At 38.3% G+C, this 227,356-nt stretch overlaps 4 protein-coding genes across 19 annotated transcripts; 2 read left to right on the top strand and 2 right to left on the bottom strand.

Moving 5' to 3' along the window:
* Positions 1–3,511: 3,511 nt before the first annotated feature.
* Positions 3,512–92,032, bottom strand: COL28A1 (collagen type XXVIII alpha 1 chain). The gene is made up of 38 exons (XM_075143686.1): positions 90,571–92,032; positions 89,659–89,703; positions 76,715–77,129; positions 75,651–75,807; positions 74,538–75,097; positions 73,833–73,853; positions 73,143–73,199; positions 71,840–71,893; positions 71,281–71,322; positions 70,552–70,578; positions 69,376–69,420; positions 66,701–66,745; positions 63,326–63,379; positions 53,886–53,954; positions 52,300–52,368; positions 50,973–51,041; positions 49,964–50,032; positions 48,360–48,428; positions 47,570–47,638; positions 46,124–46,192; positions 45,024–45,095; positions 43,084–43,152; positions 42,421–42,492; positions 41,711–41,779; positions 38,361–38,429; positions 33,951–34,019; positions 31,706–31,774; positions 24,258–24,326; positions 22,110–22,178; positions 16,849–16,917; positions 14,276–14,356; positions 14,150–14,185; positions 13,916–13,952; positions 13,057–13,611; positions 11,654–11,841; positions 9,180–9,396; positions 8,538–8,714; positions 3,512–4,330 (listed from the first exon to the last, which is right to left on the bottom strand). The coding sequence occupies exons 3-37, from the start codon at positions 76,724–76,726 to the stop codon at positions 8,545–8,547; spliced, it is 3,537 nt and encodes a 1,178-aa protein (XP_074999787.1). The 5' UTR covers positions 76,727–77,129; positions 89,659–89,703; positions 90,571–92,032; the 3' UTR covers positions 3,512–4,330; positions 8,538–8,544.
* A 4-nt stretch (positions 92,033–92,036) lies between these two features.
* Positions 92,037–106,081, top strand: MIOS (meiosis regulator for oocyte development). 10 transcript variants are annotated; one of them, XM_075143688.1, is made up of 12 exons: positions 92,070–92,175; positions 92,465–92,558; positions 93,161–94,527; positions 94,734–94,832; positions 95,801–96,058; positions 97,320–97,489; positions 99,095–99,160; positions 99,788–99,946; positions 100,695–100,847; positions 102,188–102,392; positions 103,469–103,598; positions 103,839–106,081. In XM_075143688.1, exons 3-12 carry the CDS (start codon positions 93,231–93,233, stop codon positions 103,933–103,935), a joined length of 2,634 nt encoding a protein of 877 aa, XP_074999789.1. In that variant the 5' UTR covers positions 92,070–92,175; positions 92,465–92,558; positions 93,161–93,230; the 3' UTR covers positions 103,936–106,081. The 10 variants fall into 10 exon arrangements, 7 of the variants coding, with proteins under 7 accessions (XP_074999793.1, XP_074999794.1, XP_074999788.1 ...); XR_012672678.1 differs by lacking the exon at positions 92,465–92,558 and having other exon boundaries at positions 92,037–92,175; positions 100,666–100,847; XM_075143687.1 differs by lacking the exon at positions 92,465–92,558 and having other exon boundaries at positions 92,040–92,175.
* A 2,154-nt stretch (positions 106,082–108,235) lies between these two features.
* On the bottom strand, positions 108,236–113,054 carry RPA3 (replication protein A3). Of its 2 annotated transcripts, none has more exons than XM_075143702.1 (4): positions 112,919–113,053; positions 112,545–112,619; positions 110,256–110,364; positions 108,236–108,562 (listed from the first exon to the last, which is right to left on the bottom strand). In XM_075143702.1, exons 1-4 carry the CDS (start codon positions 113,015–113,017, stop codon positions 108,549–108,551), a joined length of 297 nt encoding a protein of 98 aa, XP_074999803.1. In that variant the 5' UTR covers positions 113,018–113,053; the 3' UTR covers positions 108,236–108,548. The 2 variants fall into 2 exon arrangements, with proteins under 2 accessions (XP_074999803.1, XP_074999802.1); XM_075143701.1 differs by lacking the exon at positions 108,236–108,562 and adding an exon at positions 109,206–109,761 and having other exon boundaries at positions 112,919–113,054.
* A 21-nt stretch (positions 113,055–113,075) lies between these two features.
* Positions 113,076–198,705, top strand: UMAD1 (UBAP1-MVB12-associated (UMA) domain containing 1). 6 transcript variants are annotated; one of them, XM_075143697.1, is made up of 4 exons: positions 113,076–113,130; positions 121,045–121,160; positions 179,809–179,894; positions 197,086–198,705. In XM_075143697.1, exons 2-4 carry the CDS (start codon positions 121,079–121,081, stop codon positions 197,341–197,343), a joined length of 426 nt encoding a protein of 141 aa, XP_074999798.1. In that variant the 5' UTR covers positions 113,076–113,130; positions 121,045–121,078; the 3' UTR covers positions 197,344–198,705. The 6 variants fall into 6 exon arrangements, with proteins under 6 accessions (XP_074999798.1, XP_074999796.1, XP_074999800.1 ...); XM_075143695.1 differs by having other exon boundaries at positions 113,104–113,173; positions 121,060–121,160; XM_075143699.1 differs by having other exon boundaries at positions 113,106–113,169.
* Positions 198,706–227,356: the final 28,651 nt, after the last annotated feature.

The raw sequence follows: 227,356 nt of genomic DNA, 5'->3' as shown, positions 1-227,356 counted from the left end.
CTTTCATTTGCCTGTGCGATTTCAAAACCTTGATCTGCTGCAGATTCAGCTTCAGCAGCAGCTGGAAGAGCTCTGCAACTGGGAAGGCAAAAAGTAAGTCTGAGGAGACCAAAGTGATTATAAAGGATGATTGATAAGAAGCTGCAGGAGGAATAACAGTAGATAATGGGGATGGCAAAGATCTCAGCGCTGGACCTACAGTATCTCATGTGTCAGGAGACCTTAGAAAGTCGCTCTACTAGCAGGTAGAGCTGGGGTGTCCCAGCCCACACACCTGCCCATGAAGACTTTGGCCCTTTCACCGAGGGGTGGAGGAAGAGGAGTTACTTGTTTTGTTTTTAATGAAAGATCTTTTTTAAAAATTCATCAAGTTATCCATGAGCACTTGCTTTAAACTACGTGCTGTGAGCAGGATGCCTTTGCAAGCTTCAAGAAGGGTGTGCCATATGTATAGATGGCACCAGAAGAGCTAAGGAAGCAGCTAAGCAAGAAAAGTGCAGCAATGCTGCGATAAATCTATACTGTCCATAAAATTTTTCTTTAAAAAAAGTGGATGCTGGTCTCAGCCATGCTATCAGTAAAGTCTTCCCCCCCCACTAAGGAATGTCTTTGACAGCAACTTCCAAATGAGGAAACGTGGTAATCAGTTTTCCGAGTATATCTGAAACTCAGTGCAGGAAATGTTGCATATCTTCAGTCACTTGAGGGTAACAGGGAGGAAATCTGAAGATGCCGAAGAAACGGAGGAGTGCAGCCAGCAGGACGGTCAATGCATGGGCAAGGTTATTGAACAGTCTGAATGGGCCCTAGGGACAGACAGCAACTGAACTGGGTTAAGGCAAAAGATGAATCAAGTTTGATAGTTGCTAGCAAGGGACTGGAAGAGCTTCTCCAAGTGAAAAGCTGCTGCTGTTCTATGACGAGCAGATGCGGTACTATTTTCTTGTTCATTTTCCAAGTCTTTTTCTGAATTGTTAGAAGCAAGGATGTCAGAAAAAGAATTCACCTTATAATGATCAGTTCTATAGAAAAGAAAAGCCTCTGTTATTCTCAACCATTTTTAGCTTTTATGGTTTATAGCATTTGGCCTCGTCTAGCAGAAGATTTAAGGATTTCATGATTAAACTACTCTTGCTTTTAAAATTTGCCTGTTATGTAAATAAAGGGTTTGTTTGTTTGCCAGTGGAAACTGTAATGCTTTCAGTTAGTAATGATGTTTTATGATTTTACACAACTCAAGAATAAAGCAGTGGACATTCGGCAAGAGGTGCCCTCTCCTGGTTTATCGACCCATGACACCCTTGAGGATGCAGAGCTGGGTGAGGAGACACAGGAGCCAATGCTGCCAGTCAGTGCTGATATGGATTTAGATAAGAGTTGTCCTTTCAGCAGGGACTTACGTGCTTTTTCATGGTTTACTAAATATCAGAGCATACATTCAGAGTCTGCAGTCTGGAGTTTCTGAGAAAGACCCGAATAGAAAAGGATGCTTATTTCAGGATAATCTGATTTGAATAGCATACAACTTTTAAAAAATGTTTATAGCCTTCACTTTTGCTTCTTTGCTACAAAAGGTTTAGTCAACTCTACATGAAAGTGGAAACGAAAGCAGTGATCTTCTGGATCACACTGGTTTAACTGTATTAAGAAGATTCCTTGTATGCATGTTAAAGAGTAACTGCTTCTTTTTTTTAGCATTGTTACGTAGCAAATGGTGTCACTATTTGTACTTACTAAAGTGTGTCAACTTTACCAGAAAGGTTTGCACTAAACTTTACAGAAGATATTATTGCAAACCCATAACTTACATCTTCACATTTATTCCCAAATTCATTATCCCCGGTATTTCTTGGACAAGACATATCTCTTTGTCTGGAGATCTGGAGCTGAACACAACAGCTAATCCCATCCTTGAAGTAACTGCCCAGGCACAGAAGGTTAGAACAGATTTGAAAGACCCTGCAATTCCTAGACTTCCTTGCAATTCCAGTGGGCTTTGCTGCTGCGGGTTTCCAGGAGCAGCTAAACCTAAAATATTCCTGGTAGGTGTGAAATGAAGTGGATCTTGGAACCTGTTACATTCACAGGTTTTTTACAGCTATCCACAAGGTAACCTACAGTAGAGTTTAACTGTGCAAATTTTTCATCTTTTCTGGATGAAAAGATCTTTTCTCTATATCTTCATCTGGATACGTATCTCTATCCCTGTATCTATCTACCTATCTATCTCTAGTTATCTGTATCTATCCACGTCTCCAACTTAAATAACTTGCTTGCCTGTATCAGTGCGGTGAATCATTCCTGCTGAAATGCAGGCTGTCACACTTACTGACCCCAGGCTGCTGTGGGGTGAGGGTCCTTTTGGGATGGGGTTCTTCAGATGATTTTTTCTTCTTCTGAGGGTCATATTTTGTGCTAATCTTTTTCTTAAAAATGTTTGCACTGCCGCTTTGTTTTAATATTTCTTACATTGCCTTTGTCATCTAACTGAAACGAATTCTGAACACTGGATTTCAGACCTAGCCTAGAAAAAAGTGTCTCAATACATCTTTCAAGTTTGACAGTATGTTAACATTATATTTTAGTATGTTTTAAGTTTTGAATCTACTGTTTCCAGCCAATTTGAAAGCATCATTGTGTCTATCCCTCTTGCTCTTCTTTTTATTCCTCTCTTGTTTTGGACATCTGTTCACTACTAAAGGTCTCCAGCGCACTGATATTCGTGGTATGATGGCATTGGCTTTACTACTGAACAGTAGTTTGATTCTTTTCATGATCTTTTTGCACCACTAGTAGCTAATTTCTTTGCTTGAAACCTTCTTTTTGCCCTTTTATTTTATTTGTTGCTTATGTCCAGCTTTATATGTAAATATTTGTATATTTATCAAAAGAGACCATCTATATCATTTGTTGTATACTTTGAAGCAATTTATTTTTCTAATGCAAAAAGCCCTAACAGACTTATTAAAAGTTGTGTCAAATTTTACTTTGATTTTTTTTCTGTGAAGGGAAACTAGTTCTTGATTTCAACAGCCTGACTTTTGTTCTACACCACTGAGTCCCTTCATTTTCAGGATATCAGAGGACACATAGTACAAAGTAATGTCCTTGAGTTTTACTGTTCCCTGTCACACAGAAATTAATTGTCCCCTCGGGTTTTTTTTGAGTGATCATCATATTAGTTCTGAGTATAATAAGAGCAGGATGGTTTTTTGGGGCTGCTGTCAGTTTTTTCTTTTCTAATTTGAAACTCACTAACAAGGCCAGATTTTTGGAAAAAAAAACATTTACAAACTTTTAAATTGTACTTCAAGCGCATCTTTCCATAGAATTAGGTTTGCATCCTACCTGCTGCAAACAAGTTCATTTTGCATGGTACATCCTATCATTTGGTTACATGGTGGGTGGGGGGAAAATTGTGCAAGCGATTGTTTAAACGTATCACGAATTGTCCATACTGCCTGTGTAGATACTAGGGTTTTGTTTCCAAAGAAATAACAGTGCATGACTCTTTATCAGGTATTGCTTTCCATTTTAATCACATGCTTATCATTTTCAGTTTTGTCGATATGTTCATATAGGATTATGGCCAAAAGTAGAAAGGATATAAGTAAACATTTTTATACATCTTTCAGTGCTTTTCCCTTTTTTAATTTAATAGCGTCTATTAGAGTGAAATAACTTCTTTTTTTTTAACACAGAGGCCCTGAGAAATTGAAATGTACTGAGTAGCCTAAAGGACTTGAAGAATCCTGTTTTTAATGTAATTCTAAATGAAGTCCTACCTTTATAATTGAAGAGATTATGTTGATGTTAATCCAAATGTGCTTTAATGGGGAAAAAAAAACGCTCTAATTACCTATAGCTGTGGTATTTACATTCCAAAGAGGTACTCTAATTAATGGAAATCTTAATTTATGACTCTAAATGCTGTATTAAGAGTGCTAACTTCAGGAACCACTTACTCTTGTTTAAAACTAGAGCATATTTTATTCTTCCACAAGACTAAGAGACCTCTGTCATCAAATGCTAAGTGTAAACACTTCTGACATTTTAATCCTAAAAATGGAATCTCATCATTGCCACATGTAGTAGTAACAAGTTAATATAAATGTGGAGGGAAAAGGTATGTTCCCATGTGTGTGTATGTGTGATTGTAAGTTATTGCTATGGTGTTGCAGATAAACATAGTCCCTCACCGTAGTGGGGAAAGCAGTAGAGCATGGTAGGAATATATTCATGTTAACATATCATTTTGGATTCTTCTCAGTCAGTTCTTCCTCAATACACATGAACTTCCAGCTTTAAAAACTCCAAACAGCGGTCATTTCTAGAAGAAATAAAGAATTGTTTAATTTTCCTGAAATGTTTAGAAAAACACACACTGCAGTTCAATAGAATTTTAGAATCACAGAATCATTTAGGTTGGAAAAGACCTCTAAGATCATCGAGTCCAACCGTTAACCTAGCACTGCCAAGTCCACCACTAAACCACGTCCCTAAGCACCACATCTACACGTCTTTTAAATACTTCCAGGGGTGGTGACTCAACCACTTCCCTGGGCAGCCTGTTCCAAGGCTTGACAACCCTTCCAGTGAAGAAATTTTTCCTAATATCCAATCTAAACTTCCCTGGCGCAACTTGAGGCCATTTCCTCTCGTCCTATCGCTAGTTACTTGGGAGAAGAGACCAACCCCCACCTCGCTACAACCTCCTTTCAGGTAGTTGTAGACAGCGATAAGGTCTCCCCTCAGCCTCCTCTTCTCCAGGCTAAATAACTCCAGTTCTGTCAGCTGCTCCTCATAAGACTTGTGCTCCAGGCCCTTCACCAGCTTCGTTGCCCTTCTCTGGACACGCTCCAGCACCTCGATGTCCTTCTTGTAGTGAGGGGCCCAAAACTGAACACAGTATTCGAGGTGCGGCCTCACCAGTGCCGAGTACAGAGGCACGATCACCTCCCTGCTCCTGCTGGCCACACTATTTCTGATACAGGCCAGGATGCCATTGGCCTTCTTGGCCACCTGGGCAAGCTGCTGGCTCATATTCAGCTGGCTGTCAACAAGCACCCCCAGGTCCTTTTCCACTAGGCAGCTTTCCAGCCACTCTTCCCCAAGCCTGTAGCGTTGCGTGGGGTTGTTGTAACCCAAGTGCAGGACCCAACACTTGGCCTTGTTGAACCTCATGCAGTTGGCCTCAGCCCATCGATCCAGCCTGTCCAGATCCCTGTGTAGAGCCTTCCTACCCTCAAGCAGATCAACACTCCCGTCCAACTCGGTGTCGTCTGCAAACTTACTGAGGGAGCACTCAATCCCCTCATCCGAATCATTGATAAAGATATTAATCAGAACTGGCCCCAATACTGAGCCCTGGAGAACACGTCTTGTGACCGGCCGCCAACTGGATTTAACTCCGTTCACCACAACCCTTTGGGCCCGGCCATCCAGCCAGTTTTCTTCCCAGCGAAGAGTGCACCTGTCCAAGCCATGAGCAGCCAGTTTCTCCAAGAGAATGCTTTGGGAAATGGTGTCAAAGGCTTTTCTAAAGTCTAGGTAGACAACATCCACAGCTTTTCCCTCATCCACTAAGTGGGTCACCTTGTCATAGAAGGACATCAGGTTAGTTAAGCAGGACCTGCCTTTCATAAACCCATGCCGATCACCTGGTTGTCCTGTATGTGCCACATGATGGCACTCAAGATGATCTGCTCCATAACTTTCCCCGGCACCAAGATTAGACTGACAGGCCTGTAGTTCCCCGGATCCTCCTTCCGGCCCTTCTTGTAGATGGGTGTCGCATTTGCTAACCTCCAGTCAACTGGGACCTCCCCAGTTAGCCAGGACTGCTGATAGATGACTGAAAGTAGCTTGGTGAGCACTTCCGCCAGCTCCCTCAGTACCCTTGGGTGGACCCCATCTGGCCCCATAGACCTGTGTGTGTCTAAGTGGTGTACCAGGTTGCTAACCATTTCCCCTTGAATTATGGGGGCTTCATTCTGCTCCCTGTCCCTGTCTTCCAGCTCAGGGGGCTGGGTACTCGGAGAACAACTGGTTTTACTATTAAAGACTGAGGCAAAGAAGGCATTAAGCACCTCTGCCTTTTCCTCATCCTTTGTCACTATGTTTCCCCCCCGCATCCAATAAAGGATGGAGATTCTCCTTAGCCCTCCTTTTGTTACTAATGTATTTATAGAAACATTTTTTATTGTCTTTCATAGCAGTAGCCAGATTAAGTTCTGGCTGGGCTTTGGCCCTTCTAATTTTCTCCCCGCATAACCTCATGACGTCCTTGAAATCCTCCTGAGTTGCTTGCCCCATCTTCCAAAGGTCATAAACTCTCCTTTTTTTCCTGAGCTCCAGCCAAAGCTTTCTGTTCAGCCAGGCTGGTCTTCTTCCCCACCGGCTTGTCTTTCAGCACATGGGGACAGCCTGCTCCTGTGCCTTCTTGAGGAACATCCAGCCTTTCTGGACTCCTTTGCCCTTCAGGACTGCCTCCCAAGGGACTCTGTCAACCAGTCTCCTAAACAGGCCAAAGTTTGCCCTCCAGAAGTCCAAGGTAGCAGTTCCGCTGACCCCACTCCTTGCTTCTCCAAGAATCAGAAACTATCATTTTGTGATCACTATGTCCCAGACAGCCTCCAACCACAAGTCTTTCTCTGTTCACAAACAACACGTCCAGCGGGGTGCCTTCCCTAGTTGGCTCACTCACCAACTGTGTCAGGAAGTCATCTTCCACACACTCCAGGAACCTCCTAGACTGTTTCCTCTCTGCTGTATTGTATTTCCAGCAGACATCTGCTAAGTTGAAGTCCCCTACAAGAACAAGGGCTAGCGATTGTGAGACTTCTCCTAGCTGCTTATGGAATATTTCGTCTGCCTCTTCACCCTGATTGGGTGGTCTATAACAGACTCCCACCATGGTATCTGCCTTGTTGGCCTCTCCCTTGATTCTTACCCATAAACATTCAACTCTATCGTCACTATCATTAAGCTCTAGACAATCAAAACACTTCCTAACGTACAGGTCTACCTCACTGCCTCTCCTTCCTTGCCTATCCCTTCTGAAGAGCTTATAGCCATCCATTGCAGCACTCCAGTTGTGCAAGTCATCCCACCATGTTTCCGTGATGGCAACTATATTATAGTTTTCCTGCTGCACAATGGCTTCCAGCTCCTCCTGTTTGTTGCCCGTGCTGCGTGCATTGGTGTAGATGCACTTCAGTTGGGCTATTGATCCCACCACCTTTTTGGGCAGAGAAACCCTAATTCCTACATGACCATTCTCAGGCACTTCCGTGGCTTCTAACACATCCATAACCCTTGTGTCTTTGCTGCCGCATGGATCCATCCCCTACCTCCACTGAGACAGCAGACTGAAGTACCTTGCCAGCATACCATCCCTCAAACATTAGCCCCCAGGCTTATCTCTAGCGAGCCTGGTTTTATCCCTTTTCCCCTTCAAATCTACTCTAAAGCTCTTTCAATGAGCCCTGCTACTCCTGTGCAAAGACCCTTTTCCCCCTCTGAGACAGGTGTACCCCGTCTGTCGCCAGCATGCCTGGTGTTCTGTAACCAACCCACGGTCAAAAACCCCAAAATTCTGCTGGTGACACAGGCTCAGAGCCAGGTATTGATCTGCTGGCTATTTTCCTGTACTGAACGATGAAACAGAGTATTTAATACAATTTATTGGGGATAAGCTATATGGCTTTTGTAAAGGAAGTTCTGCGCTACTGATAAGCAACCTCTTTGAAGTCCAGGCCTCACTCACTAAGCATGTGGACCTAAGGCAGTTAGTATAGTCTGCTTGGATTTCCAAAACATAAGGCCCCTCCCCAAAGGAAAGTTATACTGGTTTGAGAGGGACAGTCTCCTAATTTGTAAGTGGTGAAAAGAATAAAACAAAGGAAAGGGGATAAATGGTCAGTGGAGAGAAGTCACTGGAGGATGTATGCTATGGTCTGTCCTACTCAATATAGTTGTAAGTGGTGTAGAGAAGGGAGTAAAAAGTGAGGTGACAAAGTTGATGACAATACTGTATTACTCTGAAGTAGTAAAGCAAAGGGGTGACTGCAAGAAATTGCAGAAGGACCTTGTGATATTGACTGCGTAGGCTGTGAGTGGAAAACTGAGTTTTGATAGATGTGAAATAATACAAGGGGAAAAATGATCATAAATTCACATATAATATGATGGGTTCTCAGCTCATCCTATAGATAAAGTCTTGGAATTATAATCTATGAAAATATCACTTCCAATCTCAGTAATGGTCAAAAAATCAAATACAATGTTAGAAACTGTAAGATCAGGAGTAGAGAACAAAGTAGAAAACCTCACTATGTCACTGTATAAATCCATGACTACCAAATGCAGTTCTGATCCCACCATCTCAAAAAGGTTCAGACAAACATATCAAGGTTGATCAAAGGTATAAAAGATTATATAGTATGTATGTATAGTACGGGAGACATTTAAGTAGACTAAATCTTTTTAGCCTGGAAAAGAGCTGATTGAAGGAGGACCTGATGGAAACAACTTACTTATTCATCAATCAATGCAGGTTTCTCGACATTCTTCTTCTGTTTCAAATCTATTGTTGGTACCATCACAACCTCCATACCAGAACTGGCCACAAGAATTGCCATTCTTGTCATAATACCATTTCACCACATAGTCCCGACAATCCCCTGGTTTCATAGGTTCCAAGCATCTTGGATCTGAAAGTATATCAGTAAAAGTTAGCTTGGATTCTGGGGATAAGTTACGTTATCCTAGAAGTGCCTCCTTCAGTAAGAAGAGCACCCCTTTTTTTTCTTTCTTGTAGTGCCTGGGAGTATATGTGCCTCTCTCAAATTTTAGCCAAATTCCATTTCTATTAATGAGTTACCTGAACAGGCCTAAACAAATACAGGATCAGTTTGAAATGAGACTGCCTAAATCCTCATGTAAGAACCAAGCTGCTTTTTAAATACCTAAGCACAAAATTGGTACGCAAGGGCTGTTTGTCATCTAGGTTTGAAAATCTGGCTCTCACTGTGTGTGAGGTCTGCAGACAGAGCACCCAGAAAAACAAAAGGTGATAAAATCTAGTAACTATATTGGGGGAGGGAGTGGGGTTTGCTCGTTGGTTTTTTTGGTGCAGACTTGCTAACCAATATCTGAGGACAGTATTTATTACCTACCTTTTCGTGTTGTTGCTACCTGTGCTTGCAACACAGTTAGGTGGTGATCTTCAGTAGCAGTTACATTGAACAAAGGATTGACAACTGGACTCTCAGGTCTGATTTCAGATATGTCATAAAGTGGAGGAAATCTCGATTCTCTGTAAGCAGAGGTGGTCGCAGTGTGATCCTGAGCAGATGGTAGCGGCTCAGTATATCTGGTCCGCGGTGGACTAAGCTGCAAAAGGAATCAAAATCTTATAACTTAAAATTCTGTCTGGGCTCAGAAGCTAATAGAAAAAATTGAGAGGAAACTTTTGCCAAATAACGTGTGAAAAAATACCATTAACAGCAGGTGGGTTCAGACCTCCTTCTAGTCATTACTCAGCACATGACCATAATTTTCTGACACTGAGAGCTAAATGAAAAGGCAAAGTAATGCCTTCCATTTAGTCACTAAGCTGAATTCATTCCATTGAAGCAAAATTTCAGCCACTTAGTCTGTAATATAAATAAAACAAAAAATGGGAGGAACTCTGGGGTAAATCAGTGCTTCTTAACATCTAGTACGCTCACTGGGAATGATATGACATCTTCAATCTGTCAAGAAATGGAAAATGGCAGGCAGGAGGAACAGGGTACTTGTTATTGATAGAAAAACACATGTATATTATGCTCCTCCAAAGATCTTTTTAGATGTGGAATCCCTTGAGTACAGCAAAAATTTCCAATACTTGTGTTATGGGAACCACATCCTATTAATAAGATTGTCTTATAGATGTGTCCTTGCTTGAATCAAGCCAAGTGACAAATCACCCATTTTCCTGTTTCTAGTTAACAGCCAGTTGCCAATCATTAGAATTTGAGAGTTTACCTTGATAGAAGTGTTAAGAAGCCAACCCTGCTCTTCAAATTAAGACTATTATATAAAAAATTGCCCCTCTAGTGTTTTAGTATATTCAAGAAGATTTGCAAGGATCTTAGTACAGTATACTACAAATGACTACATTAATCCCACATGTTGATTACCTACTGAGAACAGGAAGGAATTTGATACTATCCAGTATCTTCCCATTTACAGGCCACTGCTGACACACACAGTCAGTTTAAGAAAACTCTTCAGAGTCATTGGGACTCCGAAAATGGAAGTGTAGGTGAAACGTAAATGTGCAGACAATTCATCCAATTCTTTACATTTCCTCTCCAGGTCTACAAAAAGGCTGTGTTTATTTCTGATATTTCAACAGTTTTGAAGATTTAACTATAACCATAGCCAGCCAGAACCAAGTGTGTGAGCATCTAATCACTTAGAACTAATCCTACCTGTGATCCTTATCACATGCTTTATAAAGTCAGCATCTATAAATCTAGGTTTACATTTATTTTTCTTAATGACACAGAATGTCAAAATTGACCCTCAGTGTCACAGATCTGTCTGGAGCTATTACAAGCCCCAAAGCTAAATCAATCACACCTCCTGAGGCAGCTCTTATTCAGAAAAAAAAACATTTAATTTTGAAAGTGAACTATTTAATTATGAATGATATTACATAAACAATAATCCAAAGGATTAATATTGGTTAATCCATTGACTCCTCCATAGTAAGTAAGTCAATAGAATTTAATTAGCTCCAATCTGTACTCAAGTCACTTAGTATTTAAATACCAGTATCGTGGTGCACTATATCCATTTCATGCAGCTACAGAAGTTTATACATCAAATATTTCAATAGTTTATTCAACAGGTTATAGGGGCAAGCAACACTCAATTTTTAGGCAAAGCAATAAAAACACCCTAGAGAGTTAGTGCTGATATACTGTAAAGGTGACAAATATCCTATTCTGATACTAAGACAGTGGCTGAAAAATACCAACGACCTAATAAGGGAACTAAGGTGATACACACCTGCAGACAATATTTATCTATTGCATTAAAACTCCACCTGTCCTGTCTATCTGTGCAGCAGCACCGTGTTGGAGGGCAGCACCCCAATGCAGGGCAGGAGGAATTTAAAGCTGGAGAACGAAGAGTAACATGAATGAGGAGTCCTAGAAGTACAGCCCAATGTGGAAAGCAAAACAGTACTGAAGGCTTAATAACACCTGGAAAGTGCGTGACCATGACAAGAAACATTGCGTTAACAATCAGCTTGCACATAAATAAATGCCTTATACACTATGCATCTGCCTCAATAGAGATATCTCTAAGATTTCTAACTCACTTCTAAGATGAATAAGAACTACAAAAAATATGAGGACTGTTGGCATTCATTGCAACTAAGAAACAGTATTACCTTCTTTCTTCTATAAGCTTCTGTTCTCAACAAAAAAGTTCACTCTAACTTTAAAGGTTTTGTTCAAATCTTTTGGTCTAGTCAAGTGACACATTATTTGCATATTAGAAGACTGGTGAATGGTGAAATAAAGAGTATTTGAATTCAAATAAAGACACACGTCTTTTAAAAACATTTGATAACTATTACTTCTTTACTTACTGGGTAACTGATTCCTCCTGCAGGGAGCATATAAATCTCTGAAGTAGTCATTTTAGGTAACTGGCTGTTAGTATCTTCACTAGCAATTTCAGATTCTGGACTTGGAGATGGAGATAAAACATTGTCTTTTCTGGTGTACACTTCAGACACATTCTCACAGATTTTTGTGATCAGTTTATTTTCAAGAGCTGAAAAGATTAACAAAATGATGAAATTTATTAAGAGTAATCAAGAAAAGTCATAATAATTCACCACAAGCTTTTAGTGCAATATTAACCCTAAATGTTTAATGATAGTGACTTGTGAAAGACCATTTTCTAAAGTTATGTCAAAATGCAAATGAGAAGTAATAAAATAACGCGCACTCTGAATTATTTGATTTTAAGGCCCTTTTGTTCTTTTAAGAAGAAACAGATAAAAATACCAAGTCCCTTTTTTAAGCAGGAGTCATAGCTCAACAGTGAAGAAAAAAAAAACAGAATGAAGGAAAGAAAGTGTTTACGTGTAAGAAGGAAAAAGAAAAACTGGGCGACACATTCTACTTATTTGCACAAAAAAAATCAGTGACTGGGAATACTTTTACGTTGAATGCTGGAGCCTGAGTCAGAGCCCTAAGTTTAATCCCAGCTGGGACCAGAACCTTATGGATTCTCTTCTCGCTGTTAACACCTGAAATCCAGCCTTAACTCCACCCACAGACTCAGCATAGCAAAATAAGCTTATGCTCAGAAAAAATATACCTTATAGGACTAGTCTGTGGTTAGTCTAGATCAATGTACTTTTTTTTTCATGGGTCATTATAGGTTTCCTCTGGATTTTCTTCTGATTCCAGCTGTGGCCACAGGATTTTTTCAAGCCACAGTTTGAAATATACGATGTACTATCAGACCCCATTTCCTTGTGTGTTGCTCCACCACTTTTTCCCTAGAATCAGGATGAAAGTGTAGGTTTCCCTATGGCTTTCAGAAAAAAACCCAAAAGAGTGCTTGTAAGAGATGGTGGAGGGACTCCAAGACTGACAAGAGCCATATGAAATAGAGAGAGAGAAAGAGACAGAGATGTTGCACCAAGGTGGAATGAAATCTGCACCCCTCTGGGATGAAACCATGGCCAAGCACAAAAGGACTGCGAGGGAAGGCTGAAGCAAACTCTCACAAAAGAGGAGTGCCCCAAAGAAGGCCTCGGCTCAGAAAACTGGTGTTCATTGTGTTTTATTGTTTCTGCAAGAGGTAAAAATTTGGCAAAGGTTTCATTTGGCCAAAGAATAAGAGAAACAGAAGAAAGAGCTGCATCCCAAAGAGCAACATAAGCTGTCATTCGGCAGGCTGCCTTGCCTTGTTATGGGAAAGGCCAAGCTCTCTTATACGCTTATTTCAAGTTTCCTCTTACTAAAATAGTTTTACCTGAAAGCGTCATGAAGTCATCTATCTGGTAAATATGTTCTTCATCAGGGTCTGTTGCAATAAGCTGCATTTCTTTCAGAAAATCATCATAATGAGGATCGGTCCTTTGAACAATCCCAATGACAAATATCTCTATATTCGTAGCATGGGCCTCTCTTACTACAGTATCCAGTTGTACTTCATCACGACCATCCGCTTGTCCATCTGTTATTACAACAGCCACTTTTCTTACTGCCGGGCGTGCTGCCTGAAATAACCAAATGGCTTCTTGGATTGCAGAAGCTGTGTACGTGCCTTCTCCTAAGTAGGGCATTTTATCAACAGCTGATTTCAGGTATTCTTTGGTTGTGTATTGCTTCAGAGAAGACACCAACTCCACTTTATGGCTGAAGTTGATAATGCCAATGCGGGTTGTAGCGTGGTTGGCCGATACCTTGTCAATGACTGTTTTCATAAACGTTTTGATAATATTGAAATTATCTGGTCCAACACTTTCTGAACTGTCAATGACAAATACTAGTTCCAGTGGTGTTACTCTACACCTGATACCACAACCTAGAAGAATAACGATTTCAGACATTTTATGAGAAACCATCTTTATAAAAATGAACTGAACTCCTATATCAGATTTACAGTCAGTCAAAGCTCAATTAATGAATTAATTTATAGTTACTGATACTGATAAATAGAAACAGAGCTGGACCAAATTACTTCCAGTATAGCTCTGGCAACATAGTGAGCATCATTTTCACATCAATGGTATCCTTACACACAAACATGCAGAGGACAAATCCATTCAGTCCATATAAATTCCGTGTGTTTTATTAGAATTATTTTTTTTCCATACTGGAATGCTTACCACATATTTCATTGATAAGTCTGATAACTTCTTCTCTCTGAAAAAGAGTATTAATTAATTTGCTGTGTGTTCTAATTTTAAGAATGCTGAAATATATTTACTTATTTATTTATTTATTTACAAAAATACAGGCAATGCAATGCCCCATAAACAACCTGTGTAACATCACATAACCTTTAAATATTTTCCCAAAATAAACTCCTATCTTTTAAATTCATTCATGTACATACTTACCGAAAGACCAGGTTCACCTTTTCTTCCCCAAATTCCCTGAAAACATGTAGAGTGAGATAATTAACAAAAGCCAAATTTGTCTAATTTCTATTGTGTAAAATTAAGTTACATGAAAACGTGTTTTACCTTTGGTCCTGGAGGTCCGGGGTCTCCAATCTCTCCTTTGGCACCTTTGCTCCCTGGATCACCTTTATCTCCATAGTCTCCCTAATTTAAAACAACCATATTAAACACAGTCAGTAACTCCAGTTTTGCTGATAGTCAGAGCTGGAGTTATGGTTCAATGAGCTTTTAAGATAAATTTTCTGAGTTTTTTTTTCGTGTGGCTGGTTTATCTTGTATGTATTATGGAGAGAACATCTGAAATCAGGCTCTCAGAGAAAGCAAGATGGGCCGTAAAAACATCTTTAAGAAATTTCTATGAAAAATTTCCTTAATTCAGGAGTGAGGGGTAAAGACATCTTTATGCAAATGTCGAGAATATACGATTTTTTACTCTTCTTTGATTTTCTTGAACTCTAAAACAAAGTTTATATTGGACCTCTGTCAATTCAGACCTATGGAGAGACGTAACTGCCTCAGATCAGCCAATGTGAAACTCACACCAGCTTTGTATGGAACCCACATGAAAAACTTGCTTGCAAAGAACAGAGGAAAAGGCATGCCTGGACTGTTACATCCATTGGAAAATACGTAGTTTCACATTTAGAAGCAATTCTGCACTTTCTTCCTCAAGTGACTAGACCTTTTGATTTCCAAAAAGAGAAAGGGTTCAACGTTACAGTATTTCAAGAAACAGTTTTCACATAATGCAGGTATGAAACATACTATCAAAAGATTCAGGTTCTAAATTAGACACTTCTTCAAGAAGATTGTGCAGGACAGTTTTTTACTTCTCTCTGGAAGTTACTTACATGACCACCTTACATTTCACTTGAAACTTTAAAGCTTAGAAATTTATCTAGATTACTGTCCATTTTTATAATATTCCTCATTATTACCCAGCCAATGGAATCACATAGATACCTCCTGTATTAGAGCGTTCGCCGTGGTGATTGCTATCAATTTTAAGGAACCCTTTTGACTCTTACAGTCTGATTCTGATCTTATTCAAACTGGTATAAACCTGACAATTATACATAGCTCCTCCACAGCATTAAGAAAACCAGTCTCCACTAAGTAAACTCTTGGAAGATGATAGTTTCTATTCTATTTCACAAAATCATAATATCCAGCAAAGGATAATACTTTCCATCACCTGTCCATGAATTGAATCTAACCTCATCAAAGTTAATGTCAGCATAAGGGAGAGCAAATATGATCTACTGATTGCGGTGGTGCTGCTACTCTCTTACACATAAATATACTAAAACCTGATCTCTTTGGTATTTGGCACTTACATGAAATTCCTACTGAACTAAACCATTCTTCTTGACGTGTGACAAGTCTGCTATATTAATAGCAAACAGAAAAATTGTGAATATTTGGAGAGATTTACATTGGGTCACGAAGATTAGTCAAGATACAAGATGAATATGAAGAACAGTGAAAATATTGCAAATTATTATTATAGTACGTAGCATTTGGCATCTGAGAGAAAATAGAATTAGGAGGCAGAAATTTGAATCTGTGTGAAAGAGCTTGATATTCACTGTTGCATAAAAGCTCCAAGCTGCAGTAGCTTGAATAATACAGAAGTCTGAGAAAGTGCTATATAATATGAGCTAGCATAGACCATAGTACCATGAACATCATTAGTGCAGGCAACAAATGGCTGGGGCTCTGAATGGGTACTGGCCTGCCCCAGATGACTACAGAGGGGATTGAACTCGTATTTGAGTAACTTCTTAAAGTTAGAGAGCCTGATTGTCTCTGCTCTCCCATGAAGACTGCCATGTTTGGGTGTTTTTTCCAGGCTTTCCAGACAGAGCCTTCACAATAAACTCAATATTTCAGCTATGTTGTAATCATTGCAGAGGGGCTGCCCAGCTGGCCCAGGCATATGCTGTGAATTAAAGGTGGTGTACTGCATAATGCGTTTACATCAACACTCATTCCGCATGGGCACGCTGTTCTCACTTGTGTATGCACACAGTTGGTCTGCACATCCACATTGACCATGAGCCTTCGTTTCCTTTGGCTAGGCTGCTCCCATCAGAAACTGCACATCTGAAAATCACTAATAAATAGCCAAAGTATTTAAATTCTCTTTGCGCAATATTTGTTAGATGGGAATAGGTACGTGTAGGAAATTCTTACAACTTTTATATCAACCAGAAAGTTGCTCAGTAAGGAAAGATTCAAGCTTGGGCTTCAATCATTGTAAAAAAAATGAGTCATATAAAACTTAAAAGACATTAGTCAAAAAGCAATTCTTTTTTTGTCAAAGCCTGGCAAATAAAAGGACGTTTTGTAACACCTGAAAAATATCTAAGATAACAGAATACATAATTTGACTAATATTATCCTCCTGCTAACAGGTATGACCTCATTCTAGATCCTACTTCAGAGCCTGGTCCTTAATGGCAACTAGGATCTTCACAGACTCCAAAGCTGACAATAAGTAGTAGGCGCTTATCTTGCTAGCTATACAAGGCAATGTCTTTGCCTTCTATTTATCTTCAAAGACCTTCACACCAAATAACCAATAAAGGAAGAAAAAATTACCTTTTTTTCCTTGCCACAAACCTATGATTTACCTTTGGTCCAGGAAGGCCAATTCCTATTGATCCCTTTAGTCCAGGAAAACCTTGATTTCCTTTTTCTCCCTGAACAGAATATGGAGAGTAGGTTTAACTGAAAATTAAAGTAAAATCTATGCTGTATCTGTTCACTTTATAACATTCTGCATCATAGAGAAAGCCAGGTATTTGTATTATGCAATGAAGCACATAATTTTCAGGACAGAAGTGGTCTGAAGCTGGAGAAATAAGCAATTGGGTATGATTCAGAACACACATGAAGCCTTTATAAAGTATGTAATGAAGAATTCATACCTGATTAATTAAATGAAATATTGTCATTTCACTGGATCAGATGAAAGACAAAAGTAACCTCACTGGGGCTCAGTTATCCATCCAGTCTACGAGCAGTAAAACGAGGTCCAACACAAAGGTTCTCTAGAAATACACACTCAGAATCTCTCCAGGGTTGACTTAGTTTTTCTGATCTTAAGTAAATAAAAAGACATCTTTGCTTTTCACAATGTGGAGAGCAGAACATCTTTCTGCTGATACTTCAAAAGACAGTATCAGTCCAGCGACGAAGTTCAGATTTGTTTATAATGATTGTTACACATGCCCTGCTGCAGGCACACAGACTTGAAAAGCAAGTTCATGCTAGCAGTGTGGGCATACAACATGTTATAAAATACAGCTGTTATAAAATAGGTACAGAAAATCCCTCACAGCATCTGGCTTCCAGAAACTTTCCTGCTTTATTTAATAAGGTAACACAAATATTTTTTTTCAGATCAACTGCTGTATACATTTTAAACACAGCTAGAGGTGATTATATTCCTTGGTACATAAATGCTTCACCATAATTCACATCACATACATAATTCACATAACAGCAGCGCATGGTGCAGATACCAAAACCAGCTCCAGAGAATGTCAATAAGATCAGAAGCGGTCACCACCTGTACCAAACCTAGCCTATGAGATGCAAGGACAAGGTTAGATAGTTTTATTTTTCAGTCAAGAGCTCTCAGACTGTCTCACTAAAGCATCTTTTACTAATACTTGTATAGCTGCTCACAAATGGGCCTAAAGGGGTTATATTGCTCATAATGGGCAGAGAAACACAAATGTTTCCAAATTTATCAAGACTCCAGCCTTCACCAAAGGCACACTAGTGCAGAAGGCCTGACCACTGACTATTCCTGCTGTGCTGGATAGAGGCTTATGGATTTCTGCAGCAAAGAAGCAGCTGCACAGCGCACAGCCAAGCCAACCTTCTCTTCCTTGTACTCCAGGCTCCTGACTCACATGAGCTGGGAGTTCACCGGGAGTTAGACAATGAGATGCAGCTCCTGGAAGAGGCGGTGTACTACATGTCATGGTACATGGATGGTTTTCCCTGTCCAAATTCCAGATTTGACTGAGATCCTGCTGAGATGGGAGTTTCTGCTTGCACACAGGTGCGTTGTGGTCTTGCCCCATGCTAGCAAAGGCACTCACTGCGCTCCACCGTTCACATCTCCACTGGAGCACCGCCCTTACAGCCCTGCCCCGCGGGCGCCTCTTGGCCCACTAGCCCTAACTCGGGGAGCTAAAGTGCCCTGCTTGTGATCGGGGCTACCTATCACCGACCTGCTAACCAGCAGCCTCTTGCCCCTGTAAGCAGAACTTCTCCCCTTCCCCTCTCCCCAATTTCTTACAGCAGCAAAAATTCAGACACTGTCATGTAGACTCTGGAGACTGGAAAAGAAACTGCGATGCACCAAGTTACATAGCTGATTCACTAGGGAAAAAAAAAAAATTCCTGCAAATAGGAAATATTCCTAAGGCAATGGGATGCACAAGGCAATTTATTTTGCGCTGTTGTAGGAACACACAGTGAGTATTTAATCTAATTTAAGCCACTTTTTAGCAGGATTGTGCTTCTTGGGTCCCTCATGTAGGTTACTAATGCAAATGGCTTTTAAACATAGTGAAAGAGTGTTCCAGCTTGTTTCAGTGCTTGCTGTCCAGCACTGGGACTGACTATCTTTCCTGACCAGGGTCATCACACAGCTTCCTGATTAACACCTTTGCAGATCTGCAGAGCACATACATATGAACCAGAATTGGTATGGGTATTCCAGTGGTCCTTCACTAATAATAAATGTCAGACCCAACAAAACTATAGATTTGTTGCTGCCATTTGTTACAGCCCATTTGACATTGTTAGGATGGTGTTCAGGCAATGAAAACTGAATGACACTTATTGTTCTAAAAAAATCCATACCTGTACAGCTGACATTTCTCACAGACACCCATGTGAGTTTTATCCTTTAAAATGTCAACTGCAGAACCAAATCCTGCTTCCTCTACTTGTGCAATCAATCAACATAAGAAGGATTTATCACAGATACCATAACTGAACATTTAGTAAAAACTAAGAAGTATGCTGTAATAATTTAAAAATATTTATTGCTTTGCTAGTTCAATCCACGTACATAATTAAATTCGAATTTGACCATCAGTCTTATCATAAAAAACAAAGTGGTATGCATGTAAAAATGCAGACCCTTGGATCTCTGACCCTAATATCCTGCTAGGTTACTGATCAATAAGCAGCCTTCTATGTAAAAATGTCATTCTATGAACTGAGTGCAGATCTAAGAATGTCTAGACTGTGGTTTTGAAAGGAAACCAAGCATAAAAAAAGAAGACCTGTGAATGTAGCTATCAACATAAAGTTACTCGAAAACCATCTCATTTTTGACATTCCGTTCTTACCATGTGCAGACTAAGCTCTATGTATATATGAAAAAAATACTTGGAGTGATATTGATAGTTCAAATGCAGGAGTATAGTAGCTTTAAGCTGATGAAGAGTGGCCAAAAAGAATGAAGTTTGACATGGCTGTGAAGAGATAGAAGGACAGAAGAGACAGACAGAAGCTCAACAAGCATCGGCATATGGAGGAAACAGATACGACAGGAGCAAGACAATTGCCAAAGTTGTTCAGAAAGAAGTTGTTCCTAAGAATTATACACAAATAATCATAATTAAAAAAAGCTCTTGTTAAGGGAAAAAATTTAAATGACAACACTGTACCTACACAACTCGTGGAATGCTATAGTAACAACACCAGCTGAGTTTTGGTTTCAAACACAAAGACAAAGACCTTCCATAGCCAGAGCACGTTACTTTCCTACATCCCTAAATTCCACATCCTTACATTACAAACATGCCTTTGTCTGACTGTGTGTGTCCGTGGACGGTGTTCTTCCACTGGAAAACTTCCACGATGAAACTGAATTCTCTACAATTCTAAAATATGCTTTAGATATTTATTCATAGCAGCACCAACATAACATCTAAAACTCGTTGTGTATCTGTATAGAGATAGATAGGTAGGTAGATAGATAGATGTATATGTACACACTAAGCATATTTTGACTAACCTTTATCTTTTTTCAGGAACAGAAAAAAAAATTATATAATCTGTATATTTTTTCATGTATCATCAGACACATTTGATTGCTGAAACATTTATGTTCAGGATGGCAATTGCACTTTTATAAATAACCTCACATACCCATAGAATTAACAAAGATATATCCCAAGTATTAGACTCTGGAAACACATCAGAAATGTCTATTAAAGCATGCAGGAAATAGTTTTCCTGTACCATAAAGCCATACAGAGATGGCAGAAATTTTTCTGTTTTCCACAAGAATAAAGCAAAGAGCCTTCAGAGATTCAACAAACAAAGGAAGAAGAGAAAAGAAAATAAGAAGTTCCTTATGTCCTCACATTAAAATACATAATAGCTTTGTGGTTACTGATAACAATTAACATAGAAGAAAAGTGCAAACAGATCAGAACCAAAAGTCTAGACAGTCATGACTCTAACCGTGTAGAGATCTCTGTCTAGGAAAGTCCTGAGATGAGACAAATCAGAATCTGTTAGAAAGAGTTATACAATAAGGAGCAAAGAAAGAACACAGTAAAGTATGTTTTTATGCTACGAAATACCTCACAGTGAAAAAAGGAAGGGCTCTCTGCAGTATAAAAAGGGAAATGATTGAACATGAATATAAAAATACAAGACATTGAAGCTGGAATCAGAGCAAGTACTGAACAAAACAAATTCAGAAGGAATCGGTGCTTTTCTAGTGAAGCTTGTATGAAGTAATTCCATGCCGAACCAAAGAAAGGTTCTCCTCTGAAACATTTTGCCAACAAGGTACATTTTAATGATTTTATTTTGTTTCAGCATGTCACTATTTTTTGACAAAAACCTCTTTTGTCAATGAATTCCCTGGTGGCTTTAGTGTCTACAGCCAACCGCAGTATAGAGAGGCATTTTTCCTAACCCGACTAAAACAGTGCCCCTCTTACTGAATCACTGGTGGTTTGATAACCTAGAGTGGGAGAGCTGAGCACAATCCTCCTGATCCAGGGAAATATTCAATCATATGCTCAACTTTAAGCACACTGATTTATGAGAAATAGGAGAAACTTGGGTTGTTGTCCACTAGAGCCTCCAGTTTTAATAATATTCTTCCACACATTTATGACAAGACAATATATTAACGTTGAATGTTCAGAATATGTTACCATGTTTGTGTTTCTCCTTATAAAGGAGAAGTTGTGGTTATGGCTGGAACTGGGTGAGTAAAAATCCAATGAAGAGTATGTGGGAGACTGGCTAATTATTTCTTTTATATTCCTGTATGTGTTGTTTGACTTATTTTGACATGGTAGATCTCTGTTACTGTCTTTTATAAGGGCATCCAGAGAAAACCCTGAATGTTTTCTTTGGAGCGTCCTTTAAATCTAAGTAAATCAGTAAGATGTGGCAGAGATGTGACTTTTTTTCCAGGTTAAATATATTTGTAAAGACAAGAATAATAGGAGAGCAATTGGGTGCCACCAATACTGAAAACTCAACAGTTTTAAGTAAATATTACATATATTACTTATAATATATATTATATATGTTTCCTATATGTAAGATATAAGAATATATTATATATGTTATATTTTTCATATAGCTAACATAGATAAAATATATATTATATATTATACATTATATTACATGCATTTTTTATATTTATATTTTATATATATAATATAACAGTTTTAAGTAAGTATTACATACCTTATGAACAAAAACCTTAGGTATACAATGAGTATTTGCAGGAGTTTACTGACTCAGTGGCAAAAGGTAAAACAGACAATGAATCTCCTTAAGAGACAGCTTTAAGAAGAAACTGGACAGATATCACATGGAACTGGATTACCTTGCTTCCTTGTATGCTGTCACCAGGGGGGCCAGGTGGACCAGGCAAGCCCTTCTGTCCCATAATACCCTATAACAGTCAGTGGGGCAAAAAAAGAAGAATTAGGAGGTAAACTCTATTCCTGGTAACACTAAGGAAGTCGTTTCAAAGTCACTGCAAGCAAAAAGTAAAACCATGTCGAAGACTCTTGTTCTGATTCTTCTTTGGTTTATGGTTTCTCACTGTAGGCCTTAGTAATTATCCTTGGCAAATTCCCAGGAAAGCAAAGGAACAATTAAGCTGAAAATAATTAAAGAATAAAATTTGCCCATGACACAGCGTGGTATTTTCCCCAGTTTTTCCTGTGTAGAAACCAACAGAAACCGCCTTTTACAACAGCTTCGTGCAATCACTCCACTCAAGGGAGGCACAACAGTAGAAGCACAAAGGACCAGAGCAATAAAACCCAGCACGAGTAAACCTGCCAGGCGTGTTAGCTAGTTCTTGTGCACCATGTACATTTGCCAAGCCCCTGTGGTGCCACAGCCTCTGGGAGCACCAGCCATCCAGAAAATCGTAAGTGGGAGGGGAAGAGAGAAAAGCCAAAGTAGCACCTGCTGACTCGTGTCGATACAGTCAAAGCCAGGTAAAGCTGCTTTGGAGGCAGGCTAATCTAACATTTTAAAGTGACAAAGTGAATCATATCCCTTTGATCACATCAAAATTAAATGCTGTTTTTCTTTTTTTTTTTCTTTATTTTTAGTTCGAAAAAGCTTTTGAAATTTGACCAAGTTCATAGAAGTTTCTGTAGAGTTCAGGTTGGATTTTTGATTACTGTCTTATAATAAATAATCACCATGCTCCAATACAGTAAATGGTTCATTCAGAGCTATGTAAATTACCTACATTTTGCACATGTTGAATATTTAGGCAGAAGTATATCAAAACTTGATCATCATTGAATAGAAATATATAGCTCTAAATATTTAACTTGTCGATATTAGTGATGTTTGAAAAGTCAACATTCTCATCTGTGTAGACAAAAAATTTGCCACAAACTTTGAGAGAATCTCTTGTGAAAAATACTGTTAATCTGTATATTTATAACCAGGGATTCACACAAAACGTTGTGCTAAAGAGCTTCTCTCAAGAACTAGATGCTACAAGCAGGTCCTCGCCCTTGAAACCAAACTATTGTTTTCCCACAGAGAACACATTTTTCATTCTCAAAGGCTTTGTGGAAGCAGCACATAGTGTCACACATTTGTAGGATTTTGACCCTCAGTCCAATCGTTACTTTTTTTAAACAGACTGTGTCTGTATGATTTACCAAAGTACTGAAATTGCTGCAGCTTTTCATCCTGAGAAAATATTCATGCTCTGTCGCTCATTGCATTTCTGTAACAGGTTGGTAATAGCAATGTTTCTCCATTCAGATACTGGTTTATTCAAAATGGCAGTGGAGACTTCTGTTAATCTCTGCTAAGGAAATCACAGAAAAAGTTACGAAGGCATACCTATTTGTAACTTAAGTTAAAGTGGAGAAATACACACAATGTTTCTCCTCATTGCCTTTGTAAAAATAATTGATGGATACACCTATAATAAAGAAATCCAGGCATGCATTGAATTTCTTTTCTTACCAGTATGTCTTTTTTGAATTATAAATCACTTTTAGTGGAGGGAGGAAAAAATTGCCCAGATGCTGCATGCTGGCTGCTTATAGAATTAACTTTTTGTTTTCATGTTTCTTTCCTAATGGTTTTACTAATGAAATTAATTGGATTCAATTTCATTGAGCAAAAACTGCAAACATAAAATTCACATTTAACATATTTTCCACCACAAAAGAATCTCTTGGAAACAGAATAGATACGAACAGAAGAAATGCATCATTTAACTAATTTATCAGCCTGATAGTCTGTTCAATTTCCAGCTGTAATCTCATAAAGTTTAGCTGCAAATGCAATTTTCATCCAATTAGTATTCCTTCCTAATCCAGTTGGTAGAAGTGTATGGTCAGTGCCCGTGTTTTTATGCTTGATTTCTCCTGCAGTTGCACCAATGTAAATCAATAACTGATGAAGATGCTTTGGTGTCTGAGAGATCAGAGTCTGGCAGCCAGCATCACAAAAGAGCACAAAAGCTTCAACACGGCGTCGTACCAACCTTGGGACCAACTGTTCCGCTTCCCCGTGGCCCCGGGGGCCCAGGATAGCCCCTCATTCCACGGTCTCCCTGAAAATAGTCACAGAAATGTCAGTAATTTATCACCTATTAACTGTTATATCTTTCATCCACTTATGAACTCAGTCAAACTACTGAGTTTACAAAACAAAACAAACGTTACGTACATAAACAGTTGCTTTATAGATAGATATTAAAAAAAGCCCCAAATGCAGGCACTATTTAAGCTCTAGGTGAAGAACATTATTCCCCAAGCAAAGGTGATCAAAATCACCAGCAGAGTTTGGACTCTAATTTGCAAACTTATCAGCTACAGAAGAAAAAGAAAAGCAAACTCATTTGGAAACACCACCATTTTTCCATCACGTTCTGCAGGGGCTTACCGGGATGGACAGGGAGCTTACTAGTGGGACACAACAGTGATGATGCCCTTTACGGACTGTGCTTGTTCTGAAACTAGAGACATTTTATTTCCAGAACTGTCAAACTAATGTGTTTATGAAAACTAAATGAATTGTAATAGCATTGATATAGAAGAACAAAAAGAACAGCCCTTTCTTTGTTTTCTTAAAAAGCCTTAATGCATATATGTTTAGCTTGATTTCTTAAGGAAACGAGGCTTAAGTGATACTCTGCCTGTGTTTCTGTTTGTCTGTGTTCGTCCTCTTTTTTCTCCCAGTATATTTTGAACTCATCAGTTGATTTCAGCCAAATTCATCAGAAATGTAGAGGCCTTGAGCATATTCATTTTCGACAGTTTTGGTGATAATTGGAAGCTGGGTAAAGGAGAGAGATTCAATTTATGCTTTTAGTGGGGTAAAAAAACCAGAGGGGGCTCACCCCTTATCTGGCAGGCAGCCAGAAGGCAGCAGCTGGCTGGCCCAGGGGAGCGCAGGTAACGCTGCGCCCAGTGCTGCCCCCCCTGCTGCAGACAAGCCCCGCGAAGGAGACGGGGGTCAGGGGACCTTACTGGTAGGGGGAAGGCACAGGGACATGAGAGGCAGTTTTGTTGTCCTCAGTCCATAATTGTACAAATGAGGGAATAGGCACACACATTCAGCACATGATCACTAGAAAACTCCCATCCGTTTGAAAAGAAAAAAGAAATCTATAACTGGTAAGTTATAGATGCAGAAAATTCTGAATCAAGTTTAGCAAATGTCCCTAAACCTATGCCTGTGCAGGCAAGTGCAAAAGAAAGAAATGTTCTGATAAGCTATTGATCATTCAATATATTAACAACAGAGCCAAGAAGAAATTGTATTGCTTGACAAAATAAAAAAATTCATTATAAAACCTCTTCATAGTACTTGTTTTTGCACTCGGAAAAGCTGTAGAAATGGCTGTGCCTGCAGAGGGAGCATTCTAACTAGGAGAGAGGTGCAAGGATGAATCACACAAATCACAGATGACACTTGAGTTGTGGTACGTGAAAAGAAACAACATATCAAACTGATTAAAAAGGAAGGAAACAAAAGTACAGAATCTTTTACTGATTTCCTTTACTTTCCTGGAGGAACGTACGCAATCACTGTAACGACTGCTTTTAGGTGAAATGCCTAAGGTTCAATCTCTAGCGAGAGATCACTCCAATCTGTTTTTTATATATGGCTATGATACTCTCATGCTAAGTCCCGACATATGTGCTATTTATGTAAATGTATTAGGGCACAAACTATGCTCAGGTTTGATGGATTTGGAGAGGTGGGAACTCTGAATTCAAAGGCTAAGGCTTAGATTGAGCTTATAACGCTTCCCTTCTTGATGTAACATTTGGCTTCTGAATTTATTTTCAATTCCTCTTTCTTCCAAAGCACTGGGGACTGGCCAGTTGGAGTCAGGACACAGGCACAGTACATGGATGCTCTTAACTTCAAATTTGTGTGTCAAGCTGATTGGGTTAAACTGATTGCCATGTTCAGTTGGGACGAAATTTCTCCCTCAGATTTGATCAGAGAGGGGAGTTTGTTGTTTTCATCTAGTCTGGTTTGGAAAAGGGAACTAAAGAGACAGGTACTCTCTTTAGTAGTGATCTTCTTCTTTACAGGATCTGAGGCTTTTATATCACACCTTCCCTGCGAATGCAAAGAGCCAAGATATTGACAACGCCCTTGAACTTTTTGCCTTTTTTTTTTCCAAATTCTAAATATAAACTCTTAAAAATTACAATCTTAAGTACTTAAAGATTTTAGCACTTAAGTCTGGTACATGGTGCTGGGAAATGCCCCTCTGCAGTGGGATGAATGGTAGAATATTCCTGATCTTTCAAAACATGCCCCGTTTCTCAATTCCTCCTGTAAAGCATTTTCTTACAATTAGCTTGAGATTGTCATATTACTAGGAAATACTGAGAGTCTAGGCAAATGTAGTCATCCTCCTATTTAGTACCATCTATTATCAAAGGAATAATTATTGGTCCTCAATGTCCCTGCAAACCATAATACAACCTTAAGCTGTTTGTAGGAGAACTTTTCATGAGCAGAAGTTGCGCAGAGCAGCCAAAGCTTTCCCTGTGCCAGCCTCCCTCTGAAACCTGCCAGAGGGGCCAGAGCTAAGAGGTGGATATACAGATAAGTCTTTGCATTATAAGTTTTTTTTAGGAGATCCTGGGCTGCTGTGGCCTGTGAAATAGCCTGTAAGCTGCTGTGATGGAAGCTGAATGGAAGGTTACCAAACAAGTAAATGATGCCTTATGTTCCAGTATCCAATATACCTACAACCTGCTCTCAGACCAGCCCTGACCAAAAAGAGCGTAAGGGTGACTTGAAGTCATCTGCCTCTTCCTCCCATGGGTAACACATTCTTACACAGGGTCATTGCAGGTGAAGGATCGAATTTTAGCCTCACATGCTTAGTTAATACCAGATGTCTCACTGAAAAGCTCTTTTGTAGAGCTTTATAGTAATCCTCAAAGTTTCTGTATTTCTTGGCTTAGAGAAAAAGACTTTTATTTTGCTTTATGAGTTGCGAAGTGGAGCAGTTCTTTTTTCTAAGGTGTGACACTAAAATGTCCTCCAGGGAATTCATTTCAAGAAGGATTAGTACTGTTCTTTGATGAGGTCTAATTTATTTCCTGTATTGTGCTTGTAGACAAGCTCGTCACCATCAGCAAAACGGTGAACTAGAAAAACGCCACTGAAACAAGAAATAAAGAGCTGAGTCAAGACAGTGTACAGTATGGGATTCCAATGTCTATTCCGTACCATTTTTTCAAGAAAATTCATTAAATGACCTAATGGTAACCTGAAAAATAAATCTTGGCTTCCAAATATATACACCTCATTTACTGTGAAGCATGTATATTTGATACTGAAACATACAACAGACACTGCAATACTCTCCTTAGTGAGAGCTAGTGGATATAACAGTATTTGTAAGAAGAACATATTAAAAAAAAGACATTGCATCTCTACTTTCCACATTTTAGTTCAAATAGACAGGGCCCAAGCTGCAAAAGTTATTTATATTGCAACTGGATCTGGCCCAAATGTTCATGCACTAGGGACTACGCCAGGGATTTTAATAATCCTTCTGCTATCCAGTTACTGAGAATGAAGCTTGCTTTACTTCTAGTGCTGGGCTCTTGCTCTTGAATGTCTGTAACCCACCTCCTAGTTGGCAACACTGCTTTTAAATCAATTTTTTATTATATTCTGACATTATGTGCTTCTGTTTTAATGCTACAGAAAATAGGGTGCTGCCAGGATTGAATGCATCCCACATGTTCCAATTTTGTTTTCATGTGAATTTGACCTCTGATACATAAAATTCCTATCTAGCAGTGTGCACATATGTGAGCCATTTCTGAAAGTGGGGAGAACAGAGCTCTGATTCAGCTGAGTGGAACATTCCTATATAATGATACTCAAAGGAATTTCAAATTAACTAGTGTGTAAATTTATGAGTTGCTTTTATCAAATAAATGTTCTTTTTTATATGCAGAGATTGTTGCTGTTCTTTTTATATTATTTTTTTTATGTGGAAGGGATAAGAGGTAGCCAGTGCACTTACATTTTATTTGAAAAAACAGAAGATTGTCCATTTTATGAACTACGTCTGGGGGAATTCTTGCCATTCAAGTAAATTGTTTTTCCTTCTGGCACCTTTGCTACCAGGAAGTTATGAAGAGACTAAGGATTCAAAACTTTGTATAAGCAAACAGGAGCAAAAAATCAGGGAGGAAGAAGAGAGATGTTTATATACTTTGTTTCTTTTTTTCCAGTGTACTCTACACCATGTCTAGTGTGGACACACAGAACTACATGACAGATGTGACTATCTATTCGGATAATGCATGCTTTGGTGCAGCAGTCACACGCTGCAAAAGCTACAGCTACTCACCATTTATAGAAGCAATATGCATTTTCCCCCATAGGATTAACGCACCAATCTAGGTGCATCATAAAAAAGAAACTTATCTTTTTTAAAGTAAAAAATACAAATTAAATTTTTATCAGATGCTTTTAACTCCTGATTTTTTTAAAATTTTCTGACAGAGACTGTTAGATACGCACTACTCTAAGCAGCCAGATTTGATGGACAATATCACACTGCAACACAGTCAAACTATAGATCCATGCAAAACTTTTCATACAAAATTTGACATGAGCATGATTTGCCCTAATTGTGTTGTGTTACTTGCAAAGACAGCTACTCTACAGGGTTCCTTGTAATACAACTCCTCCTAGAACAAGATGCCACTTCTCCATAACCCATGAATATGGTGCATTCTCAATCTACCCCATGACTGGTTATTATGAGTAGAAACCTTTGCTCGATAGGCAGCTTCTAAACCTACATGTCCATCAACAAATAGTGCTACAGGCCCAATAGCAATGAATTTGAAGCCTGATGTTTACACTGTATGCAATGCGAGGAGACCTGCCTGGTCTGCTCCTGTGGACTGATCACCCGCTGGGGGTAGAAGTACATTAAGAGCGCTTCCAGATTAGATCATCTAGTTTAGCTTCATCTGAAGGAAATCCATTTCCTGGGTTGTGGGACTGCTCAGACCTCTTTTTGGTCTGGAACACAAAGCATAGTAAATGGGTCTACTGGGAGATTAATTTCAATGGCACATTTCTGATCTAGCCTAAAACATCCATGCAGATCAGCCGAGAAGACTCTGAGTTTGTACTGAACTAGACTGACTGCACACACTGAGGTCCTTGCTCCGGTATCACACCCAGCTCCCACAACCACAGGAGGCCCTGTTCTATTGATCTGAAAACACAGCTTTCTTTGCATCCATGTTTTTCAACAATTTGGGTGGAGAAGCGACTGAGAAGTAAGGATCTAATGTCTTTATAAAGGCATATGAACAACTCACTTCAACTGGCAATGATTTAGATCACTCAGAGCTGGAAGTGAAAACTCTAAGTACTATAACAACTAATCTATGATTTAATTAAATATATATGTTACTATATCACAAGACTTACAGTGGTTTAAGAATAACTGTGATAAAAAGACTAGATCCCGTGTTCTCCACTGCAAAAACTGGATATATTTTCTTTTACTTTACAGCTTTTACTTCCTCCCCTCTAATGCATTTTATGATACCATATTGTACTTCCATCATTCATGATCTGGGTTGGAACTTTCCTAGTAGTTATACAGCTGAAGAATTGCTTGTGCCAGCAATTACGTGAATTCACGATTATAAGAACAAAAGGGACTTGTGATCCACTTTTTGATCTCTCGTATAAGCCAGGCACTATGATTTTCCTAAATGCATTTCTGTATACCTTGTATATTTGTGATACTTTTCAGAAACACAACCACAAACACCATTTTAAAAATTCCAGTTATGAGAAATTTCACTGCAATTATTCTAGTGGTTTCCTTTCACTTAAAAAAATAATAAAATCTTTTACTTCCATTTTGGTTTTAACTCAAATTTCTTAATATTAAACCCCTATATTCCCATTGAAATTCTGATGTATATTTCTGTGGTTTGTAATCTTTCAACCGTGGCATCACAGTGTGAGATCATCTTATTTGATTACCTGACATGACCTTCCAACTCCTTTTCTTTGGGAAACACTACTTTCCAGAATTATGCATTCAGGAAGCAAGGGGGAATTCCAGACATAACGATGCCCCTAGACATTCTGTAGTCAAAAGTTACATTTTCATCAATATCTGCCTTAATAATTTCATACAAGATTCTAGGGTTTTAATGAAATGTTCTTCTGTAGTACCAAGAAAAATGTCTTATAAGACTGTATTATATCAAGTCTGATATGTCTATTTGGAAAAGATATAATCTCATGTAAAAAAATCTAATTAGTTTAGCTGTATGTATTGTCTGTAAGTCTATATTGAATAACATAATTGAAATTACTTTTAATTCTTTAGTAGTTTGTGTCGTGGGCCAGACCTTGCATTACTTTATGTGAAATGTCTTGTATTGATAAGTGGTAATTCAGAATAGGAGCACAAAGCCAGGTTTCCCAGATCCCACTGTCAGGCCATTCTACGGTCATGCTAAGGTCAGGTCATTCTAAGGATGAATGGTCCTTCAGTTTTTCCTTTATTGTGGATATGTTTTTAAGAGGTTATTGTTATTGTTTATTTTAAATGGGAATTCTCATGTTCTGGGAACTCTAGTTGAAAGTTCCTTCTGTTTGGGAAAAAACTTGTTTGGGCGATATTTATTTTGCTTTCTCCTGCAACAGACTGCCTGTTTCCTATTTCACATATGTAATGAGGAAATCATTAATAAAACCACTCTGTGGGACATTTTAAAGCAATTTCTTGTATGATTTTAGTTTTAAGTCTCTTTTTTCCAACTTTTTATAACATAGTAGTTACAATGGGACTTTTTAGGTGAATTACAATCTGCTTAGAACTTTATAACGCTTTAGCTATTCTGTGTTTTATGAAAAACACTTGGAAGTGTTTCAGTGTTGTATTTCTAATACCTTTATCAGTTTTGGTTTGGTTTGGTTTGGTTTTTTTGCTGCTGAGTTTTGCCTCTAAACTAATATTAATTTTAGATGAAGGTTTATTCCACGTAACCAACATTCCACTAATTCCACGTAACCAGCATTTCCCCTGACTCCTTTGGGGCCTCGTCCCTTGCACTTCTGTAGGAGAAAGGAAGTGCATAATTATTAGGCAATACTCTGCCTGTGTTGGATTCTGACTTCCACATGGAAACTCCAGCATCTAGAAACACCCTGGATCTTTGGATGTATGGAAAACCTGCAGATTTGCATCAAATCTTGGGATAAAGCAAGAACTGGTTTGTATCTATCATGGCAGAAAAGTCTATCGCAAGCTTCTCTTCTAACTGAAACGGAAAGTGGGAGACAAGATCGCAGTATTTTGTCATATATATGCCATTCTAATCTAATGCATTTTTCGGAAGATGTTTGTCTACCTTGTCTACTAGTCAGATGCATGTACTACCATTGTACAGGTACCTTTGGTCCAGCATCTCCTACGCCTTTTGGGCCTGCTGGTCCTGGGGGGCCTGCTGGTCCTGGAGGTCCCTGGTACACCAGAGGAATAAAGCATGTCAGTAGTTGTCCTAAAGGAATAGTACTTGTGTTCTTCAACAAAGCAGAGAATTTCAGCAATAGTTACTAATCTCTTTGGTTTTGCTGTATTTTGTCAAATTCTTCACATTTCCGATGAGTATTGAGCAACAGTCATCCTCAGTCTCAGGTGGAAACCTGAAAAGACTACCAGAGTGGTGGAAAAGAAGTCCAGCTCTTGACTTAAGAACATCGGAGTTGTTCTCACCTCAGAGAAACCAGTGAGAAAGCAGACATTGCTCCATGATTCATACACTGCAGACATTACACATCTGGGATACCAGAGCTAACCCATCTAAATTTGGGGGTTGGGTAACCCTAACATACTTTGGTGTATTTGTATTCGATAGTCTGTTCTCCTGAACTCCCCGCTCAGTCTGTCACAGCCCCTTCAGCTGCCCTTCATACTGTTGGAGGCATCCCCAGCCTCCCTTTCAGCATTCATAGGGCAGATGTCTTTGCCCCATCAAGCTACAGAGACTTAGCTACATAAATCTTGTCCATGTCTGCCAGTGGTTTACGAAGTTGGTCTTTCCAGGTCATGGGGCATGGAAAGGTGGCCTGAGAAGGGGAAAGATGCACGCTACAGCACAACAGAACCTTCACACATTTAAAGGACCTGTACTCATGTGGCAGGGAGAAACACAACGAGCTTTTACTGAAGCCTGAGATTGAGTTGCAGAGAAGTATGACTCTTATGGCAGTTGCAGATGGGAATCCTAGAATACACATGACTTCAGGAATACTACTGCAGAGCAAAGCTCTTTTTTTTTTATTGTCTAGTCACTAATAGAAATGCAGGAAGTGCATACACTTACGTTTGTCACCCTGTGACTGCGCAGACTACAATCAGCATTTGTATAGTTTTTTTAATCAATGGTTACCAAACCAGGCTTCTCTTGAATTCTTTGATTAATTAGAAGTGAAAAATTTTCAGCTTCTCACTGACCTCTTTGGTTCTGTACCTACCAATACTTCTTTTTCATATAGTTTAAACAGATATCTTAACTTGTAAAGCTTAAAACTTCAGTTCCTATGAGGCATTTCAAGGCCTACTAAAAGTTTGTCAGTCATCTATTTGCATCACTGCTTTCTTCACGTCTGCCTTTGCATTTGCTTTTCATTTTTATTTGTGATGACAGGAGGGTTTTTTCATTTGTTTGCATGTCCTCTGTATAATGGGTCTGGGTCCGTTACTGGCACTCCTTGACCCTCCAAGGAGTTTTGAGCTGGTCCAGTGTTCCTATGTGCTGTGAAATGTGTCAGGTACACGGCATTACACCAGAAATTCTGAGTGAATGCCCTCTGAACTAATTCTGATACCAAAGGATCTTCCCAGGATCAGTTTAATGCTAGGAAATAGGAGCTGAGCCATGACTTATTTGGAAGCACTCAGGTCCCACCTCAGTCTATTTGGGAGTGCCTTTGTGGTTGTAGTTTGAAATAAAGCTGGATTACAGACATAAAGAAAATAGTGCTAATGGAAGTTTGACATGTGGTGGTTGAAGGATGGCAACAGTATTTTCATCTTCTAGTGAAAGGTTGGTCAAACATGTCTGTGTGGCTTTGGATGACTGAAATTTAGGATGATATGCCCTTGTAATAGAATGTGCCAGCTGGAATACTCAGGCATTAACCCTTTCTGGAGCTAACCATCAGAAAAGCAAGGGGGGAGAAAATCTTCAAAAAAGAGGATTTAACCCCCTGGTATGAAAAGCAGCTGAAAAACCAAGGAATTGAAGGCTGCAAGATTTGGCCAAGCAGATGTTATGAGAGATCTTGAACAAAGAACAGTGAAGAAAAGGGAGGGAGGAAAAGAGGGAAGGAAAAGAATTCAAAGCAGTGATTATATTAAACATGTATGAGCAGTCGTGAAGATTTTTATGGAATTACACGATATCCCTTTCATAATACTGAAATGAGAACAGTTTATATCTGGTTCTGATTGCCTGTAGAACTGGCACTGTATCTCGTACAGGAAAGGACTTCAAAATATAGATGAAATATTTAAATTAGCTAAAGGATGAAAGAGAAGATTAATTGCACTTAGTTAAGTAACTAAATATTGAGTTATCACACAGTAAGTCATTTTTTTGTAGAACACAAAGTACAGAACTAAAATTGTACTTACAGCTTCACCTTTGTGGCCATCGCCTTTTGCTCCACGGGGTCCAGGTAGTCCAGGTAGTCCCCGGTTACCCTAAATACAAAATAGTAAGTCAGGTATCGTGCCAGTAACTGGATCATCAAGATGTAACAAATATTAACAAATACATAAGGAAACTATTTAATATCCTTTTGGAAATATAGAATAGCAGTTACCAGCTCTTGCAATTTGTTTGCAAAGCTCAGAAATTTTTGTGCTTTTTTATTGTTGCTTCAGTTCATCAAATTAAGATTTCAGAAGAACAGGAGTTCTCATTAGGAAATTATTAATTTCTAGATTTGTAGTTGCAGAGAGAGATCTTCAGAACATTGACTTTATCTTCAGCAAACACGAAGTTAAATTTATTTTTAAAAAGTTAAACTTTTATGAGTTTGGGGGCAAGTCCTGACATTTGAACAATGAATTTAACAATACTGAAACATAATATGCCAGCCTTAAGTTATCATATGTTGCACATATTGCGTTTCCAGGTAATCACATTGGTTCTGTCATACAGTAAAGCAAAACTGCATTCTACAAGGGAAAGAAGTAAAAGAAAGAAATACAACCGGCTATAAGAAATATATAATTTCTCTTAGTTTAGCCTAAAATGCTCTGTATCAGGAGACAATCACTCCTTCTGTTGACTCTTCCACTGACTTCCATTAAATCTAGGCATTTGCAAAACCTCAATGCTTCCTTTCACGACCAGAAGAGAAGCAAATAGCGATCTTTTCCTCTTCCCTCATTCCAGTAATCGTTTTCCTGACATTTAATGAGAAAATTAACTGACCTTGCAATAGACTGTTCTTCACAGAACCAAGAAAGAAAACATATTATTTTGAGGTATCCCTCAAGATACGCTGGCAGTCTATACTGTAGATGTTCATGTGACAGCACCACGAATCGGAAATCCTTATTGATACTTGTAGGTCACACATCCGTCCCACTCCTAAGCATGGTATGTATAGGGCCATACAGGGAGAAGTGTACACCCTTCACTCAGTCCCACAGAACCAAAAAATCTAAATGGACTCTCCTGTAGAGTTTTGGAGGGTCAGTTGTTAATATGCATACAGATAACACATCCTGAAGAATAATTACGTACAAATAGCAAATATTTCCCTGTCTATTCCAGTAAAAATAAATAGCTAGAAAAAAGAAACTACAAATGACTGAAAACTGCAGTTTTATGAGTGCATTGTGCCTGGAAATTTCTGCAATAACATAATGCTTCAAGAAACCATGAATGGAGTCCTGATAGCAGCTCAGACCTCAGTGGCTGGTCTGTTTGAATACAGTGTCCATGACTGGAGAACAAACTGACTTATATTCTAGTTAGATATCTGACAAAAACAGACTTCGGGTCCAAATTTCCTATCCCATGAACATCTCTACCATAGACACAAGCAATCAGATCTTCTTAATCAATTTAGCCCTGTCAAGGAAAAATGGAAGAGCTGCTTTGTCTCTCCTAAAGATATACATCACCGGTTTAGGTTAGGAAGTAAATGAATAAAGAAAGACAAAGTACACTCAATGTTCTGGTTAAGATGAAATCCTGAAACCACTTTAAGGTGGAATTTGGGATAGGGATGCAAGCATGCCTTATGCTTAAAGAAAATTGTACATGTTAGGTCACTCCTGTATGAATCTCTCCTATTCTCCAGTCCAAAGGGCTAGTTTCATTGGAAGACTTTAAACACAACCTGACCACCAGATTCAATCTGCATCAGCCCTGTGAGATGTTTCTTCATGTTTCCTAATTTTCAAATGATGGAATTTTGATCCAGTTCTGTGAAAATTTAACCAGCGAGTGTGCTTCTAGTTCATAAATAGCTTTATAATGGAAAGCCAATTTTACCTCTTCCTCACTCTTAATATCCATAGTTCTTAAATTCTGTGGATAAAATGAGAAATGTTTTAGAGATGTTTAATAACTTTGTTTTTGACAAGAAAGGAAACCATGGATCATGAGTTCATCTCTATTTTTACTTCTAATTCCACTACAGTAAAAAACGGCCAAACAGATGTTTTCATTTAATCTTAGCAGACCATTGTAAATACCAAATACATGTTAACACATTCTCTTCTGTAAGAATTGGGATTTTGTCAAGTGGCTGGTTTTGCCATTAGTAACACCGTAATAAATCCACTTAAGTCAAATCTACGGCCAAATCTGCTATAAGAAACAGGTCTCCAGTCCAGATTATTTAGTTTTATTTTTTTAATAGCTGCATCGAAAATGCACAAGAAATGGCCCAGGAGCAATTCTGTGATTACTGCTTCCCACAGTTTTGTGGGGTCTCGAAAAGACAATCACAGTGACTTACTGTAAGTCAGTGCACTGGCAACAAGCCAAGTGCCATTGATGTCACAGATGGCATGCTGAATTAATTAATCTACTTTGCCAATCTTTCCAGGGCAGGTTTTAAAGTAATTTTCTGAAGCAGTAATATAGACATAGTTGCTTCTACACTTTTTTGAAGGAAAAAAAAAAGATAAACAGAATATAAACATAAATCTTGTGTCCATGTTCATTGTTAAGGAAAAAACAAAAACCTGCCATAATCAAAACCTAAATGATTAAGTATACGACTGGACAATTAAGTCATGTTCATCGCTTCTTTTAATAAGAAAAACAGAATGAAGGAGCATTCCAGATTATAGACAAAGTAAATAAATTTAGAGTTTTTGAAAATTCAAAAATACAAGCTACTGAATGCATGTGGATCAATGTGCTATATAGTATCCTCTGGTAAAAGTCTGTCAATCCAGGAGTAAAGCATTATGAGTACTCCTAAGATGTCATCACACGAAAGTTATTGCATTAGGTTGCTTTATTTTGAACTACATTGTGTTAGGTACACATAAACTAATTGGTCTCTGAATTTGGGTCTATCAACTATATTCCCAAGAAGTGAAACAGTGGAATTGAATGGGACATTTTATGTGTAGACATGGTAAATGTGAAAAAAAAAAAAGATTTACTAAGAAGGTTCCTGATTTCAGTCTGGAAAGGAGATCACAAGAATGGTACCATTCCCAGACACTGAAGGAAGACTTTCTGAACTATTCCTTTATCACAAGTGGCAAAAGGCTTATAGAAAGTTTCAACCCAGATCATGACTGATAGAAGTACAATATGATATCACAAAATGCATTAGAGAGGAGGAGGTGAAAGCTGCAAAGTAAAAGGAAATATATCCAGTTTTTGCAGTAGAGGACACGGGATCCATTCTAGGGACTGCACTTTTCAGTTTGTTCTTAAATAATGTAGAAAGGTGAGTGGCACTGTTTTCTAATGACGCCATATTATTCTGATTAGTTAAATGAAAGGCAATTCCAAGGAGTTGAGGAAAAACGCTATTTGAGGGTTTGAGTAATTTGGTGATAAAATATCAGACAAAATTCCATGCTGATAACTGTAATGCATTATGCAAGGAGAAAAAACAGTCATAACTTTAGGTACCTGACAGTCATCCTGAACTACTATTACCACTTAAGAAACAGGAGAGAGAGAACCATTCTTTGAAAAGGTCACTTCACTGTTCAACAGTGATAAAACCCCATAAATTTCATCCTTTGCAAATTAATCTATATCCTTTTCTTCTAACTTATTTCCCACTGGCAAGAGGACAGTCCTTGGTCTCACCTTATTCTTTGAGCAGCCTTATGGCAATTCACGTGTACTACAGAGGAGAATTTTTCAGTCTCTCACTTTTGCAAAGATTGCAATCTCTGTGTTACCACTGAATCCTCAGTTTTATCTCTGGTGTTTCACTTGTGTGTTGATCTTGCCAGTTAACCACTAAAGGCTGGAACAGTGAGTACAGCAATCCTGCTACAGACTACTGTACTCTTGGTGTTGAAGTTAAAAACGTAAAGGATATAACCAAGTAAATCCTATTCTGTAACCTACATGCAATTAAGTACTTCCAAAAGATCTATTTTTTAAATTCTTTATTTTGGGTCTTGCTTGTGTTTTTGAATGTGCAAGGTTGGTAATACTGACACAGTACTGTTAAAATAACTAATACCTCTCAGTTTATACTCAGTAAAGAGCATATTGCCCATACAGAGGTATAAAAGACTACATGAGATAATGAAAGGTGGAGATTAATTTGAAGAGCTACCTTCCTAACAAAGGCTTCCCGAGGGAAGTTTGCAGGGTGGGGTACACTGGACTAGTTATTTATTCTATTTTGTGCTTCTTCTTTGAAAAGATAGTAAGTTTATTTTTAAAAATAGACTTAGCCTGGAATGATGGCAAAGTTGAAGAATTGGTCAGTTACTTTCCTGAAAAAGTTGTTCAAGTGTTTTCTACATTTTCACAAGAGTGTTGCATATGTCTCATGTTTCTTTATTTTCCATCTTTTGTCTAAGAACTCCTACCGTTGGTCCCATTATTGAATTTCCAGGAAGTCCATCATCTCCCGGTGGCCCCTTGGGTCCTGGATCCCCCTATCCAAAAAGAAACAAACCCAAAACCATATTCATTTATTTTCAGTTTTAATTTACGAAGTTTTACAGAAAAGAACAAGTATTCAATTCTTTCTGACAGTGACAATTATTGAGCTAGTGTCCTGGTTTTGGCTGGGATAGAGTTAAATTTCTTCCTAGTGCTGTGTTTTGGATTTAGTATGAGAAGAATGTTGATAACACACTGATGTTTTCAGTTGTTGCTAAGTGCCCTCCTAGTCCCAGGACAGCTCCCGTGTCTACTGACTGAGCTAGGTACACAAGATGGGAGGGAACATAATCAGGACAGCCAGCCCAGCTGGCCAATGGGGTATTCCATACCCTGTGACGTCATGCTCAGTATATGAAGGGTAGGCGTGATCCAGGAAGTACCGATCGCTACTTGGTTATCGGTCAGCGTGGGTGGTGAGCAATTGCATTGTGCATCACTCATTTTGTATATTCTATCATTATTATTATTATTTTCCCTTTTCTGTTCCATTAAACTGTCTTTATCTCAATCCATGAGTTTTTCTCACTCTTACCCTTCCGATTCTCTCCCCGTCCCACTGGGGGTCAGGGGGGAGTGAGCAAGCAGCTGCGTGGTATTTGGCTGCCTGTCACGTTAAACCACGACAGCTAGCTAATATGAAATCAGTATTTCTAGGGGAAGCTTCTACTACCTTGATTCTGACCTCTCTTATACGTTTGCTTCTCCACAGCTGTGCCAAAGAGTTCGTTCTGCCTTGACAAATAACTCGATGGCTTTAGTTTTCAACTGAAGGTTGAATATCATAATTCAGTTTCAGTTTCAGGCTAGATTCACCTGTGGCTCCTGCCTGCTTTTGCCCACACATGTAAGGCTGCGTAACCTTGTTTCTGCCAGAGCACATAGAGGACAGCAAAGAAATTCAAAGACAAGTGCTGACACAGAGTATGTTTAGCAAGGCTACAGATGCAGTGGCGCAGCACTTCAAAATTGCAAGCTCCATAGCCTGAAGACCCAGGAAGAAACTTGAGTTTTTCCTCAAACATTACCCAGTACAACTGTTTGGTAATCTTAGCTCTGTCAGTGGCTTTCCTGAAAAGCAATCAGGCTTAGAATTCAAGTTCCTCATGTTATCCCTTCACAGAGCAAAATTTGTCTCCTTCTAGTGTTTAATCTATGGCAACAGATGTTTTACTTTACATTAAGGACCTTAAAAAGAAAATTTTGATTTTCAAGGAAACTTTTGCAATTTTTAACACTAGTGAGAAGGACAGGCAGTATTTCAGGCAATATTCACCAGGGAATGCAGAACAAATGTTCTATCAAAACCACCGAGCAGCTGTAACCATGAGAAAGAATATGAAAAAAACCAGCTATCTAATGTTACTGTCTCCATATTAGTAACAGCATAATAGTTGTCAAGGGAAATAAAACTCGAGTCCCAAAACATGGGTGCAGCTTAAAATAAATATATTTCCAGTGGACACAACCATGGCTGTCCAGGAGTTAAGACCTCTAGCAACCACCCACTACTACTCAAATACTTAGAGATGTACTAAAAAGACCTCAGACAATGATAACTCCCAAGTTTGAAAAACATGCAGATTCCCTGCATTAGAAATTTATAATGTCTGGCTTCACTACTGCAGATACCAAGATGTTCCAAGAAAACAATTACCAGTAATCATTGTACTTTCCACAGTGGAGAGAGAAAATGGACCTGTGTATCCTGTTACATTATTGAGCAATTGTCAGAAACATAGCGGATATTTGTTTAAACAAAGAAATTATTATGGAGCTAAAGAGAGAAAGTTTTGTGTATTTTCTAAAAATCAACTTGCATTTTATAATTACCCAAAATACTTGTTTTCTCGCATCAGCCACTGCACATAAAAGTCCTGATCTAAAATTTAGTAAAGAGTTTGGAAAAACTCCTACAGACTCCAGTGGATTTTGGATCATGGCCAGTCTGCTATGAAAGTGATAGGAACTGCACTGAACAGAATAAAATCAGAGTGAAAAAGGCAATAAAGTCTACAGAGTTCTTATTTTTCAGCATGAATTTTATCAATAAACAATCTTGACTCACTGGTCTATTAAAAAATGTCACAGTAACCAGGACAATGTGAAGAAGGGAGACCGGTGTAGTGAAACCTGTCTTCATACAAGTTGTGCCTTACAGCATGCCACTTATACTTCCCTGACATAAAGTTTGGCACATTATTATGGTTTTAAACCGATATAAGAGATATGAGCATCCCACAATCCTCCTTTCTTCTCTGTGGTCGCATTTTTACTCCAGGTATACCCTGAGCTTCTTGCATTTCCTTCTTCCTTCCTCCTCCATGCACAAACAAGTCCAAACCACATCCTAGCCCTCTGTGATGTCCTGTTGTGAGGCTGATGAGTACATTGTATGTACAATACATGTGCTTGTGGGGGGGGGCACACATATTTTTAAGGAAGAAAAAAAATGGGGATGAAATTACTTCAGAGCAATAGGATGTACATTAGTGATTTCTCTACTCTAAAAACCATCACCAAAGCTGAAAAGCATCAATTCAAGTTGAAGTTAACTGACATATTATAAAAACAGCAACTATTTTATTCTTAAAATAAAAATGGAGTGGTAGTGAATTTTCAAATGTTTTTAAAACCTTGAAAGTTAGCTTTACTGTTGCTGAATCCACTTATTTTACTGAGCAGGGCAAGTCCCACTCATTTCAGGTACATTTTCCCCATAGAGAAAATGAGGTGGATGTAGCTCTAGCTATCTTGTATATGACATTTCACTTAAAGTATTATCTACAGGCCAGCTGCTCACTTGGAAGTGACATACAAAGATTCACCTCTAAAAAATTATCTAGTTCAGCATATAATTCCCTAGAACTATATATAGACACATTCCTGCAGGGATTTACTGCCGCATTCAGGAAACCTTTAGTCTAAGAAACAAAATGCATAGTAAATTTGAAAAAAAAACTACTTCAAAGTGATTAATTTCACAGGAGGGGCCAAAAAACAACACAATTGTAATAAGGGTTGGTTTTTTTTTTAAAAACAAATGGCTTCAGGAGGCAATAACGTACCAAGTTCAGCATCCTGTTAAAGGGCCCCCAAACAATCTCTGTTAATTTTTAGTACTTTTCAGTCCTTATTTCTAAAATTCAGTCATCTTTGTTAGTACAACAAGGAATTTTAACTTCTTTAACTTATATTCTTTTAATTTTGACAGAAATGTGCACTAGAAATTTTCCAATCTCTGGTTTCCAGCAAACACGTTTCAGATAATCACCTTTGGTCCAGCAGGTCCCTGAATAGATGATCCAGCGACACCAGGTGGTCCTCTCTCTCCCGGTTCACCCTGTTACAAAATGGTATCATCCAGATTTAAACACACAGTTTCATTTTCTGCACAAGTAGCAAAAAGTTTTTTCAACACTTTAGATTACAAAAATATTTACAATATAGAGCTATCTACAAAATAGACAATATTTGGGAAAAACCATAAATCAACTTACTGTTCTTGCGAAAGTTGGTCCAAGTTTCATGTTTTAAATAACTATTGGTTGAACCAATATTTGATTTTTTAACTTTAATTAATCTTTTGGGTCCGGCTTACAAAGCCAATGGAATAACCAGAACACTTGTATTATTTCAACTTCCTTATCATTCAGAGCGACACTTACTCACAAAATATTGTAACAGAAAGTTAACGTTTCAAAGTAAAAATTTGCAAAATGCTCATGGTTAGAATCACTTGGACAACTTTAATTTAGCTTCTCAGTGCTCATGCATAACTATAATGCTTGTAATTATATGTTTACCTTTTTCTCCTTGGGACTTTTGTGTCATTCAGGACAGAGGACGGAAATATTTCTGCTCTTCCTTTGTTCTGCTAAGTCTCCAAGCATCAGATGCTTGAGAAATTTGTACATTACATAAATTCCATAAATTCTTTTATAAAATACAAAGTGAAGGGTTATCCTGGAGGAACAAGCTTACTTTTGGTCCAGACGGGCCTTGTACTCCTTTATGACCAATCAGTCCTTGGGATCCTTTTTCTCCGGGGTCACCCTGACGAAAACAAACCTTTCTTTTTAAACACAGCAAAGATTCATTCACAACTGCGACATACACAAATAACCAAAACCATGACGATAATGATGCCCATAATTAGAAAGGTATTTAGATGCTCCACTCCAATTGAAATCCCACTCAGTTCTAGAATCTGCCCCAAATGTCCTAAATTTAACCAGGTGGAAGATAAAAGCTATCTGTCTACTAATACATCTTTCCAGTATATTCCAATAATTTCATATTTAGATATGTAACTAGTCACCTAATTTCTCTTAGCTCCTTCTCTCTTCCTATCAGCATACTGAGATAATTTGCCTCCTCCTAACTTCAATGAAAACTCTGTACTAAATTTTTAGGAAATCTCTACTGCCCAATTAACTTTACAGTCTCTGTTTATAGTCTGATTTTGCTGCACTTGTTCAGGCTAAGGAATACATTGCTATCTCTTAAATCCTTTTAAATCATCCGTTAAAATATAGTTGCTACTTAAGATATAATGAATGAAAAAATAGGCCAGAATCTGAACTCTGATAAAATAGGTCCTTCTAGAGTTTGTAGTATTTCTCCAGTGTGCATGTCAAGCCATACCTTTTGGCCTACATCTCCTTTGCCAGGGGGTCCTTCCGGGCCTCTTGGACCTTGATCTCCCTTCTCCCCCTAACAGAGATTAGATGGTTAATTAATTTTCATGTAACTAATTTTATTGAATCAATAGACTTACGAGAAACAATGCCTGCATAAGCACTTTTCCCAAAAATGTCAGTAAATATCTGGTTAATTTCTTCTCCCGCAAAAAATAAAGTATCCTGTCTTCTTAATCCCCTTCCACCCTCTTGCATTCATATTCCTTATTTTCACAGACATTTGTAATAGTGTCATTTGCAATTGCATCTATCTTTTGTAGGAAGAATTGCATGCATATATTCATATGAGGAAGATAAATGCTTGCAAAGTTACCAGTAATGGTCTTGGTTGACCAACTCTAAGAAAAACAACTTGTAAGAAGAAGTAATTTTAGGCAAGTCTGTAGCCAAAGGTCAATCCAGGCTGCAAATATTTGCCAGAAACGTTACTTCAAATAATTCACAAATAATCCACATAAAACATTCTATTAAGGAACATTATTTACAAAATATTTATGCATAATATAAGTCAGATTAGTATATCAGAACGCCCGTAGGTAATTCAGAAAGTGAAAAGTAGATTAAAATGAAGTTTAAAAATCCATTTCTGATTTGGGCTGTCGGTGGAAGTGGCGTTACAGAGCCTGCTGTTGATAGGCATCAGTCTGGATCCCACTTCTGTGAGAAAGATTCACACCTGCAAATAACTGCCGTAACATCACTGTGCTACTCACTGCAGGCATCAAGCTGTTCTTTGCGCTGCCCTGAATACCCAAGGTAGCTGCTCAGTACTAATATTTTCACTATAATGAATTACAACAGTGAAGGTGACAGCACCAAGTTGATCATCAGAATAAAGGCAATACGCAAGAGAAAAAACCACCAGCATTCCCAAATACAAAAGCCACCCGTAACTTTAACCCAACATATACTCTTAATTCTGATGTTTCACTTCTGATACACTGGGATCTTCATTTCTGAGCACTTATATAGGGGACGAATTCAAATTTTAAAAAAATAATTAAGTAGCAACAGAAATGCTACATATTTTTCCACAGTGGAAGGTTTACTGCTTCAGGCTGTAGCTTGTCAAACTGGTATTTGCACTGCCCTTTAGATGAAAAAAATGTGAAGCTGTTTTCTTAACAGATGTTTATTAATGCTATTTAGATATCTTCTGAATAAAGACCCACAGTCAAAAAATGCTGATTTGCTTACTCTGAATCATGTTCAGTTCATCAATTCTACACGTTGGCCAGCTGCTACTCTCATTTAAGAGCTGCACAGTAGCAGAGTTTGGAGGAACCAGGATTCTCAGCAGCAATTCAACAATCAGCCAAAGCACTGAGTTTTGCTGACTCAGCAGCTCATTCTATTTGGAAAGATTAAAATTAAAAGCCTCCATTTGACTTACTCTAAATTGACTATTTGGGGCACTCTGCTTTGCACCCCTCTAAATTCCTTTCCACCATTTTGAATTTATGTTTCTTTTTCCCAATGTGACAGAGTTTCTCTTGAAATCTCAGATTTTCAGCCCACCACCCTGCTAGATGCCCTAAGTCACATCAATTTGAGCATGAATTCTTGGTGTCACGAAAATCTTAACAGGCTGTAAGGAACAGGCTAAAGACACAGGCTATCTGTTCTCCAAGAAGATCGTGAAAGTTAACAGTAGTCAATAGCCTGCAAAAGGCAGGGCAGCTAAATCAGCTGCAGATTCAGATGGCAGCCACTGTTAGTAAAGTTTGTTGGAAACACCTCAACTAGCCTAGTCCCTTTTCCCTGGCAAAAGCATTGGCACATGCCCTCCTCCAGGATGAACTCCTTACCATTGCATACCTGCAAATAATGATTTATTCTTGTTTCATCTACACCTTTTACATGTGGTAAAATATATTTCCTTACCTTTTTCCCTGACTTGCCAGGATCTCCCTGCACGCCTCTCTCTCCTGGGAGTCCTGATAGACCTATATCTCCCTTGAAGAAGAATAAATAATTATATCTGAGTATTTCAATAAATTCTTTATTTTGTAAAACGGATCTAACAATATGTTAAAATGTTAATTAATGATATACAATATTTTTGCTCAAATAAAAGTTGTTATTCCCAGTAAGTTAAATATTCTATAGAGCCAGTAATTTTTTCTACTCATACAATCTAAAATAAGTATTATAAATTTCTTTCCAAGATCCCCACCTACTTCTTAAATCTTGCTTTTGTATTAAATAAATTTACATTTATTCAGTGAGTAAAAACATGATTGAATGCTGTTTGTTATTCTGTGCACAAGAACAATATGATACAAATGTAATTTACTTGCAAAGTCAAACATCTGGGACTTAAGGAATGGTCAGCCAAAAATGCCTAAATGGAATTGTTAACTGGAGACTAACACCTCGCTAGTTGTAAAAACTGGTCTAGGCATTACTTTTAAGACTTGCCACAGAGAGTTGAAACTATCCATAGGAACTAGTCCTGCCAAGCGCTTCTTCCATGATCCTGGGAAAAATCGCCAAAACCAAGACATCTATGTCATCTTACCCAAGATTTTGGAAGCCCTACTTAAATCATTAAGGACATGATATACAGTCTTCAAAATGGCAGCTAAAGTCAAAGCTTTAAGTGTTTAACAACTCTTCTAACATGTATGCAGTATGACCACTGCTGTCACACAGGCTGTTTTTTTTTTCAAATCATTGCAGAGGAACAGAGGTAATAATATTTCTAAGAGGCCTTGGAGATACCTCACTAGCTTAGAAAAGACGGGGGAAAACTCTGTTCCAGTTATGGCTGCAGTAATGATTTTAGGAGAGAGAGTGGGAGCTCTAGCGCAGCATTTTGAGTTTAAAAGCTAAAACTGTGAAGTGAATATCTGTTACTGAAATTCCTTCTTATTTTGATCATAGTCAATTTATACCAAAAAATGTTCTACTTAGTTTATCAGCAACTACTGAAAGAATTAGAAGATCCTGTAAGAAGCAGTTAAAAATAAAAACAGGCTTACTTTAAGTCCTCGTACGCCAATTCCTGGAAGTCCTGGTTCTCCTTTTTGTCCAGGTTCACCTGATTGACCCTAGTAACAAAAAGTTCCTTTAACAGAGGAACACAATTTAGCTTAATTCATTACTTGCACTATTTCACTAACTGCATTACACATAGAAGTGGACTTGATGATCCTTATGGGTCCCTTCCAACTTGAGATATTCTATGATTCTATGATTCTAAGTGGTCAAGTTTTCAGCCAAGCAGTTTTCTCTGGAAAATTCTGTTCCTTAAAAACCCCAATAACTTGTAGGACCACATCTGTTTTATTTAATCTTGCAGTGGGCAGAAAGCCTAAGTGAATCATTCCAACTTTGTCCTTTCTGTTTTAATACATTTTATTTTTTACTTTATACCACTATATCAACAACTCTTTGGTCACTGAATGAAAAGTGAGTCCAAATAAAGAAAAATCAGAACTTCTGTTTAAGAGAAAGTTTTACCATCACGATTCTTCCTTCCAGTAGTTCTAAAACAGTTAAAGAAATAGGAATTCCATTTTACAATTTTGCTTTTTAAAATACTTTTTCACACTAGGGAAATTGTCCTTATACATAACATGTTTCACAGCTACCTATTTTTCCCTACATTAATATTAAACATTGCTGCTCTAACTGCTACTTACATGCCAAAGTAAGAAGAAGAAAATTATTGTATTTCTCCCTGCTTTTGCTACAGTGACTAATGTCTTCCTTTTGTAAATCAAGGTGATTACAAAGCACACTTCTGCTTTACAGTTCATCAGTTCATTCCGCTTGCTTTCCTTAGTATTTCAGCAATTCCCTTTTTCTCCTCTTATCGTGCTCACCTGACATTGTATCGCTAGAGGCTTGGGCTTTGACAGCAGTAATTGTTTACCCCACTTTCCTGTTCTCTTCCTACTTTCCCTCTTTCCGTGGTGCAGTGTCAGCTCCTAAGTACACTTAAGCTCTTTTTTCTCTCCTAAGTGTTTCTATCTTTGGTTTTGGTTCTTTCTCATGATGGCCATGGAAGGCTGAAGGACAGGCTGAAGGCGTGATGGGACTAGCCTTAAGTCTCAAAACCATCGCTGGTTTACAGCTGTTTGGTAAAATGCTTTACTTGAACACAATGTGTATGTGGCACCAAACTCACTTGATATAAACATGTCTGAAAGATACTTTGTTTATAAATTTGTGTTCATTTAGAACCTAAAATCCACATTCACAAAGCTTAAGGGCTGACACTAAGCAGAAGCCATATGCTCCATTTGGGGAACACCTTGATAACATGGGTGGTTTTTCCTCCAAGATTCAAAAGTGAATTGTTATTTCCAATGAAGAGTTACATTTTCAACTCATCAAACACATTCTTGAAAAGCCTTGCAAAGATACATTGCTTGTTTTTTCTTCCTGGTGCTATTTTTAAAAAATAGTGTGTGAACCGTTACCTTTGGACCTGGCAGACCAAAACCTTTAGATCCTTTTGCCCCAGGGTTTCCTTGCGGACCCTGTATACCCTACAAAGCAAAAGAAGTGAGTTAGTGCATTACACTCTTCCACATCTGAAATTCACCATATGTCCATCTTTCAGTTAATAATGATTTTATCTTATCTTTAAAAGAAAACAATTTGCTTGCCTGTCCTCAGGCTTAGTTCTGAGATCTTTATTTTATTTTTCCATTGTCACTATCCTGTGGATTTCAAGTATCGAAGTGTAATGACAATTACTGTTTACGGAGAAAACAAATGGGAAGTGTCTCAGTATCTGCATCTAAGCCCTGATTCATTGGAATAGTATGGTGGAAGCATGAACTCTTATCTTCTTTCCAAAAAAAACAAAACCCAAAAGATCTTTTGGGATGCTTCAGTTTTTCCGTATCCAACTGTTAAAGGCTGTGTTCAAGCTTCAATGGGTTTGAAATTCAGAAGTGATGGATTCTTACTTTGTGAAACTCTTATCTATAATATGTCATCAACCAAGCAATGCATCTGATTTATCTCCTATTCAAGTTATTAAGCAGATTAGACCAAATTTCTGTTTGCTTGATTCTAAGACCATTAAAATCAGTTGGAATCACTTATATTTACAAACTTTGCCTAAAGAATAGTTTGATATCTTTTAAAATGAAAAATCACTGTGAGTTTTTTAACATCTTCACATCAAAATTAGAGCTCTGATAAAATATAGAACGAAAACTACATGCGAATGCTCATTACATGTCCAAAATGTAGACTTACCTGGCTTCCTGGATTGCCTATTCCTGGTGGTCCTGCTGGGCCCTGTGGTCCTACTTGGCCTTGTTCACCCTATACAAAAGGTATTCCCAAGAACTAAATTGCAAGAGTCCATGCTAGCTGATTAACATATTTAAACTAAACACAGAGCAACAGTCCCCAAGCTGTATTATCTCGAAGTCTGCTGCTTCTATTTGAGTTAAATGTGCTTGGAATACCCGAAAGTTTGCCTATGGCAATTGACCTAATAAAAATAATACACCTTCCTACCTACAAACTCTATCTCATTTATAACATTAGATGATCACAGCTGTAACTTTATTATTAGAAGGATCCATAGCTTATCTTTACATACTGAGATTAATTTTAAAGATTTTCTTGAGTGGAAATATACAGTTTCTTGCACAATACTCAGAAGAAAAACTTGCAAGTGTAAACAGAGCAGCTAGAGAGTATTTTTGAAAAATCTTTGTCACGTGGTATTGTAATGGTATTGTACAGCCCTTGGGGAGGGAATAGAGAAATTATGGCAGAGGGAATTATGGGAATAGAGGAATATGGGGAGGTCATGTGGGTATTGGAAGTGGCACAGACCCATGAAGCTGTCAAGGATGTGTGACATCAGTCCTTAGAAAACAAAAAATAATTAATTTCACTTATGCCAGAAACACTTATTTACTGAAATGGTCCCAAATGCCTACTGTCCTGACCATCGCTGCATTATTCCCATACAGACATGGGAATAAGATACTCATTCCTGCGCAGATAACCAGTCTTCCTCTAAGGCCTTGAGCAAGACAGTCTGGCAGGTGCTCACCAAGCATATCTCTCACAGACAGGCCAAATCAGACCACGCCACACCACCTAGATTGCTCTGAAGATTTTGGAGAGCCATTTGACTGGACAGTGAGATGAGTAAGTTCAAGTTAAACTTCCCACATCCGCGAAGCACTCCCTGCTGACTAAGCTGTCAACGACTTTGGATGGGAGTGCTGTCCTCTCCTCTCATGGAAGGAAAACAACGGGGAGTAGGAGGAGAGCTATGGCCCTAAATCATGAGAAGGAAGATCTGGAATCACTACCTCTGCTCTATAGGACATCTGGGCATGTTGCATCAGCCACTTTCTGGGGATGCACAAGATATAGGCTGGAACCTCATCAGGCCAAAGGAATTTAAATTGTTCTAGATCTCTCTTTGGGGGAATTGGCACCACAAAGCTAACAAATTTCAAAAGCCAGACTGTTCCTTTGCCTGTTCCAGGACCATTAGATTAGATGACTCAAAGGGGTTCTTACATTTTAAAAAATATTTATAAAATACAATATTTCTGAAAAAAATTTAGGAGGAAAAAAGTCCACTTCTTCCCTCATACTCCCAGCTGCATAGAATACAGTCCTTAGGGCTCTCAGTTAACATTAACAAGCTCAGCTAATTGTATAGACGACTGCAGTCTATGGAGCTGCATGGAACGGTGTAGCATAGCTCCTCAGATTCCAGGCAAAACATAGCTTTGTATTGTTGTGATATTGTGTGAATAATTCATCATTAATTTAACTACAAATATAATTAACTATAGATACAATTAGAAAAATACTCTGTGCCTTACCTTGTCACCTTTGATTTGTTGACCTGGCAGTCCAGGAGGACCAGCTACACCCTCAGAGCCTTTTTCACCCTAGAAATATGTGACAGTTTAGTAACTGTATTTGGGAATTTATAAAGAACACCACCCTAGACAAACTGGTCATCACAATGTGGATAATGACGAAAAAAGTATTCCTTCACAAACAAACAAGAAAAATAGTCAATGGAATTATCAGTTTTAGAGAAAAGCGATTCAGTTACAAGTCATAACATGCTTCATCTGCATTCATTGTGTTGTTGAACACAGGACTTCAAAAGGAGAAAATGAAATACCAGGAAGAAGGAAGCTACATTTTGAAAATGCGATAATATGTTCATTAGTCAAGAGAGAGCAGTTCAGAACCTGGTGCAAGGACACAACTAACATCTTTTCCATAAAAGGAAGAAAAATCTTCTTTGCTTAGTAGTTCAAGGCTCTAGAGAATCTTGAAGCCACTAAAAAGGAGGGATACATTTTGATGGGAAGCCCAGTTGTGATTTAATCATAAATCTTTGCTTGTTTGTACTTATTTTTAAAAAAAGGAATGTTCACATATATTAACCTAGCAAGTGCCCTTAATGAGGTAACTGTCCTTAGAGACTCATACAACCCATCTTTTAGTTTCCCAAAATGGTAAGACAGAATGAAAACAGTTCCTGAATGTTTTCTTCCAATACACAACATAAAGAGCTAAGTAGTCTTTCAGAAAACAATTTATCTCATTAATGCTACCAAAATAAGGTATCTTATTAAACACATAAATAAGAGAATCATTAATTTACTACTGTTAGAGGGACTGTACAACTTTTTTGTAATTATACTGATAGAGTTTCTGAACTCGGAGGGATATTCAGAGACCACAATGATTCAGAAGACCAAGATCCATCAGCTGACATTTTATACCAGTAGAATGATCAGTGATCTTAAATAACTTGGACAGTACTGCAAATTTGGCCCACAATCTTAAAAAAAAAAATTTCCATAATACTACCTTTTGGCCTTGAATGCCCTCTCCTGGTAGACCTTTCTCACCTGGCAGACCATCAGGGCCACGTGGTCCCTGTAAGAAAAGAAAAATATATTCAGACTATATCAGCAATTCCATTTTTTATTGACATTTTATCTAACTTGCTAGTATATGTTCTTGCAACTCTTATGACACTGGTAAGTAAAAATGCTTCCGTAACAGCTGGCTGAGCCCAGGCAATTAAAATGAAGTGTAGCAACCCTTAATTGGAGGATTTAGATTGGAATAAGCTAATGCTGAAATGGTGTGAATTACATAACTAATGTCTAAAGATTGTACCCTTAAAACTCAAATGAACCTGTAGATTAATTTATAATAAATACATTTACGACTGTGAAATTTATTCCCTATAATTGCATATAATTTCATGATTTTCATAATGAAAATCATTAATTTGACCATAGTGTTTTTCATACAAAATGGCAGGTTAAACATACAAAATTAGAGAATGCCAATTTTGTTTTAAACAAGTACAGAAATAATTATTTTTGTAATGCTTTCTGTTCTTCCACAAAATTCAGCTATCTTTCATTATTCAAATCTAATAAAGAGTTTTTAAGGATGATCTTGATTAAGCAAAAAGTTTCTACATTTTTTGTGAGAAAAATAGTCTTTTACAACCACAAAGTGACTTTCAAAAATACTATTAGAATGAATCTAACACCCATTCACATTCGTGGCTATCTTAATTAACAATCTCTTGAGATTTTTAATGAAACGCACAAGAAAACCACATATTTTATACATTTCAGGAAGAAAAAGCAGCCAGTGAGCACTAACTCAATGTTACAAAAAGCTTGCTAAAGTTCTGTAATTCAGAAGATAAAGATCTAATTAAAAGCATATAATTTGGGTCTTTATTTTTGATGCAATCCAAATTACACACAGGAGTTGAGAAATGTCTCAGCTCCCGGATTTTCATATTCTTAAAATTTGATTTTAGACAATTTTTAAAGATTATCCTCAACTCAAACAAGTAGGGATACAGCTATTTATATACAACTCCATGTCTTTCTGAAAACTGGATACTGCAATCCTGCTCACATGGACCAAGCAATTTTTTATTTCCCCAAAACTTGTTTGGACATGGCTTTATTCTCCTACTTGGGCAAGCCATATGCAATTACTGCCGCAACACTGGGCTGGCATAGCTGAACACAATTCTGCTGCTCCAGACTAGGTACAGGTGGTTTATGGAATCAGTAGCCAATATAGCTGCTGTCAATCAATTATACTCACTAAGACTTATCTTATTATATTTCCACTTCCAATGCATATATCACTGACTTACAGGTAATCCTGGCTCACCAATTCCAGGAGGTCCTGGGAATCCAATTTTACCTTCTTGACCTTGAGCACCCTTGTGAAAAAGAATATTAGAAAGTTCAGTCCTAATTCAACTCGATGCTTTTGAAAAGCATAACATTTACATCTAGATGACTTAATGATGTCACCAGAAAGGTCTGAAATCAAATGTGTAACATCTCCTGATGTAAAAAAAGCATAAATAACAATTTAGAAACATTTGAAAGTACCTTTTGATCAATACTTGGAGCATTAGATCGCATTCCAGCCCTCATGCCAACAGCAAAGGGGTGTAATCACTTTGCATAGGGTTAACTGCTTAAAAGTGCAGGACCTGAGAGATGACAGGGATGAGGGAGCGAAGTGAGGCTAAATTTGGTTGCAGTACAACCCAACCATGATGCAGGAATGCTCAGGTGTGAGGAATCCTCACCGTAGCCTCTACCTAGGCACTCAAATTGAAGCCTGCTTCAGTGGAATATGGGATTGCACGGGAACTCCAGGAACTGCATAGTATCTTCTATTTATAAGGTGTCATGATCTTCACAATTCCTCCAGTTCACTGAGGCCTATGTGCTTCAAGGATAAGAGCACAGAGGATTTTTATCTCTCCCCAGAGTAGTACAGTGACTGGGAGTGACATTCCCTCTCCATAAACTATTTTCCCTTCTGGAATGACCCAGTGTTGTTCCTTTTACATGGCAAATTACTAGTTTCTGAGCTATATAAACCCTCTCTAAGTTCTGGGGTCTGCCCCACTGCACAGAAAACATGCAGGGGTTCAATGAATGTACAAATTAGAGCAGTAAAAGCAAAAAAAGTGCAGGTATTTTAGACACTGGCACTTGGCTCCAAGCAATAGAGAAAAAAATGGCATAAAGCAACACCAAAGACTTTGCAGCCAGAAGAACTAGGGTGAGATATAGTTCTGCCCAATTTAGATTTCTTGTTTGAGTCTGAGCTGTAGGTGTCTGACAAAACTCTCATAAACTAAGTAGTCATGTTTCCTACGTAGATGCTTTTGCAGTTTTCCAAAAGGAGGTTCGGCTGGCCAGCACAGGCAGACATGACTTTTCCAAATTACCGAGACTGCATTCCACCTTCTAGTCTTTTGCAATAAAATAAGATGGAGGAATTAAATGCTGCATGAGAGAGAGAATTTTCTAACCTATAAGAATATCTGTTCCCTAGTGAAGAAATAACAAGGCAAATCTGTCACTTGACTATGTATCACAGTGACTGAGATGTATTTCTATGCCTTGAATTATGGTTTACTCATTAGTGCAAGTGTCTGCTAGTGCTTGAAAACAATCTCACATATTTAACCCCTATTTAAATGGTATTATTTCTGACTTCTATTATATCAATGGGATCATAATAAAACCTTAAGAGTTGCTGGAAAGGCAGGTCTGTTATCTTCATCCTATGCAAATACAAAAACCTGTCAATATTGTATCAGTTTTACATTTAGATGATAAGCGTTTGAGTTTGATAGAACAGTAGGTGAGAACTTTCATCCAAAAAAAGACTGCCGACAGTTAGCACTTCAACAGACATATTACTGAGAGTTACCTTGGGTCCTGGCTGTCCAACACCAGGGAGTCCTGGAGGACCATAGGGACCTAAAGGGCCTTGCTCTCCCTAAAGGAAAAAAAATGGAAAGAAACTATTAATGTGTAATGTCCAAATTCCGCCAGAATGTCTTTCCACAGCCTCATTTAGGGCTATAGAAATATGTTTTTAAATTAAAAAAAACAAAACAAAACAAAACCAATCCGTCTTAAAGATAAATGTTTATATTAGGAGCAGGGTCAATATCCTGGCCATACAACTTGCTGAGATAGATAATAATGTTATAAAACCATTCTTTCATACACATCAGAAAAGATAAAAATATATTTATTCTTTGTCATATCTTTGGTCCTGACTTTATCCAATAATTTGGTGCTTCCTGAGCTTTCTTCTCACTAGAAAGATGGGCATTTGGAAATTAAGCAGTGTTTGTGCTTTAAACATTGCACTCAAGGTTCCTCCCATAGCAACAACTGCATATCACGACTGTTTTTCCTACTGCTATCTTTGACTGCAGCTCCTAATTCTCTTGCGTGTTTAATATGTTTCTAATAAAGCCAACATAGCCACACGATTATTAAAAAGGCTTCAAAATGTGTTTATTTTCTGGGGAGGTATTCATATTTGGGGGGTTGAAATTTGGTATATACCGAAAAATGTTCTATGCTGAGTTCTGAAACCTTTCAATGAGATTTTTGCACTTGAGAGGTCAATGGAAGTGTAAAAAACGACTTCAAAGCCAAATATTTCTCCAGAAAACTACCAGTTTGTAATCTGCCAAAGAATGAAGCTAAGAGGCAAGAATGGGAATATACAGTGAAAGTAAATAAACAGATTATCCTTGAAGCTTAATTTCTGATAACTATGCACTTGGAATGCTACTATTGCAGCTTTAAACCTAGAATAAAGTGGAACTTGATGCCCGGTCTTAAATTCATTCCATTACAGGACAATATGATAATTTGAAGACCAGCTATGAAATTTAATGTTTATTCAAAATACAAGATTTTATAGCACACCTTCATAATCTAATAAATTAATACAGCATCAATAGGAGCTAAGTCTTAAAAGGCAGAGAAAAATCAGAGAAAGCTGGTATAACTCAGCAGAATAGCACATGCGTCTCCACATAGTGTGCTGATAGGGTATTAGCAACATTGACATTGCTTTAATGTGGATTCTCTGCATGTAGCTGTTGCCAAAATACAGAATATAGCAAAGAAGTTTACTGTATTCCTAGGTAGACCTTATTGTTCAGGTTTCCTACTAATACTTTGATGAAGCTTTGGACCAGAGTCACAACTCGGTTGATGTGTTTCCAGATTATCATAAATGATGCAATTTTTACTGATATAAAGCCAATTAGAAATTGACCCTTTTTGTTCATAGCTGGTTTTTTCCTTCTACGTTTGTTTTGAAACTAATCAAACAACAACAACAAAAATTTCTCAAATGGCCCATCTTCTAGACTTCCAGTTCCTCCTTCTGATTAATTTGGCATTGAACAAACTGTCCTTTTAAAATCAGCTGATCAAAAATAATTTTTATTAAGTATTTCCCATCAGCAGGAAATTTAGCGAAGGCCAAGAATAATACATTCAAAGCTTGTATTTCTCTCCTCTTTAATTCTCTTTACAAACTTTCTGTTTGAAGTACTGTTGTCGTTTAAGCCAACAGTTAGCTGCATTTCAGGGCTTTTTGGGCTGATTCTGTTTAGACAAGAAGTAGGGGAAATACATAAGGAAATGTTTTATACTATTTCTTTAGAAAATAATACATACTAAAAGCAACATTTTCAGAGGGTTTTACTGACTTAGAAGCCGCCATTTCATTTCCAGCAATAGTAACTTAGGCTACTGAATTTCATTCATGCCAACAGGTCACAAGCATCCAAGCATCAATGGAAGTTCAGCTTCTGATTATGCATCAGTATGTAGAAGTGCACTGGCAGAATGGTATCAGCAAAGCCACAGTGCTGTAATTACACACACCCAGCCCCGTGGTGTCCTCTGCTTCCAGGGCAAAATCATCCCCACGGGAGCTATACAAGTAAAACTGTTGTATTAAGGTTTCAGTAGAAAGTTTTGCAAGCAAATTTCCATGCATAGACACTTCCTCAAGGGCAGAGATACTCTGACACTTTTACCCACAGCTATGCTTCTTGCAAAGCTGGTCAAGATGTACAAAGCATGGGTTTTGGAAGAACGTTAAGCTAAGCACACCAGCACAACGCCCAAGAAATGTCCAAGAAGCTTTGCATTTCAGCCTATAGGCTCGTTTACCTCACCACCGACTCTTAGTTGAATAGCTCTCCACTTGACAAGCAACATTAACAGATACAGCTCCATGTAGCTCCAGGGCCTGGAGACAGTCTAGTTAGGGATGGACTTCCCCACTTCAAGAAAGAAGTGCCTCAGTGAGAAAGAAACAGGCACAGGCTGCTGTAAGGCCAGGCAGCATGCTAAATATTAGCTGTTCAAATTCACAGTCTTCATTTCTTTCATGGAGAAGGCAGCCTGGGATGTCTCTTGTGCCATGTTGTATTAGCACGCCCCACAGAATGAATGCAAAAGATATGCAAAGTTGAAAATATATTAAAAAAAACCTACCAGATAAAAAAAATAATAATTCAGCAGCACGCAGCACCACTATGTGTAAGTAGGCTACTCTGGGCACAGCAAATGCCACTAAGCACATTGGCTCCATTTGTCAAAACTAAACCTCTCAAATGGTGTAGGAACTTATTCCATTCTGAAAAACGACGTTTGATAAATACAGGCTCATCTCTCAGCTGAAACAATAAACCAAACTCCTTTGTTGTGTTTGGAAAGTGTCTTCCAAATTTTTTGTCCTGTCTTCCAAACAGACATTGTGTTTCATATCTGTTTCTGACAGCCCCTGACAGAATTTCCCAAGGACAGTAACTCTGAGGGATGCTTCCTGCCACAAATCATTCGCTCCTTCGCAAGTTCACCCACACGATAGAGCTATGCTAATATATGTGCTGCCTTGAATGCAAATGGGAGTCCTACTGAAGTTAATGTTTTTCTAAAAGTTCTTTTTTTAACCATGATAAAAACATTACATAGTTTTCTTTCCAGCGACTGGTGTCATGTAATCTGCCTCGCAGCAGCTGTACTAGTAGGTACTGATGTAGGCAGCGTAAACTGCCCTTATGATAAAAAGCATGTAGGGTAGCATGAAAATTTTGTTCTGTTGAATTCTTTCTCAATGATAGCAGAGGACGCCTGAATATTAATGGAGAAAGAAACCCCACCTTCTACCAGACAACATGCAAAACTCGGAAACTTGAACTATTCAATCTATTTTAAAGACTGTATATTTCAAACTTCATATGGCTATTAGTAAGCCTGGCTTTTATCTTCTACGGTCTTCGTGCTTGGTAATGTGGAATTTATTAAAACCATAAAGTGCTGGTGATAATATAATTTTCTCTACACATAGAAGGAAAAGTCTGCTTTTCAAAGTATCATCTTTGTAATTATTTTCTTTGTCTAACACTCTCCTCAAATTCTTTTTTTCTCTCCCTATTGGAATTTTCCTTCAGGTGGCTTCTAATACCAGCTAGAGCAATGGGAAGGAAAATTACACTTGATCTGAGCTTAATATTGTTACATATTAAAACTGTACCATTTTAAGCTTGGAACATACTTAACAGTCTACCCCCCACAAAATAGTTTGTTATGTTATGATGAGTACCAGTTAGTGCCAATATAAATAATTTCTTTACTTTTAAGAAAGCACATACGTACTGTAAAGAACACAAAGACCCTGTATGTCAGTCTATAATGCAATAACGATTAAGCTCTAGTAAAAAACAATCTTTCAAATATAATGATTTTATCTTTAGAGTAAACATTGGCAACAACAATGCAAGTATATATAGATATTTTAACAGATATTATTGATATTTTGTATTTCTAAGCTAGTTGAGGTACCTAGGAACTACACTTCTTTACAGGGAAATTGGATTTTTCAGTCTCCTGGGAATGACGTAACTTGCCACATAAGTAAGGAAAGAATTTATAAGTCATCAGAGAAGAAGCAGCATCCCTTAGCAGTTCATTCTGGGACACATTTTCAGGGAAATATGCAATGATGGATTTTTCACAGGATTATCCAAAGATGTTTTTATGGGAATAACTGCTTTGAATGTCCACATTCAAACTTAACTGTTTCCTTAAAAGTTTGAATACACGTCTGTTCATACAGCTTTAGACTCTAATTCAGAATCTTACTATGCATATGAAATTTTCCAGAGAGGCTCTTACTATAGCGGTGGCTTTTAAGAATGTGCTGTTTTCACTCTTTCTATGAATATATCATGGTTTCTAGAAATATGTACTTTATTTGTAGTAGCTGGTGTAAGAGTTTAAACAAACAAACCCAATGTCACCTCATCACTTCTTTATGAAGGTCATGCCCACTTCCTGATTTTATGCCCCAATTTTATAATCTGTAACGATATCATTGTTTGCAAATTGTCCACTGAAATTTGTGAATAGTCACTATTATTCCCCTCACTAACAAACACATTTTCAAAATTACCTTGAATAGAAACACTCTTATGGAACCTTATTGGTGTTATTGTACAGAATATGTTTATGAAATAAATATTAGTTAAGCATTTTTTAATAAATTAATGAGAACAAGACAAAATAATGCCTACTATTTTGAATAAATTAATAGACTATATTGAATAAATTAATATGCATGTTGAAAATTCATTTTTTATCTAACACCAAGAATACTAGGGGAAAGTGGATGTGCACATTTTACATTGTTGACCCCAATGAGGTACTTTAGCTTTGCAAAAATGTAAGCAGCAGAACCTTAAGGCTGAGAAGTTTGCTTGACCAAAATAAAGGGCATTACATTCATTCTTAGAACTCTGTTTTCCAGAAAAAACATGGTGATTCCGTTTCTTTTTTAGAGAGGAAACCAAGAAGCATGAAGTCCTTTTGTGTTTGCATTTTTCCTCGTTTTTATTGCTATTGAAGGGCAAAGCTGTCTTCTAGTAAGAATATAACCACATAATATATGTGGTAATAAATAAATCCAACAAAAGTAAATGCAGTAGCCAGTTAGGACTGTTTTACTGTACTAACCAATGCAGTTAAGAGATAAGTAGAATCTAAGTACGAAAATGACAGAAAACAGGTTACTGGGAATGTTGGAAGAGAGATGGGATTCTCACTGGATAATGTTTCTGGACACTACTGCTTATGATAGAATATGTTATATTTATAAAGCAAGTAAATCTTTCATTTCTATTAATAGAGAATACTGACTTTATGTCCTGTGTCCCCTTTTGAAAGCCTATGGCTTCCTGTAATAACTTCAATGTATCTTTGAGAAGCAACCACAACTGATTTAATCCCCAAACCACCTATTAACCAGCCATCTACCCAATTCCTGGCCATCTAGGCAGGAATATGGGATATTACTGGAGCAGAACCAAGAGTGGCATGGCTTTTCTCTTTGCCAACTTTCTGGTTCTGGTACTTTTAGTCTTTCTCTAAGTGAGATAGTGTCTTCTGGGTTTTTGGAAATGGTTGCATCAGTCAGCAAAATCGTATCGTGGGCCATCCTTGCATTCTTAGTGAGATAAGGAACACAAAATCGAGTTCCTTGCTCCTATAAGCTGCAGTTTGACAAGAGCTGAGTGTCTCTACCTTAGACCTGGGGTTATAAATTGATGTTCTGCAAATTCAATTAATTAATTGTGTGTGATAACTTAAAAGAACTACAAAACTTTTTCCTATGGGGTTTTTGTAATTTTCTTTACATGTTTTATAGCTGAATGAGGTATATGGTACACTTTGATTCAAGTTTTTGTTTTATGTTAGAATGCAGATAATATGTGGTGACTGATAAAGCTGAAGAATGCCTTAAAGTGAAGCAAATGTCTAAGAAAATAAAAAGCACAGCTGTGAATGGTATTTTTTCTTGGTATTTTAAGTTAGTGAGAGAGAGAAAATACATAGAATTTGGCTTTAACAATATAATTAATTTTTCTTTTGTAGATTTAACATCTTTCTATTGAAACATTGCCAATAGGCAATAGAAAGTCAGTAAAACAGAAAACAAACAGAATAATACTGGTCCTTTGCTCAGGACATGCTTGGGGAACAGGACCAAGATGACTGCTTCAGAAGACAGGAGATAGATACACAGCGAAAATAGCCAGTTCCCAACTCCTAACCGTGTTTGAGTGAAATGTCTTGTTTGAGTGAAATGTCTTGAGTGAAATGTTTTTCTCTTAAAGTTATTATGTTTTATACTGTGTTGTAGGTTTACTGTTAACATGCAAGTTCAGTATTTGGTTAAACGGAAATACATTTAGTCAGGTAAATTAATAATCGTATAAGATGAGTTAACATGTATTTTTATTTTTGTAGAAGCAGAGTTCAAATTTGTCACTTGAAATGCCTCAGCCTCTTTATGGAGAAGGTTTGTATACGTGGTAATAAAACTACTTAGATGTTTTTGAGATGTTATAACTTTGCAGAAATGCAAATAGAGAAAACTTTTTTTAAAGTTTGCTTAGTAGCAAAAACTGGTTTTAGTTAATGCCACACCGAGCTGCATTCTGTGCAGGACATCAGTTGTTCGACATATTCATACATGACTTGAAAAGAGAGTGAAAGTAAAGCGACGACGTTTGCTTGTATATTAAAGAGGTTTTTAAAGATAAGGACTGATTGCAAAGTGCATCAGAAAGCCTTTAAGAGGTTAAGGATGTGATTCAGCTCCATATGATAACTCCTAAACTTAGGTGTCTACATGGAAACTAGTTGGCTAAGTTCCTGTTGTAGTCACAACATCTGGAAAGCTGGTCAATGCAGGCAGTGGGACTTTGAGAGAGATTCAACTCGTTACTGGCAATATGATAAAGCAGTATCACGGAAAGGGATGGAAGTAGAGTATTGTGCAGCCAGTAAGACTTCACACCGATAGATTAGCCAGCAGCTTAAGAGAGAATTAGAAAATGCATATGAATAACAGAAATAAGGTATGAAAAGTTCTCTTAAGTAATTTCTTGGACAATGTTTCTGGACTCCATGCTACTTTGCTTCAGACAAGACAAATTAAATCAGTTAAAATTGCAATGCCACCAACCCTCTCCTGCTGGTGGCTGCCAGAGCAAGCGGCATCCAGACAGCACACAGATGTCACTGTCCCCAGCTGTGTCTGCTGCCTGGCACTGCAAAGTGAGAGAATGGGTACAGCACTGCCTTACACAGGTGTGGGGTGGACTGAACTGGCCAGATATGAGTGAACTGTAGACTTCACAAATGAGACCCAAAACATCCATAGGCTGAGCTTGATCCGGAGTTTATAATTTGAGGAACTGAATCTCCTCTTTCAAACCTCAACATGGCCCACTAACAATGAATAAAAGTGTTCAGCGGTGGTGTTCTGCATTATGTCACATCGATACTAATGCCATGCAACCGCCTTTAGCTCTGCTAAACTGGGGTGAAGTCACTAGTTCAGCTCAAAAAGCAGAAAGTATTAACATGGAAAGGCCACGGGTAAAAGGAACTGCACTAAGAATAGATCTATTTATTTTATCCAAGACAGTTATTTATAACTGCCACTTTTCAGAGATATTGTATTATGTGTCATGAAAACTAATTTTAAAAGAGCAATTGAATAATCCTTCTGTAAGGACAAAAGATATTGGAAAGACTGCTATGTGTCTGAACCAAAAAAGGCCTTGACCTTTACTAGCTGAATGGGTGTTTATTAAGCTGTAAACAACCACTGATTATCTGTACTGTTAATTAAAAAATTTTTCACTCATCTCAAATAAGCTCCAAAATGCCAAAGGTTAGCTTTGGCGCTAGGTATGGACAAGAGATAACCTCTAAACATACATATGTTTCTGCTATACTCTTTAAGTATAATTACCTAAGTGTATTAATTAAACTTGTCTGGCAATATTTTTATTATGATAGATATCTGAGCCTGGAAAAACCTCAAAAAACATCAGGTTGCAGAATTGGAAGCTGAAAAAAGAGGGAACTTACTTTCTTATTCATACTGAAAATCTGCAGCTAAAGTATAACAAAAGACCATAAATATTATATCCAGGTAGATGAATTCTAGAGAGAGCTGCATGTATTTTACAGACATGAAAGTGTGTGAAGAGACTGACAGGACGACAAACAACATTCAACAAATACAGTTTAATGTATAATAAAAGTATCTGGTAGTATTATCTGGGACTCATCAGTGTGAAATGACAGATAAAAAAATTACTGTCATTTGCCGTACTGAAGTTAGAGAGGCATGACTTTTCCACCACATGTATGAATAGCTTCTTTCAGACCCATCATCCTCTTTCTTTCTCCACTTCTGAAATATTCTGTAGTAGCTTTCCTAATCAAGCACTTTGCTGAGAAGATGAAGAAATAAGAAGTATGAAAAAGCATTTGTCAGGAAAAGGAAAATCATGATGGATGCCAGTATTCCAAACTTTTTACCATAAACGTTTCCCATATCTAAATTTACTTCTGTGAATCTTCAAATGAAATTGTTGCCTGAGAAACAAAACGTGAGTGTTTAAATACTGCATCTTTGGCAAATTGCTTTGTGTTAATTTAGTTGCCTTGTACAAATTAGATATGGCATTGTATTAATCAGGCTATCAATAATCCTGTGGTACAAAGTCTTTGACATTAGACCCTCCATTTTTAAACTGATACATGAAAGATCTTTCTGTACCGAACGATGATGTTAATAGCAGTCCCATGGGCCAGACAACTGTATTCACATAAAGCAATTTCCCAAAGGTTTGCAAACCAGAAGACTGCCTAAATTAGTCGGATAGATACTTTACCCAACTGATTTTGCCTGACAAGCTGTAGTCATTAACTCTAAAGGCATTAATCGTCATCAAATCTTACACCTCTATCAATTTCAAAGTTTTCTTGACTTTTTACAGTGTACAAGCAATTAAAAATTACTTTAAATACTCAATCTAAAGATTTTATAACCACCATCTAGAATTACTTAAAATCTTTAAATTTTAGGCATTTTAGTCAAAAATATTCTAGAAAAAACTTCCCAAGTGATAGCAGAAGCCAAGACACATATTCAGGTGATTTAAATTCCAACCTAAGTGCTGTGGGTCTAGACAGGTCCTTGGTAGCACCCTATTGTGGCCCTACAAAATGCTCTTGGAGACCCAGATGGAGAACCAGCTGTATGTGCCAACAATACAAAGCCTTCATAACGTGACGACACCATGGTGGACCAGGCAGGTGGTGTACATTATTGCTGTGCAAAGGAAACCACTGACAAAAAACTACTGAGGAAAAAGGACAGTAGAGTATAAAGATTCTACATAGAGTTTCTGCATCCTCTCTCCCTATATAAATAACATCTACACACATACCGCTACATCTTACCTTGCTTCCTTGAATGCCTTTTGGGCCTGGCTCACCTGGAGGTCCACTGATACCCTACACAAAAGTCAAAGTACAGAATGAGTTGCCTGTGAAGATGCATGTGAAGTTTCTTTTGAATTTGGTCTGAACCGGGTAGAGTAAAACCTAGCACAATGCTAAGCTCTAACGGACAAGGGTTTTCTGCGTCATATCCTGTGAAGTGCCCAACACACAGAATATTGTTAATATTCAATACCCAGTGCTGGCAGAAAGGATATCTTACTACTCCACGTGAACTGCATCTGTTTTATCTGAAGCTGTCCATTCCTTTCTTCTCCTGCTCCTGACTTTGCCATATTTTCATATTCTCTCTTCTGCCCAAGCAAATAAACTGAGCTGTCACATCCTATTTAGCTCCGTTTGTAAGAAATCACTTCCCCTACACCCCTCTCTGATGATGAGCTGAGATTAATTTTAATTCCCTGACATTACTACAACCATTGTGTCCCCTCACACAAGGAAATAATTAATGGCTCTTTGGAAGAGACAGAGCAGGTAAGGTACTCTGTCTGGAGTGATGACATTTGAGGAGGTCCCTTCACTAATACAGTGGCTGGTACAATAGCTAGAAAAAAGCAGGTCTGATAATTATGAAGAGCAGTAAGATCACAGGATGAAGAGATTACACCCAAATCCGGCATTAAAGCTTCAACTCTTACTGGAACCCTCCAGTTCACCGACTTGTGAGTTAGTGAACATCCCACTGGGCTGCCCACCTGGATCAGATTGGTCAACATTGTTGCAACTACCACTAACGGAGCTGATAATCAAAAAGAAGTGGAAGCCTCATGAAGTTTTTTAAGTGACTGGAGAAAAAAAATCATGAGCTATCAAAAGAATAATACCACAAAATTACACTTTATTGTAGTAAAAACGCTGGGTCAAATACGGATAATTTTATGCTTATAAAAAGACACGAACTGGCCCAAATCTAAATGTATTGGTTCCATTGCTGACACAAAAATGGGCTCAGAGTGTGTTCATTCCCGTTCTTAAATACGATAAACAACATGAAAGACACAACTATCCAAAAAGAAACAAAAATAATCCCTTTCAGCTACCATCATCATTAATAGCTATAGTAAATCCTCCAAAATATTGCATTTTGGTTCACAGATATGAAAATTTTGGAATATCTGTGATTTTGTACCTCCCATGGACTTCCAGTCAGAAAAAAATAAATTATTATTCTCTCCTTTCCTTTTGCAGCTTTTGCACAAAACATGCAAAAATGCAATCACACACCTAAGTAACAGTTATACAATCACAAAACAAATATTGGGGGTAAAACAGTGAATGAAATTAATATAGTTAGTGTTCCAAATTATGCTCAAATCATAACTTTACAAACTAGGGAATAACTGTCTCATAAGAGTACAGTGATGTCCCAAGTGCTGTATTGTGCACAAACTCACAGTTATATGGCCTTACTCCTTGGTTTATGCATTTTAATTGAGTACTATTTACTAAAAGGAATCTTGCAGTTTTGTTTGTTTCAAAACAAGCAAACTCTACTTTATTCTCTTAGTACCTTGGTGTCATATAAAGAAACATATAAAGAAAATTCTTTAAAATTTCTTAGTACTTGAAAAGCATTTCCAAGAGACTTTGAAAAACCACATTTTTATAAGCTATCTTCCCGAGGAAAAAATTATGATCATGATGTGAGATGGACAAATGTCCGAGCAGTAAAACGGCAATGTGCTTGAGGCAGGGTATGCTAATAGAAATACATAACATAAGCTGTTAATATAAATACGTAAGTTAAAATAAATCATTCTCAAGCTCATTGCATGCTATGTTCCTTTTACTCATTAAGCGGGTTGTACTTCCCATGGTAATTACTTAGTTCTCATAGCTCAGAATTACAGTAAATCCTTGTAACCATTGATTAGTCCTCTTGTATAGTGGTACATTCATCTGTTTCTGTTCTCCAGCAGTTAAGATTTTTTTTTGTAATGAGCCTTTCAAACCTAAACTGAATGTAGACCATTGTACTATATGACGATATGTAACATTAAGCTCAAAACTGGGATAATGTAGGATTAATTGCAGTGATACTGTATAAGAAAAGAAAAAAAAAATTGATTTTGCCTTAAAATAATCAGGTTATATCATTGTACGAGAATTTAGAGATGGCTTGACTTGCAACAGCAGCTAGTATTTTACAGAATGTGCAAAACTGAACAAATACTGCATGGTGAGTTGAATTTATGTAGTGAAATGCTGGTGATCTGATTTTTCTAATTAATTCCTGTCAAAATTGGCCAAAAACCTCTAAGACTCCATGTGTTTCCATTTTTTTAATAAACAAGAATAAATAAGTGTCATCTTTTGAGCCACAGATCACATCTTTACTAATTGCTTACCAGACAGAATTACTGGAGCATAAAATAATAAATTAATAAATTCGTAGCATTATTGCATGTCCACTGGCAAGCAAAAGGAAAGCAGAAAAACATAATTTAAAAACATAATTTAAAAACATTGAAAATGGCATTTAGGACTAAATGTTCACATCTTAATACCATGTAATAAATTTCTGTTACCCTGTTATGCCCCCATTATGTTTCCTTTCACATAACCCAGAAACAGACTCAGTAGAGAAGTGAGTGGACAAGTGCTGGCCGTCATCATTCCACATCATCTATGGATCTACTAAAAGACTGGTATAACTTTTGAGATCTCTACTCCATACAGCAGCTCTTTTTACATGTCTAGTACCAATTTTTTAATGGAAATTACAGAGGTTGTAAGAAACACAAAGACAGCGATAACCCTTTTCAGCAACTGCAAAGCGAGGACGATCTGGACTTCTGCCCAGATAACAAATAAATGATTACTGATCTGAGAGTGGTAATCTCTGCTCCTAGTAACACTGAGACTTTTTCTGACTCATTTCTCAGGTTTTTAAATAATTACTGCAGATTTTAGTCTCTCCAATAAATTTTAGTCTCTCTGGCTGCTTTATATTTCAGGAGGACTGGGTACGGCTTTCTAAGATACAGGTGGATGCTGCCATGTAATATAAGAGGAATTTAGCAAGCAGGGGTATGACAGGGCATGATAATACTCTAAGGGTAAGAGGAGAGCTCTGCGGCTGGAGACCCCAAGTGGGCCATACATCCACATACCTCTGAGTAGCTTTAAGCAGCAGCAGCCAAGATTTCTTTTTTGAAAATTATTTCCAAAAGACAAAGATTTGCCAGACTCTGCTGCCTTGGTGCCCCATGCACCAAACCTACTGCTCTCCAGAGAGTTGACGGGTTGTATGTAGAAGAAACTTACCGAATATAATGTGTTTTCTTTTTATTTGGTAGCTTTTATTTCCCTTACCTGAGGTCCCCGAGCTCCCCTAGGGCCAAAAGGACCTTCCAAACCCTGAGGAAAAATAAGATTAAATAATCAGATTAATAGGAAACTGCAATTATCTGTTTTGAAGTATTGAAAACTGCAGTGTACATGTAATGACTCATATCTCTGTTTAAGCATTTTCTAGGGAGTTTATTCTCTCTCCAGAGTACTGCTGTTCTCATTCTGTATTCAGTAACTGCCTGTTACATTCCATCCTCAATATTTGGTTAAAATACTTTTCATATATAACAAATAATGTGGATGGCTACTTAACATCTTAGCTATTTGATTAACTAGTTGATATTTCCTACAGGTCTTTAAATTCAATTTCTAGAAGTATATTAGATACAGAATTCTTAAAAAAAACGCTGCAGTGCTTATACCAGAATAACTTCAGGTAACTTTGTCTTATTAACTCAAACTGCTGATCAGTAGCATGGCAGAGTCACACTAATAGTTCGCAAAAACCATTAAAAAATGCATCAAAAAAAAGTAAAATGCCATATTTTTTTATTCCATTAGCTGTCATTTCTCCATTTAATAAGCTCTTACCAGTTACCGCCACTGTAGATTGTTCACAAATCTTTCTGCTGCACTGTTTTGTCTTCGGTCACCAGAATGCATATTCTACAGGATTTCACTTCCAGTTGACTCAATACTCAGTTATAATTTATTTCTAAAGCAAAAATAGCTTTCAGCAAATAGTTTACTGGTCTTTTCTTTCTCTTTCTTCTCTTTTAATTAGCAACATCTCCACACACAGAAGCACTGGCAGACTGCTGCATTTTTCAAGGCATGTGTCACATTTTGAACTTCTAATAGCCTTGACAAATTTAGCAGTGATACCTATGCAGCCACACCCCATCGACTGTCTTCCCCTACAGATTCAGATTCAGAATTTTTTAACAATTCTCTACTCCCTGGCATTTGCTCCCAGGCCAAGCATCAGCCACCAGAGAGCAGATAACCCCACTCAGTTCTAGCCCATTTACAAACCTACACAAGCAATGGATGGCACAAACAACAATACGCTGATGCGATGATAGCTACTTTTGGTAGAATACACACATATGTCTGGAGTCAGTTTTGATTTCAGAGCCGAACACAAACTGTCTGAAGTTCAAGCCTGAACAGCTTTTGAAGAAACTCAGATTCACAGCATTAAAACCTCTGCTGGACTCAGTCTGATTAGTGAGATTGGAAAGCGGTGGGGGAAAAATGCAACGTTTTCAAATCAGACGACACTACTGCCAATTGTGCTTCAATATCCATCACTGCAGTTAAAGATCCACCTCGGAATATTGAATTTACTTCTCATACATTTGTTTCTGATGATTTTGTCCAGCGTAGACTACTTTCATAAAAAAAAAATCGTTTTGTTCTATCTTCTGCATCTTTAAATGTAAAGCTGGGAATTCTGGAAGTGACTATAATTTTCATTTGTTCACTAAGTTCTTGAAGTCCATATTCCATTATAATCTCTGATCCTCTGCAGATGTCAAATTTTTTTTTTTCATCACTGTCCTCAACAGAAATGAAACAAGCAAATTTCCGGCAGCCCTGGCATATGTTTTCTACATCCAGATTTCTTGGCTGCTTTGATTATGTTCTTTGCCAGCTTCTGAACAGCTTCCTTTTTTCTTAGTAGACATTTCACATAACCTCGTGCTTTTTCTCACATATTGCCTGGATAAAGAAGTTATGATCTTTCTTTATTCCTCTGAGAGATGCAACTATTTCTCCTTTTTCATTGATTTTCAGCCTTTTCTGACTCACTTGCTGCCATTTTGAACCCCATCATCTCACAAGATATCCTCAGCCTTTAGATTTTTATTATAACATAATGCCCTTTTTTCTTTGTGACAAATACTGCTGCTTTGAATATTTCCTAATTCCTACCTGAAATTCATCATCAAGTAACAGGTTCCAGGAACCACAAACTTTTCAAGTTGGTCTTTGATAAAAGTAAGCCTACTACGGATGTTAAAACTGAAGAAATGTGCTTTAATAGAACGATCAGTTGCAATCTGGTTGGTAGTACTTAACAACTTAACTACAAATCAGTGGTTTGTAGTATTCATACAAACCTGCTTACATGAACTCAAGATACATGATTATCTCACTCAGGAATACATTATCCTGCCATCTTTCAGAGTGTAAAAACCAGGTTAAAATGTATATTCACTTGTATCACTTCTGCATTTCAGGTTAAAAGAAGAGGAGGACTAGACAGAAGTGTGAATGCCTATCAGCACGGATGGGCTGGTAGACCTGAAAGTTGTTCAGGTTGTGTAAGAACCTGCTTCTATTGTAATATAACTTTACACACTTGAATTAAAATTAACATTTTAAGAAAGAAAATCTGGTGAACTCTGTAACACACTCACAGTCCTTTGTAAGCAGGGTTTGGTATTGGTCAGGACAGCTTTTGTTTTAAGTAAGTGACTACATTTCTTCTGCAAAATGGAAAAAAGAATATGGTGAACTGTGGGTTCAGTTTCTACGAATAGTATTTCTATGAATGTATCTCTACTACCAGGGAATTATAAGATGTTCCAAATTTACAATAATTTTTACACGCTATGTTTATGAATATGTTACATGATTTTCTAGTACCTTCATCAACGTGAAACAGTTCAAATAAAAATTACACTTACTCTTTCCCCTTTTATTCCTGGGGATCCACATTCTCCTCTTTCACCCTTTATAAAAAATCAAAAGGTTAACAGCTAAACAAGATGTTTTGATTACATTACATGCATTAAAGACTGTGCAAGCAGTTCAGTAGCACAAGAGGTTTAGTAGATTCTGAGGATCTGAGAGTGGCATCATTAGATATGGTCTGTAGAAGATATGGTCTGCTCTACTCAAGATAAATACTTTTGCTCTTTCAGAATGCCTACAAAATTTCCATCCTACATTGTAAGAGGATAATACATTTAATATCTAGTAAGTTTTACTGTCTTTTTCCACCTCGCTGCGCTGCCTCCAGAGATCCTCTCTGTGTTCTGATTTCATTACTGTGATGTCTGAGATTTTTCTGAATAACAATTGTGAAATTGTACCAATGGAATGAAGAAAAAGAATTACTAATGTGTTCCACTGATGATTTAACATATGAATAGACATAGGAAAAGTAGACATATGAGTCTACTTTTCCCATTTCCATTAAATATTTCCATAAAATTGACTGAAGCATTTTTCTAATGAATACAAAGATTCAGAGAGGCACTGCTTTTATTAACAATGTAGAGAGATAAGTGTCCAAACCAAGCAAAGTCAAAATGGGATTATCTCTGTTTCTATTCGGGCTATGATGGTCCAGTTCGCAACGTAAACTTCAGCTATAGAATCTTGCAAGTCATTGAAGTGTATAATTTTTTTAGCTTCTTAGAGAGCCTATCTTGAGATTTTTTTTGATCAAGCATTAGCCCTTGCAAGTTATAATTAGCTTAAAAGTAAACTTCCTTGTGGTAAGTTTTTTGAAAGCTAATGATTGCCGCATCTATTTGTGTTTGTAGTAAACAATTTCACATTCTTTCTACTTAACCTCTTATTCAACCCTCAACTTTTTTTTTCCTTCCAGGAGCTTTATTTCTGGTCTTTGACATTTTTCTTTTTATATTTAGATTACATTTTCTGATTTTTTTTTTTTTTAATTCCAACAAGCCAGTCTGCAAGCATTAACATAAATGATGAATTTACTTCTAGGGATTGCATTGGGAGCTCTCATGACAAAAAGACAAGACAGGCTCTTCTTTCTATTCTTTCACAAACACTGTCAGCAAGTGACAATCTATTTTCAGACTACTTCTACTCTGTAAAAATCTTACCTTGTCTCCCTTGTAGCCAGGAGCTCCCTATTTGAAAATTAAAAAAAAAAAGGAAAAAATCATAAAAGAGAAAGCAAAGGCGTAACATACTACTAATTTAAGTAGGGGAAAAAAAACAGTAAAGAATTATGTTTCAGAAGTTTAACTATTCACAACCATAAAATATCTCTCTGGAATCATTTAACATATAGTTCTCTGCAAATTTAGATGTGTATTTTTTCCTCATAACATTAACTATAAATACACCACTCAGTTTGCCAGCCTCTTAGCAGATATACACTACCATTTAAATGGGACTTTTAAACTGAATTGATCTTATGCATGGAGTAGTGTTAATCTTTCTACTGTGAATCAACAAGAATTCAAGCTGAGAAATAGCAGATGTCAGAAGCCATTCCAGAACTATCTAGATGTTTTTAGTGATGACATTTTAAATTCTATCTTTGGGATAAGTCTAATGTAAGTCAATACAAAATCACATAGCTTCAAAAGTTCCTTTTGTCAGCAGCATCCCATCTCTATACTTAAGCACACTGGTCAGACTGTTTCTCTCAGTATAGATGCTTCTCTAAACCAGAACTTAGTTTAGGTGCTCTAAATAATTGAATAAAGTAGATGTGTGAAAAATGGAAAACACATTTTCAGTTCAGTGGAACTAAACTGTGAATCAGGATCTGGAAGATAATCTGAAAAGACCAAATACGAGTTAGCACGGTAGTAGTCACATACCTCTTCACCTTTTTCTCCATGATCTCCTTTTTGAGCATCGCCCTATTGGAAGCAAAGTAATACAACTGAAATATGTATTGCTCTTTTATTTATCACTATTACACTAAAACCAAGAACACTGGTTAAGGAGCAGAAGTTGCTTTTCCTATTTACGAACATCCACACTTCTTCCTTCCACAATAAGGACACACAATTCCTGAATATTAACATAGAAAATTCAACTACTACTATTAGATGACTGAAATCTTAGTCATCAGAACAAGCTGCTCTGCTCAAGACATTTGTGTACTGTTAGAAAGTTCTGTGGAGCTTAGAGAGCCTTCAGCTAGATTCAGACACCTCTGCTGTCAGAGAAAAACTGGAATGATAGTGTTAACTTGGTAGCAGTTCAGTTTCAGATTTTTCTCTCTCACTTCTAAAGCAGCTAACTATAAACCTCTCATAGCAAAAGTCAATATTTTAAATCATATTTTAACATACTTTTCCTTTGCTATATTCACTTCTGTGGTTTGAATAAAACTAGATAGAAATTTGCTTTATTTTTTTAAATTCACTTTACCTTGTTTCCTTTTGCTCCTGGCTCACCTTTTTCCCCTCTGGTACCAGCACTGCCCTGAAACAAAGCAGGAAAATGTTATTACCATTGTGAGGATAAAATTCTCCAATTTCTCTAAGACTGTATCTTGGGGGCAGGCCAAAATCATTCTGGAATAAGCTTAGGTAGAAACCCACACTGACTCAGGTATGGCATGTGCGACACTTTCACTTAGCTAAAAAAAATCTGGTATTATAAGGTATCTGTGATTTTTTAATCAATATTCAACAAGAAATACGTTTTCTACAGAGCATTTGAAAATCTAACCAGGAAGGTGTCACGGAAAACATACACAGTTCCTCCTCTCCATTTTTCAGAGTTACCCACCACTATCTGATCTTCTCTGCTTAAAAAAAAACTGTGCACAGAACAGCTTAGTGTCAATATTCAGCAGCCCCAAAATAAAAAATTACTACACCATTATTCCTGTTTGGAGGATCATGAAGGTGGCGTATATGTGTATATATAAAAAATACATATATAATAGGTTACATCTAACCATTTTTGATAAAATAACCTAAAACTCTTGGTTCTTAAATTTTATATTGGAAACAGGGGTTTTAGTTCCAGATGCGCATTACCCGGAGCCAAGGGACTGGATGATAGGCCCTGCTGTCATAACCTGCTACACATGTGGTTGACCAGTCACTTAGCGTCTAGGGAGAAAGGCAAAAACCTCCGTATGTACCTTGGTTGTCTCTGGGGGAGCTATTAAAGATACAAAAGGGATCAGAGAGGTCACACGCTGTCTGAACTCCCACTTCTCTCTTCTTTACCAGGGCCAAGAAACAGCTATGTGTTGAAGTGTCACAAAAGAAAAGAGAGTGTTGGAGGCAGAGTTTTAGACCTTTCTTCATATATGCCATCAGCCTCAATCTTTTGAACCTTTATCCCTCACGCAAACAGAAGCTGCTGGTGGAAGCAAATCTTTGTCTAATGGACCTTTCCTTCCCTGTTGCAAGATTCAAGAATAGCTTTTTGATTTGGGCTTCAAAATCATGTACCTATTTATCCACAGAGTTTTATTACCCAGTAATATAAATATATTTCCAAGATAGTATGTGATTATGGATAGATTTTTTTCTGAGCTCTTATAACAGTGGCCTTTCACAGTGATATGCTATGATACATCACTTCTTTTTGCAGTACATGCACAGCTAATATCTTGCTTTTTACAGACATAGTAACCAATTAAAATACTGTGCAACATTGATCTCAATGATTAAAATTCAAATTCTGGAGGCTTTTCAAATGAATGCATACTTACAGAATCGCCTTTGTCTCCTTTTACTCCCTTTTCACACCCACAGTTCTTCCGCATACACTACAAGGTTAATAGAAACATTAAGGAGAATATTTTTCAAACGTATTATTTCAAATTTTTAAAGCAAAAACTCTGGTTTTGCCTAGCCACAGATGAGGGAACATAAAAGTGAAATAACAGAAAATAAATGATCTTCATATATATATATTTCTTATATAAACTACAGTACACTTCTGTGTGGCCCAATCAAAATCAGTTGCTTGATTTATTTATAACAAAAACAAATAAATCTGTTACTACTGTAACCACAAACGTTTAAGGTAGCATATACATAGTTATAGTACCATGAAACCTTACATGATTTTTGGACCATTTTGACATTGCTATTGTTTTCTAATGAGACCACTAATGAACTTGCATGCATCGTACTAGTCCTATTCCACTCTGGTAGGAAGAGTTCTTTATGTCTTACTGTTGATACTAATCACTAATGAACAGAAGTTGTAGATTTCTCAGGAGAAGGGATGGAAGAAATGGATGAAAGTTAAAATAAAAGCAACCATGGTTGGAAACTTTACTCAGGAAAGGAAGGTTGATTAATCCTGGAGCATTGTTGCATTATAGAAGAAGCAGACATCAGGACATATAGAATGAATAAGAGAAATCAAAACACACAAAACTCAAAAAACCTACCTGCTTCTGAAGCAAGGCTTCCTGAAAAGAAAAGAAAAATATTACTTTCACATAGATTTAATTTAACAGAGCACTAATTTAACCATTTTTCCTCTCTAGTTTACAGAATTTCCAAGGTTAATGGTAAAGAATGTGAATACCTTCATCCTTCACCCCTTCCCCACAGTGGGAAGAACCAGCCTATGGAACTACTCGTATGAAAACGGATTCTCCGGTAGGAATAGGGGCTTGCTTCATGTGACCCATAATGATCAGAAAACAAATGAGATGTAATGGGACAGCTAAACAGATGATATTAAAGAACAATGCTAACAAGGGGAACAGGAGAAGACTTCCTAATGAAAGGCCTTACTATGGAAGGCCCTAATAAACATAATGTATAGGGGAAGGACTCAGTGATTTTATCACCCTTATGCATGAGAACAAGTTACCTTCTAAAGTATTATCATACACTCAGAGACACACTCTGTGTGCTGGTAAATACCCTGTCCCTCCATCAGTGATCCATAGCTGAGCTATTATGGTCCAAGCACACAACTCCTTGGAGAGTGGCGGGGAGGAGGAAGCTCCCTCTGTCCTGACTCCTGATGTAGCAGAGTCATGCACCACAAAACCCCCTGCACTGCCTTCAGGACTTATTTATTAAAGTTAAATGAAATCTGCCATGGATAGATGCGTTACAAGATTAACATCAGCATTACTTACCAGTTCCAATGCTACATTAACTATCAGGTTCTGATCATCCAGGCATAAGACATGTTTAGAGGATGAATCACCAGATATCACACGCAATTTTTCTTCTTGGACTTTTCTCTTAGAAAGGCCAATGGTAAAAAAATGTATCCCAAGACTCCTAGCTGCTGTGGCTATACCCTGGACATTAGGGCTGTTTGGATGATCCACACCATCAGTCATCAAAAAAGCCACTTTCACACTTCTCTTACGACCTTCAGTTTTAAACAGCTGAGTGGCATTGGAAATTGCATAATAGGAGTAGGTGCCGTGGCCAATAAAGCCCAGAGACTTGATTTTCTCTTTAAAATTCTGCACATTTTTCCAGGCTGTAAAGGGATGATCAATGCTGACTGTGCTGCTGAACTGCATACTTGCCAGTTTGACATTATACTTCTGAGACTTAACTGGCTTCATCTGGAAAATGCTGTCAGTTAAGTTTTGAACAAAATTCTTCTGTAAATCAAACAACTGATTTTTGGCACTTTCTGAACTGTCCAAGATAAAGACTATATCAACGAGACACATATCACCTGTAATGGAACAAGAAAGTTAAATCTATGAATGATGGGCACACCTGTGCAACAGATTTAACATAATTCTCTGCAACAATTCCAATCCTCATACCATTTCCCCAAGGATTTATCTGTCTTCCCAGTAAAAAGCCTAAGAATAAATTTCACTGTAAATGCCAAAAAATTCTACTGAAGTCACGTAACTAAATTTAAGTTACTTTAATTCATACCAGTATTATTAAATACAGTCTACAGACAAAAACTTTCAAATTAGGGTCTTGATGGGATTGTTTTAGCATTTTAGTTGGTTTTGTATATAAAATTTTCCACATGCAATTTCAAACCAATGATTAGGCTCTTTACCATTTATCTTAAGAGAGATATGTGTATCAATGAAAATCATACATCAAACTGACAAGTAAATGTCACCACAGCATTTTCCAGGCCTGATAATGAAAATAAATCATATTTTATAAATGCATACATAAGTTGTCAATCACTAGCTAACTATCCTGAAATATGCCGAGACATACAACATGGTCAATCAGAAATTTTAAGAAAATGGTTTTACCTTCATCATTTTGCACAACAGAATAAGAATTCTTTCCTTTCTTTCTGTTTTGCCCACATACTATCTGGTTTGTTGTCACAGCCAGAAGTAAAAAGCAAAAGAAAAAATGTTTTTTCCACATAGTGACTTTGATCCCAAATGAGACGCCTTTTCCTTCCTGTTAAAAGTAAAAAACACCTGTGAATACTTCATTAACAGATGCAAATAAATAAATACAGAGACTTTACATACGGAGTACACATTTGCGGGAAGCACAATTCTAGAGACAACATATAAAAAACAATTATAAAAAGTCACTGGGTAGGTGATTTAAGCATAGCAGCCAGTTCAATCCCAACAGTAGCTCACATGTATATTAGAATCTGTTTTATTAGAAAAGAAATAAGGGTAGAACAAACACAGTGCTCCCTTTTCTTTCTTAAAAAAAGACAGTGCTATCTTTAGATTTCATTTGAACATCTAACGAAGAAGGGTAAAAGAAATTGTTAATAATGCATATTGCTATTAACATATTTTGCTATTAAACTAATAATTATATTAAATTAGCAGAAATATTAGAGAAAACATAGAATATCATTTGTTTCTAGAAATCCCTAACTGTTAGAAATAAACAAAGATCTGGGTGTTTTAGGATCCGGATATATTACCTAGATCTAGAGCATCAGTATGAACAACTTATTCTTCTAAGAAACAATGGCTTATAATGAAATTCAATACATGAATGTGTTATTAATGTTACATGACTGCAACAGAATGTGTGCAATATTTTCCATAACGACAATATACTATTATAATAACAATATACACTAATAAAATGTATATTACAATATTTAAGTCAGCGATTCAACATATTTCTACAGAAAATTGAACTCCATTAATACTGATTTACAAAAAATGCCTATAATTTACAATAATTCATTTTAAATATCATTAATAACAAAGACAATACATTAAATCTAAATATCGTTCCTAAATTCCCTTTTCGAGTCCATTAAGCAGTTACATATACAGAAAGCATAAGTGCAGTCCTCTAAAAATAGAAAGGAAATAACTAAGTCTCTTACCTTTGAAGGCATTCAAAAAGCAAATTGTGGATTGAATAAGCTGTCAGTGTTGAAAATGTGTCCAGTAGGTCATACTGGAAAATATGTTTTGTTTACAAAAATAAAGCGATATGTAAATAAATAGCCTATGCACTTGTAAATGGCTCTACCTTGCATCTAGATCTTTTATGGTCCATTATTGCTATTTAGTTGGCCAAAGTTTAAATGAAGATAGTCAGGCACTTAGCCAGGGCTGAGTGGGAGACCAAGCCATTTTATTAAAGGGACAGTGTCAGTCTGGGAGCACAAGTGTTTTCCCATTTTAAATAACTGAACTTTTACATTAAAAAACTCACTTCTAGACAATCTGCATCTTTACCCATCACTTTGGCAGCCACACCTCTTCAGCTTGTCCATGTTAATGTTGCAGCACTGGCTAGATCAGAGATGTGAGATTAGCACATTATCATTTGCAGGCTAGAACTGAATTTTGACCCAATGGTTTGTGAGTCTGCCAGGACCATGAGCATGTCTCAAAGGTGGTAATTGCATTAACAATTACAATAATAAAAGACAACTTAAAAAAAAAAAAGTCTTCCTGAGCTGTTTTCCTCAGAAATTCTTTCTGCTCTTTAACTCCTCTGAGGGGTCGGTCACAGATAGGATATCTAAAAGGGGGCTGTCATTTAGGTAGCTCTCAGCATGCTGCAGGCAAATTATGTTTGCTCTAACGGCAGGCTTCAGAGTAAAATCATATTGTCACAGTGTTACGTAAAAAATCGGGGTGAAAGGAAGTACGCCAATAGTAAGTCTAAGTCTCAAGGAATCATGACACGCTTTGAGGGAGTTTTGTGCAGATGCCCAGCAGAAGGTCAGCACCCAGCCTCTGGACGGGCATTGCCCGTCAGGCAAGACAGCCCTCGGCGCTTTGGTGGCAGGACAGAATGGAGAGCTCCTTCGGGTGGTGCTGCAGAAAGGAGAACTCGGGCTTCATCGCTGGGATGAATCAGGTCCCTGGACTGCTATGTGCTTAAGCATTGAAATGTTTCAGTTATAATTAAAAAATTTATGAATAATTTCAAAAAACATAATAAAAAGATAGTTTTGACTGAAGATTTTTTGGCAGAGGTCCAATCTTTTAACAAAAACATAGGATTGAAAATGTATAAACAGTTATTATGGATCCAACTGTGCTGAATAGCTTTAAAAAAAATCTGCCTAAATGCCATGTAAGTTGCACCCTTTGACTTTTCTCAAGACAGATTTTCTAGACTTGAGATCACCTTAGTAGTTTATGTCTGGGACACTACTTTTAAATGTATACACCAAAAATAGATTCAGTATCTAATTCTACAGGACAGTAACGTTGTCTATTCATTGCTTTTTTGTGTTTATAAATCCAAAGACTGTGTGTGCTCTTTTTGTTCCAGCACCTGGTGGAAGTTGCACAGTGAAATGAATACTTCTCATTACCCAGAAGACACTTTCAGTATGGCAAGTAGTGGGCAAAGCTTAGGAATCGTTGTCTTACCAAAAAATACAAAAGTTGAGGCTTTGCATGCTCTGTAAGTAATTTCTGCTTTTTTAGTTTTGTAAGAAGAGTGCATCTGAAAGATGAAAAGGAAAAGGCAGAGAATACAGAATTTCTGAACTTTGATTTTCATACTTCAGATTTAATCAGGTCATTTATTAGAAATAGAGTGAATACCATGCTTATCAATTGCCATTGACATGTCTTTCTCGAAGGCATTCAGCTTTCCAAAAAATGCTAAACCACACCTGTTTATGCTGCATCAAGCATAGCTCTTTCACAGCATGTCCTCTAGAAAGCTATTAGAGCACAACATGGTAGAGTACGAACACGTGCTCTCAGAGAATTCCCGGTCTCCTGATCAAGAAATTTCATTAACAAGTCTGATGATTTGCTATAATCCAGATTTTATTATGGGGAAAATAGAGAAACAGAAAGAAAAAAGAATAACTATAAATCAAAAGATTAACATTAATGTTGTTTCATATACTAAATTAAAAATGCAAAATGGAAAATATTAAAGCCATTTAGTGATTCCCTAAGCCTAAGGCAACAAGAAGGGCTTCTATAAGTACACAAGTAGCAAACACCGGACTTCTGTGATTATAAATCCACCGAACTACACCTGAAGCAGTCTACCTACTACACCCATATAAAACCAAATATTAAAATTAATGGGGGTTATTTTCCCTTACGGCAGAATAAACAAGGTGGGGAAAACTTTTTTCCCGCCTGCAGAATCCTGCGAGCCTCTTTTCTAACATAAGTGAATTTCATGCAGTCAGCCTTTGAGTTCTTTGGCAACTTTCTACCAAATTTAAAGCAGAGATACTAAGTTTGTGCACCTTGAATAAGAAACAGGAGCCGTGCAGTGAATGCAGCACTTGGTGGCATCTACCACCACCACCCCCTGACACACACACACAGCAAGGAGAGGTCAGCCCTTACCTGAGTTTCCTCCACCGGCTGCTCAGTCCAGATGAACTCATGAACTTGGCAATCAGAGCCCAAGGCTGCAAACCAGACACATCATTTGCTAACTCTTACCAGAACAGAGGGAAAAGACGTGGGTGGCTGGTAGGGGTGGTGGGAGCAGGGAGGACAGGGAAAGGGAATGAAGACAAGAAACTTAAGTAATGGGAGAAGGGAGCAGAAGTACTGCAAAAGAGGACTCCAAGCACTGGAGGAGTACCTGGGTGCATTTCTATAAATAGAAATATTAGGAAATCTGAGGTTACTGTTGTATGGCTGGCAGTGAGGGGACGTAGGACCCAAAGCAAACCAGTGTTAGTTTCATTGTTTATCAAATAACTTTCGGTACCAGAAGGCACATTTCATAAATCTGGATACAAATGCTGTATTCTTCTTGAAGGAAGTTAAAACAATTATGAGCAGGAAGGGAAAGAAGCAATCCACTGAGGAGAGTAACATTCTAAGATTCAGATTACTTTCAAATTCTGCAGTATGAAAAATTACAAAGAAAAAGAATTAATTACTTAAACTTCACTAATCAGATCCTCATTCTTTATTTTTGGTACAGTTACAGACCCTAATAGCGATGTAGTTGAATGTCTTATAGGATTTCTCCTAAATTGGACAGTTATTGCAACGTTTGATCTCCCTGGCCACAGATGCTGAAGCAAGTGGTGTTTCACAAACCATTGCCGTTATAAAATGGTGTAGATAAACCATGCCTGCTTTGCTTTTCATTTGGTGTTTAAATAACAGCAGTGGAATATGCTAACCAGGAGCTTTTAGGTAAGCAGAGTATACTGAGCTTTTAAGTAATCAGAGGACATTTCCTGCTGATTTCATTAAAATTTTGGTGAAGAAGAAAGAATAGGGGGAAAAAGAATAGGGCATCACTGACCAGTGGGCATAAAAAAGTCTCTGCCTTCATTCAGGTTAGTAGAAGCACCCTTCACCTTGCATGGGAGCCAGGTCTCCTCTATTGCTAGACCAAACACTTCCTCAAGTACCCACTTTCTTCTTCTCCAAGGGTAGATCCCTTTTTAAAAAGCTATTCAGCTAGAAATCACACCTTTGCAAACACCCATAATCTATTCATGTGTGCTGTGAGCCACGAGTATGACAGCATATGTAACTTTAACTTATTTAAAGGGTGAGACAACACATACTAAGTAACTCGTTGAGGTCTTAGCTCTTAGCAAAGATGGAGATAACGCTAAACTGGTTGCATGGGAGAGCCGTACATCTGCCATATGATTGTACATAGTACCATTCCTACACAGAATTGTCAGTCTGTGCATGCTCTGTTAACATGAAATGTACTAGAGGAACATGCTGCTACCAGAAAAAAATCATACATGCCACCACCGCTCATACTCTTTCCCCAGTGCAACCGAGGAAGGATTAGCTGTCCCAGCAGCTGCAGCCTGCTCCTGAAAGGCCTCTTTCCCAGAAACCTCTACATCATCTCCTGTCAGATGACGGATGACCATGTGTCACCTCCATTGAGGTTGTCTTCATTAAATAAATATTGCCTTCATTAAACAAACCGAGACTAAAGAGTTTCCATGGAATACAATCTTTTACACTAAATATCTGTTAATGCTATATATAAATGATAATTACTGGCAGCATCCAGCATCTGTTGGATCAGACACAACAGTGATGATCAAGCATTTCATTAGTAACAAATTTGTCACATGGATCACTCATACCGTTTACATACTTATTCTTACCCTTATGCATGTTTAGATCAAGACTTGTAAACAGCCTATCCATCCAGAAACAGATTGCCAGCTATAGAAGAATGCTTTCTCCAGCAGTCGTCAAGGTTTATCTGTACTATGTGCCAAAACAGAATTGAGTGAATGGATTTCCAGCTGTATTCAAAGATTTCTCACTTTTTTTGGACCTGCAAACACGACTCTCATCTGGCAGAGATCAGAAAATGTTAACATTTATGATTTTTAGACATAACAATTTGACTGGTCAAATACACATATAACCTGGTAGTTCTCACAAACATTCAGTATTCAGATAGCAACAGGGTGAAGTTTTTGGTTTCCTAGATTTTTCTAGGAAATCTGTAGATCTGTTACGTGTTGTGTGTAATTAGTCTCTGGAAACAGCCTAAGCTCTTCTTCATTACTTACTGTGCTTTGGAAGTACAATAAGGATCTCGACAGTTCTGTTACAGGATTGTAGATTTGCAATTCAGAGCTTTATTTTTTCACTAGTGCCAGTATATAGTTTCATAGCTTTATAATCACTTAGAAATCAAATTTGATGGAAGTAATGCCTTCAGATTTACAGCAGCTGTTTTTAACACTACTAATAGTTCTTGCTAAGCTGTTTAATACAGCAGTGTTTCAATGGCTGCTCTGAACCACATGCTCTGAACCAGATACTCAGTACATCTACCTCCCAGGACTACGGAATCTGTCTAAATGCACTCATTACATGACCATACTAAAGCTCTGGTCTGCAATACAAAGTTTTATCTGTAAAACTCATCTTATGTTGCTATTGAATTTCAAGTTAAAAAGCCTTTAGTTCCTACATTCATGCTAAGTCACCTCTTCTATCAGAAAAAAATCATGTATCAGCTTTCTTTCCTCGTACAATACCTATCCTTGAATACTTCCTGCTATTCTCATTACTGCAACTCAAAAACGGCAAAGAAGAAATAAAAAGAAACAGAGAGACCTGACAAAGATAAGACATAGCTTCTGTATGAAGACAGACAAAGTAAATTATGATTCTGTAGCTTGGAAAGCCACAACCAAATGCGAATGAGATACAGATCTATAAAAGTATGAAAGAAGGTGACTATTCTATAGTACATGAATGTAATATGTCAAAGGACTTACACTGTGGATCAGTTTGGTCGATGACATTAACCAAAACTGACTGCCCTAAATTTACTTTTTTTTTCCCCAGTATGCTCTTCACTCAATAAGAATGACAATAATTACTATAAAGAATGGTAGATTTTTTTCTGGCTAGGAGACATAGCTCATGGATGCAATTTGAAGTAAGTATTTTAAACAGTTTTTAAAAACCACTGTTCCTAATACTAGATATATCTTAATTCAGTGCAATTGTTATTCATACACTATGAATAACAATAAAGCCATGATTATATGCCTTTTTAAAATCAGATTGCAATAGATGTTTCAAAAGGATCATTTAGTTGCTGAATTCAATTTATGTAAGCTATAAAGATATTTATGCTATCTAAATCCTGCCCTCTGGTGTATCTACATGATAATGCGTAATGGTAGTATTTCATACTGAGTGACTCATTCAGGATTGAATCAGGACACAGCTAGTCAACGAGGCTACTGTCTGGGCAAAACATTTGTCCCCCTGTAACAGAAGGTGGAAGCTAAAGGCTAAGATATTAAAAGACTAAGATACAATGCTTCAAGGAGGGAGGATATCTCCTGGAAAAACTGTTTGTACTCCTTAGTTCCGATCTGATTCTGAGAAACTAAATACTCATTTCACACATTCCTCTCTTTTAGATACCCAGATTGGGAGCGCCAGTACCTGTCACATGGATCTTTTGAGCACTACAAAGTCAATGAAAGCTGAAAGTGATCAGTGAATGTATCAGCAAGGTAGTATGAGCTGCTGAAGTACAGTTCCGGGTTGTCAAGAGAATTCAAATGACAGTCTTGTTGTGTCACTTAGGAACACGTGTAATGCTGGCCTTAGAAATGTTCCGCATTAGTCTTAAGGTAAATTTTCTTAAAATTGTAAGAAAATAGAACAAGGATTAAAACAGTAACCGTTCCAAAACAGACTTACTTTACTTCCTGGCAGTCCCTTTTGGACACAATGCCCTTTTGGACCAGGCTCACCTTGTTGTCCCTAAAAAAAATTTGAATTTAGAATAATTTCTGTAAAATGTTTGACTTCACTGACAGCTTAAAGCAAAGATGACTAAAGTTTTTATGTGCGGCGATCACTTTGTGGCTACAAAAAATTATCAGTTTCAAAAAGTGCTTTGGTCAGGCTCAGCAATGAGGAACCTCGTTAGAATACAGCATATTTCATCTTCAAATCTTGTAAAAAACCCTTTGAAAAGCCTCTACATTTAAATTTATTTTTGTAAGCACCTGGTGACCAAGGTTGCTTATCATAATGTATGATATAGTTCAAGAGGAGTTCTCTCTATAATGGTCAGCTACCAATAGTGATCCAAACTGAAGAGTTACCTTTTCTTTCATGAGTTTCCCTAGAAGAACAGGAGCTTTAAATGTATAAAAAGATTTGTCCTCAGTCATATATATGACTTTATCCTTTTAAAATCATGCTTTTTGTTCACAGGTTACCTTTGGACCTTGAACACCCAAACTTTGGGATCCCTTTCGTCCAGGTATTCCTTCAGGACCCTGGATACCCTAAAAAGATAAGGTAGGAGATAAATTTCAAAACTTTCATAGATTAGTTTTTCAATTAATAAAATGAAGTAATTACCTTCAAAAGGAAATAAATGTGTCTGTGAAAGTCTTTATTTCAATTCCACTCGCTCGCATTTCTATGCATCTCAGTGAATAACAAGGACAGCAACAACAACTGATACTAATGGAACAAGTGAAGAGGTTGAAGAAGAAGTTGAGAGGTTCTTTCACTCTCATCCAACCCTGTGCAGTGGCATGGGATGCTCTGCTGCCTAAAAGCAATCACCTTCCTTTCTCAAAAGAATTATTGTTTTGAATGCCTCAGTTAATGAATGCCCCAAGGTGAAAAACCTGGTGGGCTGACTGGACCTACTGGACCCTCAGAACCTTCTTCATCCTGAAAATATATGGCATTTGAATACAGTACCCTGCATTACGATTTTATTATGAAATCATACAAAATTAAGTGATAATCACAACATATACAAAGAATGAAAGTACGATCTGTACAAACAAAAGAATTTTCAGTAGAAATACTAAAACCTAAGGGAAATAGTCTTGCAATCTGTACCTACAACTTTTGCAATCACACTGCTGAATCCGTATAATTTGGCATATTTTTAAAAGGACATACATTTTACATTGACTGAGAGAAGTTTGAACCCCAGCTTCAAACTCCATATGTAATTAATACTTTCTCTTACCTAAAATCAGATAAACCAGTACTATTGGGTATGCATCATGGCATGGAGGACTACAACAGCACATCTGAAACAGTCTGCTAGGCTCCATCAAGCAACAACTTTTGCAAGTTTAAGTAATAATCCAAAACAGAAGTAATGTGAATGACAGCAATGTCAGACTACATATTTTTTTCTTTTTCTGTAAAGGGAAGAGCAGCAGTAGATTTATATAACTTAATTAGAAATTGCCATGTCTTTAAGAAGTCAATGTTTACATCGTGTTGCAACATGCAAAACTCCAGTAGCATTTAGGTGTTCTGTTTCCGTATTCCTGAAAGGATTTAGCTAGTTTGGCTAGTCCCCCTTGGCAGACATGACACAAATACAATAAATAAAGAGATGGACATAAACTAAAAGAAAAGCCAGCCTTCCAGGAATCAAACACGGGAAAGCATAACAAAGTTGTAGGGAAAAAACTGTTTTGAATAAATATATCAAAAATCGTTAACTAACCTTGCTATACGTTGATCTCTTATGAATTTTAAGAGATCTTTAAAGAAGAAAAGACGCTCGAAATTGAGCTTCCACTGTACAAAGTCCCTACATGATTAAAAATTCTTAAAGAACTCAGACTTGTACATAGACCAAACTTGGAATACTCTGCAGAGTTACAAAAAATGTAAATTTATACCTCATCCATGAGAAGAAATTGCTGAAAATAGTTTGAGATACAACTGCATGAAAGCAATTCTCACATATGGTATTAGAATTAAGTAGATCTTACAAGAAATATAAAAGAGACTGATCACAAGTGTAAGCAATGTCTGAGAGGCCAGAAAATGTATGATTAAAATGAGATTTGCCAAAAGTCAAGTTGAATTAGACCCTTAATGATTTTTTTTATGTGTAAGTTTATTTAGCCATATCAATTACAAGGAACAGGGAAATATAAAAAGCAGCTATTATGCAATGGTCATGAACAGATTAATAATCATCTAGGTACAACCTCAAAACTCAACAAATATTCTGCATTATTTATAAATAAAGATGCTGTTATTGGACAAAGGTGCAAATATAGAGATAGCTACAGGAAAACTAAAAGTGGAAAACCACAGTGTGGAAAACAGAAGCAAAGATCCAAGAGTTTAAAAGGCTCAGAAAAGTTTAAAAGGCTTCTGGGAAATTCACAGCATCACTAACTAAATATTGTTCCAGCATTTATTTTCAGATCAACATAGGAAATATAATTTCTGAGTATGGTAGAATGATCAATTATAAAACATGTATGTCCCAACAGTTCATGTGATCTAGTAACTGTGACACACTGGTCTCTGAGAAGGTAAATTCTTTTGCATTCATAAACACCAAATAGCTCTTGTGTTTCCATTAAACTTGCTTGGTACCTGTCATTAGAGTACCAGCATTTACTGGTTCAAAATACAATTTTTCATTTTTAAATTTCTCTGAATCTCTCTGGTGCCAGAGACACAGGAAACGCCTGTTCTGTAGTTTGTGTATAAGTTACTAGTGTATTTGGACCATCATTAAGACTCAAGAAATGAGTAAGATGTAAGATATTTAAGCTGCTGACTCCCTAGTACCTAAAGAATTTCCTCTTAAAACCAAAGTTAGATAACGTGATTATTGCAAGTATTAACTAAACTCATGTCCCATACTTTCCTATGGAAAAATGTTAGGAACACACAAACTGAAGTTCATCTTTGTTATAAGAAGAACCAGTAGGTGATTATTGGAAACAGATGTGAAAAAGTCACTACGTCCCACTTCAACAGTAGCAGAGGAAGTGGAGTGATGAAAAATGAAACAGATGAGCATGAAAATACAGGCTGCCAATTTTGCCTTTGATATAGGATAGACTACTCTATTTGAATTACTCTTAATTTTTGCACACATTTTGGCCTACTTTATTTATCAAAACAATTGCTAAGTTCCTAAAGATTACCATTATTAAAGAAAAAAATGCTGGTTTTATGAGGAAAAATGCTGTTAAAATGGAAAGAATATTAGAATGAAATCTAAGCCAACTAACTGTTGTACCATTAGACCACAGTTGTGGCTTAAATTAATAAACCCTGTGAATATATAACACATGAAATGTAGTTTCTTGGATAATACAAATTCTCCAATATGTTTAGAGACAAGAAAAAACAGCCAACAAACATTAACACAAATGATGGAAAAAGCCAGTTCATCCACATTTTTAAACTAAAGGCAGTGAATCTCTATTCAGTGAGATTATTGGAAGGATGGAAGAACAATAGTTTATCATATGTTTTCTTTAAAAAGTTTTGCAAAGCTATAAAAACATTGGAAAGACCATTAAAAATTATTTACTGTAATTCAAGAGAGAAAGTAGGAAAATATTTAATAAGGAAGCCTTATTCCTTTAATAAGGAATGCGTTTTCTTTGTTTTCTGAGGAAAGAAAGAAATATGAGAGGCAGCTAAAATAAGGAACTAAGATTCTGACTCTAACAGTGCCAAAGAAACCATTAAAAATGTGACATTTAAATATTTCCAGGCCAACTACCAGCCTTTCTATCTGAAGAAATTTATTCAGAGAGAACCTGAAATTGCCCAATTAGTACTTCAGCTTATAATTTCTATTTCAGATAATTTTAAAGAGAGTTAATAACAAATAAAGGAGAAAAGGTAAAAGCGCACATGTCCGTGGCTTGCAGAAAAGCAGGTTATGAAATCCTAATCACATAGGACCAAGAAAATATCTTTTTTTCAGGTAACTTATAAATAAGAAGAAAACTTTATTACTGTGAGTGTGATCAAATACCGGAACAGGTTGCCCGGAGAGGATGTGGAGTCTCTATTCTTGGAGATACTCAAAAACCCACTGGGCAAGATCCTGAGCAACCCGCTCTAGCTGACCCTGCCTTGTGCAGAGGAGTTGGACTAGATAATCTCCAGAGGTGCCTTCCAACCTCATTCATTCTGTGATTCTGTGATACCAGGCCATATTTCACTGAGAAACTAACCTGGATTTCAGAAATCTCACTCAAAGTACAAAAATGTTCTCATAAGTGTACTTTACTCCCATTGCAAGTCCTCAGCAACTGTGTGGGTTGGGTCCCAGACTTGCTAATGTGTACCTATTTCACCTGACTTTTCAAACATGATGTTAAAAGACTCATTTCTGATCTTCCGTGAATGACATGAAAATGCTTATCATCCCTTCCTCTGTTAAACAAACAACAGGTCTGACAATGGAACAAACCATACAAAAACACACCATTACACAGAAGCATTAGAAGTGACAAATTCAATAATGAAAAAGATAAGCTAAGCAAATTTTTGCTTTGTCAAAGCAAAATTGATGACCTAACCACACAGGTTTGGAAAGAACTGATCAAGAACCCAGGCATACCAGAAACAGCGTGCTCCAATTCAGATGTCTCTCTGTTTTAGAGGTCTGAGATCAGCTGATTTGCTTAAGAGGAAAGACAAACAAATGTACGTGGGTTAGGGTAGGCATGCTTACCTGTTTAATATTTGGTTTTCCTGCATTGTAGTTTTGAGCTGACCACTAACTGAAAATGTTACCAGCTATTTTAACAGCTTTTCTCTTTCATTTAAATAATAAATCCTACCCTATTAAGTTAATACCTAAGGGACATGTAAAAATCACCAACATCTTATGTAAAAGTCTCTTACAAATCAAAAACTGAAGAAGTATTCCAAAACATCACTCTTCTATGAGGCATTTATTTTTCTTTATGAAACAATAGAACTTACTAATATATAACTGTTTATAAATCCATTAACATAAATTGTTATGTTATTTAGTGCATGGCATATTCATTTATTCATTTATATCTATTCATTGGGAGTTTGACTAGATGACCTTTAAAGGTCCCTTCCAATCCAAACTATTCTATGATTCTATGATTTATATGCACATTAGTAAGTAATTCATTCCTGCTATTTGCTGTTACAGTAAATTGTTGGATCAATCCTCTGTTTTAGTAGAATATTCATCTGCTTTTACTTTTCAGTAATTGTTTGTATGAGAAGTCTGTCAAATATAAACAGAATGTAGGCTGTAACATTACGCACCATTAATGCAAGGCTTGAAATAAAGAGATTATAGAAGTAATAATGAAAATAACTAGTACACACTTAAAAGAAAAAGGTAATTCAATCTGGCCTGCTTCCACCTTAAAAAATTAGTTTAATAGAAGTCAGTTGTGACTTCACCTGGAAGACCAGATAACATTTTAAAGTATACAAATTGAACATTGCAATAACAGCTTAATTTCTGCAAGGAAATGCTGACTCCTTTGTTTCTCTTGTTAATCCCTTTCATGGCAGATCTTAAATCTCCCAAATCCTTAATGCTCTTCTTCCATAATTAGAAGAGTAACAAATTTTGTTTTTTCTTAGCTAAAATTTGGTTTTGTTAAAAATACTAATTTTGCATAGTGTCGTAGAAATGACACTGTCCACTATAGGGAAAACTGAGTAATATTGCTTTAAACTATGCAGAATGGAATTTAGGACTAAAGGTTCATGTTCTCACCCAAGTAAATTCTCCTTAACTCCCTACTCTCTTTCCCAACCTCAACCATTCTGAGAATCTGTGATGCTCTGTATTTGCTGTACTGTTTCATCTCCAGAGATGCTCGTGTCCAGGCAGTCGCACTGAAGTGGAGTAGGAAAATTTTGTCCTCTGTCGACATATTGAGCTAGCAACATACAACAATGTTTATGAGACTCCTGTCACAGTAAGCAACCCTCTACCGATTCCTGTCTCCCCTCCAAAAAGACTGTAGAAGTTAAAATACACAACGGCTGCTATAACCCCTTCCAGCAACTGCCAAGACAGAAATCATCAGGGACCTGCCATTGACAACAGCTAATGAAAAAAATAAGTGTGTTGGGCAATTGCTACCAAGGGGACTCTGTTTCGATTTTTCTCTGATTCAGCACAGAGTTATTTAACAATCACAGCATTTCTGAGACTGCTGGATCGGTTTCAGTCTCTTCGGCTGTTGGAGGAGTTACTTTGCCAGTCATTCTGGGGCACTATGGAAGCTGCCACTTTGGCTACTTGAGTAGCTCGCGAGAAATTCCAGCAGCAGGGAAAATGAACTGGCAGGTCCTCAGTGAAAGGGAAAAAACATCACAGCACATACAGAGGGCCCAGCTGAACAGCTGACTGCACCAACACAGCTCTGTGCCCTGTCCCAGATGCGCAGCAAATTCTTGGCATTACCAGAATGTATTATTTTTTGCCCCCCAATGCATACCATTTAGCAACAAAATTAGATTGTGTATGAAATACACAATGAACTCTCAGAAAACTATGTAAGAGTATTTCTATACCTTATGTTTCACTTACCTGAGGTCCCCAAGGTCCTTTAGGACCAAATGGACCTTCCAGTCCCTATGTATAAAAAAAGGAAAGACAAAAATAAAGTATTTTTATTTATTAACATTTCTTAATAATTACTAACCATTTGGTTGGATTATCAAAAATTTAAAAATACATTTAAAATAAAACATATTCAATATTAATTCTTAAACATTAACTTACTAAAAAATTTCCTTCTAAACAATATGCCAATATTCTGCATTGAAATACCCTGACCCATCCTCCTTCTTAACCAACCTTTTGTTGCCCTTTATAGCCCTTCTGATAGTTTCTGATACTTTATAGATGACAAATGCTTGTTTCATCATTATCTTTTACAAGTTACCTGAAAAAGTTTTATAATCTGCCCCAAGGGATCTTATGTAGTTTTCTTGGCTACTTTTTTTATGTTCAGGGGGCCCTCAAAACATGCCCCGAATAATTTCCTGTTACCTGATAAAACAGTTTCCTTGGCCTCCTAACAGCTTCTTAAAAGGTTATTTAAGACATTTTTTGCCTTTCTCATATGAGATATTAAATACTTCCTCTCTAGATCGATGTTGCAACTTTTTTTTTTTCTATAATTCCCTTATTCCTGAAGAGAGGCTACAAACCCCTGAGGAGACACAAAATCTCTTGTGCCTTCAGAACGTTACCATGTCACAGACTACTTTTTCTTACTTTGGACAAAAATCCTTGCTTTCCTTTGAGCTCTTTATTGAAATACTTTGCTTAATGATGCTCTCTAGGAATTTACAAGCATTTCCATTTTGTCTTTTATGTAATATATAGAATGTAAGGAAAAATACTCAGAATTACCATTGACAGGATTTAGTTATGATCCACATGATAAATCTGACCAATGGCAGTAACACCTATTTTTCAGTATTTTTTACTTACGTGAGACAATTTTGAGTTTATCCTACATGTCTAGGTAATAAGGCCTCAATTGTTCTTCCCCTGAGCATGTTTCTGAGTCTACAAAGTCAGACAAAGACTCCTGTTTGGCATCTGTAGGGCTTGGATTAGACTCCATATCCACTTGTAATTCCCATCACAGAGCACATTCAAAACCAGAGATGAAACAAAGGACGTGTCTAGAAAGCGTGTACAGGAAACATCTGTATCATTACTGACAGGCTGGGTACCAAGCTCTTTTATTAAGGTTGCCCAATATTTCCTATTTAAGACTCTGTTTTTTGTTGTTTACAGCTTTATGTAACTTTAAAGACATAAACTGAAGCTATTCATGCCAGATGTCTTTCCATCTAAATTTTAGCCAAAGCAATCCAGCCATTTCCAAGAATGAGGCTAATGAAAACCAGGTGTTTTTCTTTGGTTAAACAAAATCTGTGTCCTTAGTGTTTTAAAGCAGTAAGGTATACTTTAGAAAGTACAGAGCTTAGGGGAGGAGAAAGGTGGTGAACAAGGGATGTACTTGCTGTAGTTCTTATGCAAATCTACTGAATTTTGGCTAAACCGTAAGCTTTTGAAAAAGGTCATCTGCACCACCATGGAACACTTGGATCAGAACAGGGAAAATAACTTGGAAGGAGAGAAGCTAGAGGGACTAAATGCAAAAAGGGCTGAACACGAAGCTGAGAGACCTATTGGTACCAGAAAACTCGTGTGTCACACCCCACTCCTGCGTGGGAAGGACTTCGGAAAGCCATTTGGAAGGCAAACAGGCAACAGCAGCCCCCAAACCGAATGAGATCTTCTAAGGTTTTCTCATCTCAGTTCACACCCGTTGCATTTTCCAGTGTGAGTAATACTGCCCAGGTGTTCCTGCTTACCAGTTGCTTCCACTAATGTCTAAAAATCGGTATCTGCCGTCCTTTGGCAACTGCCGCTGGCACGCTTACCAACACCGACCTTTTACCGGTGAGACACTGACCGGCGGTACACACCGCAGTTATTTCCACAGACAAAACCAGAGCGGGTGCCAACTGACCCTTCCCCCGCTCCCCCACCGGTTCGCCGCGTGACCCGTCTCCGTTCAGCCGTGCGCGTTCTTGTATCTTTGATTAGACCCCACGGCCTTTCAACCGCGGCCGAGCCCCACAAACCCACCCCGGGGTTCGCGCTGCCCGACCCCTGTGCACGGCGCAGCCCGCGCAGCTCCGCCCGGCGCCGGCCCGGGCACCTCCCGCCAGGGGACCCGCCGCGCGGGCACCGGGCGTGACGTCACCGCTCCCCAACGGCCGCCGCGGACCAATGAAAGAAGAAGCGCGGCCCGAGGCCGGAAGTGAGCGCCCGGCTCCGTCCGGCGGAAGGCGCTCTGCGTGAGCTGAGGCTCACCTTCCCTCCCGCCCCGCGCGCCGGAAGTGCAGCAGCTTTTCCTTCCCCGCGCGCCGGAAGTGCCACAGTTTTTCCTTCCCCGCTGCCCCCGCAGCCGGAAGCCCTCGCGCGCCTCCCGTTCTTCCTCCTCGGACGGTGGGGCCGGCTGGCGGCGGGTCGCCGCCCCCCGGCGGCGGCGGCGGTGGTGTCGGAGGGCCCCGCGGGGTGGGTGAGCAGCCGCCGCGCCCGGTCGAGGTGGGGGGTGGAGGCCGCTCGCGCTCCGGTCCGTTCCCGCCGCCACGGTGTCCCGGCGGGCCTCGGCGGCCTCCTCGGCGACGCTGCCCTCGGGCGGGGAGCGGCGAGAGGGGCTGGGCTGTGGCCAGGAGGCCCTGCAGCCCCCGGAGCGCGTAGGAGCCGGGCTGGGGGGTGACCAGCAGATACACAAAGGAGGCCCGGGAGAAGAAGATGGCACATCTTTTTCATACTTCCCCACCTAGTATGTTCCTTTCTCCAGTTACAGAAGAAGTTTATAGGACCTGTGAGGTCTTTTTCTTCGTGTGTAGGCATGTGTAACGATTCTGGACGTACAGCTACTGAAAATGTAAATGGTAATTAACAGCAATGTAAGCTTCTGAACGCTGCTAGACCAAATACGAATGAAGAGAATGTAGTGTTGGGGCAGAAGGTGGGATTAGGAGCAGTATAATAAGATGAGGAGTGGAAAGTTGTATTTCTGTAGAAATCTTCAAAGAGGGCAAGTTTTTCTAGGCTATAGAACAGACTTCAGACAAAACAGACAGATTCTACTTTTTGTCAATTAGTGCACATCAATTAGGCGGAGAAGTTTTCTTCTTCATGCTTTAGGGAGTGGCTCTTTACCAGCAGCACACCCACACATCATGCCACATTGCATTTCAGTTAATTCCTTCTTCCATAATAACGAAATAATACTGGTGTGGGGTTTGTAAACACAGTAAATCCTGTTGTCAGTTTGTAGGTGGCTATGTTGGTTCTATCTCAGTAGGTATATCCCAGCAAAAACAAAGCGTGCCACTGTGGAGAGGATTCAGGTTTTGGCATGAAATGTGTACGTGGTAAACCCTTGGGGTAGAAGTCGTTCAGAACCATATTCTTGTTTGTTTAAAGATAATCTCAGATTACAAAAGAATTCGGGGTTTGATAACCTTCCTACAAATTATTTTCTCAACAGTTTCCATATGAATGGATATCACCTGAATCTTCTTACAAGACCTTAAATTGCATGTAAACTGACCCTAAACATGAGTGGCTCCAAACCCGATATTCTGTGGGCCCCACACCATGTTGACCGATTTGTTGTATGCGATTCGGAATTGAGCCTTTATCATATTGACTCTGCTGTAAGTTCAGAACTCAAGGCAGGGTCCTTGCGCTTATCAGAAGAAACTACAGCTACGCTATTATCAATAAATTCAGATACACCATACATGAAATGTGTGGCTTGGTATCCGAAGTATGATCCTGAATGTCTCCTTGCTGTCGGACAGGCCAATGGTCGCGTGGTGCTTACTAGCCTCGGTCAGGATCACAACTCAAAATCTAAAGATTTGATAGGCAAAGAGTTTGTTCCCAAACACGCACGGCAATGCAATACCCTAGCATGGAACCCACTAGACAGCAATTGGCTTGCTGCCGGGTTAGATAAACATCGGGCTGACTTTTCAGTATTGATCTGGGATATCAGTACCAAATATGCCCCAGAGACTGCAGTTGCTACAGAGAAAGTAAGACTTTCAGCAGGAGATCCGGAAGCAGGACTGGTAGTAACAAAGCCACTGTATGAATTAGGACAGAATGATGCTTGTCTCTCTCTTTGTTGGCTTCCACGGGATCAGAAGCTGCTTTTAGCTGGAATGCATCGAAATCTGGCTATCTTTGATCTGAGGAACACAAGCCAAAAAATATTTGTAAACACCAAGGCTGTCCAAGGAGTGACTGTCGATCCCTATTTCCACGATCGTGTAGCTTCCTTCTATGAAGGTCAGGTTGCCATATGGGATTTAAGAAAGTTTGAAAAGCCTGTTTTGACCTTGACAGAGCAACCAAAACCCTTAACAAAAGTCGCATGGTGTCCAACAAGAACTGGACTGTTAGCTACTTTAACGAGGGATAGTAATATCATTAGACTGTATGACATGCAGCATACTCCCACCCCTATTGGAGATGAAACTGAGCCAACAATAATTGAAAGAAGTGTCCAACCCTGTGAAAACTACATTGCTTCATTTGCCTGGCATCCCACAAGTCAAAATCGAATGGTAGTCGTGACTCCAAACAGGACTATGTCTGACTTCACAGTTTTTGAAAGAATTTCTCTTGCATGGAGTCCAGTGACATCCTTAATGTGGGCTTGTGGACGACATTTGTATGAGTGTACAGAAGAAGGAAAAGCTAGTTCCTTGGAAAAAGACATAGCAACCAAAATGCGGCTCAGAGCTCTGTCAAGGTATGGTCTTGATACTGAGCAAGTTTGGAGAAATCACCTCCTAGCTGGAAATGAAGATCCTCAGCTGAAATCGCTTTGGTACACTCTGCATTATATCCTTTATTTTACTGTAGTTTATATCCTAAAGAATTAATACACCTTTATATGTAAACCAGTTATATGAAATGCATGAAAGTCTTTAAATATAATGCAACATCCTGTAAATACTTTGCATATGTTAATAGGATGTGACTTTTAAATTAAAAAAATTTTTTTTCAAACACTTGGGAAAAATTACGCTTCCTATACATGAAAATACTTATGAAGCAGTATACTGAAGATATGGATCAAAAACTTACAGGAAACAAAGGTCCCTTAGTTTATGCTGGCATTAAATCAATTGTGAAGTCATCTTTGGGTAAGAGTGTTCCAACTTTTAGAAGTTCTATTGTAGTATGTTTACAGAATGATACACTCATGGGTTTGTCTTTAAAAATTATTGAAAGAGACTATCTGAAAATACAGAAACAAAGTATTTCTGTTTGTGTTTTAATATATCTAAGTTAACAGTTTATATTAGAGTAATTTCCAGAATTTTCAGTGTTTGTGGAAAGTCAGTAATCATAAAACTAAAATGTCCTCAGTGGTAAATCTTCAGCTGAACTATTTCAAACATTTGGGGTTTGACCGTGGCAATGAAAATTCTTGCTCCCCCCATAACTATTATATTTTTCGAAGTTCCACATAGGGGTGTAGTTCTAGGAAGCTGACTTTACTGTAGTCACTGCTAATGTACTAAGTACATTTATATATCTATGTTTAAATAAGCGGCCTTGTTCTGAAGTGGTAATCACCCCTCGTGCATCACATTATTTAACCTTGACAGAGCAACTGAGCCTCTCATGCTCAGTGAAGTTTTTATTAGTATAATCTATTATTTGAATCTTTCCTCCTCTATTCATTATGTGTCTTATTAATATTTATGCTCCTTGGAGCAAAAAATAACTCTTCAGTGGTGGGAAACCTAGCATGTTGATGCTTGCTAAGAAGAAGAGAACTGGTAGAACAGGTGCTTGACTGTGTATTATGTATTTTCCAGTTGAACATACTGATCCCTCCTGCCAACTGTGTAACAAGAACCTCCAAAATCTTAGGAGGTAGAGGAAAGAAAAAAGAGTTTGTGTCAAGTTTAGATGTGTGATTTTTAGCAGTTCAAAATTATTTTGTGTATGCTGCTCCTTACCATGGAGTTGTTAGTGATGTTAATTTAAAGTGCTAAAATATGATACTCAGCTTTTGTACTCTGCTTTATGATTGAAATCAAAGCGTTGCGATTGCAATTTAAATTGTGATTTAAGCATAATTTAACTTACTTCCCGTTTCTAGGAACAACAGAGAACCTCAGGCACAGCAGGAGTGGATCTGATAGACAGGCAGATATTATTCAGTATCTGAGTGAGGAGAGATCCTTGGCTTTGCAGCTCTGTGGGTGGATAAAGAAGGGAACTGACTTAGATGTGGAACCTTTTTTAAATTCATTGGAACAGGAAGGAGACTGGGAGCGAGCTGCTGCTGTAGCACTTTTCAACTTGGACATACGGCGAGCAATACAAATTCTAAATAAAGGGGCTTCCTCAGGAAAAGGTGTGTATTGTGTTTCGTATCTTTTATTTTTGCATTATGTCACCTTAGTAGATTTTTTTTCTGTAAACAGAGTTATGGAAGATAGTATGGAAAAGATGCCTGTTGTCATACAAAATAGTTACTTGAAGTGGTTGTATTGGAGCCTGAGAGTCTGACAAATCTTGATCTTTCACTCCTCAGGCTATCATATGCCTTACTGTCTAGTTAAAATAGATTGTATGTTTCAGAATTTCCTACTGATACATAGACCAGAAAGTGTTACACTCGGAACTAGTGGGATTCTTTTATTTTAGTGGAATTGCGTCTTGGCTAGATGTCACGTACATCTGCTTCAGTCAGGCTGTATGCAGCTTTCCGCCAGCGCGATGGCCATGGAATAACTGAAATGTAATATTCAGGGTCTGCAGAAAACATTTGTTTTGGAGTAATATTTGGTTAGAGTTGCAATGTATGAGGGGAAAAGTTAAAATACTGGAGCCAGGAGATGGAGGTATTTTAGTTCTGTTTTCTTGCCAGTATTCCTCCTACAACTCCAATTTGCATCTGTGTTATCTTATTAAATTTAAAAGACTGTCTTGCTGCTGAAGTGGGTAGGTAAGACATGGAGGGAGCTGTTAAGGTTCTTTTATATTTAATATTGCCCCTTTTGGGGGGGGGGAGGGGCAGCGGTGGGGAGGGGAGGGGAAGTGAGTGTGTGCTTTCTATAGGGAAGGTTCAGAGCAGAGACATGCCATCTTCAAATCAAAAATAAAATTGAACTTTCTGACAGAATGAATATTTAGATGAAATAGATTTAATGTTTTTAGGAAACTTGTTAACTTGAAGCTGCTATATGCGATTGTCATCCTCCAGCTAGGTCTGTTAAGTGATAGTTATATATACAATCCTATCTTTTCACTTCTTGCGGATATGGTAATGACAGTCTTTTATGATAGCAATAGGAATACATTTAGCAGTTCAAAACTATTTCAAAATACCAGAACCAGTGTGATGTTGCTTAAAGTATAACTCAGGCTGTCATGCATGTGGGCTTGTGACTTTTAGAGCTGTTAACTTACCTGAACGGAGGCATTTAAAGCAGAAACTGAAAAATGCTAGTGTATGCACATTTATTTTAGCTAGCGGTAATTCTACTGCATTTTGTCTTGCATCCTGACAAAATGTTCTGTTTCAAACTGATGCTTTCAATTATAGTTTTAATTGGATTTATTTTAAGTCCTTAACTTGAATATTGTTTCTCTGATTGTTTTTAATAAATCAGGTGATCTGAACCTTAATGTAGTAGCAATGGCTCTATCAGGCTACACAGATGAGAAGAACTCACTTTGGAGAGAAATGTGCAGTACTCTAAGGCTGCAGTTGAACAATCCCTACTTGTGTGCTATGTTTGCTTTCCTGACAAGTGAGTCTGGTTCATATGATGGTGTTTTGGTGAGTAAATTTCTCTTACGTTAAAATTCCTTTAAGTAATAAGTGCATATATATACACACATATGTAGGAGAGTGCTATGTACTCCATTAATTAATCAGATTAAAATGTATTACTTTCTTCCGATGCTGGCAGATACCATTTTTTTCTCCTAAACAGACATCTCATATTAGTGAACGTTGCGTTAGTGAGCAGACTACAAATCTTTTTGGTGTGGAATTCTCAAACCATTAGAAATATATTATCAAAATAATTTAAGCAGGAAGAAAAAGGGAGAGAGAGGTTAATAATGGAAATGCACAAAACAGAGTAAATGCAGGGGAGTTCACAGAACTTTCATCAAGCTGTATTTGCATTGAATTGTATTTTATTTTTCCTTGTTTACTTGTTAAAATAATTTTACTGTGTTGAAACAATAAACAATAGTTTCACATCTTCTGAAATTGGTATAAACTTGCCATGTGAAGAGCAAACTAAATCTTTAATTATGAGATACTTTGAGCCTTTAGAGGGGTAACATACTTGGTCCTTGGTTAGAGAACAACTGAAATAATTGATTCGGTAGAAATTATTTAGCTCGAGAGGACTCCTGTAATGCAACAGGGTAATTGTCCTAATCCTGTTGAAGACAAAGTTGTCATAATCGGTGCTTTTAGGGTATTAAATAAGAATAAGGGAAGAATCCCAGAGAAGAGAAACCTGAGTGGTTTTTTTACACTGGCAAGAGAGAATGCTCTTGTTCTCCGGATATTATGTAATAATTTTATGGTTGTTTTTTATTGATGAATTGGAAACTGACAGACCATAACATGTTTTTATTTTGGTGGGGTTTTTTTTTTTAATTTTTACTTTAATGAAATCTGTTGAAGTTTACATGAAAAAGATTTTGCCATGCACATCTTGTTTTGGCAGTGTGAATCACAATTTCTATCCTGAAAATATCAGGAGGGATAAATATCGGCACAGCTAAGTACCAGAATGAATCTAGTCAGGGATTTTTTTCTTAAGTGTCAGATCTAGTAAAAAGATTAGAAAGCAGAAAGTAAATACTATTGCATTGCTGCACCTTGAGTGCCAATATACTTGTGAGAAATCCATGTTCTGGGTGTTTGAGGGTTTGTTTTGTTTTGTTTTGTTTTTTTAACTTTTAGTTGTGATTTTAGTGAGGAATAGAGTGGTTAGACTAGTTATTTTGTAAATATGGTAAACGAAGGTTTGTTTGTTTTTCTTGCCCGTGTGACTTGGTGAGACTCTTGGCTATATGTGCTAGAAGAACTACATGTCTTTTTTGCCCAGCCCTACATGTCTTGCAAAGTTTCTGTATCCAGAGTTTGATAAACCCATATATGATGTGTTGTACCAGGCTTTCTGCCATTTGAATAGATTGTTCCAGTCGTCACAGTCTGGCACTGATACCTGTATCTGAGTGTAAAAAATTCATCTGATAATTAGCGTTAGCTTTCTTCACATGCGATGCTTTCTTTGTCCATTATCAAATTCATAGTACTAATTATACAATAGTGCAAATGTTCTGACTTTTACAAACAATGTATTGAAAAAGTGGAAGCTTGCGTGTGACGGTAGTATTCCCATTTTTCTTTCCAAAGTATGAAAATAACGTAGCTGTACGAGACAGAGTGGCATTTGCTTGCAAGTTCCTCAATGATGCTCAAGTAAGTCTGTGGTTGCACTTTTAAGCAAACTGTTAGGCTGGGTTTTATTTAGAGACGTGAGAAACTCTGGGGTGGAGGGGTGAACAGTGGAAGCAATGAGTCATGAGTGATTTGTTTTTTCTCATCACAATAGGATATAAGGTATGGTATAATCTGGTCTTTAGTTTGTACCTTCAGCTTGATTTTTGTCTCTTTTTTTTTTTAATATTGATGACATGCTAGTTTGTTAAATGTTATTGCATTAACTCTCTTACTGGAGAGTATTTGTACTTATTCAGTATTTATTTCCAGATATTTACCTTCTCTTGAATTAAGGCTTGGTTTTACCGCAGGAATGTTTTCTTTTATATTCACTGAAGTATTTAAAGAATACGTCACTTCCGTCTTTGCACTTCATATCAGGAGGCTTAAAGTTTGTCGATAAATATTTGAATTCTTGCAATATAGTGGATATAGCCATATACCTTTTCCTTTGTAATATCCAGCAAGCAGCATATTCTGGTAGCAAAAAACACTCTTAAAGAAAGCTATTCAATCATAGAAAGTTTTGACATAGACCAACATAAATAAGTTAGGAAGGGATGAACAGGTGGCAAAAGTTAGGTAATTTTTTCTTTTTTTTAATAGCTGAACAGGTTTATTGAAAAGCTGACGAATGAAATGAAAGATGCTGGTAATTTGGAGGGAATACTGTTAACGGGGTTGACAAAAGATGGAGTGGACTTGATGGAAAGTTACGTTGACAGAACTGGAGATGTCCAGACAGCAAGCTATTGTATGCTACAGGTTAGTGTTTTACTCAAAAATAAATATTTATAGAAGACAACTAAGCATAGTTTCTTTAGCAGCATAGTATTGAATCTTGTGAACTAAAAAGTATTTTCTATAATCAATTGTGACAATATATATCATGCCTGTTTTGTGGAATCATCTGAAGCACTCAGTGTTAACTACAAACGTGTATCTTCACTCTCTCTGGTTGAGATAGCTTGAGGAGATAGTAGGGGAAAGAGGCAAAAAGAAAAATAGTCCTTTTCGCTAGCTGAACTAGGAATACCCATTCCCCTGCTTATTGCTGGCATGTTGCTGATGGGTTCAGAACATTATTTTTTTGCTTCAGGATTTTGATAGAGAACGGAGGTGAGGTTTGTTTGTAGGTATTGGGTTTGTTTTTTTTATGATGGACTTCTCTTGGCCCTTACGCAGTGGCAGCTATTGCCAGCGCTGTGTTTAGCTGCATGTATAATCATAACAATGATACAGACTCTGATACGTGACAGAATTTTATAAACCTTCATCTGACACAAGTTTTTAGTAGGACATGGCAGCACGGATATTTTCAACTGAAGAGGCAGACTGTAGAAAATTTTTATCAAACTTGCATTACAGTTTAACAGAAAATAAATCTTTTTCTAGACAAATTACACTGTATTATTTCTTATATCTTGTAGTACGCTTTGTAAAGTCTTTTGAAAAAGTGAGTAATATGTATTGTGTATCTTCAGTGTGTGTCTGACATTTTTTCCTGCTTTAGGGTTCTCCATCAGATGTACTTAAGGATGAGAGGGTTCAGTACTGGATTGAGAACTACAGGAATCTTTTAGATGCTTGGAGGTTTTGGCATAAACGTGCAGAATTTGATATCCATAGGAGTAAGCTGGACCCCAGTTCAAAACCTTTAGCCCAGGTAAATGTAATGCTTGTAAGAAGTACGAGCAATCCAGAAAGGAAAGTGGCATGGTACTTCTATAGGAAAAAGTTGCTGGCCACACCTTGGCTTTTGTGAGGATTCATGTGTAAAAGAAGGATTATCAACTAAGGCTGCCCTAAAAAAGTAGCCGTGGTTTTTTTCAAAATAATTTTTGAGAAACGACTTAATAACTGTTTTGATAGAGAGTACAGAAATATGGTAAACAAAGCGACATTTCTTCATATCTAATCTAGGAAATCAGTTCCCTAACATTTTTATTCAAGTGGTTGGGTTTTTTTTTCTTTTCTTAAACCTTTTTCGTTCAAATAACAGGTTGTCTTTCAGAAACTGTAGCTTTTCAACACTTTTTCTAGGGAAGCTGGTTTTTTTCCTCCCATGTTGAAAAACAAAATCAGAGATGTATCATCCAGCTGAACTCTGATCATGGTGAGGATGATGCTAAAACTAGGGAATTGAACCAAGAACTAGTTCAAATTGGCTGTTTTCATTGAAGCGAACTTCAAAGCTATTTTGAAGCCCTTCAACCTAAACTAAAAGTGAACAGCAGCAACTTTTGTTATCAGTTCTGAACGTAAGCTAAACCAAAAACTGACGCCCTGTCCAAATGCTATCTACTTAACATCTGGTAGCATTTTTAGTCACCATGGTCTTACCACAGCACCTTCCACTCTCTCATGTCTGCTAAGTATGTGCATTGCAAGCCTTAGGGCCCAAGGGTTTCTAAGGAAGGCTGTTTTTGAATTCATGTATCCATCACAGCTGTTTAAGGAGAGCTGCAACCGTACTGCTCCAAGTGAGAGGGAATTGAGTTACTGCTCCTTCTTTCTGTGATCCACATAAATAGCTCCTAAAGAGTTTAAAATATGTGCTCTTTGGTATCAAGTCAAAACTTGCGGCATAAGGTATGCAGATAAAGATTATTAGGAAAATCCTCACGTTCGGGACTCTAGAGTGGGTCACCTGACTATAGGGAGGGAGAGACCAGATTTAATTACACAGTAAGTAGAGTAAACTTAATTTCTTTCATTACTCCAGATATCGCTTTTTATTATCTTAATACCTTTCCAAGTTTTAGCAATTGTGCATGTTTTTACGTGCTTTTGAGGTAAGTGAGCATTGTTAAGGCCTACTTCTTAGACTGTGTGCCACGTTTGTAAGCCAAAATGTTAGGAACTCCTTCACAAGTAGCCTTGGCTTTCCAGGGCACTCTCTAGAATATCTGGTAAATAAGTATTTGCTAGCTTGAACGAATTCACTCATAGGTGTAGCAAAAGTGGAACCAAACCAAAAAATTAATAGGCTTTTGTTCTCTTTAGGTGTTTGTGAGTTGCAATTTCTGTGGAAAATCAATCTCTTACAGCTGTTCAGCTATTCCCCATCAGGGGCGAGGTTTTAGCCAATACGGAGTTAGTGGTTCACCAACTAAGTCAAAAGTTACAAGCTGTCCTGGTTGCCGTAAACCCCTTCCTCGCTGTGCGCTTTGCTTGATAAATATGGGAACACCAGTTTCCAGCTGTCCAGGTATGACACAGTGGGTTTTAGTTATTCAGTTAAAGTACTAGTTAGAGGCCTAATTAGCAGTTCCTGTTGGAAGATCTGTTGCACCTTTTTCTTTCTATTTGTACTCATATTGTAAATATTCATACTTGTCATTTTGAGGGAGGAAGACCATAATTGAAAACTTGTTTACTTCCCATCTGATTTTATAATGAAACCTATGTCTCAGTTCTTTGGTGTCACACAGTATGCACAGTTACTTGGTTCTGACAGTTTTCCCAATTAGATTGTTAGTGAAATTCCATGGTTAGATGAAAAGATTCAAGTATTGTGGTGGTCAGTATTGTGAGCTTTAAAACTGTAAGAAATAGGAACCATGTTTTCTTAAGACGAATTGTAGGGATGCTACAGAAATCTTGGAATATAAATTAATTGATTTTTAGCTGGAAGAGGAAGAGAGAATCAATTTAATGTGGTATACTTTCTGTCACTAAGTATGAAAGAATGTGTAGGTCATGCTGTCACAGCTAAGAAATATTATGACTGAATCTTTTGGTTCTAAATGTCTTGGGCTCAGCATTATACAAGGTCTAAATGAAACTGATTTTGTTCATGTTATTAGGTCAGTCTTGTTATAAAGCCATGAGCAGCTGTGCAGTTGTCATCTATTTATATATCTCTTCCCATTCTTTCACTGATCTGTGTTATGACTTCTGTATTGTAATTGTTCCAATTCATAACTTAGATTTTGTTGATTTTTCTAAAGCAGAACATTTCATGTGTGGTAAAACAGGCCCATAATTCACTGGAACATAAATCAAGCACTGAAACATAAATCACTGTTGAAAGAGATTCTGTCTCTTTGTTTCATAGGCAAGTTTAGCATGTCCGTAAGATGTGAAACGACAGCTCAGCAATATAATTCTTGTTTTGGCATTCCACCAGTTCTTAATTTTTTTACTGACTTCTCTTTTAAAATCACTTCTTCACATAATGTTCCTAATTTCAAATTTATTCTAATAGTGTTACTGGGACTGAAATATAAATGAAGCATAATGATTTACAAGCATATTTGTGGGGGTGGGTTTGCCTCTGCACAGGAGGGTCCAAGTCAGATGAAAAAGTGGATCTTAGCAAAGACAAGAAGTTAGCCCAGTTCAACAATTGGTTTACTTGGTGCCACAACTGTAGGCATGGTGGACATGCTGGGCATATGCTTAGCTGGTTCAGGTAAGCTGATGTTAAAATCTTTCTTATTTCACATGTGTATGCTGCACTGAGTAGGACATGACTCCTTTGCTGTATCTATCATTATAATGTTTTATTGGTTTAGAACATATGCAAAACTTAATTATGATGCTGAGTTTTTCTGAGATACTATGTCCCTGAACATACTTAAATGTATAGATTACAAAATTCTTGTTAGTTTTATTTTACCTGTTTTTTCTTTTTCCTGCTATTGCTATCTAGGGACCATACTGAGTGCCCGGTTTCTGCCTGCTCTTGTAAGTGTATGCAGCTGGATACAACAGGGAATCTCATTCCAGCAGAGACTGTCCAGGCATAAATATTGTTTGAAAATGTGGGGCTCTCCAATGGATGTCCATCGTGGTCCAAGCATATATTTTAGACAAAGGTCACTTGTGACTTACTGACTGTGAAAAAATAAATTGCTATCAGATTAGTAAAATGATGTGTGTATGACTGTGCTTGGTAGAAACAGGTATTCCTGAAATGAGCCTCTGGGTATAGTATGTGGTCCTTGTTCAAAGGATTGAAGCAGTTCAGTTGAAAAGCTCTCCTGGAATTGTGGACTCTTCCAGAAAACTTTTAATAAAATAAAGGTTTTCAGGGTAATGCTGATCGGCCCTTTTATTTGTTTTCCAAACAAAGCAGTCTTTCTATGCTGTGAAAGTGGGCCTTCAAAATAAGCACCTGAAAAGTGATGCTGTGGATTCCTCTCTTCATTGTTTGATCACACCTTCTTGTATGCAGATGATCATTTCCTTGTAAGTTCATTCAAAGCGCCACTGTTAATTGTATTCTGAAGATTTTTATTTTAAAGAAAAATCCATTTCTTTCTGTTCCCAAGTTTTGTTAATAGTAAAGCAATATCTTTGCAATTCAAGGTCTTATTTAATTTACCTACATACCTAGCTGATACGAATTTTAATGCTAAAGAATTTGGGGGTTTTGCCTCCTAGCGATGTCTATATCCTAGAAAGTTGTGTGTCTATTTCAGTGCAGACTGCAGGTAAGCTATAGGAGGTTTCATTTGATTGATTAATTTTTAACGTAGTACTGTGAAGATCTGAAATCTCAAGGACTGGAGACTTGTAAATATTTAAGTTTTAAACTACATGCTGAGTTTTGACTACAAAAATATTTGAAGACTTTTGGATAATCAGCGTTTCCCTGTACTTCTGAAATATGCTGGGAAGTGTGAAATCAACCTATATAAATCCTGCTTCTGGTCACTAGCGGACACCAGTCTGCTCCCAAAAGGCTGCACCATTTTAGGTCATTGACCAAAAGTAGTTCTAGATATGTTACCAGCTGGAATTAAGATTATTTATTAACTTGAGAGAGAGTCAACAATATTTTGCTAATACTGTGCTAAGAGCTAATGGGTATTGTTGTCCTTGATTTCAAAGGCAACAAAATTCACACAAATTAGGGAAAAAAAACCTGTTTTAAGGTATGTGATAACAACATCAGTTTACTTGGTGTGTGTTTATTTACTAGTAGAAACAGTAAATGAGTTACTTAACACTTGCGTGCTATGAAATGCTAAATGGAATGCTAGCAATAAACTGGTACCGTATTGCCAGGACTGTGAAAATTGGTGTTTTAAAAAGAATATATTGTAATATACCACTAGTTCTAAGTGCCCTAGTGTAGTTGCAACAAGATAGAATGTGGAAACGTTTTCTGTAGATGTACATGATTACATTCAGGACTTTGGGTTATATTTTCTGATTTAGCATTAATGTTGTACTACATCTGATACATTTATTCTGATCTAAAATTCTTGCCTAATCGACAAAGATCTTTTTAAAGTTAAAAATCTAAGAGGTACTTGATATTTGTACGCATGGGAGAGCGGTTACTTTTTTTTCTTGTTAGAATATTTATTTCTCTTTCCAGTATTTTTGCACACTTCATTTTGCTGTTGAAGAGCTCTTCAAAATGTTCTCCATTTATAAATGTAAACTGGGGTTTAATGTATAGTACCCTATTTATATAAATACAGGCAATAAAACTTTTGCTTTATGGAAATGAGAATTTGTAAGTGTCAAGGGTATGTTTTTATTCCTCTGTAGTAACAACGTTTAGTAAATTTTCCTGATAAATTCCATGTCCAGGTGAATGCAGCTACTAACTTACAAAGTCTCATTTTCATATGTCAAGAAAACTCATTTTTAACATTTTCGACTTGACTATACCTGTTTGTGTCAAATTCTATCATTTCATTAAATTAGATGCTTGCTTTGATACTCGGCATGTCTTTGAAATGTTTTGGGTTATGAACGTGTGCATATTCTGGCACAGTGTAACTGTCAGTTTTGGCTGTTGTAATTGGTAGTCAGGCTTTCAGACCAGTAATTACACTATTTGCAAAATTTGCAAAGTAAAAGGTGTATGTTTTTTAATGATCAGATTTTTTTCCTTGTTTTGCTTTTAAATTAATAAAGCTGTGGTTTTGGGGGTGATTTGTTGTCTTCTAAAAAAAAGTATAGCTACAGACATTTTATTAGCTGCAGTTACTTTTACATTTACTATTTTCTGGTATCTGCTCAACTCTGAGTTAAGTAGATGAAGGTGGCCTTGCAGGCTAAAGTGTTTTGACCCTATGGTTCATGCTGATTACATTTAATTATTTTCATTTCATTATATGCTCCAGCCTTGCCTCCCTTCCCTGATTAAGCACAAGCACTTTCTCATCATATATGCACAGCTTGCTTGCATGTGAGCACAGTACGAGTTGTGCATGTGTCCACGTCTGAGCAAGGACAGCAGAGCAGGTCTGGTGGTGGTGATCAGGGTCAGCCGTGAGTCCAGCGAGCGACAGACAAGTCTGCAGTGACACCCCTGCCAAGGCTTCTCCCCGCCTCCTGTGTGCAGCCCTGGGTTCCTGCATGGTACCACAGCTGCATTCTGGTGGCCTCCCTTGGGATCCCCGCTAGAACTGAATTTCCCCAAGAGAATTTGCCAACTTCTAGTCTGTTCCTCTGTATCAGACTCACGGACTGCTTTCTGTACCTTAACCAACTGGGACATAAAACCATCCCTTTTGGGCTGTCAGAGCAGAGAGGGAAGTCGCAGTAGCTTGCTGGCCCACCAGGAGGGCTGCTCCCAGTTTCCTTACCTGGGAGTCCTTCTGCCCCACTGCTACGGGGCTCTGAGCAGGAGTGACTCTTAACCAGCAAGTGATGATTTCCATGTCCATCAGACGCTCCAAGGAGAGGTTTGGCTGGAGAAAGTGGGGGCTCCTGGGTTGCAGTATGGCCCTTGTTACAGTGGCAATCTCTTGTGACTCCACACAAGGGCTGCAGCTGTGCCACTGCCCTCCCAAAGTGCAGAGATTCCTTCATCCCGTGTGTAGGTTCCCTAAATAAGACCCTCCATTACATCTGTGTCATTTTTATTTGAAGTTTAGCCTGCTGGACAGCTAAAACAGACTGATGGCTTAAGGATTGTTTCTCAAAACATAGTTTTCCAACTTCAAAACAGCATTTCATGAAGACTGGACCACCTAGCAGCCCCTGCAACAAGGCAGGCAGCCTTAAGCTGCCTCTCATTTTTTTAAGTGCTTAGTAACCAGCTTCTGCTAAAGCCTAACCTCTACTGCACCCAAGGAAGCCCAGTTTGGGGTCTGCTCAATCCCCTCTCCACCTTTCCAACTTGCCCAATCTGCGATTCCCTGTGCCTCTGGCAGACACCCCTTCTACACCAGATTCATTTTTTCCAGTTACACTTACTTAGGTGACGCTCCTGCCAACTATGCCAGATACTAGAGGAGGAGAAGGCAACGTGACAGCGTCACCCATGCCAATGCTAGGAAGGGGGGCTCCAAACATTCCCTTAGTCGCGGCAGGGAAAAAGGTGCCAGCTCCCAGAAGTCAGTCACAATGTGGTGGGAGCAGTAGGCTTGATGTCCTGCTCCAAATGATGGGAACCTCTCCCAGCCAGCCCCGATTACATCGCTCACTTCATACCCCCCTTTCCTCTCCCAGGTTCCCACCCTTATGTCCTCCCAAGGAAGCAGCCAGCTCCTATTCAGACCTTGCATTACTGGCCCTGCTGCTGGCCCTGGTGTTGGTGACATCCCTCTTGGGTGTTTATGATACAGCTGCCCTGGTGACTCCCCTTCGGTCAGCAACGCACGAAGCCACTATCTCCCATTTTATTATCTACGAGGTCTGGCAGTTTCTCACCCCTTCATCTTGTTAGTGCAGTCCTAATGGACGGCTAGCAGGCCCCATGGTTATTCATTTCCCATGGGTATCTGGAATGGCTGGCAGTTTTCCACATTGCTATCCCGGTAAACACATATATGAACTTAGCATTACTTTAATATCAAGAATATTGTACAGTTCCTTGCATTTCTGTCTTGTTAGTATCGCCATATAGCCAGGGCAGGCCATTTATTCACAAACCTTGATAGTCTATAGAGAAGCAGATGAATGAAAAGTCCATAGCAGAAACTTTTCGTTGTATACTGCTTGCCTAGCCACGTATCATCGCTGTGGCACTGGATGAACAAGAAGAGTCTTGACTGACAAAGGGAAACTGTTCAAACATTCACACACAAGACCAGATATCCAAGGATGGTCTCTGTATGGGGGTAAAGTGCTATGGCCATCTAGTGGTAGACTACTTTATTAGGCCTGGATAGACTTGGTAACTAACTGTACACAACATTTTACAGAATATATGTACACGCACAAAATACCAATTTTCTAAAGTAGGATAGTACAAAAGACTTTTAAATGCTAGGAAAACATGCATGCAGTTATTAAGAATGACATTTTATTCTACTGAGTGCTAAAATATAGCGGTGATAGCACTACAGGACAAACCATGGTATCATGCCACATGTACCTCGCGTTCCTGTTTGCTGTATAAGACTGACTCCTACTTCAGAAGTCCTCCTCCTTCTCAGTGACAGCGGATTTGTCATTGTCTGTCTTCTAAGTAGAGGGCAAAAAAATAGATCACCTGTTAACTTGATCATCCACCAAGTTTGTAGTAACTTTAACAAATAGCAAGTCTTATTAAAACATAAATTCCTTGACTGAAAACGGAGGTGTCTATAAATAAGCACAAAGCTAGCAATCTTAATAAGGCGCTAAATCTAGCTATTAAACCTGAAACCTGTTTGTATGAAAGGTTAATGAACATGGCTAAGGTTTATTTAAAATACTTTCAAATGTTTTATTTATTAATTCACAGATAATATTTCCAAAGTTAGATTTTACTTTGATTGTGTTACCTTAATAGATGTAAGAATTCTGCTATGTGCTGTAAGTAGCCTGGATAGTAACAAAATTGGGAACTGTGTGGAAGTTTATACGGTTAAAGTCATCATGACAAGCTGGCTGAATCCTGGTACTTCTGCTTAGACTCCCACCAAGAATGAAGGTTGTGATGGAAGTCAGCTGCGCTTGAAATCCCCAAGCCTAACTAGACATCTTCCAAGTGTTTAACATCAGTGCAAAAGGCGAGTACCTTGTACTCCACTTTGTTAAAATTACCTGTGTCAGGTAAAATAGAACAGGAGTCATGACATACCACTGAAAACAGCACTCTGACATGTAATACTGACACAAATAGTTAAATGTAGTCAGATCTTTTTTATTGGAGGAGACCATTTTCAAGATGCGAAATACCCCCCTCATGTTCGATAAATTTGTATCAAAGCAAATGAAATTAAAAAATCTTTACATTAAAACCCCACAAACACCTTCAATATGAGTTTCCTGTAAAGTATCTTAGAACCTCTACCAACAGCAACAAAAAGATGCCTACAAAACTTTAGTTTCTACCAAGTCCATTCCTGCAAGAGAACACCCTCATGGATGCAAAAGGGTTAAATATATACAGACAGTGAGATATCTACAGAAGTATTCTTCTTGCTGAACAAATACATCTTCAAAGAAAACATTCTTCACTGGCAATACATGGCACATGTAACAATATCTTTTCAGTATATTTGTGGAAATAAACGCAACTGTTGTCATGCTGTCAGGCAAGAAAGCTACGGTACTGTTGTCCCCTCTGAAGCTCTAAATATATGCTAAGAAAACTCAGTTGTTCCTCCCAGTACTGAATGGGAAGTATTCAGGGAATTCATGAATAATTTTTAGTGCTTCGTTGTAGAGTTCCAGATCTGAAAGAGGGCAAAAAAAATGGTTATGATGCATAAGCTAAATTCCCCACAAGCAAATGACAGCATTAAAGCACTGCTTATTTTAAAGCGGTGTAGCTGAGCGTACCCAGTCTCTCTTATCCTCCCCAGTTTTTGGCGGCCACACTCTCATTGCTTGCTTTCTGGAGGGTTATTTTTAGGCCTGCTAGCTGCACAATCACACAAAGTCCAGAGCAAGGCAAGAACCACACGGTCAGGAGTGGGAGAATGATCAGATCATGGCAGTTATCTAGACTGGCTCCCAGCTTCGAGTCAGTCCCTACACTTTGACAGTAAAACAGTATATTTTGTACAGAATTTTTCCCATGACACTCTCCTTTTCTACATTCTACTCCATATCTGGCAGCTTGAAGAAAGACCTTGTCCATAAGAAAATATAATCAGGCTCTCCCTTCTTACTTATTGAAGAAGAGTTCAGAACTCAAAATGAGTTTGTCATGTGTATTCTTACTTACCAAACGGACTTTTATCTTCTCTGAACTGGACATATGACATGCACATGATGGTTGCCCGATTTGTTACTCTTCCCACTACTTCAATGACTCCTGAGATCTCTTCATCTAGCTAGAAAACATACAAAATATGAAATTAATATCACTAAATTAGCTGCTGTCTCTACTGCACAGCACTTAAGCTAGGAACTCTCCACAACTGACCATTTGTTCATGACAGATTCTGTTCCATGTCAAACAATACAGTACCACTGAACAGCCCTGTCCCCCTTGAAAAAAAAACCACAAAAGCCTTGAGCCACTTTACAGATTTACAGTTTTTTTAACAGCCAATTCAGTACCGACACAAAAAAACATATATGAAGAAGCAGCAGAGGGAAGATAGGAATTTGTAAGTATATAAAACCGTGTTATTTAATCATTGAACGGAGACTAATCTAGGACATAGAGAGCAGAAGAATCCAGATTTTTTAATGCATCGCATTCAAACCTGAGTAAATTATAGAACTCTGTAAGAGTTAAGGAGGTATCACGCATGCCAGAGAGCAGTTCCAGTATTCCAGATTCAGGAGGTATAATTGGAAATTATTTCTTAAGTAATCTGTCAGTAAGTGTTCAGAATACAAAGACATTGACAATAACAAGCCTTTGGTTGAACAGGGGAAAAAATAAAGGCTAAAAATTTTATCTTACTCCAAAATCATATAGCTTGAACGTGTTTTCTTTCTTTTTAAAGATACTAATTTTAAGAGTTTGGTACTACTTCAGTTCTTCCAATATCTAACTCTTACTTTTAACTTTCTAGTAAGTCTCCTGGAACACAGCAATAGATTCCCTTCCCCTCTCCATGATTTTGGGTTTCTCTGTTGAAAGAAGGAACTACACACACACAAACAAAAGAATCTATTAAAGGGGAAAAAAGCTAGAAAGCATTTTGATAAGTAAATCTAGAAGTTCCTCCATGGACATTAAACAAACCAGAGAGATGAACCTGGCGTGTTTTTTCTGTACACACACACCAGTTTATCCTACAGCAGCGGAACACAGGCTGTGAAGTGCCCAACATTGCAGCTATGCATTTATGAAATTCGACCATTTTCTCTGTTATGGGAAGTTGTGGAGTTGTTGGTCAGATGCTGAGTTTTGACATCTGAAGTTTTAACAACCGAAGGCAGGAAACCTTTTCATGAACTCAAGAAAGAGTTAAGAGACAGGCAGAACTTGTAGGAAAGACATTTTCTTGCAGTTTGAAGATGAAGTTAGCAAGCTTCACATTTATAAGACAAAACTCTTTGCCAGAGCAAACTGCATTTTTCATCAACAAGGGGAGACTCCAGTCTTGAAAGTCAGAAAGTACCATGTGCAATTATTTCACAGGGAAATGGTGAGATTTCTCAGCGTTTAACAACTCAGAGAAAAAGATGTAAAGACTACACACATGCTCAGTTAAGCTAGAGCATTTGCCATCACACCAAAAATAATCCTTTAATTACAAGATTTCCTAGAGGAAAAAAAATACTTAAAGACAGAAGAGAATGCCACGGTGTTATTCCTTTACTGGTACGTGATAACAAAGGAAGCAGTATTTTTGTGCAGTAGTTACAAGCATATCTTATACCCATTGCATTAATTGCTTGATTATTTTTTCTTTTAAAAAAAAACGCTTCAAGCTGACTATGAATTTTACTGGAATGCTATGACAAGTGTTCTAAGAGGATATAGAAATGTCAACTCAAATTCTTGAGAATACCCTATTCTTGGTTTTTTTGGATTATCTTCACAGAATATTCTGTTAGGCATATGAAGAGAAAGGCAATAAGAAAAAGGAAGGAAAAAGTGAAATTAAAATAAAGCTAATACATGCAGTGGGATATATTAGACTGTAAAGAACGAATAGAGTAAGACAAAGTAGCCAGACAGGGATGTGTCTGACAAGGAATGAGTTCTCTCTCTTAACACCAGCTGAAAATTCATGAAGACCAAGGCAGTTCATGAATATGAAGACTGCAAATTAGCTGGAAGACATAAGAAGCAGTGGCAATGAAACATAGGCGTAAAAGGGAGAAAGCAGGGATTAGGTTTTCTTTCTGGACTAAAAACTCAATACATGCAAGGCATACACAGGTTTCAGAAGGGACAAAACCTCAGGAAAACACAGAGATATACTTTTTTCCTAACTAAAAACTCAGTACACGCAAGGCATGCACAGGTTTCAGAAGGGACAAAACCTCCGGTATCCACAAGAGGCAACATCAAGTATTTCCAACTTAACTTAAGTATTCCTTAACTTACAGGTTCGCTCAGCTCCACAGTCGTATGCTTTCCTTCTCCATCCGAGAGCACGAAAAGCTTCCCAGTAGGATGAATCTACAAACGACATTAGGCCTCTGCGCTCAAAAGGCAGCTGCAAGCGTTACAGGTTTAGCCGCCTCAACCAGAACTGCGCAGCGGGCCTTTCTCCGCGGGATCCGACCGTTACCGCCGCCTCCCGCCCTGTCCCCGGGCTGACTGGAGCCGCCGGTCTCCCTCAGGCCAGGCCGCGACAAGCTGCGCCAGGCAAGGCGACAGCCTCCCCACGCTGGGCCGCCCCCCACAGGGCCCTACCCAGGGCGACAGGGCAGCTACCACCCCCCCACCCTCTCCGAGGCCCCGAGCAGATCACGGACCTTCTCGACGCGGCCCACGAAGCAGACGGGCTGCCCGATGTGCTGCGCCAGGTGGCCGGTGGCGACGCGCGGCCGCGGCAGCTCATGGACGTCCCCCATGTCGGCGCGATTTCCCGCCCTTGGCAACGGGGTTGGGGCGGGGGGGGGGAGGAGAGCGTCGGGGCGGGACTTCCTTTTCGCCTGACGCGATCCGGAAACGGAGGCGGCGGTTGGTGAGCGGCGGCGGCGGCAGCGGGCGGGTGGCCGGGCCGGTGGGTGACAGCGGGCGCGGGTGTCGCCGCGGCGGGGAGGCCGGCGGGGGGCTGAGCCCTGGGGAAGCCGGACCCGGCTTCCCCGGGGCTCAGCCCCCCGCCGGCCTCCCCAACGCGGCCCGGCCGGCCCCTTCCAGCCCTATCCGATGTATATTTTGTAATTTAATCCTTTTCTCTTAAATTACCCCATATTTTCCCTCCCCTAAGGGCCGTCTTCCCTCTCCCTTTAGATATTGGCTCCCCTCAGGTCACCGCTGCCCAAGCCTAGCACTCCCATCACCGGTCTGTTAACGCTGGCTTGTTTTACAGGCTGGAGTTGACATTCAAAACGTTGCGTGTTGCGTGTCCGCGCATTTCCACAGACACAAGTATAAATTGGGAGAGGAGTGGCTGGAGAGCCGCCCTGCAGAAAGGGCTCTGGGGGTGCTGGTCGAGCGCAGGCTCCATGTGAGTCAGCAGTGGCAGCCAAGAGGGCAAACCGCATCCTGGGGTGCATCAAACACGGTGTAACCAGCCGGCCAAAAGAGGTGTTCAGTGTTGGTGCGGCCTCACCTCAAGTACTGTGTGCGGTTCTGTGCACTGCAGTTATATCCAGAGGAGGGCAACAAAGCTGGTGAAAGGGTGGGAAGGCATGTCCCGTGAGGAGCGGCCAACGACTCTGGGCTTGTCTAGTTTGGAGGAAAGGAGGCTGAGGGACAACCTCATTGCTCTCTACAGCTTCCTGAGGAGGGGAAGTGGAGAGGGAGGTGCTGATTTCTTCTCCCTGGTATCCAGTGACAGGACACGTGGGAATGGTTCAAAGCTGTGCCAGGGGAGGTTTAGACTGGACATTAGGAAGCATTTCTTTACAAAGAGGGTGGTCAAACACTGGAACAGGCTTCCTAGAGAGGTGGTCGATGACCCAAGCCTGTCAGTGTTTAAGAGGCATTTGGACAATGCCCTTAATATGCTTTAACTTTTGGTCAGCCCTGAAATGGTCAGGCAGTTGGATTAGATAATCATTGTAGGTCCCCTTCAACTGAACTATTCGGTTCTGTTCTATTCTGTTAATGTAATTTCATTTCATTTCATTTCACCATTAAAGGGCTTACGCTCGATCCCCAGGGTTGTGGTGACTGATGGACATAAGGCAGAGCTAGCATCTGGACATGGCACTCTCACCAAGCGTCTTGCCTTTTTCCGTGTGTTTTCCCTGACTGTCCCTTGCGTGAAGAGGTTCCTCCCAATTGGTGTTGCAGCAAAGGTGGCTAATGATATCCTGGGCTGCATTAGACGTAGTGTTGCCAGTGGGTCAAGAGAGGTGATCCTTCCGCTCTACTCAGCACTAGTGAGGCCACACCTGGAACGCTGGGTCCAGGTTCTGGGTACAAGAGAGATGTGGACAGACAGGAGAGAGTCCAGCGAAGGGCCACAGCAATGATTAAGGGACTAGAGCGTCTTACGTATGAGGAAAGGCTGAGAGAGCTGGGACTGTTTAGCCTAGAGAAGAGAAGACTCAGGGGGATCTTATTAATACATATAAATACCTGAAAGGAGGGTGCAAAGAGGACAGAGCCAGGCTCTTTTCAGTGGTGCCCAGTGACAGGACCAGAGACAATGGGCACAAACTGAAACACAGGACGTTCCCACTGAACATCAGGGAACACTTTTTTCGCTGTGAGAGTGACCTAGCACTGGCACAGGTTGCCCAGGGAGGTTGTGGAGTCTCCATCCTTGGAGATACTCAAAAGCTGTCTGGACATGGCCCTGGGCAACCAGGTCTAAGTGGCCCTGCTTAAGCAGGGGTTGGACAAGATGACTTCCGGAGGTCCCTTCCAACCTCAGCCATTCTGTGGTTCTGTGATTTCCGTTTCCAGGACCAGTGTTTTAGGAAATACTTGAGAAAAGCTAACTCTGCTCCAGCTTAAAAGAGCGATCCCAACACCACCTATGTGCTGGCTGTCTCTTCTAACCAGCCGCGGGTTAGTTCAGCTTGCTAACCAGCACAAAGTGGTTTTTGTTGTTGGCTGAGTTAGTGGTGTGATGGCTTGGCAAGCTGAACCAGCTTGCCAAGGAAGCAAGCTACCACCAGAAGCTGTGCAGAACCAGCATGTGGCCGGGAAAGGCAATGCTGTGGGGTTTTATCTTTGATGGGGTGTAGCTGGTTGTCATGTCCTCAGTGTCACTATGCCATTCATCTTTCCAGTAGTTTATTTGCAAGAGAATATCCTCATCTCCTTAGCATATCTTCAGAGATTTCAAAGGAGAGATCTCATAAATGTAACAGTTGGAGCAAGATGCAGCAGGCTGCTGCGAAGTTGCTCTTCTAGAGCTATTTGTCTGCCATGTTTGAAGGGTCAGCTGTTAGAAAAACAGTTGCAGAATACAAATATGTGTCTGTATCATGCTTAGCAGCTGTTGAAGGCTTGCAGTCAGAAGAGAACTGTTTGCAGGGAAAGAAGTAGGTTTCAACCTATTGAGTATTGTATCTAATAAACACCTAGCTTTCTATTTTAGCATTTTCTGTCTTCTTCAGGGTTTTGAAAGTTGACATCGGTTTGAGTACTGTTATTTCACTCCTGGCTTTGCCTTTGTCACCTATGCTTTTATTGTTTGACTTGATTGTGTTTGATTTTTTATGATTCAGCATCTTAGAGTGTTTTTATATTATGGTAATTTGGGTTGCATAGTTCTTGGTATTTCTGCTTCCCTTAAATTTTATGAAAATTTTACAAATAAATATTCACATTTTATGTAAGTAAAGAAGCCTTTGTTAGTGTTTTGTTATATGTATATCTTTTTTTTGTATTTGTGTTTCTCTTGACACTTACTTTCCTTTCTTCTGTTTTGAAGAAGCACAAACTGAAGGAATATGACTAATGTTAATGCCAGATAAAAGAAATGATATGTCGTATTATTTTTTCTTCTTCACATAGTAACTTACACTAGGCCAAAAGCTTTTAATCTGTTCTTTTGGTGTCACAGAGAAATCTTTTCAACATGCATGTTCTTGACTCTTAAATTGGTTGTTCTCATGTCATAAGCAGGGCTGTCCAGGGCTGTAAACATCTTGCTCTTTTTCTGATTGCTACTTTATTGGTGAATCACAGAGGATGCTAATATAGAAGAGAGAATTGCCCTGATGCTCTCTGTTTTCTCCTGCCATAGATTATATAGTTTAAACTGGTAGATGTGAAATTATTCTGGTTCTTTCTTTAAGGTCAGTTTTGTATCTTGTTCTGCCCTCATTTCATCATTTATGTAATTACTGGCAGTGCCACTGCAATTCTACTTTGCTGTATTCCTGGGTATCCTTTCTTTATCTTAGTCTACATCTTTGGTGTTTTTAATATTAAATTCCCTTTCTCTTCCTGGCACTTGTGAACATGCAGGAAAAAGCTGAAAAGTAATGCTAGATATGCTAGGATCTTTATTGTTTAGAAAATTTTATTGGATTTAACATATTGGTTTGTCTCAAAGGTCACCCATACTTCATGTCAAAAGAGACTGACAAAATGCAGGAAGAATAAATTAACCCCTTTGTGCAGCTCTGCAACTCATCTTTGTCCAATCCCACATACGTTCTCAGAGCCTCACAGAAAGACAAAATATTTTTTGCAGCCTCACAGAATTGCTGTAGTTCACAGTTTATTACTTGCTAATGACTGAAGCAGTGCCAAAAGCGTTATTCTTAACTATCAGCGATTGAGACTGGAGAAAGAAAAAATTGTGTTCACTTTTTGGTGAGGGGGAAACATGAGGAGAAGGGAATTGCCTATTCCTACCAAGGGAGATTTTTATCTTTAGGCAGTGAATTCAATTTCAGGTCTCCTATAGAAATAAAATTAATCCCATCTGGAAGGGAAAAGTGCTGTGCTATATAGGAGAAATTACTGCAGGAACGTGGTACTATCTCTGAATGGTGGGTGTATTTTCTGTGATTTTGTGCTGACAGCTTTTAAAAAAAACCCCACAACTATGTGCTTTCTTCTCTTAGTGTGACCATGCATCCAGGTCCACAACTTCAAATTTAATTTTTACTCTGAAATGAAACTTGGGCGGAAACTGGTTGTTCTCAGCTTTCGTTAACTGAAACCTCATCTTATCTACAAGTAGTAAAACTCCAGCCTGATTCTGCAAGAGCTTAAACTGCGTTCTTATCTTCAAGAGCATGAGTGTTTCCATTCAGCTTTGTGTTTCTTTGTTGGACAGGGGCTTTGTTCTGTTTTTAACATGTAATTCAAGAAATTTAGTGGTTGCATTTCCTGTTGCTGGAGAGATTTATGTTTACTTTTGAAGTACCACAGTTGATAAAATTCTTAAGAGAGCAAATATCACAAATGTTCCAGCAATGCCCGTCTATAGCTTTTTCTTTACCTATACCATACTGTATACAGCTCTACTTTTTGTTTCTGTACCCCCTTCTATTTTGTTAGTCGTTCTTTGTTATTTAGTTCAAACTTAATATTGTGTTCAGCAAAGGTACTGAAATACTGCAAGTAGTAGTTGGCGAGCTCCTTCCTCCACATCAGTTACGCAGATCTAGAAACAAACAAGTTTTGTTTCTAAGTGGTGAACACCCAGAGAAGGAAACAGCCTTACTAAGCACGTTAGTGTTTTTAATATGTGGATTCCTTACCACCTCCCCAACATTCACAATCACAAAATACAACGCTGTTTTCTTACCTCTGGACCAGTGGTTTTAACAGCGTAAGAACTTGAGGCCTGAACTTAGGGGGTACTTTTGTTAGCTTTGCTTGTTTTTCTGCTTCAAGAAAAAAGATGTGTGTTTTTGTTTTGTTTTGTTTTGTTTTCTGTTTGAGAAATACTGCTGGCAATGGAATTAAGTTGAATTCAGAAACCGAAAACTACAAAGTAAAGATCAACCCCCCCGTTTGCAGATAAGATGAATTTTGTGGGTTTTAGAAAAAATTGGGATACTCAGGCTGCCTTCTGTCAATGAAAGGAAAAAAATCTAGTATGTGAAAGTGCTTGTAACGTTAAGTAGGCTAAATCAAATTGTACTGATTGTTATTTTACTCTGAATTGAAATATTTGTTGTCCTTTAAACAGTGAAGTTTAGGTATGTTAAATATGCAGGATTTAAAAGACAACAACTGCATGGTTTCCTATATAACTCTTTTGTGCCACGTATATATACTGATTAAGATGCTTTTCTTTGTGCAAGAAAGAAGGGAAGGGGAACACTGTGTGATAGAGCTGAAAACTGTACAGTACTGCAGACCTCAAAGAGAAAAAAATGTGATTGGAGCAACTGCAGCTCTGGCACCTGAAGTGGCTGAGTGGAATCTGAGCCTTTACCAAAGCTATCTGTAAGATTTTACACATCAAGTTGATTTTGCTTCTTGTTGTTGCACACTTAGGATGAAGGTAAAATTGCATTTTAAACTGTTCCACAACTGCCTCTCCTTCATACATCATCGGAGCAGAAACCTGACTCCTGAGCATTACAGCACAGGTTTTTACCAGTTAAGCTATGGGACTGACAACTCTAATTGGTAGCAGGAGAAGACTTATTCCCCGAGGGCTGAAAAAGGAGTATGCTGCTGGCGCCATGTGTTGAGCCTGGGTGTGGGGGAAGGTAAGGAATAAATGAGATAATTAGGAGTTTCTACTGTGTAATCTCCACGGAACTGGAAATATCGGTATTTCACGTGGTAAGGTGGTAAGGTAGGAAAACAAGCAAAAAGGAATAAAGTGCAGATAAGTAACATTTTTTTAAATTACTGCATACCTGGGATTGGATGGTTTGTTCTGTTGTTGTGTACATCAGTGTAGTTTATTCGGTTGCTAGAAATTGCACTGCGTCAGCATAAGCAAGCTGGCCAGCCTGCAGGGTATTCAGTCTTTAAGTCTCAGGTATCAGGCCACAGTTTGAATCATTGCTGCTTTTGCCATGTTCTATTTATATACTGTTCCTGAAAGCCAGTGCTTACACTTCATATAGGACTTTCTGTGATCTAGAGTATGAAAGTGTTTGCTATCACTTGTAACAGCAGAGTGTGAGGCAGTTTATATCTGGTGAATAGTCAGTGCTGATGGTGCAGTTAATTGCTACAGGTCACTGGCTAGGGCAAAAAAAGTCTTGCTTGTGCTACCATGAATATTTGGGTAGGAAGTGAGGAATTCCGGCAAATAATTAATCCAGGATTTTTATCTCTCTTTCTTTTATTTTTTTTAAATCCAAACACTGCATGGTAGCGCTCTTCTCTCTTTCCCACCTTCTAAAGATTCTGCTTTGTTAAATTTAGTGTGAAAGAATGTTATCGAAACTTGACACTGTACACCTCTTTTCTTCAGACTGGACTCCTTCTGCTGGAGGTGTATATTAGACGTTGCTATCGGTTTGTCAGTCCCTTCTCCTTTAAATGTTGGTGTCTGCAAAATAAATCAGGATTCTGCTCCTGAAACTCTACTTCAGACTTGAAATTACATTATTCCACTTTTCCCAATTTTATATTGGTATTATAGTAGCGAAGAGCTTCATGTACCTTTCTTTAAACCTTCCTCTCTGTGTTTGGCACACAGCGTGTTTCAGCCAGACCACAGGCTGCTCCATAGGTCAGCAATGTCCAGTGATCTGAGTTCAGCCCTTCAAGAGGTGACTGCTGCTGTAGTGCCTCTTTCCTTTTCTCATTGTCCCAGCGCTACTGACGCAGCTGCTGTTGCGGGAGGAGGCTGGGGAGACTCTCAGTTGCTGCATTCAGTGGTGCCAGTTAGGTAGAAAATAAAAAGTAGGTGGTGGTATGTTGGTAGTCCTCTCAATAAGCTGAAAATGTGAATACATGCTTTATATAGTTCTGTTGTTTTTTCTTCACAAGAGTGACGCTTCCTTATAAAGCTTTTCTTATAACTTTTCTTGGTAGAAGAGAAACTTCCTTGAATCTACATCTTAAAGTTCAGAATAATTAGAGAATTTGCTTAGAAGAATGCTTCATGATGTATCCATGGGGTGGTTCATAGGACTTAATTTTGTAAAAGCTGGCCCAACTGCCTATCTTTTGGCTAATGCTCATGGGGTTTTTAATATGAATTTGTCCTTTTTAAGCTATTCAGAATTGCTTCTATGTAATCTTCCAGTTTTGAGAGAGAAGAGATTCTGAGACAGCATAATCTTCTGCAATTAATGTTTTTATCCCACTGGTTTCCTTGACTTGTTCTAGCTGTTGTGAACTCAGAGTTCTTAGCTGCTTTGGGAGATTCTTTTAATTGTTGTTATGAAAAATTTGCAACATATGATTTTGTTGCAGTTTCTTTTAAGAGAATCAGTGGTAACTGTTAATCAAATATACGCAAGTGTTAAGCTGTCTATAAGATTGCAAACTTTAAAAATGGAAATAGATACTATGCTATATTGTAGGGGTGGGTGGGTTGGTCTTTTTAGTTGATGCACAGACACTTAAGACTGAAAATCTGTAGTGCAATTTGCTTCATTCAAGTATTCCTGCATTATGACGCTGCATTTTCTATAGGATCTTGTTTTGGGCTTCAAAGTTTAGATGCTTTAGAACTAACTCTGATGAGAAAGTTTGTGTAACAACAATTGGAAGTAGCAGAAAAATATGGAAACGTGCTGGATAAATGCTGAAGGGAGTGTTCTTCTTTCACTTTCCTTTAGAAAGGTTGAAGTTTTTTTTTTTAATGGTTCCACTCCATTCGTAACTATAGAAAAGCCTCTTCACTGTCTTTTTGCCTATTGAAGTCAATTGCTACATCTACAAGGTAATGTGTCTGACATACAAATGCCTGATATTTCAAATCTGGTAATAAAGATTAAGCTGTAATATCATGTGTGTGGCCTTTGGCATGGTTTAAACTTCTTATGGTAAATTCTGTTATCTTATATTTATTTAACATGTTTTGTCTTCATTTTAGGTAACGACTTAGAAGAAAAAAAAAAAAAGAGGCTATGTTCAGCTTCTTCCGAAAAAGTCAAGATTCAAAGAAGGTTGCAGTGCCAGAGAGAGAAGCAGATGGATTTGTTATTGTGGGTAAGTGGTGCTTCTGTATAAAGTGATTCTTACCATCTTTGAAATGTAAAAATTTCTTTGAGGTGCTTAGACCAAGTGAAATGTTAAGAGAATCCATGATAAAAATTTTTCAGAATTCTTACTTTTCTTGAAGGAGTTCATATTCCTAGTCTCATCATTTGGACTAAATAGGTGAATTTTTATTTACATAGTGTCGTGGTTTAACCCCAGCCAGCAACTAAGCCCCACGCAGCCACTCACTCACTCCCCCCTGTTGGGATGGGGGAGAGAATCAGAAGAGTAAAAGTGAGAAAACTCATGGGTTGAGATAAAAACAGTTTAATAGGGAAAGCAAAAGCCGTGCATACAAGCAACGCAAAACAAGGAATTCATTCACTACTCCCCATCCACAGGCAGGTGTTCAGCCATCTCCAGGAAAGCAGGGCTCCATCACACGTAATAGTTACTTGGGAAGACAAACCACCATCACTCCGAATGTCCCCCCCCTTTCTTCTTCTTCCCCCAGCTTTATATGCTGAGCATGACATCATATGGTATGGAATATCCCTTTGGTCAATTGAGGTCAGCTGTCCCAGTGGTGTCCCCTCCCAACTTCTTGTGCACCCCCAGCCTGCTTGCTGGTGGGGTGGTGTGAGAAGCAGAAAAGTCCTTGACTCTGTTTAAGCCCTGCTGAGCAATAACTAAAACATCCCTGAATTATCAACACTGTTTTCAGCACAAATTCAAAACATAGCCCCATACTAGCTACTATGAAGAAAATTAACTCTACCCCAGCCAAAACCAGCACACATAGGTATGAACTCTTATTTAAGAGCATTGAAAATGTAGTTTCTTGTTTTCCTCTCATATTGTGAGCAAGGAGAAGTTATGTCCTTACAAAACAAAAAAACTCAAAGTTGAGGCTTCTAGCTTTATGATTAGAGTTGTGGGAAGAGAATATCTTACTGCAGTTGTTCGAGGACTGTTTTTTTTTCAGATTCCTTCTTTTTAGTGTTTCCCCCAAAGCCTTTTTATACTAGAAGCCAAGAAGCAACTGTGTATTTCTAGTGACACGGTGATTGTAGATGTTCTGTCTAAGAATCTGACTCTTGCTTAGTTTGATGAAACTTAAGCAGTTTAGGGTTTTCGAAGTCTTTTTGTTATTCAAAAACTAATGTGGAGTGTACTCACCTGTGAACTGGCTAGATTTGCAGCTTTAATCAAGGTCTTTCACAGTCTTGTAGGATGGCTCAAGCATGCAGAAGATAAAGAATTTATTGCTGTCATGTTGTAATTGATCCTTTTCTTTTTCCTCTTTTGAAAATTTGTGGTTTCCTCAGTGTAAATCTGTCACCACCAATATTCAGCTTCTGCTGCTCTGATTTACTGACTTGTTCTTATTAGGAATCTTACAGTGTTTCTCTATTTGTTACTTCTTGAGCATTTTCAAGTTACGAAAGCCTCTAGATTATCAAAATCTAACAATATGAACTCAGAAAGAGTTCCAATAGATAAGTTTTTACTTACATTCTTTGTAATAGTTCTTCATTAAAACAAATCTGGTTTCACATCTGTGACTTTGTGTTGTCATGTTTAATGGTTGCTTTCCAGTAGATTTTGTTCATCTGCACGGGATTTGATGGCTACATCAAATCACTCCAGCACTTGCATTGTGGAACGGTCAAAGGAGACACATCGTCGTCCCAAAAAAGTCTGGAGACCATTTAGAGTTTCAAATTCTGTAATAGTCAGAGAGATCTGCACCCAATCGTCCCACAATTGCTGGTCCTGATTCTGCATTCAATTTAGCTTCATTCCTTTTTCCTGAAATGCTGTCAGTGACTATTTAAACTTTGTTCATATAAATTCATATTAAATTAATCTGTTAAATATAAACTTAAGAAATATGAATTTTGCTTGAATATTCTCTTATTTTATTTATATTTATTATTTTTTACTCAGAAGTTAATTTAGCAAACTGCAACAAAATGGACTGTAATTTCATCTTAACTAACTTTAAGTGGGCAAAAGAATTGCTGTCAGCCTTGTAGTGGAGCATATCAGTGTCTTGCTAGATGGATGTAGTTGCAGAATTATAGGTCAGCACTTAAGGAGATGCTTATCCAGAAGTTTTGTTTGTCTAGGAATAGTGGCAGTCCAATAAAAGACCCAAACTAAACATCTAGCTATTCTGCTAATTACTCTTTTATTACTCAGATGGGCAGTTCTGAAGCTTTTTTAAACTTAGGTGTAAAATATTGTAGAATACCAGCACTAAATGTCTTTAACAAATCTCAGTAGGATTATAGGATCATTAGTGTGAATGCTGTAGGCAGTGAACGCTCTTGAAGGGAGTGAGAATTTAATTTCTTATGTTTTAAGTTGGTTCCTAAACCCAGTCTTTCATTCAAAGCATATAAGAACAAAAAGCCTAGTTTGCTGATATGCTGTGGACATGGGAGGAAGTGCTTTGCTTTTCTTTCCTGGAGAAACAAGAGGAGAAATACATCCTCAGGGGACGCTCCTGAATTCCACTGTTGTGGTCAGGAGAGCTTGTCTGTCACAAATCCCTTGCAAGATTGTTCACACCATGCACCAATGATAAGGGCAGCCAGGAGTCTTACTGGAAGTCTGAATGAGACTTATCAAGAAAGAATCAAATGCCATGTCCATTAAAGTATGAAAGAAATCTATTCAGTAATGTAGTGAGAGTAATGAGCATCACAATTAAATGTAGATAATTGTGATTTTCCTAACAATATTTAAGTATTTTAATTTCTTTCTGTATCATCTGATTTGAAAAAGAGGGAAAAAGGTTCAACATTTTATTGAGAAAGATCCACCAGAACTATCACCCTGTCAAATCTTGAGGATAATTTTTTTTCTGTTTTCTATTTTTTTTCATAACTCCTCCAAGTCCTGCTATATTTAAAATATTTAAAATAATTTGCTATATTTAATTAATATATTATATTAATATATTTAAAATATATTGCTATATTTTAAATCTACCTTTGCTTGTAGAATATCAATGCATTTGGAATTTCAATAGCTGAATACCTATTCTTTGACTAGAAAGATGACTCATAAAAACACCGGAAGCAACAAAAACAACTTTGCAGCATAGTAGCTGAAAGAAATTCTCTATTTTAGCTTTTGGGGCAAATACTGCATGTGTGGGAGTCAAGAAAAAAGAATTCGTAATTCACTCTCTACAAAATAAATATAAAATGTAATTTTCTACCAGGGACTAAAGCATTTTTATGTCTAACTACCAGTTCACTTATTTTCCGGGTACTGGTCATCTCATCTGTTCATGAAGCTGTAAAAGTGGTGCTTGTTCTGTAACAAGCAGAACTATTATTCTAAAAAGGGAAAAGAGGCATATGAAACACACACTACACATGCAATTCATTTTGATGAGCGAATCAATTGCAGAAATATGAAAAATGTTTCAGGGGTTTGCCTGATCATCACAAATTGTTTTTAAAGTTGACATTCTGAATGCCAGAATTCAGAAAGCAAGTAAGTTTTCAGATAGCTTGGGGATCCTGGAAGAGTAGTAGTTCTTAAGGAATCTCTCATGTTTCGTGGCTTTTGTAATATAAAATAAATTCCAGTCTACCATCCATTCTGACTGTTGCTAGACACAGAGAAGACGACAGGTTAGTGCTAGCATTTTGGTTTGGTACACAGCTAAAAATCTCCCATCAGATCTCAAAGATGCATGCGACTGGTAGTCCTAATCTCTAAATCTAAGAACAGGAATTGAAAAACTGAGATAGCAATGCTGCTTCCCGTGTGTGTTTGGCAAGAAGGTCAGAAACTCTGCAAATATCCACATGGTGCTGATGGTTCCACTGGAGTGGGTGGCGCGTGTTTTTTGTTTGAAGACAACTGCAATATCATAGAATCATAGAATGATTTGGGTTGGAAGGGACCTTTAAAGATCATCTAGCCCAACCTGCCTGCCGTGGGCAGGGACATCTTTCATTATATCATGTTGTTCAAAGCCCTGTCCAACCTGACTTTGAACACAACTTCTCTGGGTGGCCTGTTCCAGTGTCTCATCACCCTTATCGTTAAAAAAAAAAATCACTTATCACAGAATATTGTTCTGTATGTGCTCTTCAAAAAATATTGTTAAATGTTAATTTTGTTGTCAAGTTTAGTTTAAGATGCTGATGTGCAGGGTCTTGGTTACTTTTCCAGAAAAATTTGAAGTAAGCCGGTGTGAGGGAGCAGCAAGTGCTGGTGGCTCTACCAGGCAGGTGAGCCTGCAGCTGAGCAAGGGTGCCAAGAGGGCAGGGGCTTGGGCAGAGACCTCACCGACGAGGGGTGCGGTCCCGCGCTACCCAAGCGAGGACAACAGAGGAGGGCTGGTAATAGTGACCAGGGTCAGCCAAGAGTCCAGCAATTGCCAGACAAGTCCGCAGGGACAGGGCAGATCTGAGGCCGGGCGAGGAAATCAGGTCAGAGGGTTGGGGTCATCAAGGTGCACAGGCAGGTGCAGGCATCCCTGCAGGGTGGCTTGTGCAAGGACCAAGAACCTGAGATGAGGCTTCTCCCACAGCTCTTTGCCTGGACCCTGATGGGTATGCTCAGGCTGCACTGTGTCAGTGCTGGCCGTGGGCATGGACAGCCAAACCCCCAGGGTGGGGAAGGGGCTGCTGAGGCCGGTGGTGCTCTCGGGACCGAACAGCCAGGATGGTTGTGTTGTCTTTCACTAGTGTCTGGAGGCAGCACGGTTCTTTGAGGAGCTCTTGATCTGAGCCTTTGACCATACCTGAGTTCAAGTCTGCTTTGTTTACTTTTAACTTCTGTTTTAAAGATCAATCTGTTTCATGGATTTAAGAGTTGTTGGGTTTTGTTTTGTTTTCTCTCAGGGATCTTTTTATGTTGTAAATTGGAATGGAATAAATGGCTTGGAGAAGCAGCTCAGTTGCTAGTGCTGATAAACCTGATTTGTGAACGTATTTAACTTCTGTTTCTTCCTCAGGACAGCTTCCTGTTTCAGTTTTTTAGATGTAATTTAACATGGATTTTCAGTACTGACCAATGGCTATTATTTCAGAGTTCTGCTCTCAGCCTCAGATGTAGATCTCTAACAGGTGGTAGGGAGTATTGTTATTGACTTATAGGGAGCATTTAATTGTCATCTGAAGTTGTTTTCTGAGATTCAGCAATTTTGCTGTAGAGTTTTTCAAAGTTTCAACAGTAAGTACCCAAGGAAAAATGGACGGGCACGGGATTCTTGTCAGACTGGACTGACTGTCACAGATGCAGGGAGGCTGTGGCCATGGTGAGAAGGGTTGGCAGGAATTTTATAATCATAGAATCATAGAATCATACGGGTTGGAAAAGACCTCTAAGATCATCGAGTCCAACCGTCAACCCAACACACCATGCCCACTAAATCATGTCCCTAAGGGCCTCATCTACACGTCTTTTAAATACCTCCAGGGATGGTGACTCCACCACTTCCCTGGGCAGCCTGTTCCAAGGCCTGACCACTCTTTCAGTAAAGAAATTTCTCCTAATGTCCAATCTAAACCTCCCTTGGCGCAACTTGAGGCCATTTCCTCTTGTCCTATCGCTAGTTACTTGGCAGAAGAGACCAACACCCACCTCGCTACAACCTCCTTTCAGGTAGTTGTAGAGCACGATGAGGGCTCCCCTCAGCCTCCTCTTCTCCAGACTAAACAACCCCAGTTCCCTCAGCCGCTCCTCATAAGACTTGTGCTCCAGGCCCTTCACCAGCTTCGTTGCCCTCCTCTGGACACGATCCAGCACCTCCATGTCCTTCTTGTAGTGAGGGGCCCAAAACTGAACACAGGATTCGAGGTGCGGCCTCACCAGTGCCGAGTACAGGGGCACGATCACCTCCCTACTCCTGCTGGCCACACTATTTCTGATACAGGCCTTGGCCACCTGGGCACACTGCCAGCTCATGTTCAGCCGGCTGTCAACCAGCACCCCCAGGTCCTTTTCCTCCGGGCAGCTTTCCAGCCACTCTTCCCCAAGCCTGTAGCATTGCCTGGGGTTGTTGTGGCCGAAGTGCAGGACCTGGCACTTGGCCTTGTTGAACCTCATACAGTTGGCCTCGGCCCATCGACCCAGCCTGTCCAGGTCCCTCTGCAGAGCCTTCCTACCCTTCAGCAGATCAACACTCCTGCCCAGCTTGGTGTCGTCTGCAAACTTACTGAGGGAGCACTCGATCCCCTCGTCCAGATCGTTGATAAAGATATTGAACAGGACCGGCCCCAGTACTGAGCCCTGGGGAACACCGCTTGTGACCAGCCGCCAACTGGATTTAACTCCGTTCACCACAACTCTCTGGGCTCGGCCGTCCAGCCAGTTTTTTACCCAGCGAAGAGTGCACCTGTCTAGGCCGTGAGCCGCCAGCTTCTCTAGGAGAATGCTGTGGGAGACAGTGTCAAAGGCTTTACTGAAGTCCAAGTAGACCACATCCACTGCCTTTCCCTCATCCACTAGGCGGGTCACCTGGTCATAGAAGGAGATCAGGTTGGTCAAGCAGGACCTGCCTTCCATGAACCCATGCTGGCTGGGCCTGATCCCCTGGTTGTCCCGGACATGGCTCGTGAGCACCCTCAAAACCAACCGCTCCATGATCTTCCCCGGCACCGAGGTCAGGCTGACCGGCCTGTAGTTTCCCGGATCCTCCTTCCAGCCCTTCTTATAGATCAGCGTCACATTGGCGAGCCTCCAGTCGTCCGGGACCTCCCCAGTTAACCAGGACTGCTGGTAAATGATGGAGAGCGGCTCGGCAAGCTCCTCCGCCAGCTCCCTCAGTACCCTCGGGTGGATCCCATCCGGCCCCATAGACTTGTGAGCATCCAGGTGGCGTAGCAGGTCATTAACTTCATCCTCTTGAATTATGGGGGGTTTATCCTGCTCGTCGTATATGAAGATATACTCCTGCTCTGTAAACCCCCCTTTTCCCTATTGTGCTTTCCTAGATCCTTGGAGGCCTTCTAGAACTAGTAAGCAAATTTTGGATTAACACCTATTTGTTACGCTTCTCACTATTGGAGCAAGCATGATTTTTGCCTGTTATGTTGCCTCTCAAGACAACATAGTCATAGACGTAAGAAATTAAGTGTTTTGAAATCTCTTATTTAAGTGAGTCTTGGATCTGTCGAATTAGCCAGTGTACCTTCTGTTTCAATGCTGATGTCTGAAGAGAAGGAGCTCTACAGAACAAGTAGGCTTACACCAACATCTAAAACCTCACAGAAAAGGAGGTGGGAACTACTGTTTTTCATCCTGTGAGATGAAATACAATATAAGGCAAATATTTCTTTCTTACTAAGAAAGTAGAAGAGAACTGGTATTAGATGAAAGGTGGAAAGTTCAGGAATTGTTTTGTGAGAAGCAAGGTGGTGTAGAATTCATCACTACTGTGTGCTGTGACAAAGTCAGGAACATAACGGGATGCAAAAAGATTATACAATGAGTTTGATAAATTATGATGGATGACAGCAGATATTCTTACCTCAAAATTTTGGTGGTCATGTATGACTTACTATTTTAAGCTAATCTCTGCAAGGCATTCGAACTTTGGCTTTATCTTAAATTAGGTACTTGAACCTTCCTTTGATTATTCAGTATATATATTACTGAGTTAATTCAGTATTACAATTCCTTCATACAGGATCATCCTCATCTGTAGGCAGGAGCATCCTCATTCAGCTGTGAGACTGTGAAAAGTATGATTTACAGCCAACTGAATGTTTCCCTTTGTTAACAGCAGCTATATTGTGAAAGAACATCCTTAACAAATCAGGAAGTCTTCTGTACTGAAGATATAAAAAAGTAAAATTATCAACACAAGTCAGTCTTTAGTTCTGGAAATCTTGACTGTTTTTCTAAAGACCAATTTTATATATACTTGTTCCCCTCTAACTCCCCATTTCTGTTTTGCCATGAATTTATTCTGCATGCAGATAGTTTTTGGGGTACTTTTTATTGTGGAAGGAAGAATTGGATAAATTGCATATTAGAATTAAGGGACAGCCCCACTGTCACCCAACATGTAAAAAGGTCTAATAAGATCCTTATTGTTTCCATAGTGATCTTAGTAATACAGATCTCTACATATATTTTGAGAAACTCCTTTAATGTTTGCTTCTGAGAGAATGTGCAATTTTAAAATCTTCAGGAGTGAGTCTGTTATGAAAGGTAAGTTTAACATACTGATCCTCCCAAATCAAAGGACTACCCCCATACTAGTTTATTACTGCAATTCAAATATTTTTTTCGTTTCTCCACTCTGTGTGCACACGTCAAAGATTAAATGCACCAAGAGATTTGTAAAATCTTAGCGTTACTGCTGCTGTTTGTATCCTAGGAGTCAGTAGTAATGTGTAGTAGATTTCTGTGAACCTCTACATTGTTTTTCATTAATATTTAAGGAGCTTTTAGTGGTGCTAGTAAGGAAGGCTGGGCTGCTGCAGTGTTTTAAAATATACTGTTAGATTAAAGAAATGCACAAGGCTTTGTGCCAGTTGGAAAAAAGCAGTGTCTTAATGTCGTTTCACTTTCTGCATCAATGGGCTTATATTACGTATTTTTTATATAACAGTAAGTGCTTGTGTAGTTATTTTGAACCTTGCAGTTTTCAAATAACCAAGCTACTATTTCATTATGTTGTTTAAGTTTAAAAATATTTAATACTAACTTTATAATAATCTGAGATTTGGGGAAATCTTTTAATATTTTTATCTAAAGAATACTTTATACGTGTCACCCTGTGCCACTGTAAGTGAACACTTTTGATGCACACCAAGAAGTTACTGTATTAAGTGACCTGTTTCTTGAAGTGCTGCTTTATGGGTTTTATACTTAAAAATTGTTAGTAGCTCATTTGGGCATTGAATTTTACGGTCAGAGTTGACTGAAAAGGGAGGAGGAGGAATTCAGAAGAAACGGTCCTCTCCTGTTACCGATCCTTAGTTGCATAAGGAGGTAATGGCTACCCTTCATTCAGTAATGAAGTCAAACTAATCCTCTTGGGTACTAATTTTGCACAAAAACAAACTGCGTTTTTCAATAGTACCACTAGATGGGGATTTCTCTTGTATTCAAGAGTTGTAGGGCTTTTCTCTCTCCCTTTCATGCATGCACACACGAAGTGGAGTAGTAGTAATTATCAGTACACCATTTTATTAGACTGTAGGTTTTCAACAGATTTATAAAAAGCTTTTTAAAGCCTAATATCAAATCTGTAATGGCATTCCAATCTAATAAAAATAATGAAGCTTGAAATGTTGACAGCATGTATCTAGATGTTGGCTTGTAATTCCTTCCAAACAGATCTGTTGAGGCCCATGTGGGACCTAAATAACACAAAGAAGTAAATTTGCATATTTTACAGCAGGGGGAAAAAACAGAATGCAAAAACATGAATAATTAGGAGCACAAGCTTCATGCTATATTAATACTGTTGAAAAGCATGTGTTGATTGTATTCTGAAAGCCAGTAGTGATTTGGTTGAGTGAACTCAGTCAGCATCTCTTATGCATATTAAAGGAACTGGGTTACAGAACAACTGAAATTCATTGTTTTGCTGTATAAGGAGGTATATTTCTTAAAGGAAATTTTTTTTTCTTGGGTTCTGTACAGCACAGGGAATCGTTATTTTTAATGCCTCATCAAAGCACGTTTTTGTTGACAAAGAACTGTGCAATTCTTCATTTACTTGTACATCTCTAGATTTTAAAAATAGTTCTCTCAGCCACAAATCAGATATTAGTATTTTTAGCACTTTAGTATACATGACCTACTTACTTTTCATTCTGTAACATTTCTCTTTTTTTTTCCTTTCTAAGGCTTGAGCCCCTGAAACACGTTCATGCTTCCATGCTATGAATTTGATTATTTTTAAATTTGCAGAAATGCCCTTCTTTAAATGTTAGCATGCAGGCCTTTTTTGAAGCTGAATAATATGAATCATTGTGTTGGCTTCTGTTGATTGCAACATAAGATGTATAACATATTTTTTATGAAAAAAAAGTTATTTACTTAAAAATGGTAAATAGTATTAAAAGTGATTTACTGATTGCTTTGGCTGAATGTTATCTTGGCCCCTTAACTCACAGCTATCTCAAAAAGTTACCTGGTTTTGAACACCGACTCAAGGGAGGAGAAAAGAAAGAAGATGAAGACTTCTTGTTTAACTTCTACGACAGTTTTAATTCTGGGGAGAAAAAAGACGTATGTGCTGCTGTGTGAGAAAGCTTTATTTTGGGGCTTTAAGACAGACAAATATGCACAGAACCAAACATTTGCAATCTGTCTTTTAAGCACATCTTCTTAATTTGCATAACCAAAGTAGGAAAATGGTGAAATGTACCAGTCTTTTTAGAAGTTGATGTAATTGTAAGTGGTTAAAGAGGCATCTGGCAGAAGGTTGTTTTGAGGTCACACATGCATCTGACAGTTTGCTGCCAGCCCTCTAAGAAAATATTGGTTGGAGTTGTGTTCCTGTTTCTGATATTAACTGTCTTCTAACTTGATGTATAATAGTCACTTTCTACATGCCCAGGTCTCCAAACTGCTCCTGAGAGGTTTGATCCTACTGATTTTAACTCTTGCAAATAGTGATGGAAGTAGAATATGCTGAAGTAAGAAAATCCTTTTTTTTTGCTAGAAATTTATCCTCAGAAAAGATGAAGGCATTTTTTGGACATGACTATGTTGCAATGATGTATTTACATAGTTGACATAGTATTCTTTAACCTTTGCTTAGAGTAGGGTGATCGCTTTTGACACCTGGATTCTGACAATTTTACTCTCATACATAGTAGTTTACTCTCTAGTAGTAGTGCCTTAGCCTATTGGTCCATATAGCATTCTTAAAGCAATTTGCAGTTGGAATATAAGAAAGGAAAATACGGATTGCTCATTGTAAAACAGAGTAAAAATAGCAAAATGTAGTGTAAAAGTAGAGATTTTCAAGTGCTGATTGTAAACTTTGTTTCCCAGAATACACTGGTGATTAAATCTCTTTTAGAATTAAAAGCTTCTTGCTTTTTGATGCAAAGAAAATAGTTCAAGATATGATAATATATTTTTAGCCCAAGTCTGATTTTCCTATATAAGGTGAATTTACAGCTAGGGCTAACTGAAAAACAAGAAGTGGAAAATGTGTTGCAGGAGTGCAAGCTGCTATTCTGGCAAGTGATAAATTCAGGTTGAAGTCCCTCTTTCAGCAATTTACAGCATAGTTAGAAGATCATTCTTTGCAAAGAGAGCCCTGGTCATTAGCCCATGCAATCACTGCCTGTCTGGTTGGAGTCATTCAGACTTCTACAGATGTTAATCAACGTTAATTTTCTCTGAAGGAAATGTTATGTTGAGCTGATTTTACACACACCCCTCCCTATCTCTGGCAAATAAATGTCTTTGTACATTTTTTCAGTGGAAGAAGAAAAATTACTTTGCCAAAGATACATTGTCTTGTTTATTTTTAATTAGGTAGTATAAAGAAACCCAAGAAGGTTATGTTCTGTGTTTCACAAGTGTTTCAAGTCAGTTGTGTCATAGGCCTCAATATGAAATAGTAACACAGGTGTAAGGCTTTTCTTTATAAAATGAAAGATGGCTTGTCACCTTGTGCATAAAGGTGTTTTTTCTCTAGCTGCTCTTTCTTGATATACTAGGTTAAGTACCTTTCAGTAAGGGCGAAAGAAATGAAAGGATGTAGGTGATTTATCCAGTCAATTGTTTTGCACTTCAGTGCTATTTCATCCACTTCTGCCATAACACATCTTTGGTGGTTGCCAAAAATGTAATGTGCTTTCTGATCTCTGCTCACACAGCTGAATGATCTTCAGCTTTTTCATGCTGCTTTTCCCCCACAAATGAGGGCTGCATGGAGTCAGTTCTGAAATTATTCTCTCTTCCTTCAGTCAAAAATAAGCATTTGCTCTCAGCATTGACCATGGCTTGCTGGGGAAATTATACAGTAATCATTTTTTGTGACCATGATCACTTCACTTTGTGCTTCTTATATCTTTTAGTAAATTATTCCAGTGCTAGTTCCATTGTCATGGGCATGTCATTCTATGTGATAGTAAAAAATAAAGAGGAATGCAAAGAGCTCCTGGAAGCAGTGGGCTGCTTCGTTTGTGCAGTTTGTTTCTTTAACAATTAGCGCACACTTTTCTGTTATTACAGTTATCCATATACATCACAGGATGTAATCACAGTCTTAATCCTGTATATTGTTTCCTCAATTTACGCATGGTTATTTGCTACAAAAACTGTTTACGGGGCAAAAATTATAATGGACAGAAAATCATTCAAAAGCTTGGAGTTTAACTCAGGCATATTGATACTGTGTGAGTGTTTCTCTGTCTTTCCCTCTCCCAGTAGCTGAGATATATGTGGGACTTCAAATACACTCGGCAGTTGTATACAGTCTCTTCATTTCCTTCTTGTTTTTGTCAGGGTATCTAGGTGAAGTTAGGGTAATATGGATTAGGTGAATATGGATTTTGTATTTTGTCTATAAGAATACAAGTACAAACTGTAGAGAGCGCGCTCACAATTGGTAGTATTAAGTTGCCAATGGTGAGGTTCATTTGTTTTGGTGTTTTTTTTATGTTTTTTTTTTTTCTCCTTCAGTTACCCCCAGATTAATAATGAGGTCTTTGACCATGTGACAGCCATTAAACATGTACGATATACTAATTTTTTTCAGTTAAAATGGGCAAGCTTCCTTAAAATTATCCGAAGTCCCAGACCTTTCCTGGAACAAAAAAAAAAAAAAAAAAGATTTTTGCTGTTAGACTGTATCATTCTAAATCTCTTGCTGCTGAGATCTGTCTAGACCAGCAATATACTGCAGTTTTTCAGGAGTTGAAGCTCATAGTTTTCCTATTCCAGGGTGAATAAGGAAGAGGAACAACTTAAAAGCTACAAGATTAATTTTTATTCTTCTTTCAGCCTGTATAAAACTTCAGTTTTTTGAGAGGGAGAATTATAGCAGAAAGCAGCCAATATTATCTTTAAAACATGGATATTAAATACACATACCAATGCACCCTTCATTAGGAGAGAGAATTAGGGGGGGAGATTTTTTTTTCCTAGAACTGTTTTCTTTTACTAACCTACAAGTTATGTCAACACTGTTATAAAGAGATGCACAAAGAGCTTTCCTTACATTTAAACAAAATTTAATATACTGACTCCAGTTGAATATAAACTTCAGTTGGATATACCAACTCTTATGAAAATTTACTCCTACTTTACCACTGAGTGAACCAGAGGTGAGACCCGGGAAAGAACCAGTAGTAGTTTCCAACTTGTGCATTGTGTTTTAAAAAAGTAGGAAATATTGAACCAAGAATGAAACATCTCTGAAATTCAGTTTACAAAATGTGTTTTGAGCCTATGTGCCTAAAATGACCCACTGGCAAAAGCAGAGACTGGCAGTAAGGTTGAATTCTTGGTATGCTCTGGAGCTGAAGTGTCTGAATCAAGGCGCCGTGCATCAAGCACGTCTGTCCACTTGATTCAAAACCAAAAGGTGAAGTTACAGCATGTTCTTCTTGGAATATGTTTGGTGTGTACTTTTGCTTAGTCAAGCATTCATCCGAGAAGCAGGAGACCTCAAATGTAGTTCTGCATAGGCTTAGCACAGTCAGATGCACATTTTCTAGCATCGAAGTCTAAAATAGTCCAGTTGGGAGGACCTCCACTGTTTATATTGGCTGCACAGTGGTTCTGCTTCAATAATGCAAGAGGTAGGAGCTTCTCTGATACTGCATTAATCATTGAACTGCAGTGACCTGGGAATAAGGAGACTGCAATACTGGTCTCTACTCCCTAGCCTGTGTGTTGCGGGTTTGCACTTTTTTTTCTTAAACTGAAATGACTAAAGGTTAAAAATAAAACAAACCCCCCAAAAACAACATGAAGAGACAAGACTGTGCTGCCAACTCTTAGGCATCAGGCTCAGACTCATTTGTTTTACCTCTGTCCCAGGCAACCTTTCCTTTTTGGGTGAACCAGGTCCAGCTTTAAAAGGAGGGGGAGAAAGGTGCCCCAAGCAAATGAAAGTGTAGCTGACTGGGAGGGCTCCCTCCCAGTGGGAGGCAGGAGCTTCAATACCTTCAGATTACGGGGACCAGATCTCACGTCCATTGCTTCTTGAGAGGGCCAGTTAGAGGCTGAGGGGAAAAGCGGGATCTGCTCTCGTTTCCCCTGTTTTAATTTCCAGGGAAAAGCTGCCCGTTATGCCTGGAACATGCTGTGGGGGAGGCGAGGGGAGGTGGGAGTTAAGCTGCTTCCCAGTCAGATCCAGGATGCTTATGTTCATGTGCAGGAGCGACAGCTAATGAATTTAGATCCCTGATGCATTTTGTGGCTTCTGAGACAGCTGCTTTTTTAGATTATTGTTTCGAGTATGCCTTTCCAGGCATCGTACTCATTCTAATCTTGTTGATAGCAAAATATGCGTACTGTGTGAAGATAATGAGTCGTGGTTTCTTATAATATGCTTTTCATTTTAAATAGCATTAAACAGCAGTCATTTAATACTTGCAAGTCTTTGCTATTAGACTAAATTACCTTTTTAGGAGTATTAAGAAACTATTAAAAGAAAGAAAGGGGAGAACTCTAAGAAAAATAATTGAGGATCATGCTTTTGGGTGATATTCAACTTGTCACAGCCACGAATGCTTTCATTATCCGTCAAAAGTTGATTAAAAAAAGCCCTACTTTGTTGCTGGGAGGTGTGTTGCAGGCGCAGCTGTTCGGCGGAAGAGGGTGTGTTTTGTTTGTGCCTGCTCCTTCTGCTGGCTTAGCGATCTGGCGGGCACGGGCCCCCAGCCCCCTGCCAGGGGCTAGGGCTGAAAATGCTGGCTGGTAAAAGAAACGGGATCTTCTTCTATGTAAAACAATAGTAAAAGCTATCCAGCACATTCTGATTCCAGGTTTGGTTATAAGAAGCTATTGAGAACGTCAGATTAGGAAATGTTTTATAAATTCTGTTTGCCTGCATATTTCTTTTTTTAAACCTGAAGGACACAGTACTGCTGTGGATGTTGGTTTAAAGTTGATCGGGGCCATAGTGCAATAGTGTTGGTCCGCTCTTTATCCTTATACTCTGAGGTAATTTATCATGCAGTGTTTGGGGTTTTTTGCAGTCTTCTGTTTTAAAACAAAAAGGCAAAGTTTGGGGTTTTTTTAATCTTTTTTAAAGATTCCCCTCCCCCCAATATTCTTGTGATATCTTTTACTCAATAAGAGCAATACAGTCTCATACCTGCTTAATGTCAGCAGGTATCTTTCAGCTGCATGTTTTACTGACCTTCTTAACAGCTACTCTTGAGCAAGAAATGCTTTCTTTTCTAACCTCTATTTGATGAATCAGATGGAAAGCTAAGGATGTCTGTGTTGCTCTTTTGTATTCTTATTTCAGAAGGTGTGACATGTGTAAGTGGTCTTGTCTACTACTTCCCTTCTCTTTTTTTCCTACCCTCTCCCTTGGGTCCAGTGAAACTTCTGAATCCTCTGGGTTTGTATTTCTGTAAGTCTTCAGCACATTCCTGGCAGTATAAGCCATCTGTTTGCTTACATTCTGTACCTAAAGTCAATGAACTTCTTGTGCAAGAATGAATTATGAAGTTAAGACATTTCTGGTGAGAACATGTCTAGGCACTTTTGATCTTGACTCTGGAGACCAGGTTTAACGTGGGGTGCAAATGAACACACTCTCAGAGGCTCTTGCTTTAAAACTTCTCTTTCCAATCTACTACTGATGACTTTCCTCATGTATACCCTCCGTTACCTTTGCCAACTGGAGAGCAACCAACAATTAGTTTTGTTGTCTGTCTGTGTGACTTAAAGTAGTGTAAGTGCTCCCATGTAGTACCTGGAGTGTTAAGGACCAGTCTACTGAGGTAGTGTTTCAGGAGTCCAGTCTATTCTGCCCCTTTTGAGAAGATTGAACCATGTGCTATGCTGACATGCTGCAAGCAGAAGATGGTAGCTAGTATACTATTGGGATGTTGTTTGACTTTTGCTTTTAGTTTTACTCTGCGAGTATGTCTGGGATGCTTTTTATTACTGTCAAACCACCTAAAAGAACAGAACTGGTGATGAAATGAAAAAAGCAGACAGTTTTTGAGAGGTCAAGATTTTGAGTGTGTTCTTTAAGATAACTAAATAGATAAATGCCATATAAACTGCCTCCAGAAATCATCTGAAGGTCAGAACATAATGTAACATGGTCCTTGTCCTTCCTTCTTCCCTCCAAAACAACAACACTTCTAACTGGGAACTCATATTCTGAATTATAAATTGAATGATGTGTATGAAACCTAGTTGTGAAGTACAGTGTGCAGGTAATCAGGATAAGTAATGTGACCCTCACTGCTTTAGAAACATGCTGAAATGCTAGTCAAGCAGAGGCACAAATATCTTGAAGTGCATTTAGTATCGCCAGTTGTTAAAATCCTGTCTACTTTTAGATATTCCTACCTTCTGATGTATTTATTAACGAAAGACAGACAGAAAAGTGTTGGCTTGTACACTTGATGGCCAAAAAGATATCCAGAGGAAGAGCTTTCTATATTCTTATGCTTCTGATGTTCTAGTGGGGTACTGACTAATACAAAGTAATTTTTCTTCTTAAATGGAAACGTCTTATTTGTACATACTGCTATACGCCCTGAAGCTAAGCATGATGGACTCTTCTAAGAGATGTGGTGAAGCAGCTCAGGAAGAGTTTGTACATTCCTTTGAAACCTTAGGAATGTGTTTGTTTGGGGTCATGTCTATGGCCTTCCTAATTTATCAAGGTGGATTTATATACAATTATTTTTGTTGGCTGTTGAGGTTCTCTTGCCAGTGAGCATTATCAATGCTATAGTCATGGTGGAAGTGTTCGGATGTTTTAGATCTTGATGTAAACTTTGATGTAGATAGATCAAATAAATACAGTTTGAATAAACAACATTGCGGGTGGGGGAGGCTTTGTAATATTTAATTTATCGTAAACTGAGTGTCTGGTTACCTTCCCCCCGCTTAAGTTCTGTCCCTGTTTTAGCATGGGAGGGTCAATTGTTGCCTTTTTTCCCCTGCTTCCACAATGTAGAAGAAATACTAGACTATGGAGTTGATCCTTTTGGAACACTGCTAAAACTTTGCTGCATGTGCACCACCTGCTTCTGAAAAAAATATTTCTAGCAATCCATATGTATATGCTTTTCTGTTGCCAATGAATTATTTTCTGAACAGTGAATTGAAGGAATAGCCTCAATTAAAATAAGTGTGTGCACTGGAGATTCACTATAGTATTCACTATAGTAATAGTAATATACTATATATTCGTATATACTATATATAGTGATAGTATATACTATAGTAATTCACTATAGTATTAAAGTTGAAAAGATTCAAAGCTAAATGTGGAGTTAATCAAGTGAAGCAAAGCTCCATGGTTCTTGCCTTGTTCCTGTGAGATCTTCCAGTGGAGATCCTCAAACAGCCAAATAACAGGTAGGCAGAGTAGCAAAAGGCTGAAAAAGGTTGAATATCTAGTCCAGTCTCATAACACCATTTAATTCTTGTATCCTGGTATTCTTCTTCACTTCAGCCGTTTTAGTATCTTCCATGATCATGCCCTCTTGACTAAGGAGTATTTCAGGACGTTAAACATTGCATATGATGGAACCACTGCAACTAAATCCTCTATGAATGCCTTAGAACATGAGAGGAAATGTGAGAGGGACCAAATATGTCTTTAATTTACCTTTGAACTAACTGATTTCAGGTGGCCTGTCCAGTAGGTTCGTTCGTCCATGTAAATTAGAGTGCCCTTTTGACCCCAGAGCTAACAAATTTTAAAGTGAGGAGGTAGACAGATAGAAAAAGCATAACTTAACAAAGACGTGATGCAAAGTATTAGCTATCCCTGTTCAGAATTCAGTTTTTGTTGTTCCTAAGACTTATATCTTACAGAAACCAATAGCTCTTGGCCAGTTTCCAGACACTTGGGGGAAACTTTAGGTTATAATTATGCTTTACAGCTTCTTTTAATTACAAAAATAAAAAACAACTTCATGTTGCCAACAATTTACTTGTGTCTAAGTGCCTTCATTAAAATACTGTACCAATGTGAAAATTTAGTTCTTAAGAAAATGAGCCTAATCTTTAGGAATTCTTATATGTGAATGTATTTCAGAGATATACGATTATCTATACAAATTATTGGTTTCAAGATTTGGCCAAAGTAAAGTTTTCTCTCCCTGTGTAAACTGAAAGCAATGTTAGCCTACTTATGAGTATGTTTATTTGTTATTTTTTGCATTGCATATAAGTTGAAAGTTGATGACATCTATTTTGTATGCAGCTGTCTGTGCGTTTTCAATATAGGAGGAAATACAATCAGTTCAGCATGACTGGATTACTATAAATAGTTCTAGAAAATACCTTCATTTCCTCTCCACATTTATTTTTGTCATATGCCTTACCGACTCTTCAAAAATCTGTATGTTGTAATCAAAGCTGAGTGTTATATTTTTATTTTTAAAATCCAAAGTTACGACACACAGTGGTGCCCATACTTGAGAAGAATAACAACAAAATACAGCCCATCTTATCCAAAAATTTCGGGCATGTTTTGCTCGTTGTTTTTTAGGGAGGTAAAGAATGTAATTATTGCAGATAATAGTGATGAAAGCAAGAATGCGATATATTCTTGTCCTAAAAACATACGTTATTTTGGGAACTAAATAGTACATTTCTGCATTAAAAGGAAAATATATAGATTTCAGTCTTTTTTTTTTTCTTCTGGTGGAAGCTAATTAGATAAATAATTTTACAATATTTCTAACTTAATATTCATTTATAGGTAAAAAAGTTGAAATTTTAAATAGGACAGTTATGCTGTCTAAGTGTATCATCATCTGCTAAACTAGCGTGACTTGCCCACTTCTAACTAGGTATGAAAATCATGCATTTTGTGAGTCAGATAAGTGCAGGCTGCAATAATATGCAATACATAACGCATCTGAAACAAAATGCACCTTTCGAAAGAACTCGTTCTATTACGAGCAAACCCCCATACAGCCTGCTCTCCTATGGCTTTACTGCTCACTAGCCTTAGCCCTCTTCACTTACCTCCTTCAGTCCCACCCCTTCTCCCCACAAATCTCTCCTTTAATGGCTTGTCAAGGAATGGCACTTCTGAGACTAGGTGGCGTGCCAGTCCAAAGTCACGTAGCCAGCGCGCCAGACGGTAGCCACCCTCAGATAAGCCCAACGGAGCGCTTGGCTTGGGGCCGGTGGTGGGTAACAACTGACTCGAGAGGCTGCTCGCAGCCATATAACCCTTGGTTGCGCGGATCTGGTTTAGCAGCTCTGTTTAGCGACTTGGTTGAAGCTTAATTGAGACGGGCCAATGATCACAAAAGTTATTAATGAATAACAAAGGAAAACACACAGCCCATCCAATTGCAAAAGCCTTTTTTTTAAAGAACTTTTAGCTGTGTACTGCTTGAAGCTTTAAAAACACTAGGTTTTTTTGTACCCCTTACCTTGTGAAAGGGTATGCATTGTTATTCTAAACTAACTTATTCTTTTAGAAATATTTTTCAACCTTTTTAAAATCTTCCTTTGTTGTAACCATTACATAAAACTTCATTAAAAGCGGGAAAAGTCTTAGATTTTCATGCCAACTTGGTGTTATTTTTGCTTTCAAAATTTGGTGGTTCAGCAATGTATTCTTTCATTGGTATAGCAGTATCATTATGTATACAAGACTTGGTAGATTAGTTTTACATTTGCAAAAACTCAAGTAGCTGTAGCTTAGCTTGTTCCACAAATACAATTGAAGTATTGTGACACTGGATTGATACTAATTCTTTTGTTTTGTTTTTTTGATACTATTTTTGTTCTTTGTTTGGAATAATTTGATTAGTACTTTCACACCACATGGTGGGAAACAGTTGAGAAATTCCTTGAAGGAAAAGTATTGGAGTGCACACCTCTCAGCACCGTCTGTCAGTATGCAGAACGCTTTTCTTCCCGTTCTCTACTATCTGTATCAGGCAGAATAAAATTCTGTTCACATAATTGCCTAAACTCCGATGGTTTTTACCCCAAATTTAAGCTCAGTGGGTTTGGGTTTTGGGTTATTTTTTTTTGTTTGGTTTTTTTGTTTTTAAAAAGCTAGGAAAGTCTATACGTGACTTACCTTACTAAGAAAGCAACTTTCAGGAGAGCTGCAAAAAGCTGATACGTTTCAGTTGAGAAAAACATTAGGACCGATTGTTCCCAGGGACTTGATTCTCACTGTTCTACATGGCAAGTAAGTTTTCCATCATTTGCGCTCATATCAGGGGAAGATGACAAGCCATCTAGGCATATAAAACCTGGATAATAAGGGGTGTGCCTTCCTGTTACGAAACTTGCTGCAATCCCCAAATTCAAAGTAGATGAGAATGTGTGCAAGACATCAAGAACAACAGAACAAGGGAGTATGCAATGAAATAAATGTGCTGGAATGTAGATTGATCAGGGTGACTTTCCGCAGAAATAAAACTATGAACTTTGCTGTCCCTAAAAGCTGAGTTCAAAGCCTGCCACTGGTAAGCTCACTCATTTGAGTAGAAACAACTATAGGCAACCTGTCTGAGAGCAACCATATGCCAGAAGCTGACTTAAGAGTATGATAAGCCAATGATGTTTCACAGATGCATCTTTCCATAAAAGAAAGTTGCTTGCTTTTGCAAATCTCTATGCTAGCTAGATACCTGGGTGGTTTGATATCTCAGACTGAGTCCTTTAGAAGGGAGGAAAGGCAAGTATACAAGAGAACATTAAAAAAAAAAAAAGGGGGGGGGGGGGGAAGCGTGGGTTTTTAGAAGTTCCATAAATTGGGAGCAGGATGCCACTGCTTTGTTCCTGAGAACACAAGTTGCCACCTGGAATTGTATTGAAGGTGATGGAGAATAGATGGATGAAGTGTAATACATAGTGGAAGAAAGAAGTCAAGTCTACAGAGGTATTGCTTGATAGCTTCAGAGCCGCCTAACTATTAAAGCCAAGCATCATCCAAAGAAAGTAGACCCCTAATTGATGGACATTGTTGGAGAAAATACTGATATAATGCCTGTATGTATACAGATGCATCTGCACAGCCATTGCAAATTTGTTGTTTATGCTGGTAGATTCCAACTGTAATTTAGGTAGTTTTTCTGGTATGTTTAAGGCGCTTACTACAGTACCTTGATGCATTTAAGAAAACATGTTTTTTAAATCAGAACTTTTTCAGAAGTGGAGTGAAAGCAGTTTTTTCCACAATGAATTAAGTACATGTGCTGTGTCCCACAGTAAATTCAGGTTGAAGAAGGTTGGAAAGCTTGTTCCAATACTAGTACGAAAGATGGCTGATTATCAGCAGACTCAGGTAAAGTTAGAACATTTTATAAGGCTGCAAAAAAATCTGTAAGTCTTCAAAAAAAGTAGTCATCATCTGTATTTCTGCTCTATGTGCAGACTTGTCTTTTTTCTCCTTCTTCCATGTTGACCAAGTTAGCTTTCACTAAGAATTGCAAAGTCTTGATATGATTAAGTGGAGTTTTTAGAAAGTTATACAGTTTTGTATACTTGACACATTGAGATAAGGTGTTTGATATTGCCTATAGATAGTACCTTCAAGTTTATTTTTAGTAAAATGTAAGTACTTAAGAATTCCCAAGTGCTGAACAAAGCAGTTGTCACCCTGAAAGTTTACAGTGGCAAGTTTTAGCTTGTACTAACTCAGACTGGGGAGGAGACATATCTTTTAGTTTATCTGTTCACCACAGTGACTTGTGAGAATGAAACAGTGTAGTTGGTAGATCTGGTTTGATAATGAAGGAGTTCATTCTTCACATCCTGTCTACATTGCTGTTATGTCCTTCTACTGTGTAAACATTGCTAAATTTTGGGAGCCTAGAAAATACAGAATAGAAGCATGTAGCTATTTCTGCTGTAAATTAAAATGTACCTGTAGTTGAGACTTACTCTCAAGTGTGCCACCCACACTTTGAAAGTAGGTTTTTGGAAATAGCTGAGTAAGGGCAGAGCAAATGCCAAATAATTGCCCATTTCCTGAAATCTTTGGACAGAATTTGGAGGCAAAGTAATACAAAGAAATGCTCAGTATAAAAGTGAGGGACCTGCAACAATTCATGAGGTGGACTGTGTTGAGTAGGTCTAGAAGTTGAGTGTAGGTCTGGCATAGAGAGCTCCTGTTGGCTCTGCTAACCAAAGCTTAATATTAGTATCCGCCAAGAAAGGCTGATTGACTTGTCTTTCACTGTCGTTATGCACTTCAGTTGATGAAGTGTTCTGTTGCATTTGGACAATGTGTGGTATTTTGGCGTCTTTCAAAGAATGTAAGAAAGTCTGTTAGGAATTCTGGGTCTGTATACTCTCATGCATTACTGATCTAGATTTCATATGATATGTCTGTAGTAATTCGGATATTCTTTCATACCTTGTTCCATTCCATCCTGTCCAAGTACAAACTGAACTCTAGTTCTGTTTTCCAGTGCCACAGCAGGTAAATGCAGAGAAATCTGTGTATACGTATTAAAATAATTGTTTTTTCTAAGTGTTCAGTACAGTGAGTTCCAGAGCAAGAGAGCTACACCTGCCCATTTGGCCACATGCTGGCCACACTGGTGTCTCAGAACCCACTTAATCTAGGTGGTCTTGCTGGTGTTGCCTGTTGATGCATTTGAGGTGAGGATTTCCTAATAACTGGAAGACACAATGGAGTTGTGTTGATTCCAGAGGGGAAATTTCTAGGTAAGGCTGTTCTAGGTGGAGCAAAGTTTCCCCTCTCTGTACATAGTCCACCAGGGGGAGATGAACACCAAAATTTGCAGGAAGAGGAGCATACCAGCAGAGGGTTTGGCTAGGCCAGCCTTTTGGAATCTGAAAGTACAATACCTTGTTGCCACCCCTGTGGAGTGGTGGGTTGTACTCTTGAACAGAGAGCAAGGCCATCATCGTATTTTTAACTTTTTGCTGCTATACCTTGGCCCTAGTAAAACCTTGTAGGAAAGAGAATGGCAGTGATACTGCTGTGGATTTTCTTAAACCTTTCTGCCTGGATGGCCCGTGGCTTTTGCAATTGATTTAACTTAAAGTTTTATCTTCTGTGTGCCTGGGTTTGTCTTTATGGACAAGTCCAGACAGATTCCAGTTCGTTTTCCCTGAATTCGGCAGGTTGTCTGGACATGGGACTCCTGTGCTTTTTAAAATGCAACAGTGTTGAACTGTGCCTGAGCTGATGACCTGCTGAGAGCAAAGCTTTGATTACCTTGACACTAGTGACACGGTAATGGAGCTACATTGTCTAGGCTGGAGCTGCCTTGACTTCTGCCAGTGTAGAAGGGTTGGCAAAGGAGCTCATCTGTCAGCTATATAAATATATAGGCACATCCTCGGTCTCAAGGGCAAGTGTGTTACTCATTCCTGACTGGAAACCAGCTGGTTTGAAAGACTATTGAGATGAGGTGGTTCTTTAGGTTCAAGAAACCAAAAGAACTTAAAAAACCACTTAATGTATGACTAGTGGCTGCTACAGAATTTATACTGTAAGTTTCTTTAGTGTCAGTCCAGTAAAATGTAACACAGGGAAGCTATATTTGAACTAAAGGTCATATGTCTTACAATCTTTTGAGCATGTTCAAGGAAAGGAAGTCCTATTAAATGCCTTTTTTGGGCATCAGTCTTGTTCCAAACGTGTTAGTTTAATAATAAAGTTCACTTCACTCTCTTGTCAACTGGTATAATTTTCCCAGGAATGACTATTTTTAGTCAAGCATTTTAGTTGAAATTGGGAGCTTTTCTTAAAGCTTAGTATTTAACTCAAACAATTTTAACAGTTTATCATTCTTAAAAAGCAGATGTCATGATAAACTTTCTTCCGTCAGTGTGTCCCATCTTTCGAAACTGAAAGCAAAGTTGTGCTTTTTGAGTTTTTTTTTGTTTTATATTGTATCTTATAATTGATCAAGTGATCAGAGACAGATGATTTGATGTTTAGCACATACTATTTCTTTTCCTATGCATTAGTAAACAGAAGAAATGGGAAAAATACTTCTATGTAGATTCCACCTCATTTTAGATCTCCATTTTTAATGATAGATCCTGCACGTTATCCAGGCACACCATACTACCTTACACAGCAGTGTATTCTGTATATCTTTTCCAGTTTTTCATATTTGCTTACCTGAAATCTGCTGGGTTTGTAGTAATGATTTCAACAGTTCTGGTCTACTCTTCAGATAAATAGATTGTCCAGCATAGAATGGAAATGAACGTCTGAGGATGTTCAGACTTGCCAATAAAATAAATTGTTGACTTCTCCTCAAGGATATGTTTAGCACTTCCTTAAAAAGTGGATATGGAAACTTTCTTGACTGAGAGACGTTGAAAAGACCGGGCTGCTTCTGCTGTGTGATTCTGAGACCAGGGTACAACCGTGCTTGGTTTTTACAGATGTGTCTATGGTGTTCAAAATACAAGCTGATTGGGGATACCTAGGAATATTTAGCCATAGGTACTATCATGTTCTTTAAAGATTTATTTTTAACACTGTTAACATTAAGACTACAGTAATTTCCATTTTATCTTGGTCTAAAAGTGTTTCATAATAGTAGCTGACAAAAAAAAAAATCAAGTTGGAGGGAGGACAGCGGTTTTTTTCCCCCCTTTGTGTTTAACATAACATAGCAAAATTAGTCAGGTTGGCAGGGCCTGATGTAGAAGTCTTCCATTAACTGGAAAGTCCTGTAGATGTCAACTTTAAAGGTAAAATACAAGTTGTATACAACATGTCGTAAATAGTTGTCAGGTATATTTACATTTGATTTTTGCCATGGTATTTCTGGCCAGCTGCTGATTTTAGGAGAGCCACTAAAATTGCAGATGTGGAATATTTTGAAAGGCTCTTTTTTGGGTTTGAATTTTTTTTTCTTTGTTTGCTCAAGAGATATGTTCTTTGACAAAAAGCACAAATCTGCTCTAGTGAATGGTTGTACAGTTTATCTGTAATAGTTCAATCTGTTTGCTAAAGATCTTGTCTGATTCTTTACTGTTTGTTTGATACTAAGGACGCTCTCACCACTAATTGTTTCCCTCTTAGACTTTTATCCTGATTAGTAAGCTTCATGTTTTGGTTTTTTTAATTGTAATTTTATATGGTAAACCATGTTAGTTTTCCACTACATCCCATGATAAGCATGTTTAACTAGCGAAGAACCTCATCCTTGATCTTTTTCTTTCACTTTTGCGTTCAGCTGCTCCTGAATAACGTACTAAAAAATAAACTAACTTTACTGAGCTCTCTTGTTGACATTTGTATTCAATGAGTCATTGTAGTGTGTTGCTCTATGATTAAGATCTGTTTTGGCTTTTAATCATACATCCATGTGATGTACTCTTGAAAACAAGTAATTCAATGTTGAAAATTCTAATTTCTGTCTTACCAATTTATTGAAGTCTAAATCTCTGTATAATATTAAACTTAGTAGCTGTCTGTTGTCTGAATATATCAGGACTCAACTACATGCATTTTTTTTGAAGTAAAGGCTCAACACTTAATATCGGCAATAACATGGATAGTTTCAGTGACCCAGTACAGACTCTGTAATAGACTAGACAGGCATTTTCATTAAACTGTGCCAATTAAGGACACTTTTGGTACTTTACGAGAAGAGGGCATCTAGAATATAGACTTCAGCTAATTAATTTCAAATGAAGCAAACAAGAGAGAGACTTGTCATGAGACCTGTGGTTTTTTTAAGATTTTTGTGCATGCAATGTTAAACTTTCTGAAGAATTGTAGGGCTGATAGAGAGGATATATAAAGAAAATCAGGATTTGCCAAATAGCATATGTGGCAATTTATATAAATTTATATGTAGCATTTACTATTATCCACAACATTTGCCATCTTGCATGCTATTTTGGGATAAGCTGGCAGATAGTTTTTGTTCGTCCATTCTTGCATGGTTGCTTTTTTCATGCCTGTGTGTGTAACCCCTGAAAAGTGACAGCCACATACATTCCATGTGCCAACATTGCTGGTGTGGCTGCACACAAATTGGATCAGAGAACTGATCAACTTATCAGGTACACGCTGCGAGTCTGGCCTGGAGGCAATGATGCAGTCTGGCTGGGATGGGGATGCTGCGGGAGAGAGAGGGGGTGACAGAACAGCCGATTTCAGCTGCAGCTTGCACTTAATGTTGGTTAAATTGATTGTGAAACCAGCCCTCAAGGTAAACCTGTAGAGCATATGTGTACCTACTACATTTTTGTAAATAAACGTGCAATGAGGAAAATCTAGTGCTTCTTATAAAATTATTATTGCAGTTGCCTGAATTTTCATAGTAAAGGTTGCTGTTTTTCACAAGTGTGAATCAGAAGGTGTGTGTAGGCAATGCAAGGGAGGCTTGTTTTCAGTTGTAGTTCTTTTTCTGAAAACCAGTCGCTTTTAAAACTCAACACAGAAAAAAAAATTCAAAATATATCTTAGAATTAAGTGGAAAATATCTTTAATATAAATGAAAAATCAGTTTATGTTAGTGTATCATGACTGTATTGATTCCACTAACAGTTATTCAGTAGTTAGCTCTCTTAATGATCTGGCTTGCTGCTCTTACTCAATTTCCTTGCTTTTGTGTTACATAGCTAGATCCATCAGGTTAAATCAGTGGGGAGGTAGAGACCACGATACATCTGTGTGCACATCTCTGAGGTGTTTTTGAGTCCATCGGAGGCTTGATCAGAATCTTCTGTAGGTGCAGAATTCTGTCCTGGCACAGTTTAAGGCAAATATGAACCTTGGTTTCTTAGTAAGGAATATATTTTAAGCAGCTGCAAGATTCTTGGTATGAAACCAGAAATTTTCTTCCATTAAAAAATCATACCGACTGAAAAATCCTGAGTCATTCATTTATGGTTCACTTTGCCAATTTGTGTACGACTAAGTAATGGTGCTTTTCATGCAGTATCTTTTTTTTTTTTCCTTGTTTTATTGTTGCAATAGAGTATCACCAAACTAGGTAAAGATTAGTACATTCTTAACCTTCAGAACTTTTTTTTTCCCTAAGCTGGTTTACTGTAAAGATTTCAAGCAGTTACACTTAGCGGTTTAAAACCAGTTTAGAAAGTCTTGCAAAATTAGGGAGCTATATGTAGGAAAACCCTAGTAAAACTAACTACTTCCTTACACCATGCCTCAGTGCTATACAACATATTTCAAGGTAACAGAAGTTAGCACAGATGTAAGATTAAAGTATGTATGTATGTATGTATGTGGGAGGGAGGGTCCTTCCCATCTCAGCTATAGAAAAGTTGCTGCTCTGTTGTACTAGTGGAGTTATTTCATTACCATTTTAATTTTCTACTTATAAAACTTGCTCCATGGAATCAGCTTTGTGCATGTTTCTTCAAAACAGTTTTTAATCATATATTTGTATTTTGCAGCTTTGCCTAAAATCACACAAATGGAGCAGATTCTTAAATGTCAACGAAGATGTATGTTTTCATACACTTTTCACACCCATGGTATTATACTTCTGTTTACAGTGATAGTAGGGATGTTTTGAAGAATATAAAATCAATATTTTGGGATTTTTTAAAAAGAAAATGATTGTCTGATTTGTCTGATTAGTTGATTGCAACTTCCTGTTAAATGATAGATTGTTTAAAAATCTGGTTTTACCGAAAGTTCTGTTAAACACAGAGCAAAAATAATTCATTCCTTAAAACAGAAAAAGCAGATTTGTTTTTTTAATATCGATTTGACACATATAGAATGACAGTTTTGATTGGCCAATATAAAGCTTTGGGCTTTGATCTAGTCCTATATATGGAATTCCAGCATTCACAAGGCTCTGTTCACAGAGCATGGGACTAGGTGCATGGCAGATAAAATTTCTCATTTATTGTCACTGCTCACTAACCTAAAAAAACCATGCAGATACTGATACCATAGTTTCAATCTTGATCAGACATGCTTTAAAAGACTATATTAGTTTGTCAAAAATTAAATCTCACTTTGAGAAATACATGTACATTAGAAATCTGTAGCCAGTTCAACTTTCAATCAGTGTGCAAGTAGCAAATGAAGGAAACTACAGAATGAAAGAAAAATCACCTCCACTTTACTGTATAAACAATGTTCTCATACAGCATTGCTCAAGTGATAAATCTTCATATTTACTAAACTTTCATGTACTAGAAATAGATGTCCAGCTGATAAGAGTTTGGTTTTTTATAGCTTCATTTATGGCCCTATCACTATCCACAGAACTCAGAATGTAATAGATGACTCCAAGAAGTAGATCAACTAAATTATAGTTTAATGCAATAGTGCTGGGTATAGTGGAGGAGTAATTACACTGTGCCTGAACACTCCTGCTGGCTAGCCATTAGAGGAAGGGACATTGGATTATTTTCTGAGCATCTAGTTCTGAAGTCCTTGCTGAAGCAAAACAGTTTTTTTTTTTTGGGGGGGGGTGAGGGTGGGAGGGCAGGGTTTTACTGTGTTAGTACAGGGACTATAGCTTGAAAAGAAACAGTCCATTAGAGGGAAATACAAGGTAATAGACTGGCTTAATTTCTGCTTTGGACATGGACAAGTTAAAGGCCAAATCAAGACATTTTTCACTTTAGGGATGGAATAAAAAGAAGTTGTATATAGCTTTCAGAAAATTGCAGCTGCAGTTACTTACTCTTTTTCATCCCACCCTTTAGTCTTTGTAATAAAAGCTGTATTTCAACTCTGATTTAAACAAAATCATTGCATAGTAGTAATTCCTGTTTGGTAATAACTTTGTTTTGTCTAGTAGCCAACTTTATGATTCAGTGTTATGGAAAGTGTGCGCATATCACAAAAAGTCCCTGTCCCAAGAATTTGTAATCTGAAAGTTAGATAAGAGTTGCACAAATCAAGAAAAATATGAAAGATTGTGAAGGGTTTTTCTTTCTTAAAAATAAAACTGGGGTGGTTGTTGCTAAATGGTGACCTGGTGTATGTGTTCCAGGGAGAAGAATTTTGGGAATTGTCTTGAAAACTCTTACAAATTTTGTTTTGTAATTTTTCCCATGTATGGCTGATGGCATCTGGGAGTCCATCAGAGAAACCAGCTGATGTTATCTTCATGGGTACATTGGAAAACAAAAATAGCAGTAGTACAAATAGTGAAGGCTTATTCAGAGTAAGGAGCTAATGTGGAAAGGGTGGCAGTGAGGTGTAGTCAGAAAAGGAGCTCAGAATGATTTTGGCATCAGCAATAATTTGGTAATTGAGTTATCCGGAGCAAATCTTCATGGCTGTAGCTAAAATGATGCCCGCACCATGCAAAGGGACAACTTGTAGAGACTAGTGGTGACTACAGATTTTTGTGCATTACATAGAGTAATTATAGAGTTATTGTATTAACTGATGCAGTGATTTGCCAGCCATGACAGATTTAAAACCATTTTTCTCAACGTAACTGTCATCTCAGCAGAATGTTTGATACATGCCCATTGTATGGACTTTGGATTATCATGCCCCAGACTAGCATATGCTTGAGCTTTTTCAATACTGGCTTTTCAGACTGAATTGTTACCTGTGAAGGTTTTTTGTAATCAGCCACTATATTAAGGCTATTACTACCTTTTAAAATAGAGGAAACTCAATTAGTTACACTAACTGTTATTAATTTTTCTCCAAGTCATAGTCACAGTATTTTCTAGGGCAAATTTTGCTTTGGAAAGAGTTGAAGAACATCAGTATGGTTTCTTCTGCTGGCTGGTCTGCAGGGTTGGTGACCAGCAGCTGTGGGGATGGGAACTGCTCAAGCTGCTCCAACTGGTGTCAGATATCCTTACTGCGATAACGTGCGAGACTGTATTTGAGGTTTTGGCCAGATGGTGTGAGTTATGGAACCGAGAACCGAACTCAGGAAATGCAGAAGTTAAGGCTTGATTACACTGTGTTAACTGCTTATCCATACACATCATATTAACGGCTCTAATTAATGACAACAGGCTATTTTAAAATAGAAATGTTTAAGATGTGACTGTACTTTGCTTTCTGTGCTTAAAAATGATCTTTGCCTTATGTTATGGATTCTTTGCTTTAATGTCTTTGAACTTAAAATTGCAGAAATTTAATTGAATTTGCCTCGTGTTTCAAAAGCAGATTAGTCTTTGAATTTTTAGTTCAGATTTTCTCTCCCTAAACCACAGTATATGAGAACATACATGTTATATTGAAAGCTTCTGTATTTCTCCTGTGCTTCTCAAAGGAAATGTTGAACATATATAACTCTGAGGTAACCTGATCTCTCAGTAACTGGTAGAGAGTTTGTCTTTTAGAATTATTTTTTGATTCATTTAGGTTTTATTTTACATACTTTGTATGTTTGTTTGGTAAAATGCCTTTAGGCAGGACAACTTTTATAGGCAGAGGTAGTATCTCCTATTAGCCATGAGTATCGTTAGACAAACTAGACTAGCTTTTTGGAGACACCAGCCGTTCTTCAGGTGTGAAAATGAAAGGCACTGCTGCTGCTCCTCAGCCAGATAGCATCCGAGACAGTTGCTCAAAATGTAGGTAAACTAAACCATCCTGCAAAGAAAAGAGAGTTGATGCTTTTGAAAGGAGAGGAAGAGCTAGTGGTGGTGGGAGGAAAGGTGATAGGGACCCAGATTTTTGTGGGAGGGAAAGGTTAGTAGGGGATGGGGATTTAGAATTGCTGTAAAACAAAGATCTTTCTTGAGGCCACGATTTTTAATGTCCGTTAGAGAAAATAACAGATACCACTTACAAACTATGTGCAAACCTGTAGTGAACTCCAGACAGTCATTTTGCACTTATATTCCATTTTCAAAGCTTAATTGCTTCTGTTTTTAGGCTTAAAGGACTTCTGTGACCCAAAGCCCAATATTTCTGTCTACTCTCGTTGATCTAAGAAGATACATTACCTCTGCTTATAGACTTTGTCCTGCCTGAGTTCTTAGACCTTTACAACTACAACAAACCACCACTACAATTATTTTTAAAAGTTGCTTGTTATTTGTCCATACTCTAACTGAGAGACAATTTTATTCTGGTAGTTGTCTGAGAGCATGTGTGGGAATATTAAGAGGTCATCTTGGGTATATTTCCCTCTTCACTCTTCCTTGACCACCATTTTACATTTAACATAGTCTACTATTTGGGTTCTCCAGCAGGTTAGGCTTGTTTTTCAGTGAGATAAGTAGACATAATTGTTACTATCTCAATTATAGTAGGTCCATTGTATTGTTACTGGGCCCAAAGCAAAACATGCACTTAAACTGGCAAGTTAAGCTTATTTAAAGTGCCAGCCCAATTTAACTTTTCTTGCATTCACACTAAATGCAGCACTTGTATTTGTGTGTGGTTTCCAAGCCAATTATTTGCATACGTTTAAAAAGCAATCAGATCTGGTCTGTTAGGTCAAGATAATATGAACATAAATGCACATTCTTACAAATAAGCTGCCCTAAAATATAAAGTAGAAAAACAAATGTAGTGTGAAATGCTATGTAAAACGTGGGCATGGCATAATTAGCAAAGGACAGTAGAAATGCTGTTTGTTAGGACTTGAATAGTAACAGTCAATTAATTTCTCACAACGGGAAACAGCAAAGCATTTAACAAAGAAACATCATCTGTCTCTACAGCATAAAGACTATACAAAGAATCACAAAACTGAGACAATTAATAGATCATAAGTCATTAACTGAAAAACCAGAAGGGACTGACTTCATATTTCTTTGCAAAAAAATCTATCTCTGTACATTTTCATAATTGATAGATTTTAGTATTTTTTTAAATAGTATATGAGTGATGCTATTTTGTATAAAACAAGCACATATACAAAACACAGCTAGTTATATGTTGTGGTAAATAACATGTACAATGTAACTGTAGGGTTGATAACCTACACAGAGCCATCATTATTCAAACTAACTGTAAAAAACTCAGATTATCAGTTCAAAGTTAGCTAGTAAGGATATGATTAATGTTTCTTCCCTTCCTTTTCCTCAGTACCAGAATAATGGAAGTGATCTAAGTCGGATAAACAGAGAGGCAAAGCAGCATTGTGTTAGATGCAGAAAGCAAGCAGTTATAAACAAATCAAGACCTCAAGCTCTTGTAATAAAGTAAAATCTTATGATAAAGCATTTAGCACTTCCACTTAAATACCTTGAATTGCCCCAGAAAGCTTCAGTGACCATGTAAACTCACTAGGCTCCAATTTAGGTACCTTCATTGAATTCCTTGTATTGGATCATGTGGATACCTGTGACAAGCTTATTTTCAGTATATAGACAGTAGAACCTTTCTCCTCTTATAGTAGGCTTGATCTTGCATCGCTGAAGTTAATTACTTTTCATAGGACCAGGATCAAACCCCATGAGAGGATACAAGGATATTTTAAGGGTAACACAATTAAGGGAAGAAATAACATTATCTGGAAATGTTCTGTTATCTGGAATTTCTGGCTTACTTCTCTGCAGCTTTTCCAAACATCACATGTCAGGGCTGTTGGGAAAGGTACAACTTTCCATGTAGTTCCCCAGAACATGCGGGGATCTGCTTAGCAATATTTTGAATTGGGCTTATTTTGAGAAAGGCTGATGCCAAATAGATATTCAGTAGTCCTGTTACAAAGCATACGTAATTTGGTATTACTCCTCTGGTTATTTGGAAAAAAAAACCAAATCCTTCCCTCTTCTCTTTCCCCACCCAACAAAAAAAAAAAAAAAAAAGAAAGAAAATATCGGGCCTCATTTAAAATAGAGAGATGAATGCTAATGTAAATCGATTCCAGAAACAGTGGATAAGGAGGGAACAGGGAGAGGGGGGAGAATAACTTGACTCTGCATCGCCTCTTTTACCCACAGAGGAATGTTGCCAGTAAGAATATGGACTTGCTGGAAATTAAGTAAAGTGATCCTTCTCAGAGCACAAAAAAAGTAAAATAAATATGTCTGAGTTGATGGTTTTTTCAGTGTTTTTTATATCTGCTTCTGGGCCAATGCAGCAACACAGTATTCATTAGTCACGGCAATCTAGTCCAACAGTCATATACAGAGTGCAATATGCTTGATCTAGTGGTGCTGCAGTCAGATATATGCATACAAACCTTGTCCAACAGTTAATGTTTAACTTTACTGGTTTGCCTTTGGTTTGCATGTTTACAGCTGTTTTTTTCTTCTGCAATGTTTTAAGATATTTGTCCACTGTAGAAGTACTTTAAGTGTAATACTGGGGAGCAGTGGCAACATCCTGGAAATTGTGAATGCCTCAAAACACTTGGCATTAAGAGGCTGAAAATGTACTGATATCTTGAGGAATTATGGATTCAAATGCAAATGAAATTTAGGGTATGCACAATGTGACATTTCGTACTAAATCCCAGGCTGCGATGTAAAAAAGTAATTTGGGTTCTATTGGACATGCATAAAGTGATTTTTTTTAAATTCCCCTACTTCATTTTCAGCAGAGCTCTAATAAGTTTTTTCTCTGTGGGGATACTACTCTGCCATTGCAACTTTAAAATGCCAGCAGCTCCTGCTGCAAAGAATTTTAAAGAAACATTCTACTTAGGGATAATTTCAAAGCAAGAGGAAGAATTTGAAAACAACGCTTCATATATGCCTCTGGAGATACCCATCACAAATATTTAATATAAAATGGCTGACTTCCAGTGCCAAAGACATGGTGCTTTTTGATTGGTATATTTGCATATTAAAACTTTGTGCAATAAACAGTGATGCATTATGTGTGATAAGTGATGAAATTTTAGAGCTCAGTGAATTGCTGATTTTTAGTTGATCTGCAATAAATGTCCGTAGTGTTCACACACACCCCCTTTCTGAGGCACAGCCTAGTACTAGCTTCAAGTGCCATTCTTACAACATCCTTCTGTTTAAAAAAAGAGAGATAATTTATGAATAATGGGAGAATAATCTCATGGGGCTTTGCCCAAGAGGCTTCCACTTAAGGTGCAGATAGGACTGATGAGTTCATTTAACAGATCACTGTCACCGAAAGGAGCTGGCTTCTTCTCCCCTGCACCTGACTCAGTCTAGCCACTTGTCTGATTTCTTGATGATTTGATTTATTTCACTAAGCTGGTGGAAAACAAGTCACCCCCCCGACACAAATGCTTTGGGGTTTCCTGCCTGCTTAATAAACTGACCTGTCTCGCCAAAGCATCAGATGAACAGCAGAGACAGTGTGAAGGACCAGCTCCTTTAGTGAGGTCTTACCTTGGCTTAGCTGTCTTGAAACTACAGGGTAGGAATGACTGCATAGTACATAATTTATAAGAAACAGAATCATGTTACTTCAGGTAAATACTCTGCAAAATCAGCTTGGGATACGATTCAGAGGTCATGTGTTTTGAGTTGCAGTTAAAATGCAAAGGTGTTCTGCTGCTGTTGAACAAATATTTGAGCAAAGATGGAGAGTAGTAAGAAGAGTGTAGAAAGGAAGTGGCATAACTGGGAGATAAAAATACATAGAAGAGCTTCAGTAAGAGCAAAATAAGACAAAAGGTATTGAACGAAGGGGTTGCTTTTTTGTTCTACTAACAATAGCCCTCAAAGACAAATGTTGCCATCTAGAGAAACTGATTTAAGCAGTGTCTGATAGTCCGAAGGAAGATAGTCTTCCCAAATGTTGATTCGCATTTGCCTTAACTTTTACATGGGCCCAAGCAGCAATATTGTACATTTTTGTGCTGTACCATAAATAAATGAATACTTTTCCAAACATTTAGTCCTTTCAAAACCAGTAGCTTCATGTTTGCATTGCTTCATTAGATTGAAGAGACTTAAAACATAAACTGATCACTAAACAAATGTTTTATTAGTTAAGTGGGAGCTTGCAGACAGTGTTTTGCTGATTCTGTGTACTAGTTACTTCACTCCTCTAATCTCTACAATGCGCAAGTGGTAAAATCAGCCCTTGCCAGTTCTCTGAAACGGTGCAAATTTAGTGAGAAGTATGAACGAAAGTGTGCAGAAGCCACTTGGCCACCAATCTAATGCTGGAAAAAGGAGGTCACTGTGCAAACTGGGTGATGAGTGTCTTTGTGAAATTTGAAAGTGGAAACCTGTCCAGGATGGTGACTCGCATAACAGACCAAAGTCTTCACACGCAAGCTATATTACAAAGGCACTGTGCTTTTGCTTTTCTCTGCTGCCCTATATCTCAGTCTTGTCTTCCAGCTCTTCACCTTGCCATTCGGAGTGCCTGTTTCTAGACTTACTTACCGTCTCAGAACAAACTTGTGTCAGTAAATGCTGTGTGGGGAAAAAAAAAAACTTTATCACCTTACCATTATCAATAAAAAATGCAAGCTATAAAACATATCCTGACTTTCTACACAGCCATTGCTCTAAGTTGGTCCCCCATGTCCTGAATGTTGTAATCTCTGGTAGGAGATCAATAATAAGGGAAGAAGACGATAAACATTATGCAATATGGAAAATGTTCCATTGCAGTAAGAAGAAACTGGCATTGCTTTGCCATTTATATCCATTTATTGATAATATTAGTGTGGTAGTACTGAAGCTAATCTATTGCCTCTTGAAATTATCTCTTTCTTTCAGTTGTCCACACTGAAAAGGACTTTTATAAGGGGTTTTTGTAATGGAAAACATGTTGTAGCTTTTGAATCTGGTGGTATTATACTCTTTCAAATACCAGTATCAGCACTGCCACTTTCAAATTAATGGAAGGGGAGATGATTGAGAACAAAGGGTTCATATGATTTAAATGGTTTTAATCCTGGATTATTTCAGTCAGAACTCAATCTTAAAATATAGCAATACTAAGTGGGAGGGAAATGCTTGGGATTTTAATGTTTTTCATAGTAAATGGCAATGTATCTAGCTTGTGTAAAACATTTATCAAGATTTGCTTCCTAACAAAGGTTATGATAGTATCCAGTTGATTCCATTACTGCCAGGATATTTTATCAAAGTGGGAATTGAATCCAAATACTCCCTCTTGCCCCTTGAAATACTGTTAGGTCTGCTTATTTCTGATTCTGGTCTTATTTCTGATCTAGACTTTGCAGGTTGTGCCTTGCACTTTGTCACAAAATCCCTGTCAATCTTAAATAGTTGGGATTTCAGAAAAGGCACTTTATAGCTTTGTGATACCCAGTACAAACTTTCAGACCTGCTAAATGACTAACACAATGACTGCTGTATACGCGTAGTGCATTTTGATGTTCGTGAAAGTATATTGATTGCGGTTAGTTTTTATTTTACATATCTAAATGTCTAAGTTTAGCTTTCTTTTGAAGCAGCTGTGTATGAAGAATATATATTTGAAAAAGTTGCTTCAAAAAAGTTTTGAGGTCTTACTTTGATTTTTGACCTTCGTTTACATGCTCCTTAGCTAGCTTGCTTTTGAGCCCTTAAGGAATGTCACCTGATTTATCTTACTAACATTGCTGTAGTAGCAGGTCTTCCATCTGAGTGAATTGGAAAATACTATGAAAAGTAAAAACTACAAAAGGAGTTTCGTAATAGTCTGTTATGGTTAAAACAACTTTCTTTAATTTGCATCCTAAAGCTAATCCTGCATTTCTTTTAATTCAAAACCTCCAGATTAGATAATGTTCTTGATGAAACATTTATTAGATTGTTAAAGATTAGACTTTCTTTTAAGTTTCTTATTCTCCCCATCTAGAAATATTCAGTTGCCATAAGAAAATGGTGACATGTGATATGCACACAGACATCAAATGGGTTTTTCATTAAAAACTTGTAATGATTTTCTCCCCTGCACCCTCTCCCCTGATGAATTCAAGTGAGACATTTTGCTGCTAATACAAGGCCCATCTGTGATTGAAAATAAGGATTCAAACAGGGGAACAGCAAGCAAATAAGTAACTTTGCTGCTTTATAAAAACACTGGAGGGCTTGGAGGAGACAAGGCTCCTAGAACTTTTTCAAGTAGGCAGTATTAGGAGATCTAGTACAATGAGAAATGACTTTTTGAAGAAACTAAAAAAAAAAGTGAATATAGGTTCATTATGTAGGTCCACTCATTCCCTCCTCCTTCCCTCCCCCTGCTCCTTATATGTCAGTTATCCTGAAAACACCGAAAAAAAAAGTTATTGAGAGTGAGAATTACACTGCTGTTTCTGGGAGGGCTGGAATTATTGTAGTCCCGACTCGTAGGGATTTTTCTTGTAATTTATTGCAAAATCTAGCTGAAGGTTTTTCTACAGTTGGAGGCTTAATTTCTGTCTGCACAGCTGCCTTGTTCATGAAATCTGTGAAGATGTAATAATTTTTAAGACTTATATCCTTCTGTCGTTTGGTTGAAATGAGTTGCTTGTTCCTCTTAGAAGACCAGACTGAAAGAGGGGCTGTTGTGTGCATTGGGCTGTTGCGTGCATTGTGTTGAACATGGTTCAGTTTGCTTTTCTCATTCTTAACCTGGCCTGAAAATTGCTGGAAACTGTACTTAGGGAAAATTTTAAACACTGTCTCTTCACTGGGTCATAATGTGTAGAGAAGTAATTCTCCAAATACCTGAATTGCAGAAATATTTTTCTATTAGAGGAAGGGCTGGGGAACACCAGCACATTGGGTCCATTGGCCTGGATTTGGTGAGTGCTGAAATGAAGTCTTTTCCTCGCCACTTTGCGTGGCCTCCAGACAGCTTGCGTCTTCCCTGTCTTCTCCACTAACAGAATTGAAAATCAGAAGTAGGGCAGGATTCTTCCTTTGGATACGTGTATATACTAAAGTAAAAATGAAATGTAGATTCAAATCGTTAACTTTTGTTCCTAGAAGTATGAATTTTCATTACTTAGCTATCTTATATGCAATCTTACCAAAGTGAACATACAGTTTGACAGTTACTAAGGAGTAACTTCTAAAATGAAACTAGTAGTTTTGCTTCAAGAAGTTCAAATGTTGTGCTGAATTTAACCACCTCAAAGACTTTAAAAAAAAAAACAGCCTGGAAGTGGCACAATAACTTTGTGACAGGAGCTGTGGGAAGGCCATTATAAAGCCTTATTTTTCTTAGAGTCAGAACTTGTCTATAGAAGAACAAAAAAAAACAAACAAAAAAAAGCCCCAAACAAATCAGTTCTGTACTATGACAAATAAGGTTTTCCAAGTAGTGTTTCCATTGAAATTGGAAATTATCATTTGCAGATAAACATTCACTTTCTCTTCATCTTTCACAGTGTCTTTTTTTGTTTACAGAACACACTAAAAAAAAACTTTAAAAACAATTTACAAATCTGTTAACCTTTTCATATGGAGTGTGTTGACTTGTGAAGCCAAATCCACCAACTAGTTCTTAAAATGCTGAGATTTTTTTTTAAGAAATACTCAAAAGATATTCAGTGTTGTTAGTTTGTTGTCCTGAGTTATTACTTTCAGACTATATTAAAAAAGCAACAAGTAGGTAAAATTTGCTTGTAATCATTCTAAAAGGCTGCAGTGGTACATGTAGCCTAAAACCAGTCCTCATTAATTGGCAACACAAAATCAAACCTTTTTCAACACCTAAAGGTAGAATAAAAAGTAAGGTAGACTAAGTTTTTGGTTTTTCCTCTTTTATATGCTAAAAATTGTAATATTCTAAAGCCTTGTGTAATGTCTAGTCTATACTTAACCTGATGTTTCTAATCTAGCTCAAGTACAATAGGGATAAAGGCAAAATAAATGAAATGGTGATAGGGAAGCTACAGACAATATTTTAAAGAAAAATCCTTAATGCAGCTCAGCTTTTTTTTTCATTACTGGAAAATGAGTGATTTTAAACACCTTGAAGGAGTTGGTTCCAATTTTTGCATCAGTCAACATTAGTTTAGGGAAAACTCCTGAATATTTTCATTTGAATAAAATGGGAAGTGTTTTCAGATACATCCAATTTATTTTTGACTAAGACATCAAATAACTAAAAAACAAAAATCTGACTAACCATTCACTATTTTTGAAGTATAAATGTTAACTTAGCTGTAAAGTTTCCTGGACACATGCTAGCCTGACCACCAAGAAAGTGGTATTGGGATATTGTAGGAAACCTCTGTAACAGTTTGGTTTCAACAAAGTAGAAAAAAATTCTCCTTCACCATTTTTGTGGATATGTGTTGGGTGTCTTACGTTTTTTATATTATGAACGCTTACATTTTGTTGTGGTTACCTAAAAAAGCGAGGCAACACATACAAAAGTTGTGCATTGCAAGTTGTACTAAACATGACTTTGATCCAAATTACATATTATGACTTAATTTGTTGCACCTTCACTGTAATGAGATTGTTCTATTTCGTATGTCATAGAGAAATGTATGTTCTTAGAGAGCGAGTGATCAGGAGTGGATTGATATTTTGTCTTGATGAAGGAAATTACGATTTTTTATCATTGTGTTAATGTATATCAATAATAGTAATAATGATTATTATTAATTATTTATTATTTTTCCATTAGTTACCCTGTCACTGAATATGATATTTAATAGCTTCAGTAGTGATCAGCTGATTAGCAGTATCTTGGTTTGATTTTTTTTTAAAAGTTAAGCATTGCAGTTCCTATTTAATACATCTGCAAACTTCCTGTGGATGGTCATTAAAAGTGTCTACAGGAACCCGTATGGTGTGTGTATGCTTGGGGGAGGGGTTGGTTTTGGTTTTGTTTTTTTATTCATAGAGGAACACTGACGTAGAAATCAAAAGCTCGGAGTAAAAAGAAAACACTTGTTTTCAGAATAGTGAAGACTCTTTTTTTTTGAGTCTTTGAAAATTTGGAAGTAGTGTGGTTTGTTTTTATTGTGAAAACTCTCAGGAAGAACAATTCAGAGTCGGTGCCATTCTCCGCAGCTGAATGGCACTTGGTTTGTGAAATGGAGCAGCTGCGGTAGTTTTAGCTTGGCTCACAAAACCATTTGCTTTTTAATCAAGAACTTCAGATTCTGTGGTGGTTGTTCATGATGAAGATGGCCAGCTATGCCCTGTGAGACAGCTGTAGTATAATTGAGACAGACTATATGAAGCAAATATAAATGCTGGATGGATGTCTTAAAAGCAGAATATTCACTAAACTGTAACTGAATTTTTAAAAGGATGAAAAGCATTTATACAGGCAAGAATTTACTACACGTTGAAACATTTTATGTAGAGATGTTCTTACATATATTGCATAAAACAGGGTTTAAGTCTTCAGCGTTAGCATTCAAGGTATACAGTGCAATAATCCAGGTTTTGGTGAAGTGTTTACATAACCGCATAATGAGAAATGCCCCACTTTTCCAAAAACATTATTACAAATACAGTTGAGGTCTCTTTCTTAAATTGCCTGGGATGCATTGTTTGTCTGAATGTAGGTATATACGTCACATGTTCATATATACGCTTATTTTAAGAAATTTAAATTGTATTTTAAGAAGACACTTGTATTTTATCAGATGGAATAGAAGGCTACCGGGGGGCACTGAGAGGAGCCATTAATCTTTGGTGGCAGTTATGGCAGTTACACATTTAGAAGAACTTTTTAAAGCAGGTAAGTATTGGGGAAATAAGTGCTCCATCTCGTATAACGTAAAACCTCAGACTGACATTTTGTTTTAGAAGGGATTTTTCTAAAAAGCAGTGTTTGACTAAACCAAAAATATCTTGTTTCGCATCACAAATCAGAAAGTGCTGCCCATATGTTTAAAAAAAAAAAAAACAAAGAAAGGTTGAGTTTTAACATTTTGTAGTAATTTTATAGTCACAGTTAATAACTATTTTGAACTTGGAGTGGCTAGTTGTATGTTTCATGCTGAACTATACATTCTTCATATACGTGACAAGTTTGTTACGGATTAATTATACAGATCAGAATGTTTAGCTCTCTCCAGACAAGCTATTCCACTCTCTTGCTGCCTTTTACTTAAAGTTTGGCTTAACTTTTAAAATACTATTCCCAAATAATACGAAAATAACAGTCCTTGTGGCAGAATATGATGTTGCTCCTAGATGTTCTCCTTTGTTTTCAAACACTTTGTCCCATTTTATGTTTCTGATGTGTGCAGTCTCAAACCTCTTTGATGCTGACTAATTGGGGGGGGTGGGAAGACAATGTAAAAGGGTTAATCCGTTACGCTGGTATTAATGAGTCAGTTGGATCCCTGCCATTCTCTCGTTTCTGGTTCACTTAGCACCGATTAGCACAAATGACACTTAGTTTTGTGGGAGGCAAGCTAGGAGGATGGTAGGTAATGCAGACCTCAGATGAGAACAGCCTGGTCTCAGGTTAATACAGGTAAATAAATCCATGCCATGTGGGTTGAGATAAGAAAATAATCCTGTTTTCCTGCTGGACCCCTGGGAACACTGAGAGTGTTGGTAGGGCTGGGATATTTTAAGCTCATACGTGGTGGATCAAAAGGTGGTCAGGTTGTTTTCTGAACTCCATTCTCTGATGTGCTGCTGGGGATTCGAGCTTTGGATATACTCACCTGCCACCCATGCATTAGAAGTAACATGGTGAAAGAAAGTCATTATTTGCACGTGTGCAGCTGAGAGCCCCTTTCTTAAATCCGAGACCTCTTGTGACGAAGTTTTGAAAAAGTTTGATTGGGTATTAATACAGCGGTAATGTTTCTATGGTCTGTCCTGAGCTTTTAATTTGGGATTCTGGGACAGTAATAAAGAGACACTAATTCTAAGATATATTGTATTTTCCTTACTTTTGATTGCAACTATAACTGTAAATTGGTTAAAGAAGCAGATGGGAGAAGGAAATCATGCTTCAGAACACACTTGTAGTCCAGTTACATTTTACAATGTTTTTTATTAATTTAGAAACAAATTCAAGCAAGGCAAACTCAGAATCCCTGTCTTACACCTTCATTCAACATATACACTGAAGTCCAGCTGAAGCTTCGACTCCTGTACCCTGGTGCTTCTATCATGGATCTTCCCATGATTAAGACAGAGACCCCTGTTCCCACCTCATTCCTTCACTGCAGGCATCATTTCACCTGCACTGATGCCTAAAAAGAAACACGTGCAGGGTGGCTGCAATACGGGATGGACCTCAGGTAACTAGAGGGGGAGTTGGAGTGTCTCTTGTGCCAGAGCATTTTCTTCCCCCCCAAATCTCTTCAGTTGCTGGAATGCTCTTAGAGGCCTGCTCACATCCCGTATCTGAAACTCTTCTCGCTGTATCAGAGCTTTTCTTCTGATCGCAGCCTTTCAGAACAGCTGCCTAGGTTTGGTCTACCCTTCATGTTGGAGAATGGTGTAGAAATCAGGGATTAGGTCACTTATAGTCACTGTTTGACTTCAGATGTCTTCATTTGGGAGCAATTCTTCCAATTTAGTCACTGGATGGAAAGATGCTTTCCTGTGTATGGAGCAGGTGTTTAACATCGGTGCCTCCTGGTCACCTTTTGGGGAAGCCTCTTAACCATAGCTGTGTGGGGAGCCTGATCTCCTAACTTAGGGGTCTGTGTTGCAGCTGTGCCCCTTTCCCAATAAATTAGCCCCGAAACATTCTTTGCATTTGTACACCATGCCTACCTTTTAACAAATTCACAACAGGCCAAGTTGCTTAGAAAGTTTGAGACTGGTTGGTTTTGAGGCCTTTGTTCCTAATTAATCCCTTTGGGGCAGGACAGTAAAGCAAAGGAATTTTTTCTAGCCACAAAAACTTTGAAGTTAAGCAGTGTGGGATATCTCAAAGGCAAAATCCTGTATGCTGTCTTCTCCCAAGTCTGATCTTACTCATCTAAGAGTTGTTTGGCCAACAGTGGTTTTGTGAGAGAGGATAATCTGATTTTGTCAGCTTGCTGCCACCCAAAAGCAAAGGTGCTACTTTCCTCCACTTCAGTGAATCTTACTTGCCCCAGCTCCGGTGTTTGCTGGACTTTGTGAATCAGCAGAATTCCCAGAAAAAGACGGGTTAATAAGCAGAAAGTCTGATGTTTGTCAGTCAGTGCAAGGGCAGGGCCTTCGAGTGAGGGGAAGAGGAATTCCCCTCCTTAATGGCAGTGAGCGATTATATCAGCTCGCGTAGTCTTACACAACGTCACCTTTATCCAGGCGATGATTAAAGATGATTGATCATATTGCATGCAGAAATAGTTGCTCTGTTGAGAAAATCATCCTGTCTTAGGGCTAGCTCTGTATGTAGCTGGGCTGATCTTTTGCCCTCCTGAGGGAGGGCCAATTCCTTCATCCCGCTTCAGCCTCTACACTCTTGCCATTTAATTTTCTGCAATTTTGTGAACTTTCTTTGGGTTCGTGTTGTGCTGTTCTAGTAAGGTGAATTGGTTCGAAGGGGTTGAGTGATGGAGCCAGGTAAAGTAAGAGGGAAGACAGAAATGGGAGGTATGAATGGAAACACATCCATGGGCATTGGTGAGCTGCTCGATTGCCTCTTAGTGTCTCATCACACAGTACTATTCAGATACCTGATAGGGAGCCAGGTCTGCTTACTAAGGTGAGAGCAAATTCAGCCAGCTGAAACAGTTCTTCTGGATTGGAGAGCTGAGTGGAGGCCCTGAGGAGCCAGTCTGTCCTCAAAATGGACAGGGGGAATGGCAGGAGCTCAGAGCGGAGAGGAAAGACAGGTCCACCCATTTTGGCAGCAGTGAGTTGGTCTGATGGCAACCATGTACGGTATCTGTCCTGCTGCAGTGCTTGAGTGTGTAAACCTCTAGGCACTAAGCCTGTGGTCCTCGCCTCTGCTCAAAGGAGATACGAAATCTTTTGTCTTACAGACAGAGGCAGTGTCTTTGGGGAAGAAAGGAGTGTCGTTTTGTGTTCATGGCCCTGGATTTTTTTTCCTTCTAGTTTTTCTGCACATCAGGATACATTATGATTGTGGGCAGATCACAGTGTGAGGATTTCAGGTTCTGAATATAGGACATGTTCCCAAGTAGAGCACATGTAAAGCAGTAACTGCATCGTGGAAACTGAATTCTCTCTTGTTTTGTGAAAATCATTAATCTACCATAGCGGCTGCCTATCAGATACAGGAGTTCAGGTCTTTGTGACCTAGAATTTCATCTGCCAATTTCAACCAGTTGAATAGGTATCTGGTAACACAGCCCTTTGTGCATGGGATGGGTTATTCGTTGGCTTGTTTTATAGGGAGACAGCAGGGTGACATTCTTGGTCTGTGCTTTTCTCCGAGTACTGAGTTCCAAATGGAGGTGGTAAGGAGTATGGCTAGAAATCGGAAAGATTATCACCTTTGCAAAATTCCTCACGTTCAGGGTTCATGTAAGGGCATCTTAAACAGAATTTATAAAAATTGCGTGACCTTACCTACTTTTTTTACTGCTATACCTGCAAAAAATTAAATACTTGGATGGATCTTTGCATTGACCAAGTAAGATTTCAGATTTTTCATAAAATTACTTTGCCCGTAGTAATTCTTAACACCATTTTATGAAAGTCCTGAAAGAGCTGTCATCCAGACTAATGCTGTTTGCTTCCAGGGATGGCTCCTTGAACACAGCAGTTCAGCTTTGTGTAAGTGGGTGTTCACTTGTCTGGTTCTCTGGGGCTGCCAAAGTGAAAGTGAAAACAAGTTTCTTATGAGGAGAAAGCAAAAGACAGAAAACTAGTTGCACTGTTGACCCTTAGGAAGAAAAGGAAGAAAACTAAAAATAAGTATTAATCTCTAGTTTCCTACAGCCTACTGATATTAACAAAAAGGAGCATTTCCTAATACAATAAATTGTTTGGGGTTTTTGGTATGTTTAAGAATTTCAGTATGTTTTTGATATGTGAGTGCTAGCACACCTTTGAAACTTTCCGTGTTGATTCGTATAATGTCTAGAGTGGAGATTACATTTAGATCTGAAATACTGCCTTCTGTTTTTTCACGATGGAAAGCAAGACTGGTGGTATGATAGGGTATGTTTCCACAGGACAGCTGAGCCAGTTAACTGTCTGAAGAACAGGTCCTTCTTGCTCCTGGAAGCAGGATTACTTTCCATCATCCTTGTGCCAGCTCTGCCAGCTCATTTGACGTCTCTGATTTAGCTCACTAAACTGGCAGAAAACTAACCCAGCAAGGAAGGGAGTATGTATTTATCTTTTTTAACCAGTTCAGTGAGCTGAGGTGGCTTGCAAGACCTCAGGAGACTCTGAGAGCCACCACAAAGGAAACAGCAGGAGCATCAGGGCTGGGAGGAGAGGCAGGACTGCTCCTTTTGGCAGCACCGAGCTGTTAGCCTGACTCAGCTGTGTTATGAAAACTCACCCTTAGGTTAATAGTGTTCACACTACAGGTTGACTGACAGTTCTTCAAATAGTAGCCAGAAGGGAGTTACCAGATGTGCATGGTTTGTTTTTGTAGGGTGGCCTTGTCTGTTTTCTGTGTGTTGTGTTTTGAAACAGATACTTATTCTATTCTAATCGTGTTATTGCATGAAAATGTTCTGCAGAAAAATTACATGTGCAGGGCGGACGTGCCTGGGAACTTGACGTTGAGCAGGTGGGTAAGGAGCCACAGAACCTGGAAAATTTTTTACTTCAGCTCTGGGACAATCTGCCCACTGGATTTTGGGGAATTCAGAAATCTTTGTGCTTCTGGTCTGCAGAACTTTGCAAGCTCGAAACCCTGAGACAGAGAGTGGTCCTTCATCTTTGAACATCAGGAAGTTTTTCTTGGAAGATCTGGTAGCCTCTGTTAACGTAGCTGACCCATTGCCATGGATCTTGAGTGCCCATAAGCCTGGAGTTCACTGGAAGCCCTGACTGCAGAGTTTGAAACCCACCACAGCTCACCCCGCCGGCTCCCCAGGGCCTCTGGGGAAGTGGGTGGTTGCCATGTCAGGAAACCAGAAATGCTCTTTTTTGAAAACTGCCTGTCTGTCTTTGTGCTCTTGAAGCTGGCGTGATCCTATGTGGGTGTTTTGTTGTTGTTTTTTTGACAAATTGAAATGTTTTGGTTTCAGCTGGAAAATGCCATTTCTGTGCAGAATTTAGGGAAGGGACTGATGTACAGCGTAGGCATAACTTGGCATAAATGATCATAGCCCTCAGACAGTTCCACACCATTAACAGCTGATGATAAAAGTTACAACCAGCTGTAACCTTTCTTCATTTTCTCTATGTATGATAAGAATAAGGTACAACGTCCTGGCAGATTTTTTTATTTTTTAACAAATTATTCAAGTACTGCACAATTTTTTTTTCTCTTTGCTGTGTGGGCAGTGTTAATGCCACTTTTTTGGTGTACATGCAAATGTTTGGAGATTTCATTGAAAGATGCAACCACAAATATACCAACTAGACATATCTTTATAAATGGATCTTTTAACATGGTGGGGTTTTTTTTAGACTTTGTGAACTAGGTTTCTCTGATCACAAATTTTCGTTTGTCCCTTTTCCCCCCGAAAAAAAACTTCCGCCCTCCTCTTTGGATGATTTTAAATAATTCTGCTAGTGCTTTTCTGTGCTGATACTTCAAATTTTTTCCTAACAAATCTCCACTACCATGTTTGTGTAATGTGAAAATGCAATTGAAGGTCCAAACAATGGGTTGAAAGATTTTAATGTACTAAAGCCAGAAATATTAAAACTGTGTGAATATTTAATGCTATTTATCTCATTGCCTTTAAAATCAAGCAATCTAGCGATAACATGTTGAAGTGAACATTTCCATGTTGTTTACACACAGGTCAAAAGTAAACAAGAAGTTCCATAGTGTAGTTTCTTCTACAAAGCTGGCTTTAAAATAAAGTTCCTAGAAATACTAAACCAGCTTAAAGCACAAAAGTAATCGGAAAGTAACACTTTAATCCTAGTTAATCCACATTATTGACCTATGTGCTCTAAAAAATAAATAAATAAATATAATTATGTAGTCCTTTAATCATCTGTGTGGAGCTGGTTATTCATGAGAGAGGTCTGATCCAAAGATTAGCTACTGTGCTGCTTTTTGCAGGAGACTGCCTACTTCTTAACCTGTTTTGTTTGTTTGTTTTTTGGTTTTAGATCCCCTTCCTAAGACTGAGGTAGATCAGAAGGTTGTAGTAATACAATGGAATTAACAGTGTAAACCAAAAGTAGTATTTCAAGGAGTTATGGAGACAAAGATATTTTGTTTGGTTTATTGAATAATTTGTTAAGATTGCTTTTGGATCTAAGTTTTCTCTTTTTTTTAAGTATATATTGAGAACCTTTGTGTAACAATTTTAGGTATATTTATAAACTTGTACTTGTTACTACACAAAATGCAGAGAGTTTTCCTCTTTTTGGAGGAAAACAAAGTATGCTGTGTTCAGAAAAACTCTGCAAGCATGTGTCAGAAATGCAAGAGCAGCAGTGGATGTTACATAAGGTTTTACACTCAGAATTGACATTATATAGATTGACACAGTGACATAAGATTGCCAGGCTGCCATCTAGAAAAACTTTCAGAAAAATGCAGGGAAGGGAGCTTTTTGCACCAGACTATTTGTAAGCTTTGTCTAAAGTGTGTCTGATGGAAGCTAAGATGTTATGATTTAACTTTCCGCATCACGTGTATTAGTGCCTGTATGTCACGTAGACACATATAAGATGTGTATCAATGTATCTTTGTAACTTTGTGTGTGGTGTTTATGTTTTAAATTAATTCTGCTTAACTTTTTTTCAGAGTTGAGTGGGGACTTCCATGCCTCTGAGAGGATGGTAGCACTTTAAGTAGGAAATGATGATTACTTTGGAGAAGATGTCTTATAATTATGTCACATAAAAGTTAGCTTAAATGAGTGTTCTGTCCTATGCATTAATTTTCTCCACAAAGAATTAACTCAGCTTTCTGGTACTTTCAGAGTTTCTAGAACATGTGACAAGAAAAGTTCTTAATAACTAACATGAATGTTGTAGGCAGCTGCCCACACGTGAAGGCTAGTTATTGGGATGAGGGATCACAGTGCATACCACAGCACTTAGTGGGATAGAGATGTAACTGGCCCTAATATGGGTAGTGTGCTGGTTTTGACTGGGATAGAGTTAATTTTTTCCATAGTAGCTTGTATGGGACTATGTTTTGGATTTGTGCTGGAAACAGTGTTGATAATTCAGGAATGTTTTCATTATTGCTGAGCAGGGCTTAAACAGAGTCAAGGACTTTTCTGCTCCTCACCCCGCCCCACCAGCGAGCAGGCTGGGGGTGCACAAGAAGTTGGGAGGGGACACAGCTGGGACAGCTGACCCCAGCTGACCAAAGGGATATCCCATACCATATGATGTCATGCTTCGCATATAAAGCTGGGAGACGAAGAAGGAAAGGGGGACGTTCAGAGTGATGGCGTTTGTCTTCCCAAGTAACCGTTAGGCGTGATGGAGCCCTGCTTTCCTGGAGATGGCTGAACACCTGCCTGCTGATGGGAAGTAGTGAATGAATTCCTTGTTTTGCTTTGCTTGTGTGCGTGGCTTTTGCTTTCCTTATTAAACTGTCTTTATCTCAACCCACGAGTTTTCTCACTTTTACTCTTCTGATTCTCTCCCCCATCCCACCATAGGGGAGTGAGCAAGTGGCTGTGTGGGGCTTAGTTGCCGGCTGGGGTTAGGTAGACTGAGTGATTGATTTACAAATTTTTCTGTGGGATTTTCCTCTCTTCTTCATTATGTAAAAATTATTTCTTGTTTAAACATACCTGAAATGCTATCAAGATAGAATAAAACACAGTGTTCTCTGGAATAGGAAAATTATGAAGTTCAGTTTCTCAAGGACCTCCTTGAGGATCTCCTAGTCCTGCTACCCCGCTACAAGAGCCTTGGCTATTTCGCCGTATTATTCTAGTGGCCTCCCTTGCCTTCATTTCCAGTGATCAACCACAGCAATATTTGCCAATTGACCTGCTAGCAAGCCAAGAAGAACAGAGAGCAATGGGTTTTTCCTTCAGCAGGGTCATTACTCCTGGTCTTTTTTTACTACCCAGCTGCAGATGATTATATTCTGTAAACATCTTCAAGTCTTGTATCTCTGTGCCAGTTTCAACCACATTTGACAATGTTTTCCTACGTTATCAGGGACGGAAGATTGGTCATGTAAATCTAATTCCTTAGGAAACCAGCTTCAATTTGCATTATTTGTTTTCTAACATAATTTGCATTTATGTAGCAAGCTTCATATGCAAATATTAGGCTATCAGCACCTCAGTTTTTAACAGGCAAATAATTTTAATGCATGCTGGACCTACTGACATGCAAGTTACACCAGGTAACTGAGAAACTGAGCAGGCAGACCACACTGCAGATAGTTTTAAGTGCTAGGAAAATCTCTGTCCTCGTCAAAGTGTGCTTCAGTGTGCTGTTTTCATTCTGGCCAGGATTGCCTTTAGAACCACACCATGAATAAAACAGGAGGAGGGGAGTGCTAATCTCACAGTTAAATGAGGATAGTGAATAATCTTAATTTCATAGTGAAAAGTTGACTGTCATAATAAATATTTACCTTTTGAACAACACCTGAGCCTGTAATCTCAGATAGATTTTACAGATTAGTTGAACCAGTAACAAGAAAAGTTGCTCGCCAGCAGTACTCAGTATGAGCTGTACTATTGTCTTCAACTGGGTTTTCTGTTGTTACTAATGTTTTCCCAAAGCCTTTTACCTCTCATCAGGAACTGAAGAGGTAAAGACTTTTATTGTTTTGAGATTAAACTTTTTATCATCCTCCCAAACAAAGTAAGAAAATGCAGGAAGGATTGTGAAGACGATGACTGTCATATTCTCATCAAAGGTAAAGAAGACAAAGTTACGTAAGAACAAATAAAGGCAAATAATATTGTCTGTATCTCCCTCCCTTGGAAAAGCAAAAAGGATCTAGTGGGAGACTATAACCATGGAAGAAAATGTAGCTTTCAAACTGCTCTGCTTTTGCGCTTGTTGCATACCAGACCATCCATATAGCAAAGTTTGATTATGCTAAGTGTAGACATCTTTCACTACCCAGGAAGCAGATTTGAGAGTGAGGTGGAAAGAAGAGATTATATAAATTAACACTAAACTTCTCCAAACATCTAAAAACTTAAGGGACTTCTTGTTTTATTCTTAACTTTAAAACAATGTACTTATTCTGTGGGATGGTTGAGCTGGTCTAGATGACCATGACAATAACCTAACACTTGGTGATTATGTAGACAATAAATCTAAAAAAAAAAAGGTAATCAGTTTATAAAACTTATCTTTTTCAAAAAAGTAGATTAAATGGTTTACTTCCCCAGAGAAGTATGATTCACTTGGGCTTGGAAGGTTGCATTTGTTTTGATATGAAGAGGAGGGGCTTAACTGACAGATAAAGTGAGTGACAGGAAGATTTAAAGGTTCTCTAGGAATGTCAAGAACTGCGACTTAATGCATGTAGAGACTGGCCTATAGCATCTAATCTATGCCTTCCAGGCAGTTTCGCAGATTTTTTTTTTAGGGACAACGTTCATGATAAATGCTAACATATAATAGCTATGCTGGGGGCTTATCTGCAGAACGGTATCAGTTGAACAAAGGGAGAGTAGCGAATAGTTTTGAGGTTCTCCCTGAGGCATGGGCACACACGCCCAGATAAGCATGCTGGGTCAGAAGACTTAGAGGACATAGATTTCTCTTGTGTAGCTTTTGTTTTCAACTTCTTTCTTATAAAATGATTGAGCATGTCACAAGCCCTTGCTTGGATCTCTACTATGTTGGTTGCTTCAGTACTAAGGATGTATTGAGTAGCTGGTAAGTCATATTACCTGCTCATTCTGATAGCAAAACTAGATAAGAAAGGTGTGGCAGCATCTAGGGTAATGAAATCTAGAATGGGATTTCCAAACAGCAAAATGGAAAAGTGAGATCTACTGAAAGATATGCTGTGGTGAGGGGTTTTTTGTGGGCTACTTAGAAAGGCAGGTATGTGCATATAATGGAGGGGAAAGTACTTGCATGGATGTAGCAATGTTTTACTTGCATTCATGTAAAACAGAATGAGATTGAGCCTCAGCATTTCTTTATGTTTGACATGCAAGTATTGTTAAGTTAAAAGCGAAATAAAATAAAATTTAATCATAGGGGATCCTGGCTCATGGATGAATGAATTCTACAGCTTTCTTTGAATGTGACTGTGGACCTGGAGGTAACAAATAGTAGAGGGATAGATAGAACTGAGAGCCAAGAGAGGCTATGCAATCTCCATCTTTGGAGACTTTCAGAATTCAGCTGGACAAGCACCTCAGGAACATAGGTTAACTTTGAAGTTAGCCCTCCGCTGAACTGGAAGTTGGACTACTGTGACCTCCAGGGATTCCTTCCAACCAAAATTTTGCTATGAATCTTTGGCTTTTGATTCATCAGCTTTCTGAAAGAGTTGGCCACCTCTTAAAAGAAAGCCATATAAATGGGGGTTGAGGGAGTGGGAATGATTTAGCCTCAGTGAAGTGGTTGGAGATGAAGTTGGATTTAAACTCTAAGGGTTCTTTGTTTTAGGATCCAGGAAAGCTTTGAAAGAAGTCAAACTTTTAAGAAGTTGGAAATACAAAAAAGCACAGAAATAAAAAGCTTTTTGCAAACTTAAAAGTATGTAGATCTGAGATACTGAAACTCTACAGGAGCCTCTAATCCTCTCATACTGTTTTTCTATTGCCATCTTCCTAAAAGTTTTCGTTTGGGGGGAAAAAAGTTTCTGTAGGGGAGTTTTTAATCTGTGGTTTTGTTGTGATCTTGATAGTGGTATGTGGGTTGAGAAGAGTCTGACAGAATTGTTTAGGAAAATGGAGACTCTACATTAAGATCACCTGCAAAAGGATGGGATAACAAAATGAAACTGGGTGGCAATTTGGAGTGCCACTCCCATAATCTTCAGTGGCATGTCCTGTAGTTGGATTTGCTGTTCCTCTTAACTGGGAAAGGACTGAACCTTGTTGCTTCATCTCTGTAAATGCAAAAGCATTCAGGATAATGTTTACCTTGTTACAGTTTCTCCCCCTCCCTTTTACAAGTTTGAAGAAATCAGTCTTTCAGGATTCTCATTCTGCTTATATAGGTTTATACAGATTTTTCTCATAGTTTGTCAGAATAATTAGAGAAGATACTGGTAAGTTTTACTCCTGGTCAAAGATTTATTTGTAGGACCCCTTAATACCTAACTATAAAAACACTGTTGAAACTCAATATAAGGCTGCCAAAGATTTACTATGTGCCTGCTTAGACTAACAGACCTCTGCCTTAGCATGGGCTTACACAGACTTCCTTCTCATTCACCCTTATGCAGCATAAACTCTTAAACTCTTGTTTTGCTGAAAGTTGCAGCTGGAGAATCTTTTTGCTGATATATTGGATTTTTAAGGGGTATTATTAGCATGTTGAAATGAAACTGCTTGTTGATACGAAAAGCTTTAATAAGAAACCACGATGAGGTGACCTGAAACTAGGATGACTTCATTGTTTTGCCAACTATACATATTCTTATAAGGCTATTATGTCTTGGCCATGTGCACATGGAAGCTAATGGGGATTAACATGTAGGTTTTATAGCATTAATGCTGGACAGAATGGTAGTCCCACTTTAAGAAAAGAGAAGAACCACCTATTCATCAATGTCCCATCTCTCTCTCATTGAAGAGGACAGCACCTGTCCAGTGCCTTATTGGATTCACATGGATCATTGAGTGGTCTGTTAATTACCAATGGGAAGTGTCAAATCGCTTACAGTTTATTATATTTTGCTGTAATTGTGTACAGTACATTTGGGGGGGGGTTGGACTAGATAATCTTTAAAGGTGCTTTCCAACCCAAACTATTCTGTGATTCTATGCTCATTAGCAAAGATTTCTAAAGGTCTTCCTTCTGTTTTCTGTTAATTGTCCTGGTCCATAAAACCAGCACAATTTTGTGTTCTGGATACTGCCATCAGTGTTCCCTGGTACTGCCCCACTGCAGTCCCCAGCTCACTCGTTGGGCAGGAAGGGGCTGGTAAACATATTAGACTGATATTGTGGATTGGCAGCTCAGTGCTCTTCTTTGGTACTAAATGTATCTATGGACTCTTCTTGAAAGGAGCCAGAGCAACTGAGATGAGGCTTGAGGATGGAAACGGCAGTGAAGAGAACAGCAGCCATTTGATATCCATTGTTGATTGCTCGTCTGCTGTATGCACAAAGAAAGGAAAGGAACTTTTTATTAATAAGCTTGCATTGGTGCTGGAAGCAAATGGAAGCTGTGAGACCTGGGCAGTGGGTGCTGGAGGGACAAGTAGGGCTGGGGAGAGACTGAGCAGAAACACATTTCCTCCCTGCTGAAGGAGCTGGAGGCTATTTAAATGAGGCTGAGAGAAGAGCAGGACTCAGAAAAGTGGTACTATCCCTTTACACAGAAGTGAGATTGTAGGGAGTCCTGACACTCAGATGTTCAGAGGGGAGAGGGAATTACAGTACTTCTTCAGTACCTCCCTAGATTGAAAGCACTGCCACTATCGGTGGACTGAAGCCTGAAGTTCTGTTAGTTTATTCTGGAGCAGGGTGACTTAAAATTGGTGTGCCTGGTCTGTCTGTCTTTATCTCAGGGAGAGAAGGGAAGATTTACGAGCAAAAAAGAGGGGCAAGAAACTGCAGTAAACCTTGATGCTTCCACAGAGTCAGCCTCTCCTGTTTTCAGGTTCTACTAATCCTCTCTTAAAACTTTTTGTCTTTTTGCTTCCAAGTAGAAGCCAGAATACTCTTTGTTCTTGCCATTTCTATGCAGGATAAAGAAGATAATGTCAGGCCACAAAGAGTTAAGCAACTATCTAAAGTGTAATGGAAAATAGCTGTCTTTCTTTTGAAGCTGAAGGTGACATTTGAAAATCCGTGTATTTGGTAGCTAGTTACTGCTTGCTGTGTTGCACGTGTTTCACTGTCTTACAGGATTCTTGCACAGACCAGGACAAATGGCAATCTAAGTTACAGAAGACTCTAAAATATACTTACAATTGAGTTTAGTTTTTTAAACTGAGGGTGGGATAGACTTTTAAATGCTGTCTGTTGATCAAGAGACTACACAGCTTGAGGATAAGAAAATGCTGGAAGAGGAAAGAGTATAAATAGAAACCCCACTTCCTTGTTGAGTAGAAGCCAAACTTGTGGTTGAACCTTTCTATAGGAGAGTTCGCTGAGGTCCGGATAGGCAGCTGAATGCAGATTTCTGAAGAAACCAAAAATTCTGAGGTCTGAGGGGGGACATACATAGTACATACTGAAGACTGGACTGGGTATTTCTTTCCTGTGCAACATCTGGCTGCAGTTCTTGGAAAAAGAAGATACCAGTGGAACTCGGAGAATGTTGGTGCAACTCCAGCACCAGCTCGGTTAAAGGAGAAATGTATATCTGACCTTTGAGTGCATTGCCATTCGTTTGGGCCTGGAAGAGGCTTAATATAACTTAAAACCAGCCTCCCAAGACTGAGGATTTGAAATAAGGGCTCATCTGGACAGTAGGATAAATATGTCTACTGCTGTCTTTTCAAACTTGAAAATATTTTTCCATTGATAAGTAGGGGAATATTTTACAGCAATAAGCATGATTATTTTTTTCCTGATAAATTTTCCCAGTGATGTCCTGCATATCACAGATTATGCTGCTGATGTTTAAGCCATATTATACTGCATGGGGCGCCCTTCATTTCTAATTCTTATAGTCTCTAAATAGTATATGACATTTTTAGATACATGACTTAGATTTTTTTTTTTAATAGTTTTATGACTAAAACTTTGCTTAATGCTTTTAAACCAAGGGATATATGAGCCAGAATCTAATTGTTTTGTAAAATTAATCATTTTGTCTGTTATCTCTTAATTAAAATACAGCTTTAAACTTGCTCTAGTTCAAACAAATTAATTCAAGAAATCTTATGGCCTATATTTATACAGGAGGTTAGGCTAGGTGATTACAGTGGTCCCTCTGTCCTTATCTATGAACATATTTGCAGTTCAGTTCTGCTGAAAAACTTTTCTGAGGAGTGGTGGTGGGGAGTTGGTAGTCCTGCCTACTAAGGTCATGTGTTTGTGATTCTTTCAGAGCCAGATTTCAATTGCTTAGTTTGGCAAAATTGTAATTATAAACCTATTTACATCAGGATTGTGTAAGGGGAATTGTTTGGGTTTGGGATTTTTTCTGGGGTCTTTGGCGGGGGAGTGGTTGGGTTTTTTTTCCCCCCAGTCAAAAACTATCAACCAGAATGTGTGAAGTGCTCAAAAGAACCCACATTAGTTCCTGCTCCCAAAGGTCTGTGCTGTCATGGGATGTCTGTCTATTTGGTGTTTACCTTCATCCACCTTCCTAACATGTAGGTAGACAGGAAGAGGAGATTGCAGGGTTACAGTGGAGAAGAGGAAAAGCCAGATCAGAGGGAAGCAATTGAAAGGCTGAGCCTGAAGAGGGAAGAGAAACTATGACTTCCAGTTAAGGGAAGAGATTAGAATTGAGGTCAATGGGAAACCAAGGCAAGCTGAACAAAAAAAATTTGGTGGTGGCTAAACAAGATGGGTCAGCTGTGGCAAGCTTGATAAGGTTGGGAACTGGTGGAGCTGGGGAGGTATGTGAGAGTTAATTCATTATTTGGGCTAGTAGAAATAAGGATGACTAATCTGTTTGGATATTTGAGATAGGAACCGGTGAAAGACGTACACCGAAAATACAAATTTCTCTGGAAAACTATTCTATCCTAGTGGACATCTTGGGCAGCTTGGTGTGCAGCTGCCTGTAACTGGTTTAACTCCATTAACTCAAATAATAAGATAGATTCTATCTTATAGATAGAAAGATTCATGTCTTATCCTTGCAGGACCATATGCCTGAAAATTTGGCAAGATGTTGGGGTTTTCTCATTTGCCTTTTTTTTTTTTTTTTTAAAAGCAAAGAAGAGCTCTGCATTAAAGTTCAGTTTACAAAGTCAATTTGAGTTGTGAAACACTATAGATATTGCTACATTTTGGCCTCCTTAAGAACTTATGACCTCTGAGAGTTGGATGTCAAAGTTCTAAGTCAAAAAATTTCATTTCCCCCCAAATGAGCTGTTCTTACTCTTCCTTTCCTGTGAACATTTTTATATTTTTGACCTTTTGGTCCTGATTTCAAACAAAGCTTTCTTTTCATCTTAAGGAAAACTAATCAAAGGAAAAAAGTATATTCTGGATAGCATTAACACACATGAATTTGGTCTTTTGTTTTTTGCATATAAAAACTTCCGAGTACTTTCTCAGGAATGGTATGTAAAGACAAGGGGTAAAAAGTTGGTTCCTGTGTTTCTTAAATCTCCTGTGTATCTCTCTTTCAGTATGCTTATGCATACACCTGACTTCACCCTATATGAGTCATCTCACTGACTTCAATTAGCTGTCCCTTTGCTACTGACTGGCTATGCAGCTCTTCCCTTACACACTTGATGAGTCTTTGTCCAGCTCGCTGCAGTCTACTTGCATCTTCACAAGTCTCCGTGCAGCCAGCATAAGTTCCCTTGACAAATCCTGATTTTAGGGAGGGGTATCCTGTGGAGTCTTTCGTCCTGCATCCTTCATGGAATGTAGGACTAGAAGGGAACACAAAAGGTCATTCATCTTCCTTGTCTTGGCAGGATTGAAACCATTCATGACAGATGTTTCTTCAACCTACCTCTGAAACTTTTGGAGATGGACCACTGTTTAGAGAGACCATTTCCTTAGGTTGTTTCAAGTGCTTAAGTAGCCTTACTCCTGGAGGAATTGATCTAGCCTAACTTTGGTACAATTTAAACTTGTTTGTATTCTCATCCACAGAAAACGTACCAAAAATATGTCCTACTGTCCTCTTCATATGTCTGTTAACCATTTTCATGCCTGCCGAAGTTTTTGCAATCTTTTATGGCAGAGTGCATTTACAAGACCTCTAATAATTTTTCGTTGCAGGCCTCTTTACTTCATTACAAATGTAAACTAATGGTTTGACATAATTTATTTTCATGGCTGTTACTTACCTCATTATCTTATAGGCGCTTACAAATTTTGTTTTTCACAGTATTGTGGGGTGGAATTGAAGATGAACTGACTCCCTATCTCCTTTGGTCTCCCCTCCCCCTTTTTTTTAAGAGTTGATGTGAATACAAGTGCTTTGGAGTATTTTATGTAGAGAATTACTAGTTTACTGAGAAGCTTTTTTCAACTCCGGAAAAGATCTTGAAAAGTGTAGACATTAATGGAATTAATATGCATTAATGACGTATAACAAAGGCAATTTATTGATGATTCTCAAAATACACTATTAGGAATAATACTTGGATATTAAAAAGCATGCCCGATGACTAAATATTACTGCTTGTTTTCAGAAGATACTTTACCAAATATTGCATTGTACACAGAGGACCTGACCAGTCAGCATGGAGCAAGCATGCGTGGACCTGGGTGTTGCTGGCTTGCAGGCTAACTGGGCATGGGCAAAAGCTGGCTGCTGTTCCCGATGCCTTCTGCCAGGTGCGTCGGCTCTAACTAAACCTCTGGAGAAAATGGAACAGGACAGCCAAAACCACAGGCTTAGCAAAGGAATTAAACTACAGTAACTTGAACCCTTTCATTTAGAATTGTTGCTGCAGGACTCTTTAAGGATACAGACTTTCAAAATACTCCATTACAGAGAGCAGTATCAGTTAAAATAAAAATAAAACCAGAATTACGTGACTACATCTTTCATCTTCCTAAGTGGTCTCCTCTTACAAACTATTTGCTGAGTAGCACTGATAGCAGAAGGAGATAATCCACAAAATCTTTACAACTTCTTGTACACCCTCCCACTGACAAAGAAGATTGGAGAAGATAGGCTAGGTGGATATTTGTTTTACAATATCTGAGAAACAAATGCTGCTTTTTTTGTTTTATTACCTCTACCTTTTTAATAAAACTAATAATGCACCTTCTGTCTTTAAAATCAATTTAAATACTCTGTCTCTAGTTTATTGCTGTGATCTGCCCATCTTAGATTGGTACCAGCTGCAGCTTTTGGGATAAACTGAGTCATGTCTCCTCAGTAAAATCCTGGGCAGAGGTAGGCACATCTATGCAATGGGGGGAGGTTAGTGCCCAGCCTGCCACGTAGTCATTGTCTCGGTACCGTCAAAACCAGGCAATTTCTCTCAGTATGTTGCGTCTCTCTTTCAGCACTCATGCACGGATATCCTCTGTAGGGAAACGAGGTTACAAATGAGGATAGAGTAACGGTGCACATGTCCGCCTAGCCTGATGTGAGATTGGGACGTGACGGGGATGTGCACACCTGGTATTGCTTTCGCACCAGATACTCGTACTGCTGTGTCTCCTTTGTTTGACACTTTGCCATTACTAGAACTTAACGGTCCTAAAGCGTGCAAAAATAGGGGCCCTGCTGTTTTTTCTTGCTCTCTTTTTTTTCCTCTGAATTTTTCCCTTTAACTAATGGACACAGTTTTATTCCTGGGTTTTGCAGACCACTTCTCAATGTTTTTCTCTTTCTTCATGTTCAAAATTGTAAAATATAAATGTAGCAACAGAGTTCTCCCTTTCCCAGGGAATTGTATAATTTGATTTTAGGAAGACTCAAGAGTTTTTCTTAGTCAATATAAAATATGAAGGATTTCAGTGATTTAATAGGTATTTTTTTACTTTGCTAGGTGACACAATTGATGATCAAAGTAGAGAATCAAAGGATAAAACTTCGTTTCCAGAGACCAGACCGATGTACAACCAACCTCCACAGGTAGGAGACTATTTCCTTATGCACATATGATGAAATGTCCATAGCAGCTCATTTAAGAAGCATGAATGTCCTGCAGGAGAAGGTTTCAACACATTCACATATTCAGCAGAATGAGTGCCTACTCAGCCTTCCTTGTCATCTATCATAAAAGAAGCATTTCTAGTAATTAGATGGCAATATTATCAAGGCCACCAATATTGATTTGAAAAAGAAATAGTAAGAAGGCTGGGCTGTATGGTATTGCTGAGTATCTTATTTTTATACTTGAGACGTGCAAGCATGAAACTGTAGCTAGAATGTTAATGAATTGCGTAGAAGCATTAGCGTGGTGAGTAGTGATGGAAAATATCAAACATTTACATAAGTCATTTATTTCTCCACAGCTACCATTATAAGTAACATGTTGTAAATGTGTGAGTATAATAGACTGTCTTTATTGTATGTTTGCTTTCTGTTTCAGTACTGTATGGCTGTAAATCTGGACTTCGTTTTCTTCATCTGGTTTATTTAATATTTAATCCATGTATACCAAAGAGGGCTTTTCAGACTATTTCTGCATATGATGTACACGTATTTTCTTCTCCACCTCCTCTGAAAATGTTTTTGCAATGAGAATGAGCCTGTTTTCCATTGCCATATAGTTTTAGATATTTACAAGACAACTGTGAGACATTTTGCTTGGACTTTTGGTGCTTTTGTGGTGGTTTTTTTTTTGCTTAATCTATACTTTCTCTCTCTCTTTCTCATATCTAGCCTTGGAACTAACTGTGTGTCTGTCTGTCTCTCTCTTCTCAATGCCATTTTAATATTTATTATTGCTAAGTGCCTTGGTATATCAGAGGTGTGTGTGATGATGTTGCATCTTTAAGAGTGGTTAACGTGTGTGATCTGCAGTCTCCTTTTTTAATCTCAAATTAAAAACTGTGTCTGATACAGAAATTTTCAATTCATCATAAGTAATGAGTGGTTTGCCTTCTGATAACATGGCAGTATAAATTAGTTACAATTAATCACAAAATTTTAGTCTGACTTCTGGATCAATGCACATCTGAGCCAGGGTGTTTTGCAACTGAAGTCCTGCAATTTTGAGGCAGTATAATGCATTGGTGTTGTGGTTACCTACTGCACAGACATAGTTTCCCTGAATGTGATGTTCTCGCTAGGTATTGCGAGCTGCCAGTTATTGTAGTGTCAGTGGTTGTTCAATTCTGTGGAATTTCAGTGAAATAGGAACTTGTGTAGATTTTAAGTGTTTATGTTAGAGGAAAGAAGCAAAGTTTTCAAAATAAAATAGCAGATATTATAGTGAATAGAAAACAAAGATTTATTTTAATCTTTATATTGAAAGACTTAAGTGTGCCACAAAAATACTTGTATCAACTGGCTTGTGACAACATCAATTAAATTAAGATACAGCAGATGCAGCATTTGGTAGTATCTAAGTTATTAATTTCAGTCTCTGGATTTGGGTGTTTGTATTTCACATTTACTCAGAGGAGTTTTCCATTTCTCAAATTAAATAGAGTAACTCAGGATCATGAAATTAAATGGATAATTCTGGCCATTAGGGAAGCAATATTCCTATTTGCAGTAGTAAGTACGTTTGTATAAATTTGTGGCAGAAATCTACCAATTTAGCAAAATTGGAAAAGCATTGTATTATATATTCAATATGTCATTGAGAAATAGAACATTAATTGAAATAATAAACTTGTTAGCATTAAAACAAGAATACTTTGTAAATGTAGTACAGTATGTTAAAAGATATCTGTTAGACTGCAAAGTAGTATCAGATATTTGTCATGCAGAGTTGAACAGAAGAGCATTTAGTTCTTCAACTGCATCTTTCAATTGCTGGAAACTTGCTTTTATTTTTAAATATAATCTCTTTTACAATTTAATAAATGTAGAGTTTGTGGAACATGGAAAGTGCTTTTAGAAATGTGATTTAAAGAAGAATGAAGTAATACTTTGTTCATCAGTCACTTCCTTATTCAAAAGGGAATGAGGCCGAGTGATTTTTTTGAAGAAAGTATCTTCTGGAGTATTTTTTGGTAACTGTCGTCATCTTTGGAATTTCCCATTTACATAGATACTATTGGATTTGTTTTCTGTACAATTACTGAAATCTCAAGTACATATTTCTGTATAAACTTGCACAACTTACTTAAACTAATGCACAAATAAAAGCTTACACCAAGATCATCTTGCTGCAATTAGCAACGTGTAACAGAACCTCTCGTTACAACTGCAATTCCTGCAGTCTGCGTTATTTTAAGAGGTTTTGATACTGCATGCATGTTAAAGGAACTGCAGATATTTAGAAACTTGCCGAGGAAGGGTGTTCTCAAAGGCCAACTTTAGTCCAAACGTTTCGTCTTCTGCAGAGAGTGGGTACAGAAGCTCCTGCTTTGAACAGTCCCATGTGGAGTATCCTCTCCATCTCCGTGAGTACAGATGGAGGTTTGGGAGGGTCATCTCCCGATGCCGAGTCAGTCCCAGGGAGATGCGTTGTCCGGCAGGGTAATGAGTGCTCTGGGCCAAATCAAGCATATACGATCCCGCTGAAGTTGCTTCAGGCTCGTGAACTAAAAGTCATATGCGCATGTAAGTGCTTTTCTGGATTGGGGCTTAGCGCTCTGCAGGGCCGAGAATTTAAATTAGCCTCTTCGTGACACTGAAATACAAAGCTTCTAATTTTAACTGCAACACCATCATAATAGAAAGAGATATTGCGGTTTTATTTTTTCATGCTTGCGAGTTTTCCATTATTATAGTACAATTTCCAGATAATTCAATCTTTATCTGCTTTCACTGGGAATTTAAGGTTATAGAAAATAACAGAATGGAAAGGTTAGTTTTGATATATGAAGAGTGCTAGAAACCCTAGTAATATGGTGGGATTATTTTTGATAATGAGCTATTCCATTGGTAAAGCAAATTAGTGCAACCATGTATTTTTGTCCTACTGTGAGAGCAATTATGTAGCATATCTATTAGGAGACATAAAAAATATTTTTGACAGATGGTATGGCTGTGAATTAGGATTTATGAAGATTATTGTATGTCTGGTGTCCAGGACACCTGGGATTATTAAATTGATGTAAGAAACAACAACAAAAAAAATTACATTTCTGTAATAGCTGCAGTGTTTTGTGTCTCCCTACTGTCACCTTAAGAAGCAGCTCATGTTTATTTGATATTGCACTTCTTGATAATCTGACCTGTGCTTTTTAGCCAACAGATGTCAGCAGATTTAATGGGTGAAAACTGTACCAGTAAGTGTATTAAAATAAACTACCAAAAATGAGAGCTGTCTTTAGATTGTAAATTAAGATTTTTCTCTTGCTGTGTGTTCTTCTTTTTTTGCTTTTCTTTATAGTCCTATTTCTCCCTCAAATACTTAATAGCTATTGCCTTATATCTAAGGAGCTTGTTATACGTTTTCTAGGGCAAGAGAGAATCCCCCAAGGGATTGCTTAATCCATAATTATCTAATTTATATGTTATTGTTATAGCCACTCTTAATTATATATCTTGCTGTGATACTTACCATCATAGCACATAGTTTTCTTTATGAATCACAATAGTTGTGTTATGGTTCTTGTGCCCTTTCTTTTCATAATTTGCTACTATATACTGAGAATGTAGCAGATAAAAAGCCCATGTTTCCTGAAGTAAATTTAAAATTGTCTGTGGTTTTCTGCATATACATACTGGTGTGCACTGTTTTGGGCAAGTATCTAAATAAAGTAGAAAAAATATTTTTATATCTAAATTGGCAGATAATATCCTCATTAAAGTGATCCTTTGTAAAGCTGTTATGTAAGGATTCTGAATAGATGTAAATAACAGTTTCCTAGGCATCTGGTTAGGGGTCATATTAGTCAATTGGAAAGACAGAAATACTACGAGATATAAAATATCAAGGAAGAGATAATGGGAGTTTGTGAGTGCACAGAGTAGGGGAAAAAAAAATTAATTTTCTTTTTACTCATCTAGAGAAATTAGCAAGTATTGCTGAAGTTGATAGACTTTTAAGATATCCTTTTGAGCAGATCACCTGATATAATGCCAGGGCATGAATAATGCTAATGTTATCTTTTTTTCCTTTTTTTAAAAAAAAAAATTTTAATTGGTTCTTCCAGACTTATTATTGCCCCTAAAGCTTGGCTGTCTGGATTATTTTTACAAGTTACTGGAAAAGGAGCTCTTACTGATCGTGTCTCTGTTCAGTCACCCAACTCTTAGTTTATGGTTCAGAGGGTCCCATGTTTAAAATCTCAAGAAGGGTGTTCTGGGCTAGATTTACTGCATCATTTTAAATTCCCTACATTTGCTTTAGACAAGGTAATTTATATTTCAAAATCCAATGTTTGTGATTAGTTTGCTTCATTGTGACAAAATATGTCCATAGAAAATGTTGCTGCTTAGATTGGCTTTTTTTTTTTTTTAAACTCTCATAAGCTAGAATTCTAGTCATGGCCTGGTTAGATTAACTGCCTGTCATATGTCATATTAACTCCAAGATCATCTTTTTCGCCCATAAAGCCCTTAAAGCATGTTGGTCCATATTTTCTCTCTTCTTAATTGGGTATGTAAGCAATAATCACTTAATGAAATTATCCACTCTTAGAAGGGACTGGAATAAGTCTGCAGCAGGTCATCAAGCATGTACTTTTCTCTGAATGCTGGTACCGTCAGAGGAAAGATCTTATGTTTTACTCAACTATTGTATATGATCATAAGCTATAGGAAGTGAAGTTTTAACATACCTTTAAAAGATGACTAGTTTTCAGCGTTGGTGGCTGCAATGGACATCATCTTTCTTAGCTCCCTCCATCCTTTGTATGTATAGTAAATAGCTGGCAGTTCTTCAGGGGAATCTGCGTGCAGCCACAGATCGAAAGTGCGTACGAAGTAGAGCTGCCATATGATAAGAAGGGCACAGTATATTGTTGTGAGAACAAAGGTAAATAGCCCAGTCAGCTAAAAAAATCAACTATTAGATATTACATATTACAACTATTACTATGCAATAGCATATTTACTTTATAAAGCTCCATTATATTGTAATGTTCATATTGCTATCTGTTTGATAATTGACCAAAATATTTAAGAGGTCTTTTCATATTAGGAAGACCTCCAGACTTCTGTCTGCCCTCAACAGCTGGGCAACTTGTGGGGGAGCAGAGGGTGTATGTACATATTATATATAAATATGTTAAGTTTATGACATACACACGTGCTTCTGCACATCACAAAGGATAAGTTGTTATGGCCTCACAAGCAACGTTTTATAAACTCTGATTTGTGCGTTCTAGTGACCCAGGGTCAACCAGTAAGACCTGGGGGTGTCTTGTAAGACTATCACCTTGTAGGGTTTTTCTCAATTCTAAAAGTGAATAGTTAGACTTTTTATCTGTGTAACATGATAAACAGCTGGGGTTATTTCAGATACTTAGTAATCATAGTAATGTCAAGAATGCTGTATCACTTGTCTTTTTCTTAAAGGGAAATATTATATTTTTAGTTATAGGGAACTGGAATGGGAATTGAGAGATGTGAATTAACGTGGTTGTCACCAACTTCCTCTCTGAACTTAGAAAACAGTTCATTTTCAAAAATGTAATGCAGCGCTCCCTTACAAAGCATTTTTCTATAGCACTTTGCAAGTGTGAAATACTGTTAAACCTTTTGTTTAACTTCAGTTGAGTTTTCATTACAACAAGAACTGAGGAAGCATTACAGTCTTTTAAGATGGGACTTGAATGTTCTGTCTGGCCAGCAAAGACACTTAAACACAACAAATGGATTGGAGCGTCCCTCCCTCCCACAGCCCTGCCTGCGGAGTCCGGAGTCAGTGCTGTGGTCGGTCTGTATGATTGGTGAGGTTTGAGCAACAGAAGATAGAACTACCACCTGTAGGGAAAGAATAGCATACAAGCACGGTATATTTTCATTGTTTAGTGCCTATAAATAGCAATGTACATACCCGCATGTAAAAAGTTCATAAAATAGTAAAATTGGTCTGATGGGCAGCCTCTTCATTTTGAGAGTGAGATTTTAGTAAAGTAACCTATACTCCAAATAGTGACCAATGTATCAAGAAGCACTTGTATCGAGAAGCACAATTTGCATACCTCCCTATTTAATTTACACAGAGACTCACTATACGCCTGACTTAATTGCATGCTTATTCGGTTACATTGGATGGTTATTTGTAGCAGGAGATGCTCAAATTGCATGCCCAGATGTTCCCATCACATTTTTTAGCCTTTCTCTAATTTTGGGATCTTCTAACTAGCTTAATCCCCAGATAAAACTACTGATTATCCTGTATCCCTTGCTCAAACACACGTGGTTGGACTAAAAGCCAGCAACACTGGTTCACTTTGCTGCTGTCAACAAATTGATTGGTCAGTCATCCTGCCTCTGGGAGCAACCCTTCTGGGTTTTCCAAATATTAAAATTGATCTAAAATGCAATGTAGATCATACATCACTTGATGAGACTGAGTGCTAATACAGCCTGATGGTACGGTGATATTTACAACTTGGTGCATTAGTGTAAAATGGTGGCTGAAAGGCTAGTATAGGGCAGCTTATTAATAATTACTCTAAACACCAAGTAAGGAAAATAACAATGTCTTTAGGTTAGTTTCACTGCCATTTTCAGGGGAAAAAAACCCAAAAAACACAGACAGCAGTGGGCAGTCCATTTTAATGGAAAGGAAATATGACATGAAAATTGTCTCGTTTCAGTCCGAAGTGCTAATATTGATAAGACAGGAATATGTTTTTCTGTACTTTCCATCAGTGTGGTTTAATCCTTTCACCATAATGTGCTACTGCTGTAATGTCTGCCTTAAAAAAACCTGCAAAACTTCACTATTCCTCAGTTGTATCAAACTTGTGAAAGACTGTACGTTGGGTAGCATATAGTCAAATTTTGTTTTAAAGCACTTTTAAAAAAGACAAGATTAAATGGCAATTATTTGTTTGCAAATTTCTTTTCTTTGCTTCCACAATATTACAAATTTTAGAATACTTTTCTAGTGTTATAATGCAATTAGTAGTCCTGCTTGATAAAAATAAATCCATTTTAAAAGCCAAAGAAGTACTCTTCTTCCTTTTCATTATGTTACAATTATCTTCCTTCCACAGAGAACCATGAGGCTGAAAGATTGAATTGAATGAGATGACCTTGATTGAATGAGATGACCAATATTTGTTGCCTTTTATTTATTTAATTAATTATTTGGTCCTTTACTGCTTTAAGAGTCATCGTGCTTTTATTCCTGCATCTCAAAAGCCTAAGCAGTAGATGCTGAGGACAACTCAGTCTTGTTACTGTTTGTAGATTGAAGCTTTACAGACTCTGGCTCCTGGTAAACTGTTTGCTGAAGGTGCTGTTTGTTGACAAGTGCTCCAGCTACACACTGTGTATGGAGAAACTTAAAGTCAAATATCCATCCTTCCTTTCTCTTATTGACTTAATCTCTATGGAGAGAGCAGGTGGAAGGTTGTGTTAGGACATACTTGCCTAATTCACTTTTTCGGCATTAGAATATTTTAAATTTGTAAATAGGACATATTGCTAGTCTTGCCACATGCTTGGATTTTAAGCAGCATGATAAAAACCTCAAAATAAAGCACTCAGTACACCAATTTTTATTCACTCGTCTTCATGAGAATCCATTTATGTTCTTCAAAACTGAGGAGAGAGACCGTTAGGAAGATCCAGGGATTAAGTACCTAACAAAACTTCTGAAAGCACGGCTGAGGACATTGTTCGCAGGTATCGCTGGAGGAAGCCTCACCTGGGTTCAGACCAGTAATTCTTTTCTGTTCGCTCTACTTAATTAGCTTTTTTCTGAAAACCAAATCCAAGATCATTTCCTTTTCGTTTCCTCTTATTGTAGATGGAAATTGTTATCCCTCTGTCTTTTTCCTCTCACTGATATTAACGTTCTAGGGAGACATTTCTCGGATGTTGCTGACTACCTCAATTACTCAAGGAGAGATTTGCTTTTCTTCTCGAAACAATAACTTCTGATTTACGCAGCTTTTCCCAGTTGTTCCAATTTGCTGAAAAATTTATTGACTTTTTTTTGTGAAACAATGTTTGCTAAATATTTTCTTACTAGTCTTTTATGTTTAATTGTCTAAGTTCTTAAGTAGACAGCTTCCTTTCCCATTCAAGTCCTTGGAATTTCATACACTTAGTAGAATAATGAGAGAATGCAGTATTATCCCCCTTTTTTAGAGTTTCTGCTCCATGGACATCTACCATCTCAGAGAAACTGTCATCTTTTTCCTGCCATAACAGGTTACCATGTGGGAGCTTCTACAATAGCAGAGGTTGGGAACAAGAGGTAGAGACATGGAGGCAGAGACCCAGTTTGTCTAAGCTCCTCCTATTCGGAACATCAGCTTCCCAAAAAACCTTCAGGATATTTTTTTGCTTGGAGCACTAGAGAGAAACTTAAATCCTGCTGTCACTTACTACACAGACCAAATGTAGCTGCTAAATTAAAATGGATTATTTAAATACTGCATATTTCAACATGCAATTAAAGTTTTATAGAATATTAATTTCTTACTATATTCTCTGGCTATATTGAAAAGTTAAAATATAGCCTCTCCTCCTGATTCCAGCTCTGTTAAAAGAGTACTTTTAGGGGGGTGTGTAACATTTGCATCCTAGATATTTCACAATTATTGCCTCACATACAAAGAACATATTCATGGTTCAAAGTTGCTTCAATAGATAACTGAATTTTAATAGTTAATATCTGAGTTTTGTATTACATCAGGAATGAAGGTAGCAGCAAAATAAATGTGAGTACTTTGTGCTTTTGGATGACACTGAAGTTACAGAACAAATCCATTATCAGCTTTTATCAGACTTCTCTATTCATTTTGCAATATATTGACTTGTCCTTCACTTCTGATTTGTGGCTGTGGAATGCACTGCTGGATGTCTAGAGCTGCGCATTTCCAATTACAGTTCTTCTGGCTTGCAGTTTACTTACTATTGTAATTTTCACGAACTTTTTAATCTTCCAGTATACATGCTACAGAAAAAAGAAAAAAAAAAATTTGGCCTAGTTAGTAACATTTCCTGGCACTGGCAGAAGCACAATGTGCTGAATATTGTTCATGTTGCTTATTATAATGTAGGAGACCTTTGCTATGAATAGCTTGCATAGTACTTCGAAGGAATAGAGGAACTAGATAAACTGTTCCTTACTTGAACCCACATCACTCTCTTTCTTCCAAGATAATTCTTATCACAATATTCATGTTGCAGAGGGGAATATTGTCCAAAATTCACCAGTTAGGACAGTGCCCTAAGCTCAGGGGCCTCCAGAGAGGGACAGGGAACAGCAAGAACAGGAACCGTGCTACTGAGGGGGCATAAATGCTGATACAGCTCTTCAGTTATCAGATTCAAAAGTGCTAAAATTGGTTGGGATAGAAGGAAAGATAAGAGAATAATTATTTTTGTTATGATGGGAAATTAAGACTTAGCATTTTTAACAAAGATTAGAATCCTTTTCTGCTTCCTTCTTATTTCTGCAGTCTTTCTTCATGTTGCATCTTACCCATTTGTTCACAATTTTATAGTTTCTCATAGATGCCCATGTTTGAGATGTTATAGTTCTCTGTCTTTAAACAATTATTGAATGGAATAATTAAATAGTAGGAATTAGGAATAAAGGATTAAAAGTAGGAATTAGGAATAAAAATATCATTATACAATTTCAGTTGTATTAAATTCAATATATTTGCAAAATTTATCACCAACCCCCCTCCAAATATTTTCTGTGCCCAATTGTTATTATAGGGGATGGAGTAAAAACAGAACCTTAGTCTTGTTCTGGTTTGAGTTTGCAAAATTGTTAATGAAGAAAAACAATTTTTTTCTTCTAGGATGAACAAACAAGATAGTTGGTTTAGACACTAGATATGCAATCTTTTGTGGTACTTGAGAATACTTTTCAGGGTAGAATAGCATTTTACAAGTGTTTCATAAGTGAAACTCACAGGCATCTCTAGTATTACTAGGATAATTAAACTAACACACTTTAACTGTGGAACATTTGGAGTATCCAGAGTTCAAATGGCAACCTCACAATTCTTCCCCTCTGCAGAGATTAACAGTTTTAGCTGTTTGAGAGAGCAAAGAGCATGTACTAATTACAGAAAGTTCATTCTGCATTTAAACTATCAAATTGTTCCTACGTTAGAGAAAAAGCTAGTTCTGAATAATTACACTTTTTAATTGCTTTAATGTCAATAAGGATGTACAAATATACATTGTTATTGATACTGAAAGTGTGGTTTAGCAAAGATTCCCCTACTGTTCTTTGTGGGCCAGGATACTCTGTGGGGAGCTTTGCTATAATAATGAAAAAGTGTAGAATGTCACAGGTACTTTTCACTGTTTCTTTAGAATTTTTTTTATGTAAGATTTCAGCAACATTAACCTGACCTTGATTCTGTTCTAGTCTAAGGAATGGCTGAAAAGCATGCTTTAAAGTGGAAAATGAAAAAGAAAAATATCTAAAATGTATGTCACAAATCAGTAAAAATATACTTAAATGCTTATTTTAAAATCTGGTTCTGTTTTACTCTGAACAGCAATAGTGATAAATGGAGAAAAAACATGCTGCCTACTAATCACACAAAATTTGTACAGGTAGCAGGAGCTCTTTAAGAAATACAAATCACTGCTGTATTACGGAATGAGAGTCATAAGAAGCTGGGAAACAAGAGCCCAAAGCAAATGGGAAAGCTGATTTCCATTGACAGCCATTGTTGCTTCTAAAAGCGTCTCCAAGGACTCGATCTTAGCCCGAAGCTTTCAGTGTGGAAGTCTGCCCTGTTGCAACCACTGACAACACCAATCTTAGGCTAGTATTACAATCCCATTCACTGCATTTCTGTTAAGAAAGAAATAAAGCAAATAGAAGCCATTTGGATATGGCAATGAGCTTCTGCAAGGTCTCCAGCACTTCTTCTTCCATCTACTTTTGTTCTTCCAGACAGAAATAACGTTTTTCTTGAGTCCCTGGAGGGGATGCTGACTAAACTTTTGAGTGAGCCTTGAAAGAATAGCAGCTCTCATGATTCATGTGAGGTTTTCTGAACCATCTCGGGGGCATCTGTATTCTGCTTGTCTGGGTGGGTTTCTTCCCTTCTCACAGTTCTCCCTATCCTATAAGGATATAGATCACATACTTACTGGTGTGTTGGGTGTGGGGGTGTTTTGTTGTTAATGTTTTGGGTTGGGTTTTTTGTGACATTTAAAAACTATCATGTCATGTACACTTCCCCCCCTTCCAGCAAGGTTTTACTGATCCTTTTCTCCTAGCTTAAATTTTTTAATACAAAGTGCTAAACATTCAGAGCGCCTTGCAAGTAATTTTTCTTTTCCCCTCTGTTCCTCTTTGCCATTACTGTTCTTATTTGAAAAGTGAATCATTGTCATCAATGGAGATGCTTACTCTGGAATTCCTACAAATTTTCTAAAAAGGCCCAGTGAATACCCTAAAAAGCATCAATTGAAACACAATTGGAAGGACAATCCCCTAAGACAATTTCCATTTCTAGATACATCAGAAATAACCGCATAATGCTACATAAATTCTGAGATACATTATGATACACTATTTGCTGTAATATCGCAAAATTGCCTGAAATAAAGATAATATTTCTATATCACCAGTAATGTTGTAGGTCTCTGTCATAATTATGATATTGCTGGATAGTTATTAAATATTCTGGAAGAGTGAAAATACTGTTTGTTTCTTGAGGCTGTCTTTTTAAGGAAAATGGGTCTGCTTCTGGAAAAAAAACCCTTTTTTTTTTTTACAGAAAGTACAAACTTCTTAAAATGAATCACTTTTTGCTAGGAAACCTTGTTCAATAATTTGGCTGATAGTAATGCTAGCACTGCTCTTTGATTCTTCTTCAGAGCACTGTAAATCCAGCTTCTCAGTACATTGTAAACTGTGCATTTTTTCTTCCTTACGAGACTCTTGGCAGACTTTATGGTTAGCACACAGAGATGCAGCAAATTAGATGTTTTTAAAGGCAGCTGAGAAACATTTAAAAAAAAAGAGCAAAAAGGAAGAATTTACTTTAGAGGATAATTTTAGACTTTGTTAGTTTTGAAATAACATATAACATTCTTGCCGTCAGAGTGCAATTAGTATCTGGGGGCCAGCTACCATGTATGTTTACATACTGTTTCTTTTATCCCTGCTTATTTGGATTGCAAACCAAGAATGAAGAAAACACCTTGCTTATTTGAATTAAATTTGACTACCATACCTTCTGCAATTTTAACTGATTTTTTGACTCCCTGGTGGTTGGTGAAATGTAAATTGTTTAGTGATCTTCTAAGTGCATTCAATTAATATTTCTCATAGCAGGATTGTGTGTCATAGCATTTGGCAGTGCTTTGTTTAGCTAATGTCCAGAGAATATGCTCTGAATAGATTGTATTCTGGATAAATAAGTTAGGCATTTAAGTAGAAACCAGTGTGACTAATGTGGGATATCAAATTCTCTAGGACTTGGAGTTCTATATATGCTTGAAGAATGCATGCATGAAAACATAAGCCATTTCATAACCTTGACTTTGATTGCATCACACAGCTTTGTGCTGGTGTTTGCATTGTAACCAGCTTGGGCGATCTCAGCACTGATGGGTGATTGATGTTCTCTACTAGAGTGTCCAGTTCTTCATTACATTACCACAATCGCTATGAAAGCCTGCTGGTCAGGTTGGCTTCATCAAGGTCTTTTCACTGATGTGGATTCTCCAGCATATGAGTGAAATATGTCTTAGCCCATTTAAAGGATGTCTTTATGATTTGGAAGCACGAAATATGTCTAGCTTGATAAGATCTTGCACGAGGCCAATATCTAAATATCACTGCAAGAGCACTCAGAAACAATTCTGCATAGTGAAGGGCAATGATTGCCTGTAATGACTGCGCTAGGCAGAATTGAAAAATTACTTATTGCAACCTGAATTGTTCAGGACAGGAACTTTTTTCTTTGTATGTAGATACCTAATAGATAATATAATATATGCCATAACGCATATGACACACTGTGTGCTAGGTAAAGGGATGGGCTCCACAATATTCAAGGAATTAAACTGCAAACGTGACAGAGTTTTCCAGCAGCCTATCCTCAGTTAACTTTCCAGGTTAACTTTGGCCAGCATTTTTCCACCATGTTTGGGTTTTGCATACTGCATTAAAGAACCGTTCTCCCCAGGTTTTGTATTTTTGCCACTGCATAATTTGTTATGATGTCAGTCCAATAATAGTAACGTAAAATGTGACTTGCTATAAATGAAAAAGTGAATGTGGACATTTTACGATAGTGAAAAAAGGCCATTTACATGGGAGAGACAGCAGTAGTTTACGTGTGAAACTGAAATAGGAAATCTCGAGTCCTTTTCTCATTTATGCTGTAAACTGATCTTGTCATATTGGACCCAAGACCTTCTTCCTAAGGGGTTGGGTAGACTGGGACCCAAAGACCACTGGATCGGAGATCAGATTATGGCATTTGTTATACTGACCTGACACTTTTCTTTGTTCCTGACTTATCTGTACTATGTTGCTTCCAGCCATTTCGGGCTTTATTTATGATACTGTTTTGACTATTCAAATAGTATCAGAATCTGTAGACTATAAAGAACCTCGCTGACAGTATGCAGAGACTGAGTATGGTAAAATGATGTTTAACAGCAAAATAATTCTAATGTAATTCATCCTTCCTTACTGCAGTCTTGCTTTGAAACGTGGAGTGGGACTTGAGAGTAAGAAAAGCTGTTTCTTGCTCTTATCATTGTCAATACACAGTATCTGCTGTGTGCAGAAAGGGTTTTAATTTCTGGGGCTGCCCATTTGGCACCCTTTAACAAATGTAAGGTTTCTGGAGGAAAAAAGAAGATCCAATATGCTTTGTGCTCTCTCCGATTTTTTTTTCTCCTCTTTGAAGTTAGTTTTGCCACGTGATAGTCTAATTTGCATTGTAAATTGAGTTCATCCGGCTTGTGGGGCAATTAAGATATAAACAGGTGTTCATAAAAGTATAATTTGCCAAACAAAATAAACATTAGATTCTAGGGATTTCTGATTATCATCTGAGCTATGGAAATAGGACAGCGAGTGAGGGATCATTTTTCCCTGGAATGTGGGAGTTGGGGGAGGCAGAAGATCTTGTTTAATTGATTCCTAGATGTAACTTTTTCCTGTTTTTCATTTGGGGCTTTCTGGCTCTGCTCTCCCCTTCAGAATATGGGACTGATGTAATACAAGCAAATACCAGCACCTCAATAAATGCTCCATAGGTTATTTCTTTCAAGAGGGAATGTAACAAATTTGTGCAGAGTAGAAATTAAGGGAAGTTTTTAAGTTTACAGCAGCTACAAATTTAAGTACTTATTTGAATTATTGTGGAGTGGTTTGGTTTTTTTTTTCCCCAAATAAATATCATTAACATCAATATATGTTCTGTGTGTTTGGCAGTGTTCTTAGCAGGAGGATATGTCTGTAGCAGAAGATGTTTATGAATCTTGTTATGATGCACACCTTGAGCCTATTTGGCCATGACAAGAAGACTTCCCTCTAAGTCTTATTAATTAGCAGTTATAGAAGCTAAGAACCCTTTTAAAGTGAGAGCTGCTGATCTTTGACTTGAAGATAACTGTGCTGATTAGAACAGACAAGTACAAGAGGTTTTAGGGTTTTTCCTGAGCTTACAGATTTACGGTGCTATTGCTGGTGGTTTTTTGCTCAGAACTTGGAAAGCTGCAGTAGGATAACTATGCAGGCTATCTTCTTGACTTCTCTGCAAGCTTTCCTATTTTCCCAGCCCTCTAAAGATACCAGAATCAGTAAGGAAAGCCAAAAGAAATCTTGTTTATCAACTCTTGCCTCTGCTGTTGCATGTAGCTTTCTGAAGAGCTGTTAGCTACTCATAAGAATAGAGAACTGAAAAAAAGAAAGCTAGGGAAAATAACAAGAAGAAACATCTGTAAACTGTCGCTGTAGGAATTATGTAGTACAGATGTGTCAGTATTACAATAGCTTAGAGAATATTGTTAAAGCAGGAGAAACCCAGTGACATACCCTGTCTATCTCCAGAAGGCTCTGAAGCAGCCTAGAAGAATAGACAAAGATGGGACTACTCTTTTCTTTTTGATACCTATAAAATAAAATGTCTTATAGCAATTAGCCAGAAGGTGATCTGAAAGAGAAGGGGAAAAATCAAATAGGATTTGTACTGGGAAGTGAATCCCAGCAGCTCAGTAGGAAGGTGCTTTCCTCACTTGCCTCCTTTGGAGCTCATTCGCTCCTCTTTTGTATTGGATCATAACCAGTAAGGTTAGTAGTTATATCTAGCATTCATTCCTTTTAATAAAACTTCTTAACCTTAAGAAATTTTACATTATTATCCCATGACATAATAATAATGGATCTTGGGAAGTTTATCTTAAGCTTTAGGTTTCTAGTCATCAAGAGTATAAACAAAAGCTTCCAAATGAGGGTCCATTCCAGAGCATGCAGCACCACTAACCCCTTCTGTCCCAGTAGCTTATGGAGGAGCGAGCTTCCTCCGTCACCTAAGATGAGTACTGACTCTGAACTGACTTAGACTGGCAAGATTATCTATTTCGTTGTTGACAGTGTAATAGAAGGTTTAATGTTTGTTTATCTATCCTACTAGATGAAACGTTGGGTTGTGTAAGGAATGACTAGTGCTCAGGTTGCGTTCAAGTCAAATCCAGTCCTTCCTTTGAGAAGGAGATGGAGTGCCTTTTACCTGGCTAAATGCTTAGCTGTGTTACATGCTCCCAGGCTAGAAAACAAACCTCCCCACCGCCCAAACTGTCCTTTTGTCAAACAGCCACAAGCTCGGGTTCTCTGTAACAGCCATGATCTGTAACATTCAACTCCAGCACAGGTCAGATCTTGAGCAGCACAACTCCCCTAAAAATCACGGAATAATTTAGGATGAAAGCGACGTCCATACAATTAGATCCATTTAACTCTTATGATCAGTTGAACACCAAATTAGCGTTTAAAGCTTTCAGTGCGCTCCCTTCCCTAATAACAGTGTAAGCTTTGGGGTTTTTTTGCTGTGTGCTGAGTATGGAGGGTTGAAAGGAAGAAGTCAGGACTGCAATCAGAAATTCATGTTCTTGGCTTTGACATGACTTGTTAAGCACTTTTGAGCAAATTACTGAATATTTCTGTTTGTGTGCTTAAACAAAATAGAAATCTGTATAACAAACATCTTACTCCTAGAGATGACGTGAGAGCTATCAATTTATCAAGTTAGATTTGATTTCTAGAGGCAGAGTAAATAGTCTTTTCTTTGTTTTTAAAACAGTAGAAGCTTAGGATAGACACTTAATAAGGTCATATTGGTAGGCCAATATCAAAGCTTGCAAGTCTATTGGGTCCAGCATCCTATCTGCTGGCATTTTCTGTAAATTATATTGACGGCTTCGATATGGCAGGGGTTTTTTATTTCATTGTTGGTTTTGGTTCAGGGTGTTTTGTTGGTTTTTTTAAGTTTTGTTAACTGTGTTTTTCTATAAGGCACATATGTGGCAATGCCTATATTGCCATATATAATAGATCTCATCAGCCAGTCGTGCAATTCCATTTCAAATTGGAACGCAACATCAGTAATACTTTGAAATAATTGGGATAGGAGTGCTTTTTAATCATCAAAGTCACGCCTTTGTTGGACAACTTCTGAAAAGGCACAGGGGGAACAAAAGATGGAGCTTCATCAGTTTATGAAAGGAATTACATGAAGCAATTTCCCCTAAACAAGACCGGACACAATGACAGAAAGTCCCACCTGGGTTTCATAAATGCAGAATAAGATTAGGTGGAGAAATCCCACTAATCATTGAAAAAAATCTGTTGTTGCTTTAGCCTTCATTCAAGTCAACCTGACCCAAAGAATTATATCGACATGTATTAAGAATTGCTATTTTAGATCTACCTGAACCAAACTCTGAATTTGATTTTATGTATTATTTTATTTTTTGTTTTCATTTATTAGTAGGCCACGATGGTTCTAAGGCCTTAGCTGCCTGATCTGTAGTGTCTAAATTTCTGTTCTTCTGTTCTCTTTAGATAAATACGGGACACCGAACGCAGTTGACTGGATCAAGTGCAGAGCTGGGAAATGAAAGGAGTCAAAATTTGGAAAGTGGCCCTTTCATGTCAGATCTTCTGAGTGACGTACCCTTTGCCCTAGCACCACATGTGTTAGCAGTACAGGGCACCCATAACGACGTTCCTGACCGATTGCTCACCTATGACATCAATGATAATCTATCAAGATTTTGGTATGACTTTACACTTGAAAATTCAGTGCTTTGTGATCCGTAATGTTTTCTTTATTTTTTCTGTCTGTGTCAAGGAACAAGTCTTAAGGTGAAGATAAAGACTTATTTTAATCAACTTAATATTTTGGGGGCCTGCCACTGGTATATCAGATGCATTGCATCAAAAGGATTATTATTCACAACTGTGTTATATTTCTTAGCTTTAAGTGAACTGTAACTTACTATGTTAAATATTCTGTTTATCTCCAAAGAAATCAAGAAAAACTGTTTCAGCTTGAGTAGGAGACTGGCTGTTGGTATCTACTTCCAGTAGGTAGGCTGCAGACACAAACATTTCATAACTTTAAGATGAAGTCTACGCAGATTGCACTGTTTTGTCATTTCACTCAGATACTAAACACATAGATCCTGTTACATGTGTTTAAGATCACCTCTGATTTTCTACAGATAGAAACCAGTATTAATGCTAAAGCAACACAGCTTTACACTACTGGACAGACAGCTTTTCAGTTAAACCAAGTTTTAAAACTCAGAGTTAATTATGAGTACTTAAATAATTACGAAGACTTAATAGAATTGGTTAAACTTACCAATTTCAAAGTGAAAATCAGTTGCTCCACTCCCTTTCCAGTAGATGGTATTTTTGTCCATCTCATTTTGTGCCTGGAGGAGTCCTCCCCGCCTGCCTGTTGGCTGCTGTTTGTTCTCATTACCACATGTGTTCCTGATTTATACACAGATCAGCTTTTCCATTTTAACCTCTTTGCCCCCTGAAGAAGGAAATCTCAGGACACGTAGTTTTAATGGTCACACCCTTCTTTTTTTAATTTGTGTGCCAGAGATACAGATGGCAATGTTTAACAACAGGAAAACATTACATTGTTTCTTATCCAGCTAAATTAAATGGCTAAGTACCTAAACATGCATTCTCACAGACCACTGTGTCCCCCGCTCACAGGCTTTGAGCATGTTTTTCCCGACTAAAACCAGAGCTGCTGTTGCATGAGCAACAGCTCTCTGATGTAACATCACGATTTGTGATGAATAATGATCTGTGTCACACAAAAGACTACACTTGTTTTCTCTCTCAAGGTAGAATATTTGTATTGTGCCAAATGTTAGTGGATATTTTCATATATTTTCTATGCTCTGTGATAGCTTAAAATACATATGTTTTCAGGCTTGCATCCTCGTACGGTATTTGAGATAAGTACTGTAAATGATGGAGAAATTACATTGTGAATACGTCTTAGGTTGTTAAATATTCATGTGTTAGATTTTTTTAAATGTATGTATTTCATATTTTTGACAGTTATGTTCATAAATGTTTTGAAGTTATTGTTTCAGGGAAAGTATCTGTGCTGCACTCCAATAAAAAGATGCTAAATAATAGTGAGTTATTTTTTATATGTGAGAGTTATTACTTGGCTTCACCTGTACTGTTTACTATAGCTGTGACCATTCAGACTTCATGGGCGCTTGAACTTGGAAATTCAATTTGGAAATCTTTTCAGTGTCATTTAAAAATCTGGGTCCTTCTAATGAAATATATCACACTTTCATCTGATGTATTCTGTGTGCTGTGTTGGTGACTTGCGGTGGTTTGGATGGCATCCATGACACTGCCCTGAGGTTAGTACAGCTGTGAGCTGGGAAGTACTCAGCCCTCTTAGAAGGAAGAATTAATTTTACCAAGTTGTTTAGAACTGTTTTGTGTGCTAAGTTTTCTAGTTAACACATACCTGAAGCACTAAATTTAATTTTCATGATTTTTTTATAGAATGATAGAATAGTTTGGATTGGAAGGGATTTAAAGGTCATCTAGTCCAACCCCTCTGCCATGGGCAGGGACATCTTCAACTAGATCAGGTTGCTCAGAGCCCCGTCCAACCTGATCTTGAATGTTTCCAGGGATGGGGCATCTGCCACCTCTCTGGGCAACCTGTGCCAGTGTTTCACCACCCTCATTGTAAAAAATTTCTTCCTTATATCTAGTCTAAATCTATCCTTTTTTAGTTTAAAACCATTGTCCTGTCGCAACAGGCCCTACTAAAAAGTTTGTCCCCATCTTTCTTATAAGCCCCCTTATATTTAATCGTTAAAAAATTAATTGATCTGCAAATAGCATGTTTCCATTCAAGTTGTCCATTTTTAATCTGAAATGTTTCTGCAGCTCAGCTGCTAGAAGCAGAACTGCAAAACACTGTTGAAGACCGAACAAACTCACAATAGTTGTTCTTTCTTTGCTAGCTGACTTGGCATATAATTTTTTGCATTCATTTTTTGCTTAAAGTTAGATAATTTATCTAAAATAATTACATCTTGTCAGAATTCCGCTCTGTTACACTCACAAGCATCCTTTCAAAAGAAAAGGAGAGGCAAAGGAGAGTAGGGAGGAGGTTGTATTCAGACATGATGAGAAATGTGGACGGTAGGTTGAACATTTGGCCTTCATCCTTAATCATGTTCCGTAAAGGGTAAAATTTACACCTAGCAAGAGTACTAGTAATGAGCAAGGGTACTGGGAATGCGTCTTCTGACTGCCCTCTCTTTAGCAAGGGCTGGGCCTCAAGCCTGTCCCTTGCTTGACATCATCCATAAAGAGTGGATTGAAGCCTAATGGTATCCAGACAGCAAGGGTGAATTTCTTCCCACTGGGATAAGAAAAAAATACACTTAAACTGTTATAAAGTAGCAAGATTTATGGATATTACTATTTGCCCACTAATAACATGAAAATGGCACAAAATCTTTAGAAAATTAAAGATTTCAGAGTCTTAGTTCATATAAAAATATGAATTGCTTGTGTAACATCATACGCTAAGTGATTATTGCATAGAATATATGTGAATATATGTGTATCTGTCACTGTCAACAAACACTGGATGGTTCTATATATTGTCATTCAAACATTTGATCACTGATGAAGGAATATAGTTAATTTTAAAAAATTTTAAAACTATTAAAATATAATCAATATTGATATCAAAATAGTAAACCGCCCTGGCTGTCCTTTCTGTATATTCTGTATATAATAATGAGAACTTGAATAGAACCGTTTGCTTTGTGTTATGCATATATATGTGAATTGTTTAGACAGAACTGAAAGATATGTCATAGCTGATGTCATGAACGTCAGAATTAAGACAGGTTGCCAATTCCAGAACTAACAATGAAAGATTGAGGCGTGACCCTGGGCCAGTGAAGTGCTGTAAATGGGAGCTTTATCACTGCCATTAGCGGACATATTACTAGGGCTGCACTCCTTTATTTAGAGTTACTTTAGTTCATGGGAGATTTTGAGTGTCGTTTGCAGTTCTCTACATTTTCCCTGCAAGAGATGTACTCTGCGTTGTGTGATAGCTTCCTTATGGAACTTTCTAATAAATCAAACATAACAAGACACTTCTTATTTCCTCTGGAAAAGTTGTAAATACAGGCTCTGGAAAAGCCTAATTTTAAACATAGAAAAAGGGGAGCGAAGCCCACATGTTCAAAGGTAAATCAAAGAATAATTGCATCCAGAGCAGCCCGACAGAAGGCTGATCGGGAGCTGGTCTCTACAGACAACTCCCTGGTGACAAGCTCAGAAGTGGAACCAGACAACGCCGTGTCCAGCAGGTCAGTCAAGGAGGTGGTTACAGATCCAGTTTCTGATGTTTTCTGTAAAGTATGATCCAAACCCTGATACTACAGTACTGCAGCTGGCAAATATACACTTATGTGGTCACAGATGAGAGGTTTTGACCCTAGAGCAAATAAAGGAAAAAGGCAAAGAGCATATTCACTGGGGTAATTACAGTACCTCAAAATAACACACAGTTTAGTGCATTTTTCGCTGGAAAATCTGTTATGTTCACAAAAGCACTAAAGCAGTCTCCTGGGCAAGACGAGTGGGTTGTTCTGAACAATAGCATAAAACTGGCGCTTGAGAAACCGCTCTCCTCTCCTCCCCGCAACCACCCTCTTGTTATGACACGATAATTCATCTTGCTTTGGGTTTTCTCTGCTCAGCCTAGTAAGTATGGAGAGGAACCAGAAGTGCAACTCGTAGGGGTAAGTCCTTCCCTTCTTGGGTAACTGCAACTCTCCTGCTGACGACAGGGCAATTCCAGATTAACCAGATTTCCTTTCGAAGCCGGAGAGTGCCTGTTACAGCAACAAAGAGGCAGAAAATCCTCCTTAAATTCCAAAGGTAGGCTCCTGTTCAGTGCTGTAGGAAGAAGAAGGTTTAATAAGCCAAATTGGGTTCATTCAGCCCACCTGCTCTGCTGCAGCTCTTCATCAATGTTAAGCTTGGCATTCTGTAACAAGCTCACAAACTTAGAAAGAGGTATGTTAGACCTGATTTCTTCCCATCAATACGTCAAATTCCTTAAACTAACGAAAATTATTGATCTCCCTGTATCCTCTATTGAGACCGTGTTCTTTCTTTACCAGTTAGATAGTTACGTCCTTTGAGTCTCCTAGAGAACTACCTCTTTCTTTTCAACATCCTTCACAGAGATGAGACTGTTTTCTGAAAAGAGACCTGGGCTTCATTCTGCAAAAGGGATCTGTTCCCATAGACACCTTCTTAGCCTTCCTTCTGTCTGAATCACAGCCATCCGAAAGAAGAAATGTAAGTATTCATGCTTACTGGAAGGGGAGAGAAGTCGCTACCTTGTTCCCATTGTGTTGACAGTCGGTTAACTTGGAAGCATTACTGCCCGTAGAATGAAACTGAGATTTTTGTCAATTCAGAATTTCATTATTTTCAGATGCCGGGAGTGTAAGAAGTAAACTTGATCTTCTAGGCATGGCATCTCACTGTCTGTTTAGTTCTGGAGCACACATTTTAGGTTCTATGTACAGGAATGTGAAGTTTTTCGTTGCACTATACAATGTTAATGAGTTAGACTGTTTTACTTCTCCTGCACATGCTGCCGGGCCAGCTGAATCATCTAAAAAGCAGTAAGATCCAAAGCACTACCTTGACCTCTGTGGATGCAGTCCCTCGTAAGACAACTCTGTGTAGAGAATTTTTTTTCCTCCATGTATAAATGGTTTTAAGCATTCAGTAGAACTGCTAAAAAATAATGCTTTAAACTTTATTTTCTGAAACATATTAATGGAAAGCTTTTCTACCTTTACGTGTGGAATAGATCTTGACTAAGACCCATGAGTGCAATAGATCTAGACTAAGCCTGGCTATTCTACATGTAGTTGCTTTGAGACCATTAAAAATTATTAGTTTTTTACAGATATCTACCTACTATGAAATGGCAAGGTTCTCATGTGTTTGTTACTTCTTTTAGTAGTATAGGAGGAAAATTACGCAGTAAAATTACATCAAACTAAGGAAGGGGAGGGGGAAAGGACATGTAAAGCAGTTTTCATTGAACATTATTTCTGTGGTAGCTAACACTGGCCGTGATGAACATACGGAAACTAAATGAAGTGCAGGTGGTAAGAATATGATGACACTATCATACTGGTGATCTGAATCAGGAAGTAAATCAGTATTATGCCCCATAGTCTTTTTTTGTGTACATGTAGTAGATAGCACAACGATCCCTAACACTAATGCCTCCGTACATTAACATAAATAATGGGAGAGTAACGATGGATCACATGCTCCTTTCAACATCTCAGAGCAGATACTTCTTTTTAGTCTGCAGCCTTCCATACAGTAGTCTTTCTAGCCTGTGTTTTACTCCAAAAAAAGTCAGTGAATATTCTATTAACGTTTACTTTCTGATGAGGTACCAGGGTAGCTCAAAGAGCTTTGCTGTATCACAGCTCAGTGGTTTGTCAAATACATCCCTTCTACAGGAGCAAAGCCGCCTGAGCATGCGGCATGGTTCGTATAATAAACCAGGAGCTGTAAAGCTTTCAGCGTTGTACTGCAGGTTATGATGAGATGTTGGAGAAGCCTTTTTTTAAATTCTGTAGCAAAAGAGGGTATCTAGCGGTGGAAGTGGAAGTTATGATGACCCCAGAAGGATGCAGCAGCTGTAGAACAGAGACAAGAGAGGGCTTAGTTCTGCCAGCCAATTCAATTCACTTTTCCTTGCTGCAAAGATAAAATAAACTCTTGAGATCAAAGATCTCATTTACAAGGCTGTCCTCTTAAGTCAGTCGACACATGTACTTCAATAACAGAACATAAAAGAAACTGCTCACAAGCAAACAAAAAAAAGATGAGCCTCAATTACAAACATCCCTCATCCAACTGTTTGTGGATATCAGCATTATGGTTAGAGTAGCCACTCGCATCCCAATGTTCCATGTAACTGTTCCGGGAGGTCAACTTTGGGCACCCATCTACATCTCACTGGAAAAGAAGTCTGAAGCAGATGGGCTCAGAAAACAAAGACTCAGGAGAAACGGACCATCACGGTGAGAAGGGAATTACTTATTTAAAGCAACTGATAGTTGTTAGAACTGAAAAAGACTTTGGACTTTAGTCTGACCACTGTGTCACCCTTTTTATGAAGAGATCTGCTATTTGTCTATTTTCCGTAAGAAAATTAAGCAATATGTGTGATGTTTTGGAAACTGTACTGTAATTTCCTTTTTCAGCTGTTTTTAGAAACTACTGGTGCATCTGCTTGGCTTATTCTGCTCTTAAAAACATTTTTAGATTCCTGTAACTCCGATATTGTCTATTGTATGTTTAGATAGGGCTTTTGTCAAAGACTTAATATTTATCTTACCAATTGATTCAAAGGATCTTTTTGTTGTTATTTGACTTTTATGTCTTTTGTAGTTTGGTTAGTTCTCCTTCAGTTGTCTCTCAAATAAAAAACATTTACACTTCTCCTTCTACTTGATAGGGTGGAATAGAACATATGCATTAAATTTATCCCAGAAAGGACTGCCAAATTTTATTTCAAGTAGTATTACAGTACTTGCAGATATTACATATAACTCTTACTATAATTATGGCTAAAATTGGACACACGGGGTTAACATATTCTCTATCTTTTGATGTAGTTCAACTCAGGTTGTAATTTAACTCATGTTTTGGGGGCAGGCAAAGTAGGAAGGTGTCCTATTGGCAATTGATGTTCGATTAATAGGGGGATTTAAAATTACTTCCTTTTTATATGTTTACTGCATGTAGTGTGCAGTATATGCATCCTTAGGGTGGGTACGTTAAAATAACTGCTTCAAAGCTAGAAGTTTTGATAAAGTTAAAATAACTTTATGATAAAGTTAAAATAACTGCTTCAAAGCTCAAGTTGCCATCAGGTTTTTAAATGGCATCAAATAAGAGGCTGTTGATTGAGAAATGGAAATGTAGTGTTTTGCTGTAGATCTCTCAAATGCTGTACAGTAGAAATCAGTATTAAGATTCATCTTGAATCTTAATATCATAAACTAAATTGAAGACAAATTTTAAATCTTAGGACAGCAGTAAAAAATAGAGTGAATGAACAAAGATGGCTGATGTATTTTTGTTTACTTAGAGGCTAGCTAGCGAAATTCTCTCTATTCATGTTGCAGTTATTTCCATAAAAAATTTTGTATGGCAGATTGTTGTTCTAGCTATTGATTTGTACAAATCTGAGAGAATCTCTAGGAATAAGGCCATTTTCCAGGATGATAGGTTTTGTCCAAAACTGTTCACCTTCGTCTTTAAGACCTCTACGTCTTCTCAAACTAACCCTCTTCGCCACCACCTCCAATGGCTGTCTCTCCTTCAGAAGAAAGTTGTGCCCTATTTTAGAAACCTCAGTCCGCTGCCTCCTGGGGGATACTCTACTCCATCCAGCTGGGTCTGGAGAGATGGTTTGTTTCTGGGATGGGGCATATCCTGGTAGACAGGCATCTCAAGGGTGATAGTCCTTAAAGAAAAAGACGTTGCACATCGATACCCTGTGGGTAAAAGCAATGCAGGCTTGACCGACTTCCATTCCTATCTCCTACATGGCTAGCCACGCGAGGACAGAGACCTGACGCAATTCCTCTAAGCATGCAAGTGGTGCTGAAGTCCCACTCTTGTCTTCTCGGAAAACAACTAACCTTTACAAACTTTGAAGTGAGCAAGATCATCTTCTGGTGATCCACCAGTCTTAGCAGGTTGTCTGAGCCATTTCACTCTGCTTAGACCAAAAGGGGAGATTTAGGCCGAGATGCTAAAGGCTATCTCCTAGAAGAGGAAGTCATCCCAAGACTGATCTGTTCACCACAGACATCAAAAAGAAGTCGGATAAGACTTGCTCTGCGAGGATCTCCTGTAGGAGTGGAAGTCTCTGGCTATTTGTAAGAGTATGTGCACAGTGACTAAAAAATATCATTTTTTGGTATTGGATGGGTTTGTATATACTTGTCTTCATGGCACAGAGTAGGAAAAGTGTTCCTAGTGTGCCCACTGCAACAGCAACCTAGCTGTTCAAAGATTATTTTCTCCAAAATAAAAATGATTGTTAGTTAGAAAGAATAAAAGCCAACTAGTACACCCTTCTTAAACAGATGAGGTAATTCAAGTGAAGGATAAAATCTTACTTGGAAAATTGCAAATAGATTATTGTGTTTTTAGATAAATTGCAATTAACTGAACAAGGCCTTTCTGGCGCCTACTGCTCATCTTGCTTCAAAGAGTTATTTTAGCTCATACACAAACTAATATTCTGCCTTTCCCCAAAGAAACAAACTACGAAGATAATGCTGAAAAAGTTCTCCTTTGAAACAGCATTCACTTCTGATATATCGCTTTAGTCTGGAAATCATGACCCAGTAATTTGTCAGTCTCCAAGAGAACAGTCCACTCTCTTTTAGGACTTATTCTGAAACTGGTATCAGAACAGGTAATCTGCGCAAAACCATCTCAGCAAACTGGATCAGCGCAGGCATTGCCAGAGCGTTAGAAGACGAGAGAAGGCATCCCCACAATGGGATTCAATGTAGAGCACTGGTGACATCAGAAATTAGAATATCCTATGGTTTTCGTTGGGGAAAAAAAAGAGAGGTGGCAGCTTGGCACTTTGCTCTTATTTTTGAAAATACTGAGGGCCTACTTTGTAATAGCTGACAGAAATGTTTTTGAGAACACGGTAACTCAGCAACACTTGGCTTACTCTGTTTACCTTTTCCCTCTCTGTAGATCTGTTGATCTTAAACTCCTCTGACCTGGAGAAAGCCTCTTCTACAGTGTTTATTACATTATTAAGATGATGAAATTTGGGGTAAACAGAGAAGAGGGACGATTCTTATCTGAGAATTTCCTCCCTTGACCCTTTTGTCCCAGATACATCCAACCTGGACTTGTAGGTGCCTTTCCTAGTGCCGGATGGTATGCTGGCTCAGGCCAGGCCAGAAGGTCCAAGCGGGGAATTTCTCAGATACAAATCTTCTCTCTTCTCTGTTTCCTCCATGCTGATGTGCGTAATTACAATCCCAGTCACCCTAGTTTCCATCTGCTCGCAGGAGAGGAGGGAAAGAGGAGCTCTTTGGCCAACGTTAAGATGAGGATCACCCTCTGGCTTGTCCTCTCTTCCTCGGGCTGTCTACGCAGGGAGCCAAGCGTGACTGCTGCTGCCAGAGATGGCCCCAGCAAAGGGCCTGGAAACGGGATGAATTTATCTATCTCAGCCTTTTTGTCCTACTGCTCTCCTGATGCATTATTTCTGCAGGGATCAGACCTGTCGTTAGCAGTGGAAGGCTGTGTTACAAATGGGAATTCATTTACTTTTAAATAAGTATTTTGATTTGTTCAAAGTGTTTAAGTCCTGACAATGTGGTCTGGGAAAGGTTCAGTGGGCTGTTTCTTTGCTCCAAATATAATGAAAGAGCTGGTCTGTTGCCAGCCATGGCGGGAGGGGGAGGAAATTAGAATGTGCAGCATTTAAGGAAAAAGTCAGATAAAAATAAAACTTCATTCTCGAGATGCAGTTTTAGTTACGAAGTGAACAGCAGTTCAAAGTAGAGAGATGTAGGGGAAGTTAATTTATAATGACCACTTCCTGAAATGGATTGAGGTGGAACGCAGAACGTACTGCTTAGTTGTGGGCCAGCAACCAGCGTTTTTCAATCTGCTGCTTTCTCCAAATGTGTGAGAAAATGGCCTTGTGAGTTCACACAACTTTCTTGAAGCTCAGTTGCCAGTCGGTGCCTGCATCTTGGCCTCAGCATAGAGATATTTTACGCGCACAAAAAAGCAGTTCTGAAAGGAAAAAGAGATTTTTGCACACACTTGGGTTTCAGCAAAGTTGTTATAATTTCATCGTCATAACTGAGAACAGGATTTTTCCTAAAGATTATAGCAGAATTGATGTAAAATTTTGGGTAACAGAAATGTGTCATAACCTCAGATACATATATAGACAATGTAGATATATATTATGTATCTGTGTATATATGTAGGTATAGATAGATAGATAGATAGATACATAAAATGATTATTCATGAAGAGATGCATTGTGTGAGATTGGTCTTCAGTTTTTCCGGAAGAATTTTCTTATGATGTCCTTTAATTCAGATGTCAGATGCTTCACATGACTCTACTGGCTGGAAACCTGTGTCATTTTGCCATTTCTGCTGTTAATAATGCAGTTATCAGTTAGTCCACGTGTACAAAAAAAAAAGATTTTTTTTTAATGCCCAATAAAAAATAGTACTTGAAATTTTCCAATTTGTAACTTGTGCAAAGGGGCTAAGTGTAAGGGGCTATATGCATAGAAGAAGTTGCAGCTTCTAGACCTGAATCTGTGCTGATTTCATGTGAACCATGTGCCTTTAAGAACTACTCTCTATCCTTGTAATTCCTTATTATAGGAAATTGCAGTTGGCAGCAATCAGGTTAAGTATTTAAATATTTTACATTTAATTGAGGGGATTAAATTCACATTTCCAATTTAAAATGTTTTCCCATCTTAACTACAAAACCTGGTTGTATGTTTTAAAGCTTTTTAAAAATGTTAATACTGACTTAGTATGAAAATACTTGATTTCATGAACACAAAAGAAAACACATTATTATCTTTTCCTTGTCATTTAAAGAAGGTCATATTCTCTAGCAGGAACCAAATTGTTTACTATTTTGATTGCTGCCTTCCCTTCACTCCCCTTCTCCATCCCTCTCCCAGTGATTGATTTTAAGTGTCAAATGTGAAGAAAATGCTCATAATGAAAGAGCTGGCAGAATCTGGTCTAGAACAGCGATCCCTCTTGGTAGGGGATCACGTCCAGCTCATTTTTTGTAGTCTACATTTTCCTCCTTTTTTTTTTCGTCCAAGTGACTTAGATATTTCCAAGAATGAGGCTCAGGGAAAAGGAATTGTGGTGACCTCTTCTTTGAAGTAAGATTAAAAAAAGGACAGGGAGAAAGTCTATTAAAATGTGGCTGCCTTCCATGCTTTTTAAAAACGTGCTGTTTGCGTGTGCAATGCCTGCCAAGGAGCCCGTCTGCGTCTTGTGTGTTCCAGTCAACAGCGCTCACCCTGCAATTGCATCTCGTCTCCATTTCCAGGCAACTCTGTCTCACCTTTTCTCTGCTCTTAGCAAATAGCTGAGAAATTCGCCGGTACGGTCTTCTGTACTTTTTCCATGATGGTTTGAACTATCAGGCTGGTGAGACAGTTGAACCCCAGTGCTGTTGATAGCCCGGGTGGGGTGGCAGTTCAAGCCAACGTGATGGATTTTGGGGCAAGAGCTGGGTTCATGTTGTCCTAGGGTTGTTTTTCGTTTTCAAATCTAGACAATTTCAGCCATTTAATTCTAATCTAAAAGAGCATTAAGATTGCAAAGCTAAGCATGGGAATTCTGCTGCTTTGAGGGGAACAGTCTGCATCTGGAGCATTTCCAGAAACTCAACAAAGTGGCTGTTACCGCAGGGTTCCTAAAAGGCGGCCGACGTAGGAGCTGTGCTTTGTAGGACAGCACGTTCAGCTAATTGCCTGTCTCACTGACACAGATTGGAGCCTGCAGCCCCTCGCTGGGTTCACCTGCTGTTCCTGGAGACAGAGTGATCATTGATCTCAGTGGAAGCAAGGATCAATTGGGAGCCAGGAACTTTTTTTTCTTACAAAGGCAAAATTTTGCTCCTGTGACTGGTTTTTGCTCCCATTTCCAAGCTCCTGCTGGATCTGAACCCTGCTTCTCGTGGACGCGGACTCCTGCTTCACAGTTGCTAGTAATTATACGTCTAATTCAGGGGTCAGAAAGACTTACTTCTTGCCTCAGATACACACCCAAATTGTATCGTGGGTGCACATCAAGACGAGGCCGTGGCGTCTGCTATTTTTCCTCACGTTGCCTTCATTTGGAAAGAATGTGTGTGGGTAGAGGAGGAGCTGTGGTGCATTTCAGCAGATCCCCATCTGGACCATCAGAGATCCAGGCCTGCAGGACACAGCATCCCGTATCCCAGAGCATCCCTTCCCAAAGTTCACATTCAGCAGTAGTCTGATGGCTTTCATGAGGGGCTCATGAGGATTAAATCCCTGCCTTCCTCCTCTGTTTCAAGCAGAGGAGTATGTGTTCTACCTTTAGAGGCTGGCTATAACGAACAGAGGGTTTTAAAAAAAACAATCCGAGAAAGCTCATTCGAGTACAGTCTGTTCATAGCCAAAATAAAATACCATTGGAAAACAAATGTTTCCAGGTGTTGCTCAGAGTGAAGGATGAACTAAGCCTGATGTCATGGGCAAACAAGTTCTACATGCCTGGGTTCACCACAGCAACACCGCGGCTCCCTCGGTGCCTCGGGCGGACCAGCCCGATCCCTGCACGCTGTGGAAGTACCGCTCCTCGGCGGGAGGTGCCGGGGCAGAAACTCCCATACCGCTGGGACCAACTCCATTAGGCACTTCGAAAGGCAGCAGAGCCGATGTAAAATCAATCTGCCGCTTACTAGGGCAACTTGTAAGCTGTCTCAGGGCGGACACGGTGTAATCGCAGTTTCTTAACCCGCTGAGCGAGGATGCAGTGGGAGCAGCGAGTAATGGAATAGCTGGGTTTGAAATGCATACGGGATGGTCACAGCTGTGCAGGACAGGAGTTTTTCAGAAAATCCTGAGCCCTATCCATCCTCTCAAACAGACATTGGTTTAAGATGATACTCTGGGTACTACGCTTTGTTAATACCCGGAGTAGTAACTCTGGGTTAGCCTTGTCCATACTACAGCAAGTAGGGCAACCCAAGAGGAGTAAAAAAATAAACCAAGGCTGAGGGTTTAGCACCCACTCTTACAAGCCCCTCCAGTTCAGGCTACTGCTGCTCTTGTCCTACGGGCTGAACATCCCCTGGATTGCAAGGCACATCGTCTGGTTTAGTTCCATTCAGAAGGAAACCAGCTTGCTCTGCGTTGGCTCCATGATTCAAACACAGTAAGTTGGGATGATCCGGAGACGGACTCCCAAGCCGAAATGCTAACATATAGGCACCCCTTGTATTTAAATAGGACTTCACTGCAAGAGCTTGGCAAGCACAGACTCCAGCTGAAGAGATGCCGAATGTTCTTGTGAAGTCACAAAACAGGGATTTGTTAGGGCAATTATATAATTATTATGTAATTGTTACAAAAGTGGGATTTGTCATAAAATCAGTTATCCTCTTATCCTCTTCATGCAAATCAGATAACTATATTTTTAGTCCAGAATATCATCCAGTTTCCTAGATCCATTCACTCTCTGGATATACTAAAACACTACCATAAATTATTCTGAAATGGTTCTTAATTCTCCATGCTTTGCCTTTTATACACATAACTGTTGGGGAGACGGATTTTGTATTTTTTGGAAGATTTTTTAAAAATTATTATTCCCAATTGAAAGAAAACAAACTCATCATGGAATGAAACATAAAACAGGTTACTTCTGGGTTTGCGTTACTTAAAACTGCAAAATAATGTAAAAAATCTCTTCCGCTTTTAATATTAACTTTTGGCAAAGTAATTGTGAAAACAAACTAGAACAAAACGTTGAAATAGATATTAATGAAAAATTCTTCTTTTCCTTCCAAGTAGAAAGTTGCCAGAATAGTAAAGCATGTGAAGAGTTTAAATTTTGATGACTATTGACTTTCTAGTGGAAAATATTCTCAGTAAAACTGATTACTTGCTGCTTTAAAAGTAAGGAGGAAGATAAACAATGCTTAGTTGGAAAATGTCTTAATCTATCCAAAAGCAAAAGCAACTATAAGATTTTGAAACCCCCTCCGGATTCTTCATAATCATTATCTGAGATAGCCTTCAAACTATGATTGCCACCGTTAGTGAGCCTCGTGATGAGGGGTTTTTAACTGGAAAAAGAAATAGGAAAGTGAATTGTGTTTCGTGTATGGTGCACGTGCTTTCATAATTTTTTCCTAATCACACGTGAGCTGTAACATGGCCTGGTAGTGCCTACTAAGAGTTTTGGTCAAAAAAAGCAGCACTGTTCACTATACAGCCTTCGGATGTAGCTTTATGAGACTCCTGTATTGATATATGTAGCTTTATATGACTCCTCTATTTATATGACTCCTTTATATGACTTCTATATTGAGGAGCTTTATATTTCTCCTCCAAACACAGTCATCTCCCCTAATCCATACTATATCGAACAATTTGAAAATAACATTATTAATGGGAAGGTAGTCACCCATAGAAAGCATAATCACATTTGATTTTAGAAAATATTAATAAATTGAACACGCTGCCTGGGTCTTACTTGCCTATTTGCCTTTTACAAAAGGATATATGGGCTATGGATAATTTATAAACAAATAGTATTATATTATTGATCACTAATCTCCATGGTTACTGGGCTCCTCCAGTTTCATCTTGGCTTCTATGTAATTAAAGCTTGTTGCACACGTACAGCAGTGCAAGCTAGATTAGGCTAGAAACACAGGAATCGTTACAAGAGACAAAGAAGGAAACTTCCTTTATTTTTCATCATGGCATAACTCGCAAAGCTGTTTTGTCTCTACGTATGGAATTGGTGAAGAAAAAGCAACATTGTGCTCAAACACCAGAAACCGAGTCCTTGCGAGTAACAGTGCACTGAAGTTAACGCTGTGCTGATCAGATTTAGGTCCTAATCTTTCTCCATAGATTTTTTATAGACCTTTTTGGCACTTTCCGCCTCTTGTCATACTGGGATGTGTAAGAATACCCTCAGCTTGAGAGTCGCTCTATTCTAACGTGATTATAAAGTAGCGGTAAGTACTCAGGCTTGTACAGTTAATTTTTTAAACACATTTTTCTTCCTTCTTGCTGTCTGAAAGACCCAGACAATCAATGGGGCCATTATTATTATTAAAAAAAAAAAAAAAGCGCAATGTGAATATACCTCCACATACAATATTAAGTAGCATAAAATTGAGCTTTCTCTCCCCCTCTATTTTTCAGTTACAGTAATCTTGGACAGTTCTTGGAGCAACAGTATGGGAAAGTTTAAAGTAAACTTCAGTGAAGTTTACTTTTTTAACAAACATGTTTTGAATACTCTTCTGTGTCACCTTTGAACTGACCTGAAGCAGATCAGTCCTCTTCTAGATACCGTGAGTCCAAGACATCTAAATACTTTAAAAAGCAAATAGGAAATAGTGGAGGATGCTTTTGCATCTTGAAATAACTTTTAAAAATCTCTCTTTTAGTCTCCATGCACTGATTATTCTTTCACGTTTCCTTATCAGACTGTTTTCCATTTAATTTTACTTTCCCTGTTTCTGGATTCAATTTCCCCTAGCTCCATCTTTGTGGCATATTTATCCTGCCGCAAGCTATTCCCCGAGGCTGTGGATATCTGCTTTCCAATCTAACTGCAGAGGTAACTGCTCTGAAGGGCACGGTCACCTTTACCGTGGCAGCTACCAAAGGCCTCACTGACTGCTCCTCCTTGCATTTCTGCATATTTTCAAACAGTAAGGTACTACGTGTTAGCCTTGTCAATATTTTCATACTCTGCGGCCTCCCTCCTGCCTTTCTACTTCTTAAAGGCCACAGATTCCTTCCCAAATAAAGCACGTTAATGATTTTTTATTTTCTTGTTCCACTATAGGTTCACTCCCAAATATAGTACTTTGGGCATCTATCATATCTCTTGAGGGCTCCCAGTGGAGTGGATACTCACAGGTAGCATCAGATACGAAAAACAAAAATGGGATTTACAAAGAAGTTTTACAGAATGTTCTTCCACATAATCCATTTCAGAAAAAGTAGCAGAAATGAAAGGGTTTAAATACACAAAAACCAGAAAGAGATACTACTGGTCACAGAAGGACCATAAGCAACAAAGAAATCCACTTCTAAAACACAAAGTATATACGAGACTATAGAAAACAAAACATTCGGCGTATGGAAACAAGATTTGTGGATGTTTTTGGGTAGATCAGATCTCAGAAGCTGACAACAGAATTCCTTCCAGAACTTCATTTAGATGACACTTTCATAAAAAACAGGGAAGCAACAATATCATTCTACCTACATTTCTGCACAATTGCATCATCCTCCCCACACAAATGTCTAATTCCCCCAAACTTTTCCCTGTCTTCAAAAGGAAAACAGTGGCCAAGAAGTGAGCCCAAATGAGCCCACTAGTGAGGACTGAAAATAGAGGTTTGCAAAGTGGAGTTTATGGCAAATTACCATGACATGTATATATTAAAAATTATTTCAAATGGCTTCAGAATCAGAGAGAGTAGTTTGGTCTTCTCTTCTTTCTAAATAAGAATAACAAATTGCAAAATGTGCGAGGCTGGATCACATTAGAGAATTCTCATAAATTATATATTACATAGTTGGACATTAAACTGTTAATACAGGAAAGCTTCAGAGTATGGGTTTCCAATTTCCACTTTATGAATTTTTGTCAGCACAGCTTCCTGTGGTCAGATGACATATCCTGTCAGTGCCAGGCTTTTTTCCCCAAAATACTTAACTGAATTTTAATGTTGCGCAGAAACTCACACACCGGTGTTCGGTTGAAAGGCAGTGCTAGAGACCGTTCTGATTCTTTGCTCCTGATTGTACCTTTGTGATTTCTTACTATATTAATTCTTGTAAGCACGTCAAATTTTCTCACTGAAGACTTAGCCACGTGAGCCTTAATTAAACACATTAGTAGTCATGGAACAATTAAAGTAAGTCTTCATCAGAAAGAATTGGTCTGCAGGGAAGGGGAGCCGTACAGTAAGTGTACTCTGTGCTAGCACTTTATTTACAGAGGCCAAGCTGAGAAAACCCAAGATCAAATCAATAACGGTTTGCCTGAAGAAGAAACTATCATGCCTCATGGATTGAGACACTAAAGTCGTCTTCTCGCCTATTATTCTTCATACACAGCTACTGTCATGGAGCTTAATCGGAATTCATGAAGCTGCTAAACCCGAGGAAGATTATTGATCTTATTAAAGATGTAGCAGCACCAGACTGAGAAGATGGGGCCTCCAGAGGCAGGAGAAGACGGGAGCCTCCGGGGGAAGCCGAAGCAGCTACACGTCACTCGGCGTTTAGCTGGCAGGTTCACCGCCGCGAGAAACCAGAAGCATTTTTCTTCCATAGATCAGGAGCTTGAAAGCCTGGGCACAACTGCCCCATATTGAGCATCTAAATCTCTTTACCTATAGCTTCTAAGTATGCCTTCCTGGTCATCATCAACAACGTTTTAATTAACTTTGAAGACTCAATTCCTTCTTCAGTTAATCCTATCTAATGCCACTGAAAACAAAGGAGTGGTCTAGGTGTAGCTCGATGGGATTTTAAAAATGGTAGATTACAAGGATGTTACAGATGGCCTAATTTGACTGACACAGCTGGTACTAACACAAAGAGAAATCATCTAGGTATACTTTTGTATCCTAGGGTTTTTTTGCTGTACTAACTCTTTTTAGTGTGCAAATTAATTGCTATATTTATAGAACTGTTGAGTGATAACAGTGGAACTAGAACTGTGCAAATGATTTTTTTGGATCAGTTGCCACACTGAAAAATTAAATAAAATTTGTTTAGACTGACCCAAAAATAAATTTTTTCCATTTTTCCTGACGAAAATAAGACCTGAAAAAGTCCCAATTTGAAGAAGTTGTTCCATTTCACAGGAAGTTAGCTATTTTATTTAGAGGTAGCTAGAACAAGAGGAATCAAAGGGCTCAATTCACAGAAATTTGGAGTGGAGGGTTGCCCCTGCTGAACAGCTGCGGGGTCATGCCGCTTCACTCAGTGAGATGTGAGAACCCGGGTTAAATTTGGAGAGATCCTCCAGCCTCAGGAGACAGGATGGTTGGAGCTGAATCTCCCTCAGTCTCTCCTGCTGCAACTCTTCCATCCTACTTCTATATAAAATGCATAATAAATCTTAGGTCAGTTGGAGAGCATGCCGTTCCTGTAAGACACAGACTCCTTCCTTATGGCCCTCACATTTTTTTCCCTCTGCCAAAGGAGCAAAGGGGTGGAAAGAAGGATGGCAGAGAAGAGCACTGGCCTCATCCCCAGCCGAGGAGGGCAGAAGAGCCTGCAGCTGGACACCTTCAGGGTAATGACCTGGAGCTCCTCCTAACCTTCCCCCTGCCCTGCTTGCCAAGGTGCTGCTCCACCCTGGATGTTTAATTACATACACAAAATACACCAGTATCAGGAGCAGGGACTGAGAACCCCACCCAGGAAAAGCTAATAACATAATAATTAGAGGGCTAATTTAGGTAGGAAATTAAAAATCTGAATTCAAATAATCTCATGAAGAGGAAGGTCTTGAATATACAGCACCCATGTTCTGCATCGTTCAAGTGCCAGGCATCGCATCAAAGTAGGCACAAGCTTTTCCTTTTCCTTTTCCAGCTTTATTTATCTAGGGAAAAAAGTCAGCTGAAACGATTTGGCAAATCTGATCCAGATTAAAGTGGAGGGGGAACTAAAACCAGTACTTTTGATAATTACTGTAGTCATCTAAAACATTCACCCAGCTGAACACCACAGTGGTATTCTTACAGCACACCTGTGCAGGCAGGATCGTCAAGCTAAACTGGAATTCATTTTATCTCTCCACAGCAGGTGAAAATTAAAACTTAAAAACAGAAGGAAGTTACACAGGTCTCTCAGCCAGCAACCACTCTCTTGATAACAGGTGACATGCAGCTGCTCTTATCGGGGTAAAAGCTACTGCCAGAGAGGTAGGAAAGAAATTTTGGGGTCATTCCCATTGCAAAAGGTGGCAGGTGGGTGCTACATCAGCAGGAACTGCGGGATGAGCTGTGACACTGGGAGGAATCCTTTCTGGCTCCCTACTCTTTCCAGAAATAATAGAACCGTAGAATCATTTAGGTTAGAAAAGACCCTTAAGATCATCGAGTCCAACTGAAAACCTAACATTGGCAAGTCCACCACTAGGCCATGTCCCTAAGCACCACATCTACACCTCTTTTAAATACTTCCAGGGATGGTGACTCAACCACTTCCTTGGGCAGCCTGTTCCAATGCTTGACAACCCTTTCAGCAAATAAATTTTTCCTAATATCCAATCTAAACCTCCCCTGGTGCAACTTGAGGCTGTTTCCTCTTGTCCTATCACTAGTTACTTGGGAGAAGAGACCAACTCCCACCTCGCTACAACCTCCTTTCAGGTAGTTGTAGAGTGCGATGAGGTCTCCCCTCAGCCTCCTCTTCTCCAGACTAAACAACCCCAGTTCCCTCAGCCGCTCCTCATAAGACTTGTTCTCCAGACCCTTCACCAGCTTCGTTGCCCTTCTCTGGACACGCTCCAGCACCTCAATGTCCTTCTTGTAGTGAGGGGCCCAAAACTGAACACAGTATTCGAGGTCCTTTCCATTGTTGTGTGCCCTTGCATACGGCCCAGACAGTTCCTTTCTTGGTGAGGGGGACCCAGATCCTCCAGCAAGAAGAGAGAGGGGCCCACGCACTTGCTCCCCCTGTTTGTCCTCCAGGAATCCATCAACACAAACGAGTAGTGAGTTGGACCACGGCTGAGTGTGTGCTTACGTGCTGTGCAAGGAACTCATGGTGCGCTTGAATTTCGCCAGTGACATATATCCCAGAAACCATGGAGCAGGCCAGTCTTTCAGTTCCACTGTGTTATTATGGTAGTGTCATAGATTATTTTTTCATCTACAATTTATACATTCTGTATTTATGATCTATCCAACCTATTTGAGAGACTTTTAGTTGTGAAAAGGAGATACAGCTTCAAAAAAAAAGAGTCTAGAAAAATGCCATCTCAATCTTATCAAGCTAGGTGAAGTATTTACGGAGCTTGCCCCATTGCAAAGATGAATTTTGTTCTGACTTTCCTGTATTAGAAAACCAAGCTTTCGCCTCTTACAACACTCCTTTGAAATCAACCTTGGTAGTTTCGAGGGAGTGAGGGCTGATCTCAGCTTGCAGCTGTGGATCCAAGTGTGTCAACCCACATACGCCATATATGTTTTAAGCAAATAATTTCATGCATAATGATGTCATTTACCATCCATGTCAACCTGAATAGTTAAGAAATTAAAATTCTGTGGTATTATGGATTCACTGGGCTGATAAAACAATTTACAGCGTGGAATCTACTACAGAAATAGTCAATGCTTAACACGAAAATAGAAGAGGCTGCCCAAACAGATGCTATCCTTTTGCAATTGTTTGTGTATCACTATACCCTTTCAAAATATTAAACATGAACATAACTAAAAGTATTTGTAAAGTGTTTTACTTCTAGACTGGAACACCGTTCCAGGAAAGGTAGTACAGGCGTGAGGTCAGGAGGGTGGACCTCTGAAGGGTATTTTCCTAGGCAAGAAAGGGACTGTGATAAAGTGCTCTCTGATCTTCTGGATGTGATTGTAAAAAGACCAATGAAGACAGACAGCTTACTCCAAGGTGCAGGAGACCATTTGTGTTTCCATTGATAATCCGCGCAATTCCACTGTGTGGAGAGCAGTATTAGTCTCACACAAGAAATGAAAGATGATCTCAATATAGACTGAAAGTCAGGAAATACCCATTCTGCAAAAAAATGACAACAGGACTACATGGTACGTAATACCAGCAGTAAGGATACTCACAGATAAACACTTCAAAAGGGCAGAATTACCATAGGTAGGAGTTCTTTGCCTTTCCAGAGTAAATGTGCCGTAACCAGTACCAAAGAAGAAATCATACATAATTAGAACCATTTAGGATTGGTTTGGCAAAGCATGAAAAAGCATCTCATAGCAAATCCATTGACATGTTTTATTGGTGCAAATAGCTACACATTTCTCTGTGTATATCATGCGCTCAGGAGGAAAATAAGATATGTGGATATAAAACTTAGCTGGTAATTCTAACTGTCATCTTCCAATTAATTTCTTGTAGAAGTTTCTTCCTTAAATAAGCTATGGACAGTATCAGATCACCTTATTATGTTGTTATTCTATCCATGTACCATTATTATTTCGATGACAGTTATCCAAAATCAAGGTTTCTCTTTCCAAACTGCTGATATATAACAGAATAACTTACTTGGTTTTCTTAAAATTCTATCATTTAATTACTATAAGCACTCCCTTTTCTCTCTCAATCTATATGAATTCATAATAGTGCATTTTTATAATCAATGTTTTTCTTCTAAAGATTCAGGTTTCCTTGTTCTGCAGAATCCTTTTAATGAAAGCATGTCCATAAAAGTGGAATGTTGGAGGACGATGTTTTTGGAGCTGCTGCGGTGTGCTCGTGAGTATGCTGCGCATCTTGAAAGAAAATGGTGGTTTCAAGACAAACCTAAATGTCTTATAGCAGCTTGTTTTGTACTATTAATTTATGGTACTTTTTGAACATGTTAAGTTTTTGTTTATACGTAGGCTCAGCCCAGTACTTTTCTACCAAGTGTGTAAGGCTGCTGCAGGGATTGATGCGCTGCAAGTGTAATTTAGGGGCAGGTGGGAACTGCCTGAAATCCATGTATCTTCATAAGTTATTCCTAAAATGCTATTATTACCTGTACTCTCTCTAGTTTCAGAACTAAATATCCTCTCCTTCCCTCCGCACTGGAGTAGAAAGGCGGTGGGAGGGAAGCAAACTCATTTTTTATTTCCGTGGCTGTGGAGCTGTTATCGCTGCCAGTGGCTCCAAGAGCCCACGCTGGCTGAGGGATGCAGCCGGGCTGCCGAGGGCTGTGCTGGCTCTGGGCAGAGCAGGGATTTCCCATCCTCAGAAAGATGGTGTTGGACTTCGGGCACACTTAACAACGCCGATACACAAATACAAAAGGCCTACTTGCCTATTATAAACTTTTAAAAGTGAGAGGCGTGTATTAACACGGCGCTCAGATGTCACAGCGATGTCCATTTGATGCATCCCAATGCCTGGATCAAAGGATCAAAGTGATCAGGCTAGTGTATGTATTACAGTTTCTAAATACATTACCTGTAACGCTATTGCAAAAGCTAAACCAATGGGACCTTTGTTCTCATAAACTTTAAGGTTATTCTTTACATAGTGGTTTGTACGTAAGACTCTTGTACAGCTATTCAAGTTTTGAGTGTTTCTATGAAACTAATACCAATTAAAATTCTTCACTTGCATATAATAAAGTGGGATATTTTTAGTGTTAATTAGCATAGTTAACCTCTATATATGGAAAATAGCAATAAAACACCGAAATTTAAATTTAATAAACTGTTCAATGGGAATTTGTAAATAAGAACTCTTCTTTGGAAAGTTTGCCACTTGAAAGAAGAAAAGCTGTTTTACCTGGGAACTTAAACCTCCACTGGATGCAATATTCCAGCTTTTTGGACTATTGGACAGACAAGCCGAGCTTGTAAATCTTTTCTACCCCCATGTGTCTGATCACTGTCACTGCTAAAATTAAGTAAGAAGCTTAATTTATAGGTATGTAAGAATAATAAGCAGATACACGAAATGACGTTTACACAGCAGTTATGGTTTCTGGGCTGTTGAAGAAGCAGGGAAATGCCTGGGAGCTGGCAAAACACTAATAGCAAAAGTGGACCTCCACTTGCATAAAACACAGGAATAGGACTTGTAATTTTTTTTTTTTAAATCTTTTTGTGTTAACTCAAATGCTAATATATACTAGGGAGTAACATTTTTGAAAATGTCATCTTGTTTTCATCTACCCAGACACATATTTCCTGAGTGGCAGAAGACAAAAATTGGCTCTCTGATAGTTGCTTGAAAAATAATCAGTTCCCACAAAAATTCATGATAATATTTAAACTCTTTGGATAATATTTAAACTTTTTGTCACCATCCGAGGATCTTAGTATTATTTACACTTCAGACATGAGATTGGAAAAAGTTTTTTACTTTTTGCATATTTGTCACATTGATTCAAATTAAGTAATGACTTCTCCATGTTCATAATCTAAAAATACATTTGCTTTGTAAAATACAAACATTTAATTTAAATAATGCTCTCCTGAAATCAACTTCACATACCTCTGCCATCTTCTTACCCACGTTATCAGTTCTTTCTTTTTCAAGAGAAGGTCTAATCAACAAATCCACATTCTTTCTCCTTTCATCCACTCTCCCACTTTTTCCTCTCTTTCCGAAACCCTTATCCTGGCAATTCTAATCAGATTTTCATTTTACCCCTCCTCCTTTACCAGTAACCCTGTAATTTTCTATTTGTTTGGGTTTTTTTCCTTGATCTTTGTTTTTCTTAACTATTCATGGCCATCCCAACATACATAGAAGGATGTCTCACCCATCTTTTTTAAAATCCTACATTTAACCTCATTTTGCTCTCACATTTCTGCTGCTTTCCTCCCGTCCATAACTTCTAAAATAAGATAATGTATTGCCTGAAACAATTACTTCGGATGGCTTTCTGCCAACTTCACCTTTTCCCAAGTTGTCTTTAATTTCAGCTGTGTACACTCCACTCAGCTCTTCTGAGGTCACTATTAATGATGTGACCGAATCTCAGGACTGCTTCCATCTCCACAGCCTGTGACGTTATTGATCATACTGTGAGTCTGAAATCTTGTCTTCTCTTGACTCTGTCTTTTCTTGTTTTCTTTTCCAAATCATTGCCAATTCCTTAACCTTTCTTTCAGCCGTCAGAGATCTCCATCCTAGCTTTCTCTTTCAACAGATATCTCACCAGGCTCTGTTTTTACCTCTTATTATTCTACTCGTGTGTTTTCTTAGGTGATTTCTCGTGATTGCATCAATGCAACTGTCATCTCCACAATGCAAGTTCTCCACTTTTCATTACACATAGCTGTTTTCCCCTTGAGCCTAAAACATTGAAGTCAAGATGACCTTCCTGAATTCTTTCTGTGATTTTATCAGCCTGTCTTTGTATCCTTTCCTGGCATTCCCCTTTACTGCCATTTTGAACACAAGTTAGCGGCATCCACTGGGCGCTCATCTACAATCTTGTATCTTACTGTGCAGTTCGTTCTTCCAAGCTGACAATGCCATCTTCAGTTGCCCATACATCTCTCTCTCTCAGCAGTTCTTTCATACACATCTTTCAGGCTTTCTTCTAGAAAATTATCCTCAAAATAGACTGTAAAAAAAAACGTATGCAGCCCTCCTTCGAAGTTATCTCAAATCCCACTACTTTCACGATGCATTCAGGAAACTGAGAATTGGTATCAGTCTGCAGCATTTTCAGTGGGGAGTGCTCTTTTTAATTTATTTGTAGATTTGTAAATATGTTGTGTGCTACATTTCGCAGTATATTTAGTCTATACTAAATACATATTCTAACTTCACTCTTGCTCCCTTCTTCTTGTTTTTTACTTCAATTTCTCTTATGAATATTACAAGCTCTTTTGCTTTAAGAACTGCCTTTCTGGGTGTGCACAGTAACCAGTACAATATCCCATGACACAACAAATAATACTAATTTATTTTTTTTAGCTCTGCTCACATGACACTGATGAGATTTCCAAAACCACTTATTCTCCCCAGACACCTGTAAGCAGCATATACACAACAATAAGACTCAGCACGAAATAATGTGATGGCAAAAAAGTAATTAAGTTCAAAGATGTCAGATGGTTTAAGGCATTAATATTGTGGCATGTTAGCCCATTTCATCTCATTAAAATAATGTAAAAATACAGTTTCAAAACCAAACCTATGCAGTATTGCACACTTCAGTCCAATCAAAATCTCTTCACAATCACCCCTATTTTTAGAGTAGTGAGGCAGATAGAGATTCCCACTGCTGCCAGTCAGAGCTGTATATATCAGGAGAGGAAAAGGGGATGGAGAAGTACTTATGTTCTGTGTATATACAATGCCAGACAACAGGATCATGATTAACCACTAGGTCACTGAGGTGCTATGACAGTAAACGGGAGAAACAGCTGAATTAAAGTTGGTTAGAGAATTTTTTGAATTTAATTTCTTAAAGGTGTGAGAATCCCAGGCCATTTCAGATCAGGATATTCTCATTTTATATAAAATCAAAAAAAACAAAAAATATAAAAGTCAAGCCCACTGCATTGCATAACTTATAAATCACTTCAAGAGTGTTCAGTGTGAAAGGTGATATGAAAGTGCAAGTTGTTAACCACCGTCGCAGCTGACTGAGCATTTTGTTTATTCTCTAACCAGATTCTGCTTCAGAAGTCTGTACCACAGCTAATTAACCATAATGCTTTATAATTGTATAAACAGAATATATAATAGATCTGTATGATATATAATTAATTCTGCCCTTAAGGAAAGCTTTTGTAAGTCAAACTATGTGCTGTTTGAGACCTGCCTCTTTATGTTCTCGCTTATAAGGCAGGCATGTTTCCCTGCCAGCAGAGCTCGTGGAACATTCTAGAAAATAATGTTCGTTAAGGCCGGCCAGATGTTTTCTTGCAGGACTGACTACTGGGAGCCCCGTCTCCGAAGCTGAGGTGGTTGCAGCTGCCTCTGCTCCTTCCTTTATGCAGCCCGCAGTGAGGAAAGGGGCTTCTGTACAGAAATTTGTCTGGTTTTAAAAAAATCAAGCTCACTTGCTGTTGTCCTGCAGTGGTTATTTGTTTAAACTTGGGTTTTGTTGGCCTCACTCTTCTGTATTTTTATGTGTATTAAATTCTAGGCTCAACTCCATTATTGCTACTGGACCCGCAAGACCAGAACAAAACCTCAAACAAACACGAGTATTTTGTTTCCGGATTATGACCCATAGATAAGCACAGCCCGATGTGGTTAGAGGATCGCCACTCTCCTGTCTGGTGTTTGATGTGCTTGTCCTTCCCATGAAGAAAAAAAGGACATGCAGGAGTTCAGGAGACCTGGGGGATCAGACACCTGATTTCATTAGATGAGGGCCTGCTGCCTTGAAGTGACAGAACAGGCAACATCCATCTTTAAGACCAATTCAAGCAAAAGTGTGGAAGTGCCACGTCACCCTTACATGGGGACCAGAGCTTTGTGTGTCCCAGGCTGCGGCTGGTAGAGAAGTCTTGAAACACCAGGCTTAGCAGAGCTGATACCGTCCAGTGAAAGACTCCACTAGACTGTTTTCAGAGAAAACCTGCCATTGTAAGATGCTAATCAGAGCCAGCAGCCAGCCAAGCACCCCAAGATGGGAAACTCCCATCTACCTAGTACTCTGCTGATGGTCTAGTTGGAGATCCATTTCCAAGGACCACTGTGCCTTGGGGCGTTTGTTCACGCTTTGGACATCTTAAATGTACATGATAGAAGAAGTCAATATGAAGATAAGTTGTTTGCTGAAAGAAAGGAAGAAAAAAGAAAGAAAGAGAAGAAAAGAAAAGAAAGAGTGAGCAAAGAGCAGAAGCCTCCTTGATCTAGCCACCACTCGGCTGAACGGGAGGCACAGGTTCACAGTACACTCCTCTGGAATGATAGTCACGCCCTTCCTCAAGCCTGACACACCACTGGAAGGATTATCTTCACATGGCAGCCTAGATCCTTCTCACTGATAAAGCTGCTGTATCTGAGAAGTATTTGGCAGAACTGTCACCATATACACAAACAGGAGCTGACTCTCCTAACCTCAGAGGCTTGGTATGGGAGTAGTCTGTGTCAGCTCTTGTGCCCTCCAGATCGACTCTACAGTTCACCTATGTAGCTTGTAGAACAAAACACACAATTTCCTTGGGGAGCTTTGCGGTGGTTTTATTAATTGGCTTCCAAACCTTTTAAGGCAACATTTTTAAGGTAACAGGCTTTTTCTTCTTCCATTGCTTTCCCACCCACATCCACTTCTGAATTCAGAGCTGTCTTCTGTCCCCTTGTGAGCTAAGAAGTCACAAAAAATGTCTTCTCCCTCTTCTCCTTTCCAAAATTAAGCGATATAGCTTCTTCTATCTTTGCATGATCAACTGCACTTCTTACTCCCTTTCTCTGTAGTTCTTATGATGAGTTATCTCACATATTGTTCTTTTTCCAAATATATTTTCTGTTTAACATTCTCTCTCACATAACAGAGATACACTGTCTGCTGGAAGAGCCAAACCTGTAACTCAGCACCATAGGAGAAGGCCTTCCCCTTGAGACACTTCATCCTGGCCTTATAATAACTGAATGATTACGTCAAAGAGTTCAACTTCTACTTGATGACACTGATTTCAGTGCCATTCTTTGAATGTAGCAGTTATATCTCCACCAGTAGTGGTTACATACATCTCAAGCATCAGGGAAATTATGTGTGCCCACGTCTACCTGGCTGGTCAGTCCAAGTTTGCACATGACAAACTTGAAAAGAATTTCTTCAAGTAATGTATGGGCCTTTTGTCATTTAAGACTATGAAGAATCTGAAGACGTACTTCACTGGAACTGTCCTGATCTCTCAAAGAAAGAACTCTCTTTCTGGGCAAATAACACATATAGGTAGATTTGCCAAATAATGCTTTTCTGTCCAAGGACCCATAAATCTCAGATTACTCTTGAGAGTAATAAATGTTGCAATAATGCTGTTCTTGATTACAAGCAAGGCTGTAACAGCTCTGACGGGTAGTGATTCCATAATTATGGTTGATTACAGCCATACTCCTACTGTACTGATGCAAAGGGGTTATTGTCGCCTTCTATCAGTTTCCTGGATTCCACTGGAGACCAAGAGCATGCCGTGCCAGCATACACAGCTTACTCAGCTGCCGTCCTCAGAGCTCAGTCACTAAAACGCATCATTTAATAGCAGGACCTGTGATAGTCGGGCGTGCAAAACCTTACATGGAACTGTAATTAAAACACTATGTAACTACATCAGCCATGGCCGCTTTCTGAGAGGATCCTGAATTTCAGCAACTCTTGAGGGCTCGATCTTACAAAGTTTTAATTCACAGTGCAGGGGCTAAAGATACTCATGCCTTTACTATATTACCATTACAACAAGAACCAACATGACAATGAGAAATAAAGAAATAAAGAAAAAATCCATAACATTGTCCACGCTTTCTACTACCACAGAACTTAAAATAGGAAAAGCTCCATTAAGTCAAGTAGCCCTCCCTCTGTCAATGAACAACAACAAAAAAATTACAATTTATTCTCCAGTGCTTTGTTTATTTGGTATTAAATGACTCATGGAATAAGGTTTCTAGCTCTCCCCGTGGGAGATTATCCCAGCTGCTGAGTCCTACTAGCAGTTCCCTTTCCTTTGTCTCTCTTTTAATGATGCCTAAGTTTTACATTCTGTTTTAGTTTGGGATGTAAAAGCTACAAAGGAAATTCACATCCCCAAACCTGCTTTTAAATGCAATTAAGGCCATGACATGAACCCACAAACCCAAGGAAACATGCAGTTAAAACAGAAATGCATCATATATTTCACTTAAATACCGTGCCCCCTCAACGGTACACTTTTAAGCTAACTGCACGCTTCCTTGTTTTTACAGGTTTGTTCCTTAGTGTTATGTAAATGCACTTTTATTGTATGTAAATTAGCATTAGGTGAACTGTTAAAGCCTGTTTTATAGCTGTCACACCAACAAACAACATTTACAAGTAAATATTTGTTCTACAGGCGAATATATTACCTGCCTGGAAATAATAATTATTTCCAGCATTTCATCTCAGTGCTGTGACTCTGCTCTGGCCCCACAACCTGTTGTATGCACAGAAGCTCTCAAAATGGAACATCCTTATTAAGAGTACGTTGCTTACGAAGTAGCAAACCCTAAAATTCTTTAGGCAATGTGGCTCTCTAATACATTTTATTCTTATTCTTCTTACCAGGCTGCAAAATCTATTTGACAAGAGAATACTCTCCTGCTTTGAAGATGTAGAGACAGCGTGTTTACTTCCCAGTAGTGGTTGTGGGGTCCACTGTGTCACTCAACAGCATCCCATTTGACTGGTAAAGGAATAGTGGTGACAAGCTCGGTGCTGTTTGTTGTGCCTAGGAAGAAAGATGGTGGTGAACAAGGCTTTATTTATGAGAAAAAGTAAAGTAGGATAAATAGACAGGCAGAAGAAATCCAGAGGACGACACTCTGAAATGGAGGTTGGAGTTCCCAAACCCTCAGATTTGTCTTTTAAATCAGTATTTTCAAAATGTACCCTTATTAACACCAGCACAAACCTGACAGCGAGGGCACTGGTAGGGGCATTCATGGTTAATGCAGTTCGAAAAGAACAACAAAAAACCCGATAGAGACCAAATCAAGAAATCTTAATGGAAAGATGTCAGGGACTGTATTATCAGACACTTATACTGTTTTAATGGATCATAATGGCTCGAATCTATCTCATTAAGGGGATGCTGCTCATTTAAAAAGTAAAATGCCATATAAGCACATTTGTGCTTTCCTGATATCCTTAGCAAGGTAACTGCTCACATGAAATGGTGCCTTTCCTTTCATTTATTATATTTGGTATGATTAGTAATAAATATAACAATATAAATATATTCAAATTGCTACTGGTATTTGCTTATTGTTTCTATCTTTTCCATTCAAGGTACTGTTGCTGTACATACTTAACATAAAGTACCTAAGCTACCCTGAAAATGTAAAATGTTTCCTTACAAATGGTTTTATGATGTAGCATGAGGGTGTGTTGTAAATATGAAGAATTATTTTTATGATGTCCTTGCAAAATGAAGTGTTGCATCATTTACCTATTTTTATTGATATTTTACAGATAAGACACTGGCAAGAGAAATTAAGGTAAAAAATGCTAAAAGTGCCCATTACTTTTTGAGATCTCAGGTTATC

This window comes from Calonectris borealis, chromosome 2, assembly GCF_964195595.1.
Source record: "Calonectris borealis chromosome 2, bCalBor7.hap1.2, whole genome shotgun sequence".
Lineage (NCBI taxonomy): Eukaryota > Metazoa > Chordata > Aves > Procellariiformes > Procellariidae > Calonectris > Calonectris borealis.
The sequence above is the reverse complement of the archived record's forward strand: the minus strand, read 5'-3'. Positions and strand labels throughout refer to the sequence as shown.

Coding starts and splice junctions, on each gene's coding strand:
- COL28A1 (XM_075143686.1), bottom strand. Junction 69,421..70,551: donor CTGGCTACAAGGGAGACAAG/GTAAGATTTTTA, acceptor TTTTTTATAAAG/GGTGAAAGAGGAGAATGTGG. Junction 34,020..38,360: donor ATTCAATAATGGGACCAACG/GTAGGAGTTCTT, acceptor TTTTGTATTTAG/GGTAACCGGGGACTACCTGG.
- RPA3 (XM_075143701.1), bottom strand. CDS start 113,017: ATGGGGGACGTCCATGAGCTGCCGCGGCCGCGCGTCGCCACCGGCCAC. Junction 112,620..112,918: donor TCGTGGGCCGCGTCGAGAAG/GTCCGTGATCTG, acceptor TGTCGTTTGTAG/ATTCATCCTACTGGGAAGCT. Junction 109,762..110,255: donor AGAAGATAAAAGTCCGTTTG/GTAAGTAAGAAT, acceptor GCCCTCTTTCAG/ATCTGGAACTCTACAACGAA.
- MIOS (XM_075143687.1), top strand. CDS start 93,231: ATGAGTGGCTCCAAACCCGATATTCTGTGGGCCCCACACCATGTTGAC. Junction 96,059..97,319: donor AGGGGCTTCCTCAGGAAAAG/GTGTGTATTGTG, acceptor TTAATAAATCAG/GTGATCTGAACCTTAATGTA. Junction 103,599..103,838: donor CATATGCTTAGCTGGTTCAG/GTAAGCTGATGT, acceptor ATTGCTATCTAG/GGACCATACTGAGTGCCCGG.
- UMAD1 (XM_075143697.1), top strand. CDS start 121,079: ATGTTCAGCTTCTTCCGAAAAAGTCAAGATTCAAAGAAGGTTGCAGTG. Junction 121,161..179,808: donor AGATGGATTTGTTATTGTGG/GTAAGTGGTGCT, acceptor TTACTTTGCTAG/GTGACACAATTGATGATCAA. Junction 179,895..197,085: donor TGTACAACCAACCTCCACAG/GTAGGAGACTAT, acceptor TGTTCTCTTTAG/ATAAATACGGGACACCGAAC.